The following is a 287,717-nucleotide window of genomic DNA, read 5'->3' as shown; positions in this document are numbered from 1 at the left end:
TGAAGAGAGGAGGAGGCTGCTCTCCACCTTCCCCGGGCATGCTTTTTTATTCATTTTGACCTGACTCTCTAGGCCTGTCAGTGGACATGTAGCTGGGAAATCTACTTATAGGAATATATGATCATATAAAAAAACAAAAAAACCCCATTGTCATCGAGTTGATTCCGACTCATAGCAACCCTACAGGACAGGGTAGAACTGCCCCATAGGGCTTCCAAGGTGTAGCTGGTAGATTTGAACTGCTGACCTTTTGTTTAGCAGCCCAACTCTCAACCACTGCACCACCAGGGCTCCCCATGATCATATAAAAATAGAGGAACCCAAATGTGTGTGCAAGAACATGTGTTCAAGGACCTTCATTGCCAATTATTCATAGTAGTGAAAACTTGTCACTAATCTACATGCTCACTGGTAGGAGGAGGTATGCTAGATAAAGCCTGGTATACCCTCATGCCAGAATACTATATGGCCATAATAAAGGAACGAGGTAGAGCTTAATAATACAGAAGAATGGCCAAGAGGTATCATTAGCTAAGACAGCAAGAGATGAATTTCATGATTACCACACCAGTGGTTTTTAGAAAAGATGTGGATACACACACACACATACACAGTTTGCGCTCAGCTACTAGCCTAAAGGTTGGTCAGCTGAACCCACCTGGTAGTGCCATGGAAGGCCTGGTGATTTGTTATTGTAAAGATTACAGCCAAGAAAATCCTATGGTACAGTTCTACTCTGAAACACATGGGGTTGCCATGGGTTGGGATCAAGTTGATGGCAACAGGTTTGATTGATATATCTATATCTGTGTCTATATCTACATCTATATCTATATCTATCTATGATTATGAGTGTAAAGAGTATGGAAGGAATCAAACCAAATAGTAGTAACCCTTGGAAACTGAGATGTGTGTGTGGGGCGGGGGAGTGTAATTTTTTTTTTTCTCCAATAAGCATGTGCTTATACAGTAATAAAAACTTAAAAAAGTTGGCTGGAAACCACCTGTATCTTCCACTGGGAGCACACCCTCCTGTCGTCATCTACCCTGCGTCTTCCCTTGGTTGCTGTGGTCTTCCCTCCATCTACCACTCTTTTCCCTTTCTTGGTTCGGAGCAGGTGACCTCCCTCTTCCCTCATTCCTAATCCTGTGAGGTGCTGAGCAACGTCTCCACTGTGTGACTCTTGCCAAAGTCTGCAGTAAATCACGTATGTGGACTTGCAACCCAGCCTTTGTCTGGCACAGCTCAAATTAGTCACTGGGAAGGGATGCATCTTGCAAACAGGTACCGATGGTGACATACTGGCCCAACCCTTCTGAAGGCTGAATCAGATCTGCATGACAGAGGTATTGCATTGTATATTGCAAAGCAAAATTTGACAGTTGGACCATTTGTTTAAAAGAAAACAGTTTTCACCCCATTTCCTGGAAAATAATTTCAGAAATGTCTCTACCTGAATTACCAATGTAACTGGGCCTATGTAGATGGATTAGACAAGCCAGAATGGAGCTAGTGAGGACATCAGCATTAGGGCCTAGGTCCTTGAGACCCCTGAGCAAAGAGAACCAGCAATTCTATCTCCTGATCAGCCCACCCCATAGAACCTTCCTTGTAGACCTCATCATCACTGTAATTTAGCCAGCCACTTCCTAACTGGTCTCCTGTTCCCAAGCTCTCTCCCTTCAATCCATTCTCCATGTTGCACAGTCAGCAATGTGAAACACAGATCTGAGCAACGGTTCCCACACCTGCAGCGTGCAGCATCAAGTCCAGACTCCTTGACAAGGACGGACGAGGTCATAACTGGGTGAGTCCTTCTGATGTGCCCAGCCTCCTTCCTCACCACTCCCTCACGCCCCACAGCTGTCGTTCTCTCTTCCTGTGGGTGTCTTTTTCATCAGCGATGAAACCTTTCCCAGAAGTTCTCAGTGAGCTTTCCTGGCTGGAACTGGTTCACATGCCCACTCCGAAACCCAGGATTCACCCAGAGTTATTTAAACCAAATGGACACTCTGCTAACAGGAAGAAGAGGCCTATGGCTCTTGGTAGACCCCAGACTGTCACCTGCAGCCAAAAAAATACCAGTTGCTGTTAAGCCGGTTCCAACTCATGGCGACCCTATCTGTGCATCTTCCGAGGCACCTCTGGATGGACTCAAACCTCCAACTTTTTGGTTAATGGCCAACCACCTTAACCGTTTGCAGCACTCAGGAACTCTGTTACCTACAGCTGTTGTTCTATGCCATTGAGTTGATTCCGACTCATAGCGACCCCATGTGATGGCATAGAACAGAGTTTTCTAGACTGAAATCTTTACAGGAGCAGATTGCCAGGTCTTTTCTCCCATGGCACCCTCGAGTACAGTGAGGCCACTGTGTTGGGCCATGTGCACACCAAAACAGAAAAGCCAGCTGCACAGAAAGAAGCTGCCTGGGTGGCAGCCAGCCTTCCAGTTCTTAGTGCTGAGCAATACTCCTGTGTTTTCCAATGAGTTTCTGCTTTTGCCTTAACTAGTCTGATGAGCTTCCGTTTCTTGCAGCAAAAGGATCCTAAGAGAGTCCTTTTGAAGCTTTGGCAAGCAGATGGGAAGCGGTGCCAGAGACCAGGCATGGATGTTCTCGCCTGTCCTAGTTAACTAGCAGCATTAAAACCACCAGCTAGCAGGAGGGCCCTGCAGAATTTGAATTCCAAGGAAGCCCACTCACCTTTTGGAAAAGTAAATGACAACAACAACAATAATAGCAGCCAACATTCAGTGCTGACTACATGCCAGGCACTATTTTCCACATGTTTACAAGTACTGGCTCGTTTATTCACCAACATAACCACAGGAAGAAGGGACTGTATTTCCCCCATTTTACAGATGAGGAAACTGAGACACAGAGAAGTTAAATTACTTGACCAAGATCACTCAGCTGGTAAATGGTAGGGTCTGGATTTGAACCCAGGCTGCCTAGACTCTGTGCTCTCAGGCATTACTCTATCCTGGTGCTTGTGGTACCTGTAAGGTGGGAGTCCTTGGTCCAGGTTCAAAGATGGGGGATGTCTTAGTTTCTTAATACTGCTAAAACAGACATACCAGAAGTGGGTGGCTTTAACAAACAAAAACTTATTTTATTACAGTTTAGGAGGCTAGAAGTCCAAATTAAGGGTGCTGCTCTAGGGGAGGAGCCCTGGTGGCGCAGTGGTTGAGAGCTTGGCTGCTAACCAAAAGGTCAGCAGTTTGAATCCACCAGCCAATCCTCGGAAACCCTATAGGGCAGATCTAGTCTGTCCTATATGGTTGCTTTGAGTTGGAATCGATTCGACTGCAACAGGGTCGGGGATCTAGGGGAAAGAGCCCTGGTGGTGCAGCGGTTAGGTGCTTGGCTGCTAGCTGAAAGGTTGTGGTTCGAACCCACCAGCTGCTCTGCAGGGGAAAGATGTGGTAGTCTACTTCTATAAAGATTATACAGCATTGGAAACCCTACGGGCGATTCTACTCTGTGCTATACAGTCCCTATGAGCCGGAGTCGACTTCACAGAAGTCGGTTTGGTTTTTGGATTGCTCTAGGAGAAGGCTCTCTATTGGCTCTGGGGGAAGGTCCTTGTCTCTTTTCAGCTTCTCTTCTTCGTTCCTTGGCGATCTCCATGTGGCATTAATCTTGCCAGTTTTTTTCCTTGCTTGCTTCTGCACCTAATCTGCTCCTTTTATATCTTAGAAGTGATTGGTTTAAGACACACCCTACACTGCTATAGCCTCATTAACGTAACAAAGAAAACCCTACCCCCAGATGGGATTGCATACCCCTGTATGTTGTGTGCTGTTGAGTGGACTCATAGTGACCCTATATGACAGAGTAGAACTTTCCCATAGGATTTTCTAGGCTGTAATCTTTACAGGAGCAGATTGCCAGGCCTTTTCTCCCATGGAGACACTGGGTGGGTTTGAACCACCAACTTTTTGGTTAGCAGCCGAGGGCTTAACCATTTTGCCACCAGGGCTCCTATTCACTGTATACTGAAACCAAAAACCTAATCTGTTGCCACTGAGTCAATTCCTACTCACAATGACCCTATAGAACAGAGTAGAACTGCCCCATAGGGTTTCCAAGGAGTGGCTGATGGACTCGAACTGCCAACCTTTTGGAGATCTTAACCACTGAGCCACCAGGGGTCTATTCACATGTATAGGGGTTAGGATTTACAACACGTATTTTTTGAGGGGAGAGGGGACACAATTCAAGATGAATCTGGGGTAGAGATTCAAGGTCCCCTGGCCCAGAGGGTTCCGATAGTGTCTTCCGCACTCAGTAAGATACTGGTCTCCCGTTTGCTCTGCACATGCTGCTGGAGTGGCATAATATTTAGAGATTAAAAAAAAATTATTTTATTTGTTTGGAGGAGACTGGTAGCCTTACTTCTTAGTTACACTGCTAATTAATCATCAACTACTTGTTGTCCGACCCATAGCGACCTAGAGGACAGAGTAGAACTGCCCCACAGGCTTTCCTAGGAGCAGCTGGTGGATTCAAACTGCCGACCTTTTGGTTAGCATCCGCGGTCTTAACCCCTGCACCACCAGGGCTTGTATATAGCACATAGGAAATAACACTGCTCAGATACATAAAAGAAAGCAGGACAATGAAACGTGTACATATTTAGAGATATTCATGAAAGTCTTTGTGCCCTTGTGCTCTTTCCAGACAGTAGGTCTTCTTACTTTGGAAAAACCAATTACCATCGAGTCCACTCCAACTCATGACGACCCCACATGTGTCAGAGTGGAACTGTACTCCGTAGATTTTTCAATGGCTGATTTTTTGGAAGTAGATCGCCAGGCCTTTCCTCCGAGGTACCTCTGGGTGGACTTAAATCTCCAATCTTTCAGTTAGCAGCTGAGCGTTTTAGTTGTACCAACCAGGAACTCCTCTTACTCAGGAGGGAAGTCAAATACAGCAGGAAAGTAGAGACAGAGATTTTAAGTTTCAAAGGTCAAGATTTGTGGTAGCTAGAGCTTTGAATTTCAAAAGCGGCTGCCCTGAAGGACTCTGGGCATAAAGTTTATATCATTATTAAAAAGTCCGAAGACCGAGTAAGACCCAAGAGCCGTTTCCCCTGACCCAGATGAGGTCCGGCTTCCTTGGGCTGGAGGCCCAGGCAGAGGTAGTGGCCGTGGATGCATTAGTCTTGGCTGCGGATCTGCAGGGAGGTGAGTGGTGGCCAAAGCAGCAGTGTGGCCAGCTTCCTAAGTGAGTGTGGGCTGGGGGCAAGCCCAGGAGAATGCCCACCCCCCACCCACCGTGGCACAGTAATAGCGGGGGAGGAATGGCCACCCGGGGTGATAGAAGAGGGACTGGGACAGCTTGCAGAAGTATCGTAGGCCTTGCCTGGGTCAGGGTTCAGCTGATATATTCGCTGTGAGCAGAGGAAGAAGATAAGAGAAGAGAGAAGCTGGGTGTAGACAGGGTCCTCAACAGGCCAAGAAGCACATGCGGGCAATCTGGAGGACAGAAATGAGGCCGTCTCAGCCAGAGCTAGAGAAGACCAGGCTGTCCCCTGCCAGGCCTTGGCACTTCATGAGCCCCTCACAACAACAAATGTAAACACAACCCAGGGCAAGGAGTAGGGTTGTTGTTAGCTGCCATCAAGTCACGCCCAACTCATGGTGATCCCAGGCACAACAAAATGAAACACCGCCCATTCCTGCACCATCCCCATGATGGCTTGCAGATCAGACCATTGTGATCCAGAGGGTTTTCCATGGCTGATTGTCAGAAGTAGATCGCCAGGCCTTTCTTCCTCATCCATCTTAGTCCGGAAGCTCCACCGAAACCTGTTCAGCATCGTGACAACACAGAAGCCTCCGCTTACAGACATGAAGTGGTTGCGCTTGAGGCATTGGCCAGAAACCGAACCTGGGTCTCCTGCATGGAAGGCGAGAATTCTACCCCTGAGCCACCACTGCCCTCAAGAAGTTGAGAGACTTAGATAATTATAATTAGGTTTCCTCCGCCCAGCAGAATGGGGACTTGCAATGGAAATTAAACCGAGTTTTGAAACATAAAGTTACATTTCTTGCACACATCAGGGTGTGGACTAGATGTCCTACCCGGTTCCCTGCTCTTCCTCAAGAGGCTTTCAACATGCCGCTCTGTTCCCTTGCACACTTCGTGCGAAGGAAGGAGGCTGACAGGCTCAGGGGAGAAACAAACTGGGCGGGCCATGGTGCCGGGGTCGGATATCCCTCCGCCCGGGCTGCGCCTGCTTCTCAACAGCCCGCCTATCGCCCTCTCCTTTACCACTCAAGCTGTCCCTGCATCTCATCTCCTGCAGTAAAGCCGCCCAGCGTTGATGCAGCAGGAGCCTTGGTGGTGCAGTGGTTAAAGCACTCATCTGCGAACCTAAAGGTCTTTGATTGGAATCCACCAGCTGCTCCACTGGAGAAAGATGTGGCAGTCTGCTTCTATAAAGATTACAGCCTTGGAAACCCTATGGGGCAGTTCTACTCTGTCCTATAGAGTGGCTGTGTGTCAGAATTGACTGAATGGCAGTAAGTGGGTAAAAATTTGATCTTCCACTATGCTCTCTAGATAGCTGTTGCCTTTGTCCATGACTCTTAGAACTCCTTACGCCAGAATTTGGCACTATTGACATTTGGGGCCAGGTAATTCTTTTGTGGTCAAGGGCTGCTTGGTGCATGGTGGCGTGTTTAGCAGCATCCCTGGCCTCTATTGACTAGATGCTAATAACAACCTTCTTTCCACTTGCAACAACCAATAATGTTTCCAAACCAAAAAAACCAAACCCATTGCTGTTGAGTTGATTCCAACTCATAGTGACCCTCTAGGACAGAGTAGAACTGCCCCACAGGGTTTCCAAGGAGGTGGTGGATTTGAACTCTTGACCTTTTGGTTAGCAGCTGTAGCTCACCATAGCTCTTAACCACTGCGCCATCAGGGCTCCAAAAATGTCACCAGATATTGTAAATGCCCCCTGGGGGGCAAAATTACCCCCGGTTAAGGACCACTGCCTTCAACATCCCACGCAGGAGCCCCAGCAAGTGCTTTTTGCTCTGAAGTTGATGTCAGTGAGGATACACAGCAAGATATAATCAGAAGGTCTGGGTTCAAATCCCAGTTCTGTCCTTTCCTGTCTATATGACCTTGAACAAGACATATAGTTTCTCTGAGCCTCTGTTTCCCTATCTGTGTATAAAAAAAAAAATAGGGGATAATAAATGAGGAGAGGAATTTTAGTGTGTTTATTCACTGCTGTATCCCCAATATGAAGAGGCATATAGTAAGTGCTCAATAAAAATGCATTGCCTAAACAAATGAATCTCTACCCTACCTCCACCCTGGAGCTACTGTGGGTTCATGTGAAAAAAGTCTGTGAAAGGTGCCATGATGAAGGGACCACAGAAAATATCACACCCTATCCAAACTCAGAACAGAGCTGCAACCGACTGACACTTTCTGGATTAATTTTATAAACACATGAGGATTCATAATAACTCAGACTGGAAACAACCCAGACGTCCTTTAACAGGTGAATGGTTAGACTGTTGTACATCCAAGCCATGGAATACCATGAAGCAATAAAAAGGAACAAACTATTGATATATAGAGTCTCTGAGCAGTGCAAATGGTTAACACACTTGGCTGCTGACCGAAAGGTTGGAAGTTTGAGCCCACCTAAAGGCTCCTTGGAAGAAAGGCCTGGTGATGTACTTCCAAAAAATCAGACATTGACAACACTGTGGAGCACAGTTCTACTCTGACACACAAGGGGTTGCCACGTGTTGGTGTCAACTCAATGGCAACTGGTTTGATTGTATGATTCTGTTTATATGACATTCTTGAAATAACAAGATTACAGAGACGAAGAACAGATTAGTGGTTGCCGTGGGCTGGGGATGGGGCCATGGAGGGGTGGTGTGGCTACAAAAGGGTAGCATGAGGGAAACTTGTGATAATGGAACTGTGTCTTGATTGTGGTGGTGGTTACACAGACCTACACATGTTATAAAATGACATAGAATTACACACACACACACACGCATATGGAAAATGGGTGAAACTTGAATAAGCTCTATAGATTTTACCAAATGTCAATTTCCTGGCTACGATATTGTACTATAGTTATTAGGCACAATAGTACATTTGGGGGAGAGTCCCTGGGTGGTGCAAACAGTTGATCCATTCGGCTGCTAACTGAAAGGTTGGTGCTTTGGGGCCCACCCAAAAGAAAGGCCTAGCTACCTGCTTTCAAAATATAGGTCCTTGAAAACTCTGTGGAGCACAGTTCTACTCTGACACATGTGGGGCTGCCATGAGCGGGAACTGACTTGATGGCAACTGGTTTGGATTTTTGATTTACCACTGGGGGAGGCTGGGTGAAGAGCACATAAAACCTCCTGGTAAATTTTTTTGGTGAATCTATAATTGATTCAAAATAAAAATTATCAGTCCATTTAATTCGAATAAGTAAATAAAATATATAGGGTGATGGGGGAAAAAGAATGATCAAAAACCTGTGCAGCATAGAAATGGTTAAAGGAGATCAGAGGCTCAGGGCACAAACTCAAAACCTGTTGCCGTCTAGACAATTCCGACTCATAGTGGTCCTATAGAACAGAGTAGAACTGCCCCATAGGGTTTCCAAGGAGTCGCTGGTGAATTGAAACTGCCAATTTTTTTTTTTTTTTTTTTTTTAATAGCAGAGCTCTTAACCACTGTGCCACCAGGGCTCAGGAAATGCAACTATTTGCCTGTAATTCAGGCCAATTCTGCTAGGTGGCAGAAACTTTCTTTTCCCCCTTTCACTAGGATCGCGTCTAAATTGTGAGGGGCTGATGTAGTACCAGAACCCATGCGGGGGGACATCTGCTGTGGACGCTGCCCATCCATGTTCTGGGCTGGCTGTTGGCTGTGGGTCCACATAAGTCCATGTTGAGCCTTCCCTCACCCCAACTCCCACACCATGCTGGGCCTGAGGGAAACCTGGCAGGACCACATACTGCTACCTGGCGTCCCCTGGTTCACATGCAGTCCACAGACATGTTGTGTCTGGCCCATATAGTATTGTTTAAAAATTAGTTGCCAATATTTAAAATGGGGAGTTTTCACATGAGAATCCAGATATTTGGCTTCTCCTGAAAAACTGATCTCGCAGCTCATCCAATGTGACAAGAATTTGCTGGAACTGACTAAACAGTGGCTGCCTCTTTAGACTGGCCATGTGCCACAGTCCCCACCATTCCCTATTTTTGCATTTGGCCTGGATTCACTCATTTATATATCCTGCCTTGCCCTTGTAGATGTTTGAGCTGACAACCCTCAACCTTGCCCACTTCTATGCCACTTTTGGGAGCCTGCTCCTTGCTAGGGTGCAGAGAAACTTCATGGAGTGTTCTCAGACCCACCTTCCTAGGTATATCAGGCGGTCATTCATTTCTAGGGTCTTGCTGTTGCCTTGGGCCTCCCAGTCCTCCACATCGGAAAAGGACACAGTGGCGCTCAGGGTTGGGCACAGCCCAGGGGCCTCTTTCTAGGGTTTCATTGTTTTCTCAAAGACTCTCCCTCCTCCTGCTGGTCTGGAGAAACTTCATTTGGTCTTGAGGGGCAGGGAGCTTTGCTAGTCTAGCATCTGTGCCCCCCGCAAATCCACTCCCTTATCTAGATATACCAGTCCTTTCTGTTTCCTCCGATCTCCTAGACTTTCAAAATTCAAAAGCCAGGAAAGGACTGTTTGGTTCCCTCTTTTTGCAGCATCATCCTTCCTTCAGGCTAACAGCTGCCTCAATTTTGGGGGTGGGGAGGATCTTGGAGCAATAAGAAATACAGGGAATGGAAAAACACATCCATCAGTTAATTTGAAATCACCATCCTTCACCATCTTCCTACATGCCAGGCACTGTGTTAAGCCTTTTGACAGACATCATCGCATTTCAACCTCAAAGAGGAAACGAGGCTCAGAGAGGTTGTGCAGCCAAGGTTGACAATTAGTAAAGGGCAGAGGTGGGATTTGAACCCAGAGCCTATGCTCTTAGCCACACAGTTCCCACAAGCAGGTGCCATTGGGTCAGCTCTGATTCATGATGCCCCATGTGTGTTTCATAGGGTTTTCAATGGCTGATTTTTCAGAAGTAGATCGCCAGGCCTTCCTTTCAAGGCACCTCTGTGCCAACTCAAACTTTCAATCCCATTAATGATTTGCACCCCGGGGACTCCCAGTTCCTACACAGGTCTGGCTTTGTCCTAGGGCCATCCTCCCTGGTTCCTGCATTCCCAGCTCCCTGCCAGTCTCCACAGGGCACGGCTGGTCAGATTCCTTACCTGGGTGAACCTGAAAGGCTACTGATCGAGCTTTTCCTAAGGCCTGCCTCTGTAGGGCTCTTTCTGGCCCAGGGACTTGTCTATTCCCCAGCTGATTGGCAGGACGCCGGTTATTGACTTAATGAAATATATCGACCCTGGATGCCGCTTTAACCCCAGCACACAAGAGCCCAGACAGCTGAGCAGAGCTGCTCCCTGGAGAACAGCAGCTATAAAAATGAAAGACAAAACTAGAGGTTGAGTCAGAGAGTCGGCAAATCTAGTTACAGTTTGTAAATCAGCAGCTCAGTGCAAGCTGGACAAAGCTGTTTCTCGGAAAATCCAATTACCATTCAGAGCCTCAAGGGGCGTCCCGGGTGTTGGGCTGAACTCCCTGCAGGAGTTGCCTGCCCACCGTCACTTTGGCTGTCTTGGACCACAGGGCCCTGCTAGCAATTGGGTAGCTCGTTAGTCACTAGGGTTGGCGATGCTCTGTGGTCTCTAAGCACTTTGGCACAAAGGCGTTCTTTTGTGACTCTCTGGGCAGGAACACCTGAAAGGCGATCTGTCCGCCAGCCCTCTGCCCGCCCAGGGGCTCTGCTCAGAGCTGGATCACCTAGACTTTCTGCAGCCAGCCCAGCTGGGAATGTTGACTCAGATTCAAGAGTAGCTCCGTGCAGAGACAGAACCCACCCGATGGTCTTTGGTTTTCCAAGGGCAGTGTCCGGCCCACGTGGCATCTCAGCCTGGTTTGGACAGTACCATTTGAGCCAGCTGGCCCCCTGTTTGGCCAGAAAGGGGAAGGGATTATTTTTTCAATTCAAAGTAATTCAAAGTTTAAGAATCTGTATTCACTGGGGATTGTGATATTTTCCTGTTAGAAACGTAACTATTTCTTTCACCTTGGTGCAAACAGTTTACGCTTGACTACTAATCAACGTTGGTGGTTCAAATCTCCCCATCAGTCTGGTAATCTGCTTCAGTAAGATTAAACCAAAAAACCAAACCTGTTGCCACCAAGTTGATTCTGACTCGTAGCAACCCCTCCATGGGGTTCTCTTGGCTGTAATGTTTACAAAAGCAAATCACCAGGACTTCCCTCTTTGGTGCAGCTGGATGGGTTAGAACTGCCAACCTTTAGATTAGTGGTTAAGTACAAACCATCTTTGCCACCCAGGGACCTTCCGTAAGATTGTTGTTGTATGTCATCGAGTCAATTCTGACTCATAGGAACTCTATAGGACAGAGTAGAACTGCCCCATAGGGTTTCCTAGGCAATAATCTTTATGGAAAGGAGCCCTCGTGGCCCAGTGGTAAAGTGCTCTGCTGCTAACCAAAGGTCAGTAGTTCAAACCCACCAGCTGCTCCATGGGAGAAAGATGTGGCCATCTGCTTCCATAAAGATTTACATACAGCCTTGGAAACCCTATGGGGGCAGCTCTACTCTGTCCTGTAGGGTTGCTGTGAGTTACAATAGACTCAACAGCAGCAAGTAATCTTTACAGGAGCAGATCATTTGGTCTTTGCTCTTGCAAAGCTGCTGTGCAGGTGTCATGGATGGAATTGTGCCCCCCTCCCCCCCCACAAAATGTGTCATATTGGTTAGGCCATGATTCCCAGTAGTGTGTGGTTGTCCTCCATGTTGTGATTTTCCCATGTGTTATAAATCATGATCTCTGCCTGTGGTTAAAGAGGATTAGAGTGGGATGTAACACTCTTGCTCAGGTCACGTCCCTGATCCAATGTAAAGGGTGTTTCCCTTGGGTGTGGCCTGTACCACCTTTTATCTTACAAGAGATAAAAGGAAAGGGAAATAAGCAGAGAGTGGGGGACCTCATACCACCAGGAAAGCAGTGCCGGGAGCAGAGCGTGGAGCGCATCCTTTGGTCCCAGGATTCCTGAGAGGGGAAGGTCCTTGTCCATGGGAAGATTGGTGAGAAGGCGGACAGAGAGACAAAACCTTCCCCTGGAGCTGATGCCCTGAATTTGGACTTTTAGCCTACTTTACTGTGAAGCAATAAATTTCTTTTTGTTGAAATCATCCACTTGTGGTATTTCTGTTATAGCAGCACTAGGTGACTAAGACATAATTTGGTACCGAGAGAGTGGGGTGCTGCTCTAACAGATACCTAAACTATGGAAGCAGTTTTGAAACTGAATGGATAGAGGACCGGCAGCAGCAGAGAACCCTCAGCAACAGAAGCGGCAGCAGCAGAACCAGGAGACCAGCGAGACAAGTTGCTGGAGCTGACCCATGGAGCAAGAGAGCTGAGTGCCTGCGCGCAGGAGGCTTCCTGACAGAGTGGGGGTGCCTCCAGGCACTTACTGGTGGAGCTACAGAGCTTTGGAACACTTGCCCCAACAGGGCACATGCCCGCATGAGGCCCTAGGAGCTGAGAGGCCAAGAAACCAGGAAGCAGAAGCTGAAGAGACAACAACACAAGAAGCCGAGCTGCCTTAGCCTCAAAAGGTATGGCCATGGCCTCAGGGGTTTCAAGGGGTGAAGCTGTGGCCTCTGGTATTTCTAAGGGTGGAGTCCCCACTCAGAGGGACTAGGAGAATGGTGCGCCTAAAGCTGAGGGAGCAGAGTTGCCATCCCAGTGGGCCTGGAAGGCAGAGCTGAAGCCCAGGGCCGAGGGGCCTCCACTCAGAATCTGGACAGTATGGCCAATACCTAGAGGCTGGAGGGCACAGCCGTAGTGTAAATTGTCTCAGAGGACAGAGGATTATTTTCAAAGCCTTGAGGACAAATGTAATGTGTTCTGCTGACTTACTTGGTGCCTGTTATCCCTTCTTTCCCTCCAGTTTCTCCCACTTGTAATGAAAATGTTTAGCTTGTGCCTGTTCTGCCATTGTACTTTGGAAGCAGATAGCTCTTATTCTGGATTTCACAGGTGAAGAGGAATTTTTAGATTTTGGACTTGGACTTGATTTAAGACTTTTGCTATAACATGATGGGGTGAATATGTTTATATGTTGCAAGGGCAGGAATTTGGGGGGGCCAAAGGGTGAAATGTCGTGGATTGAATTGTAGCCCCCCAAAATATGTGTCAACTTGGTGAGGCCATGATTCCCAGCATTGTGTGGTTGTCCTCCATTTTGTGATTTCCCTTTGTGTTATAAATCATTATCTCTGCCTGTGGTTAAAGAGGATTAGGGTGGGGTGTAACATCCTTGCTCAGGTCACATCCCGGATCCAACGTAAAGGGAGCTTCCCTGGGGTGTGACCTCTACCATATTTTATCTTAGAAGAGATGAAAGGGAAGTAAGCAGAGAGTTGGGGGCCTCATACCGCCAAGAAAGCAGTGCCAGGAGCAGAGCGTGTCCTTTGGACCCAGGGTCCCTGCGTGGAGAAGCTCGTAGTTAGGGGGAAGGCTGATGAGAAAGCCAACAGAGAGAGAAAGCCTTCCCTTAGAGCTGGTGCCCTGAATTTGGACTTTTAGCCTAATTTATTATAAAGAAAGAAATTTGTTTTTGTTAAAGCCATCCACTTGTGGTATTTCTGTTATAGCAGCACTAGATGACTAAGACAGTAGGTTTAAACCTTTGACCTTTTGGTTAGCAGTTGAGCATTTAACCATTGGCCCACCAAATTTCCTTCTCTGTCAGCTTATTACCATTACAAACCCTATGATGTGCAGTTCTACTTTGAAACACAAGGGGTCGCCATGAGTCAGAATTGACATGATGGCAACTTTTTTTTTTTTTTTTTAATATTGCCTTTTAGCTAATATCAGGCACCAGCCATAGTGCTAGGCACTTATGTTTAGAGCTCTGCACTTATGGGACATGGCCCCGTAGCTAGGTTGCCTGGGTTCAAATCCTGGCTCTGCTGGGATTCTGACCACAGTTCCATGGGTGAGTCATTTGGCCTTTTGGAGGCTCAGCTTCCTCATCTGTAAAACTGGATTAGTAATAGTCCTGACAAGCTGATGTCTGTGAAACACAGAATGCAATGCTTAGCACAGGAAAAGTAGCTTGACTGTTAACCCAGAGCACAGTTCTATTCTGACCACATGGGTCACCATGAGTGGGGATCAGCTTGACTGTTAACCCAGAGCACAGTTCTATTCTGACCACATGGGTCACCATGAGTGGGGATCAGCTTGACTGTTAACCCAGAGCACAGTTCTACTCTGACCACATGGGTCACCATGAGTGGGGATCAGCTTGACTGTTAACCCAGAGCACAGTTCTACTCTGACCACACGGGTCACCATGAGTGGGGATCAGCTTGACTGTAACTGATTTTTTTTTTTTAATGTTGTTATTGGAGAAAAGCTCCCTATGTGGATGAAATTTTTCTGAGTCAGGGAGGAGGCAGAATGATGGGGGTCATTGCTCTTGAGTAGGTGGTGCTGGTCTTAGCAGACCTGTGATTTGAGCTCCAAACGATACAGTCTTGGCAGCTGAATTCAACCCTCTAGGGTCCTGGCTGGCAGTAGAGAACCAGCCCTGGGGCTCTGTGGGATTCACCCCAGAGGCAAGAAGGCCAGGAAAGAAGATGCTAGATGAGGATTTCCTCTCCATCTCATCTGGGATTGGAAACCCTGGTGGAGTAGTGATTAAGCGTTACAGCTGCTCACCAAAAGGTTGGCATTTTGAATCTACCAGGTGCTCCTTGGAAACTCTATGGGCCAGTTCTACTCTGCCCTATAGGGTCGCTATGTGTCAGAACTGACTCGATCGCAATGGGTTTGGTTATGATTTTCATCTGGGATTATAGAAAAGTGTAGGAGGAGGCAGACAAAGGATCAAGGACTGGGGCCCACTCCGAGGCCTTTGCTCTCAGGAAACCCCGAGGGATTTCCTCGCAGAGGAAGTGGAGTGTGGGAGATGAGAGTTGGGAAGGACTGGGGGTGGGGTGCCCAAACATGCTGTGCCTGAAGCTAAAAGCAGCTCTGCCCTGTGTCCAGAGTCTATAGGTGGTGCAGATGGTTAATATGCTTGGCTGCTAACTGAAAGGTTAAAGGTTGGAGGTTCTAGTTTACTCAGAGGTGCCGTGGAAGAAAGCCCTGGCAAATCATTTCTGAAGAATCAGCCATTGAAAATCTTATGGAGCAGCACAGCTCTCCTCAGACACACACAGTGTCTTTCTGAGTTGAAACCTACGCAATGGCAACCAGTTACTCTGTGTCCCATCTGGCTTCCGGGGACCAGGCTGCTCAGAAGGAGGAAGTGTTGGCCAGACTTTGAGTTAAAGACCTTGTGGGCTGTTAGGGGAGGCGGGAACTCTCATCCAATTCTGTGGAAATCCCCTGGGGCTGGGTGACTGAGGGCTTCCGTCTGTGGAACTCTCTTCTGGTTCTAGTTCTTTCCCCTATTTTTATTTCTTCCCTTTTATTGAGATATAATTTATATTCGGTAAGGTGTGGAAATCTTAAATGGACTGCTTGATGAATTTTGACAGATATACATACCTGCATAGCCACCACCCAGATCAAAATCTAGAACATTCCCAGGACCCAATGAGGTGCCCTCCTACCTTCTCTCAGTCAAAACCTCCAAAATTAACCTCAATTCTAACTTTCATCACCATAAATTAGTTTTGCTTATTTTCGAATTTCGAACAAACAGAATCATGCTGTATGTATTCTTTCACGCCTGATTCCTTTCATTCAACATTCTCTCTGGGAGAGTCATCCAGAGTGCTGATACTGCTGTACTTCATTCTTTTTAATTGCTGTATAATATTCCCTTGGATGAACATACCATGATTTATGTTTTTGTTCTCCTGCTGATGGATTTTAGGTTGTTTCCAGTTTGGGGCTATTACAAAGAAAGCAGCTATAAACATTTTTGCACTTGCCTTTTGGTATATGGGAGCTGTCATTTCTGTTGGGCATATAGCCTGGAATGGTTCCAGAACTTTTAGACATTCTATCTGAAAATGCCCCAATATAAAAGAAAAGGGAACTAGTGTGACTCCCTGCCCACCCCCATCCGCTGACCCCTAGGTCAGGCTCTGGCTGCAGGGCGTGGGAAAAGTGGAAAGGAGAGAAAGAATATAACACCACAGCGGACATGTTCAGTGGAGGCAGATGCCCTGCTTGTCAACAGCGCTTCTCCTTCTAAAATTGTCGCCTGGTCTTTTGCTGAAAATGTACATGAGAAATTTTCTGAACTTTGGGAGGCTCCCCTCCTTCCCCTTCTAATGGTGCTCGTTGGAGTCTCGAATGTCCAACAGTAACCAGTTCGCCCTGGTTTGCCTGGGGCTTTCCCATTTTAACCCTGAAAGTAGCTCATCCCTGGAGCCTCCGCAGAGCTGGGCAAACCAAGATGGTTAGTCATTCTAATCCAAGGTGACCTAGCAGGAGTCCTGACTTGTGAGCAGAGTGTAGAGATGGAGAATAGGTACAGCCAGGCTGGTACCTGTCATCAGGTTTGTTGTTGTTAGCTGCCGTTAAGGTGGCTCCGAGTCATGGTGACGTTATGTATAGCACCAGGAAACTTTGCCTGGCCCTGCACCATCTTCATGATCATTGGTAGGTTTGAGTCCATTGTTGTGGTTATCGTGTCAATCCATCTCACTGAGGGGTTCCTTTATTTTTGCTGATCTTATATTTTACAAGCCGTGATGTGTCATCACATACCAATGCCCAGTGGTTAAGAGCTCAGCTGCTAACCAAAAGGCTGCCAGTTCGAATCCACCAGCCGCTCCTTAAAAACCCTATGGGGCAGTTCTACTCTGTCTCATAGGGCCTCTATGAGTCAGAATCGAATCCATGGCAAAGGTTTTTTTTTTTTTTAAGTCACCAATTGGTGGTTCATGGGAAAAAATCTTTTTTCCAGGCTGGTAGCCAGTGTGGGTATGGTCCAGGGTAAGCCTGGGACATTAGGTACTGTCATGGGAAGTTTGTCATTTTCAAGCCATAGAAAACCAATCTCAAACTCACTTAAGCAGAAAAGGGAATGTAAAGATCAGAATACAATCAGCTTCAGGTATGGCTGGATCCAGGGCCTCCAATGATGTGATCTAGATGAAGTCTCTCTCCCTCTTTTGGCTCCACCTCCTTCTGTGCTGCTTTATTCTTAGGCAGCCTCTGTTTCATCATGACCTTGGCCACTCTAGGCTGACATCATCCCAGGTACAAGAGGAAAAGAGTGATTCTCTTGACCAAAAATTTCAATCTGTCTTGAATAAATCTTATTGGCTCATCCCTGAACCAGTTGCTAGACTGGGCAGGGGGATGGAATCCTACTCTGATTGGCTTAGCCTAGGTTCTATGTTACACCCAAACCATAGAGTCCTGGCATCTGGGATGCAGGGAGAGGACAGGTGGACTGAAGTTGCAGCTAGGACCAAATACTAATGGCAGTAATGATAATGATAACAACAACAATAATAATAATGGCAGCCAGCATTTACATAGCACTTGCTCCAGTCTCAGCATGGAAGGAGGGAGGAAGCCTGAGAACTAGACCAGGGCTGACAGGGGCAGCAGGGTAGGGGGAGTCTTTGGAAACCCTACCCATCAAGATATCTTGGGAAACTCTTACATTGGGTCGGAGGTTGGGTTCAAAATCAGTGGTGTCCCACTTTGGCTGGATCTTTTAAAAAATAACTATGGGCCCCACTTTCAGACCAACTGAATAGGAATCTCTGGGGGTGGGACCCTAACATTGTTGTTGTTAGGTGCCTTCAAGCTCGGCTCTGACTCATGGCCACCTTATGTATAACAGAACGAAACATTGTCTGGTAGCACGTCATCCTCATAATTGTTGCTATGTTTGAGCCCATTGTTGCAGCCACTGTATCAATCCATCTCATTGAGGATCTCCCTCTTTTTCGCTGAGCATGATGACCAAGCATGGTGACCTTCTCCAGGGATTGGTCCCTCCTGATGACGTGTCCAAAGTAAGTCATCCTCCATCCTAAGGAGCATTCTGGCTGTACTTCCTCTAAGACTGATTTGTTTGTTCTTCTGGCAGTCTATGGCCAATATCCAATATTTTTTTGCCAACACCACAATTTGGATTTGTCAGTTCTTCTCTGGTCTACCTTTTTCACGGTCCAGCTTTTGTATGCATATGAGGCAATTGAAAATGCCATGGTTTGGGTCAGGGTCACCTTAGTCATCAAAGTGACGTCTTTGATTTTTAAGATTTTAAAGAGGTCTTTTGGTTAAGGTTAAAAAAGCAAAAAACTCTCTAGGTGTTTCTAATACGGCATGGCTCCAGGACTAAGAACCATTTGGCTAGATCAGTATGTGTGTGTTTGTTGAGTCAATTCTGACTCATGGTAACCCCATATGACAGAGTAGAACTGCTCCATAATGTTTTCAAGGCTGTGACCTTTCAGAAGCAGATGAGCCAGGTCTGTCTGGGTGAGTTCTAACCGCCAACCTTTCAGCTAGTTTCATCAACTCTCTGTGCCACCCAGGGATCCATATATATATATATATATATATATATATATATATATATATATATATACCCATTGCTGTTGAGTGGATTCCGACTTATAGCGACCCTATAAGACAGAGAAGAACTGCCCCATAGGGTTTCCAAGGAGCACCTGGTGGATTCAAACTGCCGAACTCTTGGTTAGCAGCTATAGCTCTTAACCACTACACCACCAGGGTTTCCATATGTGTGTGTGTGTGTGTGTGTATATATATATGCATATATATTTTTGTAATGTTTTATTTCTTAAGGTGGGTAGTGGGTATTTGGATATTCCTCCTTTTTTTTTTTGAATTTTATTTATTTTGTTGTTAGGGACCTGTGTATTTTTTTTTTTTAAATAATTTTTATTGTGCTTTAAGTGAAAGTTTACAAATCAAGTCAGTCTCTCATACATAAACTTATATACTATACTTTACTCCATACTCCCAATTACTCTCCCCCTAATGAGTCAGCCCGCTACCTCCTTCCAGTCTCCTTTCATGACCGTTTTGCCAGTTTCTAACCCCCTCTACCCTCCCATCTCCCCTCCAGACAGGAGATGCCAACATAGTCTCAAGTGTCCACCTGATGCAAGTAGCTCACTCCTCATCAGCATCTATCTCCAACCCATTGTCCAGTCCAACCCATGTCTGATGAGTTGGCTTCAGGAATGGTTCCTGTCCTGGGCCAACAGAAGGTTTGGGGACCATGACTGCCGGGATTCTTCTAGTCTTAGTCAGACCATTAAGTCTGGTGTTTTTAATGAGAATTTGGGGTCTGCATCCCACTGTTCTGCTCCCTCAGGGGTTCTCTGTTGTGCTCCCTGTCAGGGCAGTCGTCGGTTATGGCCAGGCACCATCTAGTTCTTCTGGTCTCAGGATGATGTAGTCTCTAGTTCATGTAGCCCTTTCTGTCTCTTGGGCTCATAATTACATTGTGACCTTGGTGTTCTTCATTCTCCTTTGATCCAGGTGGGTTGAGGCTCATTGATGCATCTTAGATGGCCGCTTGTTAGCATTTAAGACCCCAGATGCCACACTTCAAAGTGGAATGCAGAATGTTTTCTTGATAGAATTTATTTTGCCAATTGACTTAGATGTCGCCTGAAGCCATAGTCCCCAAACCCCTGCCTTTGCTCCGCTGACCTTCAAAGCATTCAGTTTATTCAGGAAACTTCTTTGCTTTTGGTCCAGTCCAGTTGTGCTGACCTCCCCTGTATTGAGTGTTGTCCTTCCCTTGACCTAAAGTAGTTTTTATCTACTATCTAATCCGTAAATAACCCTCTCCCTCCCTCCCTCCCCCTTCTCGTAACCACAAAAGAATGTGTTCTTCTCAGTTTAAACTATTTCTCAAGATCTTATAGTAGTGGTCTTATACAATATTTGTCCTTTTGCCTCTGACTAATTTCACTCAGCATAATGCCTTCTAGGTTCCTCCATGTTATGAAATGTTTCACAGATTCATCACTGTTCTTCATCGATGCGTAGTATTCCACTGTGTGAATATACCGTAATTTATTTATCCATTCGTCCATTGATGGGCACCTTGGTTGCGTCTATCTTTTTGCTGTTGTAAACAGTGCTGCAGTAAACATGGGTGTGCATGTATCTGTTCGTGTAAAGGCTCTTATTTCTCTAGGATATATTCCGAGGAGTGGGATTTCTGGGTCTTATGGTAGTTCTATTTCTAGCTTTTTAAGGAGATACCAGATCAATTTCCAAAGTGGTTGTACCATTTTACATTCCCACGAGCAGTGTATAAATGTTCCAATCTCTCCACAGCCTCTCCAACATTTACTATTTTGTGTTTTTTGGATTAATGCCAGCCTTGTTGGAGTGAGATGGAATCTCATCGTAGTTTTAATTTGCATTTCTCTAATGGCTAATGATCGAGAGCATTTTCTCATGTATATGTTAGCTGCCTGAATATCTTCTTTAGTGAAGTGAGTGTTCATATCCTCTGCCCAAACTTTAATTGGGTTGTTTGTCTTTTTGTGGTTGAGTTTTAGCAGAATCCTATAGATTTTAGAGATCAGGCACTGGTCGGAGATGTCATAGCTGGAAATTTTTTCCCGGTCTGTAGGTTGTGTTTTTACTCTTTTGGTGAAGTCTTCAGAGAGCATAGGTGTTTGATTTTTAGGAGCTCCCAGTTATCTGGTTTCTCTTCATCATTTTTAGTAATGTTTTGTATTCTGTGTATGCCTTGTATTAGGGCTCCTAACATTGTCCCGATTTTTATTTCCATGATCTTTATCATTTTAGACTTTATGTTTAGGTCTTTGATCTATTTGGAGTTAGTTTTTGTGCATGGTGTAAGGTATGGGTCCCGTTTCATTTTTTTGCAGATGGATATCCAGTTATGCCAGCACCATTTGTTAAAAAGACTGTCTTTTCCCCAGTTAACTGTCTTGGGGCCTTTGTCAAATATCAGCTGCTCATTTGTGGATGGATTTATATCTGGTTTCTCTTTTCTGTTCCATTGGTCTATGTGCCTGTTGTTGTACCAGTACCAGGCTGTTTTGACTACTGTAGCTGTATAATATGTTCTAAAATCAGGTAGAGTGAGGTCTCCCACTTTCTTCTTCTTTTTCAGTGATGCTTTACTCATCCGGGGCTTCTTTCCCTTCCATATGAAGTTGGTGATTTGTTTCTCCATCACATTAAAAAACGTCATTGGAATTTGGATCGAAAGTGCATTGTATATATAGATGGCTTTCGGTAGAATAGACATTTTTACTATGTTAAGTCTTCCTATCCATGAGCAAGGTATGTTTTTCCACTTAAGTATGTCCTTTTGAATTTCTTGTAGTAGAGCTTTGTAGTTTTCTTTGTATAGGTCTTTTACATCTTTGGTAAGATTTATTCCTAAGTATTTTATCTTCTTGGGGGCTGCTGTAAATGGTATTGATTTGGTGATTTCCTCTTCGATGTTCTTTTTGTTGGTGTAGAGGAATCCAACTGATTTTTGTATTTTTATCTTGTATCCCGATACTCTGCTGAGCTCTTCTATTAGTTTCTTGAGGATTCCTTAGGGTTTTCTGTATATAAGATCATGTTGTCTGCAAATAAAGATAATTTTACTTGTTCCTTGCCAATCCGGATGTGCTTTATTTCTTTGTCTAGCCTAATTGCTCTGGCTAGGACCTGCAACACAATGTTGGATAAGAGCGGTGATAAAGGGCATGCTTGTCTGCTTCCCTTTCTCAATGGACCTGTGTATTTTTAATAAGCATTCAAGTGATTCCTATTATCATTATAGCTCGAGGACCCTGAACTAACTCTGCTTTCCATCATAGTGGGGTCACCCTGAGGGCTGAGAGGATGAACATCTCAGGCACCTGTGACCATTCTGCAGCTGGAACTTGCTCCAAGGGCTCTTTCATGGGCCTGTGAATCTTTAAAATAGCCCTGGCCGCTCTAGAAGAACCTTAGCTTAGTTACTTGATATTCTCATTTTCCTGTGAAATTAGTGGTGTCTTCCCCCCCCCCCCGAAGGTTTTAAATTAGATCTTGCTCCTTGCATCGACTTGAGAATTATTCCTTCCTTCCTCGTGTGGAGTTCCATAGACAAATGGAGTTTCTTTAACAGCATGGCTGCCTGGGGGAGAAAAAAGTGATTCCAGCCTTATTTACCCACTGACAGAACAGTGACTATTGCGCACTGAATGCCCCTGCCTGTAATGTTCAAGAAAGCTCTGGGGGAGCCCGCCAGCCACACGTAATGAGCTGGTTACATTCCAAACGTTCCTTGATAGCTTTGTGACTTGGAATCAAATACATCTTCTTATAATAACCATGTTATAAAAACCAAGGTGGCAACTCTTCAGACAGGGATTGGACTGGACTCTAAGATAGAAAATGATACTGGTGAAGAGTGAGCTTCTGGATCAAATAGACACATGAGACTATGTGGGCAGCTCCTGTCTGGAGGGGAGATGAGAAGGCAGAGGGGGACAGAAGCTGGCTGAATAGACATGGAAATACAGGGTGGGGAGAAGGAGTGTGTTGTCTCATTAGGCGGAGAGCAACTAGGAGTATATACCAAGGTGTATGTAAATTTTTGTATGAGAGACTGACTTGATTTATAAAGTTTCACTTATAGCACAACAAAAATTAAAACAAAAAGATTAGATAGAAACTTTAGGGGACAATGAGTTTACGTTAATGGGGGAAGAACAATTCAGAAAAGGGGGGTGGGAATGGTTGGTTGCACAGCTCGAAGAATGTAATCGGTGTCACTGAGATAGACACGTAGAAACTTGAATTGACGTATGTTTTTGCTGGGTATATTTTCAACAACAACAATAAAATAAAATAAATTATATATATTAAAAAATCAACCACGGAGAACCCTATGGAGCACAGCTCTCCTCTGCCACACACGGTGTTGCTCTGAGTCAGAGCCTACTCGACAGCAGCTGGTATGTGATCATGAAAATAATCCAATAGAAAGAAGAATTTTGATAATGCTGTACTATAAAGAGAGGGGAGAATGGCAGGTGAAAGGTAGCCAAGACCCACTTGTCAGAGCAGAGGCTCAACATGTGGCCTGAGGCTCCACGCCAGCCACCGGGCTCCCCCCATCGGTCGCAGTAACCCAAAAGTGCAGGTTCTTTCTTCATTTCTTACAGGCAAGTGACTGATGCTTCTACGGACTCTCACATTTTCAGAGAACAATGAGCTATGTACTAGTAGCCTAACGAGTAATTCGGGAAAGGTTACTAAAATGTGCCATTCATAAACTACAATTACCCAGGACTCTACTTTGCTAAGAAATCTGACTGCTACACACTACCTAGCAATGTTGTCAAACTCCTATCCTGCACGCACACTTGAAGACGGTTAGAATTGCACAATTTTCAGGAAGGATTCCTGGTCAGTACTTCATAAGTATTACCCTGAAGCTGTTGTGGTTTTTCTTTACTGATGGCCTTGCTATTTTTTTTTTTTAAATAAAACTCTCTTAGTTAAAAAACAAAAAAACCAAAGTGGTTTTCTAAGCTAGCCCACAAATACCTATTCAACTCGTAGGAATAATTGTAGGAAGTACTGTAACGATAAGAATAATTGTTCGTAAGATCTTAGAAAAAATAAAAGCTAATTCTTGAGTGAATAGAATTGATGTCATTAGAAAAATATTTGTAACTCCTTGATTTATCTTTTTTTGTTTGTTTTTTCCTATTTTCTGTCTTCCAAGTCCATCTAATTTCCTGAACCAGAACAATATTAGTGTGGGTAATCCCTGATTTACGATGGTGTTCCGTTCTGACAACTCCATCACAAATTGGTTCTGACATAAGTTGAATATACTTTTTTTTGTTTCCATTATTATTGCCTTTTGTTATCAGTATCTTTATAAATCCCAGCTTTGAACATCTGCCAAGTGACCATCTGAGAATTCCAACATCAGCAAATCAAACACTACAACACTGTACGTAGTCCATATTATTAACGATAAGATGTTAAAAAAAAAAACAGTCCTAAGTGAGGTTCAAGATGTAAAATAACAAAAAGACAGTCCTAAGGGTGGTTCCTCATAATTAGAACATGTCGTAAGTCGGGGACTACCTGCACAGCAAATGGTGGTGTGTGACGAATACATTTGTCAGGTGGCAGGGAATGGTGACAGTCCTAGTAATGATGGTTGCTCATGGGCTGGCACGCGTCTTAAAGCCTGTGGTCTACAGCCCAGCTGTATGCTCTCGGCTGAGCCCTGTGGTGGTCCCTGGACACAGGCCACTTCTGCCCACTCCAGGCTGTGCTCAGCAGTTCAGCAGTCTCACGTGCTGTGTGGCATAAACATTAATTACCAGGGCTACCACTTCTCAAACAAGCCACAAACACCTTGGTGATCCACCTCTCAAAAGTGGACAGCTCTGGGGCAAGACCTAAGAGCAAAAACCCAGAGCTGAGGGAGGCGCCTGTTACTGCCCACCCTGTGTCTCTCCCCTGAGATCCAGTTGAGCCACCAGGTTCAGGGGCTGTTCGGCTAAATGTCCTGATCATGATATACCATCTTTTCTAGAACCCCAGATATCAGGGCTGGAAGGGACTGTGTTGTCCAGATGCTTTCGTTTCTAGATGAGATGCTGAGACCCTGAGAAGGTTGTGACTTATATGCACAGTTTTACACAGCAAATCAGAAGCTGTGCTGAACTCAAAGTCATGTCCTCTGGCCGCAAGTCCAGGGCCCTTTCTACTCTGCTCCGACACCCCCTTCTTTAATCCAACATTTTTCTGAAACTACAGTTTTAAGAGAGCAGCTGTTCTGTCATTTGTAGGCACACTGGAGAGCCTGGATCAAGCCCTTCCTGAAGCCCAAAGCCCAGACCACACGACTGTCATGTCCTTTCCTGTGTTCCGAGTCCCCATGAGACTGCCTATTACACTATGATGAGCTGATGCGCTTACATGTCTTCCTCCAATAGAATGTAAGCCCCTTGAGGACAGGGACTGTGTCTTACTTGTCTCTTTATTGTAAGCTACAAGCTCAGGGTCTGACCCAGCTAGGTACTGGTAAGGGTTTGATGAAGGAATATATGAAATCACAATATGATTTACTTCCATTTCAGGTAGAACCAAATTTGATGCCAGCTTTTCCCAGCAATGTGGTCCTCACATGTTACTCGACCTCGCTGAGCCTTGTCTGCAAAATGGAGGTCGTTTTACCTGTCCTGTTGGGGCTGGGCTGAGGATCAAATGTCGTTGATGTAGATAAACCACCGTGTCCAGTGCCGGGCACACAATGGGAGCTTACACTTTATTGTGTCTATGTTAGTTTCCTGTAGCTACTGTAACAAATCCCTACAAACCTGAAGGTTTAAAACAACACAGCTTTGCTATCTTCCAGTTCTGTAGGGCACAAGTTCGACATGGGTCTCACTGGGCTGAAATCAAGATGTTAGTAGGGCTGTGTCCCTTCCTGAAACCCTGGGAAGAGATTCCATTTCCTTGCCTTTTCTAGCTTCTAGAAACTGTCTGAATTCCTTGGCTTGTGGCTCCTTCCTCCATCTTTAAAGCCAGAAATAACAGGTTAAGTCTTTCTCACATCACGTCACTCCAACGTCTTCTGTAGTCACATCGCCCTCTGACCTCCCCTTCTGCCCCCTCTTCCACTGTTAAGGACCCTTGTGATTGCATCAAGACCACCAGGTAACCCAGGACCACCTTCCTATTTTAAGGTAACGATTGCTGTTATTAGATGCCATTGAGTGGATTCCAATTCCTAGTGACCCCATGTGACAGAGTAGAACTGCCCCCTACGGTTTTCTAGGCTGTGATCTTTACAGGAACAAATCACCAGGTTTTTCCTCTCGAGGAGCCTCTGAGTAGGTTCGAACCGCCAACCTTTAGGTTAGCAGCTGAATGCTTAATTGATGTGCCACCAGGGCTCCTTAAAGTAATCATTAGCAATCTTAATTCCACCTGCAACCTTGATTCTCCTTTGCCGTGTAACCTAACATTCACAGGTTTCGGGGATTAGGAAGTAGACGTCCTTGGGGAGGGCCATTATTCTGCTGACCACAGAGTTCATCCACCCACTTGTTGTAGCATGCCCTAAAGGTCTCTCCTTCTGGACACCCCAGACCTGGCTGCCTGATTATCCCTGGATATCCTGGTACTCCTAGGGAGAGGCCTTCTCTGGCCTGCCCAGGTGGCAGGAGGGAAGCTCATTTATTCTGTAGGCATGTAAGGAGGCAGATGGCTGTTCAAGGTGAAGTTTATGGCCATTCTTGAGGTTCCACAACTGTGTGTCTGACTCCCTCAGGGCTCCCACATGGTTCCGTGGGGCTGTTTTATAGCCTTCTCTGACTGGGAACCATGGCCTGTAAGTAGTCCTGCTGCTTTCCTGTTGCCTCAGCGCAGATGTCCAGCTTTGGGAGACCACCTACTTGTGACCCCCAGAGGAAGGGAAACAGCTGGGGGCTAATATCGGAGCTCCATAAACAGAGGCAGGCCAGTGCTCTGACATAAGCCCAGATTCCTCAGTCCACCTTCCCGTTGAGCGCCCCGCCACCCTTCCACAGGGTGCCTGTTCTGGATCTGGGCCTCCTGGAATCTGGTTGGGACACTGGGAATTCTGAGTGGCCCTGAGGCTGGCTTCCCAATTTTGCCTGTGCCCACCAAAGATGGTTTTCTTTCATTTCATGGAGAAGCAAAAATAAATGACATTTCTTCACCAAAAGCCACTCTTTCAGGCTGCAGAGAAGAGGTAGGAATTGTAAGGGGTCCTAACCACTCCCCGCCCCCGTGAAACCTGGGTTCCTGAGGGCAGCCACCTTGGTTTGCCTCAGCTGGAATCTTTGCACCTTCAGGATCTGAGCCGGGCTGGTGAGGACGTAACATCTCGCCATCTAGTGGTAAGTGGTGGGACTGCAGGCTGTCAATAGGCCAACACTATCTACCCTACAGTTTTTTTTAGCCCTAGCTATGCTACAGGATCACCCGAGGAGGTTTTAAGACATATATATGCTCAAGCCCCGCCCTACATCTACTGCATCAGAAACCGAGGATGAGGCCTGGAATCTGCATTTTAGCTTTAGAATGTGGATCCCCCAGCCTCACCTCTAAACTCTAAATCATTAGGTTTGGGAGAGGATCTGAGAATCTGAATTTTTAACAAGGTTACTCTAGTAACTCTTGTGGGAAGCTTGACTTGAACACCATTGACTCAACTTCCCACAAGATAAATGAATCAACCCTGTGTGATGTGGATTTTTTTGAAAGCTGTTGCTATATTTGGTTGTATTACTAGAAGCATGATGTCCAAGTTAAGGGAGGATATAATTTAGTGGTTAAAAGTACTTTTGCTACTACCAGTTGTGTGACCTTGGGAAAATGTCTTAAATTCTTCCAGCCTCAGTTTCCACATCTGTAAAGTGGAGATAAGAATGTCTGTCTTGCAGGGTTGTTGTGAGGACTCAACGAAATCATAAAAAGTGCTTAGCGTAGGGCCTGGCCCATAGGAAGTGTGTGCTGTATTAAGAGCTTCACTGCTCAGATCTTTTGGGACCACTGTGTCTGATTTCAGTGGCATATTTATAAGGGACATTGACAAACAGGAATATAGAGAGAAGGAGACAGAAGGCAAGGGGGGAGGAGACCAAGAGAAAATGCCAAGGGCCTCCATAAACAACTGCCTCCTTTGCCATGAGACCAGGAGAACTAGATAGTGCCCAGCTACCATCACTGAACGTTTTAATCAAAGATTCTATAGAAGAAGCCTGATCAAAAGGGGGAAAATGTGGAACAGATTTCAAATTCTCATGGACTCCAGACTTTCTGGAGCCGTGGAGGCTGAATGAACCCCTGAAACTATTGCCCTGAGATGATTTTTAAACGTTAAACCAAAAATACCCCCTGAAGTCTTCTTAAAACCAAACAATAATTTAGCTTAACTAGTAAAAAAAATGTCTGTCTTGAGCATTATGCTCTTTTAAGAACTGTCTATATGGGATCAAAGTGACAGCAACTTGAAAGACTAGATAAGAACCTTATGGGGCAATGAGTTTATGTTAATGGGGGAGGAACAACTCAGAAAAGGAGGGTAAGAGTGGTTGCCCAACTCGAAGGATGTAATTGACGTCATGGAATTCTACATGTAGAAACTATTGAATTGGTGTGTGCTTTGCCGTGTATATCTCAACGACAACAAAAAATAAATAAAGTTTTTCTAAAAAGGAAAAGAGCCAAGGGTCCTGGAGAAAGCTTGAGGGTGGGTAACTAGGGCAAGGGGGTTTTGAGGAGGGAGGCATGTGAGCTGCTTTAAAAATACCAGGAAGGCAGGCTCTAGTGTGGAAGGGGAACTGGGATCAGTACGTAGAGTGACACCAAGTCCCCACGAGCAAACACTTTCTAGCCACTGGACGAAAGAAGGGAGCAGGCCGACTTGGGGTCGTGAAAGCCTCCAGGCAGACGATGAAAGAGAAGCTGTTGAGATGCTACACAGCAGTGATTCCCAACGGTGGCACTTACACGCCTTGGAGAGAGTGAGCTGATGGTGGGTGATACACAGATAAGCATTTTCCATCATAGTTATTTCTGCATTTATGTGTTAGAAAAAAATAAGACCAGCACATAAACCTGTGATCCCACAGGTAATTATGCAGGTGAGGTTGAAGCAGGTTCAGCAGTGTCACTAGAATTGGTGTCACCCATTGCGGTAACTCATGGTGCCACCTAACAGGCACCTCCGGCACTCTTTTTCCTTTGCCTTGCTTTTTTTTTTCTTTGCAGCACCTGTCTTCGTGTTACATATTGCTTTTTGCCCATTGTTTGAGGCCAGTGGTTTTGTTTTGGTCTTGGCTCTGCCTCGGATGGTGCCTGGCACAAGATGCATAGGCTGTATCTGTTGAATGAATGAATGAACAGTGTGGCTTTGTAAGACCTGCTCCAGGTGTCTCTGAAGTGCATGCCGTGTGCCATGAAAACCCGAGAGATTTCCAGAGTAATGTCTTGGGCCAGGTGTTCAGTGCTGACAGGGTGACTGTCTCAGTCAGGGTTCTTTAGAGAAACAGAACCAGTGAGGTACACACACACACTCACACACACATACATATACACATATATGCACATATAAATAGGTAGATTTTCCATTGTCCAATCGCATGTCAGTCATTTTCTTTTGAAGCCCCACCAGAAGCACATTTAACATCCACATTTCTAGCAAAGTTCGGTTGCTGGTGCCAGATGTATTCTCTAAGACTATGAAGACTTTCTCTCTAGCTCTCCTCACTTCCTTCTGAGCCCTCACCAGAATTGCCTTTGACGTCCATGATTCTACCAACGGTCTCTTCAAGGCAATCTAGACTTTTACTATTAGGAACCTTAAAACTCTTACAGCCTCTACCCATTGCCCGACTCCAAAACAGTTTCCACATTTTAGGTATCTGTTAGAGCAGCACCCCACTCTTCCGGTACCAAATTCTGTCTTAGTTATCTAGTGTTGTTATAACAGAGATACCACAAGTGGATGGCTTTAACAAACAGAAATTCATTTTCTCACTTGTTTAGGAGGCTAGAAGTCTGAATTCAGAACGTCAGGTCAGGGCAAAGCTTTCTGTCTGTGTTACCCACGGAGGAAGTCTTTGTCTCTTCAACTTCTATTTCCTGGTCCCTTGGAGATCATCACTTGTCTTGGCATCTGTCTTACCCCATCTCTGCTCCCAAGCTTGTGGTTTTTTCTCTTTTATATCTCAAAAGAGACTGACTCAAAATACACCCTACACTAATCCTGCCTCATTAACATAACACACACAACCCATTCCCAAATGGGATTCTAACCACAGGCATAGGGGTTAGGATTTATAACACAGATTTTTGGGGGAACACTATTTGTTAAGGATTGAATTATGTCCCTGCGGTTATGCCTGTGGTTAGAATCCCATTTGGGAATGGGTTGTGTGTGTTATGTTAATGAGGCAGGATCAGTGTAGAGTGTATCTTGAGTCAATCTCTTTTGAGATATAAAAGAGATTTAACGAGCCAGCAGAGTAGAGATGGGAGAAAAGAGATGCCAAGCCACATGAAGGTTGCCCAGGAGCAGGAGCTCAGAAAAGACAAGGACATTCCCCTAGAGCTGACAGAGAAAGAATTCCCCTAGATGGGGCACCCTGAATCTGGACTTCTAGCCTCCTAAACTGTGAGAAAATAAATTTCTATTTGTTAAAGTCACCCACTTGTGGTATTTCTATTATAGCAGCACTAGCTAACTAAGGCAGTAACTGATTGTTTTTTTGTTTTGTTTTGTTAGGTAAGGACTGTAATTTTCCTTTCACAAATCTGGAGCCTACTTGTGTAGCCATTTGAGGTCAGCAGTCTGCCAGGCCATGACTGAACCAACCAGGGTCAAGTGACCTCTCTGAGGGCAGTGAGCTGAGTAGAGAAACTTTTCCCTCTGTGTTGATTTGTTTTCACCCAGGTATTTCACATGAAATCCAAATTGTGTAGGGGGCATGATGGTTGTGTGTGCTGTCGAGTTGATTCCAACTCATTGGGACTCCACGTGATGGAGCAGAACTGCCCTCATAAGATTTCCTAAGCTGTAATCTTTACAGGAGCAGATCGCTGGGTCTTTCTCCCAAGTTGCCACTGGTGGACTTGGACTGCCGACCTTTTCGTTAGCAGCTAAGCACTTAACCGCTGTGCCACCAGGGCTCCTTTCCTGGTGGTTGGGGGATGTTAATTGATTTTCTTTCTTCTGTAGGTCTTGCGGTGGGAAATGGAAGGAAGCGACGCCCCTCTCACCCATTGTTCTGCCCTTACCTCCAGTTCCAACCACCACCTGGAACTCAGAGCAGGGAAAAGACCTCAGAGAATATATGGTCCAACTCCACTGAGGCCCAGACAGGGACAGGGATTTGTCCCAGGTCACACAGCCTTGTGCCTGGGGCAGAGCCACAGTGACAGTCAGCTACCTCCACCCCTTTAGGTCTTGGCTGCTTTATCCCACTGCTGAGAGGCTCCCTCACAAATTTGCTGTGAGTCCTTGGACAAGTGTCTGAAACTTCCTCCTTGTTCCGCATTTGTCATGGATTGAATTGTGTCCCCCCAAAATATCTGTGAACGTGGCTAGGACATGATTCCCTTGTATGATTGTATGATTGCCCACCATTTTATCATCTGATGTGATTTCCCTACATGTTGTAAATCCTATCACTATGATGTAATACGATGGATTAGTGGCAGTTACATTGATAAGGTCTACAAGGTTAGATAGTGTCTTAAGCCAATCTCTTTTGAGATATAAAAGAAAGAAGCGAGCAGAGAGACATGGGGAACCTCACACCACCAAGAAAGAAGCACCAGGAGCAGAGCACATCCTTTGGACCCAGGCTTCCTGTGCAGAGATGCTCCCAGACCAAGGAAAGATTGATGACAGGGACCTTCTCCACAGCCGACAGAGGGAGAAAGCCTTCCCCTGGAGCTGACGCCTTGAATTTGGACTTGTAGCCTACTAGACTGTGAGAGAATAAACTTCTCTTTGTTAAAGCCATCCACTTGTGGTATTTCGGTTATAGCAGCACTAGATAACTAAGACACCATTGTTTGTTTTTCTTAAATAAGATGAGGTTGACAGCGATGTGGTGTGAGATTAGTTATTACAAGTACTTACTGAGCTAGGTCATTCAAGCCCCGAAATTATGACCCTGTTTTAAGTCAGGAGCTCATGGAGTTGTTTTCACCCTTTAACCCTATAATTTACAGAGCAATTTTCTGCTGGGCTGAGGGAGGGAATCCAGCTTCCCACAATGCTTGCTTAACCACGAGGAAGTCTCTTCTGCTCCGGGAACATCTGACTTCAGGAATTTTTTTTATTGCAAGCAGCTGGATGCGGTCCAGCCTGCCTCAGACCAGAGCAGCAGGGCCCAGTGGGTACAAGCCCAGACTCTGCACACAGCTGGTTGGCCACCTGCCACTCATGGGAACCTGGGAGAATCTACACAGCTGCTCTGTGCCTCGGTTTCCCTATCTGTCAGGTAAAAGCTAATCATGCTCATCTGAAGGGGTTGTTGTGGAGATTAAATGAATAAATATGTGTCAAGCTGTGATTCTCCATTGGGGGGTGATTTTGCCCCCCAGGTGGTGTCTGGAGCATCTGGAGATATTTTTGGCTGTCACAGCTGGTGGGAGGTACGGGGGAGGTAGAAGGTGCTATTGGCATCTAGTGGGTAGAGGCCAGGGATGGTGCTAAACATCCAAGATGCACAGGACAGCCCCCACAAGAGAGAGTTATCTGGCTTCAAATGTCAGTACTGCCGAGGTTAAGAACCCCTGCAGAAAAGGACAGGGCAGATGCCTGTCAATATGGGCTGTTATTAGTCCTGAGTCTCAGGAGTAGATGTCCCTGGATTCTCACTTCTGTTTCTGGTACTTCTTTTAGCTGCTGGTGCCTGGAGTCCAGCTTCTTTCGCTCTCAGTACCAGGGGACTCCTCTCCCCTGGGGTCCGGCTGCCCTGCCCACCTGTAGAGGCAGGAGGAGGGAGTGTCTATGGGAAAGAGGAAGAGAGCCTGGGCTGCATTACAGGATCCCACAGCCACCTAGTCCCTAAGAACCACAGAGCACTCATGGGCTCCAGCTTTCTCACTCCTGAGCTCCAAAATCAGTGAGCACCAGCTCCTCAGGCCATGTGACCTGGCTGGGCCAACCCTACCTCAGTGGGCTTCCAACCCGATCCCAGCCAATGGCATTCTGCCCTGAGACTTTGCTCTCTTGCACAGGGCTCTCTTGCACAGGGGTTGCTCAGCTAGGAGATTGTGAGTCTTGTGGCCATTTTGCTAACAGTTGGGGGCAATCTGTCCGAGAATGAACCTTATCTAGAGAAAGCCAAGAGACGAAGGAAGGTGAAAATCCTGAAAAATTCATTTAATACTCTAGCTTCAGCCAAAGTCCTAGACAGTTCTTTACATAAGCCAATCAATTCCCCTTAATTAAATTAATTAATTAATATATATATATTAGATTCTTTTTTATTGTGGTATATATACATGTAATATTTTCCATTGCAATATTCTTCACTTCACACGTACAATTCAGTGACGTTAATTGTTTTCATCGCTTTGTGCAACCATCAGCATTACTGGTTTCTAATTTTTCCCATCAGCTTTAACAGAAGTTCAGTGTTTCCTAAGCAGTGAGCCCCGCTTTCTCTCTCCCACCCCTGATCACTTGTATTTATTTTCTTTTTATTGTGCTTTAGGTAAAGGTTTACAGAGGAAATAAGTTTCCCACTCAAGAGTTGGTACACAAATTGTTCCATGACATCCATTGGTTGCAGTCCCCACCTTGTGTCAGCACTCTCCCCACTCCCACCCTGAGTTCTCCATTTCCATTTGCCAGGTTTTCCTGCCCCTTCCTGCCTTCTCATCTTTGCTTCTGAGCATATGTCGTCCTTTTGGTGTCATGCAGATAATTATTCTAAGCAGCACTTTCCTCATGGGTGTAATTGTTTATTTTATAGGCCTGTCTATAATTTAAGGAGCCCTGATGGTGCAGCCGTTAAAGCCATCGACTGCTAACTGAAAGATTGGTGGTCCGAAACCATCAGCTGTTTTGCAGGACAAAGATGTGGCAGTCTGCTTTCGTAGAGATTTACAGCCTTGGAAACTCTATGGCGTGGGCGTCGCTTTGAGTTGGAATCGACTCGATGGCAGAGGGTTTGGTTTGTTTTGGGGTCTATTATTTGGCTGAAAGGTGATCTCCAGGAATGCCTTCAGTTCCAAGTTAGAAGGGTATCTGAAGGCCATAGTCTCAGGGGTTCCTCCAGTCTCTCATGGACCAGTAAATCTGGTCTTTTTTATGAATTTAAATTTTTGTCTACATTTTTTTCCCACTGTAACTGGAACCTTCTATTATGATCCTGGTCAGAGTGGTCAGTAGTGGTAGCCGAGTACCATCTAGTTCTTCTCAGGCTAGGGGAGGCTGTGGCTCCTGTGGTCCATTAGTCCTCTGGACTAATCGTTTCCTTGGGTCTTTGGTTTTCTTCACGCTCCTTTGCTCCAGACAGAAAGTGGCCAATAGTTGTATCTTAGATAGCCACTCAAAAGCTTTTAAGACCCCAGATGCTTCTTACCAAAGTAGGAAGTAGAACGTTGTCTTTGTGAACTGTGTTATGTCAGTTGACCTAGATGACCCGAGAAACTATGGTCCTTAGCCTTCAAGCTCAATAACTCAGTCCCTTGAGGTGTTTGATTATGTCTAGGATGTTTCCATGACTGTGCCTCCCGTGTACTCTATTATACATATGAATATACATGCAACACATATAGATATGTATACAGAAATATCCACAGCCAAACCTGTATAGGCGCCTGAGTGTACTCCCATACGCCCTCCCACACCTATTCAGCATACATACCTACCTATGTATCCACTCAAAAATTATCGTTTATTACTGTTGTTGCAGAATTGTATACATTATAGTATTTACCGTCATTGCCTTTTATTGTTCTGTACCTCTCGGTGTCTTCCTTTGCCTTAGTCATGTTGTGCTGACTTTCCCCATATTGTGCACTGCCTTTCCCTTCACCAAAGTTAACGCACGTCTACTCTCTAGTTAGCGATTCTCCCTCCCTCCCCCTCCCACCCCTGGTAACCATCAAAAAACATTTCTTTCTGTGTATAGACCTTTTCTTGACTATTTATAATAGGGGTCTCACATAATATTTGTCCTTTTGTGATAGACTTATTTCACTCAGCATAATGTCCTCCAGATTCATCCATGTCGTGGGATATTTTGCAGATTCATCGTTATTCTTTATCGTTGCGTAGTATTCCATCGTGTGTATGTATCACAGTTTGTTTATCCACTCATGCACTGATGGGCACTTAGGTTGTGTCCATCTTTTTGCTATTGTGAATAATGCTGCAATGAATATGGGTGTGCAGTGCACATGTTTTATTTATTTTTTAATGGAACACGTCACGATTTTGCATGTCATTCTTATGCAGGGGCCATACTCATCTTCTCTGTATCTTTCTGATTTCAGTATATGGGCTGCCAAAGTGAGCACTTTTTTATTTTTAAACCAGTTTTTCACTTGGGCTTCTGTCATTTGTCACTGGCTGACACAGAAATCCCACTTGACCTAGAGTCTTTTTTCCCCTAGTTGTGTCTTTCTAAAGCCTTGATTTATTATTCCTTTTTTTTCTCAGCCAAATTGTAAGCTTCTTGAAGGTAGGTTTCTATAGTAAATTAAATCCCTTCTGGATACTATATAGTAATGCTGTCCAATAGAACTTTCTGATTGACAAACATATTTTATATTTGTGCCATCCAATATGGTAGTCACTAGCCACATATAGCTACTGAGCACTTAAAATGTGGTTAGTGCAACTGAGGAACTGAATTGTTAATTAAAAAAAAATTATTTAATTTAAATAGCCACATGTGGCTACTGTATTGGGCAGCCCTGAAGGATACTGTCTTTCACTGGCAGTTGGCATTTTATGGATTTTTATTGATTTATTCTGGTATTTGCTTAACAAACAAGAGAGCACCTACTAAGTGCCAAGCACCGTACTGAGGGGTATAGTACATGAGCAGAGTCCCTGGATAGTTCGAACAGTTAACATTCTTGGCTGCTAACCAAAACACTGGGGGCTCAAGCGCCCCCAGAGGCGTCCAGGAAGAAAGGCCTGACAATCTACTGCCGAAAGGTCAAAGCCATTAAAAACCCTATGGAGTGCAGTTTACCCTGACCCAAATGAGTCAGAGTCTACGTGATGGCAACTGGTGATGGCTGAGTACACAGCCGTCTCGGTCCCCATGGGCATCAGCTGGGGCTGTGAAGCTCACTCAGAAATAACCGTAATGCAAAGCTGAGGATGCAGAATGTCTCAGGGAGGCCCAGGTTATATTCTCTGGCAGTTCAATACAGATCCATAGTGGTCCAGAGCGAGAGGTTGGCTACTCAAAGGGGGTGATTCAAATACTCAGATAAATGAATTCATCTGCGCTATGCTGGAGATCCCCTCCTAGAGTGTGGGTCCACATCTGGGGCACAGCTGGAGCTGGTAGGCTTGGGCAGGATGGGGCTAAGGATTCAATTGCCAGCTCTGCCACTTACTAGCTGTGAAAGCTGGGCCTCCTTTCTCCTCTGTGAAATGCAGGAAACAACGTGGTGCATGCGTACCATGGAATCTTACTCTGCCATAGAGAGAAATAAAGTCCTGACACATGCCACAGCATGGATAAACCTTGAAGACATTATGCTTTGCAAAATAAGGCAATCACAAAAAGACAGACATGGTATGATCTCACTAGCACTCAACAGTTAGAATTGACAAATTTATAGAGATCAGAGTTTAGCAGTGGTTACCACGGGTGGGAGGGAAGGGGAAAGAGGAGAATTTTTGTTTAGTAGTGTTTTTTTTTTATTTTTTAGTGTTGAGTTTCAGTTCATGGGGATGGAAAATACCGCCATGGATGTTGGTGATGGTTGTACAACGTGATCGATGCCATTGGTTTCATTGAATTGTTGTTGTTGGGTGTCTTTGAGTTGATCTGACTCATGTCAACCCACCCACGTGACAGAGTAGAACTGTCCCATATGGTTTTCTTGGCTGTCATCTTTACAGGTGCAGGGCTTCCTCCCACAGAGCCGATGCTGGGGTTCGAACCATCGACCTTTCCCTTAGCAGTTGATGCTTAACAGTTGTGCCACCAGGGCTCCTGTCTTTGAATTATACAAGTGAAAAATGTTGAATTGGCAAATGTCATGTTATTTATATTTTTGCGACAACAACAAAATGGAGTTAGTACACACCCTGCGCATGGTTTGAAGATTAAGATAACCTGTGCACGTGCTTAGCACTTAGTAAGTGGCTAGAACAAACATACAAACAGCCCTATAGGACAGAGTAGAACTGCCCCAGAGGGTTTCCAAGGAGTAGCTGGTGGATTCGATTGCCAACCATTTGGTTAGCAGCCAAGCTCTTAAGCACTACACCACCAGGGCTCTAAAACAAAAGCCTAATCTGCTAAGCATTATGAGATTCCTCCCCCACCCCTGGGGGACTCTCAGAAAGACCCAGCCCCTCACCTTGGCCCTGTCTTGGGTTCCATCCCCTCCATGGGGGTGGGGCCTCCCTTTGATGCCTCCCCTAAATGCCAGGGGCTGCCTGGGCCTTAGGGAACATAGGAAGAAGCCCTGCTCCAAGCAAATGAAGCTGGAGGCACTGGTAGTTTCACACCAGTTTGGTGAAGCTTCCTTTGAGGTTTGTTCTCCATTCTTGAAAGCCAGCCACACGTCTTGTACCAGCTGGATGGCTTAAGAGACATTTCAGGTTTATACGTGCTGTCATGGAAGAGGTGCCTGACACCTTAACCAAACCAAAAATCAAACCCACTGCCCTCAAGTCAATTTTGACTCATAGACAGACTTACAGTGACCCTACAGGACAGAGTAGAACTGCCCCATAGGGTTTCCAAGGTTGAAATCTTTATGGAAGCAGAATGCCACATCTTTCTCCTGCAGAGCGCTCCTAGTAGATTCAAACTGCTGACCTTTCAGTTAGCAGCTGAGCGCTTAGTCACTGCGCCACCAGGGCTCCTTCCTGATGCCTTAAAAAAAAAAATCCAAACCCATTGCTGTCAAGTTGATTCTACCTCGTAGCAACCATACAGGACAGGGTAGAACTGCCCCATAGTGTTTCCAAGGAGCAGCTGGTAGATTTGAACTGACAACCTTTTGGTTAGCAACCATGCTCTTAACCACTGCACCACCTTTGCTGGCCTCAAATTGGCTGTGCCCTGGTGAGCTCAGGGGCCAGGTTCATCAGCCTCTGGCTCTCGGAATTCAGTTTACCTGTGAGTCAGAGCGAAGGGGAAGGGGAACCTGTTTGCGGGGGCTTCGTGTCCAGTTGTGCCAAGTAGGAAGCGCTAATTGCATGAGGGAATGCCCGGGTGGTGCAAATGGTTACGCACTCAACTAACTAGCTGAAAGGTTGGTGGTTTGAACCCATCCATAGGCACATTGAAAGATAGACCTGGTGATCTGCTTCTGAAAGGCCACAGCCTTGAAAACCCTGTGGAGCAGGTCTACTCAGTAACACATGGGGTTGCTATGAGTTTGAAACAACTCCACAGAAACTAACAACAACAATTGCGTCAGGGATTTCACAGATGGGCAAGAGCTAGGCCAGGTGCTCCAGGTATGGGCAGAGGCCCAGCAGGGCTTCCTCTGTCTATGCCTGTTTTAGGAGCCTCAGGGGATGAACCCCTTATCTCCTGCACTCCAGCCCCATGAGCCTCATTTCAGCCCCACTTGCTCTTTCTGCTCCTCCTACCACAGGGCCTTTGCACGTGCTGTCCCAGCTGTTTGCAATGTGCTTCTCTTTCCTCTTCACCTGTGGAACTGCTCTCTGCCCAGGCCTCACCTCCTCTTGACACATTAAATCCCCAAACGATGAACTCTCTGGTTACCAGCCACTTCTGCTCTCAAGACACATCACAGTTGCACACTTATATTGCTTGGGAGTGTGGGACTCACGCCAGGACTTTATTCACCATTGTAATCTTCAGCATCTAGCTCAGGGTCTGGTTGCCTGGAGTGTTCTTCCCCTAGATGTATGCAGGGGTAGCTACTTCTCAGAATTTATGTCTTAGCTCAAAAGTCCTCGTGGACCTCCGCCCCCCTCTCCCAGTCCCTATCACACTTATCTCTGTGTTTCTCGTCTCCCCTCACTATATTACAGGTCCTACTACTGTGTGCCCAACACTGAGAACAGGACCTGGCACCCAGGAGTAGAGTCAATAAGCACAGTATTCATGACCAGTTAGTTTGCAGAGATTGGCTGCCCCTGGGCCTGTCTGGGGGTGTCTTCCATCTCCTTTTGAATCCTCACTGTTCAGTGCACACCTGAGTTCTTACTCCCTACCTGACATTAGCCATGCGCCAGGGAGTTAGGTTCAGTTCCTGCCCCAGGAGGTGTGGGGTTCTGCCAGGACCACCGGGTCACTTGGTGGTGCCCACAGGCCAGGTCTTACCTCACGTACTAGGGCTTTGCTAGGAAGGCCCAACTGTCTGCCCTGACCTTGGTACTCAGCGTGAGGTCTGTGGAGTAACAGTATCACCTGGGAGCTTGTTAAACATGCTGAATCTCAGCCCCACTCCACCCGCAGTCCTCCTGAATCAGCATCTGCGTTCTGAAAATACCCCGCCCCCAGGTGATTCGTGTGCAGGTTAAAGCTTGAGAAGCACTATGCTGGGACTCCTGTGATTCCACCAGGAAGATCTATTCTGACCAGGGGGTGCGGGGTGGGGGGTGTGGCACAGTGAAGCACATGATGCTAAGGGAAGGGTAACTAGTCAGGTGTTCCCCTCCTGACAGAGGGGTTTCGGGACAGGAGGCAGCACCCAAATGGGGAGAGCAGCCCCAGATGTCCCAGCAGGATGGAGATCACCTGAATGCCATTTGAGTGATGCCACCTGGTAAGGTAAGCCCTATGCTGGTGGGTGCAGGAGGCAGGGGTGAGGGGAAGATCACCTACTCTGCCAGGGCTGAGGGTGAGAGTGTGGTGTTGGGAGGGGCGAGCCTGGGATTTGGAGGCAGATTGACTGGGTTTGAGTCCCTACTTTGTGACTTCTTAGCTTTATGGCACTGAGCGAGCCCCTCAGCCTTTCCAATCTCCGTTTCTCCATCTATGAAATGGGATAATAATCTCCCTCTCATAGAGGCCGTTGGGAAAATTAAAGGAGAAAATGTACAGAAAAAGGCCACCCATCAACAAAGTGCTGTACAGTAGTATTTATTGTTACAGTGTTACAATTCCACCCTTGGGAAGATATTTCGGGTCCAGGACCAGCAGCTAAAGGTTGAGAGCATCATCTTCGTTCACGGACAACTCCTTTTCCTTTCCAGCCACAAACTCCCCTTGTGCGTTAGGGCACCCACCAACCACTGGTAGGTTCAGAAGTTACCGTTTCCCATGGGGCTTCTTTTCCCACCACCCCACACCCAGGAGCCTGGGGAGCCTCCGCAGGAGAGGAGAAGTCACAGCACACAGAACATAGGGTTTTAACAGGAAGAGGGAGGACTAGGCTGAAGGGACAGTGGAGGGTTCTGGTGCTCCCTACATTCTGCCAAATCTCCCTATTCTGCAAAGACCCAGCCCCAGTCAGTGGCCCTGAGATTTTGGGTCACTGTGCAGAGGCCCCTCCAGCTGGCTGGGCCTTGTAAGAGGCTCCCTCCCCTTCCTCAGGTGGTCCAGGTCTTCTTGTGCTTCTCCCTGCTTCTTGCAGCCTGGGATCTGATAACAGCAATGCTGACAGACAGACAGATTTCTGGGAGAAAGGCCCAGCTCAGCCAAGAACAAAGGGGCCTTTTAGAAGCTGAGAGTCTGCTCAGCAGCTGTCTTCCGTTGGCTTTGGCCCAGGGCTTCTGGGAGAAATATGGGATGTCTGCCCCCGGGTGGTGCAAATGGTTAATATGCTTGACTGCTAGCTGGAAGGATGGAGGTTCAAGTCCACCCAGAGTCCTTCAGAAGAAAGGCCTGGCAATCTACTTCTGAAAAACCAGCCATTGAAAACCCTGTGGAGCACAGTGCTACTCTGACACACATGGGGTCGCCATGAGTTAGAGTGGACTTAACCTGACGACAACTGGCTCTTTGGTCCCTACCCTGATTCTCCCCAGCCCCTGGCACCAACTCCCCTTTTTAAGGGAACATCACCCATGGGCACAGGTGGCAATACCTTGCAAAGAAGCACATTTGTATCGTCCCCAAGCCCAGTGCCATGTCACCCTTTGAGGACCAGGACCACAACTTGGGCCACTTGGACAGGACGTGATAGGTCAGGGTCCTGTAGGTGGCCCCTCCGCCTGGCTTTGCCAATTGGCCACCGGGATCTCTATGCCAAGTCTTCCTCTTGCCTGCTCTCCTCGCCCATCCTTGAAGCAGAGTTGACATTAGGGTTATTCCAGAACACAAAGCTCACCTGACTGGACTCCAGGAGGGGCTGTTCGTTTATCAGTCAACCCATCCTCCTGTTGAAAAACCAGCTCCAAACGCTTGCCTGGCTGCCAGGGGTATGGAAGCGTCCGGTATGAAAGCAAGTGCTGTTATAGCATAATTTGGACCAGAAGATGCATTCGAGGTTGCCCACGTTGCCCCAGGCCTTCTGGTCTATTGCTGTGAATTTTGGGGACAATACCATCTCTGCCAGTGACACCTCAATTGTCCACTTGCCTATCTCCTCCACAAAGGGACTGGGTCTGGCTATAATACAAGCTTCATTTTGACAACTGGGGTGAAAGCTGCTTTCACATAATCAGATCTGCATTCAGGCCCCCTCTGCCAACCGTGCTCACCCTGCAGGAATCACTGTCTGCCTGGGCACCTGCCTTTGCTGCCCCCCAGAAGGCAAACTCTGGAGTCCCTCATTACTCAGCCTAGACACTGGCTCGGGAGTGACCTGTGGAATCAGATGAGAGGGAGCCTTCACCTCTTGTCTCTGAGCTGTGGGCACTAGAACTTCAGGATCCTCTGTGTGTGGCGTAGGGGCATCAAGACACTGGGTTGAAACCTAAACAAAGCTCGGCCACATGCCAGAGACTGGCTCTCAGGGCCTGGAATCAGAAATGGGTCCCGTGGAGGCCCAACATTTAGTCAAAAAAGGAGACGAACACCTGTCCACCACCTGGGCGTTTGGCTTCAGTAGTAAGAATGGCTGTGCTTATGCTAAGGTTAGGGCAAAAACTGGTCTTCAGCATTAGGGAGGGCTAATTCTCAAGTTTGTGAATTTGAACTTGGCTTATGCATTTCCCATGAAGGACAACAATTTGTTGGGTTGAAGAACAGGTGCTTTGACCGTTCTTGGAGGCTAAGACCTGCTGCGAACCTTGGAAATCCAAACCTCTCATTGACTCCTGGTGCAAATGGCTTCAGCAGAAGCAGAGCATTTTGGTTCAAGACAAGGTTTGGTTTGATGACTGATGTGCAGGTAGAATCCCAACACACTGTGTCCTTCCCTAATCATCACTCAGCAAAGTCATCTGGTCAACGAAGCCAAGCTTGAAAACCCCAGTCAATTGGTTTTCTAGGCTTCTACACATGCGAGTCCTTTTTGTTGTTGTTGTTGACAGCAGTTGGGGGCTCTTGAAGAGTCTGAAATTAAACATTGCTTGTCCTCCTTTTGCACATTGCTTCAACCAATGGAGAGAACTAGTTCAACATTAGTTCTGTGTTTGGAAATGAGAAATTAGATATACTTCATTCCCACCCTACAACTTCCCACCTGTCTCCTGAGGTTACGATGTGTGTTACAGACATTAGCAAGTGTTAATCATCCCAATATCCTTGACAGGAAAAGAGGGAATCAGAAGTATTATAGATGAACACATTGAGGCACAGAGAGGTGAAGCCACTGGGGAGAAGCTGCACAGCAAAACAGTGATGGAGTCAAGAAAAGAACCTGGGATTCTCTCCACCATCACCTTAATGGCTGCTTTGTGGGATTTGTGCCTCAGTGAAGGTATTGATAAGCACAACCTATGTTTCGGGTGTTGGAGACATCACAACATGGGTTCATTTGTTCCACGATGGCACACATTTCCCCACCACAAATCCCAAACTCATTGCCATGCTTGGTGGGATTGACACTAACCGAACTCAGTCAACTCCAGTCCTTGAGGGTCATCACGATATCCTTCGTCTACTTCCTGGGAATGTTGATGTTAAGCCCCATCCTTGCAAGGACCTCTCACCTGTTCCCACCCAGTGTAGCCACTCCTGTAGCCCAGAGGGTCAAACAGCTCTTCAACATGTCCTGCCATGTGATATAGGACTTTTTGAGTGGAAAGGAATGACCAGCCCCATTCTGCATCCTCCTGAGAAAGATTCAGTGATCCAAGTCGGAGACCAAGTTCTCAGTCATGAGGAGACAGAGATGCTAGAGCTGAGACCCCCTTCAGCCTGATATCTCAGCAAGAGCAATACTTGTTGCTGGAAGAATAGCCCTGTTGACTGGTCAGCCTTCACTCTGCTTGCTCCTAGCACTGTCGAGACTGGGTTCTGGAGTGTCTGGTTGGAGACCCTGCTGCTTTTCCTGGGTGGGTGTTTTGGAAAGCTGTGGGCCTCTTTCCAGCTTGGCAGCTCAGTGCAAAGATCAGGGGACCATGTAGACTGCTCAGTGGCTGACAGTTGCTCTGAGGTTGAGTCTGCACATACTGGATGAAGGAGAGTCTGGGCACTAAGACAGGTCCAGTCTCCTTTCATTGAGCAGGAAAGTCCATGGCTCACCCAAGACAGGCAGGCTGGTGTCATCTCTCTTCTTGGTGTTCCCACCTGAAATCGCAGTCATCTGTTGGTATTCTGCCCAGGAGGTGAGGAGCATCCTTAGCTTGGAGGAAGGTGCTGCTGCCCACGGTTGATATGTACAGTGGAGATGGCATCTGAAGCCGTCTGGCCTCCTTCCTCTTTGGGTCTCCAGCATTGGGTTAGGTGGAGCCATCAGTCCCTTACACGTTAGTGACCTCCAGGCTGTTGTAGCCTTCCAGACGGCACTGCTCTGGCCTGCTTTGGAGGTCATCGTCTCCACAGTCTTCATTTTGAAGAGAGCCATAGTCATCGTGAAAATCGGGGTCTTTGCTGCTGAAGCCCCTTCCTATCTTCCCCAGGGGCAGCTGAGAAGAGAGGAATAAAACCAAAAGATTGGAAAAAGAGAAACAATGGGATGTTTTCAGATCTGGGAAACTTGGGGTTCCCAATTCTACACAAACTTGCTGTGTGGCCTTAAGTAGCTCATTTAACCCCTCTGTGCTCCTCCTAGTAGTAATAATACTCTACTGCTCAGGGATAATGAGAGGACTTTGTGAGTTAATGTTAGGAGAGAGCTTTGTGTTCCCAACTGGGAGGTATCAGTTAGGTACCAACGGTGAGGACAAACATTTGCCAGTTGTTGTTGAGTTGATTCCAACTCATGGCAACCCCATGTGCTTCAGAGTAGAACTGTGCTCCATGTGGTTTTTATGGCTGTGGCCTTTCAGAAGTTGATGACCAGGCCCTTCTTCCAATGTGCCTCTAGGTGAATTCAAACCACCAACCTCTTGGTTAGTAGCCGAGTGCTTAACTGTTTGTGCCACCCAGAGACTCTAAGGACAAATGTAGTCAGTCTTATTATCCATGAAAGTCTCCTCACTTCCTCTTTGGCTGGAGGAGAGTAGAGAACAGCCACAAAGGAGGGGATGTGAGAACATCCAAGTATGGGCATGAGATCTGACTGCATTGCCAAGTCAAAAAGAACTATATTCTAGTGCTGCCTGGAGTGTCAGAAAGAAGGTGGGTTTTGGAGACCCACAGACCTGGGTTTGGATCCCTGCTCTGCCACTTCCTAGCTGTGTGACCTGGGACAAGTCACCGTATTTCTCAGTTTTCTCTGCTGCAAAATAGAAATAGTAATTCCTACCTCCAGGAGTTGTAATAAAGTGCAGAAATCAGATGTGAGAAGCGCAAAACGAGGGGCTGGCACAGAGTAGGTACTCAATGAATAGCAGTGACTATTATTGCACACAGTAGGTCCTCAATAAATATTGACCTCCTGTTTTGAACGTGTCTCTACTATCATAGCCATGAAAGTGCTTTAAAATTATTTATTTACTCGGCTGCTTTTCTTTCTAGACCAGTTTTTCTCAACCTTTTTTTTTTTTTTTTTGAGGAGGGAGTCCCTGGTGGTACCAATGGTTAACACGCTTGGCTGCTAACCAAAAGGTTGATGGCTTGAATCCACTCAGAGGTGCCCTGAAAAAAAGGCTTGGTGACCTATTTCCCATAATTCAGCCACTGAAAACCCCATGGAGCACAATTCTACTCTGACACTCACGGGGCTGCCATCAGTTGGAATCAGCTTGACAGTAACTGGTAAAGGGGCCTTTTTAAACAATCGTCCCCCGGTCACGCTCCACCGTGAAATTTTAGTACCGCAGATATACTGCGTATCTGTTTATGTACATAAGTATATCTATGCTTTATGTGTATAGAGAGTAAGGTTTTTTTTGCTCCTCTCCTGAAAAGTTTTCACCCCTTTGGGGGTAATATTGCCCCCCTGAAAGCAACTTAAGGGTAAGGGTGGTAATCTATTCATGTTTATACCCTCATCCTCATTCCTAGGTGCCTGGACACAGTGAGAACCCCAGCAATGTTTGCTGAACGCATGAAAGAAATTTGAGAGTACCCAGTTCTGCCATCTCCGTCTACCCATTTCCATTTAGGAGGCTGTGATGTGGTCAGGCTCAAACTGTACCTCTTTTCCTACTGTTTTGTTGGAATCGGCAGAGAGGCTCGTCTTTTGCTTTTGATCAAATTGCTGGAGTTCAAAACCAAAGTTGGTGGTTCTCAGAAGGGGGGGGGGGTGGTGCATTGGTGCCCTCTGGGCAGGTTGTATGTAGGCTTCCACCTCACCCCAGAGACCTTCTGCTTCAAAAGATATAGGGAGGCCTAGAATCTGCACATTAAGCCACCCGCCCCTCCCGCCCCAGGTGATTCTGATGTGGGCAGGTGAGACCTGAACTTCCAGATACACTATGCTAAGCCTTGTGGAAACCTTTGCACTGTGCCTTAGGCATCATGCAGGTTCCTTGAAGGTGGCTACCAGGACATCTCTCCTAGCTGCACCTGTGACCTGGCCCATCCTCCTACCTCCACAGGCCAACACAGGAGTCCCAGAGGTGCATTGGGAGAGGGCAACTTGGGCCCAGAGGACAAAAAGAGCTTTATAGGTGTGTAGGACTCACAGGTAAGCAACCGAGTGACTTACCCTGCCAGCCTTGTACTTGATGGCACTGCAGTTCTCCTCCTTCCCCGCCCGGGTGATGCTGGAGGCCCTCCCTGGGGGTGTTCTGAAGCGCTCAGCCTCCCGGATGCCTGCGGAGCTGCAGAGATACCCGTTTTGAGTCAGCACGGGAGGCCAGCTAGCCACTGCCATCCAGAGACATGCACACACACACACACACAGTCCCACTGGTGACAACGGCCATAACTGCTGAGATTTACTGAGTACCTAGTACTATGTGCCAGGAGTCCCTGGGTGGTGCAAACAGCTAAGTGCTCGACTACTAGCTGGAAGGTTGGCCGTTTGGACCCACCCAGAAGACAGGCCTGGTAATCTGCTTCTAAAAAGTCGGCCATTGTAAACCCCATGGAGCACAGTGCTACCCTGACATACACTGGATTTTCGTGAGTTGGAGTCAACTCAACAGCAACTGGTAAGCTGGTAATTGTGCCATCACTGTGCTAGGCACTTTATACATTTAATCCTCACAACATCCCTGAAAGGTAGGCACAGGCAGTCCCCGACTTACGACATATTCGAGTTATAACAAACTACACTTACAACCATCTTTTTTTTTTTAAATCTTATTGTTAGTAATATGTACTACATACAACGTTGTAGCATGTAATGTGCTGATGTTATCATTCTCAGCTGTTCACTCACAGATGTTCGAAGATTGGATTTATAAAGATACTGATAATAAACAGCAATAACAATGAAAACTAAGGAAAAAAAAAAAAGAGGTATCTGACTTACATCAGAACCAACTTACGGCAGAGTCACTGAAAGGAACCCCGATGTAAGCTGGGGACTCCCTGTACTGCCACCCCTGTATTACAGATGACGACAAGGAGACACTGAGATATTAAGCAGTTTGCCCAAGATTACGTAGTTGGTGAGTGGCAGAGCCAAGATATGAACCCAAGTCTCTGAGACTCAAGTCTTGCTCTTAACCCTATAGTATACTGCAGACCTTATCAGGAAAGCGAAGACTTGATAGAAGAATCCCAAGATTTTGGCTAATTAGGTTTGATTTAAGAAGCATCAGGGAAGTTTTCTCCACTCTGCGTTTGAACTCTGTATCTCTAGACCTGGCTTCTTGCCTGAAGTTTCTACCATTACTCCCTTCTAGTAATTACCGCCATTAAAAGCATTAAAATCTTCTGTTAGAATGTTGTTGTTAGCTGCTGTCAAGTTGCCCCCAATTTATGGTGACCCCATGCACAACAGAACAAAACACTGCCAGGTCCTGCACCATTCACATGATTGGCTGTAGATCAGGCTGTCGTGATCCATAGGGTTCACTGCCTGATTTTCAGAAGTAGATTGCCAGGCCTTTCTTCCTAGTCTCTCTGAGTTTGGAAGCTCCACTGAAACCTGTTCAGCATCATAGCAACATGTAAGCCTCCACTGACAGGTGGTGGCTGTGCATGAGGTGGGTTGGCCAGGAATTGAACCAGGGATTCCTGCATGGAAGGTAAGAATGCTACGACTGAAACACCAGTATCTCACTCTGCAAGAATAGGAATTTGCAAACTGCAACCTGCAGGCCAAATCTAGGTCATCAATTTTATAAATAAAGTTTTATTGGAACTCAGCCACCCCCATTTGTTTACATGTTGTCTATGCTGCTTTCTTGCTCTAATGGCACTGTTGAGTGCTTGCAACAGAGACCATATGGCCCTCAAATCCTAAAATATCTACCATCTGGCCTTTTACAGAAGTTTGCCAACCCCTGTGTTAGGACACCAGTGTTACGGATTGAAAAAAAAAACAAAACAAGACTCTGTATGGAGTAGGGAGTTTGGGCAAGAAGCCTGGACCAGAGCCAGGAGTCCTGAACTTCAGCCTTCCCACCTTCTCTCTCTCTCTTTTGGGCAAACCACTGTCTTCCTTGGGCTCCAGCCTCTCTTTCTTTGACCCCAGAACTTGGCCCAAACTATGGCAGACAGCTGTCTGCACCTCCTCTTTGAACCCTCGCCAAACCCAAGCTACTGCATCAGAATCTTTCTGGGGGCTTTAGTCAGCAGGCTGGGTTGAAATCCTGGCTCTATTGCTTACCTGGCTGTGTGACCTTGAGCAAGTCACTTCTTTTCTTTAATGCTGGTTTCTTAACCTGCAAAATGGGGGTCACAATAGACCCAGCCTCATAAGGTTATTGTGAGGGCTCATGAGAAGAGATTTGGAGATTGTTCAAAAAAAACCAAACCCATCACCGTCAAGTTGATTCCAACTCATGGTGACCCCATGTGACAGAGTAGAACTGCTCCATAGCGTTTTCTTGGGTGTGATGTTTATGGAAGCAGATAGCCAGGCCTTTCTTCCACAGTGCTGCTGGGTGGGTTTGAACCACCAACCTTTAGGGTAGTGCTCGAGAGAAAACCATTTGTGCCACCTACAGACCTTTGAAGATTAGTAGGCATTCAATAAATGGTTATAATCAGAATTAATGTTAACATTTCAAACATATGAAAGAGGAATTAGCCCTGGCTGGTGGGCAGTGAGGAGTTGATTTTGCAGAAGCTCTGTGAGCCTTGGTTTGGGCCACCACAGACAGGGGCTTGTTAAGAGAAATGAACTTTCTAGCATCTTCTAAGCTGCCTCAGTGAGACTCTGCTTTTCTGGGGCAAGTTTTGCTGGGAAAGTTCAAGGAACAGAGGGGAGGTATTCAGAGGACAGCATCGGCCAACCACAGGGCTAGGTCCTCACACCATGGCTGCCAGGCCTTGCACGTCACAATGGGCTTATGCTCTGCAGTGGGTCAGGAAGCAAGGTTTCATTAACATCAGCCCTTTCTTTGCCCACCCAGAGACGAAATTCCCTGGGTCTAGTGGGGAAGCAGTTCTAATCGCAGAAGCCATGAAAATCTAACCTCATGTAGCCAGCTTGGTTTGCGCTCTTACGTAGAAAGGTACTAATTCCCCTGACTCATGAACATTAGTGGTCAAGTGATCTTGGCAGAGCCCCAGGGCCCCTTATTTTCACAGAAGAAGAGACAGAAGTCCAGAGAGGCTGTGTGTCTCATCCAAGGATGCATAAGACATTGGGTGGCAAGGAGGGAACTTGAATTCGGGTCTCTAGAATCAACATTTAGGCCCCACTCTTCCCATCTTGGAGCTCAGCATAGGGCAGTGGCTGAAAGGATGGGCATCAGTGACCTGGCTCCACCACTTGGGCAGATGAACTTGGTAGCACACCTGGGAAGTGTGCTCTGAGAAGTAGGGTTAATAGCAGCACCTCTCTTATACGGGGTTGTGAGGATTAAATTAGATGATACATACAAAGCGCTGAGAAGCGGCTGGCATATGAAGATTGATTCCTATTGTATCTTAATGTAATGAACACAGGCTCTGAGGGAGACAGACCTGGTCTGAGTCCCTGCTCAACCATTCACTAGCTCTGGGTACTTGATTACATTGCTGGGCCTCAGTTTCCTCATCTGTCCAATGGAGCCTCATGGTCTTAGCAAGCTTTGATCTTAACAAGCTATCCTTCGAACAGAAAGTGGCTGCCTGTGTGGGGTGTGATCAGAGGGGTACAGGGAGATGACCCTCACCACCATTATGCTAAAACATCTTGTTTTTTCCACAGGGGTTAAAATTCCACCATCAGTTTCTCCTTTACATTGACATACTGAAGGAACCTATACAAACCAAGGAGTCCTTGGGTGTTGCACATAGTTAAGTGCTTGACTACCAGTTGAAAACTTGGTGGTTCCAACCCACCCAGAGGCCCCTCAGAAGACAGGCCTGGTGATCTGCCTCTGAAAGGTCACAGCCTTGAAAACCCTATGGAGAAGTTCTATTCTGCACACGTGGGGTTGCCATGAGTTGGAATCAACACAACGGCGACTAACAACAACAGCAACAATGCAAATACAAAGGGCTTAGTGAATAAGCCAAACACCACACTGCGGTCACTGCAGACTTGAATTGGCTTATTAAACATTTCTAGTCACTTAGACCTTCAGAAAATGGAACACTGGAAAGACAAGTGTTTTTTTTTTTTTTTCCTTTATCGTGGTGAAAGTATACATGAAAAAAATTGCCAATTCAATAGTCTCTGCATGCATGATTCATTGACATGGGTTACATTTTTCATATTGAGCAACCATTCTTGCTATCCTTTTCCAAATTATTCCACCACCATTAACATAAACTCAATGCCCCCTAAGAAAAACTCCCCTTTTTCCTCTCTCTCCCACCCCTGGTAACCACAAAAGCTTTGGTTTCTATATATTTGCTTATTTCATGTAAATGAGAGCATACGGAATTTGTCCTTTGGTGTCTGACTGATTTCGCATCAGCATGATGTTTTCTAGGTCCATCCATGTAGTGTCAGGCAACAGGACTTCATTCCTTTTTATGTGGAGTAATTGGAAGGATAAGAGTCAATGGGGGAAAGGTTTGGAGAAAGGGACACCTCAGTGGGATTTTCCACATCAGCATCGGGCATCCTGGCACTGAACAGGCACCACAGTGCAGGAAGGATGATGGGGTGTGAATTGGCCTTTGTCAGCGGGGCTGGCCTGAGGGTAGAGATTCATGCAATCAATCAAGGGTTTATGAGGCCCGTGATGAGCAAGATGCTTTGGTGACCACGTACTCAGTGGAGACAGAAAGAGTTTTACCTGGCCACCTACCATGTGCCAGGCAAGCCGGCCCTTTATCACGTGAGCTCATTGAATCCTAGGAGGGAGGAGTGATCACCCCCAGTACAAGTGGAGGGAACTGGGGCTCAGAGAGAGGAAGTGTCTTGCCTAAAACCACACAGGCGATGGTGGCAGAGTCGGTATACCAACCCCCAAGGCCTTGCTGTGCCCACAGGACCGAGACACAGGGCACGACACAGACCCAGCGCCTGGACTCTGGGGCTCACATTTCACATTTCACTGATTAGGGGAGCAGGCTGGGATGGGACGGAAGAGTATAAAAACACCTCCTTTTAGGTGGTGCCTGAAAATCTCAATGTGCCCTAACACCCTGCTCGGGCGACCTGCTAAGTGGCAGGAGAATATTCCCCATTGCCCATTGCTTGGGTCTCTGGACACAGGCTTGTGAAACCTGCCAGCTGAGCAGGTAGGAGAGGTGACAAGGTCCTCTTATTACATACGAGTGAGGGTCAAGTCTATTCCAGTTCATAATGGAACTGCTTTTCCTCATTGAAATGCTAAGGAGAAAGCTGGGGCCAATTGACAGGAAGGGACACCCATGTAACCCAGACATTTGAGAGGAAGTTGTTTGCTTCACAGAGATGCTGCGGTTATCGTAAGATGGCAGGGGACAGGAACCATCAGTTATTCCAGGCATTTATGTGTCAGGCATGTTGCATACATTTTTCCCATTGAATCTTTGTAACAAAGCTGCCAGGTAGGTAAGAATCGTATTCCCACATTACAGATGAAAAAACTGAGGCTCAGAGAGGTGAAAACACTTGCTCATGTTCAACACAGCTAGAAAGCAGCAGAGCCAGGATTTGAACCCACAACCAGTCATTACCTGTGGAGGAGGAATGGGAGGCAGCAGCGGTGGTGGGAGTGGTGGGTTTAGAATAATATTTAATTAGGTGGCTTACGATGCACCATTTCCTTTGCCAATGCTTTATGCATTATTTCATCTCATCTTCCCAACAACCCTTCACCGTAGATACCAACTGTTATCCCCACTTTGCAGATAAGGAAAGTGTGCTTTAGAAAGGTTAAGTACCTTGTCCCAGGACACACAGCCAGGAATTGGTGCTGCTGGAATTTGAACTCAGGTTGTCTGGTTCTAGTGAGCCAGAAGGAATTCTGGTTGGGGACTTACCTCCTTGCTTAGAAGTCTACTAAGCTATTTCTTACCCAGTTGGGGAGTCAAAATCTTTCTTGAATAAGCAAAGCCCCTCAGAGCCCATGAAGAAGGGGAAATAGGGCAGCCCAGACCTGAAGCAGGCCCTGAGCTTGTTCCTCCAGACCCTCCACCTTTGAGGGCTTCTCCCTTTCTCTGTAAGGTACATGACGGCCAAGACCATGTATCACTCAAGTGCCTGATACATAGTAGGTGCTTAATAAACGTTGAAGCGGCTTTTAAAGCAGAAGGAGAGCACTGCCCTGGCCCAGACCTTTGGGGAGGGAAATGCCAGTCCCAGAAAGAACTTCTAACTAGGAGTGCCGAGACCTGGGTTCCAGTTCTGCCTCTGGCTCCCTGGGTGAACCTGCACCATCTCTCTGGACCTCAGCTTCCTTGTATTTACAAGAAGGAGTCATCCTGGTTAGGACATCTCACAGTTCCCCTCCAGCTCTACAGCCAATGACCTCCAAAGGGGCGGCCGTAAGCCAGGACAGCGAGTCCTCTGCTGAGTACATGGAACCTGCTTGCTCAGAAAACGCTGTCTGTGTGCCCATGAAGGATATCAGGGTTTTGGGAACGGGGCACATGTGCAGGGGCTGAACAAGAGTTTAATGAGGCCTTTGCTGAGTGAGAAGCACCTATGGTCAGTGAGTAGGGCTGAGAAAGTTCTGGAAGTGGACAATTCTGATGAAACTTCAAGGAAATTGAACTCAGCTGTGGACCCAGGCACCTCAGACCCTGATGGTCCAGCTGCAAGGCTGGTTCCTCAGAAGACAAGCCATGGTTCTGTTCCCTGAGGAGGCCAGTCCGCCCCACTCACATTCACTCTGTCCAAAGCTCTCTCATCAGCCCTTGCCAGCATAGGGGATGAAGGACAAAACAGGAAAATTGCCCTCCATTCCTGGGCATTCTAGGGCCTCAGGAAGAAAGGACTGTTCCCACCAGTACTGGGCCCATTTCAGAAAGGAGAAAAGAGACAGGGAGGGAGGAAAGGAGGGAAAGAGAGAGAGAGAGAGAGAAGAAAGAGAAGAGGGGAGCGGAGGAGAAAGAGTAGATAAAAGAGGGGAGGAGAGGAGAGAGGGAAGGGAGGGGAGGGGAGGGGGAGAGAGGGGAGGAGGGAGGGGAGGGAAGGGAGGGAAGAAGAGGGGAGGAGAGGACGAGGACGGAAGAAGGAGGAGAGGGGAGGAGAGGAGAGGAGGGAAGAAGGAGGGGAGGGAAGACGGAGGGGAGGGGAGGAGAGGAGAGGAGAGGAGGGGAGGCAGAGGGGAGGGGAGGGGAAGGGAGGTCGTTGACTCTCCCATTAGTGCAGTTGAGCCTGAGCATGGAAGCTTGTAAGTACCCTGGGAGAGGCCTAGGGAGACAAGGCCATTGCTTAACACCAGTTTCCCCATAGTTTAGGCCATTCACCCTGTCTTTCAGGGAAGCAGCAAGGTGTGGTGGTTTGAATCCCAGCCCCATTAGGTAGCTATCAGTTTACAGCCCCAGGCAACATACACAATCTTGCTGTATCTCAGTTCCCATGTCTGTAAAAAGGGTGTCCCAGTACCTGCCTCCAGGAAGTGACTGGAGTGATAGACCCTGGGCCTGCGACCCCACCTTATAGCCGCCTCTGGGGAGAGAAGCAAGAGGGAAGAGAGGGGGGTGCCATTCTTTGAAACGAAATCGAGCACTTTGGGGCTTTGGGTCATGAAGGCAGAGTAGTGGAGGAATATTAACAGGTGAGGTTGTGAAATTTGTCTGATGCATCAGAGCCTAAAGGGAGCCCTAGGCAGGCTGAATATTCAAGCAGAAACGAGTGAACAGAAGGTGGAATCTGCCCTGTCCCCGACTCTCTGTTAGAGACAAGACATACCTTCCTAAAGGCAGGAGACATGGGAATGGTCGAGCATTTTCATACAGACTTTTCTTCTGGCTTCTCTGATGACCCAGAGAAAGCCTTTGGGGGCACCCCTGCTACTCCCTGCATCCTTTCTGTCTGCTGGGTTTTATTTCCTGGGATCTTCAATGCACAGTCCCAGAATGACACAGAGTTGGCCCTGGGCCGGAGGTGCAGGAAGTCAGTGCATGTCAAAGCAGGTACCTTGAGACAATGTCAGAAACCACCTCCTTGGCCCTGGGTCAGGTGTATTGTCATGGTGATGGGAGGAGGCTAGAGAAGATGGTATCATATTTTGACCTATAAAATCTTGATGAATGTGCCTCTCCTGGTTGTCCCCTGACGGCCTGGCCATGGGGCATAATACATTGTGACTACAGTCAAAAGGACATCATGATTGGTAAAGTAGAGGGCTAATGGAAAGGAGGGAAACCTTCAATGAGATGGACTGACACCGAAGTTGTAACAATGGACTCAAACATACTGATGATCAGGAAGATGGTATAGGACTAGGCAACATTTTATTTTGTTGTACATGGGGTCACCATGAGTTGGAGACAAGTGGACAGCAACTAACAAGAACAATATAGTCTCCCAAGATGCTTCCAGCCAACTATTTCCCTTCCCTCTTCTTTAAGTGATCATAGGACCTCAGGGGTCATATCTACTGAGGCCACCTAGCATGGAGGGAAGTTGTTGGACAAGGAGTCCTTGCTGGCAGATGCCAGAGCTGCCACCAACTCCTCTCTTGTCTTCGGCAAATCACAGCACCTCTCTGACACCTCATTTTTTTATCCTTAACATGTGGGCAAAAATCCTATTCACTCAGCATCCCTCATAGGGGTGGAAGGATCAAGTAAAATATGGGATGGGTGGCACTGTGTTGATGATAAATTATGCTTCTATATCACTATGGTCCACCCAGTCCAGGATTCAGTCTGGGATTGGGTTAACCTCTCATATGTGGCTCAGTGGTAAAATCCTTGCCTTCCATGTGGGAGACCCAGGCTCAATTCCCAGCCAACATACCTCATGCGTAGCCACCACCCGTCTGTCAGTGGAGGTCTGCATGTTGCTACGATGCTGAATAGGTTTCAGAAGAGCTCCCAGACTAAGACAAACTAGGAAAAAAGGCCTGACAATCTACTTCCAAAAATCGGCCAGTGAAAACCCTATGGATCAAAATAGTCTGATCTGCAACTGATCATGGGGATGGCACAAGACTGGGCAGCATTTTGTTCACCTGTGCGTGGAGCCACCATGAGTCGAGGGTTGACTCGGCAGCAGCTAACTACAACAACATCTATCTCAATGGCTAAGGATGTTTTTTAAACCAGAATCTTTCTACCCAATAAAGAAACATTCTGGAAAGACTTGCCCCAAAGTCTTTCCAGAAAGCTGAAGGCAGCAACAGAGAAGGAGAGGGAGCTATAGGGCATCAGGTAGGACGGCTTCACTGCTTGGATCACCACGGAGATGTCCTGGGCCAACGTCCAAAGATCTTGGTTAATATAAACCCGTCAGACCTTCCCAAGTATCTCACCACATGCCTGGGGATCAGCACCTTCCCTGGCATTTTACTTAACTACGAACTCTTGAACTGTCAGGGATGGCCTCAAAAAATCCTTAGGAACCCATGGAGGTCTGTCTCCCTCCAGATAGCCAAAGACTGTTCCCCTGACCCATGGCAGAATCTCAGCAAAGGACCTGCAAAGTTCCAGAATCCCACGTGGGGATGTTGACTCATGAGTCTTGTGCCGACACGCCCAGCATCATGGGAAAAGGTGAGAACAGGGAGTTGAACTTGGTGTCTGCGACTGACACTGCCTGCAATTCCCTGGCTGACCAGCCTCAGTTTCCTCATATGTAACCAGGGGAACGACCAAGTCCATTTCCCTCTGTTATCAACAGGTCCATTACTTTCATCAAATTCTCAAAGGAGTCCTTAACTCCCCCTATAAAACTCAACCTATTTGTCCCTCTCCCATAACTTTTTCCTGTATTCACCCACTAGTCCCAGGCAGTCCTTAGCAGACCTGTGACTTCATGGGGGGTCAAGGGTTTAATCAGACACACCAATGCCTGCTAATGTTTAGCTAGAGCTACTCTCCCAGGGCTCAGAGTATTTTAAGCCTGTTACAAATCCTGTGGCTCTGGGGGGACGTGGACAATGCTGAGAAAAGCCTTTTCCCTGCTCCGGTTGATTTATGGCTCATAGAACAGAGTTCTTGTCCAACTTTTGTCCCATAAGAACAACCCAGAAATGCTAAAAATGAAAATTCCTGGACTCTGCCAGAAGATACTGATCATAGGTCTGTGGTAGATCAGGGAGTCTACATATTACGGGGACCCCGGTGACCCAGTGATTCTGCTGCACTTGGGTATTGGCCTGCCAATGGGAAAAGAAAGTTCTGAACACCTGAGTCCTGCACAGTTTTCTCCCAAGCCTCAGTTTCTCCTGCATAAGGTGGAGTGTGGTCCAGCTGTTCCCTAAGACCCCATGGGGTTTGATGGCTCAACACCCAGGCTTGAGTTAGAGAGCCTAGGTTCCAATCTGGGTCCTGGCAACAAAACTGACAAATCTTTAGCTAGACTGACCAAGAAAAAAAGAGCAAAGAGTCAAATTACTACGATCAGAAATGAAAGAGGAAACTTGGCTCACCTTACAAAAAAAAAAGATTTTAAGGAAAATACCACAAATAATTATATGCCAACAAATTAGCTGTTGTGGTTGTTAGTTGCCGTGGAGTCAATTCTGATTCATGGTGACCCCACGTGTGCAGAGTAGAACTGCTCCACAGGGTTTTCAATGGCCGTGAACTTTCAGGAGCAGATCACCAGGCCACCAACCTTCAGGCTAGTAGTTGAGCACTCAACCATTTACACCACTCAGGGATTCCAATAGATTAGCTAACCAGATGAAACGGACAAATTCCTAGAAAGATACAGACTATCAAGACTGACTCAAGAAGAAATAGAACATCGAATAGACCTATAATAAGTAAAGAGATTGAATTAGTAGCCAAAAAACTTCTCACAAAGAAAATTCCAGGATTAGATGGCTTCACTGCTGAATCCTACCAAATGTTTAAAGAAGAATTAACACCAATCCTTCACAAACTTCCAAAAAATACAAGAGAAGGGAACAGTTTCCAACTCATTCTATGAGGTCAATAGTACCCTAACACAAAAATCAAAGACATCACATGAAAACTACAGACCCATATACCCTATAAACGTAGATAGAAAAATTCTGAAGAAAATACTAGGAAAACCAACTCCACAACATATGAAAAGGATTATGCACCATGACCAAGTGGTATTTCTCCCAGGAATGCAAGGTCGGTTCAACATATGAAAATCAGTCAATGTAATACAGCATGGTAGGATAAGACACAAATCTGAGCTCTAACACTTACTAACTGTGTGACCTTGGGCAAGTACCTTGGCCACTTCAAACAAGTTTCTCCATCTATAAAGAAGGAATAGTGATATGATCTCTGGGATTGTCAGGAGAATGTAATTAGATAGTGAACATAAAAAGTTATCAATAAACGGTTACCTAACCCTAAATGCTGATCATTTCTTGATCACTACTATGTGAATTATCTAATTTCTTAATACCAGTATGGTTGTCTTTGGGTGGTGCAAATGATTAAGCCCTTGACTACTAGCCAAAACGTTGGCGATTTGAACGTACCCAGAGGTGCCTTGAAAGACAGGCCAGACGACCTGCTTCTGAAAGTCTTTCACAGTCTTGAAAACCCTATGGAGCAGTTCTACTCTGCACAGATGGGGTCGCCACGAGTCAGAATCAATTCTACAGCCACTAACAGCTATGGCCCTACATGAAATCATTTTAAGGAGAGACTCCACTGGGAAGGGTCTAGTTTATTTATTCTTCTAGGTGTCAATTCTCTGATTGCTTTTCAGATGAGGAGTCTGGGGCAGGTGGGCTGACAAAGTCTATTCACCTGGGTCTTAAGAACCATTAATATACTCATTCCTGCCTCCAAACCTTTATTCCCAGCTACCTCTATCTGAAATGACCATCTCAACCTCTTATGCCATTGCATATTCTACCCAGTTCACATGGCCTTTCCTTACATGTGACCTGTTCGTTCTCTGTTCTAGAAATGCCCGGGTGTTTTCACATTTAACGTTATTCAGGACCTCACTGTTTCTCCACCTTTTTCTAGTCTTAGGACCTTCAGGCTTAAGCACTTTGCTTCTCTGGGCCTCAGTTTCCTAATCTGCAAAAGGGACCACATTGTTGCGAGGAACAAGCAGGATATGGTAAGTGATGGAGCCAGGATAGGGAGCCAGGACAGTCTACTTCCAGAGTCCATGCCCTTTATCTACACCCCACCGGGCCGGCACCCCAGAGGACACTCACTTGGCTGGGTGGAAGATGGCACTCATTTCCTCTGCTAGGTGTCTCCGGAGGATGTGCTTCCCACTGGGGATGCCCAGGGCGGTGGCCATGGCCTCAGCATTGAATGTGGGTTCCAGCACCAGCACCGCACCGTGGACGCCGCTATTCATCAGGTTGTCCGCATACTCCTGAGCGCAAAGGCATGAGTTCAGTTAGCCTGAGAGGGTCCCCTGTTAGCCTGAGAGGGTCCCCTGTTAGCCTGAGAGGGTCCCCTGTTAGCCTGAGAGGGTCCCCTGTTAGCCTGAGAGGGTCCCCTGTTAGCCTGAAAGGGTCCCCAGTCCCAGTTAGCCTGAGAAGGTCCCCAGTTAACCTGAGAGGGTCCCCAGTCCTTGTTAGCCTGAGAGGGTCCCCAGTCCTAGTTAGCCTGAGAGGGTCCCCAGTGCTAGTTAGCCTGAGAGGGTCCCCAGTCTCAGTTAGCCTAAGGGGGTCCCCAGTTAGCCCGAAAGGGTTCCCCAGTTAGCTTGAGAGGTTCCCAGTTCCAATTAGCCCCAAAGGACCCCGAGTTAGCCTGAGAGGGTCCCCCAGTTAGCCTGAGAGGGTCCCCAGTCCGAGTTAGCCTGAGAGGTCCCTAGTTAGCCTGAGAGGTCCCTAGTTAGCCTGAGAGGGCCCCCCAGTTAGCTTGAGAGGTCCTCAGTTCCAATTAGCCCCAAAGGATCCCGTGTTAGACTGAGAGGGTCCACCTGTTAGCCTGAGAGCGTCCCCAGTCCCGATTAACCCAAGAGCATCCCCAGTTAGCCTGAGAGGGACCCCTGTTAGCCTGAAAGGGTCCCCATTTAGCCTGAGAGGGTCCCAGTTAGCCTGAGACAGTCTCCCTGCATGCCTGAAAGGGTCCCCCTGCTGGCCTGAGAGGGTTCCCTTGTTTTTCTGAGATGGTCCCCAGTTAGCTTGAGAGGGTCCCCCATTAGGCTGAGAGAGTTTCCCTGTTTTCCTGAGAGAACCCTCCTGTTAGCCTGAGAGGACCACCATCCTCCGTTAGCCTGAGAAGGTCCCCTGCTTGTTTTCCTGTGAAGACCTCCCCGCCTCCTGAAAGGATCCCCCTGTTTTCCTGAGAGGGCCGGCTTGCTAGCCTCAGAGGACTGCCAGTTACATATACCTCCTAAAGCAAGGGTTTCACTCTCTTGGAGGTCAGTTAATTTAATACAGAGGGGGAACCCCCACATACTTTTAGAGCTATGAGGGCAGAGCCAAGACTATTAGTCACTGACCTCCAGGGGACAGCCCATAAACATGTGTTGCATGAAAAGATGGTTCTGGGCCTCTACCCTACCCTTGCTTATGAGAGTGAGGTTGGCTAAGTACTCCCCACCTCTGCTACAGGGAGAGCATCAGTACATGCAGGTCCTACTGCTGGGGGCAAATGGTCGCCTCTTATTTAGTGACAGGACCCAGAGCATTCCTGCCAGCCTGGGCTGCTGTGCCCAGTTCACAAGCAAGGATACGGATTTACATACAGATTTGCATTTTATTTGCATGTGCCTGGGAGTTCCCCCTCCCACCCACCATCCCTGCTCACCTTCAGGTCGATGTCTCGTACCCACTTGAGTACCCGCTGGTTGGTCCAGACCACGGGATCAATGTTCTGTGTCTCGCAACGGGCCCTGCGCTCCTGGAGGGTCTTATGGGGAGACAGACAGGTCAGTGGGGGGCAAGGGAGCAACACAGAGGTCACATGTGGGACCTCAGGTGGCCAGCACAAGGAGTCATCCCAGCCTGGCCATCTATATCTGCTCTAGCCATGTCGCTCCCTGGATTAGTCTTTCCTTCTGGGCAATGCAGAGAAGACACTGCTTCTTGGGGTGAAGGGAGTCTGAAGCAAAGTCACCTGTGCCCAGGAGTGTGGGGCTGGGGTGTGAGCCATGGCAGCCCCCTGTTCTGTACCCCTGTGTCCACTGTACCCCTGCCCCCAGCTCACCTGGCAGGTGCTCTATGAATATTTGTTAGGGGATACTATGAGGGACAGGGCTCCTGGGGTCGGCCTGGCCTCTTGGGGCAGGGAGTGTCACCTGGTATAAAACATCTCCCTCGGCGCCCTGCAGACAGGGGTCAGCCTGCCACCCTTTTGCAAACCTCCATGGGGACCAGCCTCCTGGCCTCCTGCAGTATGCCCTGACCAGTTCCCTAGCTGGCCGCACCCCTTTCTGCACTTCACTGTGATAACTTTCCCCTCTGTCTCCTTCATTGGACTGGGCTGCCTTGTTACCTCCTTGTACCCAGGGCCCTGCAGTGAGTGGACCTAGCAGGAGCTCAAAAAACACTTGAAAAGGGGGTGGAGGACTGGACACCCTCTCTTCTTGACCCTTAATGGCTTGTGCTCTGTTCCTCACTGTTAGAAAAAAATCACCTGGACTCAGCCCACAGGGCCCAGCACCCAGGGTCCCTCCCTCAGGGGAATACTCGGCGAGATCGCTGGGTAGGCCATGGTGGGCTGAAGCAAGTGCCCAGAGAGCTCAGAATCATGGGGGCACCCACAGGCCTCTGGCTGCCTCTCCAGCTCCCCTTTCACTACCCCCAGCCTTGAACCCAGCCACACAGAACTCAGCTCCTCTGGAGCCACAGACCTCTGGGCCTTGGCCCATGCTATTCTGTCTGCTGAGTTGCTTTTCCCCTCCTGCCTTCTACGGATTGATCCCTGGGATTCCCCCTTGAGGTCTTAATCTAGCCGTCGCTCCCTCTGGGGAGCCCTCCCTGTCCATTGGACTGGCTCAAGAACTTCTTCTCTGGGTTTTGATGAGACCCTTGTCTTCGCTCATGGGGGCAATTTCCCACGGTCATGTCGCCACCAGTGTCTTTGCAGTTCTCTCTAAGCAGTGAGTTCTAGAGGAGGAGGGTTGTATCCATCTTCTTCCCCATCTCCCCTGACTGGCCTGTCCTGTGGTAGGTACCCAATAAGTGGGTACTGGAAGAAGAGAGGGAGAGAGGGATGGATGGATGGGTGGATAGATGGAGGGATGAATGGAAGGGTGGACAAGTAGACAGATGGATGAATGGATGGATGGGTGAATGAGTGGATGGAAGGAAGGAAGGAAGGAAGGAAGGAAGGAAGGAAGGAAGGAAGGAAGGAAGGAAGGAAGGGTGGGTGGGTGGGTGGAGCATGGATGGACAGATGTACACATGGATGAATTCATAGACAGTGGATGTCGGAAGGGGAAGGGTGGCTGTGGAAGGTGTCACACACACTCCTCCCTGCCGCATCCTGGTCCTCACCTCCCGGCTGAAGTTCACTTGGTACAGCAGCTCGATCCCCAGCAGGATGCTGACCTGGTGGAACTTCTTCGACACGTTCAGGTGCTTCTCCAGGTCCCTCTTCATTAGGGAGTTTAGCATCCGCCCATCCACTAGATGGTTCTGGAAGGCCTGTGAGTACTGGGACAGGCCGATGTCATTCAGCCAGGCCTTGGCCACCCAGTGATGGTCCAGGTCGGCGGCTTTGGACAGGCTGGTGAGGGGAGACACAGCCAGAGAGAGGGATGGATGGAGCAAGGTGGCAGAAAGAGGAACAGGCAGAATGGGGCAGAGACAGAGAAAGATGAGACAAAGACAAACAGAGGGAGACAGAGAAAGCCAGAGACAGGTGAGAATGAGGATAGAGTGGAGAGAGGGAGAAGACGAAAGAGCAGAGATGAGGAGAGAGATGGATGGGGGAGAGACAGAGACAGGGAGAGGCAAATACCAAGAGGGACAGAGCGGGGCAGAAGAACAGAAAGGGATCAACAGAGAGACAAAAAGGATAAAGGAAAGAGAATGAGACACCTTCAGACACACCAAGATAGACTCTAGGGACAGTGACAGAGAGCAGAAGGAACATGTGGGGCAGCATCTCTGGGGACCCTGCCCCATCTCGGCCCACTGTCACTCCCATGGGGGCCTCTCTGGAACCCCTGAAGTCTGCAAAGCCCCAGACTGGCTCCTGTTGCTGGCACCTCCCCTCCCCCTGCTGCTGCTCTTCTGTCTTCCTATTTGGAGTCCCTGGGTGGTACAACCGGTTAAGGCACTTGGCTGCTAACCGAAAGGTTGGAGGTTCAAGTCCACCCAGAGGCACCTCTGTAAGAAAGGCCTGGCGATCTGCTTCTAAAAAATCCGTCACCTAATGGAGCACGGTTCTACTCTGACACACATGGGGCCGCTGTGAGTCAGAATTGACTCCACAGCAACTTTTTTTTAAAATTTGAAGTGACACAACAGCCATCATGCAGTGTTCGCTGCAGTGTGCGGTGCGCCGGAGGCTCTGCATGGGGAAGGTGTGGTTGCCCTCCTCATGCTGCAAACTAGGATGCTGGGAGTGCCCAGGGTCACAGGGTGGGCACGTTTGGGAGTCGGAATTAAAACCCACACCTCACCACTGTGTCTCAGGCTTCTCTGTACCCCATTCAGAACTGGCCCCAGTGCCACACAGATAATAGGTGCATGTTATGGACTGAATTGATTCCCCTCAAAATTTGTGTGTCATCTTGGCTATGCCAGGATTCCCAGTATTGTGTGATAGTCTACCGTGTTGTCATCTGATGGGATTTTCCTGTGTGTTGTAAATCCTAACCTCTCTGACGTTAATGAGGCAGGATTAGAGGCAGTTATGTTAATGAGGCAGGACTCCATCTGCAAGATTAGGTTGTGTCTTAAATCAGTCTCTTTTAGAGAAGTGAGCAGAGAGACAGGGGGACCTCACACCACCAGGAAAGCAGCTCCAGGAGGGCGCACCCTTTGGACTTGCTGTACCTAGTGAAAAGCTCCTAGGCCAGGGGAAGACTGATGACAAGGACCTTCCCCCAGAGCAGGCAGAGAAAGCCTTCCCCTGGAGCTGGCACCCTGAATTCAGATTTATAGCCTACTGGACTGTGAGAGAATAAATTTCTCTCTGTTAAAGCCATCTACTTGTCGCATTTCTGTTATATCAACACTAGATAACTAAGACAGTGAATACTTCTAAGCGGATGAAAGTGTGGGAAAAAAAGTCCCATCTGCAACCCCTGGAGGCTGTGGCAGGAGAGGCCGGTCCCCTTTGCTGTCATTCCCCTGCTTGCCACAGGGTGGCAGCCTCGCAGAAGGAATGAGGGCAGCCGAATCCCACCTGCCGCGGACTTTGGAAAAATTGCCTGAGGCGCTGCCAGGTTCAAGAGCAGCAAGGTCTAAGTAGGAGCCTCCGAGACCATGAAGGGATCGTTAAGTGGAAGGGAAAGTGGTGAGCTTGCAAAGGGGCACTGCCCTGCTCCTGGGCCTGGCATCAAGGGCCAGCATCCTTCCCTTCCCCAGGTAGAGAAACATCCCCTTACCTGCTTCCCAGCCCTGGAGGGAGGGAGGGGGGAGTGGAAACTGTGAGGATGGCAAGAGGCCTCGCCTCCTACATTTAACTCTGAAGGTGGCCTTGCTGGTCACCCAGCCTGCAGACCTGGATGAGGTTTTTTTTTTTTTTTTTTTAATAATAATTTTTACTGAGTTTTAAGTGAACGTTTACAAATCAAGTCAGTCTGTCACATATAAGCTTATATACACCTTAACTCCTTACTCTCCCTTACTCTCCCCCAATGAGTCAGCCCTTCCAGTCTCTCCTTTCGTGACAATTTTGCCAGCTTCTAACCCTCTCTACCCTCCCATCTCCCCTCCAGACAGGAGATGCCAACACAGTCTCAAGTGTCCACCTGATCCAAGTAGCTCACTCTTCATCATCATCTCTCTCCTACCCATTGTCCAGTCCCTTCCATGTCTGATGAGTTGTCTTCGGGAATGGTTCCTGTCCTGGGCCAACAGAAGGTTTGGGGACCATGACCGCCGGGATTCCTCTAGTCTCAGTCAGGCCATTAAGTCTGGTCTTTTTATGAGAATTTGGGGTCTGCATCCCAATGATCTCCTGCTCCCTCAGGGGTTCTCTGTTGTGCTCCCTGTCAGGGCAGTCATTGGTTGTGGCCAGGCACCATCTAGTTCTTCTGGTCTCAGGATGATGTAAGTCTCTGGTTCATGTGGCCCTTTCTGTCTCTTGGGCTCATAGTTATCGTGTGACCTTGGTGTTCTTCATTCTCCTTTGATCCAGGTGGGTTGAGACCAATTGATGCATCTTAGATGGCCGCTTGTTAGCATTTAAGACCCCAGACGCCACATTTCAAAGTGTGATGCAGAATGTTTTCATAATAGAATTTATTTTGCCAATTTACTTAGAAGTCCCGTTAAACCATAGTCCCCAAACCCCTGCCCTCGCTCCGCTGACCTTTGAAGCATTCAGTTTATCCCGGAAACTTCTTTGCTTTTGGTCCAGTCCAGTTGAGCTGACCTTCCGTGTATTAAGTATTGTCCTTCCCTTCACCTAAAGTAGTTCTTATCTACTAACTAATCAGTAAATAACCCTCACCCACCCTCCCTCCCTCCCCACCTCGTAACCACAAAAGTATGTGTTCTCAGTTTATACTTTTCTCAAGATCTTATAATAGTGGTCTTATACAGTATTTGTCCTTTTGCCTCTGACTAATTTCACTCAGCATAATGCCTTCCAGGTTCCTCCATGTTATGAAATGTTTCACGGATTCATCACTGTTCTTTATCGATGCGTAGTATTCCATTGTGTGAATATACCACAATTTATTTACCCATTCATCCGTTGATGGACACCTTGGTTGCTTCCAGCTTTTTGCTATTGTAAACAGAGCTGCAATAAACATGGGTGTGCATATATCTGTTCGTGTGAAGGCTCTTATTTCTCTAGGGTATATTCCGAGGAGTGGGATTTCTGGGTCTTATGGTAGTTCTATTTCTAACTTTTTAAGAAAACGCCAGATAGATTTCCAAAGTGGTTGTACCATTTTACATTCCCACCAGCAGTGTATAAGAGTTCCAATCTCTCCACAGCCCCTCCAACATTTATTATTTTGTGTTTTTTGGATTAACGCCAGCCTTGTTGGAGTGAGATGGAATCTCATCGTAGTTTTAATTTGCATTTCTCTAATGGCTAATGATCGAGAGCATTTTCTCATGTATCTGTTAGCTGCCTGAATATCTTCTTTAGTGAAGTGCGTGTTCATATCCTTTGCCCACTTCTTGATTGGGTTGTTTTCTTTTTGTGGTTGAGTTTTAACAAAATCCTATAGATTTTAGAGATGAGGCGCCAGTCGGAGATGTCATAGCTGGAAATTCTTTCCCAGTCTGTAGGTGGTCTTTTTACTCTTTTGGTGAAGTCTTTAGATGAGCATAGGTGTTTGATTTTTAGGAGCTCCCAGTTATCTGGTTTCTCTTCGTCATTTTTGGTAATGTTTTGTATTCTGCTTATGCCTTGTATTAGGGCTCCTAACGTTGTCCCTATTTTTTTTCCATGATCTTTATCGTTTTAGTCTTTGTGTTTAGGTCTTTGATCCACTTGGAGTTAGTTTTTGTGCAAGGTGTGAGGTATGGGTCCTGTTTCATTTTTTTGCAAGTGGATATCCAGTTATGCCAGCACCATTTGTTAAAAAGACTATCTTTTCCCCAATTAACTGACACTGGGCCTTTGTCAAATATCAGCTATTCATTTGTGGATGTATTTTCATCTGGGTTCTCAATTCTGTTCCATTGGTCTATGTGCCTGTTGTTGTACAGTACCAGGCTGTTTTGACTACTATGGCTATATAATAGGTTCTAAAATCAGGTAGAGTGAGGCCTCCTACTTTCTTCTTCTTTTTCAGTAATGCTTTACTTATCCGAGGCTTCTTTCCCTTCCATATGAAGTTGGTGATTTGTTTCTCCATCACATTAAAAAATGTCATTGGAATTTGGATCGGAAGTGTATTGTGTGTATAGATGGCTTTTGGTAGAATAGACCTGGATAAGGTTTTTGACCCCACCTAACTCAGCTTCCTGCTTTCTGGTGTCCATGGTTCCCTCCAGGCACCACCATGTTTCCCCCCATACACCTTCTAGTGGCTCTCCTGGCCTCTGGGCTGGCCCTCTCCACTCCCCTTCTTGAGACAGCATCCAGACCTGACCATGCTGCCCTTCTGCTGACTATCCTAGATGGCTCCTCACTGCCCTTCCTTTCGTCCTTCTGTCCACACATATGGAGAGCCCTGCACTGGGTAGATGCTGGCCATGTGAAGGGCACATCTTCCCTAGGAACCCCTTCCCTCTTTCTCTGCCCATGCTCTCCCATCTCTGGGTGATAGCATCCATTTCCAATATCCATTTCCAAGGCTCTAGACTGTATCTGAGGCAGTGGTGGTTCAGTGGTAGAATTCTCACCTTCCATGTGGGAGACCCAGGTTCAATTCCCAGCCAACACACCTCATGCATAGCTGTCATCCATCTGTCATTGGAGGCTTACGTGTTACTGTGATGCTGCACAGGTCTCAGCAGAGCTTCCAGATTAAGATAGACTAGGAAGAAAGGCCTGGCCATCTACTTCTGAAAATCCACCAGTGAAAACCCTATGGACCACAATGGTCTGATTCACAACTAATCACGGGGAGGCTCAGGGCCGGGCAGTGTTTTGTTCCACTGTGCATGGGCTCACCATGAATTGGGGCCAACTTGACTGCAGCTAACAACAATTGCATCTGTACATATGACTCCCAGATTCATCTCTCCCCTCTCTCAGCCCCTACTTGCCATCTCTTTTTGGCCGCCACAGACAACTCACACTTAATGAGTTCCAAAGAGTTGCCTGACCCTTCTCCCAGCTGTTCCCCATCCCCGACCCCATCCATCCAGGTCCTAAGCCAGAATCCTCCCCTTCCCCCAACCCCACCACTGCCTCTGCCCCTCCTCCGCCCATCTAACCCATCCATCACTCCAGTCAGTTCACTCTGCAAAATACATTGGGTCTCTGTCCCCTCGTCCCTTTCTCTCCTTTCCCTGGCCCAAGCCACCACCATCTTGGTGTGAACTTTATATAACTGCTTCCTGACTGTCCACTCTGGCCATTTCCCATCCACTCTCCCACCCCCTAGGTAGCCTCTGAAAACATCAACTGGATCATGTCACTCTCCTGCATACAACCCACCCGTGGCTTCCCTTTTCAGGAATAAAATCCAAAGTCCTTTGAGTGGCTGACCAGCTCGCTGCCCTGGCCCCCGCTGACCTCCCCTCCCTCAGCGGCTCAGGCTCCGCAGCTTCCTGGGGGGCGTTTCCCAGAATGCACTGCACTCTGTGCCCCACCCCCACCCCGGGCGGTGGAAGGTGCTTTCCAGCCTCTCCCTGGACATGTTTCCTTCTGGCCCTTCCTGTGGCTTCCTTCCCTCCCTCCTCAGGTCTCAACACAAACATCACCTTCCTGGAGAAGCTGACTGACCACACCATCTGAACCTGGCCTGCAGCCCTGTGTCTAATTATTTCCTTCCAAGCACTAGTCACACACTGAATTGTAAAAGTTAATTGATTTGTCCACTAGTTTATTTTCTCCCTGGCCACCCCACTCCACCAGCACGTGAGCTGCACCAGGACATGGGCTGTGTCCCGGCTGAATCCTTAGAGGTCAGGATAGTGCTTGATGCACAGCGGACCTGGGAAACACTTGCTGGAAGAAAGGCTAAGGGGCATTCCCAGCTGCATTGTCCTTCCCCTGCCTCTCAGCCACCTCTCTGGCCACCGAGAACATTGGGTGCCCCCCAAGGGCTGGGGTCTCATTGTCTCCTTGCTTCCACCCCGCCCTCTGCTGGGCAGATTCCTACAAGATTGCTGAGATCTCGCTGTCCCTGGAAGCCTCCCAGGACCCTGTTCTGGGCTAGCGCCCTTCTCTGTGCCCATCCCTGCACTTGACCCTTTGTGGACAACTGCTGCTTGTCTGGCCAGCTGCCCCACTAGACTGTCAGCTTCTAGAGGGCAAGGGCAGGGCGTGGCTTATCCATTAGTCCCTGAGTGCCCCCTGGCTCAGCGTTGTTTTAGAGCCAAACACATGAATGACAGGGGACTGGATGAGTGAGCAGCTGCTCCAGGTCACCTGGTGGCTGCCCAAACTGGAGCCCTCTTGCCCAAGACAAGCTCCTTCCTGGATGCAAACTCCCAGGGCAGACCCCTCCTGGCCCTGTCACTCAGAGGGACCCTTTTAGGCCCCAGCCCTCCCTGCTCTCGTCCAGGCAGGAGCTGCAGCTCATGACCCCGTCACTCAGAGCTGTTGAGCTAGGGCTGTGACCAACAGGGACCAGGGTGGCCTCCTCTCCTGCCTGAAGAAAGGGTTTGCTCAGCAAATCAATGAGGCACCAAGACTTGGGGTGGAGGGCTGGAGAGGGAGCACCTTGCTTAACCTACTTGAAAGGCTCTTTTATAATCAGCAATACCCATCTGTGTGCTGACAATTCATGAGTCCTGCCCTTCAGAAGAGCCCTCTTTTCATTAAAGTGGTCCCCGTGGGGCTCAGCTTGGCAACACTTCCCCGGCTGTCGGTTTGAGCTAATGTAAGAATAAAACGGCATGTCTTCCAAAGTCATTCAGACATTTTATAAAATGTGTCACTGCCCACTCCTTCCCCCCCAACTGGGGCCTGATTAGGTCCTGAAGCCTGAGACTTGGGCACAGAATTTAGACATCCGGGTCATGGTTCAACATAGAAAATGCAAAGCTCTTCTGGCTTTGTTAGCCTTTGCTCTCTGACCTCACACCTCTGTGCCTCAGTTTCCTCATCTGTAAAATGGGGACAATCACGCTTGCCTCATGTTGTTGTAAGGACGAAAAGAGACAAAGAATGGCAAGCCCTTAGTGCAGAGTCTGGGAGGCACTGAGTGGTCCATGAGTAATAGCAGTATAGCCACTGTTGTTTTTAATGAAAAAGTGACATGGGATAGTAGAAATGGGATTGACTTTGAAGTTACACACTTCCTAGTGTGACTGTGTACATGGCTTCTCTGTACCTCACTTTCCCCATCTTTAAAATGGGGATGAGAACGTCCATGCTGCATTGATGCTGTGATGGTCACATAAAATGGTGTCCATAAGCAACAGGTGCCGAGCTGGCCGGAGGTCGGTGCGTTTCATTGTCAGTATTTTATAGACAAGAAGGGTCAGCCCAGAGAGGACAATACCATGACCAAGGTCACACAGGATGTCATGGTTGGAAATGTCCTTGAAGATGACCTCGCTGGGGTTCTTATCCCAGACCCCCAAAAGTTCCATGGGTGGTGGGTCAGAGGGTCCCAGAATACAAAGTTGTGAAGTTTTGTATATTTCTCCTGGGGGAAAGTGTCAAAGGTTTTTTGTTTTGTTTTGTTTTACATTTTTAAAGGGGTCTTGGACCCAACAAAGTTTAAGAACCAGCATCCTAACTGAACTCCCTACGTTTTACAGATGGGGAAGAGATTTCTAAGCAAGATCTTATAGGGGCGGCATAGTTTCTTCTTGCGGCTTATAGTAAAATGTGAGAAGAAAGTTGTTGTTGTTGTTTTTAGGTGCCATCAAGTCAGTTCCCACTCACAGTGACCCTATGTACAACAGAACAAAACACTGCCCAGTCCTGCACCATCCTTACAATTGTTGCTATGCTTGAGCCCATTGTTGCAGCCACTGTGTCAGTCCATCTCATTGAGGGTCTTCCTCTTTTTCACTGACCCTCTACTTTACCAAGCATGATGTCCTTCTCCAGAGACTGATCTCTCCTGATCACATGTCCAAATGACAGGAAACAGATGGACTTAAAAATCAACTGTGCGAAATTAGAACAAAACTTAAAGATTTGGAAAATTCTGTTGTACCAACTCGAGACATGTGTACTAGAATTTTCACCAAGTGTTCATAATTGTTCAAACCCCACTCATATCTGGTTGCTCGTTTGAACCCAGCCCTTTTGAGGCTCTGTAGAATTGTGGTCCCTGGTGGAAAGCCTGGTGGTGTAGTGGTTAAGGGCTACAGCTGCTAACCAAAAGGTCGGCAGTTCGAATCCACCAGGTGCTCCTTGGAAACTCTAGGGGTGGTTCTACTCTGCCATATAGGGTCACTATGAGTCAAAATCGACTCAACGGCAATGGGTTTGGTTTATTTTGGGGGGAGGTGCTCTCAGGGCCTGCCCTGAGTCAGGGGTACTTGGGTGACTGAGTGTAGTGAAGGCTTTCGGAGAAGGAACTGGCTAGAAGTGGGTGGTAACTGTGAGGTGCTTGTGGGACCCTCCAGAAGGGAAGCCCAGCAGGGGGTGCAAACTCCCAGACCACTCATCCTTGGGCATGACTCTATCCTCTCTGGGCTGCCTCCTTGTCTATATAACACTGACGATGAAACCCATTAACCTTTCCCTGGCTCGGCACCCGTTGCTTATGGACACCATTTTACGTAACCATCACAGCATCAATGCAGGATGGACGTTCTCATTCCCATTTGAAAGATGGGGAAAGCGAGGCGCAGAGAAGTCATGTGCACAGTCACACTAGGAAGTGTCTGACTTCAAAGTCAATCCGCTTTCCACTACTCCATGTTGCCTTTTCATTAAAAACAACAACGATGGCTACCACTAGTATTACCTTGGACCACCCCTGCCTACTGGGATGGGGCAGGGTTCCGACTCACTGACAGGGCTCCGGGCCTGCTTGCTTTGCTCGCTTGGAGTTGCCACCTAAGTTTCTGACTGGTCTGGTCTTGTGATTTCCGCTGCCTTGGAGTCGCACTGAGGGCCCCTGTCTCCGATGCACTGCTGTGATTTTCCTGCTCCCAAACCCGCCTGGGTCCCACCCCATTCTGTGCTTTCTTTAATCCACAAAGCTGGTTCTGCAAATAATAGCACACACCACCAGGTTTGATTAATTAACTGCACACCAATGATGGGGAAACCAGTGAAGGAGATAATTATGGAAAACAGAAAGTGTCAGATTTACAAAGCTTGTTCCTTCCCCACTCCCACACCCAGGACTCGGGGAGGTGGCTCCTTCCCCATTCCCTGGAACTGCTGGAGGAATGGGGGCCCCCAGACAAGTTCTGGCTCACACTGGCCGGGATGAGGCAGGCTTCAAGGGGTGGGGCCAGGGTGGGGGCGTGAGCATGGGGCAGATTGGCCTCAGGGAGGGGGGCGGGGACGAGGGGGGCACACCTGCTGGGAGGGACCTCCTGGTCGGTGCTGCCCCTCCCACCTGCCCTACTCTCTGATGGAAGTGGTTTCTCCGAGCCCTTTCGTGTCCACTTTATCCTCCCTGCCCCTCTGCGCCCCACTGCCTGGCGCAGTCTTTCCTCATCCTGGAATGGTGAGACCTGAGGTTTGGGGTGGAGTAGGTGGGGCCTCTGTGGGAGAAAGATGTGGCCTTCGGCTTCTGTAAAGATTTATAGCCTTGGAAACCCTATGGGGCAGCTCTACTCTGTCCTATAGTGTTGCTATGACTCGGGATCGACACAATGGCAGTGGTTTTTTTTTTAGGTGGCAGGCATTTGGCCCAGTTCACAACTGCTTAGGATGCCTGCCAAGATGGAGGGTGTGCATAGCTCCCCTGCTTCCACAATGGAGCATCACAGGCATGCTAGCATCACAGGTGTCACTTCCTCCTTATGGGGAGGGCTGGTTCAGATCAGGGCTGGGGTGTGCCTGGACATCCTGGCCAGTGGCATCCTGGGACTACTTTAGCTGCACACCAATGTCCCCCACACTGGCCCAGTTGATAGCGTCCCTGTGACCCCCTGTGTGCCCCTGGTCTCAGGCAGCTCTTCTCCCTTCCGCCTGCGGCTCACCTCCGGCCAGCCTCAGCATCTCGGTAGTCCTCAATGGCCAGGCGGAGCTTGCGCCGGTGCAGGGAGCTGCAGACACCCAGGCCCAGCTCCAGGTCCTCGTCACTCAGGCTCAGCAGCACCTGCTCTCCGAAGAGAGGAGCACTGAGCACCCAGGAGGGGGCTGGGGTGGGAGGAGGGACTCTTCTCAGCACTTAAGGCCTCCTAGGACCACTGCTAGCTGGGAACTGAGCCCCAGAGGTGTCTGCTGATGTGGGGCTGCCCGTCCCTGTCTCCCTGCCCACCTTCCTGTACGTCAGGGCCAGAGAGCACTTGGAGCATTTCTGTAGCCTACCCAGGAGCCTCTCCCCCATGAGGTGAGGCAGAATCCCAGTTCAGGCCAAATGAGCACTTAGTGGAACCCCACCTCCCTCCAGCCAGGTAAAGGATGGTTATTCCTATTTTAATAGAAGAGATCACTGAGGCTCAGAAGGGCTATGTGGGCACTGGAGCCTGAACCCAGGTCAGCAGGCACCTCCTCCTGACCCTGAGGTGGGAGGAGGATGCTGGTGGGGAACCAGGCCAGCCTCTGGGTTGGTCAAGCTCTTGGAGAGGGCTGCCCTACCTTCCCGCTCTTCACGTTCTCTGTGCAGGCCTTGACATACATGGGCATGGCCATGACGACCTCCAGCCAGGCCTGTACGGTGCCAGCCTTCCAGTGGGACATGGGTGTGGTCCTGACCAGCTCCACATGCTGCAGCCGGTCCATCTGCTCCTCACCCTCTGACAGGCTGAGGCTCTGCCGCGTGGGGCTGCACTGGCTGTCCGAGTCTGCAACACACAAGCACACACAGCCATGCTGGGGGGACTCGGGGCTGCGGGGCAGGCGTAAGGCAGTCCTCACCCCCGGGTGGAGAAGGAAGTCAATGGCTGCAGGGGGCAGGGGCTGGGCAGTCCTCATCCCTGGGTGGAGGAGGTCAGGGTTGCAGGGGCAGAAGCTGGGCAGTCCCACTCCCGGGGTGAGGGAGGAAGACAGAGATGTCTTCCTATACACTTCTTTCCAAAATCAAATGACTTTGTTTTGTTTTGCTCCCCCTCCATTACAAACATAATCCATTCCTCTCAAAAGGAAGAAGAAGGAAAAGAAGGAGGAAGAAAGGGAGGGTAAGGAGGGAGGGAGGAAGGAAGGAAGGAAGAAAAAAAGGAAACATCTTAATCCAGAAAGGAACAAAAATAAAACAGAATGTGAAAATCATCCAAAATCCCACACAACCCGGCAACAGCAGCTGTTAGTATTTAGCTAAATACTCTTTGAGATACACACACGCCCACTCTCAAAGACATACACAGACCCACACACTTACACAGTGCCTTCCGTTTTGTAGGATGCTTTTTTCTACTTACAATATGGAGGACATCATTCCATCTCAGTAAATAGAGATCTATTCTTTCTTTACATGGCCACGGAGGCTCCATAATTTATTCCCCTGTCTCCTATTGATGGTCATGGGGGTGGTTTCCCATTTTTCACTACTCTAAGCAAGGCTGTGGTAGTCATCTTTGGGCAACTGGGTGATTTGTTCTCTCAGGATAAATGGATACCAGCTCCAGTCCTTACCACGTGGAAGCCTGTTTCTGGAGCAGACCTCACAGACAAACAAAAAAAAAAGGTCTATCCACCAACATTGTCCAACTATTCTTTCATCTATGGCTGGTGGTACCAATAACCTGATAAAACATGTTAGACAAACTAAACCCAGAGAGGGAAAAATCCCTTTCTCTAAAAGACAGTTAAATAAAAACAAAAACAAACTCAATACCGTGAGAAAATTACAAGTATTAAAAAATAAGCTCAGAGGTGGGACCAAGATGGCAGCATAGCCAGATGCTTCTGGCGATCCCTTTTACAGCAAAGACCCAAAAAATCAAGTGAAGCGATTATATTTATGACAAGCTAGGAGCCCTGAACATCAAAGGCAAAGTTAGAAAAGAGACTAAGTGGCAGGAGGAGAGTGAGACCGTTCAGAAGCAGGAGTTACTGGATCTGAATCACCGGGAACCCTCAGGCATCATTCCCAGAGCAGCAGTGGCAGGCTGGTTCTAGCATTTGGCTGCAGTTTTCTCAGAAAGAAGCAGCCAGCGGCACAGCCTACTCACACCTCCGGAACCAGAGAAGAACGGCGCTCTCAGTAAAAGCTAAGTACTTGCGTATGTTTTACCATGCCCCCACCTCCCCCAAGCTGGCTTCAGTGGCTGTTGACTTTCCTGGGCCTGAGATAGGCCCATCTGAGTGCCCTGAGCCATTCTCCCAGCCTTGGAGAAGGAATAAATTTACAACAGGGGGAAAAGATAATTTGCCGATTCCCCTAACCTGGGGAGTTCAGGACAGAAGCGGCTCCTGTCCAGGCATAAACGGTCCATGGCCTTTGAATACCTTTCCCCCCTGCATGGAACTGTGTGGGCCTATCCCAGGAGAATAGGCTCTTGCTGGCAGACTGCGACTGTTTAAGCTGTGGGATGTGGGCGTGAGTGTTTGATGTTTGACACGGATTTGCCTATTAAACAGGATCCTCACCTACCCACATCAGGGGCCTAAGGACTGGTGGCTCCTCTCAGGTCACCCAGTCCCTGTGACAGGGGTCCAAGGATAACTGGTACCTCCCAGTCATTACAACCAAAAGCATTGGGTGCCCATGGTCCATCTGCAGAACCTACCCGCCTGGATGTTCTAGGGAACAGAGATGCCCTTTCCTCACAGACACGTGGGGGACAACTGTCAGCCCCCTGCACTGTTCAGAGCATGACCCCCTGCTGCAATCAGATGCCGGTACCTACACCAAACACCCCTGTCCCTCTAAGACTGTAGGACAGAGCCTGTGCCACACACTTGATGACCAGCTACCTGGACACCTGAGCTGAATCCATACAAGAAAAGCGAATGGACTCATAAGCTCATATACCTGATAACAGCTCTAGCCACCTGGTGACAGGACATCAGAGCCCCAAAGGCGAAAATAATCAAGCTAGCTCACTCAAGCAACCCATTTGGGCATATCAAAACAAAAGAAATTGAGAAAGTAGGATACTGTAAGCAAACATAAAATAAACCAATACAATAACTTATAGATGGCTCAGAAACAACAGTCAATATCAAACCACATAAAAAAAACAGACCATGATGGCTCCAACAAACTCTCAAGACAGATAATCAAAGGATCTTCTGGATGAAGGTGTCTTCCTAGAATTACTGGATGAAGAACTCAAAAGATTAATATACAGAACTCTTCAAGACATCAGGAAGGAGATCAGGCAATATGCAGAGCAAGCCAAGGAACACACTGATAAAACAGTTGAAGAAATTAAAAAGGCTCTTCAAGAACATCATGAAAAATTTAATAAGCTGCAAGAATCCATAGACACCAATCAGAAATTCAGAAGATTAACAATAAAATTACAGAATTAGACAACTCAATAGAAAGTCAGAGGAGCAGAAGCAAGCAAGTGGAAGGCAGAATTGGGGACCTTGAAGATAAATCACTTGGCACCAATATATCTGAAAAAAAATCTGATAAAAAGAATTAAAAAAAAAAAAAAATGAAGAAACCTTAAGAATCATGTGGGACTCTATCAAGAGAAATAACCTACAAGTGATTGGACTACCAGAACAGGAAGAGATAACAGAAAATACAGAGAGAATTTTTGAAGGTTTGTTGGCAGAAAACTTCCCTGATATCACGAAAGATATCAATCCAAGATGCTCATCGAACTCCACATAAGGTAGATTTTAGAAGAAAGTCACCAAGACATATTATAATCAAACTTGCCAAAACCAAAGATAAAAAGAGAATTTTAAGAGCAGCTAGGGATAAATGAAAAGTACCCACAAAGGACAGTCAATAAGAATAAGCTCGAACTACTCGTCAGAAGCCATGCAGGCAAGAAGGCAATGGGACGACTTATATTAAAAATTGGAGGAAAAAAATTGCCAGCCAAGAATCATATATCCAGTAAAACTGTCTCTCAAATATGAAGGTGAAATTAGGACATTTCCAGATAAACAGAAGTTTAAGCCAAACCAAAACTACAAGAAATACTAAAGGGAGTTCTTTGGTTAGAAAATCAATTACATCAGGTAACAACCCAAGACTAGAACACTGGGCAGAGCAATCAGATGTTAACCCAGACAGGGAAATCACAAAAATAAATCAAGATTAAAAAACTCTCAAAATGGGAAAATGGCGATGTCATTATGTAAAAGAAGACAACATTAAAATAATAAAGAGGGACTAAGAAATGTAGTCATAGATCTTTCATACGGAGAGAAAGACAAGGTCATTTAAAGAAATAAAAGTTAGGTTTAAACTTAGAAAAATAGGTGTAAATATTAAGGTAACCACAAAGGAGACTAACTTGTCCTACTCATCAAAATAAAATACAAGGAAAAAACAGAGACTCAGCAGAAACAAAATTAACAACAAATAAGAGGAAAAGACAATATATAAAGATAAACTACTCAGCAAAAAATATTAAGTGGGAAAAAGAAACTGTCAGCAACACACAAAGACATCAAAATGACAGCACTAAACTCATACCTATCCATAATCACACTGAATGTTAATGGACTAAGTGCACCGAGAAAGAGACAGAGAGTGGCAGAATGGATTAAAAAACACTACCCGTCTATATGCTGCCTACAAGAGACACACCTTAGACTTAGAGACACAAACAAACTAAAACTCAAAAGGTGGAGAAAAATATATCATGCAAACAACAATCAAAAAAGGGCAGGAGTGGCAATATTAATTTCTGACAAAATAGACTTCAAAGTTAAATCCACCACAAAGGATAAGGAAGGATACTATATATTGATTAAAGGGACAATATACCAGGAGGATATAACCATATTAAATATATATACACCCAATGACAGGGCTGCAAGATGCATGAAACAAACTCTAACAACATTGAAAAGTGAAACAGACAGCTACACAATTATAGTAGGAGACTTCAACACACCACTTTTGGTGAAGGACAGGACATCCAGAAAGAAGCACAATGAAGACACGGAAGATCTAAACTCCACCATCAACCAACTCTACCTTATAGACATATACAGAATGCTCCACCCAATGGCAGCCAAGTATACTTTCTTTTCTAGTGCACATGGAACATTCTCTAGAATAGATCACATATTAGGTCATAGAGCAAGCCTTAGCAGAATCCAAAACATCAAAATATTACAAAGCATCTTCTTTGACCATAAGGGCATAAAAATACAAATCAACAACAGAAAAAGCAGGGAAAAGAAATTAAACACTTGGAAACTGAACAATATCCTGCTCAAAAAAGACTGGGTCATAGAAGACATTAAGGATGGAATAAAGAAATTCATAGAATCCAATGAGAATGAAAACACTTCCTATCAGAACCTTTGGGACACAGCAAAAGCAGTACTCAGAGGTCAATTTATATCAGTAAATTCACACATTCAAAAAGAAGAAAGGGCCAAAATCAAAGAACTATCCCTACAACTTGAACAAATAGAAAGAGAGCAACAAAAGAAACCTTCAGGCACTAGAAGAAAACAATAAAAATTAGAGCTGAACTAAATGAAATAGAAAAACTACTGAAAGAGTTAACAAGACCAAAAGTTGATTCTTTGAAAAAATCAACAAAATTGATAAACCATTGGCCAAAATGACAAAAGAAAAACAGGGGAGGAAGCAAATAACCCAAATAAGAAATGAGATGGGTGATATTACAGCACACCCAACTGAAATTAAAAGAATAGTATCAGGTTACTACGAAAAATTGTATTCTAACAAATTTGAAAACCTCATAGAAATGGATGAATTCCTAGAAACACACTACCTACCTGAACTAACACAAACAGAGGTAGAACAACTAAATAGACCCATAACAAAAGAAGAGATTAAAAAGGTAATAAAAAATTCCCAACAACAAAAAAAAGCCCTGGCGTGGATGGCTTCACTGCAGAGTTCTACCAAACTTTCAGAGAAGAATTAACACCACTACTACTAAAGGTATTTCAGAGCATAGAAAAGACAGGATACTCCCAAACTCATTTTATGAAGCCAGCATACCCCTGATACTAAAACCATGTAAAGACACTACAAAAAAAAGAAAATTACAGACCTATATGAACTTAGATACAAAAATCCTCAACAAAATTCTAGCCAATAGAATTCAACAACATACCAAAAAAATAATTCACCATGACCAAATGGGTTTCGTTCGGGTATGCAGGGATGGTTCAACATTAGAAAAACAATTAATGCAATCCAGCACATAAATAAAAGACAAGAACCACATGATTTTACCAATCAATGCAGAAAAGGTATTTGACAAAGTTCAACAGCCATTCATGATAAAAACTCTCAGTAAAATAGGAATAGAAGGAAAATTCCTCAACGTAGTAAAGGGCATTGATACAAAGCCAACAGCCAACATCATCCTAAACGGAGAGAGCCTGAAAGCATTCCCCTTGAGATCAGGAACCAGGCAAGGATGCCCTTTATCACCACTCTATTCTGGAAACTCTATGGGGCAGTTCTACTCTGTCCTACAGGGTTGCTATGAGTCGGAATCGACTCGATGGCACTGGGTTTTACTGGGTATTCAACACTGTGCTGGAGGTCCTAGCCAGAGCAATTAGGGTAGATAAAGAAATAAAGGGCATCTAGATTGGTAAGGAAGAAGTAAAAATATCTCTATTTGCAGATGACATGATTTTGTACACAGAAAACCCTAAGGAATCCTCAAGAAAACTACTGAAACTAATAGAAGAGTTCAGCAAAGTATCAGGATACAAGATAAACATAAAATCAGTTGGATTCCTCTACAACAACAAAAAGAACATCAAAGAGGAAGTCACCAAATCAATACCATTTACACTAGCCCCCCAAAAGATAAAATATTTAGGAATAAATCTTACCAGAGATGTAAAAAAACCTATACAAAGAAAACTACAAGATACTACTGCAAGAAACTGAAAGAGACCTACATTAAGTGGAAAAACATGGCTTGCTCATGGATAGGAAGGCTTAACATTGTAAAAATGTTTATTTTACCAAAAGCTATCTATAGATACAATGGAATTCCGATCCAAATTCCAACGACTTTTTTTTAATGAGATGGAGAAACAAATCACCAATTTCATATGGAAGGGAAAGAGGCCCCAGATAAGTAAAAAAAAAAAAAAGCATTACAGAAAAAGAACAAAGTGGGAGGCCTCACTCTACCTGGTTTTAGAACCTATTATATGGCCACAGTAGTCAAAACAGCCTGGTACTGGTCCAACAGATACATAGACCAATGGAACAGAATTGAGAATCCAGACATAAATCCACCCACATATGAGCAGCTGATATTTGACAAAGGCCCAAAGTCAGTTAAATGGGGGAAAAGACAGCCTTTTTAACAAATGGTGCTGGCATAACTGGATACCCATCTGCAAAAATGTGAAACAAGATCCATACCTCACACCATGCACAAAAACTAACTCAAAATGGATCAAAGACCTAAATATAAAATCTAAAACGATAAAAATGATGGAAGAAAAAATAGGGACAATGCTAGGAGCCTTAATACATGGCATAAACAGTATACAAAACATTACTAACAATGCAGAAGAGAAACTAGATAACTGGGAGCTCCTAAAAATCAAACACCTATGCTCATCCAAAGACTTCACCAAAAGAGTAAAAAGATTGCCTACAGACTGGGAAAAAGTTTTTAGCTATGACATTTCTGATCAGCGCCTGATCTCTAAAATCTACATGATACAGCAGAAACTCAACTACAAAAAGACAAATAACCCACTTAAAAAACGGGCAAAATATATGAACAGACACTTCACTAAAGAAGACATTCAAGTGGCTAACACATACATGAGGAAATGCTCACGATCATTAGCCATTAGAGAAATGCAGATTAAAACTACAGTGAGATTCTTTCTCACTCCAACAAGGCTGGCATTAATCCAAAAAACACAAAATAATAAATGTTGAAGAGGTTGTGGAGAGACTGGAACACTTATACAGTGCTGGTGGGAGTGTAAAATGGTACAAGCACTTTGGAAATCAATTTGGCGCTTTCTTAAAAAACTAGAACTAGAACTACCTTACGATCCAGCAATCCCACTCCTTGGAATATATCCTAGAGAAATAACAGCCTTTACATGAACAGATATATGCACACCCATGTTCATTGCAGCAGTGTTTACAATAGCAAAAAGTTGGAAGCAACCAAGGTGCCCATCGATGGATGAATGGATAAATACACTACGGTATATTCACACAATGGAATACTACACATTGATAAAGAACAATGAAGAATCTGCGAAACATTTTATAACATGGAGGAATCTGGAAGGCATTATGCTGAGTGAAATTAGTCAGCTGCAAAAGGACAAATATTGTATAAAACCACTACTATAAAAACTCGAGAATAGTTTAAACAGGGAAGAGAATCTTCTTTGATGGTTACGAGAGGGGGGAGGGAAGGAGAGGGGTTTTCACTAATTAGATAGGAGATAAGAACTATTTTAGGTGAAGGGAAAGACAACACATAATACAGGAGAGGTCAGTACAGCTGGACTAAACCAAAAGCAAAGAAGTTTCCTGAATAAACTGAACGCTTCGATGGCCAGAGTAGCAGGGGCAGGTGTTTGGGGACCATGGTTTCAGGGGACATCTAAGTCAATTGGCATAATAAAATCTATTAAGAAAACATTCTTCATCCCACTTTGGAGAGTGGCGTCTGGGGTCTTAAACGCTAGGAAGCGGCCATCTATGATGCATCAATTGGTCTCAACCCACCTGGAGCAAAGGAGAATGAAGAACACCAAAGATACAGGGTAATTATGAGCCCAAGAGACAGAAAGAGCCACATAAACCAGAGACTACATCAACCTGAGACCAGAAGAGCTAGATGGTGCCCTGCCACAAGTGATGACTGCCCTGACAGGGAACACAACAAAGAACCCCTGAGGGAGCAGGAGAGCAGTGGGATGCACACCCCAAATTCTTGTAAAAGGACCAGACTTAATGGTCTGACTGAGATTAGAATGACCCCAGAGGTCATGGACCCCAGACTTTCTGTTAGCCCAAGACAGGAACCATTCATTCCTAAAGCTAAGTCTTCAGACAGGGATTGGACTAGACTATGGGATAGACAATGATACTTGTGAAGAATGAACTTCTTAGATCAAGTAGACATATGAGACTATGTTGGCATCTCCTGTCTGAAGGAGAGATGAGAGGGTAGAGAGGGTCAGAAGCTGACCGAATGGATGCAGGAAGAAATAAGAGGAGGGAAGGAGTGTGCTGTCTCTTTAGGGGGAGAGCAATTAGGAGTATATAGCAAGGTGTTTATAAATTTTTGTATGAGAGTCTGGCTTGATTTGTAAACTTTCACTTAATGCACAATAAAAAAAAAGACTTGATTAGGAATGACCCTGCTGACACTGTATATTCCAGACTCATTATTGTTGTTAGGTGCCGTCGAGTTGATTCCAATTCATAGCAACAGAATGAAACACTGCCCGGTCCTGTGTCATCCTCACATCATTGCCATGTTTCAACCCATTGTTGCAGCCACTGTGTCAACTCATCTTGTTGAGGGTCTTCCTCTTTTTCGATGACCCTCTACTTTACCAGGCATAGTGCCCTTCTCCAGGGACTGAGCCTTCCTGATAACGTGTCCAAAGTACGTGAGACGAAGTCTCGCCACCCTTACTTCTAAGGAGCATTCTGGCTGTATTTCTTCCAAGACAGATTTGTTCTTTCTTCTGGCAGCAGATGGTATATTAAATATTCTTCGCCAACACCATAATTCAGAGGCATCAATTCTTCTCCAGTCTTCCTTATTCACTGTCCAGCATTTGTATGCATAGGAGGCAACTGAAAAATACCTTGGATCAGGTGCATCTGAGTGAGTCCTCAAAGAGACATCTTTGGGTTTTAACACTTTGAAGAGGTTTTGGCGGCGTATTTGCCTAATGCAATACATCATTTGATTTCTTGACTGCTGCTTTCATGGGCATTGATTGTGGATCCAAGTAAAATGAAATCCTTGACAACTTCAATCTTTTCTCCATTTACCATAATGTTGCTTATCGGTCCAGTTGTTAGGATTTTTGTTTTCTTTATGTTGACGTGTAATCCATACTGAAGGCTGTGGTCTTTGATCTTCTTCAGTAAGTGCTTCAAGTCCTTTTCACTTTCAACAAGCAAGTTTGTATCATCTGCATAACATGGGTTGTTAATGAGTCTTCCTCCAATCCTAATGCCGAGCTCTTCTTCATATAGTCCAGCTTCTCAGATTATTTGCTCAGCATACAGATTGAGTAGGTATGGTGAAAAGATACGACCCTGAAGCACACCTTTCCTGACTTTAAACCATGCAGTATCTCTTTGTTCTGTTTGAACGATTGCCTCTTGGTCTATGTACAGGTTCCTCATGAGCACAATTAAGTGTTCTGGAATTCCCATTCTTCGTAATGTTATCCATAATTTGCTATCCATAATCTGAATGCCTTTGCATAATCAATAAAACACAGGTAAACATCGTCCTGGTATTCTCTGCTTTCAGCCAGGTTCCTTCTGACAATAGTACTGATATCCCTTGTTCCACGTCCTCTTCTGAATCTGGCTTGAATTTCTGGCAGTTCCCTGTAGATGTACTGCTGCAACTGCTTGAATTATCTTCAGCAAAAATGATCCTGTAAAAACCACTCACCCAATAAATACAAATAGGGGAGATAGTTAAAGCAATGGTTAGGAAGTACATACAAATATTAGTTACTGAGTTTGGGTGCTGAGAAGAATAAGGTCATTTTCTTCTAGCACTACGCCCTGGTGGTGTAGTGATTAAGTGCTCCGGCTGCTAACCAAAAGGCTGACAGTTTGAATGCACCAGGTGCTCTCTGGAAACTCCACAGAGCAGTTCAACTCTGTCCTAGGGGGTCGCTATGAGTTGGAATTGACTCGAAGGCAATGTTTTTTGTTGTTGTTGTTGTACCTTTATGCATTATCAAAGTTCTTTAACAAACATGTTTAATTTTTATAATTAAAAATTGAAAAAGATTAAAACATAGGAAGCATCATAAATGGTTATCGGTGAGAGTTTATTAGGATGAATAAGAGTTCATTCATATGCTGGAATATATGCAGTTAATAAAACATCTGTTGCAGGAGAATATTTGTTGACGTGGGAATATGTTCACAGTCTATTGCCAAGTGAAAAGGGAGAATATAAAAAAGCAGATACAAAGTAATTCTGTGTTTTTAAAATTTATTTATATAACTTTATATAGAGATGAAGCTCTGGTGGCACAGTGATTGAGAGCTACGGCTGCTAACCAAAAAGTCACAGTTAAAATCCATCAGCCGTTCCTTGGAAGCTCTACGGGAGAGTTCTGCTCTGTCCTGTAGGGTTGCTATGAGTTGGAATCGACTTGATGGCAATGAGTTTGGTTTTTTGGTTTTATACATCAAGGAAGCCCTAGTGGTGCAACAGTTAAGCACTTGGCTGCTAACCAAAAGGTTGGCAGTTCGAATCTGCTCAGTGGCTACGCAGGAGAAAAACCTGGCGATCTGCTCCCGTAAAGATTACAGCCTAGAAAATTCTAGGGGGCAGTTCTCTGTCATATGGGGTTACCATGAGTTAGCATTCGCTTAACGGCACCCAACAACAACCACATATATGTATATACACACACACACATACATAATATATGAAATAGTTTTTATTTTAAAAAATGTTTTTAAAATATGTGATCATGATATATAAATATATTCATCTATTGTATAAAATATAACATACATAATTTTCTATAACTCTAATATGTAATTATATATATACTATTTTTTTTTATACTAGCTAAAGGAGCCCTCGTGGCACAGTGGTTAAGAGCTCAGGTGCTAACCAAAAGGTCAGCAGTTTGAATCCACCAGCCGCTCCTTGGAAAACCTGTGGGGCAGTTTCACTCTGTCCTATAGGGTCTCTGTGAGTCAGAATTGACTCAATGACAAAGGTTTTTTTTCTTTTTTTGATGGGTAAATGTTAAAAGTCTTTACCTCTAGAAAGGGACAGTGGGTAATTGTAAGTGTGTGTGTATGTGTGTGAATTGAGTGTGTACGGAGGAGCGTACAGGAGTGTGGGTGTGCGTGTAAGCTTGAGAGTGCATGATGTGTGAATGTGTGTATACTTCCCTGTTTCCCAACTTTTTGCATTGACTTATTTTTGAAACTAGAAATACAAGTCTAGAGATACTACTTTCTCAAGTTACGCAGTCTCCTTCCCGCCCTCCATTTTCCGCTCCTTGCACGACTCTAAAAAGGCTGCAGCAGCCTGATGACCACACACTCACCCATCACCCCCAGCACCAGAGAACCTTTCTTCCAAACGCCTGGGGCCTCTAACTGTCCAGCCGAGGGCCCTTCGGAGCCCACAGCCACCTTGCCTAGAAGACAACTCCCTGGACCAAGAGGGCCCCCCAGGCAGAGCAGCCCAACTCTGGGTGGATGTGGATGACATCTCATGCTTCAGTTTCCACCTCTAAAGCTGGCATAATGCTGCTTTCTGCTGCCTGCCTCCTCCCTGGGCCGCTGCGGGGCCTCAGGGACAGTGTGGGTGTCATTGAAGGGGCTGTCTATGCCAGCCTGGGGAGGCTTTGAGTGGTCACTACCAACATTATGTCATTTCCCTTTTCAGGTGGGTGCAAGGCCTCTTTCCCCTGGGAAATGGCAGGTGGGCACAGAACTCTGCAGGTGGCTGGCTGAGCACACCTGTTGCCATGGCACCCAGAGTAGAAAACCCAGCAACAGCTGCCTCTGTGGTACCACTTGGGCCCCCCACGCAGGAGCACAGACCTGCACCAAGGAGCCCGTTCTGCTGGTGGCCAGACCCAGGGACGCATGGAGCTTGCAGGGAGGTCTTTCTGATCAGGCCCACAACACCCAGTTCACAGGGCTTGACCACCTGCCCCCAAGCAGGGCATCCTTTCTGGGCTGGAGGGAGCTGAGAGCCCCCCAGGGGCCTTCAGCCTTCCCAACCTTTTTTTTATCTTGTTTCTGCGGCTGAGTCCTACCCCCATGTCTTTGTTATCCAGTGCTGCTATAACAGAAATACCACAAGTGGATGGCTTTAACAAACAACTTTTATTCTCTCACAGTCTAGTAGGCTACAAGTCCAAATTCAAGGTGTCAGCTCCAGGGGAAGGCCTTCTCTCTCTGTTGGCTCTAGAGGAAGGTCCTTGTCATTGATCTTCCCCTGGTCGAGGAGGTTTTCAGGCACAGGGACCCTGGGTCCAAAGGAGGCGCTGTGCTCCTAGTGCTGCTTTCTTGGTGGTATGGGGTCCCCCCGTCTCTCTGTGCACTTCTCTCTTTTATATCTCAAAAGAGGTTGGCTTAAGACACAATCTAATTTTGTAGATCTCATCAACATAACTGCTGCTAATCCACCTCATTAACATCACAGTGATAGGATTTACAACACATAGGGAAATCACATCACAGGACAAAATGGTGGACAATCACACAATATGGGGAATCATGGCCTAGCCAAATTGATACATGTATTTTGGGGGGACACAGTTCAATACATGACACCCCATTACATGCATCTGGGGTGATGAGAGATGACATCTGGCCAAGTCTGGTTTCCCCAAATTCCAAGACATGGCCTTTGTTGACCATTGGGCCAGGACTTGGAGATGAACAGACTTTGGCGTTGGCCAAATATCTTTACCTCTCAAAGCCTCTGTGTCTTCATCTATAAAATGGGTATAACAATAATATCTACCTCTTAGGCTGATGTGAGACCCTGTGTGTGAAGTTCTCGCCCATAGTGGGCACCCAAGTGAGGCTAATATTGGGAATAACAGGGATTCCCCTGGGGCTTGGGAACTTTTTGGCCTGTCACTTCCTCTGTCAAACTGCATTCTGGGGGTGAAATACGTCTTGAGTTCTTGCTCCTGCCCGGAGAGGAAGCCCAGTCCCACTTGTTGACTAGCCCAGTTGGGAAGAAATTCATTGTCTCAGCCGGACCCTGGCCTGGTCGAGGCGTTGAGGTAGGAGGTGGGATATGGCTTTGTAGTGCTTGGCTGTTGCTCCTCAAGGAAGGGAGACAAGGAGGCGTGAGAAGGGGGAAGAAAGAGGAAGATGAGAAGCAGGAGCCAGAGAGAGAGATAGAGAGAAAGGAAGGAAGAGAGACTCAAAGAGAAAGGCTTTAGGAGAAAAATGTTGCTAGGTGCCATCGAGTTGATTTCAACTCATAGCAACCCCATGTTACAGAGTAAAATTGCCCCCATGGGGTTTTCTAGGCTATAATCTTTACGGGAGTAGATTGCCAGGTCTTTTTCCCGTGGTTCAAACCACCAATCCTTTGATTAGCAGCCAAGTGCTTAACCATTGCACCACCAGGAGAGACATAGTGGCACAGAGACAGAAACAGCAAAGACAAAAAGATAAACAGGTAGAGGAAAGAGAAAAGAAAACAGAGTGGGGGCAGAGATGGAACGAGAGATAAGCAGATAGAGAGACAAAGTAAAAAAGCAAACTTCAGGCGTGTGTGTGTTTTTCTGAGTGCGATGTGTTTTGTGAGTGTGTGTGTGGGCTATTGTGTAGCTAACAGGCCTCAGGCCCACGCAGGGAAGCCATTTTACAATTCACATTATTTATGGGGCCTAGGCTGTTAGGCTGTAGGAATGCCACAGGCAGAGCAGGTTTGTAGCCACAAACCACACATTTTGGTTTCTGAGAAAAGAGAGCTTATTCTCCAGCACATCTTCACCCCACACCCCATGGCTGATCTCCAAGGAGATGATACTGCGGAAGGACTGGGTGCTGGAATCCCTCTTTGGGCTCATAAACTATTAATTAAAGGCCATTTTCAAAATACGGGCACTTCAGTGCCAGATTTTATGCCGTGGATCCCATCAATTGTGGCTTTTTATTTCCTCTCCTTCTCAGCCCTGAAAGTGGAAATAACTCATGTTTATAGCCAGGCTGCTCAGTGGAGGGGCTGCGGAGTCACAGGGGCAGCTCATTCCTCGGTGGAGTCTGAGGAGGTGCCACTGAGAGGCAGCCACTGAAGCCTTCTGAACACCAGGAGGGCGGGGGAACTTTGGGATGAGAGGTTTTGTGTTCTCCCACACATCGCCAACACACATACACAGACACACACGCATATTCACGCACTCTCACACACAGATACATACATTCACACACTCACCTATACTTACAGACGTACCCTTTCACAGACACACTTACACGTACGTTCTCTCTCTCTCACACGTGCACCACAGAATGTTAGTCACTGAGGTTCTCCCATACTGAGCCTACAGTATTTGCCTTGGTGAACTAAGGCCCACGGCCAAATCCAGCCCTCTGCTTGTTCTTGTAAATAAAATTTTATTGGCACACAGCCATGTCTGTTTGTTTATGTGTTTGTCTAAGGCTACTTTCAGACTGCGCTACTTTCTCCACAACACTTCTTTCCCACCACAACGGCAGAGTTGAGTAGTTTCACATGTGGCCATGGAGCACTTGAAAAGTGGCTAATTCGCACTGAGAATGCTGAAAGGGCAAAATCACATCGGGTTTTGAAGGCTTAGTTAAGAAAAGAAAAAAAGAAAAGTTAAACATCTCATTAAGTTTTATACACCTACTCCTCACTTATCAACTATCTCATCTGACATTTTGAATTTACGGCAATAGTAAAAAATCTATTATTCAACTATATCGTGGATTAACAACATACTTTTGGCAGTAACAAACACCAAAGTATGAGGTGAGAGTAACGTTGGCTGTGATGGTTAAGGTTATGTGTCCACTTTGTTGGGCCATGATTCTCAGTGGTTTGGCAGTTATGTAATGATGTAGTCATCCTCCATTTTGTGATTCGATGTGGCCATCCTCCATTTTTGCATAATGCTGATGATGTTTGTGTAACGACTTGGTCTTTGGAACTTGATCATATTGATAAGTGAGGAGTGGGTGTATTTATATATAAGATTTATAATTTTGAATTATATAAAATCCATAATTGTCAAAATTTTTATATTGATTACATGTCCAAATGATAATATTTTTGATATATTGGATTAAATAAAATATATTATTAAATTAATTTCACTTGTTTCTTTAATGTGGCTAGTAGTAACTCTAAAATTACGTATGTGGCTTGCATACATTTCTCTTGGACAGTGCTGATCGAGACGGAAGACTGATTTTATTTTGTTTCCTAATTCCATTTCCTGCCTTTCACCTCCTCCCTGTTGGTTTGGAACTTAAGCACTCTATTTCAATGCTTTTGGTGTAAACTATGTGTCTCAGGTCCCACCCCAGATCTGATCAGAAACTCTGGGAGTGGGGCCCAGCATCCTGTGTTTTAAAAAGATCTCTGGGTGAGTCTGATGTATGCTGAAGTTCTAGAAACACTGCTTTGATGGTTTGGTTACCCTTGAAAAATTACTATGCACCTTTGATGTAATAAAACTTGGGTTTGATCAATATCTTAATGCCCTCTTTTAAAACATATTAATTCTGATTACTTTTCCTGACTTACATGCTGCCATTGTTCAGTATTTTAGTTCTGTTCTTTTCTTTAACCTCACGATTTAAACATTATCATCATTTTATACTGATAATGTTTGCTTAAAATAATTTACCTGTATGTTTACCAATTTATTTGTTCATCATTTTTTCTTGTATCTCAGATCTTTCTGCTGAGATAATTTCCCTTCGTCCTGAGAGTATCATTTAAAAATCTCCTTTAATTAAAAAATTTTTAGTGGTAAGTTTTTTCAATGTTTCTTTATCTGAAAAAGTCTTCATTTTGTTCTTGTTCTTCAAAAAGAGTTCTGCTGAGTACAGTCTGAGGCTAACTGTTATCTTCTTTTAGCACTTCGGAAGCATTACTATACTATCTTCTACCCTCCTTTTTGAAGGGAAGTCAGCTGCCAGTCTAATTGGTGTTCTTTTATTAACTACTTTTAAGATCTTCTCTTTGTCTTTGGTGTTCTGCAGTTTCACAAGGATATGGTTAGATGTGGATTTTATTTATTCGAATTGATATAAATTGTACATCCTGTATCTGCAGAATCAGTTTTGGAAAATTCTAAGCCATTATCTCTTAAAATATCACCTCTTCTTCATTTTCTTTGTTCTTTCCTTCTGGGATTCCAGCCAGACATAAATCAGAGTTACTAATTCTTTCTTCCCTATCTTCTAACTTAGTGCTGTCCAACAGGACTTTCTGTAATGATGGGAATGTTGTATAATCTGCATTGTCCAAGATGATAGCCACTAGCCACGTGTGACTATGAGTACTTGAAATATGGCTAGTGCAACCAAGGAATGGAATTTTTAATTTTATTTAATTTTGATGAATTCAAACATGAGTTTAAATAGTCACTAGTGGCTAGTGGGAGCCCTGATGGTGAAGTGGTTAAGAGCTTGGCTACTAACCAAAAGGCCAGCGGTCAAATCCACCAGTTGCTCCTTGGAAACCCTATGGGGCAGTTCTACTCTGTCCTATTGGGTGACTATGAGTTAGAATCAACTTGACGGCGACAGGTGTTTTTTTTTTTGTTTGTTTTTTTAGTGGCTAGTGGCTATTGCATTGGACTGAGCAGCTCTAATTTCTCCTTCATATTTTTTATTTCCTTATCTCTCTCCATTGTGTTCTAGGAAATTTCTTTAGATCCATTTCCAGTTTGTTAGATCTCTCTTTAGCTCTTTAGTGTGCTGTTAAACCTATCCTTTGATTTTTTAAATGTTATCAATTTTTTTTAATTTCTAAAAGTTTTATTTGGCTCTTTTTCAAGTTTGCCTGGCCTTTACGGATAGTCTCTTATTTGCTCATGTCTATGATTTCATCTGAAATTTCATACATATTATTGTATATCTGGTGTCTGATAATTGCTATCTCTGAAAAGAACTTGGAGGATCTAAGTTTGCTGTTTGTTTCTGCGGCCTCTCACTCATGGTGAACTCATGTTTGATCTTAATGTATGGGAATCTTTAGGGTCTAAATAGCAGATGTTTTTCTCCAGACAGGATTTATATACACTTCTGCTGAGACTGGAAGAAGAGATGGGGGGTGGGCATGATACCTGAGACCAGAGACCACTTTGTTCTCCTTAGGGATGAGCCTGTTGAATGAGTCTCAGGTCCCATTCCCCAGCTTTGCCACAACTCAGGGATTAACCTCCAGCTAACAGTCCTGATATCAGCATCTGTCCCCAGGGCAACCGCTGAGTCTTCCATTTGTTTAACTGCCGCTGTTCTGGTTTTGATTCTCAGCTTTTTGCTTTTGGATGGGGGAGTCTTGGGGCTTTCTCTTACTTTTTGTGAGCTCAGTAATGCATTAAAAAAGTATGCTTTAGTTCAGATTAAGTTGTTTTGTAGACGGATGCCCTTCATACTGCCTGGAGTGGAAGTCGCTCTTTCTGAGGGCACCGTCCACCCAGCATTCTTCATATTCTGTAGGTATGACTGGTGCATGGATCTGTCCATCTCCTGGGCCACAAAGTGATCTCTTAGATCAGCGGCCCAGCCTATCCACCTGTTAAAAACCAATCACCTTTGAGCCTACTAGTCCGACTGCTGGTGACCCCATGTGTGCCAGTGTAGACCTGTGCTACATAGGGTTTAAATGGCTGATTTTTCAGAAGTAGATCACCAGGCTTTTCTTCTGAGGCACTTCTGGGTGGACTGGAACCTGTAACCAGGTGAGCGCGTTAACCGTTTGTACAACCCAGGGACTCCAGTCCAGGTTATCACGTTATAGGAAAGAGGTGGACAATATTGTTTCCTTCTACTTTCTCCCCAGCTTAAAACAAACAAACAAAAATTGCCACTGAGTCGATTCCAACTATAGCTATCCTACAGGACAAAGTAGAACTGCCCCGTAAGGTTTCCCAAGAGTGCCTGGTGGATTCGAACTGCCGATCTTTTGGTTAGCAGCCAAGCTCTTAACCACCGTGCCACTAGGGCTCCCCAGCTGGGCCCCTTTTTATTCTACTCATGTTTGTACCCAACAAAGATGAGATGATTAGTCACTTAGATATTCTCATGGGAGGCCTCAGTTTTTCTTGCTCTCCCCCAGGGATAAAAGGGCAAAGGAAGAGCACATTTTACAGGTGAGAAATGGAGGCTCAGAGAGGTGAACCGATGTTTCCGGCAAGTTACGCCTCCCAGGGTAGAAGGGCCTATCTAAGCAGCTTTTGCCCTTGCCCTTGGGTGCTCACACTTTGCTACAGGAAAGCATTGGGAAGGAATCCTGAAACGGACAGCAGGTCTGATGGTGAATGGGGAAATTGCTACCAGAAGTACTGAGCTAGGAAACTAGGATCCCTGCCATGAGTCAAAGTGAGAGACAGACACACAGAGAGACAGACAGGCCAAACAACCAAGACACAGACAGACTTTGTAGGATGATGAGGAAAGACAGGGGTGATATGGGAACATAGGTATCCACACCTCTTAACTTGGGGCTCTGTTTGTCTGTCTTCTGGGATGATCTACCAAACACCAAAGTGCCTGCATAGTAATTCTACCATAAAAGACACCCACGCTTAAGTCAAACTAAGCCATCGGGGGCCTGTGCTAGAACTTCTGGCGTGGAAGGGCAAGACTGCAGGTGGTAGGCTTTGAAGGAAGGAAGTGAGCTGAGCTTAGATGATGGAGGTGGAGCGATGCCTGGAACTGATGGGCAGAAAGGCCCAGAGTATCTTCACCACTGTCTGGTGGAAGCTTTGAGAAGCTTTTGCCTCCACACTCTTTTCCACCACCTCTGCCCTAAAATATTCCCTTGTCCATGTACCCTGACATTGAAATTTGCAACTAGAAGGGGTCATACAGGCTTGGGCTTCTATGCCTGGGTCTAGGATCCATTAAGGGGTGAGGAAAAGTGTCTGTTCCTCAGGAGTTTTTAACAGCCTTGGCACGTGGGGCTCTTACCTGGTGGGATTCAGAGTCCTAGGGCTACAAGTTTCCCTCAGGTGACTTTCTGCATACCCCGTCTTGGGGTAGAAGCTATATTCACTTTAAATCCTTTACTCACTTTAGATTGTATAGAGCCTTGCTGGAGCCCTGGTGGTACAGTGGTTAAGAGCCCAGCTGTTAACCAAATTGTTAGTAGTTAGAATCCATCAGCTTCTCCTTGGAAATCCAATGGGACAGTTCTACTCTTTCCTATAGTGTTGCTATGAGTTGGAATCGACTCAATGACCACAGGTTTGTTTTTTTTGTTTTGGTTAGAGCTTTGCTACATGGAATGGTCATTGGACCAGCAACATCACCTCCCAGGGAGCTTGTTAGAAAAAGCAGAGGCTTAGAGGTGAAGCGCCCTGTCTAGGAAGTTCTTCCTACTCCCTCCCCTGCTTGGAGAGGGAGAGGGTAGCCCTCAGTCACCAGGGAGGTGGCATTCTTCTCCCTGGCCCCTGAAGGCCACTGGCAGCTGTGAGAAGGGCTTAGAGAGCTAGCAATTTAATTAAAAAAAAAAAAAATTATTATTTTTAACCATTTCAAAATTTGAACCTTGACCTGGCTGGCAGGCTGGGCGGCCTACACCCTGGACTTTGGAGGCTTCTTCCTATGCCCCTGAAGCCACAGGCACTGCCTGCCCCCTGCATCTGCTGCCAGGGGGAGCCACCAGATGCATTGTTCACTGGAGCCGGCAGGAAAAGCTTTAGACATGAATGATGTTCTGTGATCCCAGGTTGGGAGTTGGCGCAGAGAAACAGGCCAGATGCGTCCCTGTGCCAGGCTGAGCCTGCCTGCTGACCCCCAGGGACTCAGACCTTCAATGGCTGCAGTCAGACTGGGTGCTTGGTGGGGTCAGGCATAGGTTTAAAGATTTCTTAAGGCGACTGTAGATCCCAAGCACTGACAAATTCCACCCTCCACAAAGTCTCCCTCACCTGCCCCCTGTTCTAGCTCAAGAAAAAACAAAAAACCAGTTGCTGTTGAGTAGACTCTGAGGCATGGCAACCTCACGTGTGTCAGAGTAGAGCTGCACTCTGCAGGGGTTTTCAGTGGTTGATTTTTCAGCAGTAGATTGCCAGGCCTTTCTTCCAGGGTACCTCTGAGTAGACTCAAACTGTCAACCTTTTCTTTGTAGCCAACCACTTAACCTAGTTAGCACCACCCAGGGACTCCTTGTACTAGCCTAACCCCTCCATTTCTCACCTGGACTCCTACTTAACCACCTAAGGCCCTGCCTTGCTCTGTCCCCTTCCACCCCATCCCTCTCAGGGCTCAGAGTGCATTAAAAAGAAAACTGAATCTGCCGGGGGACCTCTTCTGCTCAGCTTCCTTTAATAGCTCCTTAGAAACTCCAAGCACCTTACGTGGCTTAGTTATCTAGAGCTGCTATAACAGAAATACAAGCGTTGGCTTTAAGGAACAGAAAGTTATTTTCTCACAGTTTAGGAGGCTAGAAATCTGAATTCAGGGCTGGCTAGCGTAGGTCACCCCGACATACAACCACACCCCCAACACACACGCACATGCTCACACATGCTCTTGTTAACTCGGGTTGTTTTCCTACGCAGCTCTTTTCAAAGCTGGAATGCATTGAGCTGTTGTATAACGACCTGAATAACGTCTATGTCTCCCACTAGATGGTAAACTCCACAAGGGCAGGAACTAGGCCTGGTATTGCTCTCTAGGGATCTCTACTACCTACCAAGGGCCTCAAAGCTCGTACATGTTTACAACTGGCTCTTGTGGAGGGGAGTGGGGGAGGAACAAACAACCAACCAACCAAACCACTTGTTTATAGCATTTACCGATTTCTGTGGTGTAAATAAGAGTCCCTGGGTTGCACAAATGGGCAGTGGCTAAGAGCTCAGCTGTTAACCAAAAGGTCAGCAGTTCGAATCTACCAGCTGCTCCTTGGAAACCCTATGGAGCAGTTCTACTCTGTCCTACAGGGTTGCTATGAGTCAGAATCGACTTGAGGGCAACTGGTTTGGTTTGGTTTTACTAACCGAAAGTTTGGTGGTTAGAGCCCACTCAGAGGCACCTTGGAAGAAAGGCCTGGCAATTTGCTTCCAAAAGGTTGGTCACAGTCTTGAAAACCCTGTGGAGCACAGTTTACCCTACACACACGGGGTTGCCATGAGTCAGAATCAACTCGACAGCAATGGAGGTACTAACTGAAATGTTGGTGGTTCTATTCCATCCACGGGTGCCACGGAAGAAAGGCCTGTGATCTGCCAAGAAAATCCTATGGAGCAGTTCTACTCTGTAACACACAGAATCTCCATGAGTCAGAATTGACTGAATGGCGACACGTTTTTTTTGTTTTGTTTTGTTTTGATGGTGTAAATATTCCCACCATGGGCAATTTTGAGTTACCAATGAGATGTCACTGGACATTCAGCTGGAAAGAGATAGGTGCCATCAGTTCAGGAGCTGGTCTGAGCCAGTGCCAGCCCACCACTGCCGGCAACAGAACGCACCCTCTAAATATGGGTTAAAAGAAGGAAGGCAGGAAGGGAGAGAAGGAGGGAGGGACCAGGCTTCCCTCTCCAGGCTCATCTTCCATCAACCTCACCTCCTCCACACCTCCTTTCAGCTACATCAAAGCTCCTTGTGGTTCGTCAAATGCACCATATGGTCTCTCTCCTTTTTCTCTTTGCCTAGGGCAGGGTGTCTCCATCTTGGCGCTGCTGACATTTGTTGTTGTTAGCTGCCCTTCAGTCAGCCTCCAATTCATGGCGACCCCGTGTGTCACAGAGTAGAACTACTCGATAGAGTTTTCTTGGCTGCAATCTTTACAGAAAGTTCTCCAGGCCTTTTTCCCACGGAGCCGCTGGGTGGGTTCGAACTGCCAACCTTTTAGGTTAGCAGCCGATTGCAAACCACTTGGGACTGAGTAATTCTTTGCGTGGGAGCCATCCAGTGCATTGTAGGATGCTTAGCAGCACCCCTGGTCTCCACCCACTAGCTGCCAGGAGTAGCTCCCCAGTCATGATGATGACAAATATCTCCAGACATTGTCACTTGTCCCCTGGAGGGAAAACTGCTGCCAGGTGAGAACCACTGGCCTACGATATTCCCTCTCCCAAGAAGTCCTCAACACCACCCACCCTTGTCTGCTTGGCAGACTCCTCCTGAATCTTCAGATCTCAGACCTGGGATCAGAGTATCTCCTGCCTGGGTGTGTCTCCACTGACAAGCTCATCACCCTGTTTTGACGCGAACAGTACACAAATCAACCCCTCTATGACTGTGACTCCCCAGTGCCAGTTCAGGGTCTTACTCATCTTTGCATCCCCAGAGCCTGGCACCAGAAGCCTGGCACATAGTAGGTGCTCAATGAATATTTCTCGCCTGTCTGACTGGTTGCCAAGTCTCTTAAAGACGGACTGAGGGACAGAGAAGGAGAGGGACCTGGGCAAATTCGACTGTGATTGGCATTCCTGTTGTTATTGTTAGCTGCCATGGCAACCCCCTGCACAGTAGAATGAGATGCTATCTGGTCCTGCACCATCTCCATGATGGGGGGATCTGAAGGTTGTGATCCACAGGATTTTCTGTGGTTGATTTTCAGAAGTAGATCTCCAGGCCTTTCTTCCTAATCTGTCCTAGTCTGGAAGATCTGCTGAAACCTGTTCAGCATCATAGCAACATGGAAGTCTCTCTCTCTTTTCAGATCATAACAAATTATGGGTAACATTGCAACGAATGCGAGTTCCAGAGCACTTAACTGGGCTCATGCGAAACTGAGAGGTAGTCGTTCAAACAGACCAAGGGGATACTGCATGGTTTAAAATCAGGAAAGGTGTGTGTCAGGGTTGTATCCTTTCACCATACTTATTCAATCTGTATGCTGAGCAAGTAATCTGAGAAACTGGACTATATGAAGAAGAACATGGCATCAGAATTGAGGGAAGATTGACTAATCTGTGATACGCAGATGATACAACCTTGCTTGCTGAAAGCGAAGACTTGAATCCCATGAAAATCAAAGACTACAGCTTTCAGTACGGATTATACCTCAACATAAAGACAACAAAACTTCTCATAACTGGACCAATAAGCAGCATCATGATAAATGGAGAAAATATTGAAGCTGTCAAGGATTTCATTTTACTTGGATCCTCAATCAATGCCTGGGGAAGCAGCAGTCAAGAAATCAAATATGTATTGCATCACTTTCAGGACTAAGGTGCGCCTGACCCAAGCCATGGTATTTTCAATTGCCTCATATGCATACGAAAGCTGGACAATGAATAAGGAAGACCAAAGAAGAACTGATGTCTTTGATTTATGGTGTTGGCAACAAATATTGAATATATCACGGACTGCCAGAAGAACGAACAAGTCTGTCTTGGAAGTACAGCCAGAATGTCCCTTAGAAGAGAGGATGGCAAGACTTCATCTCATGTACTTGGGACACGTTATCAGGAGGGATCAATCCCTGGAGAAAGACAACATGCTTGGTAAAGTAGAGGGTCAGCAAAAGAGAGGAAGATCTTCAATGAGATGGATTGACACAGCGGCTATAACAATGGGCTCAAGCAGAGCAATGATTGTGAGGATGGTGCAGGACCAGGCAGTGTTTTGTTCTGTTGTACACAGGGTCACTGTGAGTTGGAACCAACTTGACAGCACCTAACAACTTTTTGGATAATCTCCTTTAATTGTGACATCACATTTCTGCTTCCCTCTAGCACTAAAAAACTCAGTTACTGTTGAGTCAATTCTAACTCACGTGACCCCAAGTGTGTCAGGGTAGAACTATGCTCCATAGGGTTAACGTATTTGCGCGTTAACCGTTCACACCACAGGGATTCCTCCTCAAGGACTAGAATTTGGGAAATTAGACAACAAAGCCTTATTCTAACCACTCAGGGTTTTTCAGCTTTATTCATATCCGTACAAACAGTGGGGGAGTGCAGTCATCTGTTGGGCCTCAATTCTTATCCTTGTTATATCACTTGCTGTGTCTCCTTGGGCTACATATGTCACCTGAGTCTCAGTTTCCTCACCTATAAAGTTGAGACAATCGCATTCTATGGGATTTTGATGAGGACTACCTAAGTTCTAGGACTCTGAATACAGCTTATTATGGTGTCAAGCGCTGGTAAGATCATTGGTGTTATCTCACCATTTACATCTGTATCCTCATCCCTTGGCCTTAAGCCTGGATCATAGGAATAGAAGGTGTTTAGGCAATGCTTGTTGAATGACTTAATAAGTGTGTGTAAAGTGCCTAGCACACACCTGGCACAGTAGGCACATGACCAATGTCAGCAAGTCATATTATACTGTCCCCTCCTAGCTTCTATCCCTTCACCTCCTTGAAGAAGCCCTCAGTCCTCAGCCTGGCACCCTCTTCCCATCTCTGGGGAGGTAGCCGCTCTCAGCACTGGTGAGTAAGCAACCCCCTGGGATTTCTGGGAGAGTATGGAGCCACCCTTTAGTCAGGTCCATCAGCACCTTCACCTCAACATGGGATCCTGCCCCCCATCTCTAACACCTAGGGCAGGGTGTCTCAGTCTTGGCACTATTGACAAGAAATGGCTGCGTTGCTTGGCTGTGTTCTTGTGCTGCAGGCAGGCTGGCCCCGGTCCTGGTGCAGCCCTGTTCAGGATGGGCTGCTGGCGGCTGGGTGGGGGGGCTTGAGGGGGCTGGGGGGGGGCTGCCCACACCACTGCCTGGCCCCTGCCCGGCCCCCACAGGCCTCTGAATTTGAGGAATAGTTGGAATGAGGCGTGTGAGTGCCCAGCAATGTGCTGGCACATGGGAGTGCTCACATGGGGTGTGGTGGTTGGGGGGTTTGTCATTATCACCTACAATACTCTGCCATGGGGCCTGTGAGAGCTGATTTAAGACAGGAGATAATAAAAGTGACTCGAGCTCGCACCAGAAGGCCTCACAACCACAAAGGCTAATGCTTTGTGTTAGCTGCTGTTGAATCAGCCCCCAACTCATGGTGGCCCCAAGCACAATGGGACTAAACGCTGCCCGGTCCTGTGCCATCCCCACGATCAGTTGTGGATTGGATGGTTGTGTCCTATAAGGGTTTTCACTGGCTGATTTTCAGAAGTAGATTGTCAGGCTTTTCTTTCTAGTCCGTCTTAGTCTAGAAGCTCTGCCGAAACCTGTTCGGCATCGTAGCCACATGCAAGCCTCTGTTGAGGGATGGGTGATGGTCGAGCACGAGGTGCACTGGCCGGGAATCAAACCTGGGTCTCCTTCATGAAAGGCGAGAATTTTACCACTGAACCACCACTGCCACAATGCTTGCCTAGTGCTTTACAATTTACAGGTGTGAGCGCCTTGCATTCTTCCCTGTGAGGTGGACAGAAGAGGCCCATTTCATAGAAGAGGAAAGTAGAACCCAGAAAAGCCCGGACACTTCATACAGAAGGCAGCACCAGGACTCAAAGCCTGCATTTTCTCTCACTAGCCCTCATTTCTCTCACACACGTCTCCTGCATCACTGGTACCAGCCGTTGTGATCTGCCTGACACTTCATTCCCTGTATTATTTGTTCTTTCCAATAGCCTTGTGAGATAGGTGGTTTTATTTCCATTTTACAAAGGGGTAAACTAAGGCTCAAAGGGACCAAGTGACTGGTTAAGGGTCACACAGCTTATAAGTGGTGACTCTGGGATTGAAGCCCTGGTGTCTGGCTCCAATGCCTGGGTCTCTTGCCTACACCTCTCCTCAGAGCGGACTGAATTTTTATCAGGTCTGCTGGGCTTAGGCTGTCACCACAATGAGACCTTGTTTCTTGCACACACAAGAGATGGCGGGAACTCAGGACTGATTCTCACTCCCGAGCTGCACTCTGGCGACTAGCACCTGTTATCTCTGACCTCATTTGTAGAGGTCAGTCCCCTTTCTGAGCAGTGAGCACCTTCCCTCTCCCCACAGATTGGGCCCCTGCAGTGACAGCTGTCAGAAGTAGCCTTCTCCCCTCCTGGCCTGTGTACCCCAGATCACAGGCTCCATGTCACCCCCAGGGACATCGGCCTCCTAACAAGGAGGGAAGTTGGCATCGTGTGGGCGTGGAGCCAATTTGAATGTGACTTTGCTGTCTGTTGCCTGTCCCAGGGAAAGCTATTAGGCAATTCGGAGCTACTGAGGGGTGACTGGGTACCCTGGATGGCAGAGGGGCCAGGCACCTTGGCAGGACAGGCATGCCCATGCCCCTGCTGACTGGTCCCTGTGCCAATGGGCTCCACCTCTCTGTTTGCACCTGGGACCCAGGACGGCAGCCAAACACACACCCTGGGACAGACATTCTCAGCCAATCTGCGGCAGGGTCTTCTGTCTTCTCAGCTGCTGCCTGATGACTCAGGCTCATTTTTTTTTTTTTTTTCCAAAGGGATGTTCGATTAGAGAGAAAGGCTATATTCCTGGCCTGGCTCACCCTGAGCCTTATGGCACCCATTTTCCTGACTGCATGGGGATCCAATAGGAGCCACAGGTTCGTGTTGGAAAGGTGTCACTCTTGAATAGCTCCAAGGACCCCTGACCCAGCACCTCAAGCACAGAACACTGAGACTAAAGGGGCCCGAAGAAGTCATCTGTTCAAATATCTCCCAGAGGGTGTTCGTGGAACTAGTCAAAAGGCCTGGTTCTGTGGTCAAATGAGGTTGGGGAACACTGGGTGAGAAAAACCAAAATGTTTTTCTTTATTGCAGACCTTGTCAGAGCCTTGATAAGCTAACAGGTTGTGTGAATCTGTAAGTGGTGGAGATACTTACTGACCCGGGGATTCCCCCCACCTGCAGTGGAATCTTGTGGTCTGAGGCAGCTCAGGAGACTGGCCCGGGAGTCAGGAGTTCTGGGTTCTAGAACCAGCTCTGCTGCTGATACCTACATAGCTGTGGGCAAGTCCCCTCACATCTGCAATATGGGGGCAGGGGTGGTAGATGAGAGGCCCCTGATTGCTGTCTCGGGTCTAAGCCTTGCTCCTTCTGGTCCTACCTGGGCCAGGCTTAGGAGTTTGGGCCAGTTGCTAAATTTACCTGGCCTCAGTCTTCTCATCTGTATAAAGGGGCCCATCCTGCCTAACTCACAGGGCTGGTCAGAGGCTCAACTGAGACCACTGATTACTACCTGGGCTAAGCCTTTTATACGTATTAATTTATTTCATCCTCAAAGCTGCCCTCTGATGTAGTATCTTCCTATTCCTATTTTAGAGGTGAGGAAACTGAGGCACAGAGAGGTAAAGTGACTTTCTAAGGTTACCAGACAGCAAATGTAGAACTGAGCTTTGAATCCAAGGGGCCTGCCCAGAATCTGTGCTCTTAACCCCGACTCCAGGCTGCCTGCGACTGAGTGCTGTAAACTGTAAAGGGCTATGACTGGGCGGGGTGCTGTCCAATGTAACATCACTGTGATTCATCAGGTGTGCAAGGCCTCCAGGGGAGGGTCCCCGGGGGAGCCTGCTAGTGGCCCCCCAATTTTCCTGTTCTGCCAGCGCTGAGCTGGGGCTTGCACTGCCTCTCACTGATGGTGAGGAGGGGCTATGGGGAAGCCTGGGGGTACCAAGGGAGAGTGGGGAGCAGGATGGGATCTGAGGCAGCCCACACCTTCTCCCATTCAGGAAATATCCAGGAGGCCCTCGGAGGGAGCTTAGGACGATCTAACCCAGTGGTTTTCATACTGCCTTGTAGCTGCTGAACCCTTTGCTGAAATGAAACCATTATCCAGAAGCCAAATAAACCGGAGCTTCTGGCTAAAGGGCAGTGCATGTGTGCTGGGGAGTGGTGGCCTAGAACACCCTTGCCGGCCGCCTTTTGTGGCATGACAAGGGACTCCTAAGACCCGACAGGTAGATAATTACTGACCCAGACTGTTTTAGAGGGTGCATGAGGCCCAGAGAGGAAGACTGACTTGCCTGAGGTCACACAGTAAGTCCTTGGCCAAGCTGGGAACCAAGAGTCCAGGGCCAAGGGCTGGCTCTGGACTGCTTGGCTGGGGTTATGGGACACTTGGAACCCCCGGGTGGGGTCTAGGAAGAGCCCTGCTTCGCCCCCTGTGCCACAACCTCTCAGATGGTGGCTTGGGTAGGCTTGCTCCAAATCTATGGCTTATTCTCTGGGACCACTATCGATCGGCTCCAGCGGAGCCCCACAAATGTTTGATGGAAGCTCAGTCAGCCACAGGTCCAGCGGAGGCCCGGGTGGTGGGTGTGCAGATGTCCTGGGCAAGTCCCTCCACAGAACTTGGACCTCAGACTCTCGCTGCCAGGTTTGACCCTTGATCCCACCACTCCCTGTGTGCCCCTAGGCACGCTGGAACCCTCTCTGTGGCCCTTCTGAGGCTGGCAGTGAGGCGGCGGGTGTTCCTGCTGTGCCAGTCCCCATGCCCTCTGTAAAGCAGGGGCCAGGAAGCCCCTGGCAGCGGGCTGCCGTGGGAACAACCTGGGCCTTGCCTGGGTGTGGCTTCAGTCTTGCTGGGGAGCTCTGGGGCTGCCCGAGAAGGGGGGTCTCAACCTCCCTTACAATGGTTCCTTGGGAAAGCTTCCCAATATCAAGTCTGCCCTGAACACACAGGCAGGACTTGCCGCCCTCAGCCCTCCCATGACCTCCTGTACCCGAGCTCACCCTGGGGTGCTAGCTCAACACACACAGATCCCAGGTCCTCACCCCTGGACTTTATGGCTCCATAGGTATGGGATGGGGCCTGGGAATCTGTATTCTTAAAACCCAAGGCATGTCACCTTTGACAACTACGGGTCTACTGGTGGTTCTCACTCTCTCACTTTCTTTCCTTCTCACTCCCTCTTTCCATCATGGGGCCCTTCAGATGGACTCTTACATGGAGGTCAGTGTGCAGCAGGTAAGAGCAGAGCTTCTGGCTGAATGTGAGACTGCAGCCTGGCCTGCTAGGTCTTCACCAGCCACGGCAGCCCCTTGAAACACCTTTGAGGAACCCAGTAGGGTTTCATGGAACACAGTTTGATACCCCCTATTTACTTTTTGGGTTTTTTATTTACTTTTTCTTCCATTTCTGGAGAAACTGAACCCCAAAGAGCTGGCCTGCTCAGATATTGGCTTCACCCTATTAGCGAGGCTTTCTCAAGTTCTCTGAAGCTTCCTGTTGATCAGCTGTCCCTGAAGGGAAACTTGGGGGCAGTAGCTGTGACACAAGAATACGAACTTTTGTGCCAGAATCCTGGTTCTGCTTCTTCCTAGCTGTGTGACTTTGGCCAAGAACTCACCTCTCTGTGCCTTGGTTTGCTCATCTGTAAAAGGGGGACAATAATAATATTTACCTTGGAGGATTGTCTGAATGATTATCTACAAAGAGCTTGGCACAGGGCAAGTACTCTAAGTTAAATAAAAACTCAGACGCAGCTTGCTGCCAGACCAGTGATCCTGGGCTCTGACGCTGGGCTTTATAGATGTGCCATCCCAGGGTGACCTTCGGGTCCTCTGCCTCAGATTCCAGCCCTGGGCAGCCTAATTGCTTCCCTTGGCTTAAATTTTCCCATGGCAGCCACAATAGAGAGTGTGTCTCTAGCTGGAATCTTTGAAAAGATGGAATTCTGTTGGCAATGTTAGTGGTTTCCAGGCACAAACACCTCAAATCCTTCCTGTTTCAAGGCAGAGAAGCCTGGATTCTCCCACAGTGCAGCCTGGAACTGAATTTGGACTCCCAGGATTGACGCTCACTGACCCTATAGTTGGAGGGACCTCAAGTTCACACAGCCCGATGCCTTGATTTTATACCCTGGGAGCAAGTTTGGATTGAGTCACCCCTGGGCTTAAAACATGTGTCCAGCTGCTTCCACGCCTTTCCTACCTCTGGCTGAACTGAAACGCATGTGTTACAAATCACTGGGAACCCAAATCATGGGCCAGCCCTGTCCAGTCTCCAAAACACATTCAGTCTCACTTCTGAGCCTGTAAGGAGGGGAGGATTATTACACCCACTAAACAACTTGCTTGAAATCAGATACAGGGCCAGAGCTGGGAGCAATGACCCAGGCTTGGGCTGCAGCCTCTCCAGATGGGTCACAAACAAATTCCCAAGGGAAAATCTTTCCTTTGGGGGTTCTGGGAGGATGACACGCAATTTTATAGACTCTCTGGCTTTGGTGCAATGAACTGCTTCTTACTGGTGACCCATTAAGAAAGCCAGCAGGAACTCCCCAAGCCTGAAACTCAGAAATGCGAAGGAACACCCAGCCAGCATTTTCTCAGAGCTGATTCGGTTCCCCCTGGGCACATGCTAGGGCATCGGAAGCCCTGCCACTTTTAGGAAGAGTTGGCCAAGGTTTTCAGTTGCTGCTATTCTTGCTTCTTAAAGATGGATCTTCATGGGACAGGTTTCTTATTCGACTTGCTGGGGACAGTGGGCAGAGCCCTGTAGAAAGCAGCGTTGCATATCTGCAATATTTCCCAATAACTGGGATCTACGGCACCATGCAGTTGTGGCTCACTCCAGCTGCCATTACAGACTTATACTCGATCTACATGCCTCAGTTCGCCTGTAGAGTGACACTTCGTTGGTGATGCATTACGACTCTGAGATTTAAGTAACTTCTAGCATAAAGTCAACATCAGCCTGGTGGCACAGTGGTTAAGAGCTATGGCTGCCAACCAAAAGGTTGACAGTTCAAATCCATGAGGCACTCCCTGGAAATTCTATGGGGTGGTTCTACTCTGTCCTATGGGGTCACTATGAGTCACAATTGACTTGACAACAATGGGCTTGGTTTTTTTTTTTGGTCCAGCATAAAGTCAACATCAGCTTGCATAATGGAACACCAAAGTTATTTTTTAAGTTCACATGCATTATTTTATAATATAAAACAACCCTTTATAAGATAAAGAATAAGCTAATTATAAATGTTCCCTCTTGATTATCATCACCCAGTTCGTTTTCCACTGGAAAATGAGAACAGGTCGGGGGTTGGGGACCACAGCGTGTTCTAAGCGATCAGAGCTAAAAAAGCTCAAGAGCCCTTTATTCACAGCAGGTGGGCTGGGTTGGGGTGTCTGTGGTCCCTGTTTTGTAAGAATGCATCTTTCAGGGAAGGGGCCCATAGATTGTCAAAGGGCTGACTGCTCCCACGTTTCAGGCCCACTACACCTGGATCTCCAAGAAGCCCAGGCTGATTGAGCCCACAGCAGCCCAACACCACACGGTCACGGTGTGGAGGCAGCTCCCAGTCCTCAGGCTCCTCCTGTGGCCCAGAGGGACCCCACACATCTCCCTCCATGTTGGAGTACAGCTAGTCATCAGGATGCTGGCGCCCTGGTACAGCAAGGCCTTTGATGACAGGGCCAGGGAGAAGAATGAGAACGGTACTTGACCTCAGCCCGTTTCTGCTCCTCCCTCCCACCACTTCCTCTCTGGGAGTGGGCTTTCTGGCTCTGAGGGGAAAGATGGGTGAAACAGTCTCAGTCATGAAATCAAGGCTGTGCCTTGTATGTTAGCTCCAATGGACTGGCAGTGGCAAGTGAGGGACAGGAGTAGGGGCAGGAGGGACAGGAGCAGGCACCATCTGCTCAGGCCCAGCCTCTCACCACCCAGGTGGTGGAATGGTTAAGAGCACAGGGTCTGTAGCCAGGCCCTATTGGTTCAAAGCCCAGTTTTACTGTTTACTAGCTCTGTGAAGCTGGACAATTTCCTTAACCTCCTTCAGTTTTCTTGATAACTTAGGCCGTAGGAGGATTAACTGAGTTAATACATGTAAAGTGCATAGCATGGACCATGGTAAGCGCTCAAGAACTGTTAGGTATTATTACTATTGTTACTGCTTTTAGGTTACACCTGTTAAAGCCTGCCAGCTCAGGTGGCAGAGCACGCAGAAAGGCCACTGGGTACAGTCACGCAGGCTGAACACTGCACAACCCTGAAGCATAGTGCCTTCTGGAGTAATGCAGTGCACAACCTATACAACTGCACACTGGCTCTGGATGCCCTTGGCAACTCTACTCCAATTTCTGACTAATAAGTACCACATGAAGTTGAACCATTTTTCACAAGGTCTCGGAGGAGGTTCTGTTAACAAAGGAGGTGGTGTGGCTTTCGAGTAGAGCTACAAAGACTTGAATAAGGTGTGGCCCAGCCCTTGAGAAGTTCATAGGATTTGAGGAGTGATAGCTAGTGGTGCAGCAGTTAAGGCGCTCAGCTGCTAACTGAAAGGTCGGCGGTTTGAACCCACCAGCTGCTCTCCAGAAGAAATATGTGGCAATCTGCTTCCATAAAGATTACAACCTTGGAAACCCCATTGGGCAGTTCTACTTTGTCCTACAGGGTCACTATGAGTCATCATTGGCTCAACGGCAGTGGGTTAGCTACAACTTTGGCCAAATAACTCCTCCCTGGGCGAAAGTTTTCCCCACCTGTCCAGTGTGAGGAGTTAGGTTAGTTTTGGGATGGCAAATAGGCTTTATCCTTGTATGCCAACTCCAATTGATTGCTAGTGGCTGTCTGCAGTATTGTAAAGTGAAGAAATCAGAAGCCACTTTGGGATTGGGGGAAGGGCTCTTTAATTGATTAGCGATGTCTGCCTAGGCCAGGGCGAAGGGAGCAATGGCATATACGCGTTGGGATGTTCGCCCTCCTTGGATTAGCCCAATGGTTCTCAATCCTGGCTGCACATTAGGACTACCAAAGGAGGTTTTACATCCTGATTCTGGGAATATGGCCTGGGCATCAGTATGGTTTTCTGAAAGCTCCTTGGGCTAATTAATTACAGATACTGCTCGGTTCCATGCAGCCCTGTGCTTTCTTGATATACTAGGATCCCAAGTATCCCTCTGCATCCTTACTAAACAGGGATCCTCCTTTTGATGCTTTCTCGGTATAGCCTATATATTACCTCGCTTTGTGCATTTTTCTAGCAGAGAGAGCTGAGGAGTTAAAAGGCCAATCTCCCATCAGTCTTATTGCTGGGGAGAATTTTTTTTAAGCTGAGGGTTATCTGGGTGGCCTCTTATCCGGCAGCAGATTTGGCTCTCACTGTGGGGTCTCACTGGTAGAGACCTGGGGCTTTCGTCTGGATCTGCCCGGGCTTGGAAAAGCCTGACACACTCAGGCTTCAATCGAGGAAGCCTGTGGCCCTGTCTCTCTAAAGCTCCTCTCAGCCCCCATGGTGGGCAGAAACTGGGGAAGGTGCAGAGGCCCGCGAGGTCTGCAGAAACAGCATGCCCCAAATTCAAGGCCCCAACTCTGGGCCTTTGGAATGAGCGAGGGGGGAGAAGGAAGCAGATGAAAGCTGACTGGGGCCGGCTGAGCCCTAGGAACGCAGGACGCCACAGCTGGGAGGTGGTGGGTTAGGAACACAGGGCGGCCCTGGATGCTGGCAACACCTCGCAATTACGGTCAGGGTGGCAGAGATGAGATGTTTCCAGAAGGCCGCCCCGGCTGGGCTGCTCATGTGCTCAGAATCCAGCCAGCTTTCCTCAGCCCTCCCGCTGGCCCCTCAAGACCCAGCCCTGGAATTCCAAGGAGTGGGTTGCTCTGGGCTTCACCTCCCAGCGGGGCACAGCCTCCCACCCAGAGCCAAATAGAAGCAATCAAATAACATAGAGTTCAGTAATATTTTAAAATAAGCTTTATTCAGTTTTTTTTTTTTTTTTAATATTTTATATTTGCATCCATGCCTTCGAGAAACCTTTCCCACGGGAAAGGTTATTTTCATCTAAACGTTACCCATAACTCATTCGCTATTTGACGTAGTTCTCTTAAATAAATCATCCTTAGTAACTTTTAGAATTATCTCCTAATTTACACAAACTGAAATGAAAAGGAACTACTAAATCATTACCAGGAGTGGTTGCAATCTTATTTTCTCAGAAGGAAAGGAAAAACAAAAAATCAACCAAAAGAAAAATAAATTCATGGGGGAGAAAAGTATTTTCTAAAATCTCTCTCTGAAGAGCAAGATGCCAGCTTTGGCCGCTCTCTCTTACTGCCAGCCTCGGTTAAACAGCTCAGCCAAAGGAGGACAGAAAGATCCTGACGAAGTACCCTGCCTATTTCTTCCCAACCCCTGGATCAGGTTGAAGGAAAGAGAGCAGCCGACTGGAGCTTTTCGGTTTGTTTTAGAGGCTTTGGACCAAATATCCTATCCATTCTGATAGATACTCCAGCATGTTTTAATTGCCTTGTGTCTTTGTAAGAGTTGAAAATGTTACTGTTAGTAGAAAGCGCAACTACTGTTGTCTAGAGGGTGGTGTGATTTGAGCTGTTAGTGGTTAAGGAGGAGCAGAAAGGGGATTTAGGGGTCAAAAGAAAAGGAGAGTCGGGTTCTAGGCCTTGGGAGGATCTGGCTGAGCTCTCACTTTCCCCATCACCTGGCATTAAAATGCACAAGGTTCCTTTGCTATTGATGAAGACTTGCTGGGGCCAACACTGCTCCCCAAATGGGGAGACTTGATATTCCTGCCAGTCCTGCTCTCCCGGGGTGAGCGGGCTCAGGCTGTCATGACTAAGTGGAGGACAGGGCCACAGCCATCCTGAGAGATCCTAAGTGTCGCATGGACAGGAGGATGGCCAAGGTGCTGGATGCCATGTCTCCAAGACCCTCTGCTTGAGATGGGCACTTCACTCATCCATCTTTTCTCAATGACACTTGCCCAGCCACATGCAGAATGCAATGCACTGATGATGAGAAAGACATAGAGATGGGGAGGACCCTTGTGGACCCAACTCAGGCCAAGGGTCCCTTGGGTGGTACCCTTTGGATGGGCAGTTGGCTGTCTCCCCTGCGTTCAACCTCTCCCAAAAGACAGGCCCAAGAGGAGGTGACCCCTGCAGGGTGCACTCTGCTCACAGAGATTGGCGGTCTACATTTTGGAACAATAAATAGATAAAGGCTTGGAGAGAGCTGTGGGTGGGCACAGGGCGGACAGCATTTCCATGCAGGGCCGGGGGGGTTGGGGGGTGGGGGAAGAGAAGGAACAGAAAAAAGCAAGCTTTGAAATCTGATGGTCCCTGGGTTCTGGCCACACTAGCCCTACCTTGCGCAGTTTGGCAGCAGCATGATAATAGAACAGACACGTCGACAGAGACACCCGCCTCCCGCCCACCCCGTGGAAAAATATACATTCCGATATTTATGCAATAATTTAGATAGAATACGTTTTCTGCATTTGTGCAAATAAATTAAATGAAACAATTTCTTTTTTCCTTAAAGAAAGAAAGAAAGAAACGGCAACGCAATTTAAAAACTGGCAGGCCACTCCAAAGAGCCCGCTGGACCTCTTGCAAAACCATCCAAGCAAGGCCCCGCGGCCGGGCTTGCGGTTCTTGGCAGAGAGCAGACCTTACCCTGGCGATGACTGCGTTTTGTGGTCAAAGTGACTTGGGCACACCCTGAGAACAGGGTCTGGTCCCACACATTCATACTGGGGAGGGGGGACACATATCATAAACTGACCGCATCCTCGGCCTTGGCGAGACGGGCTCCAGCAATCGGGGTTTGTTTGGACAAGGGACATTTACAAGCACAGATTCTCAACAGTTTTGTTATTTACAAATACACAGCAGTCCTTCAAGTTTTCAAGTTTCATAAAAAGGAGGAAGGGAGGGGAAAGGAAAGGAAAAAAACAAAAACAAAACAAAACCCAACAAAACCAAACAAAAAGAAAAAAAAACATTTTGAAAAAAAAAATTAAAAAACCAGATTAACAATACAACTGTATCGCTCCAAAGACAACAAAGAGTTGACATGTTCACACACGGTTTGTAGTATGTACATCAATTACAGAGGTGGCGACGCAGAGGAGGGGGTTCACACTTGGGTTTTCGCTTGTCGGAGGCGCCCAGCCACACCCAGCACCCACGTGTGCGGGAGCATGCCCACGCACACGCCCCTGAGCACGCCTACACACACAGCCCCACGCACACACACGCACACCCACGCACACACACGCGCCTGCCGGGCGGCAGGCACAGGGAGGCGGGTATCACCAGTCTGCGTCCTCCTCTATGTAATAATCAGGGGTGGTACCATCAAAGAGGCCGGGGTCGAGGGACTTCCGCTGCTTCCCTCTGGCAAAGACGCGGGAGATGGAGCCGAATCCCATCTTCTCTTTCTTCTTTTTCCGTTTTTGGTCTTCAAGATCCTCTAGTGACTGAGGAAGTCAGGAGCAGATTGTGGAGAGAGAGGGGAGAAGAACAAAGGCGACCTTAGCTGGTTGCAGAGACGGTGAGCAGAATGCAGGGGATGGAAGGCCTCTCTCAGCTTGAAGCCAGTGGGTCAGGGACGGCGGGGCCATGGGCAGCTAACAGCAGGGTCTGCCTCTCATCAGCCAGGTGAACTTGGGCCAGGTACAGAAAATCTCTGGGACAACGAGATCTACCCAAGACTGACATAAGGATATCAGTAAACAAAAAAAAAAAAACCCAAACTAGTTGCCACTGAGTTGATTCTGATGCATGGCGACCCCATGTGTGTCAGAGTGGAACTTGCGCCACAGGGTCTTCAATGGCTGATTTTTCTAAAAGAGACCACCAGGCCTTTCTTCTAACATACCTCTGTGTGGACTTGAACTGCCAACCTTTTGGTTAGCAGCCAAGTGCTTAACTGTCTATGCCACCCATAAAAATACATAGAGCAGTGCCTGGCATATCATGAGTACTCAGTGCTAAGATAGACTAGGAAGAAAGGCCTAGCAATCTACTTCTGAAAATTGGTCAGTGAAAACTATCCACAACTGATTGTGGGCATGGTGCAGGATCGGGCAGCGTTTCAATCCACTATGCCTGGGGTTGTCACGAGTCAGGGACTGACTCGACAGCCGCTAACAACAACAACAACAGAACATTAGCTATGACGGTTGTTTGTAGTACTATTATTAAATTCAATTTCGTCTGTCAGGGGCTTGCAGGAGCACACCCAAGTACTCTATCAGCCCTGTGAAGGCATCTGTGCTGGGAGAAGACCACAGGGACAAAGGGACAGCCCCAGCCCTGTCTGTGGTGGCAGTAAGTGTACAAGTCCCTTACAACGGTGGAAAAGAAGGTCTAGGAGAGTCTGGACGACGAAGGAAGAGATTTGAGCTTTGTTTCAGCCAAGAGCAAAGACTGCAGGCAAGATATTGGACATTGTGGGGTAGGGGGCTGGGGTCCTAGCCTTAGTTACATCACTACCTATGGGATTTTGGAGAGTCCCCCAGATTCTCTGAACCCCAGTTTTATCACTTGTGAAATGGGGATAACAACAATGATGATGATGATGGTATGTGCAATGACCTCTTATCTGGGTAACTATGGGGATGGTGGGGGTGGTGTCTGCAGGAGACCTTTTACAGATTGTCACGTGCTTTACACAAAGACACATGGTGGTGTTATCCATAAACGAAGGTGGGGGTTAGACTAGACATTGGCGTTATCTGAACTCCAGGCCCTGGCCCAGAACTGGTGGATCAGAATCTCAGGGTGAAGTGCCCAGAAATAGAAAATCTTCCCTAGAGGATTTCGATGCAGATGAGTGGTGTACAGACCGGCATCTGGAGCCCCAGGACTAGACAGATGATCTCAGAGGCCCCTTCTGACCTTCAAATTCAAATTCTGAACTTCAAAGCTTGTCTGTCCTGCAGCCCTTCACCCTGATGATAGCATGCTGAAATGCTGAAGATAAATAAAAACTTCTAGCAGTTTAGGGGCCCCAAGTGCCCACCACCTGGATCATCAGCCTTTAAATAATCACAATTTTAAAATGAAGCTGCCAGGAGAAGGCACTCCTGAGGGCAGCAGAGGACTGGTGCACTTAGTAGGTCTACAGGCCTGTTACATGGTTCAGAAGAGGATGCAGAAGAGGCAGACTCAGGTTCTGAGCATGGCTCAGGCACCAGCCTACACATGACTCAGTTAGTGGCTTCCCTTCTCTGGGCCTTGGGGGCTGGAGTAGGCAAGTGGGGATGACCAAGGGCCCAAGGAACAAGGGATGTTGTCATGGTCAAGTGGGGGCAGGGTGAGGGCACACTTACCTGTACAATGGGGTTGTGCAGGTTCTTCTGAACTGGGCCGGGACTGTCGCCCTGCAGCCAGAGGAAAAGGACAATGAAACAGCAGAAACACAATATGCCCAAGCACAGAGGTGGCCCGCTAGGTGTGAGTCTTCCCATGGAAGGAAGCTGTCCCTTGGGGGCTGCCGTGCCTCTTTGGTGGAGAACCCATCTACCACCCCTTAAAGCAGACACTTCTGGGTGGCTCAACAACGGGGCCTGGAGTTGACTGAGATGCTGCTTGGACGAGGGGTCCTGGCCAGAGGCCCCGGGGGTCCTCCTCTGGTCTGGTCTCCTCAACCCTCAACACCCTCTGACCAACAAACCAGTCATTCAAAGGCTTCTAAGATGCTGTCACACTGGTCCATCATGTTAGTAACTGCAGGTTGGTTATGTTTGATGCTTTTCATAAAAAAAAAAAATAATAATTTTATTAAAAAAGCACACCAGTAAGTTAAAGAATTCCAGGACATGGACAGAACCCAAGAGGCCACATAGCCTCTAGGATCCCCTACACCCAACGCAAGGAAGCCTTTATTTTGTGGAGGGGCAAGCAGGGCTCATTAGCCTGATTTAAAGACGAAAAGAGGCTGCAAACGGTCTAGGATCATGGAACTAATTAAGAGCAGAGCCAGAACTTGGACTTAAAGACTGATTCCTTCTGGTCCAGTGCTCTTTGTAGGACACTTTGCAGACTGTAGGTGTGAAAAAGCCTTCACTACATCTAACAATCAGTTTGCCCTACCTGGGGGCAACTAGTTCACCTTAACCACAAAAGTCATTACAGTGGAACCCGCTGGTGGCTGTTCACTGGAATTGTAGGCATAATGCCGTTAGAAACAAGGTGTGTATCACTTGAGTCAATGCCCACCCACCTTCTCTAAATTCTCTGTGCTGAGTCCCAACCTCTGCTCTAAATTAGCAGCCAGAGCATAAAAGGATGGTGAGGTCCTTAGCCCAGCCAGGTTGTTCTTCCTGGTACCAGGTCAAATGCCTGAGAACACAGGGTTACCTGGAGCAATTTCCAGGCTCTTCCTGGCTTACCTGTGTTGGGATGGGGGATGAGGAGGGCTGAGTGATGGGATGTGACATAGGGTAGTTTAGTCTTTAGTCCTATCTCAAGGCTTGTAAACAGAACCCATTCTGCAGGCAGCTAAGATAGTTCTGCTCTGGTTAAGACCATCTTTGCCAAATTTATGGGGAAGAGAATGAGGCCAGTACCCTTTGAAGTGCCTCCGTGCAGACAATAGGCTTATTAAAGCACCCATTTCCTAGCAGCCGGGGCCGTTGTAAGGTGAATTGGAAATAAATGTGCTGGACCTGACATCTCTAGCAGCAAGTATGAGCCAAGGCCAAGTTGGGCCAAAGATTAGGCCTGAGCCAAACGCAATTCAAGAGGCCTTCAGAGAACTCTGTGCAGAATAGATTTTCCAGCAGCATTTTGGCTGTCAGAGTCTACCATGAGAGGACAAAGCACGGTCCTCAGGAAGGTATCCTCATCTGGGACGTGTGTGGCCACTACATGGTGTCTAGCTTGAGGCTGGGCCTCTCCACCCTGAGCTACAGAGTGAAGGGCACTGCTGGCTGCAGATGTAACTCAACATCAGTCCCTCAGAACCAGAGAAGATACTAGAAGCCCCTCTAGTGGCCCACCTTCCTCACGCTGCTCCTGTTGACCAAGACACCCTCTGTCCTCTCCTGGACACAAGAGGGAGAATACGCTGCTTCCTTAAAACCCCAGGTAAGAAAGAATTCCAGGCAGCCCTAAGCAGGGTTCTTCTGCAGGTGACCTTCTCCCCATCCTGACATGAGCTGTAGCAAGGCCCCTGGGCCAGCAATCCCTGCTTCCACATCACCAGACTGAGGCAATCCCTTTTAGTTAAGTCTTGGCGATTATTATAAGCCTTTTTCCTTGTTATTGTGGGCTGAAAGATGTTTCCATGATTATTACTTGTACATAGAAAAGTTATTGATTTTAATAAGTCGATTTTTCAACCAGCACCATTATGTGCTTGCTTATTATTAGTTCTAATAGCTTTTCAGGCTATTCTCTCTAGTTTTCCAGGTAGACAATCACATCATTGGCAAATAATGGTCATTTGGACTCTTTTTCCCAATATGTTCGCCTCATTTCTTTTTCATTATTTTATTTCACTGGTTAATAAAGCAACATTAACTGAGGTTTTGGAAAAGCCTTTCCTTGCATTTGAAGTCCTAACCCTACTGTGTGTCTCTGTCTTCAGTACATGGCAGGGAGCCCTCCGTATTATCCATTGTGCACTGGAACAAAAAAGTGGGCCTACACACTGACCCCCGTGCTCATGTCAGAGCATTGATATGGCTTCCTACTGTCCCCTGATGTTTTACCCACCTTTTGCCATCCCCTGCACTCCTTAGGAGCTCATCTGTCTGCCCACCAGTTACCAAGAGTTACGTGGCTAGGGACTTGTGCCTCTTGGTAGCTGGTGCCCAGTATGTTATCAAGAAGTGTTTGATTAAACAGGCAAAGCGTCATTTAACAAACTTAAAACAGATTTGTGGGACACCTCTCAAGAATGCCAAAACTCAAAACTACTGGGGAAAAAAAAAAAATTATGCATATCACTACTAGGGCACCCCCTAGTGGTTGCTTACTGGAATTGCAGGCATAACGCTACGAAGAAACAAAGTGTGTGTCACTTGGGCCAATGTCCACCCACCTTCTCCAACCTCTCTGTGCTGAGTCCCCACCTCTGTTCTAAATTAGTGGCCAGAGCACAAGAGGATGTGGAGGTCCTTAGCCCAGCCAGGCTGTTCTTGTTGGTGCCAGGTCAACAGAAGGTTACCTGGAGCTACTTTCAGGCTCTTCCTGGCTTATTTGTGTGCATACCTGTTGAGATGGGGAATGAAGAGGGCTGAGGGAGGGAATGTGACAAATGGTATCTTAGTCTTTAGTTCCGACTCAAGGTGTGCAAACAGAACCCATCTACTGGCAGTTAAGATAGTTCTGCTCCATTCCTGGATGAAGGACTGAGAGCTGGCCCTGATGGGAAATGAGGTGATGCTGGTACAGCCCTTGAGCTCCTGAGAGTAACATTTGGGAGGGGAAGCCCCCTGTCCTAGATATGGCCCACCAGAGGCAGAATCCCAGGCTGCACAGACCCTGTGGCCAGCCCTGGCCTGCCATCCTTGGGGGCACGAGGTTTCTGGATTTTCCTTGCCCTCCTGGACATAGGAAGCAAATGGGCCTCATTCCTTTCTCTCCCCACATTCATCGCTTCTTGCAAAAGGAAAGAACGAAGAGGAAATGCCTTCGCCAGAGTGCTCCCTGGGTGGGCGAGAGGAAACAGCGAGTACGTCTTTACCCCTCCACCCTGCCCCCTGCAGACTCCGGGCAGGGCTCTGGGCTGGCCCTGCGGCTGCTGGCCTTACGTTGCAGAGGGAATGTGTCCGGTGTCTCGGGGAGTTGATGTCGCTTGGTGTGGATGACCGGTCGCCTTCGGCGGCAGACGCGTCGGAGATGACAGAGGGCTGCCGGGAGTGGCAGGGGCTCACCCTGACCGCTGGAAAGCAGAGATAGCTGGTAAGTCAGGGGTGGAGGGAATGTCCTCATCTTTACCTCACTGCCCTGCAGGTGATTCTGGCCAATGCACCCATTCTCCAGATGGGAACATGGAGACGTGGAGAAGGGAAGGGGCTTGCCCAGCTCTATGCCCTTCTATTCCACAGCCCCATACGTCATCATAGAATAGCTTCTGGGAAGACCCTCCCATATCCTCTGGATCGGTCTTTGTCTACCTACAAGTCCCCTCCTAACCAGGGTGAAGGAGGAGAAAATGCAAGAGCTTCCAGAAACCTCTGTGACTCTTCACAATTGCTCCACTCACTCGGAATGTTCTCTAGACCTGGTGCCATCCTAACCAACTGGTCAAGACCATTCTCTCAAGCTAGAAGCCTAGAGGCTATAGCTGACTCTTCTCTCTCCCTCACACCCACATCCAATCACCAACAGTACCCCCAAAACAGAGCCCCAGATCCGTCCATGTGTCTCTAGTTGCAACGCCACCACCGGAGTCCAGGCCACCATTGTTGCTTGCCTGGAAGACCATGGCAGCCTCCGGCCCTTTCCAATCCATTCTTCACACCTCAGGGATAGTAACAACCATCTTATCACTCAGGGGATAAAAGAGACACTCCTTACCTGGCCTCTGAGGCTGTATGTGACACGGCCCTGCCACCTTACCACCTCACTGACCCTTGTCACTGTGCTTGAGTCACGTCGGCCTGATACACGCCACCTCTGTCCTCCTCAGCCCTCAGTTGGCCCTACTGCCCTTCGGGCTCATTGCCCCTATCAGGCCTATCTAGGGCTGCTAAAACAGAAATACCACAAGAGAGTGGTTTTAACAAACAGAAATTTATTTCCTCACAGTTTAGGAGGCTAGAAGTCTGAATTCAGGGCACTGGCTCTAGGGGACAGTTCTCTCCGCCCACACTGGGGGGGATCCTTGCCTCAGCTTCTGTAACCTCAGCATTCCTCAGTTCCTTGGCAGTCTCCATGAGGTATCTATCTTCCCCTATTCCTGCTTGCTGGGCTCTGTGCTTATGTCTCAAAAGTGCTTGGCTTAAGGCACACCCTACACTGAAGTAGCCTCATTAACATAACAAAGAAAATCCCATTCCCAAATGGCATTACACCCACAAGTACAGGGGTCAGGGTTTACAACACATATTTTTGGTGGACACAATCCAGTCCATCAGGCCTCAGCCTGCTCAAGAGAGGCCTTCCCCAATCAAAGTTCTCCTCACTCTAGTTTTATTTTTTTCTATCGAAGCTTCTGTTTTCTGCCTATTTCTCTCCCTGCACTAATTACAATCTGTAATCATTGTCTTTGTTCATGTGTGTTTGCACACCTACAATGCTGGGTCCACGAGGGTGTCTTATCCATTGGGTGTCTTATCCACGTTGTAGCCCGTGAGTTCACAGTGCCTGCACATAGTAGATGCTCAATAATTAGTCACTGAATGATGAAAGACCCAGCTCAGAAGCCATAGCCTGGAGGTCCTCCCAAGTACCCCAGCAGATTGCCCTCCTGTCTGCAGGCAGCATGTGATCAGGTAAGGTCACATCCCTGAAAAAGACACAGGCCTGGCAGCCAAATAGTCTAGGGCCTAATGGGGAAGGTGGGTGGCTGAAGGAGCACTGCCTTTGGAGTCAGGAACTTGGGTTCCAATCTAGATGAGTTCACTAATAGGCTGTGTGACCTCAGGCCACTTTCCCAACCCCTCTGAACCCATTCTGTTATTAATGAAATGGGGATGATAGTGGGGTACCAATCACAAGCTGTGAGGACTAAACAGGTGTGTATGAAGTGCCCAGTACAGCACCTGGCAGTGGACTCATGGAAGGAGTTCTGTGACAAATATATTAGCAGAGATGACAATGCCAAGTGCTCTCGTCCAGGTGAGCACCTGATTTTATGGAAGCATAGAGGACACAGAGAACAGAGATGAGGAGAGAGCAATGGAGGCTTCCTGGGGGAGGTGGTCTTTGATGAAAAGCATGGAGATGGGCTTATGGGAGGTAGGTTCAGCAGAGGAGGGCAGAAAAGTCTAAAGGGCAGATCCGTCAGCCTACCCTGTCTGTCCTAATCAGGATGGCACTGGACCAGGAGCCAGGAGAGCTGCATTTCAGAGTCCCCGCCACAGGACTTTGAAAAAGTCACATCTCTTGGACACTCAGTTTAGGGGCTTTATTACAAGCCCTTCCAACTCTGAGTCTAGACCCCAAAGGCCAGAACACCTCTTGTCCTCAACCCCCACATAAAAGTGGTGTGACAATGACAGGAAGGCCACTGTCCAGTTCTGTGGGGAAGAGAGGGCTCAGGGTTGTATCCTGCTCTGCTCTAGGCAGCATGGAGATGGTTGCCCACCCTCCAAGGGTCACCTGGGCTTGAAATACCAGAGACAGGTACACTGATGGGCCAGGAGTCCCTGGGGGCTGATGACCCCACCAGGTGGGAAGAAGCTCTGAGCAGGTATCTCATTTTCTAACCCCAGCTTGTACCATCTCAGCTCCAGTCTTGGTCTTTTCTTCCCAGAATGTTTTTCCTCCTAGCTCTACTCTCTACCCAGTCCTCAAGGCCTATTTCAGACAACACCACCTGCAAGAACCCTTCTCTGCTCACTCCCCAGCTTGAATTCATTGTACTGTGTGTCACTTACCAATGATGAGGGCAGCAGTTAACATTTATCTGGCATTTACCATGTGCCAGAAACCCTGGTGGCATAGTGGTTAAGGGCTACAGCTGTTAACCAAAAGGCTGGCAGTTCGAATCCACCAGGCGCTCCTTGGAAACCCTATGGGGCAGTTCTACACTGTCCTATAGGGTTGCTATGAGTCAGAATTGACTTGGTAGTAATGTAATGGGCTTTTTTTTCTTGGTTTTTACGATGTACTGGGTCCCAAACTAGACATTTTACACATTTAATCTTCACAGTAACCCCATGAGGTAGTTAGAGGGCTCAGCGAATACGCATTTAATATACATGATGTGCTTAGAACCCAACTCCCATTTTACATAGGAGGAAACCAAGGACCCTGGCCAAGGTCAAGCCCCTAGGAAGCAGTAGGGCCAGGATTTGAACTCAGGAAGTATGAATTCAAAGCCTTGCTCCCTGACCCCCACTACTCAGCCACACTGCACCCTCAGCAGGCAAAGGCAGGAGCCTACCAGCCTGTGGCTTCTTGCAGGGTCATGTCTGACTCATCTCCTTGGTGAGTGTAATGCAGACACCCCTGATGAATTCAGCTCTGGCCCCAGCCTCTAGTGTGACTGAAAATGGAGGTGCAGAGGCCCCGCAGGGTAAGGGACCCTGGACAGTTGGCTGCTGCCAGCTGCCTGTCCCCAGCTGCACCTGTCACACAAAGGCAGCCACTCACAGCAGGAGCAGAGGGTGGAGCCAGGTGGGCTTCGGATGTACAAAGGGACAGAAAGGTGCTTGGGCCTTATAGCATGGGAGGTAGGGACAGATGCTGCTAAGAGGCTAGACTCCCCCATGGTGGGAAAGCAAACACCTGGGACACTTACGTCTGGCCCCGCCCCCACCCCATCCCTATGCCCTGTGATTGGACAGACAGAGCTGTCAATCAAGGAGCGCTGCAGACAATAGGAGCCCATGTGACTCAGCTCGGCCAATCACAGTACCTACTCCCTAGTCACATTGATTGGTCTGGGTGTGGGCATGTGATCCAAGCAGGCCCAATCAGACTCTTTCTCTGGGATTTGATAAGGACACAGGGGGAAGAGATAGCTTCTCCAAGACTTTTAAGAGCTAAGGTCCATAAATGCCTAGAACTGCTGGGGACGACTATTTTGCTGCCTCATGGAAGGAGAAAGACTAAGAAGAGGCCAAATAGAGGCAGACAGAGAAACAGAGAGAGAGAGAACGAGATTTTGTTTGAACCTCAGAGTCCTGCTATGCCTGAGGTCCATCCCTTAGACTTTTCAGGTCCATGAGCCAAAGCCTGTGTACAGGTCAGGTAGCCTCCTAAAGAAGCCATGTCTGGGCTTCCTTCAAAGCAGCCATGCGCTGGGCTGGGCTGGGGCAGCACTCACCTTGCCGGTCGGCGGGGTGAGGGGGGTGCGAGTGGTAGAGCGTCTGCTGGCTCTGCCGGATGGCCGCGGTCAGCGGGAGATCCGCCTGCACCACCCACTCCTGGTTGCCGTTGAGCACCGTCTCGCCTGGCATGGCGAGTGAATGCCGCTTGGGGACGTCCTTGGTCAGTGTAGCCAGGGACTGCTTGGCCTGGGAAGAGAGCCGGCAGACAGGAGGAAGAAGATGTGATCAAGGGACGTCCTGGCTTGCTGCTCTGCCATTGTCCACCGTCACTGTCAGAAAGCCCTGAGTTGCAACCTCTGCTAGCGCCACCGTCCGCATCTCTGCCAACCAATAAGTCGAGCACCTGCATGTCAGGCCCTCACCTGAGAGTTCACTTTGGGATCCCTCCTTAAAAAAAAAAAAAATTTTTTTTTTTCCTTAGTTCCTGCTAAAAGCAAAGTGAGACCAGTAATACTGGAGAGAAAGGGGGTCCAAGAACACACTGATCACCCATTCCTAGGGTTCTCCAAAGACTGACCTTGATTTGAATGACACTGTAAGAAAATGGTGTTATGGCTTCCATTCCCTCAACTCCTCCCAAATTCAACCTGTGCTCCCCAAACCCCTTTACCAATGCTCAACTCACGGAAAACCATCTGCACCTTCTGAAGAACTAATATCAAGGCGAAGGACCTCTCCATCCTCAACCCACATGACCAACTTCTCCTTAAGTACAGGCTGGGGACAAAGTAGATTCTCCTCAAGCTGACCCTTAGATCACACAACGAGAACACGTCGGACATGTGGAAGCCCAAGTCTGGGGGTGGTCAGGGCAGGTAGCCACCCCTGGGATAGTCAGATAGCTCTCTTCCTTGCTCTGTTCCATGTCTGATATCAGAGGTCAAAGGGTTCGAGTTCATCCTCTCAGCAGGGTGTGCTAAGCAGATCATTCCAGACCATTCTAGAGTCCTGGCTTCCCCATCTCTGCAGCTGCCTTGGTTTCTGCCCATTTCTAAGCCTGGTCCTCTACTTTCCCATTGCACGTGTGTGCTCCTTCCAATACAACCTCTTGTGCTATTAGCCTGAGCTGGTTTCTGTTGCTTGCAACCCAAGGACACACCTCAGGGGGAGCACCTCCCCTCTGGTCTGTCTGGGCCAGCAGTGCCATGGGGGGAACTGGGCCTGCTGACAATACCTGGAGAAGGCAGCGCTTGGAGGCTGCAGATGGTGAGGAATAAAAGGGACTTGCAGTCAGGTGACACCCAAACAACACCGGAGCTGTCATGGCGCTTGGTAAAGCCCCTTCTCTCTACCTCAGAGCAGACAATGGGTAGACACAGCCTGTGCTGACGTTACAACCCAGTGCATCTCTCTGAGCTGAAAATACTCTAAAGGGTCACGCTAGCAGAGGGTCTGAGGGCAATGCTTGCCAGGAGGAGGCGACAACCTGAGTTCTATTGGCCAGAACCAAAGCAGGCTGTCTCAGGGCATGGTGAGAGCTGGCACAGAGGTGAGCTGGCTCCCAATCCTGAGAGATGCCAGAACTCCCCAGGATGCTCCAGCTCCAGGCCAGTGCCCAAGCAAGGAAGACACGTATGTCCGTCAACAGGGCACTGGGCAGACCCATGAGAAAAGGCATCACCCTGTACTTCCTTCCCTGTCTGGAACTTGGAGGTCTTCTTTTGGGGCTGCAGCTGGCAGCAGGGTTGCCAGCACTGCCGACCCTGCTGGCGGGAAGTTCCCAGGAGGGGACCCTGCAGCTGTCAAGCTGGACAGGGGCAGCTCTCACCACTAGGGGTCAGCATTGGACAAGGACACCTAAAAGGTAGCACGAGGCCATGCATCATTGACCTGCCATGCGTGGCCTGGTCCTGAAGCAAGTGACCCTAGAAAACCACTGCACCATCATGTCATCACTGCCCACGTACAGGCACCGGGCTAAATGCTTCCCATGTGTTATGTCTTCAACGTCCTCACAACAGCCCTATGGGGTATGTGCTTTTGGAGCCGGTGGAACTGAGGCTCAGAGAGGTGAAGGTGTCTGCCTGAGGTCACACAGTAAGGAAAGTGATGGGGGGCTGGATTTGAATCCAGAACCCACTCAGTCACCACACTGTTAGCCGGCACAGTGCTCTGCAGGAGGATGACTCCCTCCCCGCCCCGTCCACAGTCCCTCCCCAGCCACCCTCACTATCAACCCTCAAAGCCCTCAAAGGCCCTTCTGGCCAAGCTCCCTGGATCCACCCAGCCACCTTGTGGGCAAGGCAGAGTAGGATGAAGGGGCGCTTCCTCTTCCCCTTTGCAGCTAAAGGGCACTGAAGCCCAGAGAAGTTCAGTGAGTGGCCAGAAGTCACACAGGAAGAATGCAGAATAGCACTCCAGGGCTCTGGACCGTAGCTCTCCCACCAGCCTGGATGGCTACCTGTGTCCCCCCACACAAGCTGTGTACCCTCGCCAAAAACAAAGTGATTGGAAGCGTTTGGGATTTTAAAGATAATTTTTCCTTGATTACTCAAGTAAGGCATCTTCATTGTAGATCAATTTGAAAATCTGCCCCCAAAAAGGAAATGAGTCACTTGTAATCTTACCACCCAGAGACAACCACTGTTAATATTAAGGGGTCCCTGAGTGGCTCGAACAGCTAAGTGCTTGACTACTAGCTGAAAGTTTGGTGAATCGAACCTACCCAGAGCTGCTTTGGAAGATAGGCCTGGAGATCTGCTTCTGACAGGTCACAGCCTTGAAAACCCTACAGAGCAGTTCTACTTGCACACATGGGGTCATTGTGAGTTGGAACTGACTTGACGACAACCAACAATCCCGACAAATATTTTGGCACATTTCTTCCCAAATGTTTTCCTAAACAAATATGTGTATTTTAAACAAAACAGACTATTTTTCCTTTAACAGTAGAGCGGGGAGTGTAGATGCCAGAATGGTCTCTGAGTGACCCCACACTCCCTGGGTCCAGGCAGGTGGACGAATAGCCGTTCCACTCTAGGGGTCGATGGGGCTCGTATGGGGAAAGGGAGTGGATGGGGTGTCACAAACCTGCCCTGACCTCACCCTTCCTCATACCTGGCTCCACCCCACTCCACACTCTGGGAGTCTTTGGGGGAACAATGTCAACATGCCACCAACAGGGATGGTGGGTTACTTCTCCCAGGTGCCAGGGTGGCCCTGAGTGGGGGAGCAGGAGGGGCTCTCACCATGGCCAGCTCGGCCTCCAGCTCCTTCATCCGGTTGTCTTTCAGGTCCAGCTGGGAGCGCAGTGCCGTGGCATGGTCCGTGGCCTCTTTGGCTTGGCGCCGCAGCTCCCACTTCTCCCGCTCCAGCAGGTCCTTCTCCTTGGCCAGGGCTTTGACGGCGTCCTCGCTCTCCTGTGGGTGGTGGAGAGCACCGTGGTGTTACGATGAAAGGCAGGGGCTCCTTGTGGCCCAAGGGTACCTGCAGGGGCTCAACCCTTGCCCAGAGAAAAGAGGAAGGAGCTCCCTCCCCACCCCAGCTCTGGAGGGAGAAAATCCTGGGTTCAAATCCCGGCTCTGCCACAGAAGAACTGGGAGACTAGAATAGAGAGACAAGCCATTAGGAGCTGCTCAGTCACTATTTTCACAACGAATGGATGAATAGGGCAAATGAATGGATGAATGAATGCCTTGGGTGAGTTGTTTTACTCCTCAAGTCTCAGTTGTTCCACATGTAAAATGGAGGTCCCACCACCTGCCTCAAACAATCGTTGTAAAGATGAAATTACTTAAGGCAAGGGAACCACTTGACAGCAAAAGTTAGGATGGGAGTGGAAAGAAGTCCAACGCAAAAGGACAAACATGGTCCCACTTACATGAAATACTGAGAATAACAAGCATAGCCTCACTTATATGAAATATCTAGGGTAGGCAAATGCACAGAGGCAGGAAGGAGGTCAGAGGTTGCCGTGGGCTGGTGGCAGGGGGGATGGGGAGTCACTGCTTCATAGGTACAGAGTTTCTGTTCGGGGTGATGAGAAACTTTTGCAAACAGATAGTGGTAATGGCTGCACAATATCACAAACGTAGTTAATGCCATTGAACTGTACACTTAAGAACGGCTGAAACGGCAAATTTCACGTCACATATATTTTTACTACAATAAAATTAAACAAACAAAAAAACCCAACACATTATGCTCAACGAAATAAGTTAGACACAGAAAAACAAATATTGTATGCTCCTGCTTACACACAATGCCTAGAACAGACAAACGGGTGGAGGCAAAAGAGGATTAGAGGTCACTAGGGGCTGGGGGAAACTCTGGTGGCAGAATGGTTAAGAGTTAACGGATGCTAACCAAAAGGTTGGCAGTTCAAATCTGCCAGGTGCTCCTTGGAAACCCTACGGGGCAGTTCTACTCTGTCTTATAGGGCCACTATGACTTGGAATCAACTCGACGGCAACAGGTTTGGTTATTTTTGGGTTAGGGGCTAGGGGAAGGAGGCGATTGGAGGAGTTAGAAAAAAGATTTTACTTAAGGTAATTTATTGTTAAATAAAATATCACCTCTGATCTATTTATAGAATAATCAATTATTTTTTAAGTTAGGGTGCAAGAGTTGTTTCTTTGTTTTATTCTGTTATTTGGTAAAAAGCGTGTATTACAAGAAAATAGGGACTGCTGCAAGGAGGTCCCTATTCCCCCAGTTGCACTGGCTAGTGCTGGGTCCTGCACTGCTCCATGGGGGGAACAGGCTGAGCCTGGTGTGTGGAGTGTGGCACAGCCCCTGGCTGCGTCTGGCCCCGTCTCCTGCATGGGCTGTTTTCTCCCTGACTGCCCAGGGAAGGGCCAGGCTTCCAGCCATGCCAGTCTCTCGCGCAAAGCCAGCAGGCAAAGCACGGATGGCTGAAATGGAGCATAACCTCTGATAACAGGCTTCAGGATAGCAGGCAGCCCTCCTGAAAGGATAAGTCCCCGGGGTCCCAGCCAGCCACCGTCTTTGCATTCTTCACATCAAAAGCCAAACCCAAGGTTTTTGAGGGGCCTGGGACCATGGAGGCAGGCCGCATCTGGTCTCCTCTACCACCCAGGCCTCTGTTCCAAATAGTGAGTGGCAAGGAGGCCAGGGAGAATCTGGCCCCTCCTCTGGGGCTGTCACAGAGCTGTGACTTGGTTCCAGAGAGAGAACCTGGGTCAAACCTTGGCTTTTCGACGGTGAGCTGCAAGTCATCTCTGCCTCAGTTTCCTCATCTGTAACATGGCGATAATATCACATGTACCTCAGGGTGTTACTGTGAGGGCTAAAGGAGAGAATCCTGCAATGACAGCTCAGCACAGTGCCTGGTGCCCTGCAGGCCCCTGCTCAAGTGTCTTCTCAAAGGCTTCCCCTGGCTACCACCTGAGAGAGCTCCTGGTCCCTACTCCAGCTCCATTTTCTTATTGGTACCTGATACCAGCCATCCCACCACTATTTATGGGCACCCTGAGCAGTGCACACACACAAAGACAAAAGTGCCTGCCCTTGTGAAGCCTACACCGAAACACCATACTACTTGCTCCACCAAAGTAGGAACTCTGTTAGTTCACAGGTGTTTTGATGTGGAGCTCAGAACAGCGGCCTGGCTAAGAGCAACTAATCCACACTGCTGAACAAGTGAAAGAACACATCGTGGCTGCTATGACTTTAGCAAGGAAATGGTGGTTCAGTGGTAGAATTCTCGCCTTCCCTGAGGGAGACCCCAGGTTCGATTCCCGGCCAATGAACTTCATGCGCGGCCACCAACCTGTCACTGGAGGCTTGTATGTTGCTATGACGCTCAACAAGTTTCAGTAGAGCTTCTGACTAAAATGGACTAGGCAGAAAGGCCTGGTGATCTACAGAAAATCAGCCAAGGAAAACCCTGTGGATCACAGTGGTCCAATCTGCAACCAATCAAGAAGATGGCCCAGGATCAGGCAGCGTTTCCTTCCATTGTTCCCTACAGGGTCGCCATGAGTTGGGGGCTGGCTCGATGACAGCTAACAGCAGCAGCCGTGACTCTGACTACAAACAGCACTGTTATGACTGCTCTCATGACTCAGGTGAGGGGAGAGGATGTGTGTTCTGCTGCCACCAGCATGCAGGTCCTTATTGTGGCCCAGAGTATGTGGGTGGGAGGCAATTTGGGTCACCTAGATCCAGAGTCTGGCTGTCTGGGTGTGAGTGGCTGCTCAGACCACTGCAAGTTGAGGGACACTAGACAAGCGATTTAACGCCCCAAAAGTTCAGCTTCTCACCAATACCATGTGTCAGGACGACAGAAGAAACTGGTAATACAGTTTCCAAAGCAATAAATAAATCACAGACAGCGGTAATTTCAGATTCTGGAGGCAAGGCTCTCAGGGCAGAGGGGGCTCCACCTCTGGTTATGTCTCCTCCTCCCGTCTCTTTGGAGCTGTGTTCAGGTGGGGTCAATGCCACAAACGACGGGTGCCAGCTCCCTGGGTCACATATCGGCACTGTCCAGTCTGGTGAAACACCCAGGAAGGAAGCTCCACCCCCAGGGGCAGGGGCCATGTCCTGGGTACCACCCTCAGAGCACAGCAGTGGGCTGGGGCCGTGGAAGGGGCTCGGAAAACGCGGTTTGTGGAACTGATCACCTGGGGGAAAGGCTGTCCCTTAGAACCAGCAGGTGTACAAGAAGCTGCCGATGCAACATCCCTGAATTAGGAGGGTGGTCCCCAGGGCCTATGTTTCTTTGTGGTCACTGATTCCATCGGTCATAGGCAGCCTGAGGGTTCGAGGCTAGGCAGAGGCCACCCATGGAAGCACTCCCTGGCAGGGGGAGAGCAGGATTCAGCAGCAACCATCAGAATTTTCAAGTATGGTGCTAAGGGTCTTGAGTGCATTATTATATTTAAACCTCACAACCACCATGAGGCAAGCACTAAGATTATCCCTATTTTACAGAGGAGCAAACTGTGCCGCAGAGAAGTAAAATAACTTCCCAGCCCCACGGGGCTGAGTGGCAGAGGTCTCAATCCCTGCTGGTAACTGAGGCAGGAAAAGAACAGAAGGGAGACCTGCCTGGGGGTGTCTGGAGCTTGAAGGGGTTGGGTTCGGTGGTCAGAACCTATGAGGGTAGGGCTTGGCCAGCCTGTGTAGGGCCTTGGACGTTGGGCCACAAAGCTGAGCTCCTCTGGCCTCGGGGAACTCAGAGTTGGTGTCCTTTTTCTGGGCAGGGCGGCCACAAGGGTGGAAGGTGGGAGGTGGTGCAGTAAGGAGGGGCTGCACAGGACAGAGGCCTGGCTGGGGGGATGATGGCAGGCAGGATGACAGGGGCCTGTTGCAAAAGTGATCTCACCACCCAAGGTCACCCCGTGTCCAGCCCTCACCCTGGAAGCCGGCCTGCTGTGAGAACTTCTCCAGCCGGATTCATGGAGACTCCCCAAACTCCCCTCCAAACTGCACTCGTGTGACAGAGAACACGATGTGGCACAGCTTTCTGGGAACTTTCTGGGCAGGCCGGGACCCCTGGTTTCTCAGCAGCCTTTGGGCCTGTGCTGCCTGCCCCACTGTCTCCCAGGAGCTCAAAGACCTGGGGCTGTGAAATCTCTCCTGGGGTTGTGTGACCATGGGTAAGAGGTGATCTGCATGCCTGGGGAGTGACAGGGAGGGTCACTGTGAAGACCACGGTGGGTGTGGGGATGAGGACTTTACATTCAAATTCAGCCCCTGATGCTCTGGCCTCTCACCACCCGTGAACAGACTCAGGAATGGCTTCATTCAGGTGCCCTCCTGGCTGTTCAAATCTCACATCGCAATGAAGCTGCAGGCTGAATGATCTCCCTGCCCCCGTTTTCTTTCCTTTGTACTTGTGAGCCTTGGTCACAGCCCTTGTCACACAGTGTCATGTACCTGACCATGGTTTCCAAGTTTTTCTGCCCTCCACATCGGACGGTTACAAGTCTTCATACAGCCACAGTGGCTCACCAAGGCCTGCTCAGTCAGAAGACTGCCTCTTTTTTCTCTACGTTTGACGTGTACATGCCATATCTATAAGCTAGATATTTGCTGAATCAAATTCTTCAGTTATCTGACCCATAAACTCCCACTCGTCCTACAGAGCCCAACTCCTATGTCACCTCCTCTATGAAGCCTTCCCAGACTCCCTCCCTGCAGACAGAATTTCCTGCTGTCTCATGAGTGCTCCCCAGCTTTCTCTTCATACTTTTATTGATGAATGACTCCTGGCTGACATTTACCGAGGGCTCATTACATGCCAGGCACCACGTGCAGAACTCTGTGTTCACTACCGTACACATCACCAAAACAGCTCTGCCGGGTGTGTGCCACGGTAACTATTTTGCAAATGAGGAAACTGAGGCTCTGAGAGGCTAAGCGAGATGCCCAAGGGTGTACATGTGGGGAACCGAGATCTGAACCCAGGCCAGCCTGATTCCAGGGCCCGAATCATTACCCGCCACACCACCCTGCCCAGGCCTACTGAACCAGGAGACACAGAGCCCCAGAGCATGGGCCATGACAGTTTCATGTCAGTGTCCAGGGCCAGGCTGGACACATCAGAGGCCTCACCAAGCAAACACTAAGGTGACATGAGCACGTCATCTGTGTTTGGGATTTGGGAGGACAGACCCTGTGTTGGGCTGAGAAGGCAGCAAGTCTGTGGAGGGGAGGGAAGAAGAGGGGAGGATAGGAGTTGGGGTGAGAGGATGAGGGTAGGGAGGGGTGAGTAGGATGAGTAGGAAGGGGAGGAAAAGGGGTGGGAGCAGGGCAGGGCAGGGGAGGAGAAGGAGGGTAGAGTTGGGAGGGGATGAGAGGGGGTATGGGGTAGGCAGGGGAGGAGAGGGGATGGGGGCAGGGGAGGGGAAGAAAGGGGGGGCAGGGGTAAGGAGGGGCGGGCAGGGCTTGGCCGGCTGACCTTGCGGTGTTGCTCATAGTTGCGGATGAAGTCACGGAGCTGCTCCTCACGGCTTTCCAGCGTGGCGTACAGCTGCTGCATCTGGCTGACCAGGTCCGTCTTCTCACCCTTTAAGCGCTTTCGGTCAGCTTTCATGGCTGGAGGACAGAAGAGCAAGTTAGTTCCAGAGACTCTGGCTGTCTCCTCCAGAAGCCCCAAGGCTGAGTCAACAGCGATAAAATGGAAGTTCAGGAGGTTCAGAAGGAGGAGACGGCTCTCCCAAGCTCCCACATCACTTACAGGCCTTCCCAGAATCTGAACCCGAGCCCATCTGTTGAGTGTTCCTACTCTCACCTCTCAGTTTGCTGATCCAACAAGAAGAGCTGATCCTTGTCTAGATATTTGTCCCAGACCCAAACTGGCTGAGTCCCCAGTGGGAAAGAGATGGAGGCCAGGAGAGCTCCTGACTCCCATGGCCCAGGAAGCTGATAGGGACCCCCAATTCCCTGCTGAGACTTCAAACCTCCGTGGCCCACTCTGAGCCCCTCAGAACAACTCATCTCAGCCCAACCTTCCATCATCTGCCTCATTTCCCCATGGCGGGGGGAGTACTTTACCTTTCCAAGTAGTGAGATATGACACCAAAAGTATGAGCAGAAAAAGAAAAAAACTGATGAAATACATTTCAAAGTTAAAAACTTTTTGTCTTTCAAAGGACGCCATCAAGAAAGTGAAAAAATAATGTACAGGAGAAAATATTGGCAATTATTTGATAAAAGACTTGCATCTATAATATATATGCAACTCTTACAACTCAATAATAAAATACAAATAACCCAATTAAGAAATGGGCAAAGGTTCTGAAGAGATTTATTCAAGGAAGGTCTATGAATGCCCAATAAGCACATGAAAAGATGCCCAACATCATTAGCCATTAAAACCCATTGCCGTCAAGTCGATTCCAACTCATAGCAACATCTATATGACAAAGTAGTATTGCCACATAGGGTTTCCAAGGTTATAAATCTTTACAGAAGCCACATCTTTCTCTCACAGAACAGCTGGTGGGTTCCAACTGCGAACCTTTTGGTTAGCAGCTGAGCGCTAAACCACTGCGCCATCAGGGCTCCTTCCTCATTAGCCATTAGGGAAATGTAAATCAAAACCACAGTGAGATACCACTTCATACCCACTAGAATGACTAGAATAAAAAAACTCAGATAATATCAAGTGTTGGCGAGGGTGTAGAGAAAGAGAACCCTCATGCACTGCTTACGGGGATATAAAATGGTGCAGCCGCTTTGGAAAACCATCTGGCAGCGTCTCAAATGGCTAAATACAGCGTTACCACATACTACAACAACTCTACTCCTAGGCATATATCCAAGAGAAATGAAAACACACGTCCACACAAAAATTTGTATAGAAATGTTTATAGCAGCATTATCCATGATAGTCCAAAGGCAGAAACAACCCAAATGTCCCCCAAGGGATGAAAGCATGCGTAAAATGTGGTATCTCCACACAGTGGAATATTACTTAGCCATAAAAAGAATGAGGTGCTGATACACGCTATGACATGGATGAACCCTGAAAACATTATGCTCAGTGAAAGGAGCCAGACACAAAGACCATATATCACATGTTTTTATTTATATGCAATGTCCAGAAAAGGCAAATCTAGAGAGACAGAAAGTGAACTATGACTGCCAGAGGCTGGGGGAAGGGGGGATGGGGAGTGACTGCTAAAGAGTACAGGGTTTCTTTCTGGGGTGACAGAATCTTCTAAAATGGACAGTGACAATCATTGCACTTAACTGCGCATGTACTAAAAGTCATCTAATTGCTGGACACTTTAAATGGCTGAATCATATGGTGAGTGAATTATATCTCGACAAAGCTGTTCAAAGGAGCCCTGGTGGCACAACCGCTAAGTGCTTGGCTGCTAACCCAAAAAGGTTGGCAGTTCGAACCCACCCAGCGGCTCCAAGGGAGAAAGACCTGGCGATCCGTTCCCGTAAAGATTACAGTCAAGAAAACCCGATGGAGCAGTTCTCTGTCACATGAAGTTGCTATGAGTTGAAATCAACTAACACCTAACAATAATACTGTTAAAAAGCAAATACCTGGTGTCATCCTCCACCTCCCCCGGAGGCTCTGGACAAGCTGAGTGTCTCTTGCTCCCACCAGACCCTCCTCCTCACAGCATAGGCTCCTTGGTAAGTGGTGAAGACCGACCGCCCAGCTTCCCTCAGGGCAGGCTCTGGCTTCAGGGTGGACCTACTGTCTTTTCTCAGAGCCCCCCAGAACCCATGTTCTCCCTGGAGGGAACACCAAGGAGGGGTTTCTGAGGTTAACCACTTCCCCTGAGGTGCTTGCGCCTGGAACTGTGGAAGTGGTAGGAAGGGATGGCAAAGCAGAAGCTGCCAAGCTCAGGCAGCATTCAGCCTGAGAAGGCCCAGAGTGGTTAGGTCAAAGTCACGCAGTGACATCTGACTCCAAGGCCGCACACTTGAGCCTACATTATGATGCTGGCTCCACAATGAAGCCCCCAACACCAGAGGGTCTCTGGCCCCATGGCTAGCAGCAGGCAGTGATGTGAGGGAGGCTACGGATGAACCTTCCGTCTAGTCCTGGCTGCCCATGCCTGCAAACTCAGCCTTCGCTGGAGTCTCAGCCACTCGGCTCTGTGTAAGCACAAGCTGATGTCCTTCTGGTCCTGCGGGGGACCCTCCTTCATCCTCCTGCCCTCAGGGAAGAACAGGGTGGGAGGCAGGCCACCTGGGGGCAGAGAAGCAGTGCTGGGGCCAAGTCGCAAAGAGCCATGAGGAGACCCAGCCAGCAGGGGCTGGGTCTTGGGCAGCCCTGTAAATTCCAGCTTTGAGCTTCCCAGCTCCTGCTGACAGATCTGCCCAGTTTTTGTCCAGCTTGGCTGAATAGCTTAGGTCACCAGGGCTGGAATTCCAGGCCTGCTGGGCTAGAACCTTAAAGGGCAGCACAGCAAGGCCCTGGGGCTGGGGAAACGACTCCACCTCTTCTCTCTGCTGTCAGGCAGGAGATGGCTCCCGGGGCCCCAGGTGGTAGGGAGGCCGAAGCTCGAAGCTGGGCTAGGTTCGCGCCCTGCCCCTAACAGGCACAGCCACATTACCAGGCGAATCTCCCTTTATGAAAACCTAACATCTCAACATGTGACCCAGTCAAAAGGAATTTTATAGAAGAACCCAGCCCAGCTCTGCCACTCATGAGTCAGCAACTTCTGTCGGCACGTTCTTGCTGATCCTTGGGCACTCTTATGAGAGAGGTGGGGTGGGTGGCTATTTTCATCATCCCCATTTTACAGCCAGTAGCTGGAACAGCGGGGTTCGAACATGCCTACTACTGTGAGGACGGCACAGGACCGGGCGACGTTTTGTTCCCTTATACGTAGGGCCACTATGAGTCGGAACATGACACATTTTATAAAGGCAGAAATTTAGACGCAGCAAAGTCACACAGCCAGTGAATGTCAGGGAGTCTGGTGCAGGCCGAAGAGCAAAGGACAAGAGTCACTGCCAGCATACTGTGGCCATTTTCTACAAAGTAAACAGTGGATTTCCCAGCAGACTGCTATGTACATCTCAGTGGCCAGAACGGTGGCATGCCCACCTCTAGCCACAAGGCAGCTGGTAAAGTGAGCATTCAGTTTCAAAGGGAAGCGGGGGGTCGGGGGTAGGGGTGGGGAGAGGCTTGAAAACCGAAGGGCAGCACCATCAAGGTGGGTGGTTTCCAGGGGGGCACTGACCCTAACCTTTGTGGGCAAACACACTTCCCACTGTGGCTTCCCAGGAGAGATTCAGGCAGCTCTCCTGCCCCAGTGGAGAGAAGCTGTTGTCAGGTGGTATCGCCTGCCCCACCCCCAGGGGAGTTAATCCTCTGCCCTTCACTGGATATTGAATTCCCTTGGGCTCTGGTTTGTCTTTTTCGTTAGCCCCATCTGGGTGAGAAGCAAGCCCCATCTTCGCTCCTGGAACCTGGAGACTCCCAAAAGTCTGCCCTCCTCCCTACCATGGCTCTCCTGGGCCTTTTCTCCCTTTGCAAAGGGCCTTTGGGAGGTGATGCATTGGCCAAGCAGGAGTCTTGCTGCTGTCCTGCGCATGCCCTGGAGAAGCTGTATGTGCTAATGATTCTGCGGGTGTGTACAAGCTTCTCTGGGTGATGTGTGACCGCCAGCCAGGTGGGGGGCGGGGTAGGGAGCTATACCTCCTCCATCCAACTGGGGGCTCCCTGAGAGCGAGGGCCAGGCCTCTGCCTTCAGATCAGTAGCTCTTCTCTAAGAAGAAGGATAGAGTTTCCTCCTAAACAATTCGAGGAAACACTAACTGAGTGCCAGGCTCCAAGCCTGCTGCTAAGAGGGAAACAGGGAGGAACGAGACATGGTACCTACCTTTTAGGTGGCTGATAATCTAATAGAGGAGACAAACGCATAAAAACCCAAAAAACCACGTCTGCTGGCGTTGAGTTGATTCTGACTCATAGCGACACTATAGGACAGAGTAGAGCTGCCCCATAGAGTTTCTAAGGAGTGCCTGGTGAATTCCAACGACTGACCTTTTGGTCAGCAACTGTAGCACTTAACCACTACGCCACCAGGGTTTTCTCAAACCCATACACATGTAGTTAACACTACATCCACGCACCTGCCTCCTTACCAAGGGAACCCCCAATTGTGTTTGGGGGTGCAATGTGCCCAATTAAAACACTGGATTTCCCAAGCTCCCTTACAGCTAGAGGGACACATGTGTAGTTCTGGTCAACTATGATGTACACAGAAAATCCACTGGGAATGTACTAGGAAATCCACTCTTTACAGAAAAAGGTCACAGTAAGCTGGCAATGACTCTTAATAGTTGCCCTTCCATTTTCTTCCTCTTGGAAACATGGATACAGCACCAGAGGCACAGCAGCTATCTTGTGAGCACAAGGACAGAAGACACAAGCTAAGGCTGGGGAGCAGAAAGAAAGACAGGAGGGGCCTGTATCCTGGCTGGCACCCACCCAAGCCAGGAATCCTTATCACAGTAGAAAAATAAACCCCATGCTAATTTAAACCAGTGTTTGTGCGGTTTCCTATTACTTGCAGCCGAACACATTCCTAATGACATCAAGGCAGTCTATGAGAAATGCTCTCTCCCACCACACAAGGCTTCCCTTCCTAGTTCCTTCACACGTGTTCTCTGAGAGTATTTAAGAATTTGCTCTATGTCACAGGGTAATGCCTTTATCCAGGCAACAGTCACTGAGGATCCTTGCTCTGCCTACCTCTGGACTGGACCCCACCAGGCTGAGGCCTGAAAAAACAGGAAAGGTGAATTTGTGGGAATGAATGCCAAGTGAAGAGCAATAAAAAAACAAGATAAAGTGTCTTTGGAACCACTATCCGATCAAAGAAGTTGATAGTTTGCACACAGCTTTTCAGAAGCACACACAACCATGGCCAAGAACTTGGTAGCCTTATTATCTATTCCTGGACTGGCTCTAGCAATCTGGGCCACATGAAACCTGTACTGCCTTGGGATTAGAAAGTGTGTGTTTGCCCCACTGGGTCTGAATGCTCCCAAGCATCTAGGTGCTGGGCCTCCCCCATCAGACTGGAAGCACCAAGAAGGTGGGTGCTGGCAACTCTTCACAAACAAGGAGGTGAGCACAAATATTGTTATTGTTAATTACCACAAGTCGGCTCAGATTCATGGCAGCCCTATGTACGACAGAATGAAATGTTGCCTGGTCCTGCTCCATTCCCATGATCCTTGGAATGTTTGAGTCCATTGCTGTGGCTCCTGTGTGTTTTGAATGCCTTCCAACCTAGGAACTCATCTTCCAGCACTATATTGGAGAATATTCTATTGTGATCCACAGTGTTTTCATTGGCTGATTTTTGGTCATAGATTGCCAGGCCTCTCTTCCTGGTCTCGGTCTAGAAGCTCTGCTGAAACCTGTACACCTGCTGGTATTTGAAACACTGCCAGCATAGCTTCCAGCATCTCAGCAACACACAAGCCTCTGCAGTACAACACACTGGCAGATGGGTGGTGACAGTACAAATATAGACTCTCCCTAGAAAGAATTTAACGTGAGATGGGCTGATGGTGTGGGAGGCCTGACTTCCCTGTGAGCAAGCAGCCTCCTGACTCAGCCTGCAGCTCCCCAGAACTACTCCCCGCCATTCTTCTTCCCAGTCACTTGGCTTCATCCAGGCGTGTCCCATTCCAGCAGCCAAGCCTCTGGAACCACTGCCATGGTGATGGATGATGTCACGCTAGGCTGGGCCCCGCAGGATCACGGAATGAGACCAGCCCAGGTTCTGGGAATGTGGGGACTCCAGGAGTAGACAGGAGAGGGGAGTGCTTGTGGGGAGGGATTTATTCTTCTAACTCAGAAGAGGCCAGATGCATGCATGGGACAGGGGGTGTAACCAGGGGACCACCCCACATGCCCCTGGGGAGGTCACTGTTCTCAGGCTTCTAAGGTGGACTTTCCACAATGGACATCTTCCTTCCCTGGCTTATGCCTGAGAGCTGTGTCCCACCATCCTTTAGCCCCTAACCCAGATGCTGTATCAGACCCACACTTGACTTTTGCAAATGAAACTCTTGGCAGCTGGGGACTAGGGAGAAGAAAGGTATTTGCTCGCAGCCTGGGCAAACCAGACCTCACCTCCACTGCCTGGGTGCAAGGAAGCGACCACTAACATGTAACAAAACAGGTACATTTTTGGCTTTTGAGCTTCTAGGGGTGGAGGGCCTGGGATATGTGAGGGTTTTAAAGGGTGATGTTGAGCACAAGGGGTTTTCTCCTTGCCCACTGAGGCCGTGCATGCAGCCAGAGCCAAGCCTGGAAGCGAGGGCGTCTCAGTTACCCTCCAGCACAATGAATGTGCTCGGCTTACCAAGCTTCCTGAGATTCCAGGAGGCTTCACTTGGACCCCTTGCTGCCCTGTTGTGAAGGCCTGGAAGGCCATCAGCAGACAACCCCATGAACATGTCCATGGCCTTGGCCAAGGCCACACCATGGGGCAGGATGGGCGTTAGTCTATGGTCAGAGGACTTGGGTTCCCGGCCTGGTTCTGAGACCTTGGGCAAGTCACTTCACCTCTTCGAGCCTCAGTTTCTCAGATATTAAAACAATACCCACGTAGTGACACTTAGGGTGTCCCAGGCACTGCTCTAAGCCCCTGACTGGTTTCAGCCATTTAATTCTCACGACCACCTTATGCAGCAGGAACGATCATTCTGTGTTACAGAGAAGGAAATGGGCGCCCAGAAGGATGAAGGGCCTTGGCCCAGTGGTGAGCAGCAGAGCCCGCCTGGCCCCAGCACCCACCTTCCTAACGCTGCTGCCCGGCTGCCTCCAAAATCGCTAGCCCCAAACCCACCCCACGGCAGGCACTGGTCCTCACCCACTCAGGGAGATCGTATGGGTATTTTGTGCACCTGTGTCCTGAGGCACCCCTTAGACCACACAGCTAAAGTAGCGGATCCTGGACTTAAAGCCGGATGTGTGACCCTGAACTCCGCACTCCTCCCCTTAGCTCTGTCGTGAAAGCACTTTTGCAGACTCAGCCAGCCCAAGACAGTCTCTCTCCACATACGGTCAGGTTTCTCCTTAGTCTGAGCTCAGAAGACTTCGAGCCCATTCCTCTGTGTTCTAAGGCCAAGAGGCCTCATAAATGTTTCCAGCCTGGGTGGACCCCTGAAAAACAGAGCTCAGAGGCAGGCTGCGGGGGGGCGGGGTAGTGGCAGAGTCATCAGCCCGTGGATGGCGGTCCCAGCTGCTGCCAGCAGGGGGCCCCCTTTCTTTGTCACTGAACACTCCTGATCAGTGGATGCTTCAGGGTTTTGGGCAGTGAGAGGTGGGCAGGCAGGAACAAGAGGGCCTGGCAAACCACTCTTCAGGGCTTTGAGCTTCTAAATAAACACTATCATAGGAGGCTCTCAGAATTCTCTGAGCTCAACTTCTCTTTACAGATGTGGAAACTGAGGCCCAGAGAGGGAAAGAGAATGTCCAACTTGGATCAACAACCAATGCCCATGGAAGCAGCAGTCAAGAACTCAAACAACATACTGCGCTGGGAAAATCTGTTGCAAAAGACCTCTTTCACGTTTTAAAAAGAAAGATATCACTTTGATGACTAAAGTGTGCTGGACCCAAGCCACAGGCTTTTCTGTAGCTTCATAAGCATGTGAAAGCTGGACAATAAAAAGGGAAGAACATAGAAGAACGGATGCATCTGAATTGTGATGTTGGTGAAGAATACTGCATATACCATGGATTTCCAGAAGAACAATAGATCAGTATTCAAAGAAATACAACCAGAATGGACACGTCATTAGGAAAGACCAGTTGCTAAAAAAGGACATCTCATGTTTGGTAAACTGAACGCCAGTGAAAACAAGGGAAACCCTCAGTGAGATGGACTGATGGAATAGCTGCTGACTCTGATTATGAAGATGGCCCAGGACTAGGCAACATTTGTTCTGTTACATTTACGGCTGCCAGGAACTGGAGCTGACTCCACGGTAACAATAACAATGTCACAATGTGACTCGTGGTCCAGGTCTCCTGATTCTAAGTTCAACAGAGCTGAGTTAAAGCACTGGTCTTGGAGTCTGGCTGTCTAAATTGAATTAAGCCTCACTTTCCTCACCTGTAAAATGGAAATGATAGCATAATAATATATATATATATATATATTTTTTTTTTTTCCTGAGTGAACTGTCCACCATGTACTCTGAGTGTCTCGAGGGGAGGGAACCTCAGCTTTGGAGTCAGGGAACCCTGCTTCCAGCCCGTACTTCAACACCGTATCCAAAGTCTCTTAGCTACCATTTCCTCAAGCTGGTAAAATGAGGTATAATCTCTACCCTGCAAGACTCTGTGTGGCACCACCCAGCCCAGGGCTTCGATGAATACAGCAAGTGCGCATTAAATGTCAGTTTCTCTTCCTCTTTCTGTCTTCCTAATGCCCACAGCTCCCAGGCCTGAGCTCTGGCCTAGCAAATGCAGGTTGACTTGACCAACAGGCTGGTTTTTGGGCAAAGAGGAAAAGAGCCCAGGGGGAAAGAAGGGCACAACTAGGCAGGAAGTTTCAGTTCCACAGATTTATGGTCCCAGGACTGTTTGAAAGATGAGCCAGGTGAGTTCAAAACAGGTTAGAGTTCAACCTACTTACAAAAGTTAGGCAGGATCTTGGCCCCTCAGGTGGCACTGAGACATGGGACAAATGGACTTTGTCCACCCAAGGACTTGGACAAATGGCAGCTACTGGTGACGACCCAGAAAACAGCACCTACTAAGCCAGGCCTGGCAGGAGGGTCCTAGGACCTGACCTGGGGTGGCTCTGCTCCTCAGAAACGTTAATTTCCTTCTTCTCACTGTGAGGTGAAGTAGGCTGACCAGATCATACAGCCAAGGAGTGGCAGAACTGGCATTTGAACACCACAGCAGGTAAGGAATGTGGGGATGAGATGACTTGGGGGTTTGAGTAGGGTGGGGAAGGTGCTCTGCTCACTATTTCCAAAAATATCTCAAGTTGTCTGTTATGGATTGAATTGTGTCCCCCCAAAACACAGGTCAACTTGGCTAGGGCATGAGTCCCAGTATTGTGTGACTGTCCTCCATTTTGTGATCTGATGTAATTATCCTCCATTTTGTGGTGTGTTATAAATCCTAGCCTCTATATGCCCATGGTTAACCCTATGGGGCAGTTCTACTCTGTCCTATAGGGTCGCTAAGAGTCGGAATCGACTGTGGTTATGGTACCATTTGGAAGTGAGTTGTCTGTTACGTTAATGAGGTAGGATTAGGGTGGGCTGTGTCCTGAGTGACCAAGTCATGCCCTTACTTGAGTCACACCTTTCATCTTGCAAGAGGTAAAAGGAGCGAGAAGCAAGCAGAGATAGAGACCTCAATACCATCAAGAAGAGACGGGGAGTGGAGCACATCCTTGGGTCCCTGTGCTGAGAACATCCTAGAACCAGCAGACACAGAGAGAGAGCTGTAATACCGGAGATAGTGCAAGATGGTGAGAACTGGAGGCAGAAAAATGGTAGTCGCAGAACTAGAAGACTGGTGGGAGATGGCGTAGGAGCCGAGCCATGGGGTGAGAGAGAGCTGCGTGCCTTCAGGCCGAGGCTTCCTGGTGGAGTGGAGAGCCTCTGGGCACTTATTTGTGGAGCTAAAGAAGTTTGTAACACTTGCCTGAGCAGGGCAGAGGCTGGGCCAAGGGGCTGAGGGCCTGAGACAGAGGCCTGCCTACGGACATGGCTGAGAAGAGGCTGTCCTGTGTCATTTTTTTTATTGTAATTTAGATGAAGGTTTACAGAACTAGTTTCTCATCAAACAGTTAGTGTACACATTGTTCAATACACTGGTTAACAACCCCATGGCAGGTCAACAATTTCCCTTCTCAACCCTGGGTTCCCTATTACCAGCTGTCCTGAGTCTTCCGATCTTGAATTGTAACCTGCTACAGGCACATGGAGCTCTCCAGAGAATGCCGGGCCCAGATGCTGAAAGGAGACAAGGACCTTCCCTCAGAGCTGACGGACAGAGAAAACCTTCCCCTGGAGCTGGTGCCCTGAATTTGGACTTCTAGTCTCCTAAACTGTGAAAGAATAAATTTCTGTTTGTTAAAGCCATCCACTTACTGTACTTCTGTTACGGCAGCACTAGATAACTAAGACATTGCCCCCTTCCACCCCTGGTCCTTCAGCTGAGGGACCTAACCCAGGGTGGCACATGTAACTGCCTACAAGGTCCTGCCAGGGACCATCAATAAGTATGTGGGTGGTGGGGGCCCAGAACGCACGCCCCACCTGCAGGGTACAAGTGCCCCTTGGCTCTGGCCAGCAGCTGCCAAGATGGAGTGGGGGCCCAGCATGGCCACACCTTTCGACTTTGTGTGTGTGTGTGCACATTAGATAAAAGTTTATAGCTCAAGATAATTTCTCATACAAAAAATTTATACACATATTATTCTGTGACCCTAGTTACAATCCCTATAACGTGACAGCACACTCCCCCTTTCTACCCCACATTTCCCACGTTTATTCCACCAGCTACTAGCCTCTTCTGCTTTCTCATCCTGCCTCTGGACAGGAGCTGCCCATTTAGTCTTATGTATCTGCTTGAACTAAGAAGCACACTCTCCATGAGTATTATTTTATGTTTTATAGTCCAGTCTAATCTTTGTCTGAGGAGTTGGCTTCGGGAATGGTTTTAGTTCCGGGTTAACAGAGCGGCCAGGGACTTTATCTTCTGGGATTCCTCTAGTTTCAGTCAGACCACTCAGACCACTAAGTTTAGGTTTTTACGTGAATTTGAGTTCTGTGCCACACTTTCTCTTGCTCCATCAGAGGCTCTCTTTTGTGTTCCCCATCAGGAAGGTTATTGGTGGTAGCCAGGCACCATCTAGGCTGATGGAGTCTCCAGTTTATGTGGCCCTTTTGTCTCTTGGGCTAATAATTTCCTTGTGTCTTTGGTGTTCTTTATTCTTGTTTGCTCCAGATGGGTTGGGACCAATTGATGCATCTTAGATGGCCACTTGCAAGCTTTTAAGACCCCAGACGCTACTCACCAAAGTGGGATGCAGAATACCCCTTCCAACTTTTCAGGAGAATTCCGAGCTCCAGATTATTATTACTTTTTTATGTCTCTTGATTTTTCAATGTGGGCAGTTAACCGTGTCCATGGATTTCATGTGGGCACTGGACCACTGGTTGGGGCAGGTGTCTGTGGAGATGGAGCTGACCTGCTGGGGAGACTCCATCCATGCTGAGGGACCAGGCTTCACAGTCAGAGACCTGAGTCCTCACCCGGGTGCCACTACTTGCTAGCTGTGTGACTTTGGATAAGTGGCTTAACCTCTCTGTGCCTGTTTCTCATCTGTAAAACGGGGACCATAGTTTCTGCCTCATCCTATTGCTGCAAGCATTAAATGAGGGAAATGTCTCTTAACTGTGTCCAGGATGAGGTAAGCACTCTGGCCGTGGCACCTATCATTTCTTGACTGTGGCTGACCGTGCAAAGTGAGGCAGAAGGTCAGCACCAGATGGGCAGTCTTGAGAGGGAATGAGCACCTGTCGTGGGGAGTCTGAGTCGAGGCTGCACTGGATGGGAGGCCATCTTGGAGACTAGCCCGTTGGTAGTATGGGAAGGGGGTACCGTGGCTGTTACTGCCTGTCCGGAGTCTCTGCCTCAAGGCAGACATACCAGAGCTCAGGGCCCCCAATGAGGCAAGGCTTCAGCTGGGAAGAGCTAGGCCAGTCCCCAGAGAAGACGAGAAACCCGCTGTGTATAATTAAAGGTGCAAAGGTGGCGTTGAGGGCCCTTTGCGACTGATCATGGCCTGACTGGGGGCAGGGCTCACTGTCACTGCCCCAGCCCCTCAGCTCTGCCCTATACTCCCTGCCCTCCCCCAAGCTCACCTGGAAGCCAGGAGGGTGGAAGCCCAAGGAGCCAGGCCTCTACTTCCCACCCCTCCCTGCAGGGAGCAGAGGAATGCTGATGGTAGACCAGCAGGTGGGGGAAGTGGGAGGAGACTGGATAGTGGTGAGATGTGCAGTGTTTGTTTTCCAGGAAGGGGAATCCAGGAAAAGTCCTCCTTCCTCCGAATCACCACCCATGGCGGACTAAAAGTAGCGGCAGGGGATGGGCCTGGAAAACTGACATTCCCCAGATTCAGGAACTCCTGGGTGGGGGTGGGGGGATTTCTGGAAATGCAGCCACAGGTCCTACACAATGGGAACTATTTTTAAAAGCTCTCTTTGGTGTGTGAGGTCATTCTCCGGCAAGGGGATGGCTCGATGGCGAGACGAGGAGGTGGCCGGTGGTGGGAAATGGCCAGTGGACAGCAGGCAGGATGTCAGAGTGCAAGCCTAGCTCAGCCACCAATGTGCTGTGTGGCCTCTGGCACTCAAGCACCCTCTCTGGGCTTTGGTGTCATATTCTCGAAATGGTCCCTCAGGCCTTCTGGAACCTTGGGGGAACTGCCCTGGGCATGCAGCAATTTGGGGGCTAGTCTAGGTTAGCTGTAGGCAGCAGATGGGTAGCTACCATCAGCTTCTTCCCAGCCAACTTTGGAAGTACAGAAAGGCTGTGGAGAGCAGAGATTTAGAGTGGACCCAGAAATCAGACTGTCTGGGCTCAATCCAGCTGTGCCACTCACCAGATGTGTGACCAGTCACATAATTCCAGTTTTTTTCACATTTGTTGTTGTTGTTAGGTGCCGTTGAGTTGGTTCTGACTCATAGTGAACCCATGTATAACAGAACGAAACACTGCCTGGTCCTGTGCCATCCTCATGATGGTTGTTATGCTTAAGCCCATTGTTGCAGCCACTGTGTCAGTCCATCTTGTTGAGGGTCTTTCTCTTCTTCACTGACCCTGTACTTTACCCAGCATGATGTCCTTCTCCAGGGACTGGTCCTTCCTGATAATATGTCCAAAGTATGTAAGATGTAGTCTTGCCATCCTAGCTTCTAATGAGCATTCTGGCTCTGCTTCATCTTATATCAGACAGTGTTCTGGTGCTAATCATAAGGTTTTTGTTGACCATTTTTTTCAGAAGTAGACTGCCAGGTCCTTCTTCCTTGTCTGTCGTAGTCTGGAAGCTCCGCTGAAACCTGTCCACCAAGGGTGGCCCTGCTGGTGTTTGAAAAACCGCTGACAAACCTAGTATCACAGCAACATGCAAGCCACCACAGTATGACACACTGACAGACATGTGGTAGTCCCATTTGTTAAGAAGGCAGAGCAATAGTTCCTCCTTAGGTATATATCTGACATGCATGCATCCGTGTGTTCACCAAAAGACCTGCACTAAAAAGTTCACAGTGGGATACTCAAAAAGTTAAACACAGAACTACCATATGACCCAGCAATTCCACTCCTAGGTATATATCCAAAAGTCTTGAAAGCAGGGACTCCAACAGACACGTCTACCAATATGCACTGCAGCATTATTCAATATAGCCAAAAAGTGTGAGCAACTCAAGTGTCCATCAACAGGTGAACGGGTAAACAAGATGTCACCTATTCGTACAATGCAATGTTATTCTGCCATAAAGAGAAATGAAGTTCTGATACATGCCACCACATGGATGAACCTTGCAAACACGATTGCAGAAAGAAGCCAGACACAAAAGGACAAATTTTGTAGGATCGCATTTACATAAAATATCTAGAATATGCAAATGCAGAGACCGAAGTTTATCAGAGGTTACAAGGGGCTGGAGGGAGGGGGCAGTTATTGCTTAATGGGCAGTGAGTTTGTTTGGGGTGATGAAAAACTTCTGGAAATACGTGGTGGTGATGGTTGTACAACAGAGTAAATGTAATTAATGCCACTGAATTATACACTTCAAAATTATTAAAACAGCAAATATTTTTTTACATATATTTTACCATTTAAAAAAAAAAAGTTCATAGAAGCACTCTTTGTAAATGCACCAAACTGGGAACGACCCAAATGCCACCAGCAGCATTCTTGTATTTGTGAGCCAATTACAACCACGTACAACATGGATGAATCACACAGATGCTGAGCCAAGGAAACTGATACAGAAGAGTATACATTCCATGACTCCATTTATATCATGAAAAAAGGGCAAAATTAAGGGATGTACCAGCCCTGGGGCCAGGACAGGAAGGCAGGAGGGAGCAGGAAAGCTGGTAATAGGGAACCCAGGGTTGAGAAGGAAGAGTGTTGACATGTCGTGGGGCTGTTAATCAATGTCATTCAACAACGTGTATACTAACTGTTTGATGAGAAACTAGTTTGTTCTGTAAACCTTCATCTAATGTTCAATTAAAAAAAAAAAAGGTGAAATGAATCAGAAGTCAGGAAGAGGCTAGGCTTGCAGGGGACAGTGACAAGAAGGGGCCCATGGGGCCTCGGGGATGTGAGTGATGTTCGATTTCTTGATCTGGTGCCTATCACATGAGTGCTCTGTCTGTGAAAACTCACCAGGCTGCCCACCTATGACTGGCACACTCTGCTGCCCGTGCTAGACTTCAATAAAAAGTTTCCTAAGCAGAGTGCACTTCAGAGGACCATTTCTAGATGCCATGCACTTGGGGCAGAACCTCATGTATGGGAGTGCCCAATAAACACCAGCTCTTAGCATCCAGGGGGTGGGCGGCCCTCAGGATGTCAGGGGACACCCCCAAGAGATGGTGGCAAGGGCAGTCCCAGGGTGGGCAAGGCGAGTGATTACACTCACAGCGAATCCTGCAGGCCTTCTGGGGCTGCGGAAAGAATTTGAACTTTGGGATCAGTCCTGGGTTCAAGTGCAGCTTGGTCCAGCACAGTTACTGAACTCTGGTCACACCTGTTTCCCTGTGAGACAGTGGGGAGAGTTAAGACGGCAGACCTCTATGAACATGCCCAGACAGTGCTCAGCGTCAGGGGGCTTCCCCTGCCCTAACAACAACGACGACAGTGGTGATCATAATCATTAACAGCAGCAGGTAAGATTCACTGAGTATTTGTTGTCGTTAGGTACCATCGAGTCAATTTTGACTCACAGTGTCTCACGTGCCGCAGCAGAATGCCCCATACCATTTTCTAAGCTGTAACCTTTACAGAAGCAGATCTCCAGGTCTTTCTCCTGTGGAGCGCCTGGGTGGGCTCAAACCGCCAACCTTTTGATTAGCAGCCGAGCTCTGAACCATCACACGTCTACTGAGTGTATATTATGGGTTAAGAATCATTTTAATGCCTTGTAAGTTTCCACGCAACCATCTTAAAAGGTAGGTACATTTTACAAATTTTTTACAAATGAGGAAACTGAAGCAAAGAAAGGTTGAACAGGCTCAGCAGGTAAGTGATGCCTGAATTCAGCTCATGTCATCTGGCTCTGGGCACCTGCTCAAGGACTTCCAGGTGGACAGTGCCAGCGCCGGTGGCTGGTGTGGATGCTGGCTTTGGGAGTGGCAGGGGACCACAGCAGGGAGGAATGGAGCTCCCACGAGATCTTCCACCTCCCTGTAGACTGAAGGCCCCAGTCCTTCCTGGGGGGATGGGGTCACCTCACAGACACAGGATGGCTGCTGGGAAAACAATGATCACAGTCCAGGTGGGACTCACAGGATTCAGGTCCTGCTCTGTCACTCCCTGGCCACGTGCTTTTGGGAAGCAACACAGCTTCTCTCTCAGAGCCTCAGTTTTCTCATCCACAGAATAGGTGCAATAAACACCCACCCACCTCATGGGCTGAGATCATGTCTGAAGATATGCTTTGTAACCTGCAGGGGCTTCAAAGGTGTGAAAAACAAATCAACCCAGTCACCAACAAGTCGATCTCAACTCACGGAGACCCCACGTCTCCAGAGTAGAACTTTGCTCCATAGAGTTTTCAAGGCCGTGACCTTTTGGAAGCAGATTACCAGGCCTTTTTTCCGAGGTGCCTCTGGGTGATTTCAAACCTTCTGGTTAGTAGTCGAATCCCTAACTGTCTGAGCCATCCCTCAAAGGTGTAAGGAAAGCTGCTTTTAGAAGAGAACAACTACTTTAGGGGAGGCGGCCGCTGCCTGCCTGTGCTGGGACTGGCAGTCGTCACGAAGAACTAGCCAGCCACTGCGGCTGCAGGTCTCAGCCACAACCTCAGACCGGCTCTCCAGCTGTAGAACATTCTGACCTTCATTGCCTGACTCCTGTGAAACCACTTCATCTTTTGGCACAGGAAGAAAGGGGTGCTTTTAGTGGACTCCATAAAGCCTCAGCAGCAATAGTGATTATTGTTTATTTCTGTGATCGTGCCTTTGATTTCTCCTTCTTCTAGGGGGACAGTGGCTGCAGCTGATAGAGGCGTGGCAGCAAGAAATCACAGGACGACTTCCTGGTCTTCCCCAATTGTTAGCCACTGCATCCGTGAGCACCCAGAAACTCGAGACCCACTGCCATCTCCGGCACCAAACTGCAGCAGGTGTTCTCACAGCGACCCAGGCCAGGGCCCTGAGCTACCTGACACCATTCCTTTAATTGGTGGGGCGCACTAGTTTTACACCACGACTGGAAGTCTACTGTAATTAAGACCTCTATAAAATATTTAGGCCGCCATGCCCAGATATATTAATGATTATACATTTAAATGTTAATGAGTGTAATCAGATGAAAGATTAGCTGAGCCTGTCACTAAATGTACATTGAGGACTGATAAACTCTCACAATGGGAAATTGTACGTGGCAGCAGACGTATACTGAGCTTTCTCAGTCAGACTCTGATTTGGCCTACTGGAAAAAAGCTCAAAGAGTGGCAACAACCAGTGGGGGTCTGGCCCGGGAAAAGGGGGTTAGCAGACTGGGGCAAAGGTGGGAAGACCCTGAACACCCCATGGTCTTGGAAATGGTGAGGATCAAATGATTTAGTACATGTGTGTATTAGTTTCCTAAGGCTGCTGTAACAAGTAGATTATAAGTGGTAGATTATAAGAATGGATTGGAAATGTATTGTTTCACAATTCTGGAGGCTAGGAGTCCAGTTTCAGGGTGTCTGCTGGGCCATGCTCCCTCTCCAGGGAAGATCCTTTCTCATCTTTTCCCAACTTCTGGTAGCCCTAGGCATTCCTTGGTGTGTAGATCCATCTTCACATAGCAGTCTGTCCCGACTCTCTGTGTCTCTTCTCTTTTACCACGCCAGCACTCAGGTTGGATTAGGACCCACCCTACTCCAGTGTGACCTCATGCTAACTAATAGCATCTTCAAAGACCCTGTTTCCAGACAAAGTCATAGTCACAGGTATGAGGGTTAGGAACTCACTTTATCTTTTCGGAGGACACAATTCAATCCCTAATAGTGTGAAAATCTGTACCCTTTCATAGATGGAGAACTCATTCCTCCTAGCAGCAGTTGGTTTCAGGTTGAATTATCACATTCTGTGGGCATTCTGGAAACCCTGGTGGCGTAGTGGCTAAGTGCTACAGCTGCTAACAAAGGGTCAGCAGTTCGAATCCGCCAGGCGCTCCTTGGAAACTCTATGGGGCAGTTTTTACTCTGTCCTGTAGGGTCGCTATCTGTCCTGTAGGGTCTCTATGAGTTGGAATTGACTCGAAGGCAGTGGGTTTGGTTTTTTTTGGTTTATGGGCATTCTATGCTCTTAAAGCTGGGTTTTATGCTCTTAAACGTAGAGTAGCTAAGGTAGAAATGATGAAGTAAAAGAGCTGAATAGAAGATTTCAAAGGGTGGCTCAAGAAGACAAAGTAAAGCATATATTTTCTTGGCCAAGAAAACCCTATGGAGCACAGTTCTACTCTGTAACACGTGGGGTCGCCAGAAGTCAGAATTAACTAGATGGCAACGGGTTTGGTTTATGGGCAGCCCTACACAGACAGTTTATAGGAGTGACACTGAGGTCTCCCCCAGGACACTAAGACTTTACTTCACTCACAACAAAACAAACGCAATCAAGGTATCTGCAAATCATCCCCTAGGTCAAGAACAATATGAGCAGGACGTGAGCACGGCCTCATCAACTGAAAGCCTTAGGCTTAATTCAACAGACATTTGTTGGGGAACAATCATGTGCCAGGCACTGTGCTAGGTGCTGTGTATCTTGGGTAAACAAGACAGATAAGGTCTTTATTCTCATGGAGGTTATATTCAAGCAAGGGACAAACACATAGACCAAAAAAAAAAAACAAAAAACCCCACTTATCTAAATATACTCTGAGGTCAGTGCTATAAAGGAAATAATCAGGGAATTGCTGGGGAACTGTGGTGTAGCATGGTCTGGGAAGGCCTCTCTGATACAGGAAGGATGGATAAGAAGTCAGGATGCCAAGAGTTGGGGAAGAATGTTCTGCAAGGGGCTCAGCGAGTGCAACAGCCCTGCAGCCGCAAAGTTTGGCGTTTTCTAAGAATGAAGCCAGTGTGACAAGAGAGCTGGGAGAAGAAGTCAGGGAGGGGCCGGGGCAGGTGGTGCGGGACTTGTGGGGAGGCATCTGGGTTTCCTCTAAGGGTACTGGGCAGCCACCTGTCTTAGCCTTCTGTGGCTGCCATCACAAATGACCATAATCTTGGTAGCTTAAGACAACAGAACTTTATTCTCTCACAGTTCTGGAGGCCAGAAGTCCAAAATCAAGGTGTCAGCAGGGCTGTGCTCACTCTAGGTAGACTCTAGGGAAGGACCCTTCCTTCCGTCTTCCAGTTTCTGGCGATTGCCAGCAATCCTTGGCGTTCCTTGGCTTGTAGAAGCACCTGTCCATTCTCTGCCTCCATCTTCACATGCCCTCCTCCCCTCTGTGTTCTCTCTCCTTCTAAGGCACTTATCCAGGATGATGTCACCCTGAACCAAATTATATCTACAAAGATCCTTATTCCAAATAAGGTCACACTCACAGGTTCTGGGTGGACATATCATTTGGGAGGCTTCTATTCACCACACTATACCACTGAAGGGGCTTAAGCAAAGGGGATCTGCCTTATGATCACTCTGCCTGCCTGGTGGAGAACGGACTGGGGGCAGAGGGGAAGCAAGGTGGCCAGTTAGGGTTTTGCAGCCCTCCAAGCAGGAGGACAGAGGCATGAAGTAGGGTGGCAGCAGCAAAGATGCAGGGAAGTGATGGATCTGTGATACACTGAAAAGGGAGAGTATCCACCAGAAGGGAAGTGGTTGCCAGGATAGTCCTAAATAACAGAGGGGTCAGTGAGGCAGATCTTACAGAGTGTACCCAGTCCCATTTAGGACCCAGATCTGACCACACTGACAGTTTATCTGCTTAGCAGGAGAGATGGAAGTCCCAACCCATCACAGCTCAATCATGGCTGCAGTCTATGTGGACCGCTGCCAGCAGCTCCTCCAAGCAAGAGAGGGCTTTCTAGACACACAAAGTATCTGACAGTTACATTTCTCCATGAAAAGCAATTTAACTACACTGTGGGTTATACATCAGTCTCTTGTGAGTCTGACTGACATGAGTCTTAATTACATCTGCAAAGACCCTTACTCCTCTCTGTGGGAAAAGACTCCGAGAAATCTGACTTTTTGGTACTGAAGAATAGACTATGGGACTGACTGTTACAATGAACTGCTGCCCCTGCCCCTACATCCCCATCCCAACCCATCGGGTCTGGCTGAAGTCACCCAGATCACATAAACTTAACAAGAAAATGCTAACATTTATTAGTGCTTACTATGTACTAGCAGTGTTCTGAGCACTTCATCTTTTATTAATGCTTATAATAAGCCATTGCCATTATTACTATTAAACCCATCATTACTATTATTACTCCCATTTTAAATATGATAAAACAGAGGCACAGGGAGGTTAAGTAATGCAGCCAAGGACACACAATTAAAAAGAGCCACCTTCTAAGGCTTAGTTTTCATGACCCCAGTAAACAATTTTGCCAGAGCCCAGCAGGGTGAGACCAAGAATCCAGACAGGTGGGCTGCTTTTGGCCTTACAAAGTGACTGCCCAACCATCCCTTTAGAATCGCCAGCAGCTTTCAAACAACTGTCCCTCGCTTCCCTCTAAGCAAGGGGCACGTGCCAAGGCTTTCCTGGGAGGACAGCTTTCCCGACAGTGACAAATGCCCCAGAGTCCAACGGGAGCCAGCCAATGCCCTCTGCACAAGAAGCATGAGCTGGATTTCTCCTAGGGAGCTGGAAATGCAATGTCACAGAGTTAATCCAGCAGGGCTGGCTGGTTAATCCGGACACTTGGCCTGGAGAGAGTTTGACACTGAGGAAGGTGACAGAATAATAGAAAAAAACAACAGTAGCAGCAATCACAAACCTACCCGACTGGTGCTGTGAAGGCTGTTTTTTGACAAAACACTTCTCTGGTCTCTCACACCCCGCAGTGTGGCCTTGGGTACCTTCCTTTACTCCCCACTGTGTCCCGCCCTCACCTGAGGATAACAAGTGCACCCACCTTACAGCTTTTTTGTGAAGACTAAAAGAGTTATATCCCCCTGGAGCGCTCGGGACAGCGTCCGGCACAGTGCTCAATATGTGTTGGATGAAAATCATGATGTGGATGGTAACGGTGATTTTTTTTCAAATGACGGAAGTTACACAAGTCGCCCAAGGTCGTTCAGATAGCTGTCAGTCAAGCTACGGTTTGAACCGGGCAGTCCGATTCCCACCACGCTGCTGTCCTCTCTCACACGTTGAGAAACTCAGATTTGGATGCAACTTGGTGTCCTCGCTTCTGTGGCTCCAAGTACACAGCCTGCCAGCCTCACAAGGGTGTCATGGGAGAATGTCTAGTACTTCCTCGATTCTAGAAGCCACACATGTCGCATTTTAACAGGTCTGAAATCAGGGTGGGCACCACCAAGTGATGCCGGCTCCTTGCCCAAATCAACTTGCGGTCATTGACACTGGCAAGTCATTCACACACAGATTTCCAGTTGCAAACTCAACCAAACACTTCCACTCTAGCTCCCCTTTGACATTTGGTGCCCTTCATAAACAGGACAAATGAGGCTTGGTTGAGGCCATTTCTGGGTCTCTTTCCTCCCCTAGGAGGAGCCCTGGTTAAAGGGTTTGGCTGCTAACAGGTTGGTGCTTTGAACCCACCAGCTGCTCCTTGGGAGAAAGATGTGGCAGTCTGCTTCCGTAAAGAGTTACAGCCTTGGAAGCCCAATGGGGCAGTTCTGCTCTGTCCTATAGGGTTGCTACGAGTCGGGATCCACTCATGGCGGTGGGTTTGGCTCCTCCCCTACCACCGGGAGGATCCTGGCCCCATGTGTGTTCACTCTGCTGTGAATCTCACCCAGGGGGCAAGAAGTGGGTGAGTGACCATGAGCAGCCTTGGCCAGGACAAGGAACAGCCCCTGTGGCAATCAATTAGGATTTCAGCTACAAAGGGCCAAGTTGGCCGCCTGCCGGAAGAAACTACTCCCCATCCTAAATTGCCCACCAGTGGGTCAGAGAGTGATCCTCAGGGCCATCTCGAATGATGATTAACATCGTGGGAAAACACTGTCTAACAGAGGCCAACCCTGGAGGCTGGGAGCCCTCCAACTGTTGAAGAAGGCTTGTGTGTGAGCTCAGGGGGAGGGAAATCGCTCCAGCTGACCACACAGGAGCAGCGGCTCCCTTTACCGAGCAGTGCTGGGTGCTGCAGTCTGTGCTCCCTGCTCTGTCTGCATGTGCTCAGTCCCAGGGGGTAGTGGCTGCTGCTCCCCCTTTACAGATGAGGAAACTGAGGCCCAGAGGCACCAGCAAGTTCACCTAAGGCCACTGCATTTGATGAATCTGGGAATGGAATCCAGCCTTCCATAACGTTGAGTGCAACCACTTGCTAGGCCACTCTCTTCCTGGCCCTTCTCTGCAGAGAAGCAAGCAATTAACTAGTAGCAAGCAATACACAGGACTAAATAATATTTTTGTGACTACCACCTGCCAGGGGTTGGGCTAGGTGCTTTATATTTTCAAAAATTCTTCCTAGCAAATTCCAGGAGGGAGAGGTTATGAACCTGTACTGAGCAGGATTCCAACACAGGTTGGACTGGCTCCCTCCCTCACCCTTTCCATCCTACCTAGGTGCTGTCCACCACTTTTCTTGGCAGTGGGAGCTGCAGGGACAGAGGCGGGCACTGGGCTGTGTAAGTATGTATGTCCATGGCAGCTGTAACAAATTATAAACTTAGTGCCTTAAAACAATACAAATTTATTATCGTCCAGTTCTGGAGGTCAAAAGTCTGAAATTGGTTTCACTGAGCCAAAATCAGGTCCCTGGGTGGCACAAACGGTTTGTGCTCATCTACTAACCTAAAGGTTGGCAGTATGAATGCACCCAGCAGTGCTGCTAAAGAAAGGCTCGGAGATCTGCTTCCGTAAAGATTACAGCCAAGAAAACCCTGAGGAGAAGCTCTACTCTGTAACACATGCGGGTACCATGAGTCAGAATGGACTAAATGGCAACAGGTTTTAGGCCAAAATCAAGGCCGAGTCCCACTTCACAAGAGCCCTGGTATTTGTTTAGCAGTGGAGTGGTATTTTTAGAACTTAAAAGTAATTCTGCTCTTTGTGGAACGAGCCTGTGGTTGTATCCCTGACTTGAGCCAGGCCTGGGCCAGAGGCACGTGGGCACTCTGTCCCTATCTCCCCACCCCTGCTCTGGCTGGGCTCCTTGCTGGTGGGGGCTATTCCTTGTGTAAGCCAGAGTCCCGCTTCCTCTGGAGGCTCTAGGAGAGAATCATTCCCTCACCTTTTCCAGCTTCCAGAGGCCATCTGCATTCCTTGGCTCATGGCCCCTTCCTCTGTCTTCCCAGCCAGAGGCGTAAAAAAGAAAAAAAATGGGTAGCATCTGCAAATCCCTCTGACTCTGACCCTCTGGTTCCGTCAGCACTTCTCCTTCCCACTCTCTGACCCTCCCGCCTTTTATAAGGACCTTTGTGATTACACTGGGTCCACTAGGACAAACCACAATAATGTCCCCACCTCAAGATGCTTAACTTAATCACACGTGCAAAGGCCCTTTTACCATGGAAGGCAACATATTCACAGGTTCCTGGGACTAGGACGTGGACATCTTTGGGGGCTATTATTTAGCCTGCTGTGGGCTGGGGTAGGCCAGCCCCCCAGGGCCATGACCAGCCAGGCAGGGAGGCTGTGTAGGTGTGGGGAGACCCTGGGTGGAATGCCCACACACCTCCGGTCCAGGCCTGGCTTGAATCAGGGTCACATCCTCCGGCTTGTTCTTCGAAGAGCAGAATTACTTTTAAGTTCTAAAAATACCACAGCACTGCTAAACAAACACCAGGGCTCTTGTGAAATAAAGTGACAAACATGAAAGGCCTGGCAAGGGGCATCCGAGATCCCGATCTGCAGGAGGAGCGGGGCAGTTCCCTCCGCCGGATCAGCCAAAGCCATTTCCGAAGTCCTCATGGATATCAAGGCCAAGGTCAGGCTCTGGAGGAGGGCCAAAGCCTTGAGGCTGAAAGCACCACCAGCTGGGAGGAGACTGGGAGGAAAGGCTGGAGAAAGGGAGTGAGTGAACAGACATTTGTGGGGCACTTTGGGGGAGGGGCCTTCGCATGTTACCTTTGTTTTATCCTTAAAACAGCCGGGCAAGGTGGGGCATTACTGTTTCCCTTGCCTCAATGGTAACACAGAGCTACAGCTGCTAACCAAAAGGCTGGCAGTCGAATCCACTGGCTGCTCCTTGGAAATCCTATGGGGCAGTTCTACTCCGTCCTACAGGGTCGCTATGATTCGGAATCGACTTGGTGGCAGTGGGGTTGGTTTGTGGTGTAATGGTAACACAGAAGCTCAGAGAGGTAAAGTGACTTGCCTAAAGTCATCCAGCCGTAAGATCTGGAATTCCAACCAAGTCCACCTGACTCTGAGACTCCAGGTGTCCTTTCTACTTTACCACCCAAACTACTACCAAGTTCAACAGATGAACTTGACAAACATCTGCTGATGGTTGCCCCTAGCATGATGCAAGGTAGCTGAGAGTGTAAGTCCTTGAGCTTGACAGTCTGAGTCTGACGCAGGTTCCATCATGCTGGATGATTTGGGCGAATTGCTTCACTTCTCCATGCTTCAGTTTCCCCATCTGTAAAGCGGAGCCAATCATTGCACCTCTCTCATGGGGTCGTTGTGAGGACTGAGGGAGATGACTCAGGTAGAGTGACTGGACCAGATCAATGCAGCACATTGGTCCCCACCCACTGCATCCCCAACGTCTCCACCCCACACACAGCCCCCTCCTCTGGGTAGGCTCTTGCTGGCTGTCTTCTGGTAGACATTAGTAACCTCCTTACCTATCTTTGTGCTGATGCAAAGAGAAGGAGCAGAAGGCTCAGGCCCCTCACACTTCAGATAGTCCCCAAACCCAACAGATCAATCTTGGGAGCATCTTCTAGCTGAAAAACCACCAATAAATGGAATTGGTCAGCTAGCAGCCAAGGAGCGCCTACCTCCCACCCTGCCCCGTGCTCCGTGAGGGGCCTATGGCACGGTTCCCATCACTGGGGGAGGAGGAAGAGTCAGGGAGTACCAAGCCCTACCTGGCTCCTGAGTACAGACCCACATTTCTACTTCCTGCCTGCCTCATTCCAAGCCAAACACACGTCAAACCAGTCTCACTATTGAATAGTAATTCACTGTGTGCTGAGCCTACCCAGGCGCTTTGTCTCAAGTACCTTACACACATTTTGTCATCGAACAACCCCCATGAATTAGAAAGTATTGCACTCATTTTACAGATGAGGAAGCTGGAGCTGAGAGAGATTAAACAATTTACCCAAAGCCACATGGCAACTAAGTGGCAGAGCTGGGATTTGAACAAGTCAGCCTGCTGCCTGTGCTTTGTGAGGCCCCGCTGCATCCTGGGTGCCTGGGGTCCTAGTCAGCCCACGAGGCCCTGAGCCCTGCTGCCGTCTCCCAGCCCAGCTCCTGGTCCTGTATCTCTGCTGGGTCAGCCTGCCCAGGTTGGCCTGATCCAAGTGAGCATCAGCCATTTGTCCATTCATTCTTCCAATGCGTCTCTCCTGAGAACCCCCAGCGTTCTAACCTTGTTCTGGCAGCTGGAGATACAGCTGCCCTCCCACACAGCCAAGAGTAAATACATAAATAAGAATTCAAGTATACAAAACAGTCAGAAATGATAAAACGTGTTATGAAGGGGACACATTTGAGGCTGAAGCAGAATAACAGGGGATGAAGAGGGCACAGGGCAGGTCTTCCTGTGAGAGGGAGCTCCAGAAGTTTCTCTTTCACTCAGGTGACATTTAAGCTGAGTCTTGAAGGTCAAGGAGCTGCCAGGCATTGCAGGATGCAGGGAATGCTGGGAAAGAACATTCTAGGGTGAGGGAACTGCAGCTCAGAGGCAGGCACTAGTGGCCTTAGGGTGTCTGAGGAACAGAAAAGATGGTGTGACCAAGCTCCCTTGGGGAGTAAGGGGAGTTGGGGGGAGACGAGGTCAGAGGGGGAGGTGGGCCACAGACCCACAGGGTGAGTGGGGGAGCATGGCAAGGCAAACACACCTCCCTCCCTCATGGGTATAGGCTGCCCCTCCCAGCGCCCCACACGCAAGGCCTGCAGGCACCAGAAGGGGTGAGGCTCCCAAAGCGCCACCCATAATGCCTCTTTCAGCAAGTGGCTTATCACTGGAAGATCAGCCCTTCTTCCTGGGGACTAGGAGTAGCTAGCGCTGAGGGAAGGCAGGCCCCTGACCCCTGTGGCAAGCCTGGTGGAGGGTTGGCCCTCATCTAGCACAGAGAAAGCACAGGGCACAACAAGACAGAAGACAGAGGGCTGCACATAGACCTGGCTCCTGGGCCGCATGGTCTGCACTTCCTGGGTGACCTGCACCCCTTTGAGGATGCTGGCTACAGAAACATGATGCTACTGGTTTTCCCTTGGCCCTGACATGGGACTGGTCAGGGGACCTCCACTACTCTCTGAACCTCAGGAGGGAACGGGGAGCTTTCTCACCATCTTATCCATTCCCTCAGCCTTCCTGGAGTGCCTGCCCGCTCTGGGCCAGGCCTGTGCTAGGGCCCAACAATCCAGGGGTGACAAAGCCACAGTGCCTGCCCCTGAGGTGCGAGACAGCCACACAACCAGGCTGTCAGATCCAGTGTGTGGGGAGCTATGGAGGAGGGACGCAGGGAACGAACAGGAAGGTGTGAGTCACTGTGCTTGGGTTTGAGTGGAGGGTGGTGAATAGGAGTATGAGGTGAGGAAGGAGACAGTGGGACGAGGCAGGAAGTGGATTCAAAGGCAACAGGGAGAAAAGCCCACCCAGTGAGCATATGCCAAGGTGCTGGGCCCTGGGGGGAACTGGGGGACTCTGCGAGAGTGCAAAGACCCAGAAGGCTGAGCTAGTTCTGCTTTCAGAAAGGACTGGAGACTGACATACCCACTTCCTATTCTTCCTCGGTGCCCCCAATTCTCCCCTTGCCCCTACCCAGTTCAGCAGCCTCTGCCACCCAGGAGCTCATCCTTTGCTGACTCCCCCATGTGGGTGACCTGCTTCTGTAGCCTGGGGGCTCAGGGGCCAAAGCCCGGGAGATGTGGGATGCCCACCACACACCCCTGTAGGTGAGGTGGACCAGGCTGAGGGGTCCACCCATGCCAGCGGCCCCAGATGCCTATAATTTCCACTCTCCCAGTCTGCACGGAGTGCCTGCCCCTGCTCCTTGCCCACTAAACTAACCCTCCCCAGCCTTCAGGCCCAGCTCCAACACCATACATGCCCCAGCGCCACTCACTACAGCTCAAAACTCTGCTCCTTCCTTGGAGCTCAGAGACAATTACATGTGGCCTTGTCACCCCTCGCACATCAGAGTCAAGAAACGTGTCCCCAGCACCCTGGTCTGCCAGGCACTGGACTCAGACTTGCCCAATTGTTTCCCTTCACCCTTGTGACAGTCCTCTGGGTCGGCACGATCATTCCCATTTCACAGGCAAGGGCAGTGGCAGCACAGGAGGTGAAGGACGGAGGTGATGAGCTGGCTAATGTAACGAGCCAAGGAGCTGGCTGAGCTGGCACCAGGTCTCCAGGCTCCCGGTTCGGCGGCAGGATTTCTTCCACCATTGGGTAGCTGCCACCTGAGCTTTTTTTTTTTTTTTTAAATCTCTCAACATTATTAAAGGATTCCTGGGTGGTGGTCTGGAAACCCTGGTGGCATAGTGGTTAAGAGCTGTGTCTGCTAACCAAAAGGTTGGCAGCTCGAATTCACCAGATGCTCCTTGGAAACCATATGGGGCAGTTCTACTCTGTCCTTTAGGGTTACTAGGAGTCGGAATTGACTTGATGGCAATGGGTGGGTATGCAAAAGGTCCCTGGGTGGTGCAAACAGTTTGTGCTTGACTACTAACCTAAAGGTTGATGGTTTGAATCCACACAGCAGCCCAACAGAAGGAAGGCCTGGCACTCCGCTTCCATAAAAGATTACAGTCAAGAAAACCCTATGAAACAGTTCTATTCTGTAACACACGGAGTTGCTATAAGTCAGAATCAGCTCGATGGCAACAGGTTTGGTTTTGGGGTACACAAAGGCTAAGGTTCCTGGCTGCCTTAGTTTGCTGGTGCTGCTATAACAAAAAATAACACAAGCAAGTGGTGGCTTTAAAGAATAGGAATTTATGGTCTCACAGTTCTGGAGGACAGTAGCCTAGGGGATAGAAGTCTGTGGGTAGCCCTGGCGTTCCTTGGCTTGTAGTTGGTTCCTCACACGGTCTCTTTCCCCTGTGTATCTTACTTCGCATCTGTTTTCCCTTTTTATGAGACACCACCCAGAAAGGATTAGGCTTAGGATCCACCCTACTCTTGTATGACCTCATTAATATAACAAAAGAAACCCCCCTATTTCCAAACAGAATAACATTCACAGGTACAGGGATCAGGACTAGAACATATGTTTTGGGGGGACACAATTCAAACCATAACACGGGGTGTCCTACTTTTGAATAGATGAAGTTCGGAAGGGCTGTTCCTAAGACCGTCTGTACGCAAGTCCAAAGAGACAAGCCTAAGAGCAACAGCCGATGCCTTTGGCTGATATGTGGCCGGGTTTCGGTTCCTGAAGGCGGCTCCCTATATCCGGACCCCAGCCACTCACTGGGAGATGGCAGGGACTGGTCCTGACTTGTCTCTGCATTCTTCCTTAAAGTGCACAGACCTGGCATGCTGCTGGGGCTCTGGGTAAGCAGCAATTTGTGTCCCTCAGGTGAGGAACTTAACCCTTTCATGCTCACAGGTACCTCTAGGGAACAAGTACTTTTTCTGCTGCTGAAGGTTTATAGGGAAGCTGCTGCACCATTGACAGCGCGTGCTACCCCAAGAAAAAAAACCCCAAGGCAGGGGCCTTTATAACTGTTTGAAACTGAAGAAATGGGCCTGAACTGTAAATTACTGTTTTTACAGGGTCTTGTATGAGGTGTTGGAATTTTTGGTAAGAAAAATAGATATTTTGAAAATTTTTCTTACACATATACACCAATTGACCCCATCGGGAACTCTGGGGTATAATTAGTGGTACTTCATATGTACCACTAAACACTTAGGGTAGACTTGTGGGAGGGGGCAAGAAAAAAAAATCCATATTACTTACCAAAAATTCAAACACACTCAGTGATTCAGCATGCTTTCATTAATGAAATAACTGGTTCACGAAAGGGTTAAGGGTGCTTCTGGACATGAGGCTTGTCAATCCACCTCCACAGGAAGAACCTCGTCCCTGGAGTACATGGGTCCTGGATCCTTTCTTCTGAGCCTCCTCCCCCAGACAGCCACTTAGGGCAGAGGCTCCTCAAGCTCTCACCAACAGGCCAAGTGTGTGGTTCTGGATAAAAGAACCTACTACGTGTGGGGCACAAGTCTCTGGGTGGTGCAAATGGTTTGCACTAGACCACTAGCTGAAAGGTTGGTAGTTTGAACCCATCTAGCAGTGCCGTGGAAGACCCTATGGAGCAGTTCCACTCTGTAACGCACTGAGTGCCATGAGTCAGAATCAACTCGACAGCAACGAGTTTGATTTTTTGAGGGCTTCAAACTCGCTCAAACTGGTTCAATTATGGCTGATGAAGCAAAACCAGAACAGACTTGAATTTTTATAATTTGAGTGATCTGGAATGATAACTGGAATGGGAAAAATTATGGGTCGAAGCCCTGGAATGAGAGGCTCAAGAGCCCTTTCATGAGCCTGATGCCGGAGAATGGATTACACTGGCAGGACTGTGGAGAGCAACACACACTCAAAGCAGTACAGCTACCATCTTTGAGCGGGGCACCGCTGTTTCTGCCCTTGTTTTCTAAGAGGGAGACTAGGTTTCTACCAAGCCTTTGACTCATAATTTAATTTTTCCCATCCCAGTTATTGTTCTGATTCAAATTTTAAAAATCTGGCTCTGTTCTGGTTTCGATTCCTCAGCCACAACTGAAACAGGAAGAATAAGCTTGAAGCCCTGGTTTTTTGGTTTTTCATGCTGGGCACTTGGGTGGGGACACAACAGGGGACAAACCATTCATGGGACCTGCCACATGGCACTCACCATCATGCTAGGCAGAGCCAATACCTGCCTCAGAACAAAAACTGAAGTTAAAAGCCATGGGCGTCAGTCAAAGAAAGGTGCATCTGTGAGGCTACAGAGATGATGGAAAGCCTCCCCTATACTCCATCAGAGAAACTACAGACAGATGTCCAGGCAAGAGGGACCGGTTTGTCCTTGGTTCCTCGATACTGCTCAGTCAGAGGCTAGTGCTCCCGGGATCTCCTTGTCTTCTCCAGGAAGGGGGGACTCAAAGCACCAATGAATCCTGGGAGGAGCTGTGGTCAAGACTCCAGTGAACAGGCTCCAGCTGTTTGGAGCTGCCCCCAAAAGGACTCTGCTGCAGTGCTGACGGAAGGGATGGCCCACCAGACACTGTGACCTGGCTCTGACACACTAGCCTTGCCCTGTGGTACACCTGGGTTCCCCAAACACAAGGACTTGGGTCCAGAAGGCCATCAAAAAGAGGAAGCTAGACGGCTTTGTGGATGGGACCATCCCAGTCACCAGAGGTGAGGCTTCTTGCAGCCACAGCCCTCTAGCTCCAAAGAAGGAACCGGAAAGGCTAATAGCATAGGAAGTGGCTGACCCTGTGATCCGCATGCTTAGGCCAGGGGTCAGAAAACTTCTTCTGTAAAGAGCCAGATTAAAAAAAACAAAAAACCAAACCTGCTGCCGTCAAGTCAGTCCTGACTCATGGTGACCCTATAGGACAGAACAGAACTGCCCTATAGCGTTTCCAAGGAGCACCTGGTGGATTCCAACTGCTGCGTTTTTGGTTAGCAGCTGTAGCACTTAACCACTAGGCCACCAGGTTTCCAAAGAGCCAGATAGTAAGAAAATATTTGCAACCTATCGGTTGCAACTACTCAACTCTTCTGTTATAGCTGTAAAGCATCATGCACAATACATAAGTGAATGGGCATGACTGTGTTCCAATAAAACTTTATCTACAAAACAGGTTATGGGCTGGATTTGGCCACAGGCTGCAGTTTGCCAACCTCTGCTCCAGGCAGACAGGCTTGGACTTTGGAGAGAGAACGGGACTGCGTTTGGATTAGAAGCTGTGTGGCTTTGGCAAAGTCACTTAATCTCTCCCAAACCCAAACCAAACCAAACCCACTGCCGTCGAGTCGATTCTGACTCATAGTGACCCTACAGGACAGAGTAGAACTGCCCCATAGTTTCCAAGGAGTGCCTGGTGGATTCAAACTGCTGACCTCTTAGTTAGCAGCCATAGCACTTAGCCACTATTCCATAAGGGTTTCCTAATCTCTCCCAGCCCCAAGTTTTTCATCTGGACGGCAGTGTGATACCACCAATCTCCTGGAGTTGCTGTATCAAACCAGATAAACTGCGCAAAACTCTAGCACACAGTTGCTGGTTAAACATTAATTCCTGTCTCCCCAACTCCAATGCAAAGCACTTTCTGCAGCCAGTACCCATTGGCTCTAACACACATGGTCAGGTGATGCCCAGTACCTGGTCCCCAACCGCAGAGGCAAGCAGCTGTACACAAGGTACCCATGGGACAGGCGGACGGTCAACACTCACAGGGCACTTCTAGGTGCCTGCCACAGTGCTCAGCACTTCACGGGTATGATCTTGGTCAATCCTCACCACCCCCAACAAGGCAGGTTCTATTACCACCCCAACTTTGCAGATGAGTAAACTGATTCTTAGAGGTGCCGGGTGACCTGCCCAGGTTCTACAGATTCTATACACCAGTCAGGATTTGAACCCAGAGCCCATGATCCCAACCCCTATATGGCACTGCCTCCATGGACCCCAAGAGAAGGCCCAACGATGACAGAGACAAGTGACAGCCACGGCCTGAGGCGAGGGGAAACAGGCAGAAACAAGTAAAAAAGGGAGATGGTGGAGCCATATTTTCCAAAGTACAAAATAAAATATTCCCAAGGTGACCCTGAGTCATTCCAAAAAACATCAAACCCAATTCCAACTCATAGCGACCCTATTGGACAGAGCAGAACTGCCCCTACAATTTTCCAAGGCTGTAAAGCTTTACAGAACCAGATTGCCATACTTTTCTCCCGAGGAGCAACTGGTGGGTTCACATCACCAACCTTTTGCTTAGCAGACAAGTGCTTAACCACCGTGCCATCAGGGCTCCTTCCTGAGTCTTTCAGAGATGCTAAACTGTGCTCCTCTGTGTTCTCTGTCCAGGAAGGCAGGGGTGCCCAAGGCTCTTGGAAAGCTTTCCATGCCAGGTGGAGAAGCAGAGTCACAATTGCATCTGATACCATGGGTACCTAGAGCTGGGCCTGGTGCACAGTGGGCCTGGCACATAGTAGGCACTCAGCATACACCTGCTGAGGGCGGTGATAGAAAATGTGACAGACACAGGGGCAAACTGCAATTAGCAGCAAGTAGCCTTGGGTGCAGGTACAGTGTGCCCAGAGCTGCCAGGGCCTGGGCACCCCTGATAGCAGGGGCCTAAAACCAGTCCTTCCTTGAAGCCCCCTCAGTTGGGTTGCCCCCTGCCTTGTCCCAATTCAGTGACCCCTAAATTGTGACTACTACCCAGGACTCCGGGCCAGGGGCCAGGCTGGTGGCCCTGGTGACCACATGACAGTACAGCAAGCCCCGTAATCCAAACAGCTAATAATCAGAACAAGGATAATCAGAACCATGAGAGGCTGGATGGATTTTACAAATCCAATCGGCCCCACACGTCCTGATGAACGTAACCTGAGGTTATTGGATTTTCTGGCATCAGGAATACCAGAGCCTAGGAAAGCAATTCCCAGGACAGTGTGTCATTACCCTGAGTGCAGCCGCCCAGGACAGTGTGTCATTATCCTGAGTGCAGCCGCCCCGTTTTTAATTACAATTTCCTGCAGCAGGTCTGGGGCAAGGCCCAGCACACAGCGTAGCCGGGCAGCCCTCATTCTTTAAGTGAGTCCTGGCCCAGCTGAGCCGAGCAGTGTCGGGAAGGAAAATGGAGACGCCTGTGGGAACACAGCCCTGTGTGGGAATGTGGCCTGGCTCTCCCACCCCAGCCACCCCAGGGGAGGGGAGTATTCTGGGGTGCCCCGTGGAGGAAGCCAGCAGGAGGAGGAGATACTGCCAGGCTGGGGGCGTGGGGCTATGTATGAGGCGGAAACAGTCCCTGTCTGCAGCTCATTATTTTTCTTTGGAGAGAAACCTATCCAAATCCTGGCTGCTCCCCTGGGCCAGGCCTTCCTGCTCACAGCTGGTTTCCCGGTTAGCTTTCCACTCTGCCCCCCAGGGCATCTTCCTAGGGCCTCAATCTGATCCCATCACTCCTGCCTAAATCCTACAATAGCTCCCAAGTGCCCCCAGGTTAGAGCTGGAACTGCCCTGCACCAGGTGCTCAAGCCCCACACCCGTGTGCTGCCCCCACCCCTTCCCTCGCTCCCCACATCCAACTCGGTCCCAAGTCCTATGGTTCCTCCAAGCCTCTACCATCTCCTGCCGGAGGGCTGTGCTACCTCCCACTGACCCCCTCCCCAATCCATTCTCATCGCAGCAGCCAGAGGAGCTGTTTCAAAACGCAACTCAGATGCAGTCACTTACCTGCTTAAAACCACAGCATTCTACCAAACTCCTTCCCCGAGACTGCAAAGCCCATCTGAAACTGTCCCTCATCTCAGTCCCCTCCCCACTGTCCTTCACCTTCCAGCCACACTGGCCTCCCAGACCTGCAGTGCTGAGACCTGCTGCGCAGCTGCTGCTCTCCCCTGCGGCTCCCAGCTGTTCCCTTCCCCTCAGTCTGGGGTTAAGGGCCTTCTTCTCTCCAGAGACATGGCTTTCTCTGGCCACCGCAGGCCAAGGAGCCCTGTACATTCTTTTATATCCGTCGTCCTTGATTTCGACTAACAGTGACCCTAGAGGACAGAGTAGAGCTGCCCCATAGGGTTTCTAAGGCTGTAATCTTTACAGGAGCAAACTGCCACATCTTTCTCATGCGGAGTGGCTGGTGGGTTCAAACCACTGACCTTTCAGATAGCAGCCGAGCTCTTAACCACACTCTACACACACCCCCATGTTAGACCTGTAGGCATGTACTGCTATCTGCTCCTTTTATCTTCCACTAGTTTATGATTTGCTTCCCTCCCTAAGCTCCCTGGGCTGGAGAAGGCTGCAGTTTGTTCTGTTCCCCATGATATCCTCAGCACCTAGCCCAGCCCGGCACGCAGTCGGGGTCAATCAATCCATATTTCTGGAATGAATATCTGTGTTCTGGGTGCCTGGCAGACCGCCTGCTACTGTGAGTGTGGTTAAACTCAACAGGAAAAAATAGCAACAGCCGCTGCTTCTTGAAAAAAAAAAGGCCCACTAATTACTTAACAGGGTGGGTCCGATGACCCAGGTGCCAGGCTCTGGGGTGGTGGCCAGCCAGGACCCTATCAGCATTTCACACTCCCCCGCCCCCAAGCAGCCAATTCCATTACTTAGATCCTGAGTTTAGCTCCACTTTCCTGGAGTGACACCTGCATAAGAAAATGACAGGCTATCCCCTTGAGGTCCTATGAGTCCCATTCAAGGAGGGGTGGGGCCCTGTGCTCAAGGTCCACACGCTCCTCAGCGGCACCTGCTCAGGCTGGCACGGGGAGGGCTGGAGGAACTGCTTGGAATGTGCCAACCCAGAAAAGCAGTGGGTCAGCACTTTCTGGGGTCTGCTGCTTTCATATTAAAATATTCACGAAGAGAATATCACTGTACAAGAGTTTCCTATGTGCAAATGAGGACTAACATCTGTTCTCAGCGTTTGGCCAGTGTGGGGTGTGGACTGGTGAGTGAAGTTATGCAAAAGCAAGGCTGCTAAACGGCCAGAAAGACAAGGACTCAGGCTGAGGCCTGTTCTGAGAGCTCCAGGCTCTCAATGTTGCTGTTGGGTGCTGTTGAGTCAATTCCGTCTCAGAGCAGCCCTACAGGACAGGGTAGAACTGCCCCATCGGGTTTCCTAGGCTGTAATCTTTACGGAAGCAGACAACTGCTTCTTCCTCCCGCAGAGCAGTTGGTGGGTGGGTTTGAACCACTGACCTTTGGGTTAGTGGCCGAGTGTTTAACCACCTCACCACCAGGGCTCCTCAGGCTCTCAATAGCCCTCCTTTATGTCTGTGTTCCACCAACCCCTCATCTGCCAGTTTGTCATACCGTGGCGGCGTTCATGTCGCTAAGATGCTGAAATCTATGCCGCCAGTATCTCAAATAACAGCAGGATTACACACGATGGACGGGTTTCAGCAAAGCATCCAGACTAAGACTAGAAAGAAAAGCCTGGTGATCAACAGAAAATTAGCTGATGAAACCCCTGGATGACAGCACAACACTGCCTGATATAGCGCTGGAAGATGAGTCTCTAGGTTGGAAGAACATTCAAAATACACGATGGATTTAGGCATACCAACAATCATCCACCCCCATCTTCCTCCTTCCCACTTTTTACGACGGTGCAGAACTGGGCAACATTTCAGTCTGTTGTACGTGGGGTTGCTATGGATCAGAACCAACTGGATGGCAGTTAACAATTGTGTTACCATGGATGTAATAATATCATCTAACACACAGTCCACATTCAAGTTTCCTGAACAGGTTCCATGGCTTTTTCAGCCCCCAATCCAGGATCTAGAACAGGATCACGCATTGCAGTTAACTGTTGTGACTCTTGATTCTCCTTTAATCTAGAAGGGTCCCCTTGCCTTTTATGGATCTTCCATGACATCAAAGGTTTCGAAGAGTCCAGACCAGCTGCCTGTAGAACAGCCCACAGCACAACTAATCCATAGGTGATGCGTGGCCCCTGCTTCCTATCAGGAGGCCTGGAGTGCCAGGTTATCCATTAACGGGGACTGTCTAATTCTCTCCTTCCTTCCTCACTTATTAGCTAGCATTCATTTGTAAAGAAGAGCTCACCCACTCCCATTTTCCTCCTTCCTCCCTTTTAATAACCCACTCCTCTCGCTATTCTTTTGGATGGTCAAGGTGTCCCACCTTTGTCAGCAGGCGGCCCTTCCAGCCAGTCCCTGGGTCTTTCTGACCCATCAGTCTTTGAAGGTGTCCTTGCTTTCTGGGATGACAAGATATTCTAGTCACACCTTATTACTTTTACACTGCTCTGCACCAGGAATCTTCCACTTCTCTTAGGAGCCCTGGTTCCTTCTCATGGCAAATAACATTTAGAAATCAAGATGTGGGCACTAGGTGTGAGCATTGCTACTGGGAGTCACTGCTTCTCAGCCCTTTCCACAGCTATGGCTTGTAAATCGCCTATCTATCCAGGGCCCTGGGGGAAGCAAACGGTGTGTGCTTGGCTACTAACCAAAAGGTTGGCAGTTTGAATCCACCCAGTGGCAATGATGGAAGAAAGGTTGGCAATGTACTTCTGCAAGATTAAGGCCAATGAAAACGCTATGGAGTATGGTCCTACTCTGAGACACACGAGGTTGTCATGAGTTGGAATTGTCTTGATGGCATTGGGTTGTTTACCTATCTATATATCTGTCTTTTTACATCATGAGGACATACTGAACTCCAATCCAACACCTTTCACTATAACGTCCTTCTACAGAGAGAATCCATGTTTCCAACAGTCTATATTTACTCATTTCTCTATTCCATAATAAACTGATCTCAAAATTATTGCACATATATCACCTCCAACAAATTTACTATATAAACTTCAAAATCTGGTTCCTATTCTTACAGTTCTTAGAATGTGTTTCCTACAAAGAGTATACAGAAACTTGTTTCATATTTGTGAAGTTTTTTCTCAGGGTAAACTCCTAGGAGTAAGACTATTGAGTCAAAGGGTGAACGCACGTGTGATTTTGCTGGAATTTCCCCCCACGCGGTTCCTGCCATTGTACACTTCCAACAACACGTGAGAGGGTGCCAGTTTCCCCACAGGCTTGCTGAAAGCCTGTGGGCATGATTTTGGATTTTTACCTATCTTCTAAGTAGGCAATACTCTGTTAACCTACTGTGTCCACTTCCAGCTCCGGGTCCAAGGCTGTTCTTGAGCAGGTTTGACCCCTTGGAGTCAAGTCCAAGGACTCGTCCTTAAGGTGCTAACTGAGCGTCCCAGGTAGGTTATAGGTGGGGGTGTCCAGCCTCACTCTGCCCTCCCTCCCTGGCATGAACAGTACAAGTAAGTGATGCTCAAAACGAAACTCTTGCACCTGGGCTGGGGAAGGAGCGCTTTGGGCGTCTGGAGAAACCTCGGAAAGACGCCTTCTCATTTCTGCTGTAAAGAGGATCCCTGCTAACTTTCACAATCCTCTGGCTTTTGTGCTGCTCATCAAGGACAAGTCGTGGGCTCCGTGTCACCAGACTGGCACTCCTTCTGTGATGCTCTGAGCAGGAGGCCGGGGGTGCTGGCCAGAGGTGCTGGCAGAGGCTGCTGTTACTGACTGGGATCCTTCTCTTTTATCAGGGCCTGTGTTTCCTGTGCCAGTCTCTTGGGCCACAAGCTGATATCTTTAGAAATTCAGGCAGTAGAAAGTTCTGGCATTGTGCCTCCAGCCCTCCTCGACATCCTATCGCCACCTCCTGGACAGCCCTGGTAACTGGATCCCCTTTGAGGTCTCAGGGGGCTGAGAACAGTAGCCCCTCCGCAGAGGGAACATGCAGGGAGCCCTGTCCCATCCCTCCCAGGCTAGAGCCTGCCCACCTCTACCTAACGGCCACATTTTAAAAGCTAGCAGTATGGGGTCTCTGCTCCCTTGCCAAACCCCTGCAACAGGAATGCAAATCCCCCCCGCCCCAGAAGTGAGGAACATGTAGGAGCCACCGCCTGCTCCCCGGGCTATGGGCCAGTGGGGCTGTGTTCAATGCAACGGGCACCTAATTTTCCTAATCTGTCTACACTGGGTGGCGGGGGGGCGGGGGGGTGCCTTTTTCTAATTTGCACAAAGACTCCATACAGGCTAGTAAGAGTCCCATTAATACTTAAAAATATGCATTTACAAGGCAGAGACTGGAGACCGGTCTATACTTTATAAGCTAAGGTCTTTTATGTACAGATCTGCTTTGCTGGGTCAAGATTCCATTTAAACAATTAAAAATCTATTTTGGGAGCAGAGACAGTAAAAACTGAGAGGCCCTATCAAGCAGCTAGAGATGGGGTTGGGAGTTAGGACATAGGTCTAAGCCCCAGGTCCTAGTTTAGCTGGGGCATGTCATTTCTCTCCACTGGGCCGGGCCTCCAGGCCGAGTGTCAGGGGCTCGGGCTCCTGGCTCCTTTCTCCTAGCTTCCTGGGGGAAAGAAGGTCTTCCCCAGCATCGCTCAGATCCCACTGCTCCGCCGGGGAGGCTGTTTGGTCCCTTCTAGGAGTCTGACCTTCTCACCCTGGGAGCACTCTCCTGTGCTGGAAGACACAGAGGCTGTGTGTGAGTTTCCAAGGTTGCCTAGATACACAGCCTGGTTGATGATAATGTGGTTTGCTGAGGTTTACACGGAAGAAGACACACAAGCTAGGAGACACAGGCATCCTCCAGGTGCCCCACCTCCTTCTTGGCCTTCCTCCTGCTTCCTGATGGAGCCGCCACCCACCACCCGAAAGATTTGCTCCTCCGGTGTCACGATGAGGACGCACACCTGATTTGCTAGCTTCCTTCTCCAGCTCTGCTCCCTCCTGTCTACCGTAGCATCGGAATGGTTCCCTGACCACCCGTGCCTCTGTCACGGTGAAGACTGTGTCTTTTTTGAGTCACCAAAGAGGAAGGGAAGCAGCAGTCAAGAAATCAAAGGACGTATTGCACCGGGCAAATCTGCCTCAAAAGACCTCTTTAATGTGTTGAGAAGCAAAAATGTCATTCTCAGGACTAAGGTGCACCTGACCCAAGCCATGGTATTTTCAACTGCCTCATATGCATGCAAAATTTGGCCAATGAGTAAGGAAGACTGAAGAAGAATTGACCCCTTTGAATTACAGTGTTGGCGAAGAATACTGCATATACCATGGACTGCCAGAAGAATGAACAAATCTGTTTTGGAAGAAGTACAGCCAGAATGCTCCTTCCAGAATGCTCCTTAGAAACAACGATGGTGAAACTTCGTCTCACGTACTTTGGACACTTTATCAGGAGGGGCCAGTTCCTGGAGAAGGACATCATAATTGGTAAAGTGGAGGGTCAATGAAAAAGAAGACCGTCGATGAGATGGATTGACACAGTGGTTGCAAAAAAGGGCTCAAACATAGCAATGATTGTGAGGATGGCTCAGGACTGGGCAGTGTTTCGTTCTGTTGTACACAGGGTTGCTATGAGACAGAACTGACTTCATGGCACTTAACAACAATAACAGCAACAAAGAGGACAGTGGCCTGTTGTGCCCCTGTAAATCATGATGCTGAACAGGCACTCCAGGAGTGTGCAGATGAACCCAGAGTGGAGCGAAGATGTGCTTCTGGGCAAGGGCAGTGGGGTGTGCGGATGCAGACACTCCTCTTCCTCTGCAAGGGGGCCAGCAGCCCCAAGGCTCCTCACAGTCACCATAAGCAGCCAACTTCCATACCTTGGCTGATGCCACGCCCTACCTGGAATGCCTGCCTGTCACCTGTCTGTCTACTCAGAGCCCATCTGTTGATCAAGGGCTAGCTATCCGTCCTGTTTGTCTGGGACAGTCCCAGTTCATGTCTATTGCCCAGTTCAATTTTAATAGAGCCCTCTTTCTCTCACAAAATTATGTGTTTGGACAACAAATTATATGGTCACTCTAACTTTAGCAAAAGAATAATAACTTTAGCAAAAGAGTAACAATAAAGTAATAGCAGCTGATATTTAACAAATAGGTACTTTCTGTTCTAATCTCTTTCTACGAATCACCTCATTTCATCCTCACAACCATGGGGTAGGTGCTACTATAATCTCCGTGGCACAGAGAGGCTGAGCAGCTTAAACTCCAAGTTCCAGTGGAGGCTCAGAAAATACCTTAGGGTCAGTTGACTGCAGTGTCCGACCTAGCTGGGACTTGCCTCAGATTTGTCCTCTCTTCTGGAAGACTGCCTGGGAGAGGAGGGGAAGAAAGAGACCAGGTTGGGAGCCCAAGAGCTGGTCTCTGAATCCTGACTATACCACTCACTGGCCCTGTGTCCTTGGACAAGTCATGTGGCCTCTTTGAGCTTCCACTCTTCACACGTAAAAAAGGAGGATAAAAATGATTCTGAAGGATGGTGGGGAGGGTCATGTAAGCTGTTGTTTACTTCCCTAGGTGATAATGCATTGACCGTGCTCAGTAAAGGATGGTTCCCTTCCATGTTTCATGTCATCCCTGAGAACTTGGGCTACACAGAGTCATAGAGAACTAACTCCTTTGCTTCTCTGTGTAAGTATCTCCCAACTGCTGGGCTCTAATAGGGAAATCTTCGGTGACCCTGCTCCTGGCACCCTTGTAGAGAGAGACATGGCAGAGACAATGCCACCCTTTTTGAGCCATTGCACTCTCTCTGCAGCTCCTACCTCCAAATTATTCACCATCTTTTCCACTTACTACTAAGAAACCCTGAACAGCAACAGAGGCCACGTGTCTGGGCATGCTCCTCTGTCTGGGCAAGCCCTCATACTTTTGGGGGAGCAATGCCACTCTCATGCACCCAGTCCCCAAGGCCAGCAGAGCCTCCAGCTGTGTAAATTCCACCACACTCAGCGGCCATCAGCCACCAACGAGAAACTGCCCTGTACGTCTGCTGGCAGCCTGGGAGGATTTGAACTTCCAGAGTACAGAAAGAAGAAACCCTATCAGATGAAGAGAAATCCAACAGAAGAGGAAGGCTGCCATAAGGAGATTGACTGATGGGTATGGAAGTTCCCAAAAAGCTGAAAGGGGACTGTTTACCAACTTCTCATCTGAATAGGGGACACAACAGTTCCACCTATATGATCATACCCTCCTCCGTCCTATTAATCAAGCTGCCAGATGCTTTTGATGACCCAGACATTCAGCAATCACCAACCAGCTGATTCTTTCTGCTCTCCATCTGGACCCAGGGGCTCTAACGGCCCCCTAACGAGTCTTCAAACCATGCAGCCACAGCTGGACATGGGAAGATGCAAGGAAGTCCAGTAGAGAGACTCTGTCTGGAACAAAATCTGCCTCAAGGCGCTGACATGGACCTCACAACAGATTTGAGGCTTAAACTGATGCTGGTTAACACAGCTCTGCTCAGGTGAGCAGGCAAGAGGATTCTGGTGCTGGCAGGGAAACACCAGCCTGTTCCGTTAACCAAAAAAAAAAAAAAAAAAAAAAAACCAAACCCATTGCCATTGGGTCGAATCTGACTCATATCGACCCCGCAAGACAGAGTAGAATTGCCCCATAGAGCTTCCAAGGAGCGCCTGGTGGATTCGAACTGCCGACCTTTATGGTTAGCAGCTGTAGCTCTTAACCATTACATCACTAGGGTTTCCTTTAGCAGTACTATTCCAATGTGGGGTTTTAGCCTCCTAGTCATTCTCTAAGCCACATTGCAGGGGTTCCAGACAGAAACTGCCCCTGCTTTGCAGGGCTGCCTGGAGCCAGCTCATTCACCTCTGTCCTGGGCGCCACCCAGCCCTCTCGTGCATGGAGGAAGTGGGTTTCCCCGAGTCTGTAGTCACCTGAATGGTTAGGAAGAAAAGGTGCACCTTTCCTTTCATACCACCAATGCCAAAGCCCAGCCGCACCTCTACAGGCACAAATTCCCTGAATGGTTCAAAGGCAGCAGAGCACGGTGCACTCAGTGCCCCTTCCACTGGCCACCTGGCAGCTGCACAGATGGGGGACAGAGGTCAGCATCCAGGACAGTGCCAACAGGTCACAGAACAAGAAAAGTTGGGGCTGAGGGATGCCACCCAGGCATTTGGGCCTTCCTGTATCTGGGACAGAGCCATGGTCACATGCCTGCTTTACTCTTCGCCCATTTCCTGGGCACCTGCTCAGCGCCAGCCCTGTGGGCCTGGCAGGGTTCTTGGCTCCACTTGGTCCCTCTTCCCCCAACTCTGCTTCTTGCTTAGCAGCAGGGGCAGGAGAAGCCATTGGCTGAACAACTCAACACAAGACAAAAACACTTCAGACCCTGATCTCCAGGCGCTCCCAGTCCTAAAAGTGCTGAAACAGTCAACGGCCATCTCCCTAAGAAGGTGACAGTTCTAAAGGCTCAATGTTGTTTTTGATCCCCTGCTTTCAATTTCGTTGTTGTTCGCTGCCATCGAGTCGATTCTGTCTCGTGGTGACTCCGTGTGTGCAGAGTAAAACTGCCCCATAGCGTGCACAAGGCTGTGGCCTTTCAGAAGCAGATAACCAGGCTTGTCTTCTGAGTTGGGTTCGAACCGCCAACCTTTCAGCTAGTAGTCGAGCTCTTAACCATTTGTGTCACCCAGGGCTCCTTTCGTTCAATCTCAGGGCCTACTTTTTGAGCACCTGCCATGTGTTTAGCCCAGGGCTGGGCACTGGGTGGGAAAGAGAAGGGTTATTAGCACCAGGATGGCTGAAACTCATCTAGCTGGTCCTCATCTCCAGGGCAGCAAAGAAGCAAAACCCACCAAGAGAAGCATGGCCCAGCCCCCTGGAGCTTGCCAGGATTGGGGCTCACATGGGCCTCCTGCACCATCCAGCTCACACCACGTCCTCCCTGCCTCCCCCGCACCCCCCACTTCTTTTGCCAGAGCCAAAGAGTTCTCGTTAAAAACTTTTCTTTTTGGGGGCTTGAATCAGAATGATTCTTCTAGATCTTCACAGTCCAGGGCTCGTGGGTAAACAGATTCTCCAGAGTCCAGGGGCTGCAAAGGTCAGTGACTAAGAGCTGCTGGACCAGGCCCTCAGCTACAAGTCTGGAGGCTCCCCTTGGAAGGAGTGAGGTTGGCAGGTATCCACGGCAGGCAGAGGCCAGCTGCTCTGATCCTGCGATACCCTGTTCTTTCACGGCTTCTGTGGTCCTTGGCCACGTTAAGCTGCCATCTGACTTTCTTGGAGGCTGGGTTCATCCCCCACATAGGACTTTTCCCCCTGCATTCTGAGTATGCACCCCCATCTGCTGTGGGAACAGGTGGTGCCTTACGATGAGGCTCGTGAGAACACTCCATCCAACCCTCCCATTCCGCAGGAGGCCTGAAGAGGTTGGGGCAACACTGAGGTGAGAGCTGTGGACTCCTGACTCGGCCACCATTCACTCCCTTGAGCCCCATGGCCCTGCAATCACAGGCCCAGCCCACCCCTGAGATCCAGATCACAAATGATTCATCGTGTACGAAACTGTGAACCACTTAAACAAACAGGCGATTTCAGAATCGACTCGATGGCACCCAACAACAACACATAGCCCACTGCCTGGCATGTATAAGCACTTGAGATTGTATACATATGTAAAACTGTATGCGTCGTCCCTGGGTGGTACAAGCTCGCCCAGAGGTACCTTGGAAGAAAGGCCTGGTGATGGACTTCTGAAAACTCGACCACTGAAAACCCTATAGAACTGTTTTACTGTGACACACACGGGGACACCATGAGTTGGAATCAACTCAACAGCAAACAACAACAACAGTATAGGTATATACGTATGTAGAGGTAGCCCCTGCTTTTCGAAAGTTTCCTTTACACTCTTCGCTTTTATGAAAGATCTACATTAGTACCTGTTTTCGCTAACTGAAAGAAATCCAAAGAGGATTTTCTCTTTTATGTAGAAAGGTGAAAAACAGAAATACCATCCAAACCCACCCACTGCCATTGAGTCGATTCCGACTCATAGCGACCCTATAGGACAGAATAGAACTCCCCCACAGAGTTTCCAAAGAGCGCCTGACGGATTTGAACTGCTGACCTCTTAATAGCATCAGCCAGCATTTGTCTTGCAGCGAGCTGTTAAAGAGGCAGTGCACACCCCGACCAGCGAAAGTGGACTTGCCATGCTCCCTCCCCGGAAACTACACTCAGTGTCTCAGTATCAAGCCGCCATGGCCTTGAACTCTGCCCGTGAGCATCTGTGCTTTATCTCCATTTATTCTGTGCATCCGTTAGCAAGATGTGTCCTCAGGTATCAGAAAAGCCTCAGAGCGCTCATAAGGGTCTTATGTACTATTTGGAATGATTTGGTAGGTTACGTTTTGGGTTTGGGAATGCTCAAAAAAAAAAAAAATTTTCCCAAATAAATTAATGGTAATTGCTTCTTCGCCTTATGCCATTTTGGCTTACGAAAGGTTTCAGAGGCTCACTCTACTTGTGGATAGCGGGGGAAATGTATGTATTTTAAATTTTATTTTTACATTGAGCCAGCTGATTTCAACCTCGGTCTTTTCCCTACCGTAGTACCTGGGCCCAAGCTGAATTAGAAAGCTCCTTTCTAAATTGGTCAGTTTTTAGCTTGGTGCCAAAAAATGCCTTTCCTTCTTTTGTCTATTCATGTCAGGCTCTGGGCACGAAGGCCTGTCTGGCTTGTCCAGTCATTAGTAGCTTCTGAACCAGCCGCTGGCCAGCCCATGTGGTCGGAGCTATTTAAAGGGCTGGCTTGACACCGAGGCCACTGCACAGCTAGCTTCTGACCTCATTGGTCCCTGCCTGTTCCTGCAGAGTGAGCGCAGGAGCCCCAGGGGCTTTGGCCCTTCAGCAGCACAGAGCCTCTGAGAGCTTGGTGGTCCTTTCCCCACCCTAGGAGCTGGCTGGCAAGGCTGACCTGACCCAGGGACTGGGCCCTTCTGTGACCAGGGGAAAGAAAAGGCCGGTTCATAAGTAGAACTGAAAGCTGCCTGAGTGATGCAGACTATGGGCTACCAGAATGCTCCCACCTCAACACCCCATCTTCTGGGCTCCTGATCCACCTTACTCTATTGTTTTAAACAGCTTTACTGAGGTATAACTGGCATATAATAAACTTCACCTTATCTTTTTAGATAGCTTTAAAAAAAAATACTGAGGTATAATTGGCATACAATAAACTGCAGAGATTTAACATGTATTGTTTGCTATGTTCTGACAGAGGTACACAGCCGCAAAACCATCCAGGTAGTGAACATATCCATCACTCCCAAAAGTTTCCTCATACCCTCTGTAAGCTCTCTCTCCTCCAAGGCAATCACTGATCTCTCGGTCCCTATAGATCAGTTTTAGTTTGTATTTTCTGGGGTTTCATATTAATGGAATCATACAACATGGGCATTTTTTCCCCCTGGCTTCTGTCGCTCAGGATCATTATTTTGACAGCCATCCATGTTGTTACACGTATCAGTCATTTGTTGCTTTATTGCTGCGTCTTACTCCATCGTAGCACGTACCAAGTTTGTTTATTCAGTCATCTGCTGATGGGCATTTGGGTTGCTTCCAGCTTTTGGCTATTACAAAAAAATGAACATTTGTGTACTGGTCCTTGTATGGACATCTATTTCTTATCTTGTGAGTAAACACCTTGGAGTGGAATGTCTGAGTCATACTTGACTCCATTTAAAAATTTCTTTTTCCCCATAGTACTTACAATCTCCTAACATATACTTTTTACTATGTTAATTGTTTTATTGTCTGTCTTCTTCCCACTCCCCACACCACCCAGTGGCAGACGGTATTTTCCAAAGACAGACTTAGCAACACTGTCTATATCACATCCTTTTTACAGTGCAAAGTCTAGTCTCTCTCCCCTTGAATCTGGGCTGGCCTTGTGACTGGCCTGTAATCAATAGGATGTGGTGGAAGTGACACTATGTGACTTCATAGGCTAGGTCATAAAAAGCCTTGCAGCTTGCACCTTGGTTTCTTGGAACCCTCTCTGTGGGAGCCCTTGGGTGGTAGAATGTGCTGGAAGGACCACACACAGATACTCATGTTGTTGGCCCCAGATTAACCCAGCCATCCCACCATGGCACCAGGCATGTTGAGTGAGTGAAGCCTTTTTGAACCCTCCAGACCATATGCCAGCAGAATTCTACTGAAGGACATCTTCCGACACCATGTGGAAGAGAAGAACTGCCCAGCTGAGCCCTGTCAAATTTCTGACACACAAAATCATGAGATGTAAGAAAATGGGTGGCTGTTCTATGTCACTAGGTTTTGGGGTAGTTTATTTCTCAGCAACGTAACTGGCATACCCTCATAGAATGTAAGGTCCATGAGAAATGGATCTTCGTCTATTTTGTTCACGGATATACCCCAAGTGCCTAGAACAATGTCTGGCAAATTGTAGGACCACAACAAGTATTTGTTGTATGAATAAATGAGTGGGGTTCTAGGTAAGATTTTAACACTAAAAAGATTTCTATGGCTTCTACTGATCAAAAGCTAACATCAGTGAATGAAGAAAACCAAAGACACAAGAGAAATATTAGTCCAAAGGACTAAAGGACCACAGCATCTACCAGCCTGAGCCTGGAGGAACTAGATGGTGTCCGGCTACCACACCAACCGTGTCCAGCTACCACACCAACCGCTCTGACAGGGACCACAATAGAGGGTCTCGGACAGAAGGGGAGAAAAATGTAGAAAAAAATTCAAACTCAACAACAACAAAAAACTTACTGGTTTGACAGAGGCTGAAAGAACCCCCAAGACTATGCCCACCCCTTCCCCCCCCCAAAAAACCGAACCCATTGCCATGGAGTCAATTCCAACACCGTTTTAACTAAGCACTGAGGTCACTCCTGAGGTTCACCCTTCAGCCAAAGATTAGACAGGCCTATAAAACAAACAATGACAGGCTTGAGGAACATACTTCTCAGTTCAATCATTTATATGAGACCAAAAGGGTAACACCTGCCCAAAAGCAATGACAAGAAGGCAGGAAGGGACTACCAATGTCACAAAACAACTTGTGCATAAATTGTTGAATGAGAGACTGATTTGCTCTGTAAAGTTTCACCTAAAGAGTTCGCACATGCGCACACACACACACACACACAAAATACAAAAGCTAACACTGGTGCAGTGGGAGGTACCTGTGTTGGGCAAGCGACTTCAAACCCAGGTGCCGTAACTTACATGCTCCCTCTTGGAGCCTTAGTTTCCCCAACTATAAAGTCAGGCTAACTCCACCTGAGACATAGGGTGGTTGTGAGAATAACATGAAGATCACCTGCGTGGGGTGCTCAGCATAGGGTTGGCTCCCGGAAGATGCTCAATAAGGTTTGCTAAATTTGAGCAAAACTGTGCCATCCTGGCTCTTATTCAAGGCCCACAAAGCCCTGCCTCCTCTCCCTTTCTCTGACCAGTCAGCAGGGAATGGAGTTCATTCCACTTCTCCCCACTCCCCGACCCCAGGTCCCTGTCTGAGGTCAGAAGACCATCCCCTGGGGAGCTAGCCAGGACTGGGGGAATCAGGGTCAGATTGGAACCTGTGTCCAAGCCACCTTGGACCACTGTTCAACCCAGCTGAGCCTGGTGGCCCCAGAGCAAGAATAACCCATAACACCTCCAAGGCCAACTCTGAGAATGACACCACACCCCTGGCTCACAGCAAAGCTCTTCTCACAGGACAGAGAGGACATGTCTTTCATTTTCCACATCCTGACCCCGTCACAGCAAGGTGGGCACGTAGGACTTGCTCAGTGCTGGAGGCCACAGCTCTGAACTGCATTTAATGGGGTCTTGGGCAATGACTTTTGAAGGGCAGTCCAAGAGCCTGGCTTTTCTCACTGAGCTCTGTTTCTTTCCGCTGGATCAATTTCTGGCCCTTTCCCGGGAAGGGAGTGGGAATTAGTTAAGAGCAGAGGCTCTAAGTCGGCAACCCTTGCTCACACCTCAACTACTGCCTCCGCTGCAGCTGAGACCACAGGGGTTTGCTGGGGCTAAGCGTGTTCGCTAACCTAAAGGGGAAAAGAGTGCAGAGTGGGAGAGGTCAAGGAAGGAAAGCTCCTGGCTCACGGGTACTGAGAGACCAGCCTTGAAGCCCTTATTCCCTGGGACTAAGAATGAGTCCACAAACCCTTGTGCCACAAGGGGTTTCTGAATGACACCTAAGGTCACTGTGCTTCCAAATTAACATCTACCTCCTCTTTCTCCCTCTTTTCTATTTTCTCTTCCTTCCTCTTTACCACGATGACTATCTCTAAGGTGCACAGAATCAAAGAAGTATCTGTTAAATATCTGCTAAGAACAGAGGTTGGGAAACCAGACTTACCAGGGATCAAGCCTGGGCTCTGAAACCTACTAGCTAGGACACCTTAGAAGAATTCCTTAACCTCCCTTATCCCCAATGTATAGATGGGAAAACTGAGGCTAATAAACACTACCCATTTGACAAGGGAGGATCAATGAGCTCATACAGCCACCCAGGAGAGTGTCTGGCACATTCCAAGTACTAAATAAACGTTGGCTGTAATCTGCTATGTGTTCACCACACCTCAGTCATCCCAACTACAAACAAACAAGCAAACAGACAAAACTATATATATATATATATATATATATATATATATATATTTTTTTTCCCCCTCCCAATAGCTGAGCTCTGATGAATGTTTCTGAAACAAGTGTCTGATAAGTATGTGGTGACTCATAGAGGGTGTCTGTGTACTTCCAATTAAATCTGACTTTCAGTTTTCTCAGCATAAATGGAAGATTTCCGTAATTAGATCATTAGCACAAAGTAGAATCCACTGAGAATTTTACGCAAAGTGTTCATGCAGACGCTGAAAGGCCACTTGTTAGAGAAGCTACACAGAAGGTTCTGGCTGGGCGGTGGGGAGGGTGGCAGAGAGGAATGTGAGGTGGGGAGTAGGGGGGATTGGAGTGACTGGCCCTCCATCTCATAGAGTCAAGGACTCAGTGCTGAAAACCCCAGACAAAAGACATCAGTCACTTAGGTACAAAAATCTATCACGTAAGAAGCAAAGGAGTCAAAAGGCCAAAGTCTGCTGCAATTTGTTGATTGTCAGTCACCAGAACCCCAGCCTCCAGTGTATCTTCAGGAAATCCATGCCCTTGTGGAGTCCCCTGCTATGCCTTGGCCATGTGACTTGCTTTGGCCAATGGGACATCAGCAAACATGATGCAAGAGGCGGCTTGAAAAGCATTTGTGCAGCATTTACAATACCAACAATGGGGGAAACAGCAACTTTTCTGTAGATCTTAAACTACTCAATAATAAAAAGTCATTATTAAGAAAAAAAAAAAAGACTTGTGCAAAGCGACATGTGCCCTCTTTTGGAATTCAGCCGCTGTGTGAAGAAGCCTGGGCTAGCCTACTGGAGACACATGGCCCAGCCAACAGCCACAGCAGAACTGCAGAGTCTGGGCACTTCTTCCATCTGACCATACCAGACCAAGTATGGAGTCTAAGAAGCCTTCATGTCTGGTCTGCTAATATTTAAAAGTGGTCAGTAGTATATTAGGAAGGAGCTTTGCCTATAAAGTTGAAACTCTCTGGAAGTTTCCACTGAGACAGTCTTCCTCATCAGGGTTGTGGGATAAAGGAACTGGTCCTGAGTGGGCCCCCTGCAGCAGCCCCAATGGCCACCAGGCTAGATCTGGGTGCCTATGACACAGTGGTAGTTTTCAGGTGTATAAGTCACTGAAGAGGGGCATACAAACTCAGCCTAGGGCAATAAACTACCCACAAAATGAACAGAAAGAAAAAAAAAAAATGGAGTGTGGATGTGAGAAGGGAAACAGGAAGCATCAAATGGCTTTTCAAACCCATACAGTCTTATGGTGACAAGCACATACGTATTGTGAAAGCAGGTGGGCAGAGCCATCCCAGCATCGATGACACAGTATTCTATTCAACAGAGACTTGGGCCACCTACTATGACATTGTCAGCAGGCCTGGTTACACTTGCAAAGGAAGCCAGGGCATGGTGGCACCCACTGGGAACTCTGCTGGGCCTATGACATTCTCCGCAGTCTAGAACTCTTGGAGGCAGAAATATCTGTGGCATTGACTCTTATCTACATGCCTGATTCGCCAACTAAAAGTTTTTATTCAACCAACTTGCACTGAGTCTGTCCTGGCTGAGAGAGGGTAAGAAAGGGAAACGCCCTACTTATCATATTGTCCCCCTCCTGCTCAAAATCCCCATGGCCCCTGAATTTCTGGGTGTGGCCCTTGAGGCTCACCATGATCATCTTCCGCTATTTCCCTTACCCCCTACTATAAAGCCCCCATATTGGGTGTCCCTCCCCACTCCATACACAGCTCGTTCTTCTAGCCTTTCCTCTATTTCCCCTGCAATAATACCCTCTCTGTCCCTGCTGGTATCATTGAAAGGCTCCAGGGCCACATTGCTTAGGTTCAAATCCTAGCTCTAACTACACACTGCTGTGTTATCTTGGCACATTTGCTTAACCTCTCGGTATCTGCTTCCTCTTCTATAAAGCGGGGATATAACAAACAGGGTTATTGTGAGGATTAAATGGTAAAGGTTCTACAGCATGTGGGACGTGAAAAGTGCTCAAAGATTGCTAGCTGTCACCACTGCCACCACCAATATCATTCCAGGGTGTCTCTGCGGAAAACTATTTTTATAACAGTTTTCTAATCAAAATGGTTTTATAACACTACGATGTTATTTGCCTTTTAACTGTGTCAATATTTGCACTGTGGTGCAAAACTAATGGCGGGTAAAAAGCTGGCACCTGAATACAAATCAAAGCAGTGACATTATACTGTATTAGTTGTCTTTATATCCTTTACCATCATGCACTCACAGTTTAAAAAATTAAAAAAAAAAAAAAAAAGTCAATTTTACTTAAGAATGTCCTTAAGGAAGCAGTAAGAATGATTAACTTCATTAACTCTGGATGTCTTAGTACATGTCGTTTAATAAAATGGAAAGTACACTTAAAGCTCTCTTGCTACATACCAAAGTACAATGGTTGTGTCACGGCAAAATATTATTGTGTGTGAGTTGCAAGCTAAACTAGCCACTTTTCTCATAGAACGCCATTTGTATCTGAAAGAATGACTGACAAACTACTGTATATGGCAGACACCTTCCTGAGAATGAACTAAGTGAGCTGGCTACTTCTAAGACAACAATTGACAGTATTTGTCACCAGTGATAAAATTTGAGCTTTCAAGAGAAAATCAGAATTTTGGCAAACTTAGATCTGCCACTGCCATTCTGACAGCTTCTTAATACTTGAAGACTTTTCTTATGAAACTGGCAGTGATGTTAACAAATGTGTTCTGTTTTCTATCATATTGGACAATGAAATATGTTAACATTTCGTTATGGTCTGAATGGTGTCCCCCAAAGATGTGTATCATAAATCCTCACCTCCATGTCTGTGGTTATAATTCCATTTGGGAATGGGCTGTCTTTGTTATGTTAATGAGACAGGATTAGCATAGGCTATGTCTTAAGTCAATCTCTTTTGAGATATAAAAGAGATTAAATAAGCAAGAAAAAGGAGCAGACATGGAGGAACAGATACCAAGCCACATGAAGACTGTCCAGGAGCAGAAGCTCAAAAGAAACAAGTACCTTCCTCCAGAACTGACTAAGAAAGAAGACCTTCCTCTAGAGCCAGTACCCGGAATTCAGACTTCTAACCTCCCAGACTGTGAGAGAATAAATTCTTTTTTGTTAAGGCCATCAACTTGTGGTATTTCTGTTATAGCAGCACTAGATAACTAAAACACATCTGGAAGGTTTGTATCACTCAGTGAGGCAATATTTTCTAAGTAGTCAATCTGTGATGTGAAAAAAACACGTGTGGGTAAAAGAGCCAGTCTAAGTATAAATAAGGCCAATGGATTTTAATGTAACCAAGTAAAAAAACTTCATGTGGAGAAGGTGTTAGATTCCACACTGCAACTAATCTTTAAGAAACTACCATCTGTTGAGTTTTGGTATAGTCTTAAAGAAGAATATCCACAATTATTTAATAAGGAAATTATTACACTCTTCTCTTTTCCAACTATATATCTGTGTGATGCCAGATTTTTCACCAAAACAATAAATCACAATACAGAGACTGAAGGAGAAGATATGAGAATTCAGTTATCTTCTACGAAGCTAGACATTATAGAATTCTGTAAAATGGAAAACGAAACCACTCTTCTCACTCCAATTTTTTTGTTTGGAAAAGCATAATTATTTTTCATTCTAAAAATATTTCATTTATGGGGGAAGGCTCATTAAGAACCTACATTGTGCAGATGACACAACCTTGCTTGCTGAAAGTGAAGAGGACTTGAAGCATTTACTGATGAAGATCAAAGACCACAGCCATTAGTATGGATTAAACGTCAACATAAAGAAAACAAAAATCCTCACAACTGGACTAATAAGCAACATCGTGATAAATGGAGAAAAGATTGAGGTTGTCAAGGGTTTCATTTTACTTGGATCCACAATTCAAAACCTATGGAAGCAGCAGCCAAGAAATCAAAAGACACATTGCATTGGGGAAATCGTCTGCAAAAGACCTCTCTAAAGTGTTGAAATGCAAAGGTGTCACCTTGAAGACTAAGGTGTGCCTGACCCAAGTCAAGGTGTTTTCAATAGCCTCCTATGCATGCAAAAGCTGGATGATGATTAAGGAAGACTGAAGAAGAATTGACACCTTTGAATTATGGTGTTGGCAAAGAATATTGAATACACCACGCAGTGCCAAAAGAACCAACAAATTCGTCTCGGAAGAAGTACAGCCAGAATGCTCCTAAGAAGCAAGGATGGGCAGACTACATCCCACATACTTTGAACAAGTTATCAGGTGGGATCAGTCCTGGAGAAGGACATCACGCTTGGTAAAGTGGAGGGTCAGTGAAAAGACGAAGACTCTCAACCAGATGGATTGACATAGTGGCTGCAACAATGGGCTCAGGCATGACAAAGATTGTGAGGATGGCACAGGACCAGGGGGTGTTTCATTCTGGTGTGCACACTATAAGTCAAAACTGACTCAATGGCACCTAACAACAGCAACATGTAGTAAGGAGCCCCTGGGTGGTGCAAATGGTTACATGTTTGACTTAATTATCTAGTGCTGCTATATATAGTATGAATCTGCCAGGTGCTCCTTGGAAACTCTGTGGGGCAGTTCTACTCTGTCCTATACGGTCGCTATGAGTCGGAATCAATTCGATGGCACTGGGGAGGGGCTACAGCAGAAATACCACAAGTGGGAAGCTTTAACAAACAGAAATAGATCTTCTCGCAGTTTGGGAGGCTGGAAGTCCAAATTTAGGGCACCAGCTCCAGGGGAAGGCTATCTCTCTCTGTCAGCTCTGGGGGAAGGTCCTTGTTATCAATCTTCCCCTGCTCTAGGAACTTCTCAGCACAGGGACCCTGGGTCCAAAGGACACACTCCACTCCTGGCTCTTCTCGTTTGGTGGTAATGAGGTCCCTAAGTCAATGCTCACTTCTCTCTTTTACACCTCAAAAGAGATTGACTCAAGATACAATCTAGTCCTGTAGCTTGAATTCCGCCTCATTAACATAACTGCCTCTAACCCTGCCTCATTAACATCATAGAGGTTAGGATTTACAATACATAGGATAATCACATCAGATCACAAAACGATGGACAATCACACAATACTGGGAATCATGGCCTAGCCAAGCTGACTCACATTTTTGGAGGACACAATTCAATTCATAACAGTGCTTGACTACTAGCTGAAAGGTTGGTGGTTCAAACTCACCCAGGGGAGCCCCAGAAGACAGTCCTGGAGATCTGCTTCCAAAAGGTCACTGCCATTGAATACCCTGTGAAGCGGTTCTACTCTGCACTCATGGGGCCACCATGAGTCAGAATCAACTCAATGGCAATCAACAACAACAAACATGCAGTACATTTGGTATTAATATTTTGAAATAAATTATTGAAGATTTATATTTTTTTCCATTTTAATTTTTAAAATGGCAAATACTGATAAATCTAAAGCACGTAAATAAACATTCTTTGGGGTCTTCAATTCTTAACAGTATAACAGGGTCCTGAGACCAAAACGTTTGAGGAATTCTGTCCTAAGAAAAACAGGTTTACATACATGGATCTTTATTGTAGTGCTATATTATGGCGAAAAAGAAAAAAAAGTGGAAACAACTTAAATGCCTAATAATAGGGAAATGGCTAAATAAATTATGGTACCTCCATTTGGCAGAACATTATGTAGTCATTAAGAATTGTTTTCAAGGAGTATTTATGGTTGTGGGAAAATGCTCAATACGGTTAACATGCCATTAAGTGATTAAAAAAAAGAAGCAAATTTTCATTACTGTTTTTGTAATGCCTTGATTCCAGGAGAAATCAACAAAATGGAGGGAGCCTGAGGAATTCAACAGCCACCCCAAAGTGGGTCCCACAGGCTATATAAGCTCACCACCACACGTGCAGGACTTGGGGTCAGTTTACCCCTAAGATGACACCCATCTTTCTTAAACAATCATCTAGGGCTTCTGCCTTTAAACTCTAAGACAGGAGAACAAGATGCTAAACCAAACATTCCCACACGCACCCCCAAAGAAACCAAACTCAAAAAAAACCCAAACCTGCTGCCGTCGAGTCGATTCCGACTCATAGCGACCCTACAGGACAGAGGAGAACTGCCCCATAGAGTTTCCAAGGAGCTCCCGGCAGATTCGAACTGCCGACCTCTATGGTTAGCAGCCGTAGCACTTAACCACTATGCCACCTCTTCTAAAGCCCTGTTCTCCCCAAACTCAACTCCTTTCATTGCTTTGATATTGGAACCTGGAGTTGATGTTTTGGATGTTTTCTGAGTTCCTAATACTCTCACAAGCTGGAAAATTCAGGTCTCATCCGACCCCAAACCAAAGACAGGAGGAGCAGGACCTGTCAGAGTGGAAGTCTTTGGGGGCTTTGCTTTTCCCACAATGGGGACACTGGTTGTTAACAAGTGTTGCCCAACATCTGGTGCCTTCGTTGCTTGAACATTGATTCTCATTCTCCTCATTCTGGGCATAGAAATCCCTTTTCATGCCGGAGCCTCCTTCTGCCCCATCTGTCGGCAGTTTAGTCACTGCATGCTGTGGCTGGTGAAGAAGCATCTTGTGAGTCTACAGTTTTCTAGCCAGGATGCTTGGGACTGCTGAAGGTGCCCACCTCATTACCTGTAGGAAATGCTGTTCCCCTGGATGGGCTCAGGGGGTGTCTCAAATCTAGGCTACCCTAATGGGATTCCGGCGACCAACATCTCCAAGCAGATCCAAGAAGGTCTGCCACACCCCCTCATTTGATAATCACTGCACTTGCTGGTACTAGGCACTGGGCCAAGCCCTTTACATCTCATTTAATCCTCATGACAACCCCATGAAGTACTACTACTATTAGCCCCATTATAAGAAAAAAAAAAGTCCCTGGGTGGCGCAAATGGCTTGTGCTCATCCTCTCACCTAAAGGCTGATGGTTCAAATCTGCCCAGCACTGCCACAGAAGAAAGGCCTGGCAGCCTGCTTCCATAAAGATTAAAACTAAAACCCATTGTCATCGAGTTGATTCTGACTCACAGCGACTCTATAGGACAGAGTAGAACTGCCCCATAGGCTGCCAAGGCTATAATCTTTATGGAAAGCAGACTGCCGCCTTTCTCCAGCAGAGCAGCTAGTGGGCTCGAACTGCCAACCTTTTGGTTAGCAGCCACGCACTTAACCTTTGCACCACCAGGGCTCCTCTCATAAAAACTACCGCCAAGATGACCGTATGGAGGAGTTCTACTCTGTAACACATGCGTTCTCCATGAGTTGGATGGCAATGGGCTTCCTTATTTGTTAGTTTTTTAAATAAGAAAAACAGGTACTGTTATTATTATCCTCAGCAAAAGAAATCCGGTTCAGAGAGGTTAAAAAATCTGCCCAAGGTCACAGAGATAGTAAGTGGTAGAGCTGCAATGCTAACCCAGATCTGACCAGAGTCTGCTGTCCCCATTACTGAGCTAGGAGAATGTCTTAGCTTCCTAGTGTTGCCATAACAGAAATACCACGGGTGGGTGGCTTTAAAGAAAAGAAATTAATTTTCTTGTAGTTTAGGAGGCTAGAAGTCCAAAACCACAGTGTGGCTCTAGGGGGAGATACTTATCTATTTCAGCTTCTAGTAGCTGGTAATCCTCAGTTCCTTGGCCATCTTCACGGGGCATCTGCCTTTCCCCATGTGTGACTGCCTGTCTTTGTGTCTATGCTACTCTTCATATCAATCAGGGGGGATTAGCAAAGACACACCCTGCACTGAAACGGACATGTTAACATAACGAAGAAAACCTAATTTCCAAAGAGGACTACAACCAAAAAACAGGTATAGGGGTTAGGAACTCCAACACATTTTTGGGGGTTGGGGGGCACAATTCAGTCCTTAACAGATGGCTTCCTGTCTCTCTCATCCGGCCAACTTCATCCCCAGTGACCACACCCAGAGAGAAGATGAGGTCAGTTGACACAGTGGAAAAAGTCCCCAACTCTGCTGCCAATCAGCTCTGCAAACTTGGCCAAGTCGCTTAATTTCCCTGAACCTCATCCTGGTGTCTTCATCTGTGAAAGGGGGCTAACACTTTCTAACAGGGCTGGGGAGAACAGTGCTGACACACAATAGGTGCTCGATGAAGCTTTCCTTTAATGAATACTGACAAAAGTCCTTATTGATGAGATTATTGTCCCCACAAAGAACTGGACATCAGGTAGATCTCTGGGTCCCTGGGCCGGCCAAAGACCTTTGGTGATGGATAATGAAATCTTATAGCACAGAGGGTTAGAAAGAAAAGCCTGGTACAGCTCTGTGCCTTGTGGGTTAAAGAGAAAAGGATGTATATCATGCTAACTGCCAAGCCTCCCTGAGCAAGAACTGTGCTTCCACTTTTACAGATATCAAAACCAAACCCGTGGGTATCAGAATAGAACCATGCGCCATAGGGTTTCCAGTGGCTGAAGTTTTGGAAGTAGGTTATCAGGTCTCTCTTCTGAGGCACCTCAGGATGGACTGGAAACTCCAACCTTTCAGTTATCAGCTAAGTGCACTGACTGACTGCACCACTCAGGGACTCCACGTAGACAACACCTCACTTAATTCTCACAACCTCCTGAGAAGCCACCATTGTTGCCTGTCACTCAGATCAGGAAACTGGGGTTTGGAGAGTTTAGGCTGTGTGCCCAAGGCCTTGGCGCTGGGAATGCGAGGGGGGGTGTCAGTGAGCCTCTGTTTAGTCCCCTGCCCCGTCCTCTGGGCCCGGGAACAAGTGAGAGGACCAGAGGGGCAAATGTGATGAGAATTTGGCCAGTGATGTGGGAGGCAGGTTTCTCTGTGGAATGAACACTGGAAAAGGTGGTTGAGACAGCATTTGGTTGCTTCCTGAGGCAGTCCCAATGCTCTGCAGGATCATAAAGCTCAGAGAGCCCAAAGGACATGAGTAGGCACAGCCCAGGCTCAGCCAACAGTTCTTCATGGGGCTCCTCCCAAGGCCTGAGTCTCCAGCAAAGAGATCATCCATCCTGTGAAGTGGAGAGGCTGTTGTGAGGCCCCTGCGAAGCTGCAAGGAGACAGAGGCTCAGATCGATCTGCCTAGACTGCTAGATGGCTGTGTAGAGGAAAAACCATGCTTGCTTGGCAAGACAACTTCCCAACTGTGTAACGTCAGCTCGGCCACAGTACACACCATCTGCCCACTACAGCTTAAAGGGACTACTCAAAACACTGCCTCAGTTGGCCCCACCAGAAACAAAATCCCAATAGAAGAGGGTCAACCTGCTGTTGAGAGTAATATGCATTACTGAAAAGAACTCTTCTAAAGAGTGCTGTAGCGCTCTGGGCACAGGCTAATCCTCTGCAATAATTCCCCAGGATTCCTGGGGGAGGTTGGATGGGTACCGGACAGACTGCCTGATTAACCTCTGTGTGTGTGTGTGTGTGTGTGTGCGTGTGCGCAAAACCCAGGTGGTGTATGGTTAAGTGCTACGGCTGCTAACCAAAAGGTTGGCAGTTCAAATCCAACAGGCGCTCCTTGGAAACTCTATGGGGCAGTTCTACTCTGCCCTATAAGGTCGCTGTGAGTCGGAATCGACTCGACGGCAGTGGGTTTGGTTTTGGGGTGTGTGTATGTGTTCTGTTGCCCACATCACACCTCTGGTCAGAGAAACCTGCTATGACAGAGTCAATGAATTGTCCAGCAAACTCCACTCCTCCTTCCCTCCAGTTAAGAGTTGCAGCTGGGACACCATCGCCCAGCTGGAACTATATTTCCCAGCACCCTTGCAGTGAGGCCTGGCCACATGACCATGCTCTTGCCAAAGGAAATCTCTGGTCCTGGATTTCGGCTCTTTCCCTGGTCTCTCCTGGACCAAAGGGAACAGAGGTGAACACGAGCCAGAAATTCTCATCCAGGGACGATTACAGGAGACAGAAACTCTTAGATTCTTTAAGCCACTCTGTTTTGGGGGTCTCTGTTACCACAGCCTGGTATCAACCTGAGTAATAAAACTACTTTGGGTTCAAAAATGAAGTTTTTCTAAACGTATTCATTGTTATAGTAAATGATAAGTGAAAAGCAAGTTGCAAAGTTTCATTGCCTATTTTTTTTTTCTTTCGGAGAGTCAAAGAAACTAAGGAGGCTCGGGTGAATCCACGCAAACCGTTTTCTCTCCAAATGCTTCATGCCTGAGTTCTCCGAGCCCTGTGGAGCTAGTTCACAGGTTAGACGACTTCCAATCTTTCTCAAACAACCTTGTGAGACTCCTCCCCTGGCCCTGCAGAATATGGGCATAGCACCTCTAGGAGAGGTGGCTGTGAGAGCTGCTGGTGTCCCACGCCGCCTCCAAGGAAAACCACTGAACGTGTGGGCTCATGGCTTTCCTCACTTCCTAAAGCCATTTTTGGCTGCAGACAACACAAAAGCCACATGGCGGTTACAGGTCCAAGGTCCATCTCATCAAGAGACCACTTGGACACCTTACACCACATCCTCTTCCAAGCTCCCCCCGCCCCCCGTCCCACCACGTTGGGTCCAGGGCTGGACACTGCACTTAGTAGAGGGAAGCTCTTCTGGACCAAGCAATGTGAGGCCCAAGCTCTTCATGGCACAGTCCACCACGGGGAAGCTGGGAATACAGTTGGGTCCTGCAGCAGAAAAACCTCCAGGATACCCACACTGACACTGAGGGGAGGCACCGGTGGACCCTGAGACGGCCGGGAATGGGAAGACCAGCTGCTGGGTCAGTGACCTGGTTCAGTGAAGATACAAGGGCCCAACAGCCAGTCATGCCTTGGAGAGTGGGGACCCGATGGAGAACCCATGGTATTACACGGGAGGAAGGCAGGACATCCAAACCCAACTCCACAAGATGCAGAATTTCACCCAAAGAAGGGACAAAGGAGCCTCGGGGGGTGGGGGAGTCTCAGCGATGGGAGACCACTGTGTCCACGCCAGCCCCCTGCAGAGGGAAGACCCTGGTTTCTTGGTGCCCCATGACCAAGCCTGGCCTCAATCTCAGACAAGGGAAGGGAGAGAACCCACGTTAACGCATCACTCACCCTGCAAAGCTTCTTTGGCTCTGGCTAGCTCCTGCTCCTTCTGGGCCAGCTGGACCCTGAGCTCGGTGGCCGAGAGGACCTCAGAGGACTTGCCACCCTGTGACTCCTCCAGATCCTTCGTCAACATCTCCTTCATCTGCCGGAGAAGGTGTACTTCCTCCTGGAGCCGAGACACTTCTTCCCGCAGCAGTGCTGGAGGAAAAGGGCACTGGGTTAGAGGAGGGGTGCTGAGCCGTGCTAACTGTACCTGGGGGCCTTTTGAAGGCGCTTCAGCTTTGCGTGCAGGGCCTTTCCTACAGGTCTGTGGGGAGGGAAACCTCTGAAGCCGCTGCTTCTTTCCAAAGACGCCAGACCTGGGCCCTGGCTCCGACCACAGTCTGCAGAGCACACCTGGCGAGACCCCGCACCCTAAGCTCTCTAGGGCTCTTATCACTGCACTGAGAGCATCCACGCCCACGGCAGACAGTCTTCCTCCCCCTAAAAGGCTTGGGGAGGGACTGCAGAGCAGGAAGAGGCGTCAGAACTAAGAGTTGCCAGGAGTCAGCATTACAACCATGGGCCTGAAGCATGTCAAGTTAAGCTTTATTTAATCCTACAAAAACCATCTGAAGTGGGAACTGTCATAACCCTCATTTCACAGATTAGGAAACTGAGGCTCAGAGAGATTAAGAAACTCTTTGAGTTCATAGGTAGCAGAGCTGGAATTTGAACCCAGGCCTGGAGGACTCTGGAGCCTGAGCTCCCAAACTCACACTCAAGAAACTGCCCTTATCAGCAGCCCTAAAAAGGCACACTCAGCATATCTCACACAACACACAATCTTCAGGGGCCCACCACCACTCAAATACTGGGCTCTGGCATTCACACCTGACTGTCCTGCTGGCAAACAGGGTCTGATGAGGGGTAACAAGGTGACACCATGGCAGAGGTTTCCAGAGCAAGTAAAACCTAACCCTACTAACAGTGAGTCCCCAGGGATAAGGCCAAGGAGAACAAGGAGTCCCTTGGGCCCTGGGTGCCTTGGAGGGCTCCCCAGAAGGTGCGCCGACATCCCACAGGGAGAATTGTGCCCACAGAGGTGTACCCTAGGCCATCTCAGTCCTGCAGGCCAATCGACACCCCCACGCTCAGTTTGTTCAGCTGAGCAACCACAAACAGAAGGTGCTAGACAGTGCTAGAAGCTTCTGGATGGTGCTAGAGGCAGGGTGAGTGGGTGGAGATAGGGTGACCCTAGATAATTAGGGACCTGGACAACTGGGACTGAGTGAAGCTGTATGTACCTCAGTGATGATAACTCTTAGGAGAGCCCATCAGCAGAGTAAACAAACCCACAGCAGAAGCTTACCTCACTTCAGAGTCTGATTAAAGAACATTCTGAAATATTCATTGACGCACACCCTGAGGGCCTGGCCCCTGCCTGCTCCTCTAAATTCACCTATCACAATCTCTGCCCCATGGCCACATTCCAACCACACTGGCCCCTCTCAGCATCTCCAATGAGCCAAGCTCTGTCCTGCCCTGCAGTGTCCTCAGCCCAGAACACAGCTTCCCTGTTCTTCCTGTGGCCACCTCCTCATCCTCACATTATCACTCAAGCTCCCTCTTGACAGCAGCTCCTCAGAGAGGCCTTCTCTCACACCTGTCTGACGCCACCTCCTGCCTCTGCTTACTTTCCTCATTGCCTGATCACTAGCTGAAGCTACCTTTGTTTACCTGTCTCTTTCCCAAACTAGACGTAGGCTCCCCAGGGCAGGAAAGGCCACCGTTGCATATGGTGCAACTTCAGTACATGCTGTGACCTGTCCCATGTGTCTGTCCTCCTCGTTGGCGCTCATCACCTCTTGACAGACCGTTGATATTTCTTTATTTTATTGGTTGTCACCCCTACAAGAGCGTCAGGCCCACAAGGGCAAGGATTTTGCCTGTTTGTTCCCAGAGGCACAGCTGAAGGCGCTACATGCTGGGCGGCCTCACTCAGCCCTCCTGCCCTCCACCCCCCACTTCATCTCAGTGAGGGAGCTGGGAGGGGACACAGGCAGTCCCAGGCAGATGTACGAGAACAATAACTTTCCCCTCTGCTGAGGGGGATGCATAGCCCGTGGGAGCCTGGGGGTTCTGCTACCAGAAGGTCACAGAAGAGGCGTGGCTATGGTATTCGTTTGGCTCCCTCGCTGACCAGGCATGTTCTTGTGAGCAAGTCCCTTCCCCTTGAGCCTTAGGCATGTCATCTGTAAAATGGGTCCGACCAGTGCTTCTACCCTCATCCGGTTATGACGCTCCAATGACACACAAGAGGTAGCACTCCTCACACTTACACCGTGCCTAGAACACAAGAAGTGTCGATGTATACAGTGTATGTATGCAGGAAGTGCTCAATGTACAGCGTATGTACGCACAAAGTGTCGATGTACATAGTGCAGTAAGTACTCGATGTACACAGGGAATGCTTGATGTACACAGGAAGTGCTCAGTGTACACAGGAACTGCTCAATGTACACAGGAAGTGCTCGATGCACAGTGGCTGCCATTTCCCTAAGCCTCTTACCCTCTATCATGGTGTCCCTCGAATTCTCTAAGGTGCTACAACCCTCCCGCTACCCTGCATTCTTCGAGGACCCTCTGGCATCGAGGCCCAGTGGGGCAGAGTCAGAACAAGGGGGGAAGAGGGAGGAGTGCACAGGGCTGAGACTTCGAGAACGGGCCGCCTATCCACCACCAGAGGCCTTAGGAAAAGACGGCATCAACTCCAGCCCCTGTTCCCTTGTCCTCCTCTTACTACCTCCTCCGCTCCCACTCTGGGCGGAGTTGCCACCTGTGTAAGGGGAGGCCTTGCAGGGCCCCTCACTGCCCTCCCAGCTTCTGCCTCAACTTGACTCCTTTCTCCCTACAGAAGCCAGAGGGCCCCTTTGAATGCAAAGCATATAACCTTTCTCCAGTGCTTAAAACCCTCTCAGTTGGCCAGTCCTAGCGGGAATATAATCCTAACATTTACTCTGGCCCCACCTGCCTGTTTAGCCTGGCTTCTCTGGGTTCTGTTAGATGCCAGACTCACTCCACTCGGGGCCTTAGCAAGGCTGTTCCCTCAGCCCTGAAGATACTTCCTCCCTTCTTCACAGGTCCCTTTTTCTCTGTCATATCGTAGCCCCATTGTCACCCCCTCCAGAGACCTAAAATGACCTCACCCCATCCAATTCTGATAGCACTTAGAAATCTGCAAAAAAAAAAAAAAAAATCCTTATGTATCTGGAGGCTTACTTGTTCACCATCTGTGTCTCAGTGAATGCTGCTCCCTAAGAGTGGGGCCCCGGCGGCGCTGGTGTGTTCGAGGCTGTGTGTTGAGTGCTTGGAATGGCGTGTGGCATGTCACAGGTGCTCAGTGATGTTTATTGAATGACTATATCCATACATCCATCCAACCAACCAACAAGTATCTATGGGTACTTGCCCTGTGCCAGATACTGTTTCAGGACCCGGGGACCCCGTGAATGTCACAGACAGACAGACCCTGCACTCAGGTTGATACTCACAGACCCCAGAGCACCGCGCCCAGGAAGACGGGCCATCTGCAGGGCACACCTGGCTGTTCTTACATACTCAGAACAGGTTGGATCCTGTCCAAGTTTCTCAGTAAAACTGCAGTTAGGAGGTTTGCTTTGGGGGCCCCTCCCTGCCCTCCCTCATTCCAGTCAGACATTTGCTGGCTGCCTACATTCCAGTCCCAGCACCCGGAACACCCTTGGCCTCAAGAAGCCTCCAGCTGAGCAGAAGCAGCATGTATGGCACAGGCGTGATACACATTAGGGGCTGCATCTGGTTGGAGCACTCAGGACACCTTTAAGAAGACAGCCACATTTGAGACGGGACTTGGAAAATGGGGCTGGGGGAAGCAGAGGAAACAGCATGAGCAAAGGCAAGGGGGCTAGAAAGCCAGAGATTCCTGGGCACCGGTGAACAGGTAGGTATGTGATGAGGACAAGCAAAAGGAAGGCTGGAGAGGTAGACTGGGTTAGGTTATAAAAGGTCTTAGCCCTGGACACCCCTTTATGCTCCTGCCCTGGCCCCCCATCTCCAGCAGTACCCAAGACTCCAGATTTTTCATTCTTGCTCCCCTTTGTTAATTCTCACCAGGGCCCCTATTCCCAGTCAAACTTGCCGAGTATCTGTTTCACAATAAGGTGTAAATGACTGCTAAGGTATTGCCATTCACATTACCATGCAGGTAGAAGACAGGTTTGTTTTTTTGGCTTTTTTTAGGGTAATGACTTCTGGGCCCTCCTCACACCACCTGAGAAAGCCACGTGATTGTTCACTGTGTCTCAGCAGAAGCCTGAGGGTTCTAAGAGACCTGGCTTTGAATCCAGGCCTGATCAGGGCCTTGTTGTGAGCTTGGGCAAGTCATGTCATTTCTCTCAGTCTCGTTGTCATGTACACTACATGGGGATGATGGATAATACCACCCATTTTGGGCTGCCAGGTTTAGCAAAACAAAACAAGCACAAAACCCAAAACAACAACAGCAACAATAAAACCCCAGATGCACAGTTAAATATGAATTTCAGATAAATAACAAATAATTTTTTTCTTATAAGTATGCCACAAATTTATTTATCTATGCCACAAATATTGCATGGGACATATTTTTCAAACTCTGTTGTTCATCTGAAATTCAAGTTTAACTGGGCATCTTGTATTTTATCTGGCAACCCTGCTTCTAACCCATGGGGATTTTGGCCAATGAAACAGGCCAATCATGAGAAGGGGTTTTGCTAAAGCATCTTAGAGGAGGAAGGTTATGACATGGCACAGTCTTTTCCAGCCCCTGTATCTAGAGAACAAAGTGGGGTTGGGTGCCACATTCCCTCCCATTTTCCTTACCTGCTCTGCCTTTCTTCTTGGCTACCAGTAGCCAAGGCGGAGTTTTCCCAAACTTACCTTCCTAATAGGTATACCTGACACCTAGGTCCCACCCCTCAAGCCAGGCCCTGAACAAGCTGGATGGAGCCAGGAGGGCAGGACACCAGGTGCAGCAACTGCAAGAGCCAAGTCTTAGGAGACCAGGCTAGAAAAACAACTCCATGCAAGGAGAGACACTAATCGGAGCTTATGAACTGCACCTGCCCCAGCTGGGTGTCTGATTCCAGATCATACATATCCTGCACCCTTCCGGGGACAGAGACATGTGACAGCCCTAGGACTGCAGTCACAGAAAGCCTGGGCTCAAGAGACAAAGCCCCTCGATTTATCCACTCTGGGCTGTGGGCAAGAACATCCCCTCTCTAGGCTTCAGTTGCCTCACCTGTAAAATGGGGGGATTGGAATAAATGAAACAGATGTGTAAAGCACTTAAACAGTGCCTGGCACCGTGACCGGTATATGTGTGTGTTATCGTAACTCATCTTCCCCTTTTTCTTTTGCAGAGAAGAATGGCCACCTTCTTCAGAAACAAGGAAGAAGCTGGAGTGGATACTCTTGGGATTCTGCCTCAGGGGGACTGCGACCTTGCTGTGTGACTTTGGGCAAGTTGCTGCCCCTCTCTGGGGCTTCATGATATCAGTGTCCTTAAAGGAACCCACTCCTTATGAATCTAGATAGATGTTATCAATCTGCATTTCTCCCCTTGGTGGAAACTGGGCCCATGCTCTAGTCTACAACTGCACTGTTCGATATGGTGGCCATTAGCCACATGTATTTAAATTTAAATTAAAACTTCAGTTCCTGAGTCGGACTAGCCACAATTCCAGTGCACATGCATAACTAACTAGTGGCTAGTGAATTGGACAGCACAGATACAGACTATTTCCATCACTGTACAAAGTTTGACTGGTCAGGGCTGGCCAAGAGAAAGAGCAAGAAGAAACAAGGAGAAACCACTATTTATTTATTTATTTTTTTGGTGCACCCTAGACCTGGAGACCCACTGTTGACAGAAAAGCCTTTTGCACAAGGAGGGAGAGCTGCTGAGGAAGGAGCCCCCATTTCTGGAGAAACCATCCTGGCCCTTGCCCAAGCACACACACACAAAGATCGGCTGTGTATCCTTTTGCTGACTAGGCAACCACAAGGGCCCTTGAACTTCTGAGCAGGGTGTGGGTAGTGGTGAGAGGTTGCAGTGGCAAAAAAAAGCCACAGACTCAGCAGAGTTTCCTCTGGCATAGAAGCTGGAAGTAAGCGTTGCCTGGGAGGCAGTGGCTCTCCTGTGCCAGGGGAAGCTGCCCGTTACCAATGGCACTGCCCTTGGGGGCAACCCAAACAGCAGGGAGGCCAGACCTGGTGGACATAGCAGGAGAGGGCCCCCAGGTGCCTCTTCCTCAAGGGTAAAGGGGTGTGGTGTATCCACTCAAAGGGAGGGTCCAATGCAGGGTAGGGAAGTGAGCTGGGGTAGACCCTGCCCTTCTGTAGCCCATCTCCTTTTATTTGTGAGAGCAATGCAGGCATGGCTTGGAAAAAAAAGTGAATTTCTAGCTTCTCTTACATTTAGGGTTGCCCATGTGACACAGCTCTGGCCAGTGAGGTGTAGGAGAAAGTCTCTGAGGAAGAATGCCTTTTAAGGAGAAAGGTCTTTGCCTCTTATCCTTCTTCCTTCCTGGAAAGTGGACTTGCAGCTGAAGCCACAGCAGCTACTTTGTAACCAGGAGGCAACATGCATGAGGACAGAACCACACTAAGCAAGGAGAAATGGAGTCTGGGTTCTCGACAGCACCACTGTGTGACTCTTGCAGCAGTATCAAAACCTGGGGCAGCACCAGCTAGGAGGACTACCTGGTCCAGGACAGCTTTGATTTCTCCATGTTTTACCAATTCACCAGACCCAAACCACCACCATGGCCTATGCTACAGCCCAAGTTTGAGTTCAGACTGTTGCTGAAGGCCAGCAGCCTCCTCTGTCCTGTGGCCAGCTGAGCTATGGAATCCAAGGACGACAAGGCAAGAACTCATGGTGGCAGAATCAACACAGCGCAGAAGGGAGCCCAGGCAGCTGCTCCTGGCCCTCAGGAAAAGTCCCCAGTTTATTACAAGTCTTTTCCATGTTTAATTTTTGTGAGCTCACAGGGTTAGCAATGGCAGAGCAGGAGAAGGGAAGAAACTGCTTCCGTTGACTGCAGAGAACCAACCAAGAACTGCCTGAACAAGGCTCTAGTAACTCAAGAGACCTCTAAGGTCTCTCAGTGAGTTGCAGGTTTATCAGCCTGGCTTTCCTAAGGAGGGACAAAGCCTGTGGGTGACAAAAAGAGTTTCCCTAAAGTGTAGCCAGACAGGTGGGCTGGCAGAACCCAGGTCCTAAGCAGGCTTCCGCCACAGCAGGGAAAGAGCTTGCTCTTGTCTCCCGCAGTGACGGGAGGTCACGGAGAGCCAGCCACTCTGTGCATGGTGCTCCCAGCCTTCCAAACCTTCCTGCACAATCCTCATGCAGCTGCTGGAGAAGGATGTGGCCATGGAGCCAGCCTGTCCGTTCCACAAGGCTAGGGACTCTGTTCCGCTCACACTCACCAGCCCAGGCCTAGTTCAGTGAGGGGCTCTTGGCAGGCATGCAGTAACAGTCCCAAGTGCAGTGCCGAGGCAGAGGTGGGGCAGGCAGATTTGGAGTCAGCCTGGGCACCTTGGCTTTCTAACTGACATTGGAACAACGGACCTACAACCTCTGAGCTTTAGCTTCCCTAGCTGAAAATCAGAGCCAAGACCAGGGCTCCTAGGCCTGTGGTAAACATTAAACAAAGCAATCATCTAAGTGCAAACATTCTGGAAGGTTCTAAGTGCGGCATCAACAATTTTTGTGAGCTCACAGGGTTAGGGGTGGGAGAGGAAGAGAAGAGAAAAAACTTCCCTTGACTGCAGAGAACCAACCAGATACTGCATGCTTGTCATAATCATTATTATGAAAAAGGGCCAACCTTCCTGGTCTTCCCAGGGAAGGTGAAGGCCTCAATCACAGCACAGCCAAGACCCATGGGCCTTCACAGCCCAGTAGGGGGGTTCTTAAATGGCAGAGAAGGATGTATTAAAGGGTGGGGCACCAAGGCTGAGTCTCTAAGTCAAGAGGATGAGAGAAAGGAAAACAGCTTAGGGGTGCTTTGAGTAGAGGCCGGGCTGAGTGAGGGGAGGTCAGTAAGTCAGGATGGGTGTGGCTGTCCTCAGCTGCCTGCCTTGGATTGTTGTTGTTGTTAGGTGCCACCGAGTCTGTGCCAACCCATAGCTACCCTATGTACAACAGAACGAAACACTGACTGGTCCTGCACTATCCTCACAATTGTTATGCTTGAGCCCATTGTCGCAGCCATTACGCCAATCCATCCTGTTGAGGGTCTTCCTCTTTTTCACTGACCCTCTGCTTTACTAAGCATGATGTCCTTCCTCAGGGACCGGTCTCTCCTGATAACATACCCAAAGTACGTGAGATGAAGTCTGGCCATCCTTGCTCCTAAGGAGCATTCTGGTTGTACTTCTTCCAAGACGGATTTGTTCGTTCTTTTGGCAGTTCACGATACATTCAATGTTCTTCGCCAACACCATAAGTCAAAGGCGTCAATTCTTCTTCAGTCTTCCTTATTCATTGTCTAGCTTTCGCATGCATACGAGGTGACTGAAAACACCATGGCTTGGGTCAGGTGCCCCTTAGTCTTTAAAGTAAGACAACTTGATAAACAGCCAAGCACACATTTGTCAAAATCCATAGAACTCCAGCTGTGCATTTTATTGTATGTAAATTATACCTCAAGAAAATAAAAACAAAATGTAGCAGCAACATATTTTAGATTTTCCATTAAAAGCTCATTTTTATGCCAAAACAAAAAATCCAAGCACAGGGCTAATGAGTCCCATGCTCCCAGCAGGCCCCCAGTAGAAGGGGAGCCTCCATCTTTCCCCCTCCAATCTTGATGGCTTTGTGGACTGGCCTCCAACCCCCTCTGCCCTGGGTGGCTGGCTTTGCCAGCAGCCCCACTCTCTGATTCTCTTCTTTCAGGACTCCTTCTCCACTCCACACCGGCTTCCTTGGACGTGTTAATACATTTGTCCCGTTGCTCTTTAGCTTCAAAGGCCTGGGAGCCCCTCTCTTTCTAAAGTCACCTTGCCCATCTCAATTATTGTGCCTCGATCTTAAAGTTTTAAGGACCAAATTTGGCCTCCATGGTTTCCCCTTCATAGTTCAAACAAGGAGAGCAGTCATGGCAGCAGTGGCGTTTCTGGTGGAATCTGTGGCAGGAAGCTTCCGAGTTCCACGAACCTGGGTGTGATTCCCCATGCCCCCCACTCCCAGTTCTATGATCCTCACTAATTAATAATGTCGCTGAGCCTCAAGTGGGGATGATAGAGTTGGTCTGAGGAGTAAGGTTGATAAAGACTAACCCACTGAGCCAATGGATTAAAGGAGCCTCCTCTTTTTAATTTCTGCAGGGGTACCACATGGTGGCTCAGTGGTAGAATTCTCATCTTCCATGTGGGAAAAAAAAAAAAAAAATTTTTTTTTTAAGTGGGAGACCGGGGTTCGATTCCAGGCCAATGCACCTCATGCGCAGCTACGACCCACCTGTCGGTGGAAGCTTGCATGTTGCTATGATGCTGAACAGGTTTCAGCAGAGCTTCTGGACTGAGACAGGCTAGGAGGAAAGGCCTGGTGATCTAGTTGTGAATATCAGCCAATGAAAACCTTACGGACCACAGTGGTCTGATCTCAGTGTGCATGGGGTCGCCATGAATTAGAGGCCAATTCCACGGCAGCTAAAACCACCACCACGTGGTAGGGAAGAGGTGTGTCTCCACACCATCAGCATGTTCCCTCTTTCTGGAAGGCCTTCATCAGCTCCATTGTGGTGTGAACAGTAACACCTCCTGAGCCCTTCACATGTGCCAGGCACTGTTCTAAGTCTGTACCTGCAGTCATTCTCAGGCTTTACAATAGCTATAGGAGATGCCCTGGGGTTTGACAAAAGCGCCTGAGGTACAGAGAGACCATACCATTAAACCCACATGGTCTGGCTGCAGGACCCCTGCCAGAACCACTGAGTTATACCCCTTCTCCCACAGGTACAGATACTGGACTACAAATGCTTCCCAAAAGGCAGGCAAAAGCCTAGTGCTCCCTCTCAGGCCCACATGGTCTGTGCGGGGGGGTCCTCAAACCCTCCTTGGACAGTCACCCATGTTTCCATCCTGCCCTCCAGCCTGCAAGGTCTGAGGCCACAGAACCTTAGCCTCTCAGCTAAACTGCCCCAACACCCGAGTGTGGCTGGGAGTCCTGGATTCAGACAGCCCCAGGCAGCAGCAGCAGGAGCAAAGCGCTCTTCAGTTTCAGAGCTCTGCAAGGGACCGTAATTGCCACAGCGACATTCAGTGAGGCTCACCCCGAACTTACTGGTTTGTGTAGGGAGAGAGTAATCTGGGAGTTGTAGCCTGGGAAAAGCCAGCCTTAAGGACATGCTTCCGTTGGTCACCCTGAGCTCTGAGGTAGGATACGAGGCACCCATGGCTCATCTCCCTTTGCTGGGCCAGCCCCCTCAGGTCCCCCCTCCTACCTGGGTCCTGTATGAGGAACTGGACAGCCTGTCTTCCAGGGCCACCTCTGTTCCCCATGCAGATTCTCCTGTCCTTCCCTCAGTCCCCACTTCACATGGACACACCCCCTAGCACAGAAATAGGCCCAAGTGGCTGGGAGGCAAGAGGCTATGGCTTACTGGAAATTCCCATGTTCTCTGGGCTTTCGTCATATGATCCTGAGACCTTACAGTTCAAAGGGGCGACGGGTAGGGGCGGAAGGAATCAATACAGCAATCACCAAATATGAGGAGGTTCTCAAATAACACTCACGCATCCCTCAACAGTGTTACTCCAAAGGCTGCTCCCAGGCCTGGGAGAGACACTGAGTAATTCATACTACAGTGGGGGAAGGGCGAGGACGCAGGCTCCCAGGTACCCAGGCAATACAGTCTTTGTCTTTTTCTCATATTTCACAGTAATTGTGTTTTCCTTGAAGAGTTGTTTAATCCATCTTTCCTGCGGAGGCTGTTCCGCTGCAGCTGCTGGCCTAGAAACAGATCTTTTAGCCAGACCCTCCTTGGGTCTCTGACTGTCAGGCTAATCCTCGCTGCCTGGAGGCCCACAGTTATCATGGGAGAGCTGTGCCCACCCAGCTCCATGGAAATCCAGAATCTCTCCAGGGACAGGGTCTGCATCCCTTCACTGGTCCCTTTATCATGTTGTTATTAAGCACCTACTGTGTGCCGGGAGTTCCTGGGTGGTGCACACGGGTAAAGTACTCAACTGCTGACTAAGAGGTTGGAGGCTCAAGTCTACCCAGAGGCGCCTTGGAAGAAAGGCAAAAAAACAGCCATGGAAAACAGTTCTACAACGATGAATCTGTGAACCATTTCATAACATGGAGGAATCTGGAAGGCATTATGCTGAGTGAAATGAGACAATTGCAAAAGGACAAATATCGTATGAGACTACTACTATAAGAACTCTAGATAAAGCTTAAACACAGAAAAAAACATTCTTTGACGGTTACAAGGATGGGGAGGGAGGGAGAGGTATAGTCACTAACTAGGTAGTAGACAAAAAATTTTTTTAGGTGAAGGGAAGGGCAACACATAACACAAGGATAGTCAGTACAACTGGACTGAACCAAAAGCAAAGAAGTTTCCTGAATACAACCAAATGCTTCGAAGGCCAGAGTAGCAGGGACAAGGGTCTGGGGACCATGGCTTCAGGGGACATCTAGGTCAACTGGCATAACAAAATGTATTAAGAAAACATTCTGCATCCCACTTTGGTGGGAAGCGTCTGGAGTCTTAAATGCTAGCAAGCGGCCATCTAAGATGTATAATCGGTCTCGACCCACCTGGAGCAAAGGAGAATGAAGAACACCAAAGACACAAGGTAAATATGAGCCCAAGATACAGAAAGGGCCACATAAACCACAGACTCCATCAGCCTAAGACTGGAAGAACTAGATGGTACCCAGCACTGATCACTGCCCCTGACAGGGAACACAACAGAGAATCCCTGATGGAGCAGGAGAACAGTGGGATACAGATCTTAAATTCTAGTAAAAAAAACCAGGCTCAATGGTCTGACTGAGACCGGAGGGACCCTGACGGTCAGGGTCCCCGGACCCTTTGATAGCCCAAGATTGGAACCATGCCCAAAACCAACTCTACAGACAGGGATTGGCCTGGACTATAAGACAGACAATGATGCTGGTGAGGAGTGAACTTCGTGGCTCAAGTAGACACATGAGACTCTGTGGGAGACTCCTGTCTGGTGGCAAGATGAGAAGGAAGAAGGGGATAGGAGCTGGTTGAATGGACACGGGTAATACAGGGTAGAGAGAAGAAATGTGCTGTCTCATTAGGGGGAGAGCAGCTGGGAGTACACAGCAGGGTGTGTATGGCTTTTTGTATGAGAGACTGACTTGATTGGTAAACTTTCACCCAAAGCACAATTGAAAAAAAAAAAACAGTTCTACTCTGACACACATGAGGCACCATGAGCTGGAACTGACTCGATGGCAACTGGGCAACTGGTCATTGGTCCTGTGTGCCAGGCATGAGCAATGAAGACAAGGTCCCTGTCCTGCGTGGTGGTCACAGGCTTAAAAGCAGAGACACCACGGGAAAGCTGAGGAATCACAAGTCTTCAGGCAGAACTAAATATGGGGATTGGTGCTGCAAAACGTGGCCCCTTCGGGTAGGCGACCTGGCCCAATCCATGAAATTATTCCTCTTTGCCACCTGAAGCCCTCTCTTCCCATGCCCACTGCTTTGCAAGCCCAGAAAAGACATCCTCTGGTGGCCTTTTGGGCCCAGGGCTCTGTGCTGACACAGGTACTGACAGGCGGTAGGAATCCCTTGGTCCTCCTAGATCCCCCACCCCGGGCAGGGGAGCCACCTTTGCAGCTAGGAGTGCAAAAATCATTCAGCAGGTGATTCTAGCGCAGGGGGAATCTGAACCTCAAACCACACCATCTGGCTGGGGTGGGAGAAGCTGCCACCTCTTGCCTGCCACCCTGCGGAGCAGAGTCCCAGTGGGCAGTGACAGGGTGAAATGGCAGCGACTGCTCAGTTCCAAAGCCTGGAGCCGGGACCTCCTCCCATCTGCTTGCTAGGGCGGGAAGTGCAGGAGAGTGAGGCGATAGGAAGCTCCCCTCAGGGTGAGGCCGGAAGCTTCCTTGTGACCTCCTGAACACGGTTTTCAGTGGGGATTAGAAGCAGTGAGCTGCGGCCAGTTTATCACAAATCTGGTAGGTTGTAGGGTGGCCGGGGGCTGTGCTGGGATACCCTCGGGGCACCAGGAGGCATCACATGTTTGTCAGGCCGAGCTTTAAAGCTACCACTTCCCCAGAGATCCTGGCCCATCCCACCTTTTCCTTCCAAAGTTCCTCATCATCTTTCCCAGTAGCAGGCAGATGTTTCTGTCTGGCTGACTTCTAGGCCTTGTCCTTTTAGACATATCAATGCCAGCTGCCGTGGAATCGACTCTCACGGTGACCCCGTACATGTCAGAGTAGAACTGTGCTCCATAGGGTTTTCAATGGCTGATTTTTCAGAAGTAGATCACCAGGCCTTTCTTCTGAGGTGCCTCTGGGTGGACTCGAACCACCAACCTTTCAGTCAGCAGCCCTGATTTTCCTTTGGGTAGCTGTCCATCCTCTTCCTCTTTCAGTGTCTGTGGCTCAGGGGTGGAAATGTGACATGGTCTGGCCCATCAGAGCACCAAATCACTCTGGCCACTGTGATTGGCCCAGGAGGGGGCCTATGATCCAAATCAGAGCCACACCCTGGACTTTTGCCTGAGAGACTTGGAGCCAGGTTCTCTCTTCACTGATGGATGAAGCCTATTGCTGTTGGCAACCATCTTGCCACCATGAGTGGAGACTCACAGAGACAAAAATTGCATTCAGGTAATAACCTGAGTCCTGGATCACATCACCCCCAATACCAAGAACTACCCCTGGTCTTTCCAGCTACATGAGCGAATATATTTTTTGTTTGAGCCAGTTTGAGCTGAGTTTTCTGTCCCTTGCAACTGAAAAAGAATCCTGATAAACTGCCGGTGTCAGGGACAGTTTTCTTGGATATCCAGTGTCCCCCCCGCCCCACCCCTACTTAGGCTACCTGCTGTGTGCCTAGTACTCCAAGCTGTCATTCTTCCTTCAGAAACTGGGTAAGAAAAACCAGACAATGGAATTTACTTCCACAAAACCGATGACCACCCACTACTTCCATTCTGGCTTCTCTTTTATTTCAGTGACAAGCCACCCCGGCTTAAAGCCCTGGAAGGCACACACCTTTCAAGCTCTATCTCCCAGACATTTCCTGACTCTCCCTGCCCAAATCAGCCTTTCTTCTCTCTTTGAGGCTTCTGAAAACATCAACCCCACAGCCACTCTGCACCCTTCCTTTGCCTGAGGATTCCAGCTTCCATGTGAGGCTTGCCCACGTGCCTGGCGCTGAACCTTGGCCCAGAGAATTCTCCCCCCAACACCCTGGGAGAAGTGCTACCATTCTCTCCATTTCACAGAGGTAGACAGAAGCCCAGACAGACAGACTGGCTTGTCCAAGTGGCACACCACAGTGGACCCCAACTCAGAAGTCTGTCTGATTGCAAAGTTCATATTCTATACCACCGGACTAGGCTCCCACCCTAAATAGCAGGCTGTGCATATTTCCTGAACTAAGTGTCGGGACAAGTGGGTCCAAGAGTTGAAATTGGACCTTTCACTGAACTTCAGGTTCTTCAGCTTCTGATGATGAAAATGCCATGTCCCCCAGCCTTGGCTGGCTTTCTACAAACTTCTCCCGACCGCCTGGCTTATAAAGGAACATATCCCGGAAACAGCAATGGCCAGATGACAGCATGTATTTCCCCCTCTGCCTCTCACCACGGGTGACTCTCACTTCTTACCCTTCCTCCCCCTTCTCCACCCTCCAGGAAAAAAAAAAAAAACACAAAAAGGGAAGATAAAGGAGAAGGCCTGGCACTGGTTACACCCACCAACAAGTGATACAGTCCATACAGTGAGCACAAAGCTCATGCCAACCAGGAGGAACTCACTAGACAGAGGCCATGCAGATGGTACGGGAGAGCCCGGCCCTTGCTTTCTTTCCAGCCCCGAGTCTGAGTCAGCAGCCCAACACCCTGTGTCCCAGTTTCCTTCTCCACCCTTTACCAGAATCTGAAGAACAAATGAATGGAAGCTGCCTGTCCCACTCCTCAGAGAGTAGGTTCCCCTGTGTCTAGCTCCTGGTAAGGGAGCTGCCTTACTGAGAAGACTGGGGGGTGGGCGGGGGGGGGAAGTATGTCTATCCCCATTTTATAGACAGTTAAACTGAGGCCCAGCCTGGAATCCACCCCCTTAACAGCTAGGCCACTGGAAGTCAAACTGAAAACATGCTTTAGCTGGACTGTTCTTCAAAGCCAGTCGCAGATATCAACTCTGCTGTTAAACATATGTGTGAGGCAAGCCGAAGGCCACGCAGACGTAAACAGTTATGCTGAGAAGAGAAGTGGGCGGCCAGCCTTACCCGATGGCTTTTCCCGACGTCACCATTCCGCGAGGGTGGCGACTCTGAAACTCCCACATCTTCAGATGCCCATCATGAACAGATTTGGGCTTTCAGGAGAATTTAAACCAAGCCCAGACAGTGGTCTGAGCAAATGGCAAACCCGGAGGACTCACAGTCTTAGATACAACTTTTGAAAGCGAAGGAAAACAATTCATGCATGTTCCCTGCCCTCACATAGCCTCTTGGTCCCTCAACTTCCTCACCTGTAAAATGGCGACAATAACAGGTAACGGCAGTGGTTCTAGAACTGGACTGCCTGGTTCAAATCCTGGCTCTGTCCTTCACTGGCTACCTGACCCTGGCAGATCACTTCCCTATCTTCATGTGGAGAGAAAAAGAAACCAAGCCAGTTGCCCTTGAGTCGCAGAATTGGACTGAGCTCCATAGGGTTTTCAGCAGCTGTGACCTTTTGGAAGTAGATTGCCAGGCCTTTCTTTCAAAGTGCCTCTGGGTGAATTTAACCGCCAAAGTTTTAGTTAGGATCCAAGCACTTAGCCATTTGCACCACCCAGGGATTCCTTCACGTGCAGAATGGAGCTAATAACAGTGCCCATCCCCGAGGGCTGCTGTGATGTTCCGTGAGTACTGGATGCCAAGGTCCAAGAAGGGCCCAGCACAGGGAAGCCCCTAGTAAATGTTGGCAGCAGCTGCTGCCATCCTAGAATATTCTGGACCCCATGGAAGGAGAGGGGAAGGAAGAGGACGTCTTGGTCTCGAGCCACTTGGTAGGAGGCACCCAGGGTCCTGAGCCCACAAGTGTGGCAGGGTAGTTCACCAATCCATAGTAATAACTCCTGATTATTCTCCAACCCAATTGAGCAGCTGCTCCAGGAAGAAATAAAATATGCTCTGCATACTTTAAATGTTTCACTTATGAAAACTGGCAGGGCCGCCTTTCTAAATTGTTTAGTAATAAAGTCACTAACGAGCACCGTGGAGCCCGAGCTGTGCTCTCCGGAACCCGGGTAGGGAGCCCCCGGGATGGGGAGGGTGGGCTGGCCGCCAGCACAGAGGTCGCTGGGGCTTCCAGAAGGCGCCATCTGGGATTCTTCAGAGGGGCACCAGGATCACATCCTGGTGACCTGATGTGAAATAGGATCCTCCCTCTGCAGCCAAGCCCCAAGCGAGTGGGGGCAGAGGGGAGGGCCCTTCCGGCCTGGGATGTTTTCCCACACTCCAAGGGCACCCCGGTTTCCAGCAAATGGAGTTAATTGAAAAATTACCTTGAGCTGAGAAACTGCAGGCCTGGGCCATGGGGGAAGTGGTTCACAGGAAACCCTACTCTGTCTCCAGTACAACAGGACTCCAACAACCTGCAGCTGGAAGGACCAGGCATTCCAGGCATTCAGAATGCGTCTCTAGGCTGGGCACACATCCATGCAGCCTTCCAGCAACCTTGGAGGCTAGGGTTATTCCTCCTTTACAGGTGGTGAAACAAAGATACAAAGAAGAAGCGGCTTGCTCAAAGAACAAGGCTGCTGGGCAGGGTTTGGCTTCAGAACCAGAAGGCAGTGGCTTCCAGGAGGGAAGATGAAAACCAAAAACCAAACCCATTGCCATCAAGTCGATTGTGACTCATAGCGATTCTATACGACAGAGTAGAACTGCTCCACAGAATTTCCAAGGAGTGCCTGGTAGATCTGAACTGCCAACCTTTTGGTTAGCAGCAGTAGCACTGAACCACTACACCACCAGGGTTTCGAAGGGAAGAGGAGATGGAGGGAAAATAGCTGATGTGTACATAGCACTCGCCATGTGCCAAGCACTGTTCTTTTATGTAGGGGACTCATTTAATCCTCACAAACTTTATCCGGTAGGTTCTATTATCACCCCCATTTTACAGATGAGAGAACTGAGGCACAGAGAGGTGAAGCAACTTGCCCAAGGTCGCTTAGCTGAGAGGTATCCAGACTGGGGCTCATAGCAGCTGAGGCATCAGTAAGTGACTCATGCCACTCTAAGCTGCAGGCTCGGGCATGGGCACCCCCCTGTCCACTTTACTGCCTGCCCGGTCCCCTCGCTTTCTCCAGCTTATGGACTGAAAAAGGTAGGGATGTAACTTTCCTTCCTGCTTTGAGCCACAGCCTACTTCCACCCCAAGTCCCCTCTCCTCCACCCTCGGTCTCTCTGGCACATGCCACCAATATTTTCCAAAGGTCAAATGCTGCTCTACTCTGCACGCTGCCTCTTGGGAGAGCAGAGGAGAAAACTATTTGAAAAATGTAAATTGAAAAAACCACACAGCTTTTTACTACCCCCCACAGACAGACACATGCATGTGCTGTGCACACCCAATTTGGCCCAAGACCAGGCCCCAGCACTGGGGTCTCAAAAACAAGTCAGAGGACAAAGAGGCAACGCATAATGGTGACCAGTGGTGACTAGTTCCTGCGCTGTTTTTCTTGGAGGGTTACAAATGACCCTGCCAACCCAGACAAGGAAACAGCTTGTACAGAACAGCATCCTGCCCTGACCTTCTGGGCACCCCCAGCACCTACGCAGCCATGGCCCAAGAAGTGCCGTTGAGCTGAAGCAAGACCAAGACACAGGGCAAGAAATGCCTCCGATCAGCCCAAAGCCCCTGAGACCAGCTCTCCTGGCCAGAGGTGCTTTCATGACCAAATATACTTTTCCTTAAAGCCATGTCCCCCAGCCCCAACTCCTAGGAGAAAATTGAGGATAAACCATTCACTTGGCACCAACTAGAGAACAGCAGGTTCTAGATTTCGCCGCTGCAGAATCAAGTGTCCAGACTGGATGGACGGGTGTATGGATGGATGGATGAAATGTGAGTGAGACCCAGTGGATGAGAACTGTTTACAGCAGGTGAAAGGTTCTTCTTTTATCTACAAATTTAACAAGAGTCTCTGAGTGGTGCAAATGATTAACAAGCTCAGCTGCTAACCAAAAGGATGGCAGTTCGAGTACACCCAGAGGTGCCTAGAAGAAAGGGCTGGTGGTGTCCTTCTGAAAACCAGCCATTGAAAACCCTGTAGAGCACAGTTCTACTCTGACACGCATGGGGCCGCCATAAGTCGGAGTGGACTTGATGGCAACTGGTTTACATATTTCATTCTCATAAGTCTATTTCCTCTTGTCCTACTTTCACGAGCCGAACTTCTAGATTTCTCCTCTTCCCACTCCCCCACCCTGCACATCTAAAACCACGTATGTCCTTGGAACCTCTGGGCCTTGGGCTGGGGACCTCTTTCCTGGCATGTGTGAAACACGTGTGGTTGCTTGAGGTCAAGGAGAGAAGATATATGTAACCTGGGCTTACAGGACGAGCGAAGAGGTATGGAGCAAAATAAACACTGTAGCTTGTGGACGCTTAAAACTGTTTCCACAGTTGGGCAAAGCAGCAGAAAATGAGCCAACTGAAAAAAAAAAAAATAAGTGCCCTAATCAGGAGCAGGTGTTTGTATTGTAATTCATCGTGTAACAAGAAAAAGCTCATGTCCTGTGAGCTTGCTGCTGGGTCCCTCTGATTGCAGGCTGATCACCAGCCAGGCCAGCGAGGTCACCCACCACCAGTGGCAGACAATGCATAGAAGCAGAGTCCCAGGAATCCAAAGGAAAACCAATGCAAGCCTTGAGGCCCTACGCAATGATGTCCAAACCCAGGAGGCCAGGGGACAAGAGGACGGCAGTCCCTGGTCCCCCTCTCAGTGAGGAGACAGCATGGATTTCAGCAAAGACATCTGGCAAGGCCAAAGAGTTTTCAACTAAGAGCCTTCCAACCCAGTGCCGTCGAGTCGATTCCGATTCATAGTGACCCTATAGGACAGAGTAGAACTGCCCCCATAGAGTTTCCAGGGAGTGCCTGGCGGATTTGAGCTGCCAACCCTTTGGTTAGCAGCCGTAGCATTTAACTACTATGCCACCCAGCAATCATGAAAATCAACCCAGGATAGCCCCGGTGCCCAGGAAATTGTCCCCACTCCTGATCTCTACAGAAAGCCATAAAATCTCCTTCCAGATTAGCCTTGGCCTACACATTTGCAAAATCTCATTTTGGGGAAGTGGAGGAAAAATAACCAGACCCCAACCCAGGCTGCCTGGCCTGAAAGGTAGATGGCTGGTTTAAGTTAAACATTTCTAGTCAGAGAAATTCAATCTCCTTTTTCACCAGTTGGCATTGGACGTATTGCTTTTCTCTTTACATTGGTCCACCTCCTTTTGTAATCTCCCTGCTGCCTGCAAATGTTCACAGGACGCTTTTGCCAGGAGGCGAGTACCATAACATTTAGGCCACGGATGCTGTTTGTGGACCCCAAAAGCAGTATGTGAACCTGTTGTTGTTAGCTGCTGCCGAATTAGCCCCCGACTTATGGTGACCCCATACTCAACAGAATGAATTGCTGCCTGGTCCTCTGCCATCCGCATGATCAGCTGGGGATTGGATCTTATAATCCATGTGGTTTTCAACGGTTGATTTTTGGACACAGATTGCCAGGCCTTTCTTCCTAGTCTTAGTCCAGAAGCTCCACTGAAACCTGTTCAGCATCATACCAGCATTTGCAAGCCTCCACTGGCAGATGGATAGTGACTACACACGAGGTGCATTGGCCAGGAATTGAACTTGGGTCTCCCACACGGAAGGCAAGAATTCTAATGCTGAACCATCACTGTCCCCCCTATGAGCCTGTTACTGAGTGTCTTTGGGTTCCTCTTGGTCTATGAGCTGTCAGCCTGGGAACAGAAGTGCCGGGAGGCTGCATAAAAAGGAATGGCAGCCCAATTCGATAGTCCCGGACTGGCCCAGGCTACTGTGCCAGCCCCAGCTGCCCTGAAAGCATTCCAGTCACTTCTATCTCCCTCCCTGTCTGTCTGCTCCCAGGGGGCCTGCCTGATGCCTTTAGGCTCCTGCTGTGTCCTCTTAAACACCAGGAGCACACACCTCAGAGTCTGGGAACATTCCTCCCTTGGATGTGCAAGAGAAGATTCTGGCTCCAGCAGCTCTTCATCCACCCTCACAGATGGCTCCCAGCTGGGGGCAAGAGATCTAAGGCTGGTCAAGCTGGGTGGATCAGGGCAAGACCTGTCTTCCACCTACCCAGCACAATCTGCCTGCTAGGACCAGGAGGAAAAACTCCTGGAGAAGTGGCGCTGGTACAGGAGGGTATGGAGTCCACTGTTACATCAGAGGGTCAGCATGTCAAGGAAATAGATTACATAAAATCCTCAAATGGTAGGAGCAGGCCAAAGGACGGATGCTACGGTGGGATCGATTTTTGGCTCAACATAAAGGGGGTGGTGTTGGTAGTTGCTATTGAGCCACATGGTAACCCCATGTGTGCAGAATAGAACTGCTCCACAGAGTTTTCAAGGCTGTGACCTTTTGGAAGCAGATTGCCAGGCCTATCTCCTGAGGTACCTTTGGGTGGGTTCCAACTGCCCACCTTCTGGCAAGGAGTTGAGCACTTAACCGTTTGCGACACCTAGAGAGTGAACACTTAAAACGAATCAAAAATTATAGCGGCTGCCTTAAAAGAAAGTGTTTCCAACTTGGCCTCCTCACCCCAAACTCCCTTAATTCACTACTTTTCCACAGCCCTGGGAAGGAAGCAGTTCTGCATACCAAGTACTCTGCCTACCCTTGAAGCTGATTGGATTAGGATGGTCACCTGATACAGGATATGCCAAACCATTGGTTAGGCAGGGATCAATCAGATCCTCTGTCTCCCAAACACTGGTGAGATTGTGAGGTCACGCAAGACAGTGGCCGGGGACCATGTGGCAGGGGGATAAACCAGGGAGAGACAACTAGAGAGAACCTTAAGGCTGAAATACTGAGGGCAGCAGGGATGGAGAGACACAGGGAGACTCCAGGCTCCCAACATGACTGGCCCCCATGTGGCTGGCCTTGGACTTCTCGAGGTTGCCTGCTGTCTCTTTACAACAAACCCTTCCTTGACTAGAGCTTTGGGTTCATGCCAGAAGTTCGAGTAAGCGCCTGATTCTCACACCTGGGACAAGGAACAACCCTTGGCTGGGAATGCTGCAAGGGAGGCGGGGCCGCCCTGAGGGATGGCCAGGCTGGGTAAAGGCGCAGCCTCTTCCATCGGGTCCTGGATTGGGATCAAGACCGAGGATTTTCCTGTGTCAACCTGCACTCCTTCTGATGCTGAGGTCCACGTGCGGTCTGTGCTCTCCTATTCTTCCTGCATCCCTGCCCAGCCTGGATCCTGTGCCACAGATAGCAAAGCTAAAAGCTGTCCTTGCCAAGGCACTCAACATCCTGATAGGCAGAAGACTATGCAGCGGGCACAGACCCTCACATACACACACCCCACCCTATGGAGAAGCACCTCCCACACTGCCAGGGCCAACGTGGACCCCACGCTTAAAAAAATCACTTATAATTTGCAATCCATTATCTTCCACTGTGTTTAAAATGGTTTATTAATAAAGCAAGGAGCCCTGGTGGCCCAATAGTTAAGTGCTTGGCTGCTAACTGAAAGGTTTGGTTGTTTGAAGCCACCCAGTGGAAGTGGTGGTGTTAGTTGCTGTCCAGTTGATTCCAATGTATGGCAACTCCATGTGATACAGCAGAACTGCCCCATAGGGTTTTCTTGGCTATAATCTTTATGGAAGCAGGTCACCAGGTCTTGAAAACCCTATAGAGCAGTTCTACTCTGTACGCATGGAATTGCCATGCATCGGAATTGACTTGATGGCGACCAATGACAACAACAATTAATAAAGCAGCAGCTACCGTTTATTATCAAACATGATATCATCGTGTTCGGTAAAGTAGAGGGGTCAGAAAACCCGCAATGAGATGGATTGACACAATAACCACAACAATGGGCTCAAACCTACCAATGATCATGAAAATGGTGTAGCGTCAGGCAGCGTTTCATTCTGTTATACATAAGGTTGCCATGACTCAGAGCCACCTCGATGACAACTCATAACACCATTTATGAAGCATGTACTATATATCAAGCCTGCAGGGTAAGTACCATCATTCCCATTTTACAAGGTAAGGGAACTGAGGTTCAGCAGGGTTAAGCAGCTTGACCCCCTGTCTACAGTGTGGGCCTTCCCACAACTCAGAGGTCTCTGAAGACTGCTGACAGGTGCCCACCTCTGAGGGGAAGCCCAAAGCCCTATCAGAGGTAACCCCGGAATGTCTCCCCCACGAGTCCTACCTTACCCCATACGCTTTATCTCCTACTGTTCATGACCCTGGACTTATCTGACTTGGGGACCTCTCGGGTGAGCCTCCTATCACTACAGCGCCTATCTGAGTATCAGGCTAATAGAACTGGTGTTTAGAGAGCACCTACTGTGTGCCAGGCACCATGCTAAGTGCTGTGCATGAATCATCTCATTTAATCTCCACAAAACCCCTACTAGATAGGGATAGCATCTCCAATTTACAGATGTGGAAACTGAGGCTCAGAGGGGTGAAACAGCTTGCACAAGGCCCTCACAGTTGGACTGACTGGCACCCAGGCAGCATGGCTGTAGGAGCCCTGGCAGTACAATGGTTAAGCACTCAGTTGCTTACTGAAACATTGTCAGTTTGAACCCACAGATGCTCCATGGGAGAAAGATGAGGCAGTCTGTTCCTGTAAAGATTTGCAGCTTTTAGAAACGCTATGGGAAAGTTCTACTCTGTCCTATAGGGTTGCTATGAGTCAGAATTGACTTGATGGCAACGGGTTTTGGTTTAACATGGCTCTATGGCCATAAGAACGTGGGACACTTTCTAACGCTCCCCCATTTGGAGCCCTCGTTCTGTGTACTTGTCTTAGCGTGAGAGCTCAACTCTCCTCCCATGGGGCTGATACCAGCACCTCTGCCCTAAATAATGCCCAGCACAGAGCCAAGCCAATGTGCCCTTTGGCTAAACTCTGACTTTCCTCAGCTGCCCATGATCTGCCCTGCCGTGAGAAGACAGCATCTGGCTGCTGGCTATGGATCTGGGTCACCTCTGGGGGAATCAATCAGTGCTTCCAGGGAAATGGCCATGCTCCAGACACAGCTTGGAAAATCCGACTCCCGACAGGAAGGCTGAGAGAAGCCAGACACCGTCTGGGGGCCCGAAGCACCAGCTGCTGCCGCTGACCTTGGTGTGCTCCGGTTGATGGCTGATGGGCCATGAGGCGGGCAAGAGGGGATCACAGCAGCATTTCTGGGGCCTAGGGAGCATGCAGTGTGTGGGGCACAGTGTGTGTCTAGGGGTGCTCCAGTAAACCCAACCCAGCCCTGTGCTCAACAGGGAGTCAACAGACCCAGGGGGACACCTACAAGCCCACCTGGGAAAGGTGCAATAAATAGATGGGTGGGAAGGAGAAGAACAGAGACCAGAAAACCAAACCTGTTGCCAATGAGTCGATTCCGACTCATAGTGACCCTATAAAACAGAGTAGAACTGCCCCATAGGGTTTCCAAGGCTGTATCTTTATGGAAGCAGACTTCCACATCCTTCTCCTGCAGAATGGCTGGTGGGCTCGAACTGCAGACCTTTTGGTTGGCAGCTGAGCACTTAACCACTGTGCCACCAGGGCTCCTAAGGAGCAGAGAGGACATGATTAATTAGGACCAGGAGACTGCGGAAGGAATCGGAGAGGCAGCAACTGCTTAGGTGGCCCCTGAAGATGCAGGAGGAAGGGAAAGGGGAGAAAGAATGAACAATTAATAGAAGACATAACTGTGTTCCTTCACAAGGGTCCAGAACGGGGCCTGGCCACACAGGCACTCAAGAAAATCTGTGTAACCATCAACCTACCTTGAGTCCCGGGGTGATGCAAATGGTTAATGCGTTCAGCTGTTACCCTGAAGGTTGGACGTTTCAGTCCACCCAGAGGTGCCTCAAAACAAAGGCCTGGGGATCTACTCCCCAAAAATCAGTTATTGAAAACCCTACAAAGCACAGTTCTACTCTGACACACACGAGGTCACCATGAGCTGGAGTCAACTCGATAGTAACTGGTTTGGTTTTTGGTTAGGGCTTACCTAGAAGCCACAACCCCCAGCAAGGGGCACAAACACACCGTTGTGGAAGGAATGATCTTCGCATTCTGCAGTGGATGGCTGTGCCTGCTCCCAGCATCCATTCACAGGGGCGAACCATTCTTCTCCATCTTCCCATTTTCCTTTGGGAAACACCTTACTCTCAGCCTCTGTGTTTCACTGGGGCTCACTGTGTCTATCCCCAACTCATCCCAGGGAAGGGCACAGGACCTGAGCCTGGCCATTCAGTGCATTCCATGCTACTGGACCATGTGAATGGCTCAAGGCTGTCACATGATCAGCTCTGGGATTTCTGCTAGAAATACTGGGAATGAAGGAGTCTTTATACTAGGGATCCTAAAAAGGCAAATGTTGCTTAGACCTGTAAGGGGTCACCTTTGCCACCAGAAAAGAAAAACCTGCGAAAGGATTAAGCCTGAGCAGATGAAAGCAGAGATGGCATATGACATGGTTCAAGACCCTGGATACAGCAATGCCTGAAGCCGGTCCTACCTCTGATTGTGTCAGTTATAGGAGCCATGAGTTTTCCTTTTTATAAGTCAGTTTTAGTTGTGTTTCTATCATTTGCAATTCAAATACTCTCTGGGCAGGGGGCAGGAGAGTGAAAGTGCAAAGAACACAAAGCTGGTTTTGTTCACTCCTTTTTTTATTCTAACAGTTCTGAGCACCAAGCACAGACCTCTCAGAGTCTCTGAAGTTGCCATTGAGGTGACCAGGAGGGCTGGCTGAATCCTCCCACTGTTATCTTTAATGTGGTAAGGCTGAGAGCACCAGAAACCCCAGGCCTTGGGAGAGAGCCTACTGCCAAGGACACTTGTGCAGAGTCCAGCCATGCCTGACCTTGTGGCTGGTTTGCAGAGCTGTCCACGACCCTCCTGCTTCGCAGTGCCCAGCCCAGCCTAGAGGGCAGCCACCAGGAGCTCCCGGTCAGGGCTGGGAGAAATCCTAGACGCACCTGAGGCTGGGGCCTGGAGAGAAGGGATGTGCCTGGCACCTGTGAGGGACAGGGTTCCTTTGTGAGTCCTCGCTGGGTTGAATCTGTCTTCTTCCACTTCCTGGCTCTACGGCCTAGAGCAAGTTTCTTAACCTCCCTGTGCCTCGATTAGTTCATCTGTTAAACGGGTGACAGCAGCACCTGATGCATCTGGGCTGCTTAATGCAGGAGTTCTGAGCTCAGGGTCATCAGCGTGATTATCACCTAAAAGTGCACACAAGCGATGCCAGAATCTCGTATTTAAGGTGAGTTGGCCGACAGAGGAGGAGCAACAGTGTCTCTTTAAGAACACAACTACTCAGAACCCTTGTTCACCCGCTTGGCAGATGGCAAGTGTAAAACGGATCCAGTGAGCAGGAGGCTGAGCAGCACCCTAGAAACCAAGGTCAGCTCAGCCAGTGAACAGGACCAGCAAGTTAGCCCAGGCAAGAGAAAGGCAAAGCTGGCACAGGGACAGGAAGAGAGCAGGGCTCTGCCCCCGAGGCCACCAGGATTGCCTGCAGACAGAGGCCCAGTCACCTTGGAGAGGTGGTCATAGAGGGCCTTTGGGGAAGTCCCTGATGCCTACCCCAGGAGTCTGGCACGAAGAGATGAAAGAGTAGCTGTCATTTCAAACATCCCTGCAGCTGCCTGAACGCACAATAAAGTCTCCTCTAACTAGATCCCAGGAGCCTTGGTGGTGCAGTGGTTAAGAGCTCAGCTGCTAATCAAAAGGTCAGCAGTTCAAATCCACCAGCTCCTTCTTGGAAACCCTATGGGGCAGTTCTACCCTGTCCTATAGGGTTGCTATGAGTTGGAATCAACTCGACAGCAATGGGTTTGGATTTTTTTTTTAACTAGACCCCAAGTGGCTACAGTGCCCAATTAAGTGGAATTTCGACTTACCTTTAAGGGCCAAGAAGCAAACAGTGAAAAGACTAGTTGAAGCAAAGGGTTATTATTTTAACCCAAGTTGCACGGGAAGCTGCAGGGCCAAGAACAACCACCCCTCTGAATTAGGATCCCGAAGCTCTGCAGAAGCCCAAAATATCAAAGAATGAGTCGTCTGGGCTCCATCTGCTCTGATAACCAAAACAGGAAAGCAGAAAGGCATTTTACGAACAGTTCAATGACGCTGGAAACACTTAAGAGGTCTTGGGGGCTAATTCCTGAAAATATCCTTAAGCATACCACCATGAGGGCAAGACTATGTTTTATCGATGGCTGTATCCCGGACCCTGAAGAAGGATTCTGACCCATGAATGAACTTCGAGGGCTCTGCCATACTCAAAGATTCTGGACACCGAAATGCAACCTGTCTTTCTAAAGAGATACAGCACTTAGGTGACATAAATGATGAAAACCAAAACCCATTGCCGTTGACTTGATTCTGACTCATAGAGACCCTACAGGTGTAAAACCAAAGGAGCTCATTATCTTTCATCATCAGACCTGGAGTCCGGAGGAGGGCAGGGTCTGCAGTCACTTAATCAGGTGACATCGTCACTGATTGATAGCACTGCATTCACCACAAGACTGAAAAAGGGACAGCCAGGTGCCAGAGCCAGGGTTCCCCAGCAGTGCGGGCCCACTCCCCACCTGGGAGTCACTTCCTTCTTCCTCGTCAGCATCTGGGTTGGAGAGGAACCTCCTTCCCTCCCAGGCTTCATGCTTCTGTGGGGAGGTCACACCATTACCGTCACACTCCATGCCTTGCTCTGCCCCTTGGTGACCAAGCTGATTGAGGGAGCTGGGAGAAGTGGTTGGGCTCTTTTGAGTTCCTCCTTGGGAACTGCCTGCCTGCAAGGTGCATGCGTTTTCTATGTTTTCATGGAGGCCTGCGGCTGTCCAGCCCTGCCGATGGCTGAGAGCCAAGTCCAATGCTGAGGTATGGGATGAGGAGCCTACTTGGCAGCCCACCTGAGTCACTTTCTCTAAGCTGGTCACCGGTCAGTAACAAAGGCGATTTTTTTGACATTCATCTGTCCTACTCCTGCCTCTATCTTTCAACAAGTTCAAAATTCCCCAGTTATCACTGGTGGGGTTCACCAGGTGGCTGCCCTTCCTGCCAGGTGAGGGTCATCCACAGGTACATCCATCGAACTGCTGGACTGGGTTTCTCCTGAAGTCCTTCCAGCACAAACACTGATGCACACAGGATCTCCCCACACTTGGGGCATTTCTTGCAGCCCTACTCTGTGTTCCAGGTGGACACAGAGGGTAGCGGAGGTGTAGCCCCTATGGCCCTGCCCCTGAGGAGGCTGCGGTATGGACGGAGGGCCCAGAGTACTCAAGAAATGCTCATTGCAACACCCTGTCTTGGCTTCACAGTGCTCCGGGTGTCCTGTGTCTAGTAGCAGTGCAATAATGAAGCATATGGTGGCTGGAAGGAGCAAGAAAGGCTTTGCAGAACGGTTGGGGCCCAGGACAGGATGGGATAGGACTTGGTATGCACTGGGAAAACAGTAGGGGTAGGAATGAGAAAGGCATGTGCTGACTAACGGCAGTGAGGAGACCCTGAGCTTAATAAGAAGAGGGGATTAACTATCTTTGGTTCCTAGCACTCAGCCTGGCACGTAGCAGAACAAGGAATCTGAGTTCAGACAGTGTGAATGACCTGCAAAAGGTCACACAGCAGGTAGGGAAGCAACAGAGCCAGGTCTGATGTTCTCCCCTCCACCTCCCTGCCTTTTCATATACACTGGGAGGACATTAAATAGAAAAGGGCTGTCTGTTGGCACAGCTGTGGGCTGTGCTGACTCCCTCTGGGCTTGATGGACAATTCAAGGAAGTAGCAGAGGCCCACCCCCAAGAGAGGACTTGGGGGTTCCAGGGAAATGGGCCCATCTGGTCCCCTGCTCTTCTGAGATTTTGGCGTGGGGTGAGCAGGCAGCCACCACCTGGGATGTTGGAGGAGAGGATGGAGGAGTAGGGGGAGGATTGGCTGGCTGCTCTGCTCAAGTCCCCTACAACATCACCATTATAGCATCCCTTGGGGGAAGACCAGATCACCAAAGGCCTTTGTGAAATGGAAACAGATCATCCCCCAACTCACCCAGCAGCCCCTGGATATGGAAGCAGTCAGCCTCATCTTGGCAGCTGGTGAGGGAACAGCCTAGGGCACAGTGAGGAGGGGTGGAGGGGGAAACAGAGGGGGCAGAAAGATGCTTTGGGGAAAGCATTAGTGAGTGGCAGGTGCCTCCTAGAGCAGCCTGCTCAGTGACTCTCAAACTGTAGCTGTGTCAGCATTACCAGGAGGGCTTGTTAAGACGCAGACAGCTGTGCCCACCCCCAGTTTTGGATTTAGTGGGTCTGGACCAGGCCAAGAATTTGCATTGTGAGCTAGTTCCCAGGTGAGACTGATGCTGCTGGTCCTGGCACCATATTCTGATGAACCACTGGCCTAGATCATGGGGCTGAGGGGCAAGGCTAAGGCACAAAGGACAGGTGGGCCACTGGAGGCTCAGATGACCCACTAACATAAAGATGGAAGGTGCTGGGGGCCTTGGTCCTCAAACTTGAGTGCGGATCAGAATCAACTGGAGGGGAGGAGGGGACTTGTACAAAATGCAGAATCTTGGAGCCATGCCCAGGTATTTGGATCGTCCAGGTCTGGTATGGGGCCCAGGAAACAACATAAAGAAGAAAAGAAAAACGCAAGCTCCCAAGTGATTGTGACGCAGGTGGTTCATGGGCCACACTGAGCAGCATGGCATTCTTTGGGGAGCACAGTGGAAAAATACATACCCCAGAGTTTATAAGCTTTGATGTGCCATAGAAACGTTCCTTAATACCATGCCCTGACTCTTCGGGCCCGCCGCACCATCCAATAGAGTAGCCACTTGCCACGTGGGGCCTTTTACAACAAAAAAATTAAAATTCAGTCTTCAGTTGCACTAGCCACATTTCAAGGGCTCAAGAGCCACAAGTGGCTAGTGACTACCGTCCTGGGCAGCACAGATACAGAACATTTCCATCTTTCCAGAAGTTCTGTGGGACAGCGCTAGCCTGGATAGAGTACATTCTCTGCCCTTCTCCACTTCCCTTCCATAAAATGTGGCTCCCCCCTAAGTCATACCCAGGGTGCAGGAGAGATGAAAGACTGCACCCATTTTCCTTTGAAATGGGGGGAGGGGTGATGTTTCCAACCCACACCTAAGGAACCCCAGCTGGGTGAGAGGGACAGCTCAGTGTGGCAGGGCAGACATTCATATCTGACCCAGAACCCACAGGAGGGAGCCTCTATCCCTGCAGAGGGAAAGGCAGGGACAGAAACTTCCCTCCTGGCTGGCTGCTTGTACAGACAGAGGCACCTCAAAGGGGGATAGGAAGAAGGCTGGGATGGTGGAAAGGGGACCAGTCCCTAATGCAAGCCCAAACAGATGGGGGCCGCCAAGTGAAAGGTTGGTGAGGATGGAGGAAGGCCTGTCCTGAGGTTAGCGATGACTGTCAGCCGTGGCCAGATATTTGAAGGCAACAGACAGCAGGGAATATTCAGCGTGCAGGGTGGCTGCGAGAAGCCCTGGTGACACAGTGGTTACTCCCTCGGCTACTAACCAAAAGGTGAGCGGTTTGAGCCCACCCAGTGTCTTTGCAGGAGGAAAGACATGGTGATCTGCTCTCATGAAGAATACAGCCTGGGAAACCCTATGGGGCAGTCCTACTCTGTCCTATAGGGTCGCTATGAGTTGCAATTGACTTGATGGCACACAACAGGGTGGCTGGAGAGCCATAACCCTAATTGGTTCAACCTTCCCAGCCCTAATTTGAGAGGAGAGATGGAGGTGGCATCTGGTGGCTTGGGTGGGGATAACGGAGGCTTAGATGGAGGGCTGGCATCAGCCCCCACCATGACCCCAGGGCTGAAGGAATCTTCTCAAATACCCTGAACGCAGAAATCCCAGTCCTTGCCTGATCGGCTCCAGTGCAGAGAACCAACTGCCTCTCACACCATGACACCCTGTGACTGGGTAGAACATCCCTCTTAGGCCGAAGGGAACATCGTCTTCCTGCAACTTCTAAGCACCAGTTTAGTAGGCAGATCTGCCCAAGGCAGATCCCCAGGGCACAAAGTAGCCCTTAAACTTAGTAGTTGCAAATACAATATGGAAAAAAAACTTTTAAAAAAAAGCTCAAATTGACATCAATACTGTTTAAACTCTTCCAAAAGGTATAAAAGGAAGAAATACTCCCTAATTCGTTCTATGAAGCAAACGTAACTCTGATACCAAGACCAGACAAAGACACCGCAAGAAAAGAAAACTAGAGGTCATGAACACAGATGCAAAAATCCTCAACAAAATACTAGCGAACAGAATCCAACAGCATATTAAAAGAGTCATACACCATGGCCAAGTGGGATTTATTCCAGGAATGCAGGGATGGTTCAACACTAGAAAATCAATCAATGTAATACACCAAATCAACAGAACACAGGAAAAGAACCACATGATCATCTCTATGGATATCGAAAAATCATTTGATCAAATCCAACACCTTTTCTTGATGAAAACCCTAAAAGAAGATTGGAATAGAAGGGAAATTCCTGAATATGATTCAGGGCACATATGAAAAGGCAACAGCCAACATTATACTTAATGGAGAAAGACTGAGAACTTTCCTCTTAAAATCAGGAACAAGAAAAGGGTGTCCCCCTCACTGCTTCTATTCAATATTGTATTAGAAGTCCTAGCCAAATCAATAAGACAAGAAAAAGAAATAAAAGGTATCCAGATTGGAAAAGAAGAAGTAAAATTATCTGTATTCACAGATGGTATGACTGTATATATAGAAAATCCCCAAAAGTCCACAAGAAAACTTCTAGAGCTAAAAGAGGAATTTAGCAAAGTTGTAGGCTACAAGGTAAACAAACAAAAATCAGTTGGGTCTCTATACACTGGCAATGAGAAATCTGAAAGGGAAATTAGTGAAACAATTCCATTTATAATGGCATCTAGAAGAATAAAATATCTAGGCATAAATCTAACCAGGGATGTGAAGAACTTATACAATAAAAACTATAAAATGCTGCTGAAAGAGATCTAAAAAGTCAAATAAATTGAAAGATGTTCCATGTTCATGGATTGGAAGACTTAACACTGTTAAGATGTCAGTACTACCCAAAGCAATCTATAAATTCAAAGCAATCCTGATCAAAATTTCAACTGTCTTCTTTACAGAAATAGGAAAACCAATCTTCAACTTTATATGGAAAGGCAAGAGGTTCTGGATAGCTAAAGCAATGCTGAAAGAGAAAAACAAAGTAGGACTCACATTTCCTGATTTTAAAACATCCTATATAGCTACAGTAATCAAAACAGACTGGTACTGGTATAACAACAGACACATAGACCAATGGAATAAAATTGAAAGTCCAGAAGTAAACTCACATATCTATGGTCAACTGATTTTTGATAAAGATTCTAAGACCATTTGATGGAGAAAGAAAAGCCTCTTCAATAAATGGTACTGGGAAAACTGGATTTTCACATGCGGAAAAATAAAGCACGATCCATGCCTCACACCATACACACAAAAATTTCCAAGTGAATTAAGGACCTAAATGTGCAAACTAAAACCATAAAATTCTTAGAAGCACAAGCAGGGGCAATGCTGTCAGGCCTAGCTTTTAACAATGGATTATCTAATATAATAACAAAAGCACAAACAGCAAAAGACAAAATAAACACATGGGACCTCATAAAAATTAGAAACTTTGTTCATCATAAGACTTTACCAAAAAAGCGAAAAGATAAGCTACCAGCTGGGAGAATATCTTCAGAAACCATATAGCCAGTAAGAATCTAATAACCAACATATAATAATACTCGACGGCAGTGGGTTGGTTGGTTGGTTTACACAAAACTTGACAACTTAACAACAAAAAGATAAATAACCCAATCATAAAATGGGCAAAGAACTAGAAAAGACATTTCCCCAAAGAGGGCATTCAAATGGCCACCAAACACATGAAAAGATGCTCAGCTTCATTAGTCATCAGAGAGCTGCAAATCAAAACCCCAATGAGATACCATTTCACTCCCGCTAGGATGGCTACATTAAAAAAAAAAAAAAAAAAAAGCAGAAAACAACAAATTTGGCGAGGGTGTGGGGAAACTGGAACTCTTACTCACTGCTGGTGAGAAAGCAAAGCGGTACAGCTGTTGTGGAAAACAGCGCTGTGGTCCCTCAAAAAATTAAAAATAGAACTATCATATGACCCAGCAACTCCACTCCTAGGTATATACCCAAACGGCTTGAAAGCAGAGACTGAAACAGAGACTTGTACACCAACGTTCACTGCAGTACTATTCACAATAGCCAAAAGGTGGAAACAACCTAAATGCCCTTCAACGAATGAACAGATCAACAAAATGTGGTACATACATACAATGGAATACTACTCAGCCAGTAGGAGAAACGAAGCCTTGATACATGCTACAATATGGATGGAACTAGAAGACATTATGCTGAGTAAAGTAAGTCAATTACAAAAGGACAAACATTGTATGACCTCACTTATATAAAAAGACAAGAAAAGGCAAATGCATAGAGAACGTTTATTAGTGGTTACCAGGGGCAGGAGGGAGAGGGAAGCGGGGGGATAAACAGTGATGGAAATATCGCATTGATGAAGGGTAGGGTTGCATAGCCAAGTACTGTAATTGCTGTCCAGAAGCTGTATACCTGTAAAAAGTTGAATTGGCAAAAGTCGTGTGATAGATATATATACAAAAACAAAAAGAATAGCTGCTGGGGCTGCTTATGTACAACTAAAACCACCCTGGGATTTGGTTTCTTGGTTTGGAGGCTTAAGGTCATGGTTTCATGCGACATCCCAGTTAATTGGCCTAATAACATGTTTAATGCTTCTGGTTCTACCTCCTAGTTCGTTACTTAGTGCCTGGGGTCTTAAAAGCTTGCAAGCGACACCCAAGGCACAATTGGTCTCTATTCGCCTGGAACAACAGAGGAAGAAGGAGAGTCAGAAACAGGAGGAGGATAAGGAATGTGTGCCTAATTGCCTCCGTGAACAACTGCCTCCTTTGCCGTGAGACCGGAGGGACCGGATGGTGCCTGGCTACTATTACCCCATATTTCGATCAGAGATTCCATAGAAGAATCCTGATAAAAAAGGGGAAAAAAATGCAAAACAGAATTTCAAACTCTCAGGGACTCCAGGCTTCCTGGAGCCATAAAGGTTGGATGAACCCCTGAAACTACTGCCCTGAGATAATCTTTAAACCTTAAAGCAAAAAATATCCCCTGAAGTCTTCTTAAAACCAAACAAGTTTAGCTGAACCAGTAAAAAAAATCTGCCTTGAGCATTATGCTCTTTCAAGAACTATCTATACGGGATCAAAGTGAGGATGGCAACTTGAAAGGTTAGATAGGAACCTTAGGGGGCAGTGGGTTCATGTTAATGGGGGAGGAACAACTCAGAAAAGGAGGGCGAGAATGGTTGTACAGCTTGAAGAATGTAATCGATGTTCCTAAACGGTGTATGTAGAAACTGTTGGACTGGTGTACGTTTGGCTGTGTATATTCTCAACAACAACAACAAAAGAAATAGAATTAAAAAAAAAAAAACACGAAAAAATACATATGTATTTGAAATCACTAGAGGGAGTCTAAGTGATTACAAAAAAAAAACCCCAAGTAATTGCCCTTCGAAATAAATACATTAAACAAAAATAATGTGTTTTGGCATCACAGTGACAGAGACTATAACAATGTAGTCACAGAAAAAAGCTAACTGAATTTACTTCTTCCCTAAATCTTCCCAGCACAGTTGTGAGGCAATAGTGCTCTGGGTTAAGCACTTGACTATTAGCCGAAAGGTTGGTGGTTTGAATATACCCCAAGTGCCTCAGAAGACAGGCCTGGTGATCTGCGTCCGAAAGGTCACAGCCTTGAAAACCCTATAGAGCAGTTCTACTCTGCACACATGCAATCGCTAGGAATCAGAATTGACTCAACGGCAAGGAACAACAAGAAGTTTAAGAAACACTAGGGATAAAGCCTCTAGGCCAGGATATCTCCAGATGTGGTCCTGGGGCCATCAGAGGTAGGGGGAAAGATGGGGGTATGTAAAAAACGGAGGCTCCTCAAAAGAACTGAAAAGCAGGGGTGCAAGCACATACTTGTATACCAATGATTGTTGCAGCCCTATGCACAACAGCCAAAAGGCAGAAACACTCCCAGACTGTACATCAACAGTTGAATGAGCAAATCAAATGTGGTACCTACACACAATGGAATATTCAGCCATAAAAAGAAATTAAGTCCTGATACATGCCACACCGTGGAAGACCCTTAAAAACATTGTGCTTGGTGAGTAGCATCTGGGGTCTTAAGAGCTTGTGAGTGACTATCTAAGATACCCTACTGGTCCCACCCTGTCTGGGGAGAATGAAGAAAACCGAAGACACAAGGGCAAGATTAGAACAAAGGACTAATGGACCACAATGACCACAGCCTCCGCCAGACTGCGTCCAGCACAACTAGATGGTGCCTGGCTACCACCACCTACTGCTCTGACAGGGATCACAATAGAGGGACCAGGACAGAGCTGGAGAAAAATGCAGAACAAAATTCTAACTCATAAAAAAAAAAAAAGACCAGATTTATTGGTCTGACAGAGACTGAAGAAACCCGGAGATATGCCGCTGGACACCCTTAGAGCTCAGTAATGAAGTCACTCCTGAGGTTCACCCTTCATCCAAGGATTAGACAAGCCCATGAAATAAAACAAGACTAAACGGGCATACCAGCCCAGGGGTAAGGACAAGAAGGCAGAAGGGGACAGGAAAGCTGATAATGGGGAACCCAAAGTCGAGAAGGGGAGAGTGTTGACATATAGGGTTGGCAACCAAAGTCACAAAACAATATGTGCATTAATTGTTTAATGAGAAACTGGTTCTCTCTATAAACCTTCATCTAAAGTATGATAAAAATAATAAAATAAATTCATGCTAAGTGAGATAAGTCAGACGCAAAAAGCCAAATCCTATATGATCCCACTTAGATGAAATATCTAGAATAGGTGAATGCACAGAGACATAAAACAGATTAGAGGTGGAGCCCCTGGTGGCCCAGTGGTTAAGAACTTGGCTGCTAATCAAAATGTCGTCAGTTCGAATCCATCAGCTGCTCTTTACAAACCCTGTGGGGCAGTTCTATTCTGTCCTATAGGGTCACTATGAGTCGGAACCGACTCGGCCAGCAATGGGTTTGGTTTTTGGATTTTTTAGGGGTTGGGATGGGAGAATGGGAAGTCATTGCTTACCACATACTGAGTTTCTGTTTGGGGTAATGAAAAAGTCTTGGAAATAGATAGTGGTGACAGCTGCATAACACTGTGAATGTAACTAGTCTCACTGGATTAGACACGTAAGAATGGTTAAAACAGCAAATTTTATGTTACATATATTCTACCACAATAAAATTAAACAAAACAAAAGTGCAGGGTCTTGAACTCCATCCTGGACCTACTGCATCAATCTCTGGAGATGGGCCCTGAAATCTGCATTTGAGCTCACTGGTTTAGGGGTTGAGCTCCTTCTTGGTCTCTCATGCAGGGAAGGGACCAGCAGACTGTCCCCACCTCACCACCTAGACCCCTTGGCTTCAACCCCAGAGGAGCTGAGAATGTCCTACAGGATGTAAACAGAAACTCCCCCTACATCCTCCCCTCTGTGCTGGTGATACAGGGTGAAAGATAACAAGAGGAAACAGACAACCCAATCACCTGAACACTCCTGTCATGCGCAAAACCTTCGGATCAACAACACAAGGGACGCAAGTTGGGCAGGGAGGGTGGGAGCCCTGACTGGGAAGCCTTGAAGAACAGGCCCCAAAGGTGGGTTTGGGCACCAAGTCTAAAGTTGTGGATGAATCATGGGTCAAGAGCTTGGTCTCCTCCATTTCCTTAGCAACTAGCCCAGGGCCTGCCTGGCTCATCTGTGGTCCTCAAGGAATAAGGAATACTGGTTGCATGAAAGGTGAACGAATGCCTGGGGCACCAGGCAGGGCCTCTGAACCATGCTGCCAAGATCTCAGCCTGGTGCTTTGCCCACCACAGGAAATATATCTGTGCTCCTTTCTAACAGACTCAGAACAAGTGTGCATGGGTGAGGACTGGAACAGAAAAGTGAGATTTCACTAGGACACTCCCGTACCTTACTGTCTACTCTGGGTACCTGTGGGAGTGACAGAGATACCCTCATGAACTAATTACACCAGGACTCCGAGTAAACCAGAGTGTAGGCTGCTCTAAGGCCAGCCCCATCCCAGAAAGGCAAAGGGCAGAGGTGTTCAAAGTCCAATCTGTAGAACCCCCACCCCAGAACCACCAAGAGCATTGGGTAAAAATACAGATTCCTGGGCCCGTCCCCAGACCTACAGAATCAGAACCTGGAGGTGGGGCATATTAACAAGCACCTCAGGCCAGTGCAATGCCCAGAGTCTGAGAGCTCCCTCAAGGGGTCAGAGTGGGTTAGGGCAGAGGTGGAGAGGGAAAATGCTCAGCTCTGTCAAACACCCATGTGCCTTTCAAATGTGAAAACTTACATGGGCATCTGACCCTGGAAACCACCTACTTGACATCTTGGGATATCGTCCGCTTGGAGCCTCAGTTTCCTCAGCTGTAGAGGGAATGGACAGATCTCGTCCCTGCTGAGGTTTTTGTCTTCTGGGGCTCTGTATTCTCGGTTCCCAAATGGCCAGGGTGGGACCTCCCATCACCGGCAGCCTGGCTCTGCGGATTGTGGCTGGGGTGGGGGGAGGGACAGGCAGCCTGGCTCTGTGGACTGTGGCTGGGGCGGGAGCTGGGGGCAGGGGCTGAGTTTCCTGGAAATGAGGGAGCGATGTTGGGCCCCAGAGAAGCCAGCGTGCCAAAGATGCCAGGGAGAAAACCCCAGGGCTCCCAGCCTCCGCTCTCTGCCTAGCAGCCCTGGGGCACTGTCAGCTGACTAATGAAACCACAGGGAAATAGCAGTCCTCTTGGGGAAGGCAGCATGGCAGCCTGGAACGGACCCTCACTACAATCTGCATAACCTCTTTAGACTGCCACTGTCTCACTCACCTGTAAGACAGCAAGCTGCCTCATAGGTAGGGAAGAAGCAACAGGTATGCATGTCACAAAGCACCTGGCTCCTGGCTGGCCCTCAGTAAATGATTCCTCATTATTAACAGGACCTTACATGAGCTGGAATGGACTCAGTGGCAACTGTTTTCGTTTTTACTGAACTAAAGGTTGGAGGTTCAAGTCCACCCAGAGGCACCTCAGAAGAAAGGCCTGGCAATCAGCTTCCAAAAAAGTCAGTCACTGAAAACCCTGAGCAGTTCAAACCCACCTTAGCGGTCCCTTGGAAAACAGATCCAGCAATCTGCTTCTGAAAGGTCACAGCCTGGAAACTCTATGGAGCACAGCTCTAGTCTGACACTCACTGGGTCACCATGAGTCAGAACTGACTCCACGGCAGCTAACGACAACGACAACTGAACTAAAATACTCATTCTGGCCTGCCTGGGCACACAGGCCTTCAAAGTCAGGTGTGCACATCTGAGCCTGGAGGCGAGGGAGGTAAAGCATCCAGGAAACAGCAGCTGTTGTTTTTACTTCTCTTCAAGCCCCCCGCGAGAGGTTTCTGATGCCTCTGTACAATTAAAAGGCACTGCACACACTCAATGACTCCGATAAAGTTACAGCCCAAACTCGCTGGGAGCCTGAGCCAGCCTCCAAATCCAGCAGCAACAAAAGACGAGGCTGCTGGCACCTGTCGATCAGCCGCCAGGTGCTTGGGTGGTCGCCAAAGCCCAGCACATATACCCATACACTAAGGGCTGGCCGCCACCCTAAATCCGCCAGCTCCTCTTCTCCCCGGTCCAACCTTGGCATCGCCCAGTTCAGAGCTAGGACACAGGTAGGACTAACACCTACCTGTCACACCCCTCTGGCTGTTAATTTCTTCCAAATTTGGAGCTGCTGTAGCACCTGATGGACTGATGCCACTTGGCAAGGGCTCTGGGCAATTGCTACCACCTGCGTTCTTGAACTGGCCTCTCTTGAAGGCATCCAAGCAGCAAAGGAGAGAGAGCCTGAAGTCCCCACCTCCATGGTGGCTGTCACAGGGGACACAGATGGGGTGTTGCTTATGACTAGGAGACCATTCTGACTTCTCCTCTCTGAGAGAGGCACTCATCTGGCACGCTCAACACTGAACACATTTGTAGAGAGTAAATTCATAAAAAATAACTACAAGCGCGCGCGCAATGACAATTTACAGCCCTGGCGTGCCATTCTCTCTGGAGCGTTTTAGCCCTTGGTGACTCACAGCAAACACAGGCTCCCAAGGCAATGGCTCTGGCCAGCTTTAATGACACGTTGGCTGTGCTCATGCGCTGGGGCTACAATATGTGTACACACAAATGCACTGAATTTCCCACTTTTGTCAACAGGCTGAGTTATCCATTAAAAGGTAGCTACTTTTTACTCTAGGGCTGGGAAACCCTGGTGGTGTAGCGGTTAAGTGCTATGGCTGCTAACCAGAAGGTCTGCGGTTTGAACCTACCAGGCATTCCTTGGTAACTCTATGGGGCAGTTCTACTTTGGTCACTATGAGCTGGAATCGACTCAGTGGGTTTGGGTTTTGGGGTTACTCTAGGGCCAAAAAAAACCCCCAAACCCATTGCCATTGAGTTGATTCTGACTCATAGTGACCCTATAGGAGAGAGTAGAACTGTGCCATACAGTAAAACCTGTGAGAGGCAGAACTCGATGGAACTGCCTTGTTTTTCCCCGTCTTGAAAGTTTTCCCTCTTTGACAGGGTGCAGCTTACCACTTTTCTATCACTATTAGTGGCAAATATTTAAGTTTTCCTTCTCTGATGGGTTTCCGCTTTACATGGGTTTTAGCTTTCACAGGTGTTACTGTGTTACAAGGAACCCTGGTGGAGGAGTGGCTAAGTGCTCCCGTGCTAACCGAAAGGCCTGCAGTTCAAACCCACCAGCTGCTCCCACGGAGAAAGATGTGGCAGTCTGCTTCCACAAAGATTTATAGTCTTGGAAACCCTATGGGGGCAGTTCTACTCTGTCCTATAGGGTTGCTGTGAGTCAGAATTGATTCGATGGCAATGTTTTTATTTTACTGTATCACAAAGAATATAGAGTGGGTAATGACCATTATGCAAATTTCCTGATGATTCAGAAGCCCAAATAAGCACGTAGCAGTCCTTTAGAGTCACCTCTTTAAAGATCAAATCTCAATATTCTGAACTTCAAATAGACACGTGTGTGTGCATGTGTATATACACATACACAGTCATTCCTTGGTGTCCTCAGGTTCCAGGACCCCCGCAGATGCTGAAATCCAGACACTCAACTCCCTTATATAAAATGGCATAGTATTTGCGTATAACCTCCACACATCCTCCAAGTAAACCATGCCTGTTGCCGTCGAGTCAATTCTGACTCGTAGCGACCATATAGGACAGGGTAGAACTGCCCCATAGGGTTTCCAAGGAGCACCTGGTGGATTCGAACTGCTGGCCTTTTGGTTAGCAGCCAGACACTTAACCACTCTGCCACCAGGATTTCCAAAGCATACTTGAAATCATCTCTAGAGTCACTTGATGGAACTGACTTGATGGCAACGGTTGTTTTGTTTTGTTTCTAATACAATGTAAATGCTACATAAATAGTTGTTATACTATATTGTCTCGGGAATAATGCAAGAAAAAAAGTCTGTACATGTACAATGCTCACATGAGTGCCACAGAGGGAATGAGGATCTGTGGAATGGCGGGAGGCTGCAGCAGGGGGTGCTTACACATCACTTCATTCGTGTGGATCCAGTGTAGCACTTGATGCGTGGCAAATACAAATTCTGCTTTTTGGAACTTTCTTCCACCTCCCCCCCTCCTCCGGAATATTTCCGGTCTGCAGTTTGGCTGAACCTGTGGATACAGAGGGCCAACTGTGGGTGCATGTGTGTGTGTGTTGTGTGCACACCCCATGTGTGTCAGAGTAGGACTACGCGCCACAGGGATTTCAATGGCTATTGGCTGATTTTTCAGAAGTAGATCTCCAGGCCTTTTTTCCAAGGTGCCTCTGGGTGGACTTGAACTGTCAACCTTTTGGTTAGGAGCCGAGCACGTTAACTGTTTGAACCACCCAGGGATTGTGTGTGTATATATATATATATATATATATATATATATATATATATATATATAAAACTGTTAGTTGCCATGGCATCAATCCTGACTCATGGTGACCCCACGTGTTACAGAGAAGTACTCCATGGGGTTTTATTTTATATATTGAATTCTTGAGTTCTAAAATGGGAATTTCCCTTCCCCCTTTGGGTCACAGATACCATTAGGTCCCATGGGTATGAAGGATGCTAACCATACAGATTTCTGTCCCATCTTCCCAACAACTCTGAGGTAATATGATACCCATTTTATAGATGGGTAAACCAAGGCTTGGGAAGCTAAATACCTTGCTTGGGGGACGCACAGCTGGTAAGCAGCATGGCTGGGGAATTCAAACCAGGGTGTGTGTTTAGTTCCAAAGCTGGTAACTGGTACCCAGCGCAGTGTGCCACCACCCTCCCTGGCAGAAGGCAAGCTCAGCCCATGTCACTGAACGGCCACACCAGTGGAGGGCCACAGGTGGAGACATCCCTGGGGAGTGCATCTGAATCTTTATAAGGGCAGTGGCTCTCATTCCTGACCCTCCAAGAGGACCAAGGCCCCAAATACCTGGTCCCGCCTGGGGAGCGGAACGATGTTCACACTAAACTCACCCATGGTACTAGCAGGAGGCTTTCTGAAAGCATCCTAGAGTCCAACGAGGAGACTGAATCTCATTTCCCTGCCCGAAGTCCTTTCCAGAAAGGATAACAGAAAGCTGACCTACTGCTGAAACTACTAAAGGCACAAAGATAAGCAAATGCTTGGGTTGCTTAAAACAAGCAATGTCAAGGACAGGACAAAACTTTTTTTTTTTTTTTAAAGGATAAAAATGGAAAGAAAAAAACAGACCTGAAACTTAATGTGGGTCTACCTTCAAAGCCACACTGCTTTGGGGTCTACAATCTGGCGAAATTCTCGGCTGTGACACCTACTAGCTGTGTGACCTTGGGCAAGTTACTAAACCTTTCTGAAGGCCAGTTTCTTCACCTGTGAATGGGAATAAAGATTGCACCTTCCCCTAGGGCTGCGGGGAGGACTGAATAAGACAAAGCCTGGAGTTTAATTAGCACCTCGGGAGAGCACAGTGCTGGGAGCCATGTAAACAAAGATACATAACAGCAGTCCCGGTCCCTGTCCTCCTTGAGTTCCACGGGGTGGGTAGGGGGGGACAGGAAGAGACAAGTGGGAGGTGTGAAGATAAGGTCCTGTAGCTTTTTAAGCTGGGGATTAAGAGAAAAGTTTAATGGGGCAATGGTATCTGAACTGGACCTGGGAATCCGGACGGGCTTCAGATATGGACAGATATAGCACCTACAAAGAGACTAATAACCCACCAACTTTTTAAAAAAATGACTCGGTTAGCTTAGCTGACTGACAATACTCTCTTGCCTTAGGGATTCAGCAGCCCACTTCGTATTCTCTCTCTGACCACCCTATCTAAATAGCACCCCCTTTCTATCACTCTGGAATCCCTGGATGGTGCAAACGGTTAACATGCTACTAGCCAAAAGGTTGGGGGTTCGAGTCCACCCAGAGGCACCTTGGAAGAAAGCCCTCTCCTGGTGGTCTACTTCTGAAAAATCAGCCATTGAAAACCCTATGGAGCTCAATTGTACTCTGACACACATGGTGTCACTGGGAGTCTGAATTGACTCAATGACAACTGGTTTTACTGGTTCCAATCAGCAGGCTTTATTTTTCTTTTTAGCCCTTACTACCCCCTGACACCTCCTGTGAATATTTTCTTACTGAATATCTCCACCCACAGAATATAAACTCCATGGAAACAAAGGCCACAGTGGTGCAGTGGTTAAGTGTTCGGCTGCTAACTAAAAGGTTGGTGGTTGGCACCCACCAGCCACACCGCAGGAGAAAGATGTGGCAGTCTGCTCCCATAAAGGTTTATAGCCTTAGGAACCCTCCGGGGCAGTTCTACCCTGTCCTATAGGGTCACTACGAGTTGAAATCTTCATTTGCTGCTACAGTAAGACCTGTGAAAGCCAGAACCTGTGCAAGGTGGAAAGCTGTCAGAGAAGGAAAGCTTAAATATTTTCCACTAAAACAAGCAATAGAAAAATGGTAAGATTGCACCCTGTCAAAGGCAGAAAACTTGTGAGACCCAGAAAAACAAGGCAGTCCCATCAACTTCCAGCTCTCACTGTGTATCCCAGGCAGCGACAACCGTGCCTGGCCTGAGTAAACCAAACTCAAACCTGTTGCTGTCAAGTCGATTCTGACTCATACGACCCTATAGGACAGAGGAGAGCTGGCCCGTGGAGTTTCCAAGGCTGTAAATCTTTACAGAAGCAGACTGCCACATCTTTCTCCCACAGGGCGGCTGGGGGTTCGAAACGCCAAGCTTTCAGTTAGCAGCTGAGCTCTTAACCACTGGCCCACCAGGGCTCTTTCTGGCCTGAGGAGATGCTCAATAAATGTGACTGAATGGATGGACAACCAAAGATGGAAGAACTCAATTCACATCCTCTACCTAAGAACCATCAGTGAGCAGCCTGGTTCACTCTGTGGCCAGCCCTGGAATGATCTGCCCTCAGACGGGGCTATTCTTGCCGAGCCAACAGGGAAACTGAGTTATGGAGCATCTCAAGGTCAAACAGATTTGGAGTAGAACCAGTTGCAGACTGCACAAGCATCCAATTTCCATTATCTCCTCCTCCAGTCCCTGCCCCGCCAGCCCCTCCCCCTATTTGGGTCCGTGCACGAACACCGGTAATCTCTCCAGTCATCCCACCCTGTGTACTGGGTTGGATAGTGCCCCCCCCCCAAATTCATGCCCACCTGGAACCTGTGAACATGACCTCACTCCTAAACAGGGTCTTTGTAGATGTAATCAAGTTAAGATGAGGTCATACTGGATTAGGGTAGGCCCTACCTCCACCATGACTGGTGCCCTTAAAGAAGAGGGAAATTTGGGCACAGAAACACAGACACACAGGGAGAAGCCATGTGATCACAGAGGCAGAGAGCGGAGTGACACATCTACACGCCAAGGAACGCCAAGGATTGCCGGCAACCACCAAAGCTGGGAGAAGCTGGGAAGGATTCTTTCCTAGAGCCTTCGGAAGGAGCGTGGCCCTGCCAACACCTTGATTTTTGACTTCTAGCCACGGGAGCTAAGAGAATAAACTCCTGTTGTTTTAAGTCACCTAGTCTGTGACACTTTGTTATGGCAGGCATAGGCAACGAAGACACCCTAAAGCCAGAGCTGTCGTGACAAGTGACACCAAAGAACCCATCACCCTGCTGATCTCAAGATACTCTCTGTGAGCAAGGGCTCACATCCAAGGTCTACATCCCACCAGACCAGGGCTCCCCGTCCCTTTCAAATTTCCCACACCTCTGAAAGTCATTTCCAGGACTCCCTTATTCATTCAGCAGGTCACTTCTTTTTGCTCCTTAAAACTGAGCACCACAGTCAGCTTGGGACCCAAGTGCTGAGATTCTGGGGTAATTCACCTCACAGCCTGGCTCAAATATTTATTTCAACTTGAGTTCTAAGCCAGAGGCGTTCCCATTCACCTCCCAGAAGAAAACCTCTCCTAGCAGTCATGGAAGGAGCCCTGGTGGTTCGGTGGTTAAGCACTCAGCTGATAACCAAAAGTTTGGTGGTTCGAACTCACCAGCCACTCTGCAGGACAAAGATGTGGCAGTCTGCTTCCATAAAAATTTACAGTCTTAGAAACCCCATGGGGCAGTTCTACTGTCTGACCGGGTTGCTATGAGTCAGAATCAACTCAACAGCAGTGGGTTTTAGTTTTAGCAGGTATGGGTGGCACAAATAGTTAACCTCTCAACACTAGCCAAAAGGTTGGTGGTTCAAACTCGCCCAGAGGCACCTTAGGAGACAGGTCTGGCTATCTGCTTCGCAAAAGTCACAGCCTTGAAAACACCATGGAGCAGGTCTACTCTGCACACATGGGTTCGTCATGAGCCAAATGGCAACTAACAACAACAGTCAGCGGTTTGATACACCATTGCCAGGACAGGTCGTCCTCAATGCCTGGCCTTTACGGAAGTTCTCAGAAACTGCATGTGGCCTTTAAGAACAAGGGACCACAAGTGGGTGAAGGGTGGTGGGGTGGAGAGTACTCAAACCTTTCTGGTTTTGCTTCTATTTCATACCAGTGATGCCATCTGTAAATCAGGAAGTAAGATCTCTAATGCTCTCTGCCCTAAAGGGACATACCATGAGGGTCACCAGAATAACAACCACCTGACCTCAGTGGTAGTCTTTCTGGGATATATCCTGTCCTTAGGACATTGTTATTATGAACACAGAAATGGAGTCTATACAGACACAAAGTAATCAGATGTATCTCCACCCAGCCATCTTACATACATGTTTACATAATAACAATTTTCACTGACTCTGCCTTGTGGAGTGCTTAAGTATTTTACAGACAAGACAAAAGTCATCTTGACATAGTTTATGAGGGTGGAGATGGAACAGATAGCAGCACATCCTAACGGGAAATTGAATCAATGGGGCACTGACGGGTTACCCAACAAGTGCGTAATGTTGGAAAAAATTCACAACTAATATTCATTAAACATTTACTATGAACTAACAAAAAAAATAAATAACCCGTTGCTGTCAAGTCAATTCCAACCCATAACAACCCTATAGGACAGATGTAGAACTGCCCCATAGGGTGTCCAAGGAGCAGCTAGTGGATTGAAACTGTGACCTTTTGGCTAGCTGCTGAGCTCTTAACCACTGCGCCACCAGGGTGTTAAAAGATCAAACTGTTAGCTACTACTATTCAACTTTACAGACAGGTAAACTGAGTCTCAAAAAGATCAAGCAATTTGCCCAAGCCCTCCCATCTGCTTACTCTTTGCATCTATGCTATTGTACACCAAGCTGTATTGGCTGTAACTGCTCAGTGCAAATGGGGTGAAGGTGGTGTGTCAGTGGGCTGTTTGTCAAGAGGCACTTGGCTTCAGCAATTGTGGACACAACCTCGAGACACATGGCCTGACAAAGACCCATAATTCCCGAGCAAGAGCAAAGTTCCTTGCTGTACCTTTGGGGACCTATAAGGGTCCTCCACCAGGTTGGGCCTGTCTCTAACAGGCAGAGCCCCAGTCTGAGGATCCAGGAGCTCAAGCTCCCTCCAGGGCTCAGCATCTTTCTCCTAGAGCCTTGGCAGCCCAAGACATCAGTTAGTCCAAGATGCCAACCTCAGCGGCTCTGCTAATCAGAGTCTACTGGTAGGAGGTTGATCAGCTACCCAGGCCCAGTCCCAATGGACAGAACCACACCCCAGGGTTCTGTCTGCTAGGGAGATCAACACAGGCAGGGTGGAATCTATTAGCTTCTTCTCACAGAATCAAAATAATTATTAGGTAAATAAGTCCGGGTATTCCCCAAATGATGAGCTTGCTGCCTGCCCGGGCATTCTGGTGTTTAGGCTTTGGATTTGGGCAGACACAACTTGGAATTCCAGTACCATGGCCTCAGGGCTATAAGACCTTGGGCGAGTTGCTTAATCTGCAGATACCTTCTGTCTTCATCAGCAGGAGATAACACAGCCTCACCCCAAGGGCTGTGATAAGAATTTAAAAACACACTGTCACACAATAGGTGTTCCAACCAAAACTCACTGCCTTAGAGTGAATGCTGACTTGTACAGACCCTATAGGCCAGAGTAGAACTGCACTCATAGAGTTTCCAAGGCTGTAAATCTTTATGGGAGCAGACTGTCACATCTTTCTCCCTGGGAGCAGCTGGTGGGTTTGAACTGCCGACCTTTCCGTTAGCAGCCGAGTGCTTAACCACTGCACCAAGAGGCGTTCAGTAAGTAATAAATAATCATGTTGCCCCCCTCCTCATTTTTCCTGGAAAAAGGTATCCAGAGCTTCAAACCTTGATGATGACAGACCCTTCCAACAAAAGCCCTTGCTCTCGATATAAGTTTCTTCCTACCTGGAGTCAAGCCGATCCAGGGGTCCCTGAGGGCCCCTTCATCACCTAACTTGTGGAGTTAAGACAGCTGAGACGGGAACAAGATGGAATGGGTGCACCCTGGTTTTAATCCTAAAACGCTGTTCTCCGCTTGGGGCGGATTAGCCAACCATTCGCAATTAGATCAGTGTCTGCGCCGCTGCAATTTCTCTTTCTGCATTACCCGGGGTTCAAGTGTATGGGAAACGCAGCAATCTCTCTGCTCCTAGCAAATACGAGTTAACTAGTGTTCCCTCGAAGGGGCAGCAGTAAAAGGGTGCACTCCTCGGCACTTTTTACGGCTGCCAGATGGGCTACAGGTTTGGGCACAGAGGGCCGTCCCAACTTCGCTCTGGGCTGGCCCTTTTCCCACGCTTCCGAAAACATGCGCGGGGACAAGCCCGGGTCTCCAGGCGCTGCCCGATCGCACGGCTCCGAAAGGCGTGGCCTTGACCTTCCCCAGCAACCCTCTCCGCCTGGTCCAGGAGCCCGACAGCCCGTAGCCCCGAGCCTCCTGCCCCGCCTTCACTGGGGAAGAACTAACTCTGCGTCTCCCGTGTCCCCCTTCCCCCCTCGGCCCCCGACCGCGCTCGGCGCTCGGAGCGTGGCGATAACTTTGCCACCGGCGCCTTCCCGAGTCCCGGCCGGGAGCGCCCTCGCGCGCCCAGCTCGGGCGATTCCCCGGGCCTGTGGCCGAGCCGCCTTCCCCGCCCGCGCACACCTACCCGGCTGGCTGCAGTCGCCATCGGCTGGAATGGAGGGCGCCCCAGCGCGGGGCCGATCGCCGAGCCCCGCCGCGTCCGTACACGGCGCGCAGGCTGCGGGCCCCGGAGGGCGCTCGGGCCCGGCCCCGGCCCCGCAACAAGGCGCCGGGTCGCCTTGCGTCGCGAGGTGCCGCACGCGCTCCCAGGTGCCCGAATCGGCCGCCCGCATGCCGCGAGCCCGGGGGCCGCTGGCCGCGGCAGGGAGGCGGGCGGGCGCGGGCCCGCGGGGGGCTCCGACAAGGGGCCCCGGGCTCACAGTTCCCGGGGCCGCCGCCGCATTGGAGTGCAGCGGAGCGCGCCCCCCGCTGTCCCCCCGGCCGCCAGCGCGCGCCGGCCCCGGGCTCTCAGTCCAGCCGGACGCCGGGCGGTCCACGGCCGCGGCGCGCGAGGAATTCGGCCGCGGAGCCTCTCACGTGGGAACGGCTCTCACTCTGCGGCTCCTCCTCCAGCTCCTTCCGGGCAGGCGAGGGCCGGCCGCTCGCCCCACCTCCGCCCCGCCCCCGGCCCCGCCCCTCCGTGGCGCCCAGACTCGCTGGAATGCCTTGGGGAGTGCCTTGTGACCCTATTTGCCCCTGTCCCCCAGCCACTCGGTGCGTGCCCAAAATGGTCATTCCTGGAGAAACTGAGGGTCAGGAAGAAAGAGGGCCAGTACACAGGGTCTGGAAGTGGCAGAGTCTGGACTTGCACCCAGGTCTTAGCCTCAAGAGGATGGCCCTGCCTGGCACGTCATTTTCACACGTCTCTCCTGTCTTCTGATACCCTTGTGACAGCCTTGCTAAAGAGCTGAAGTCCCAACAACTGGCCTGGAGAGGGCAGAAAGAGGGAGTGGGGAGGGGGTGAGAGACCTGGGACATTTCCTTCACTTACCTTTCCTTGTGTGGCCAGCCGTTCTTTAACTGAATATAACACGGAGTCGATTTGCTGCTATGCCAGTCGGGAACAGAACCTCTATGTCCATACCCATGAGGAGGCTGTGATCTAGTGGGTGGCCCTGTGACTTCACCTCAACCTCCCCAAGCCTCAATTTCCCCATCTATAAAATGGAGCATGCCTGTCCTGTCATCAACCTGCTTATAAACTGCCTACCATGGCAGAGATGTGGCGGGGAGGCTATTGCCAGGGGAGGTTACGGGCCTGGACCCCGGGAGTGGGCTGGGGCCACTTACCAGGCTGGCCAAGCCCTGGAGGAGATGGGCATCCAGGCGGGTCTGTAAATCAGAACCTGCCCTGGAATGGGTGCTCCCGCGGCTGGCAGCATGCACTGTAAAGTGAGTTTGCTGCCCTGAGCCCCCTTTGATCTGTGGATTATGATGCTCTTTAAAAGGACTAATTATCTCCTCCCGGCAGCCCCAGGAGGGAGGTCCAGTTTCCCCCAGTGCAGACACAGGGGAGCCCAGGCTGCACAGCCAGGTGGGGAGTCACAGACACTCACCCCAGCACCCCCTGCCAGGCAGCACTCGCCCGGACCCTGCCCGCGCCTGGCTCTGTAATCTGTCGCCCCCAGCAGTCCAGGCCTGAGCTGTGGGTTTTCTAGGTTGCTGACATATGATGTCCCAAAGAGCTGTGGGAACCCAATTTTTCCCCACGTCTCTAAATCATGTTCCTGCCTGTAAGGAAACAGCCCTGGCTTTCAGCAACCACTGTGGCCTAGCCACCATCCATTGTGGCCTTTCCAGTGTCTGCCCCGCACACACTAATGACTAGGAAACTGACCCAGCTGCAGAGGTCCAAAGGGCAAGACATGATGAGCCCCCAGCTTCCTCAGACCCTCTACCCTGTCCAATCTGGGACCCTCAGCTGTTTTGTGAAGGGCAGACAGGCATGCCAAATGCTGATGGTAGTGGAAGAAATCTATCCATGGGGTTAGAGACCCACTTGGGGAAGGAAACTGACTCCACACCAAGCGACTAGAGAGAAAAAAAAAGAGAGAAGACTCCCCCAATTCCTTTGTCTTCGCTGAGATAAGAAACAGACCAGAATAAAAGAAAGATCACTTGGAGCCCCCACGGGTGAAGCTGAGAATGTCCCTGCTGGACCCTGAACCCTAGAGATGTCTGGCCCAGGGGTCTGTCTCAGGTGCCTTCAGGGATCTGCCCAGGGACATGAGCGAGTGAAACAGGCTGTGCAGAGACTTGCTGTGGTTTGTTTCATAAGGGCATTTAAGTTGATTCTTTTAACTTAGACACGCTTTGCATACTAAACACATAGGAAGGCTCTTCGCTTCCACAAAGAAATCTACTCTTTCCTGTATTTCATGAAGTACCTGGAACTCTTGGTCAACCAAAGAAAATAGAAAATTTCCCAGTTTTGATTAACACATGCACTTTCCTCATAACTCCACGAGAAGAAAAACAATGGCACAAGTATGAATATGCAGCATTTGTCACTTGGATTCAGTGCCAGGGAGACATTAGGGAATGGTGGGGACTGTGGCAAACAAGAGGCCACCAACGCCTGTAGAGTGGAATAGATTTTTACCATGCAGGAATGTGAAACTTATGTTATCAGATGTTCTGATTTCATTTTTCTAGAGATACAGGAAATATGGATTTATATGTGAAGGCTTCTAAATTCGAAATGTTGGCAATTCTTAAAAAAAAAAAAAAAAAGAATTGCCACTAGCTGCCCTCATTGGTCCCCTCTGCAACCTCTCAGAAGTCTGCATACGCTTCCTGGTTACATTTCAATTATACAGGCTGTTTCAGCCCCGGGGGATTTCCGCTGCTCTCCTTACTCAGCAAAGTTTGGCACTGGCTATGTGTGTGTGTGTGTGTGTGTGTGTGTGTGTGGTTGCCACACTCAGGACCACACTGTCAGCTTTCTGGGGGTTCCCGGATTGCCGAGGCCTCCTGCAGTCAGCTTCAGCCCCTCACATCTCTGCTAGCAGGTGAGCCTCTGGTGGCAGTAGTGTCACCTACAGTCTTCCAGGCAACCATCTGCCTTGGGTGGGGAGGCATTTCTTGCTTGAGGTATGTTTCTCATTAAGAGGGCTCAGGAGACGTGTCTGTTCAGAAGCCAAAGTGGGACAGACCGTTTTCTGTCCTGAGAGGCTTGGGCAGGTTCTACACAAAGGACAGCTCAAGGGTGGGTTTTCTTGGAGTCTCCAGGACAGGGCCAGCTTTTGGGTGTGTGACCTGTTCAGTCACACGGCCCCACGCTTGGTTTAAGGCTCTGCTGTCATTGACTTGAATTACTTAATTATTTTTGAACAAGAGGCCCCACATTTCATTTTGCATTGAGCCCTCCAAGTTATATAGTTGGTCCTGCTCCGGGAAGCCCTTCCCAGCCTCTCTGAGGACTGCTGGGAATGGATGCTGGAGACAGCTGGGCCTGGGATTTGGCTCACTCTGTCCTTCTCCAGGGCAAGCTTTGTTCAGCCTCTGCAGGGCAGCAGGAAGGGAGGGTTGGGGTGGGGAAAGGAGGCAGGAACCCTCTTCATCCAGTCCTCCAGGCGACTCATTAAAGAGCAGAGGCAGAATGGGAATTTAGGGGGAAGCAGACAGGCCCTGGCCAGGGGATGGGCAGGCTGCTCTGGTTCCAAGCCTTGAGGCCAGACGGTGTCCCCATGACCCTGACCTCAGACTGACAGGGCGCCACCAGAGAAAACACAAAGGAGGCTGCAGACAGGGATGCAAGGGGTCGGTGTAGTCCCTACTCCCCATCTCCTCTGGTTCCCAGGGCAACTTCCTTTAGATCACAGGAAAAAAACCACAAGAGATACATTTGGCTTAAGGAGGAAAACCAGAAGCAATGTATCAGGAGACCCTACTATATTTGACATCTGCTTGAAGTGGCTAAGAGCTCAGCTACTAACCGAAAGGTCAGCAGTTCAAATTCACCAGCTGCTCTTGGAAACCCTATGGGTCAGTTCTCCTCTGTCCTATAGGGTCACTATGAGTCGGAATCAACTTGAAAGCAATGGGCTTTTTTGAAGTTGAATACTTGAGCCCATTGGAGGTTTTTAGGTACGTTTTTTTCTTGGCTGTGTTTTCAGTATTTGTAGAAGACCTTTCACTGCGATCTGGCCAACAAGTTACTGTCCATTTTCTAACACCTCCGGGAAAGACAAGGTGGCACCTCTTGATTCCCAATTCCAGTTTTGTCTATAACAACCGCATGGACCCCCTCCAACACTTTCTGGATTGTCTGGAGACCTCAGCTGCGATGCCAGCTCTCCCCAGCTCGTGTGTGACCCTGGCAAAGAGGCTTTCGGTCTCTGAGTCTAAATATCCTTACCTGCAAAAGCAAAATGATGGGCTGGTTTAGAGGGTGCGAGGAGGGTTTTCTAGCTCTGACTCTCTATGACTGAGTCAGTCTTTTTTATGCCTCCTCGTGATGGTTGTATGGGTATGTTCCCTGTGTGTGTTGCTGGTGATGATAGGAGGTGTATCAGTTACCCTACTGCTGCATAACAAATCACCTCCAAAACTTAGTGACTTAAAGCAACACGCATTTATCATCTCACAGTTTCTGTGGGTCAGGAATTTAGGTGGGTGCACCTTAGCTGGGTGCCTCTGGCTTGGGGTCTCTCACAGGTTGCAATCAAGGTGTCAACCAGGGCTCTAGTCACCTCAAGGCTCAACTCAGGGAGGGCCCCCTTCCAAGCTCACATGTGTGGCTGAGGGCAGGATTTGGTTTCTCATGGGCTGTTGGCTGAGGACAACCTCGATTCCTCACCTTAAGGTCCACTCACAACATGGCAGCTTGCTTCCTCTAGAGTGAGGGCTCTGAGAGAGAAAGAGCAAGAGCGAGAGCTGTGTGTTCAAAACAGAAACTATAGTCTCTTTGTAACTTCGTCTCGGAAATGGCCTCCCTTCACCTTTTCCATATTCTATTCATTATAAGTGAGTTAGTAGGTGCCACCCACACTCGAGGTGACATGCAGGTGTGAATACCAGGAGGCAGGATCACCGTGGCCATCTTGGAAGCTGCCCACCACAGGATGTTGGGGACACAGTCTCGAGAGCCAGAGGCCTAAAGTCAAATCCTGGCTTTCACACTCGCTGGCATCCCTTCCCTTGGACACACGATTTCACCTCTCAGTAACTACCTTGTAGGGCTGTGAGTGAGGTTTCACTGAGACAAGGCATGTGTGGAGCTCTGCCCAGTGCCTGGCTCAGAATAAATTCCTGAAGTATGGGCTTGAAAAGCATTGCCGGAGGAGGCTGGAGTGCCATGTCCATTGCTTTAGGCCAGAAAAGCACTCCGTGATACTTCATTACCTCCATGGAGACCTGCAGCCTTAGTCCACTCCTGGGGACTGCAACGGGAAGCCCTTTGGCAGGCCTGGGCTGCCTCTGTTGCCCAGGCCACCAGCAGGGGTGAGGCTGGTCTCCTTTTCCTCCCTCAGCCATCCCAGTAGGACTCTGGGACCCAGGTGCAGTGGGGAGGATTAGAGTGGGATTTTCCTCCAAACCCACTTAGACCTCTGCCTTGGGGGATGGAGGATTTTACTTAGGTCTGTCCTGCCATCTGTCCTGGGGAGTCTTTCTTGGCTGGAGATTTTTGTGGGCCTGTCAGGGGTGCACTAGTGCCCTTTAATGATCTTCCCAGGGCCCCAAATGACCTGGCGAAGATCCCGATCCCTTCCCGGGGCTTCCAAAGGGCCTACCCTGGAGGCAGAAGCTTAGCCTAGTCCTCGGCAGAGCAGGGCACGAAGGCATTTTTCAGCATGCAGCTGGTTACCTTGCGTCAGGCTATTTCGTGAATCCTAACTTAGCTTCTTAACTGCTATAAAACGATTAAAATCCTTTCTTATGCAGCGACCACATCTCTAAGCCCTTTCTTGGGGTGTTCGCTTCAAGCAGGAAAGTTTCTACAGGATGTCAAAATGTTGCAGCTTATTCAGAATAAAAACAGTAATACCAAAATTGCTACAACTTACAATAAATGGTTTGCACTCCACTACAAACCAAAAGGTTGGCGGTTCCAACCATCCCAGTGACACAGAAGAAAGTCCTGGCGATCTGCTTCCATAAAGATTACAGTCAAGAAAACAGTATGGAGCAGTTCTACTCTGTCACACACGGGGTCACCAAGAGTCGGAATAGACTCAACGGCAACGAGTTTTGTTTTTTCCCTTACCTGGCACATTCTAAGAACTTTACATATATTCAGTCATTTAACCCTCCCAACAACTGTAAGTGTACTGTTATTATAATTCCCATTTTAGAGATGAGAAAATAGACAGAGGGGTCAAGGCACTGGCCCACAGTCACACAGCCAGTGAGTGATAGGGGTAGGACTCAAACCATGTAATCTGGCTTCAGGATCCACACTCAAAACCACAGTACCACCTTGCCAACAGTGTTATCATTGAGCACTACAGCCATGGAAGCCCTATGGAGCACAGTTCTACGCTGACACACATGGGGTGGCCATGAGTTGGAATCAGTACCACGACAAATGGTTTTGTTTCTTCACCTTGTTCCAGGAGCTGTGCGTTATAGTTTATTCAAACCTCAAAGCCATCCTATCCCCTGTTCCAGTTGAGAAAACCTGTGTTTAGGGAGATGGAGAAATTTTTCCAAGATGACGAGGCTGGTAAATGCAGCGTTGGGAGTCTATCTCTTAGATGTGAGAAGTGTTCTTTGTTGAAATGGTCCCCACATTGGGGTTACAGAGAATGTCCGCCTGTGGGCAGGGTTGGAATAGTCAACCCACCCTTGTAGAGACTAAACTCAGAAAGACCTTCAGTGAAACAGCAGGTGGGATGGGCCCTCTGCTGCCCCCAGTGGCCACTAGCGGCACTTCACCTGCCCGTCTGGCACCCTCCAAAAGGGTCGGTGGCTCCTGGGAACGGCAAGGTCATGTTAACCATCTCAAGCTGCTTTTAGACCCTGTGTCTCCACTTCCTCTGCATGATTCAAGAGACACAGAGGGCCTCAGTCCAGCAAATGCAGCGCTCTGCACGGTACTCTTTACTTAAATATTGCCATTTCATCTTCATCAATTCATAATAGATAAAGCACTCTACATGTTAGTTCATTTTAATTCCCACAACAACTGTGTAAGATAAGCACTATTATTATCCTCACTTTATCAGTGAGGGAACCAAAGTACGGAAAGGTTAAGTAGGTTGCTCAAGGTCACACAGCTAGTAATTGGTAGAGTCTGGGTTCAAACCCAGGTAGTTTTGGCCCCAGAGTCTCTTATCTTAACTATCACACCACGATGATGATGGTTTTACAGCTGAAGAAAAGGATGCCTGGAGAGTTGAAGGGATTTATCCAAGTTCACACAGCTGGTAAGTTTAGACCCAGTACTTCAACCAAGTCTGTCTTCATTTCTTCATTCATTGACTCAACAAACACTGATTGTGCACCAACCATGAGCCAGGCCCTGTCCTGGGCTCTGGAGGTAACCATCATGCAGTCTAGCCCACCATGGGCACCTGCAGTGCCAAAGCCTGTGAAGCCAAGAGGAAATACTGGCAATTTCTGCAAAGGAGAAACTATCGTCAGTACTTCTCAGCTCTTCCCTGCCTGCCTTTCCTCTCCCCCACTGAACCAGGAAGGACGTGGATTCATAACTCATACTTTTCTCAACTTCATTTCTACTACATTATCTACCAGGACAGTTCTTACCGTGACATGAAAAAGAAAACTGACCAAACTTGGGGAAAGGAGTCCTGGGTGGTGCAACAGTTAATGCGCTCAGCTGCTAAGAGGTGCCTTGGGAGAATGGCCTGGTGATCTACTTCTGGAAAATCAGTCATTGGAAATCTGTGGAGCACAGTTCTACTCTGGCACATGACGTCACCAGGAGTCGGAACTGACCCAATGGCAAACCTGGGGAGAGGTAGATGTGAAGTGCAGGGTCCAAGGCATGAAGCCCTACACTTTTCTTTGCGTAACTGTCCTTTACTTCTAAGATGTACGATGTTGGGCAGGTCAGGCCACCTTTCTGGGCCTCAGTTTCCCCACCTGTAAATGGAGGTTAGAATAGTTGCCTATCTCCCAAGACTATTCAGTGAGGAACAAAGCAAGTGGGAAAGCCCATACAATTACATGCTGACAGACAGACAGACAGTGGGCTTTGGGGCCTGGTTAGCAATGGAATCATTTGTTCATTTGTTTCATTTGATCTATCACTTGGCATCTGCTGTGTGTCCACTCCTGCTCTTGATGCTGCAGGGAGAGGTAACAGGACCCTACAGTGCTTAGGAAACTCACAGAAAAGAGAACTGATAGTGAATTGGATGAAGCCAAAAAGTCCCAGAGAGAGTTCGCAGGTATATGAACTTGACTATAACTCTATGCACCAGAGATGTTTGATCACTGGAACAGCAATGAGCCTCTGCCACCCCCTCCCCAAGGAAAAAAAAAATGAACCCAAAGATCAGGCTAGTGAACTGCTTCGAGATGCTTGCAAGGTGAGCCCTGAGGCCTAGAGATGCTAACCTGGCCTGTCCCTTTAAGACTTAAAGTGCCCATCTGCCCTAGAGAGATTCAGCTACACAGTGGCTACATAAAAGTTTGAACGATGGGGATAACAACCCTGTCTTGGGCCTTTCATGCGATGGTCTCTAAGCTACCTGCAAATAGTAATTAGGCATCCCAACCCTGAAGTGGAGTTTAATTGTTCAAAGACAGGGACGGCTTTTCTGCTTTTGATAGATGAGAAAAACTAAAGTTGAGAGAGGCCCAGACACTTGCCCAGGGGCACACAGCAAATCAGGGATCCAGGGAGACTGGTTTCTGTAAGCCCTTGAGCAGTGGTTTTCAAAGTGTGACCTCTGGACCAAAAACATCAGCCTCACCCCCCAGCATTGATTAGAAATGCAAATTCCCAGGCCCCATCCCAACCCTTTCCAAATCAGAAACTCTGGAGGTGCTGGGGCTCAGCAGTCTGTTTTACCAGCTCCCAAGGGGACACTGATGCTGCTAAAGTTGAGGAAGGGCGGCTAGGTCTCTGTGCCCTTGTAAGTAGAAAGGACTGAGGCAGTGGAGTGGAGCAAGGTCGTTTTCTCAGTGGTTGTGGCGTCACAGTTACATAACAGCCCCTCCTCCATCCTAACAGCTCTCTGCACCCAGAGTCCAAGCTCCAGAGCCCTCCGTTGTCAGAAGGCCACCTGCCTGAACTCCAGGAGACCTGTCCAAACACGCCCACAGCTGCTTTCCCTGTAATTATGAGGTTTGCCCGCCTGCCTGCCAGCCCACCATAACTTGGGCATGTTAGCGGAGCGGCTCCAGGCTCTTCCACCTAGAAGTGTGAACCTCTCCTGTCACCACCATGCAGGCAGATTGAGGGGGGGTCGGTGTCTGCGAGGGCCCTCAGCAAGGTCAGCAACAGGCTGACCGTGGCCCCAGCTGCCCCAGCGTGGGTTGAGTCCAGAGAAGGTGGCAGAACATTCTGTACTTTGGGCATCAGGAAGTAACCTTGGGGCCTCGACTCTGACTTCTCAGGCAGAAATCTGCCATGGCCCCTAGTCCCAAAGGAACTAATTAGAATTTGTTCTAAATTCTTCTTTTCCCAGAATTGTCCTTTAAATATCTTTGGAACTGGTTTCAGGAGGCAGATTTGTTGAACACATACGTAGGAGGGACTGGCATCTGAAGTTTCTCGTTAAAACAAACAAGCAAAAATGTGTTTTGATAAATGTGAACCGAAGCTACATTTCTTTTTGCTTTAAAGATCTGACCTTTGAAAGCAGAATGTTTCTACAGGTCAGGGACCCAAAGCCCAGTGTGGCCGAGCCAATGCCAACTCAGAGCGACCCTACAGGACAGAATAGAACTGCTGCATACATAGGGTTTCTAAGGATGTAATCGTTATAGAAGCAGATAGCCAGGTCTTTCCTCCAGTGGAGCTGCTGTTAGGTTCGAACCGCAGATCCTTCGGTTAGCAGTCGAGTGCTTAATTAAAGTTCCTTTATCCCAGTGGGGGGATGTGCAGTGATTTCTAGGATGAAGGCGAACCCCACTAGCTGTTGGGTAGGCAAAATCCCAGTTCCTTCAAAAGTTCAAGGCAGGGATGGGGTCTTAAACTTGATCTCTGTCCACAGTGCCAAGCACACAGCAAGCCACATTTGTATTTGTTCATCAGCAGAAAGACCCTCAGTTCTAGCTCAGAGCTCCCCAGTTGCCAGTGTAAGCCTTTTTCTGTGTTCTAGCCTTTTTCTATTTTGCCTAAGAAAAGTGTTCCGTGTCTTAACAAATGAGGACCATGATACCATTTACTGTGGCCCAGCAGATTGATAGGTCCTTTAGAGGTATCATTTAATCCTGATACTGTTATTCTCCCCATTTAAAAGCAGGGTAAACTGAGGGTTAGAGGTATCATTTAATCCCGGTACTGTTATTCTCCCCATTTAAAAGCAGGGTAAACTGAGGGTAAAAGAGGACAGCAGAGGTTTCGAACTGGTAGCCTTGGGGCCATATCTGACCAGTGGAGGTGTTTTCTTTCCCTAGTGCTCTATTAAAAACTATTTTTAAAAAACTGGTTGTGAACATTTTAATAATCAGGATAATTTCCCTCAAAAAACTCAGATTTTTAGCTTTTTGTTTTAAAAAGCAGAAAGTCTGGTAATATCGCACCCACATTTCATCCCATGTGGTAACAGTGCACCTCCCATCCTCCCAGCCCCTGCAGGCCTTGGTACTGCCTATTGTCTTACCCCTGGCTACCTCACTCACGTTGCCAACCTGTCTGGCTGCTCCAGGCATTGTTCACAATTCCTGGTCCTAGGCCATAATTAGGCAAAGTCAGTGCTTGTCCTGAGTCTGCCTGTCTGTTCCCTACATCTCACCGGTGCCCGCTCTTAGGAGATTCTGACGTGGCACACCAGAAAGAGCACTGGACAGGCAGTCAGGAAATGTGGGTGTTTGTTGTGTTTACTGGGTGACACTGGGCAGATGCTTTACCTCCCTGAGCCTCAGTTTCCCCATCTGTACAATTAGAGGGTTGGATAAAATAATCTCCCAGATCCCCTCCACTCCTATGAGGTTCACCGAGGTCCTGCGAGGTTGCGCAGCCCTTTGGGAAACTGTCCTTGGGACTCCAGACAGCCACAGTGCCCACCCGCATAGCTGTCCTGCAGCATGAGGGCTCCTGGGCAGCGCAGCTATCTCACTAACTCAGAGCTTTGCGGTTAGTGCCAGCTGGGACCAAGGGCCTGACCTTCTCAGAGACAGCAGGGTGGGACCCTCTTTGGAGCAGCCTCCAGCAACAATAACCTAATCGCACAGATGAAAGAGTCCCTCGGAGATAATCCAGAGTCTCTACTCCTAAACGCAGGATGCCTGAGCAGGGAGGCGGAGCCAGCTTGTCCCCACCCAGGTCAGTCTGAGGACAAGGATGCCTGCTGGGCACTGAGCGAGCCAGTTGGGGCTCTGTGCTGCCAAGTGGAAGTGCTCATTCAAGCCCCAGGAACGTAAAGAGCAAGCATTCACCGTCCCTCCTCTTTCTTCACCCTCCAGACAGTCCAGAAGAGGAAACTGATGCCCAGAGAGTGAAAATGATTGGGAAGGTCACACAGCAAATCAGTGCCAGGGTCGGGCAAGAGCTCAGCCTTCTTATCCCCCTTCCTGAGGTATTTCCCATGGTACCATACTTGTTTCTCCCTAGGCAATTTTGAACCCCTCTTACTTCCTGGAGGAATTTCTGGGTGGTGCAAACTGTTAACGTGCTCACCAAAAGGTTGGAGGTTCAAGTCCACCCAGAGGTACCTCAAAGAAAGGCTTGGCAATCTACTTGTGAGAAATCGGCCACTGAAAACCCAGTGGAGCACAGTTCTACTCTTGACACCCATGGGGTCACCATGAGATGGAGTCAACTCTACTGCAACTAACTACTGGTAACTTCTTGGAACTGGAAGCCCAAAGGTGAAGTGCCCCCAGGTGGGCAGGGACTGTCTGTCTGTCTGATCCAGTGTGGTGGGCTCAGTGCCTAGCACAAGGCTGATCCGTGGTGTCTAAGACACAAACTGCTGCAAAGAGAATTGACTGTGTGGCCTAAGGGGTGGCATGAGCTGCCTGGAGCTTCCATCCGTCTACGGAAAAGGCGGAAGGGCTGGCAGCTCGCGGGCCACATTTGGCCCACAGACCTATTTTGTTTTCCCAGTGTTTCTTAAAAAGTGACATTAGTTGCCAGCATTTAAGAATTAGGAGATTTCACATAAAAGACAGAATTTCTGGCTTCTCTTGAAAAAATCTCAAAATCTGGCAGAAACTGGACCATATTTCCACTTGGCAACGACTGGCAGGAGTCAGGTATGACCCTTGGTTCTCCATGCCCATCCATCTCCGTGTTTACGTGACCTCTCTGCCTGTAGGTTTGGGGAGTTTGAACCCTCATCTGCAGGCTCTGTGTGCTAAGGGTACTGGTCCTGGTCATCCAGGGGAGAATCCAGTTATCAGTCGTTCTCAGCTGGGATTGATTTTGCCCCCTGCACCCAGGGGACAATTTAGGAGTCCCTGGGTGGTGCAGATGGTTAAGCGCGCCACTGTGAGCCAAAAGGTTGGTAATTCGAACACACCCAGAGGCGCCTTGGCAGAAAGGTCTGGCGATCTGCTTCTGAAAGGTTACAGCCTTGAAAACCCAATCGAGTATACACGGAGTTCTACTCTATAACATATGGGGTTGCCATGAGTCGAGATTGACTCGACAGCAACTGGTTTTTTGGTTTTTGGTTTTAGGGGACATTTGGCAATGTCAGGAGGCTTTATTGTTGGTCATGACTGGGGGCGGTGTGCTGCCAGCATCTAGTGGGCAGAGGCCAGGGATGATGGGAAACATCCTGCAGCGCAGAGAACAGCCCCCAAAACAGAGAGTTACCTGGCCCAACATATCAACTGTGCTGAGGCTGAGAAACTATGGGCTGGATCAAGAGATACCAAGGGCCCCAGGCCAGGAACAGGATTCCAAAAGGGAGGGTATAAGTGGCCCAAGGGCACCCATGCCAGGAAAGGCGCAGGGCAGTCTGTAATTGTAAAGGGCCTGGAGCACTCACTTCATGGCACCACTGAGAAAGCAGATACCATGAGAGCCACTAGCGATTAAAGGCCATCAGTGAGTGTTAGCCAAGCAGAAGATCCAGTCCCAGCCATCCCAGAAGTATCCTGGGAGCCAATGGCTAATTGGCTGGAATGCGACAAGTGCTGGGCACTCCTTCATCATGTATTTATTGAGCCCCTACTTCATGCAAAGCACCCTGTTAGACTTGGCTCACTCTGGTTCCCCTAGCTAGGATGTTCTCCTTTTCTCTCCATCCCTTCCAACCCAGCTTCGAGGACACTTCTTTCTGGAAGCATTTCAGGACCTGCCCAGGCAGATTAATCAGGCTCTCATCTTTGTACACAGAGATATTCTCGAAATCAGTGGGCTCTCTTAGAACATTAGGGCATCATCTCACAGTGCTTCATAAACTTGAACGTGCATATGAATCTCCTGGGGAACTTGCTGAAATGTAGGTTCTGATTCGGGAGGTCTGGGGTGGGGCCTGAGAGTCCGCATTTCTAACAAGCTCCTGGGGTCACCAAGGTCTCCAAGGACACACTCTGAATAGCAAGGTCTTAGGACACTTCCCGGGTTCATTAGCCCTTCATGACCAGGACACTCCCCCTGGGAAAAGGCTGTGTCCGGAGGAAAGGGGACTGGACAGTGGTTGTTAACCCAGCAGGGAAGGTCAATAAGAGATTGCCAAGTGAAGATTTGGATTTGATCCACACTGTCTCTGCTTTGGAGCACCCCCCTCCGCCATGCCTTAGCAGAGGGAGGCATATGTGGTAGCCCTCACAGTTGGGTGCGGCTTGGGGGTTGTTAAGTTTCCATTCATTACCACCACCCGTCAGTGACAGGCCTCTAGGGCTGCCAACTTGTCCTCTAGAACGATATGAGCTCGCTAGTAATACGGAGAACACAGTGGTTTTTACTTTGTATTACTTGCGTGTTTCAAAGATCGTGCTTTTTTAAAAAGAAAAAAAATCACTTCTTATATTCCATGATGTTCAAAATAACGTAAAAAACCAAACCAAACCTGTTGCCCCCGAGTTGATTCCAACTCATGGTGACCCCAGGTATTACAGAGTAGAACTGCTCCATGGGATTTTCTTGGCTGTAATCTTTATGGAAGCGGATCACCAGGCCATTCTCCTGCGGTGCTGCTGTTTGGGTGTGAACCACCAACTTTTAGGTTAGTAGATAAAAAATTTAGGTTAGTAGTCTAGCAAAAACCATTTGCGCCACTCAGGGCCCCAGACAAAAAAAAAACCAAACCCACTGCCGTCGAGTCGATTCCTACTCATAGCGACTCTATAGGACAGAGTAGAACTGCCCCATAGAGTTTCCAAGGAGTGCCTGGCGGATTTGAACTGCGAACCTCTTGGTTAGCAGCTGTAGCACTTAACCACTACACTACCAGGGTTTCCGGGCCCCGCATAGGCTCCCATAAGCAAACAAACAAAAAACCAAACCTATTGCCATCAAGTCGATTCTGACTCACAGCAAATCTATAGAACAGAGTAGACCAGCCCCAGAGGGTTCTGTAAAACGTGTTACAGAAGCAGACTGCCACATCTTTTTTCCTGCAGAACTGGTGGGTTCGAACCAATGGCCTTTCAGTTAGCAGCCGAGCATGTAACCACTGTACCACCAAGGCTCCTCAGGCTCCCATCCCAACCAAAAACCCATTGCCGTCGAGTTGATTCCAACTAATAGCGACCCTATAGGACAGAGCAGAACTGCCTCATAGAGTTTTCACGGCTGCAAATCTATATGGAAGCAGACTTCTATATCTTTCTCCCGAGGAGCAGCTGATGGGCTCATTCACTTAGCAGTCTAGTGCTTTAGCCACTGCGCCACCAGGGCTCCTATAGGCCCCCATAGTGGGTGTTTATACCTCACAGGTACGGAAATTTTCCTTTCCCTTAAAATTATACTCTCGTGTAGAGAAGAACCATCCCACCTTGGGAATTTTTGTTGCCAGAAAGTTTATTTATAGTATTTTTTAGAATTAACTTACTGGGCCTTCATCTGTGTACTGGGAACCTAAACCAAAACCAAACGTATTGTCATCGAGTCAGTTCCAACTCATAGTGACCCTATAGGGCTGTGTAGAACTGTCCCATAGCATTTCAAAGGCTGTAATCTTCATGGGAGCAGACTACCACATCTTTCTCTCTCAGAGTGGCTGGTGGGTTCGAACTTCAGACCTTTTGATTAGCAGCCAAGAGCTTAACCAGTGTGCCACCAGGGTTCCTTGAAAATAACATAAGCACACCTTTAAAAATTTTTCATTTTGTGGGACAGAAAGCAAAACGACTGGACTGTACAATTAACTTCCGACTCTTGTTGACTAAGAGGCTCCTTCCTGTAGTCACTGCCACACCTTGGTGGCTTCTGAGTCTAACTCCCTAACTACCCAGCATACTCCTGGCACAGGCTCCTCCCCATCACTGCCAAGTCAGGAAATGAAAATAAATGTTAACATTCACTTAAGCGAAGCAGTTAAGAAGGTCACCTCGCTTGTGGAAGTGAACAGTGAGAATGAGAAGAAAAAAAAAAAGGCACATTTCAACTCTTAAACTGTTGGATGTTCACATTGGTGTTCCACTGGGCAGTTAACAGCAAGCTGAGTCCACGTAGTGGGTTGATTTTATTAAAACATTTACGTAAAGTATTTGGCACATTCTTATTAAGGAGTCCTTGTCCTGTAGTTGGAATCTACCCGGTGGCAATGGGTTTTTTTTGTTTGTTTGTTTGTTTGGTTTGGGTGGTGCCAATGTTGAAAGTGTTCTCGACTGCTAACTGAAAGGTTGGAGGTTTGAGTCCACTTGAAGGGCTACAATGGAAGGCGTATCTACCCTGGGTGGCTGGCGCTGAACCATCCTGTGAGCCACTAAACAAAACTTGCCACTCCCACAACCTCTTTCTTTGGATATTACAGTTTGGATCTATTTTGTGTTTCCAAGTCCCTGTGTAGTGCAAACAGTTAACATGCTAGGTTGCTAACCAAAAGTTGGAGGTTCAAATCCACCCAGAGGTGCCTTGGAAGAAAAGCCTGGCAATCGCTTCTGAAAAATCAGCCACTGAAAACCCCATGGAGCGCAGTTCTGTTCTGACACACATGGGATTGACTCGACGGCAACTGGTTTGGATCTTGTGTTTGAGTTAACAAGCATGGAGACGCTGTCAGCATTTTTTTTTTTTTTCTTTTTCTTGCTTTTCCTACACCTGGCATTCCATATGGGAGATCCGGGACCATAAAAGAAGGAAAAGGGGAGGGGAAGAGCAAGCAAAGGGATTATTTATAATATACGTGTCTATGGGAGTCCTTGGGTGATGCAAACGGTTAAGCACATGGCTGCTAACTGCAAAGTTGGAGTTCGAGTCCACCCAGAGGCACTTCGGAAGAAAGGCCTGGTGATCTACTTCTGAAAAATCAGCCATTAAAAATTCCATGGAGCACAGTTCTACTCTGACCCACATGGGATTGCCATGAGTTGGAATCAACTAAACGACGACTGGTTTGGTTTTGTTTTTTTATGTGTCTGTTAGGACAACCGGAAACCCTGTTGGCGTAGTGGTTAAGTGCTACGGCTGCTAATCAAAAGGTCAGCAGTTCGAATCCACCAGGCGCCCTGTGGAAACTCTACGGGGTGGTTCTACTCTGTCCTATAGGGTCGCTATGAGTCAGAATCAACTCGACAGCAGTGGGTTTGGTTTTTTTTTTTTGATTAGGACAACCACCTCAATTTTATAAACCCCCAAAAGGGCATTTCCTGCTCAGAGAGCCTACCGGTCCACACCCTTCATTGCTGGCAGGTGGGCCTGGCAGTTCCTACTCATACTGAGTTCTGTACAAGAACTTTTGCTGCATTCCCGTGAGCCTAATGATGACATTTTCCAAAAGTTCTGTAAAATTGGTAAAAGGACCTGTATTTTTCTGGCTCTAGGTGAATATTAGGCTCCCCTTGGAAATAACATGGAAGATCAAAAAATTGCAGTTCTCAGAAGTTCTGATTTTCCAGCCTATAAAGACTCACACCCATCAAAGCCAGTTCTAAGCCATCGTTTGCTCCCAGTGTCCCTGTCATTTGCTCCCAGTGTCCCTGTATAAACAGCGAGTGTGAGTGCGTACATGTTAACTCTATAAGCACAGGTTTGCAGGGGCCCTGTACTCCTCTTGGTACCTGCCCCTAATGGCGCCCGGCGTATCCTGCCACATCCCACTGCCTCTGTTTGTGCACAGACATCTGAGTAAACTGTATCCATCAGTTCGATTAGCAGCAAGTTGCCAACACCACTGGAGCCCCACGCTACACTTGGAAGAGAGGGCTTCAACGGCTTCAGGGCCACGTCCTGATAACTCGTTGTGTCCTAATCTGCTCCAATAAATCAGTGCCCTACTCGCAGCTTCTGGGAGACAGACCAGGCTGAACCCTTGCCATCCCAGAGAGAGGCAGATTTGAACCTGGCTCCTGGAGCTTGGACACTGGGCTGCCAGGGAGTGGCCTCTCCCGCTGTGGGCTCAGCTCTTCTCAGGATGTGATGGACCTGTCCATTAGCAGGTCCTGTCAGTGCCACCTCCACAATATAGCTAGAATCCAACCCCTTCTCACAGCCCCAGCTGTGGCTGCCCTGGTCTGAGCCGCAGGCATCTTTGAGTCACAGGCATCTCATACCTGGACTGTCGCAATAGCCTCCACCTGCCTCCCTGCCTTCATCTCACTCCCTTTCAATCCATTCCACACTCAACAGCCAGACTGATAACAGTATCCATCAGGCCATGGAACTTGCTGGGGAGAACCCTCCACTAGTTCCCATTGCTCTTCAGGGGACCATGGCATCCACAGCGGGATCTGGCCCTGCCTCCCCCAAACTTCATCCTTTCCCACTGGCCAAGGTGCTTGCTTCCCAGCTCAGAGCCCTGACACTCACTGGACCTTCTGCCTGGAGTGCTCTTTCCAAGTCCTACTTGTGTCTGGGTCCTCCTCCCTACCCGCGGAGATGCCAGCTCTCCAGAGAGGCCCACCCTCGCTACTGTAGCTGAAGCTGCCCCTCCCCCAGCTGCCCCCCACCTCCTGCTTTTTGTCACAACAGTTATGCATAACTGAGATCATTTGTTAAATGCTCATTGTCTTTTTCCACCAGACAGGAAGGACAAGGGACAGCTCTGTCCTATCACCCCGGCCTTGGGACAGTGCCTAGCACAGAGAAGATACTCAATTTTTTTAATTTTTATTGTGCTTTAAGTGAAAGTTTACAAATCAAGTCAGTCTCTCTCACAAAAATTTGTATACACCTTGCTATACACTCCTAGCTGCTCTCCCCCTAATGAGACAGCACACTCCTTCCCTCCACTCTCTATATTTGTGTCTATTCGGCCAGCTTCTGACCCCCTCTGCCTTCTCATCTCCCCCCCAGACAGGAGCTGCCCACATAGTCTCATGTGTCTACTCAAGCCAAGAAGCTCACTCTTCACCAGTATCATTTTCTATCCCATAGTCCAGTCCAATCCCTGTCTGAAGAGTTGGCTTTGGGAATGGTTCCTGTCTTGGGCTAACAGAAGGTCCGGGGACCATGACCACCAGGGCCCTTCTAGTCTCAGTTAGACCATTGAGTCTGGTCTTTTTATGAGAATTTGGGGTGTACATCCCACTGCTCTCCTGCTCCCTCAGGGGTTCTCTGTTGTGTTCCCTGTCAGGGCAGTCATCAGTTATAGCCAGGCACCATTTGGTTCTTCTGGTCTCAGGCTGATGTAGTCTCTGGTTTATGTGGCCCTTTCTGTCTCTTGGGCTCATAAATACCTTGTGTCCTTGGTGTTCTTCATTCTCCTTTGCTCCAGGTGGGTTGAGGCTCATTGATGCATCTTAGATGGCCGCTTGCTAGCATTTAAGACCCCAGATGTCACTCTCCAAAGTGGGATGCAGAATGTTTTCTTAATAGATTTTATTATGCCAATTGACCTACATGTCCCTTAAAACCATGGTCCCCTAACCCCTGCCCGTGCTATGCTGCCTTTCAAAGCATCCAGTTTATCCAGGAAACTTCTTTGTTTTTGGTTGTGCTGGCCTCTCCTGTATGTTGTCTTTCCCCTCACCTAAAACAGTTCTTATCTCCTATCTAATTAGTGAAAACCTCTCTCCCTCTCTCCCACCTCTTGTAACCATCAAAGAATATTTTCTTCTCTGTTTAAACTATTTCTTGAGTTCTTATAATAGTGGTCTCATACAATATTTGTCCTTTTGCAACTGACTAATTTCACTCAGCATAATGCCTTCTAGATTCCTCCCTGTTATGAAATGTTTCATGGATTCATCATTGTGAAGATACTCAATTTTTTGCTGAATGAGCACATTTGTGGGAAGACAGTTCCTGCAACACACCAAGCAGGCACCGAATCCAACAATGGCATCGCGGCTATCTGGGTAGGAGACTTTCTTTCCTGGACCAACCACACCAGCATCCCTGTCTTACTGGTGAGTTTCCATTTCCAGAAAACAGAAGAAATTGGACAGATTTCGTCATGGTAGAAGCTGCTCCCACCTGCTGGGCCCTTGCTGTTTGTGGTTCAGACACAGTTCTTAAGTGCCTTACAATCATTCAATGCTCCCGCCAAGCCTATGGGTAGGTGATGCTATTGTGCCCATTTTACAGACGGTAAAACAGAAGCACTGACTGGCTTCAAGATGTACAAAGCGGCAGAGCTGACTGCAGAGCCAGAGCTCTTACCTCTCTCCCCACAAGCATCTGAAAAGCAGAAAACATGTCCCAGGGGGGCTCAGGACCTCAGGGAGGTGATGAGGGCTACCTAAGAAAGAGCTCTGAGTTGGGGGCAGAACCCTGGCCTGGGAGTATCTGAGATTGCTCCATCCTTGGGGCAGCCACCGCCTCTTCACAAATCCCCAAACTGGGGTGCAGGGTGGGGGGGCTCAAAGGCAGAATCATTGGAGTCAGCAGACAAAAGTGGCTCCAGGGGCTTGCAGGTCACCAGGCTCTGTCTCTGTGGCCATCTGAAGCCTTTCTGAGGAACTTGGCCTGAGTCCCATGGGCCTGCTTTGAAAGCAGCCGCAGGGCCAGGACAGGGGAGAAAGAATGTGAGAAGAAAGAGTTCATTTTGGAGGATGGAGGGGGCGGGTAGGAAGGCAGGATTACTGCCTGGCTTTTGTTGGCAGAGGGGACAGGGTGGTCGGAACCTGCCATTCTGACTGCCCAGGGCGGAAATCCAGGGTCACAGAGGCGAGTGAAATGAGGCCAGAGCTTCTTAATAGGCCTGCTCACATCCCCTGAGGGAGCAGAGGCTTCTCGGGTACCTTGCGGGGTCTGAGAGGCTTTGGAAACTGGAACTGTTCTGACAGCTGTGTCCCATGGCCAGCCTTTCAGACCAGCACATTCCCCTCCCTGCAGGGACCTACTGATGCACACAGCCTGCCCAGCCTGGCACCCCTCCCTACTGTGTGTCTGTGTGCGTGTGTTCGGGCATGTGCTCCCGCGTGTTTTATCCTGAAATGTCTTGTTCCTTCTTCCAAACCACCCACGTCCCCTCTGCTTTGCCTTAGCCTGCTCTCACTTCCTGATGCCACCCAGTTGACAGCTTCCTGTCCCTGACCCCAATCTGCTGACCAGATGTGGACACTGGCCGTGCCTTTTGCTGGACTCTCTGCTTTCGCCTACTGGACCCTGGCCTGAATCTCACTCCATCGGTCTGCCTTTGTTAGGGACCATCGCAAATCCAAGGCCCGCCCTGATCCCTGGCTTGTACCAACCCCCTGGATTCTGATCAAGGACTTGCGAGGGCTCAAGTCTGATGGCTTCGTTTGATCTTCACCCCTGTTGAATGACTCCCCCATTCTTCTTTCTGCTGCAATTACTGAAGGCACCTCTCAGCTTCCAGAGAGCAGCGCTCAGTGAAACGATGTAGCAAGAATGGCACAATGGGAGTGTGTGGGTGGAAGAGCCCCTGGGGGAAGGAACGGAGAAGTCAGTTCATCTGGGTAATGGATTATCACTTACACCTGTGCTCACCTGAGGTTCTTGCTCACCCCAGGTACAATTTATGGAGGCTTGTGTTAAGTGCTTTATGCATATCATCTCAGTTCTTTCTCAATAACCCTACGAAGCAGGGGTGATTGTTATTCCCATGTAGTTTCCAGTCGGGGTGTCTCCCCAATACCCACTTCACCCCCTCCCAAGATATAGCTGCCATGTGGTTTTAGGGGTTTGACTCCCAGCCAGCTCCAGGGGTAAACCTTGGTCAGTTGAGTTAGTCAGTTGTCAAAGTAAGGAACGCTAAGGGTCCCCTTTCAGGAAGTCTGTGAGCTTCTCCCTTTCCCAACTACATATCTGCAGGAGGCTGAATTTTCTTCCTATACTACAACCAAAACAACATATGGCAACAGACTGACTGGAGAAGCAGGCAGGAGAACCCCAAGATCCTCTGGTAAGCCAGACTTTAGTAAGATGTGTGAAAGTGTAAAAATGATGCCACTCTTCATTGGAGCCCTGGTGGCACAGTGGTTAAGTGCTTGGCTGCTAACCAAAAGGTTGGCAGTTTGAATCCACCAGCTGCTCCTTGGAAACCCTATGGGGCAGTTCTACTCTGTCCTATAGGGTCACTATGAGTTGGAACCAACTCGATGACAACGGGTTTTGTTTTTCTCGCTAGCACTGCCTTTTTGCTTTTGAAAGTATAGCTATTATTCATAAAATATATTATTTGTATTAACACGTGTAATGAATGGGTTTACAAAGGAGCCCTGGCGGTGCTATGGCTGAGCACTAGGCTGCTAACTGAAAGGTTGGCAGTTCAAACGCACCAGCCAATCTGCGGGAGAACAACATGGCATTCTGCTTCCATGAAGATTACAGCCTTGAAAACCCTGTGGGGCAGTTATTCTCTGTCCTATAGGGCCACTGTGAGTCAGAATCAACTCAACAGCAATGGTTTCTTTTATCTTTAAAATGCATAAATATGTAACTTTTTCAGTTTTAATTTCTAAAATAGTAAATACCAATAGATAAAATCCACATAAACAAAAGCTTGTTTGGGGTCCTCTCTAATTTTTAAAAGCATAAAGGGGTCCTGAGAGCAAGAAATCTGAGAACTGCTGGTTTAAGCCAATCAGCATCTGGCATTCCTCTTGTCATAGCTGTTGGTTCAGCGGTGGTCATGTGACCCACTTTGGACCAATGAGATGGTGGAGTGGTTGCTTGTGCCCTGCTGGGAACATTCTTCCTGACTCAGATTTCAAGAACATCTCCTTCCTTTTCTCTGACGTTATCTTCAGCAGCTGTCTCAGCTCTGGCCTGAGGATGGAGCTGACACCCTGGATTAAGTCAACCTATATCTTGAAACCCTGGTGGCGTAGTGGTTAAGTGCTACGGCTGCTAACCAAAGGGTCGGCAGTTCGAATCCACCAGGCGCTCCTTGGAAACTCTTTGGGGCAATTCTACTCTGTCCTATAGGGTCGCTATGAGTTGGAATCGACTCTACGGCACTGGGTTTGGTCTTTTTTTTACATCTTCAAATGCAGTCTCATGACTCAATAAACACCTTTATTTTTTATGCCAACTAGAGATGGGTGTTTTGTACTTAGAGATGAAAGAATTTGATGTGCTACACCCATTTTACAGAGGAGGAAACTGAGGCTCAGAGAGGTTAAATGAGCACAAGTAAGATCCCTGGGTGGTACAAATGCTTTGTGCTTGACTACTTGCACTCGACTACCAACCTGAAGATGTGTAGTTTGAACCTACCCAGTGGCACTGTGAAAGAAAGACCAGGCAATCTGCTTCTGTAAAGATTATAGCCAAGAAAATCCTATGAAGCAGTTCTACTCTGTAACACCTGGGTTCGCCATGAGTGAGAATCAACTCGATGGCAATGAGTTATTTTGGGTTTAGTAGTGGAAGAACCAGAATCCAAACACCACATTGCAAGGCTTTCAAGAAAGTTAATTTCTTGCCTTTCTCTGCCCAGAACCTAGAGTACAAGGAAACATCACTGGGTGGGGCAGCAGGGAGCTGGCACTCTCAGATACTCAGGAGTGTCTCCCAAAGTCCCTCTCTTGGCCCCCAAAATGATGGGCTCCTGTCCCCACTGCTGGGAGTTTTGAGGCTGTTTCTGGGTCTGCTTGGCAAGCCCAAGCTTGCTCCTCACCATCACAGTTCAATTCTCTACTGTCCCGATGAGGCCTAATGACAGTGTATCACTTAATGTTGGTTGCAAGCAACAGAAACCAATTTGAGCTGATTTAAGCAGAAAGGACACATTTGTCTGGTCAGCTTACACATCTCTTGGTGGATGAGAGAGCCCAGCTTGGGTGGTGTGAAGCCAGAACCAATGCCCTAAATCAAGGCACCTAACTGGTCCTATGACCTGTTCACACTTTAGGCACAGTTGCTTCATCTCACCTGCTGCCACTGCTGATATTGGACCCATGGGTGCTACCACCACAGCCTTGGGAAATTGAACCTGAATTTTCATTGTCCCTTCTTTGGGTCACCGGCTTCCATTTCTAAGGGTGAGATGGGTGTATGTGGTTGGTGGAAACTAGTCATGTACCCATTTTCTAGCTGCAAGGGAGGCTGGGAAATCAAGTAGCTGGCATTTTCAATCTGATTGAGGGAGACAGGAGATGGTGGAGACAGGAGAATGGGGCTGCCCAAGTCTGAGGGTGCAGAGTTGCCATTCCAGTGGGCCTAGAAGGCAGAGCTGAAGCCCAGGGATGAGGGGCCTCCACCCAGAATCTGGAAAGTGTGGCCAATACCTAGAGTCTGGAAGGCAGGACCATTGTCTAAATCATTTCAGAGAACAGAGGATTATTTTCAAGCCTTGAGAGCTAATGTAATGTGTTTTGCTGACTCGCTAGGTACCTGTTATCCCTTCTTTCCCTCTAGTTTCTCCCATTTGTAATGGAAATATCTGGCTTGTGCCTGTTCCACCATTGTACCTTGGAAGCAGATAACTTGTATTCTAGGTTTCACAGATGAAGAGGAATTTTTGGATTTTGGACTTGGAGTTGATTTAAGACTCTTGCTATGGTATGATGGGGTGAATATGTTTTACATGTGGCAAGGATGTGAATTTTGGGGGGTCCAAGGGCGGAATGTTATGGATTGAATTGTGTGGCCCCAAGATGTGTGTCAACTTGGCTAGGCCATGATTCCCAATGTTGTGTGATTGTCCACCATTTTGTCATCTGATGTGATTTTCCTATGTGTTGTAAAGCCTATCTCTATGATGTTAATGAGGCAGGACTCAACCTATAAGATGAGGTTGTGTCTTAAGTCAATTCTTTAGAGATATAAAAGATAGAAGCAAGCAGAGAGATGTGGAGACCTCACACGGCCAAGGAAGCAATGATGGGACAGAGCATGTCATTTGGATGTGGGGGTCCCTGCGTGGAGACGCTCCTGGACCAGAGGAAGATTAATGGCAAGGAGTTTCCTTCAGGGCCAACAGAGAGAGAAAGCTTTCCCTTCAATTTGGCACCTTGAATGCAAACCTCTAGCCTCCTAGACTATGAGAGAATAAACTTCTGTTAGTTAAAGCCATCTACTTGTGGTATTTCTGTTATAGCAGCACTAGATAACTAAGAAAATTAGTAAAGTAGAGGGTCGGCAAAAATGGGGGAAACCTTCAGTGAGATGGATTGACAGAATAACCACAATGATGGATTCAAACATACCAATGATCACGAAGATGGTGCAAGCCTGAGCAATGTTTTGTTCTGTTATACATGGGGACGCCCTGAGTCGGAGCCAATGGCAACTAACACTACCACGAACAACAATCATCTGTAAGTCTGGTGGGTCACAGCTGCAGAGTGCCCAGGAGCACGTTTCCTCAGGGTTTCTGCAAGGACTTGGGCTGCCATTTACTCAGCGTAGTAGGTTCTTTGGCTCTCTAGCAAAGTTCAAGGCTAAATCAAACTCAGCAATAATCAAAAGCATACATAGGCTCCGAAGCCAGACTGCTTGAGCTCCAAGCTTAGCTCCATCACTTACTAGGCCTGTGCCTTGAACATCTTATTCAACCTTCCCGTGCCTCAGTTTCCCCATTGTGAAATGGAGACAACAGCACCCCCTCGTAGGGCGGTTGTGACAACGAGAAGTGGCTCAGTACTGTCATGGTGATAAAACAGCATAGGAAGCCACCATGTGTGACCACCATCGAATGTGGCTGAATCTCACCTGCCACCCTCATGGGTCTCCCTCTTCTCTCCGACTGCACAGAATCCGTCCCTACCATGGTGGAGCAGAAGAGAGGCCACGTATCTTCCAGAAAGCTTTCCTGGTTACCCTACGTCCCAGTGGTCTCTCAGTCCTTTCAATTCTGACAGCATTCACTCATTCATCTGTCTACTTCTCCACTCTACCTCCAACTCCCTGCCAAGTTCCTTGCACATTGGTCTCCTGCCTCTGCTTCAAAGAAGCTGTCTTCTTTCTTTTTCTTTTGCACTAACTGTCCTTTGTCCTGGAATACCTTTCCTCCAGATGGTTGCCTGGTTAACTTTTTGTTGTCACACAGGTCTCAGCTACAGTGAAACCTGCGAGAGCCGGAACTCCATGGGACTGCCTTGTTTTTCTGTGTCTCCAAAGTTTTCTGCCTTTGACAAGGTGCAGTCACAACTTTTCTATCACTCTATACTGAAAAATACTTGAGTTTTCCTTCTCTGATAGGTTTCCACTTTACGAAGGTTCCAGGTTTTGCAGGTTTTTCTGTATAATGTCACCTCCTCTGAGGAGCCCTCCTGACTACCTAAATCAAAGCAGCCTCCCCCTCCCCACGCCCCCCCCCTTTTGTTTGCTCTTATTCTCTGGCCTTGGGTGCCCAGAACTGAGCTAACTACCCTCCTCAAGAAGACCAGTGAGGGAGGCTGTGATGGTGGTCCAGGCCAGAGAGCACGGTGACTTGGTCCAGGGAGAGGACAGAACTTCCTGATGCTAAGATCATGTTCTACATCAGCATTTTCTCCAGGACTTAGCACAAGGCCCCTGTATATGAAAAAGCTGAAATGATTGGGGCACAGCCTGAAATAAACTTCCAGAGGTCTCCCCCAAGGAAGAGGAGCCCCTTGCTGGGCTATGCATCAGCCCTGGTGGGAACCCCAGGAGAAGCTGCTGAGGGCTGGACTGTGGGCCTCGGGCAGCTGGGACATGGGATTGGCTTGGTGTTAATGAGAGTGCTAATTAGGCTGCGACAGCTCCAGACCCAGCCAAGGAAAGCACGTTGCTTATGCTAATCAAGAGCGTCTGTGCTTCCTGGTGGCCAAAGCTGCCCAGAGCTGGAGTGTGTGTCCAGCACGCCAGACATGGCATGAGAAAGCCAGGGACCAAGGTGGAGAAGCCCCCTGGCTGTGCATGGATTCTGGAGCCACACTTTACTCCAGCATAGGGACAAGGTGAGCAGGGAGAACAAAGGAGAAAGAGGCTAGGACAAAGCAAGTGTCAGGGAGGGGCAAGGTGCAGATACCCTGCTCTGGAGGACGAGCGGTAGGTCACAAGATTCACTTTCCAATCTCAGCCTTGGCTGATGCTGGCAAAGCAGTGCCTACTGCGCCTAATGGACACATCGGCCTGGGGCAGAGGGCAGCCTCTGGGGGCAGCTGAGCCCCAAGGCTGGCAGGATAAATAGACCTGCCTCATCTCCCCCAGGGTGAGAGAGCTGCACTCTCTAGCCCATGTTACAGAAGGGGAGCATTTTGGGTCGATTTCCCCATCCCCGATGTGATAGCAAAGGATCCCAGGCCCTGGAGAAATCTGTTAGGCACAAACACATGCATCCATCCATCTGTTCATTATGTACCTACTTTGTACCCAATTCCAGGCACTGGGAATAGAGAGGAATGATATACCGTCCCTATCTTTTAAAAACGTAGAGTATAGCACAGACTATCAACCAGCAATTAAGTGACAGTCTGATCTGATCTGAAACCGATCGTGGTGATGGTCCAGCACCGGGCAGCGTTTCAGTGCGTTGTGCATAGGGTCACCACGAGTCACGGACCGACTCCATGGCAACTAACAGCAACAAATAAAACAATTATATAAGTTATGTACCTTAGTCACCTAGTGCTGCTATAACAGAAATACCGCAAGTGGATGGCTTTTAACAAAGGGAAGTTTATTCTCTCCCAGCCTAGTAGGCTAGAAGTCCAAATTCAGCGTGTCGGCTCCAAGGGAAGGCCTTTTCTCGCTGTCGGCTCTGCAGGAAGGTTCTTGTCGTCAATCTTCTCCTGGACTAGGAGCTTCTCCGTGCAGGTAATCTGGGTCCCAAGGACGCGCTCTGCTCCTGGCATTGCTTTTGGTGGTATGAGGTCACCAACTCTCTGCTTGCTTCCCTTTCCTTTTATCTCTTTTGAGATAAAAGGTGGTGCAGACCACACTCTAGGAAAACCACCTTTACATTGGATCAGGGATGTGACCTGAGCAAGGGTGTTACACCCCACCCTAATCCTCTTTAACCACAGTCAGAGATTATGATTTATAACGCATAGGAAAATCACAAGATGGAGGACAGCCACACAATGCTGGGAATCACGGCTTAACCAAGTTGACACACATTTTGGGGGGACATTATGAAAGCACAAACTGCAGTGGGCACCCAGCTCAGACTGGGAGGCCAGGAAGCTCCAGGAGGAAGTGACACTTGAGCTGAGTTAGGAAGGATGAGTGATGTCAACAGCTAACATCTACAAAACAAAAACTACGTGCTATGCAACACCCTATGCCCTTCACATCACCATCATCTTCAGTCTTCCTAGTAACTCTATGCAGTGGTGCCTCTTACCATGTCCCCATTTTACAGATGAGGAAACTGAGACACAAAGAGATAAGAAATGGCCCTGATATTTTGCAGCCTTAAGAGGCAGGGGAGGGAGCAGAAGTGAGCCAGGTGCTCAAGGAGGAAAAAGGATTCTCAAGAAGGATTCCTGAGAAGAGCAAAAGATTCTACAAAGCACCCAAGAGTGAAGCTGAAGGAGTGGTCAGGGCTGGCTGGGGAGGCTGCAGCAAAGGCTGTGGAAGTTTGCGATTTGGTTCATGCACTTTGATGCTTTGAGTGGCAGCAACCCGGGGTCTCGGGGTCAGAGAGGCGTGCTTGGGGAATGGTTAGTTTGAAACCTGCAGCCCCAGGGCCATAACTGCTGATTAATTATACTCTTCATCAACTATTTAGCACCTCCCTTTGTCGCTGGGTCTGGAGCTGGGCTCCCGCTGCCACATCAATATTTCAGATGTGTCTTCTCCTCAGCTCGAAATGAGCATACCATTTGCACAACTTCGGAGACATCTCAGTAAGCAAGGCCATCTGCTCCCCAGCTGGGGGGAGATTTTACACGCAGAGTGTGTGTCCCTCGTGAAAGGGACTTTCCAAACAATGCTGGCAACTTCAGCACAAGCTTTACAGAGGACAGATAAATGCTGCCCGACTTGAGCTCTGACCCTCTCTGGCTCTTCCAGGCACTGAGGCCTTAGACAGAGTGTGATTAAAAAAAAAGAAAAAAAAAAAAAAACCTCTGGACACAATTCGGCCAGAAGGAGTCTTTCCAATTCTTTGCTTTCCCAGCCCACTGCCTATCCAGCATGGACGCCAGCAGTGAGTGGGCATGACAGCAGGAGGGGCCAGGGGTGAGCAGTCACTTAAGTTTGGGGTTTGGGGAAAAGGCAAGGTGGGGGTCTTAACAAGTGATCCAAGTTTATTCCCACTCACCCTTCATTGCTCTGCATGGGCTTTGCTTCCTTAGGGAAGCTCCCCCCTCACCACCCCAGGTCACCAGGTTGAAGTACCTTTTGCACAGGGTACATTTCTACTTGTTCTTTCCTGTAGATGGCCAGCGTCATGAGGGTAGGAACCAGGTCTAGTTTGGCTCATCATTATACTCCCAGCACCTAGAATTGCGCCTGATGCATTGTAAACCAAAAACCAAACCCACTGCTGTCAAGTTGGTTCCGATTCATGGCGGCCTCATGTGTTAGACAGTAGAATGCTCCAAACGGTCTTCTGGGCTGTCACCTTGAAGGAAGCAGATCGCCAGGATTTCCTTCCAAGGTGCTGCTGGGTGTGTTTGAACCATCAACCTTTCAGTTAGTAGTTGAGCACAAACCGTTTGTGCCACTAGGGGCCTGGCAAGTGATAACCAAAACCAAAAATCCAAAGCTGTTGCTGTCGAGTTGATTCCAATCCATAGCGACCCTAGAGGACAGAGTAGAACAGTCCCACAGGATTTGCAAGGAGTGACCAGTGGCTTTGAATTGTTGACCTTTGGTTAGCAACTGTATCACTGAAGCACTGTGCCACCAGGGCTTCTGGCACATAGTAGGCACTCATAAACACTTGTGGAAATAATCTTGATTCGTGAATAATTCCTACTTTCCCCCACTCCATCCCTCCCTCCTCTCATCTTTTTTCCCTCCTTCCTCCCTTCTTTCCTTTTTTCTTTCAGGAAAATTTTCCTGTCTGGGTGTTTGGGATACAAGATGAGTCTGATGAATTGGCCTTGGCCTTAACCATCAGGTGACCGAGCCTGCAGGAGGCCACCACTGCCTGATGGCAGAAGATTCCCCAGCTCATCTGCTTAAGTCTGAGAACGATGGAAATCTAAACACTGAAGAAGCCTCCAAGACGACTGATACACAGTCCTCATTCAGAACCTGACCTGTAGGATGCTTTCAAAAATAACCTTCTCTGGGGAAAGAGGCCCTGGATAAGTAAAGCATTACTGAAAAAGAAGAACAAAGTGGAAGGCCTCACTCTACTCGATTTTAGAACCTATTATACTGCCACAGTAGTCAAAACAGCCTTGTACTGGTTCAACAACAGATACATAGGCCAATGGAACAGAACTGAGAATCCAGACATAAATCCATCCACATACGAGCAGTTGATATTTGACGAAGGCCCCAATGCAGTTAAATGGGGGAAAAGACAGTCTTTTTAACAAATGGTGCTGGCATAACTGGACACCCATCTGCAAAAAAAATGAAACGAGACCCATGCCTCACACCATGCATGCACAAAAATGAACTCAAAATGGATCAAAGACCTAAAGATAAAATCTAAAACAATAAAGACCACGGAAGAAAAAATAGGGACAATGGTAGGAGCCCTAATACATGGCATAAACAGTATACAAAACATTATTAACAATGCAGAAGAAAAACTAGATAACTGGGAGCTCCTAAAAATCAAAAACCTATGCTCATCCAAAGACTTCACCAAAAGAGTAAAAAGATTACCTACAGGCTGGGAAAAAGTTTTTAGCTATGACATTTCCAATCAGCATCTGGTCTCTAAAATCTACATGATACTGCAAAAACTCAACTACAAAAAAACAAATAACCCAATTAAAAAATGGACAAAAGATATGAATAGGCACTTCACTAAAGAAGACATTCAGGAAGCTAACAGATACATGAGGAAATGCTCACAATCACTAGCCATTAGAGAAATGCAAATCAAAACTACAATGAGATTCCATCTCACTCCAACAAGGCTGGCATTAATCCAAAAAACACAAAATAATAAATGTTGGAGAGGCTGTGGAGAGATTGGAACACTTACATACTGCTGGTGGGAATCTCAAATGGTACAGCAACTTTGGAAATCGATTTGGCGCTTCCTTAAAAAGCTAGAAATAGAACTACCATACGATCCAGTAATCACACTCCTTGGAATATATCCTAGAGAAATAAGAGCCTTTACACGAACAGATATATGCACACCCATGTTCAATGTAGCACTGTTTACAATAGCAAAAAGATGGGAGCAAACAAGGTGCCCATTAGGGGATGAATGGATAAATAAATTATGGTATATTCATACAATGGAATACTATGGATCGATAAAGAACAGTGAGGAATCTGTGAAACATTTCATAACATGGAGGAATCTGGAAGGCATTATGCTGAGTGAAATTAGTCAGCTGCTCAAGGACAAATATTGTATAAGACCACTATTATAAGAACTCAAGAAATAGTTTAAACAGAGAAGAAAATATTCTTTGATGGTTATGAGATGGGGGAGGAAGGGAGGGTGGGAGAGGGGTATTCATTAATTATTGGATAAGAAATACTTTAGGTGAAGGGAAAGACAACACACAATACAGGCAAGGTCAGTACAACTGGACTAAACCAAAAGCAAAGAAGTTTCCTGAATAAACCAAAGGCTTCAAAAGCCAGTGTAGCAGGGGCAGGGGTTTGGGGACCATGGTTTCAGGGGACATCTAAGTCAATTGGCATAATAAAATCTATTAAGAAAACATTCTGCGTCTCACTTTGGCGAGTGGCATCTGGGGTCTTAAACACTAGCAAGCGGCCATCTAAGATGCATCAATTGGTTTCAACCCACCTGGATCAAAGGAGAATGAAGAACACCAAGGAAACAAGGTAATTATGAGCCCAAGAGACAGAAAGGGACACATAGCCAGAGACTACAACAGCCTGAGACCAGAAACACTAGATGGTGCCCAGCTACAACCGATGACTGGTAGGGAACACAAGAGAGGACTCCTGGGGGAGCAGGAGAGCAGTGGGATGCAGACCCCAGATTCTTGTAAAAAGACCAGACTTAATGGCCTGACTAAGACTAGAAGGACTCCAGTGGTCATGGCCCCCAGACCTTATGTTAGCCTAAGACAGGAACCATTCCCAAAGCCAACTCTTCAGACAGGGATCGGACTAGACTATGGGATGGAGAGGGATCCCGGTGAGGAGTGAGCTTCTTGGATCAGGTGGACATTTGAGACTATGTTGACATCTCCTGTCTGGAGGGGAGATGAGAGGGTAGAAAAGAGGGGGTTAGAAACTGGCGAAATGGACATGAAAAGAGAGAGTGGAGGGAGAGAGTGGGCTGTCTCATTAGGGGGAGAGTAATTGGGAGTGTGTAGCAAGGTGTATATGGGTTTTTGTGTGAGAGACTGACTTGATTTGTAAACTTTCACTTAAAGCACAATTAAAAAAAAAATCCTTCTCTGTATCTTTTAGAAGGCAGGCAGAGGGAAAAATAAATTTAAATTCGATATAAGAAAAATTTAAAATATCAGCCTTCTAGAGGGTGTCGTGGGTTTGGCAGATTCGGACTCTTGGTCCTATACTTTCTGTGGCACAAACACAGTCCTGAGAGTGGGGACTGGTGTCCAGACTGAGGCTCAGGGGCCAAGCACCATCCTCGGGCAATGGAGAAAGATTTGATGATGTTTGAAAGAGGGACTTAATTATACACCAGGAAAGGGGCTTCACACAGAACAGAAAGATCTTTCCCTAGAGGAGATTCAGAGAGAACTTTTTGCTCAATCTTCCATTAAAGAGAAATTTCAATTGCCCAGATCAGCCTGTTTCCGGAGCATTCCAGCTGATCAAGCTTGGCTCACTTCAGCCAAACCCAAACTGGCAGAGCTGGAAAATGAAAGGCGAAGGTTAGGCACGTTCTGAGCTGCCCCTGCAGGGTTCCTGTGGCAAGCTTCCTGAAGTACTTCACAATGGGTTCTGACTCCAAGGCTTAGGTTTCAACCTTACTCTTCTGGGTGGGCAGTGGCGTAAAGCCCATGACAACCCTGTAAGTGGTTAACGTTTGACTTTTACTTACAAGGTACTTCTTTTCACTGAGTCACTACCATGATTCCAGTCGAGTCGATTCTGATTCATGGTGAGTCCCTGGGTGATGTGCTTGGCTGCTCACCAAAAGGATGGTGGTTCAAGTCCACCCAGAAGTGCCTTGGAAGAAAGGCCTGGGGATCTACTTCTGAAAAATCTGCCACTGAAAACCCTATAGAGCACAGCTCTACTCTGACACACGTGGGTCGCCACTGTCATGATAAAAAGAATCTGTTGCCGTTGAGTCGATTCCAACTCACAGCAACCCTATAGGACAGAATAGAGCTGCCCCATAGAGTTTCCAAGGAGTGTCTGGTGGACTCGAACTGCCGACCCTTTGGTTAGCAGCCGTAGCTCTTAACTACTACACCACCAGGGTTTTCACTATCATGATAGTCACCACATTTTATCTGCTACAGGGATGGACAAACTTTTCCTGTAAAGGGCCAGATAACAAATGTTTAGCTTTGTGGGTGTAACTCTTCACTCTGCCATTGTAACATGAAAGCAGCCACAGACAATATATCAATGAATGTGCATGGCTGTGTTCTAATAAAACTTTACTTATGGATATTAAAATTATAATTTCTTATAATATGACACAGAATATTCTCCTTTTTTTTTTTTTCTAACTTTTTGAAAATGTAAAAACCATTCTTGGCTTGTGGGCTGTACAAGAACAGATGGTGGGCTGAATTTGGCCCGTGGGCTGTAGTTTGCTGACCTCTCTGTAAGAGGAATCTGGACGTGCCTTTAAAAAAGAAGGAAGGAAGGGTGTGTCTTAGTTATCTAGTGCTGCTGTAACAGAAATACCACAAGTGGATGGCTTCTACAAACAGAAATTTATTCTCTCACAGTCTAGGAGGCTCAAAGTTCGAATTCAGGGTGCCAGCTCCAGGACCAACATCATGATAAACGGAGAAAAGATTGAAGTTGTCAAGGATTCTGTTTTACTTGAATCCACAATCAACACCCATGAAAGCAACAGTCGAGAAATCAAAAGATGCACTGCATTGGGCAAATCTGCTGCAAAAGACCTCTTTAAAGATGTCACCTTGAAGACTAAGGTGTGCCTAACGCAAGTCATGGGGTTTTCAATTGCCTCATATGCATGCAAAAGCTAGACAATGAATAAGGAGGACTGAAGAAGAATCAATGCCTTTGAATTATTGTGTTGGCAAAGAATATTGAATATACCATGGACTGCCAGAATGAACAAGTCTGTCTTAGAAGTACAGTCAGACCTCTCCTTAGAATTAAGGAAAGCAAGACTATGTCTCACATACTCTGGACATGTTATCCGGAGGGACCAGTCCCTGGAGAAGGACATCATGCTTAGTAAAGTAAAAGGTCAGTGAAAAAGAGGAAGACCTTCAACAAGATGGATTGACACAATGGCCGCAACAATGGGCTCAAGCATAACAACAGTTGTGAAGACAGCGCAGGATTGGCTAGTATTTTGTTCTGTCGTACATAGAGTAGCTATGAGTTGAAACTGACTCAATGGCACCTAATAACAACAGGTCCAGGGGAAGGCTTTCTCTCTGCTGGCTCTGGGGGAACGTCCTTGTCATCAATCTTGCCCTGGTCTAGGAGCTTCTCAGCGCAGGAGCCCTGGGTCCAAAGGAAGCACTCTGCTCCTGGCGCTGCATTTTTGGTGGTAGGAGGTCCTCCTGTCTCTCTGCTGGCTTCTCTCTTTTATATCTCAAAAGAGATTGACTTAAGACACAACCTAATCTTGTAGAATTTAGTCCTGCCTTATTAACATAACTCCTCTAATTCTGCCTCATTAACATCACAGAGGTCGGATTTACAACACACAGGAAGATCACGTCAGATGACAAAATAGTGGACAATCACACAACACTGGGAATCACTGGACTGGCCAAGTTGGCAGATAATTTGGGGACACACAACTCAATCCACGACATGGTGGGAGGGAAGGAGGCAGGGAAGACAGATTTCTCCAAATTTCTAGCTATCCCTTAAGGGGGAATTCTGCCCTAGAAGACAATAAACTGTGTTTCACCAGACTGCTCAGTACGCTCAGGACAACCACCAGGCCTGGAAGCTGTTTGGGTTCCTCCCCAGTGCAAACCCTGAGACAAGGATTTGAGATTTGGTCCTGAGACCAAATGGGGAAGTAAGACAAGCAGGGTGTGTTAATGAGCGGGTTGCTGCTGTGACAACTGGGGGTCAAGCTGCTGGGGACCTTTCAGTGATTGTGTACAGTACACCTCACAACTGTCTCCGTGGAAGGGTGAGGAACCTGAGATATTCATCCACCAACTCCTGGCCTCACTGCAGAGGGTCATTTCTCTGGCACTTCCAGCCCAGCATGCTCTGTGGCCATAGAATGTCCTCAGGCAGAAGGACCCAGGAAACCCCTGACCTGGATGGGAACTGTCTGCAGTTGACCTCTGGGGTGGGCTGCGGTGATGGGGGCAGGGTGCAGACATCACCAGCTCTTGGGGGATTCTATACCAGGGAGGTGGCTTATCTTAAAAGATCTTTAAGGTTTGCTCCAGTCCTGAGAAAGAATTCTCACCTTCCACGTGGGAGACCAGGGTCCCATTCCCAGTAATGCATCCTCTGTCAGTGGAAGCTTGTGTACTGCTATGATGCTGAACAGGTTTCAGTGGAGCTTCTAGACTAAAACAGATTAGGAGGAAAGGCCTGGTGATCTGCTTATGAAAACCAGCCAGTGAAAACCCTGTGGACCACAGGGTCAATCTGCAAGCCATCTTGGGAACGGTGCAGAACCAGGCAGCGTTTCAGTCCACTGTGTATGGGGTAGCCATGAGTTGGGGGCCAACTCGATGACAACTAACAAAAACAACGATAGTCTAGTGGCTACACTGACTCCTGGAAACAGACCCCCATCCAATGCTGGTGAACTGCTTTCTACCTCAGTCCTGCACTGACTCCCCTAACCCTGCTCACTCTACACTCCCCAATCTGTTCCTTCTTTGCTCATTTTCCAGCTTTATTTTCTTAGGTCACACCCAGCCCCACCTCCCCCAGGGAGGCCTGGCTTCTCTCCACAGTGATCTGGGAACCCTCTCAGGCTCCCCTGCTGTATACCTCCTGGCTCCCAGGGCTCCATGCCTTGGATTGTGCCCAGTAAGCAGTATCTTTGTGAGACTCACCCATTCCCTGGGGACAAACCCAACACACTGAAATTGTCCATTTAAGTACTGTGAAAGGGCCTGACCCTGGGACTAATTCTTTATTCAGCACTTAAGTAATCAACCACCACTAAACAATGGCATATCTACTATCCTTTTAAAAAAAAGATTGACTATGCATCCAACCTTGTGCTAAATGCTCCCTGCTGTCATCTATAATTCTTGCAGCCATGGCGAGAGTGAGCACTTATATTCCCATTTAACAGATGGGCTTCTGCAGAGTCCAAGCTCAAGGAGGTAGTAAGTACCACTAGAGCTGGAGGCTTTGAACCCAGATCTATTTTCAAAGTCCAGGCTCTTTCTTTCTTAAATTCTTACATCATGTTTGACACATATATAATAATATATGTAATATGCAATTAAGTTACACACACACATACCCGTTGCCGTGAGTCAATTCCGACTCATAGCGACCCTAGGTTAGGAAGTGCAATTTGAAATAAACACCTGTGAACCAAAACACCCAGACCTTATCTGTTTGCCTCGCAGTTGTTCTATCCCTTTACCTCCTCCTGCAGAAATTACCGGGGAGCCTTGGTGGCACAGTGGTTAAGCATGCTGGGCTGCTAACCGAAATGTCAGAGGCTCTAACCCACCAGCCACTCTGTGGGAGAAAGATGTGGCGGTCTGCTTCTGGAAAGATCAACAGCCTTGGCTACCCTCTGGGGCAGTTCTCCTCTGTCTTATGGGGTGGCTATGAGTCGGAATCGACTCGACGACTATCAGTTTGGTTTTGCAGAGGTTACTGCTATGATTAAATTTTGGGCTTAACAATACATTCTTTTTTTTTTTTTTTAATTGTGCTTTAGGTGAAAGTTTACAGCTCAAGTTAATTTCTCACTCAAAAATTTACACATATATTTGTTTTGTGACATTGTTGTAATCCCCATAATGTGACAGCATGCTCCCCTTTCTACCCCGGGTTTCCTGTGTCCATTTGCCCAGTGCCTGTCCCATCCTGTTCTTTTAAAAATACTTTATTTAATCAATATGTATTTTTTGTCTTTATTGTGCTTTAGTTGAAAGTTTACAGAGCAAATTCATTTCTCATTGAACAATTAATACACAAATAGTTTTGTGACATTGGTTGCCAACCCCTCCATGTGTCAACACACTCCCCTTCTCTGCCCGAGTTTCCCTGTTCCCATTAGTCCAGTTTCCTGTCCCTTCCTGCCTTCTCATCTTAAAAATATGGAACGCTTCACAAACTTCCGTGTCATCCTTATACAGCGGCCATGCTAATCTTCTCTGTATCGTTCCAATCTTAGTATACGTGCTGTCAAAGCGGGCATTCAACATGTATTCTTAAAACATATTGTTTATTTCTACTTTTTAATGAGCTCTTCAAAAATGGTATCACAATATATGTCATTTTCTGCACCTTGTTTTTTTTTCTTTTTCATTCAACATGACATTTCTAAGATTCATCCATGTCATAGTGTGGGCTATAAACGAACCAAACCCATTGCCGCTGAGTCGATTCCAACTCATAGCAACCCTATAGGACATTGTAGAGTTGCCCTATAGGGTTTCCAAGGAGCGGCTAGTGAATTTGAACTGCTGACCTTTTGGTTTGCTTCCGAATGCTTAACCACTAGACTACTAGGGCTTGGTGCATCCATTTCCACTGCTTTATACTATGCTATTGAGTGAATATATTATAATTTCTAATTGTTCGCTTGCTTGTTTAATTTTGAAATTATAAATTACAGGGCCATTGTAGTATTATTTTTCAGAAATGTTTGCTTCCTCTTGCTGGAAGGGGGTTATACTGTCCTCCCCAGTGATGACAGGTTTGGCCATGCAACTTGCTCTGGTCAATGAAAGGTGACTAGATGTGTGTCACTGCTGAGCAGAGCTTTTAGAACTAGTGCATGATTTGCCTCGTTCTCTTTTTTTCCAGCAATATCCTAGATAAAGGCTGTTCCATCAGCCCAGGTCCTGGAGTGAAGATGACACAGAGCAGAGCCACCACTGGGTGCAATGGACATCTCTATCTGTGAGAAATAAACCCTTGTTGTTGTAAGCGACTGAGAGTCTGGGGTCATTTGTTACTGCAGCATAGCCAATCTCATTCTGACTGATACACCATGCTCTTTGCACCACACCACAGTGATTTCCAGCATAGTGGCCAGAGGGAGTGACCATTTTCCTGGGAAACTGACTTAATCAGCAGTGCATAAGGCCACATACAACAGGTTACAGCCAAACCAAACCTGTTGCAGTTGAGTTGAGTCTGATTCCTAATGACCCTGTGTGTTATACAGTAGAGCTGCTCCATGGGGTTTTCGTGGCTATAATCTTGATGAAAGCAGATCATCAGGGCTTTCCTCCGTGGTGCCAACCTTCAGGCTAGTAGTTGAGCATAAACCGTTTGGGCCTCTCAAGGAGCTTTTTGGCGAGTTAAATAGGGTCAAGATCACTCTTCCTGTGTGTGCATTGAAAGTGATTCACTCATTAACAACTAGAAAGTGCTTTGAAGATAATAAGCACTTGGGGGGCAGTTGGCACTTCCTATCTGACTTCTGGGGTCCCTCACCTCCTCTCTCCATCCCGCAGGCCTTTGAAGTCACTCCCAGGCAGAGAGGGCCCAGGAGAGGGTGGGGGCCAGTCGGAAGCCTCTTTTGCCTTGGGACTCCAGAGCTGGAAAGGCCAGCTCAAGTGTTGGAAGAAAAAATGTAAGCAGGGGAGGAGAGAACGTGCTCAAACCTCAAGACCAAAAGACAGGAATGAAGCAAGTCTGGGCAGAGGCCTTTGTGCCTGGAGCCTCCAGCTGGGAGCTTTGAAAGCCCTGCTGGGGGAGGCGGGTTCACTGGGGAATTCACAATGGCACTCACCAACCCATTGGTTAGCTTTCCTTTCTCCTTACAGTAAATGGCAACCAAGAAGGACAAACACTGCTTCCCCATTCTCACTTCTGGTTGAGGGAGGCTGGCAAGAGAGAGGCTCGTTTGGGGCCATTTCTAACCCTTTTCACTTTTTTTCCCCCACTTTTTTTTTTTTTTTTGTATGTACTCCCAGTCCTATCTGGAAACCTTGGTGGCGTAGTGGTTAAGAGCTATGCTGCTAACCAAAAGGTCAGGAGTTTGAATCCACCAGGCAGTCCTTGGAAACTCTATGGGCAGTTTTACTCTGTCCTATGGGTTCCCTATGAGTTGCAATTGACTCGATGGCACTGGGTTTGGTTTGGTTTTCCAGTTCTATCTGGGTCCTCTTAACTACAGCCACGCACACAGCAGACAGATTCACACACACATAGACACACATCAGGATAAAATTGTGATGAGAGGGAGGGGGCACACAAAATTAATCCATCCTGATGATAAAGATCATTATGGAGGCAGGCAAGGAAGAGAAACAACACATTTCTGTCTAATTAGGGCCGGAAGCTCATTACTGGGAGCAGAGAAGGAAAGTGATTAAGTGGATAAAAAACCAAAAAAACCAAACCCAGTGCCGTCAAGTTGTTTCTGACTCACAGCGACCCTATAGGACAGAGTAGAACAGACCTATAGAGTTTCCAAGGACCACCTGGTGGATTCGAACTGCGGACCCTTTGGTTAGCAGCCGTAGCACTTAACCACTACACCACCAGGGTTTCCAATTAAGTGGATACACCCTGGAAAATGCCTCCTCTTGCTTTCCCAGGAGCATCACAGCTCGAGAAACACAACCACAAGGCCACTGATTCCCAAACTGGGGTTCCTTGCGGTAGTCGCGGGGGATGAGGAACGCTGGCAGGTCTGTGAGTAGTTTCCAAGAATTTAAAAAATGATTAATGGAAATTCATTATTTCACCTCTGATAACCCTGTGCAGGTAGACAAGCTAAAAATGTCAAGTTTCTTTATTTGGGGTTGGAATTTAATAGCCCAGCGGTAACGCCAGCTATCTTTCAGCAAGCAGAAGGTCTAATTGGTTGCTGATAGCATCACAAGGATTCCTGGGATTGCAGTGGTAGCCCATGATATAGCTGGGATTAGGGTATTCATGTGGAATGGAGCCTCAGGCTCTTCCTGGGGCTTCTACTTCAGAGTTAACCATGTCTGTGCTTCATTGCACTGGAGAAAAAAGGATACAGCATGGTTTAATCAGTTTAGGGAAAATCTTTCAAAACATGGTTAGTGGGGGGTAAAATAATAAAAAGGTCTTTGCAGTTAAGGGGAAGAGGGGAAGAAGCTAAGAAAGGGGAAATGGCATTTATTGATCAACTACTAATATCAAGCATTATCCTAAGTGCAATAAATAAATGTTTTTGTTATTGGGTACTGTCAAGTCGCTTCCAACTCATACTGACCCCATAGTGACAGAGTAGAACTGCCCCATGGGGTTTTCTTGCCTGTAATCTTTATGGAAGCAGATGGCCAGGTCTTTCTCCTGTGGAGCTACTAAGAGGGGTTCGAACCACCAACCTTTTGGTTAGTAGTGGAGTGCTTAACTGTCTAATAAATAGTTTATCTCATTTAATCTCCACAACCACACTGGGGTGGGGTACATTTATTCATTCACTCAGCAAGTATTTCTGGGCACCTACATGGAGCCAGGTATTTTTCTATGTGTTGGAAATACAGCAGTGAACAAAACAAAGTTGGTGGTTCTCAATGGGACCAATTGTCCTGGGGGACATTTGGCAATGGGGACTTTATTGGTTGTTGTGACCAGGGGGAGTGCTACTGGCATGTAGCACGTAGAGGCCAGGCATGCTGCTAAACATTCTGCAGTGTACAGGACAGCCCCTCACGACAAAGAGTAAGTATCATTGGTCCCTGCTCCATTTTAGTGCAAAAGACAGGCATTAAGCAAATGTGCATAAATATGTGATTACTGTTTTGATCAACACTAGAAGGAAAATAAGGGCAAAGTGATGGAGTCTATGGGGGAATCCGATTTAGACTGGGGGAATCAGAGAATACTTCTCTGGGGAAGTGGGGACACTTAAAACCTGTGGCCGATGATTGGATTCTGACCCACAGTGACCCTGTAGGACATAATAGAACTGCCCTACAGGGTTTCCAAGCCTGCAAATCTTTAAGGAAGCAAATTGCCACATCTCTCTCCTGCGGAGAGGCTGGTGGGTTCAAACTGCCAACCATTTGGTTAGCAGGTGAGCACTTAACCACTAAGCCACCAGGGCTCTTTAAGAGGGACCTTAGATATTGGTAGGAGTCAACCAGGTGGAGAAAAGAGAAGAGTGTTCCTGGGAATGAGCTCAGCAGGTGCAAAGGTCTGGAGGCAGAAAGCACTCAGAGCTTGGAGAACATGGCAGGAAGCCAGAGTGGCTGGGAGAGGCTGGTGATGGGAGGGCATAGGAGGGGATGCCCTTCCCCAGGCTGAACTCCTGGGTGGATACAAGCGAGACAGCGGTGATTATCTCTTCATTTTCAGGTTAATGAAGGAGAACTTGGAGGTACTGTTATTTTGTTGATTCTTGATTTCTTGTCAAAATGTTTTTTTCAGAGAAGACTCTCCTAATGACTTGATACCAATGGATAATAACTCTCTCCCAGGCATTTTCCTGAGGACAATAATGTCCTCCTTTCCCTGGCCGGTTCCCTCTGTGAGCACGGCTTTATGTTGTGTGTTAAACAGTACTCGGTCTCAGTTGGTGGCTAAGATCCAAGCTACCCCACTAGCTGGCAGGGCTCTTCGACCTCCATTGCTCCCACTGAGAAACATATTTCTCCTTTGCCTTTCTGAGGCACCCAGTCGCTGTTGAATTGATCCTGACTCATGTGACCCCACGTGTGTCAGAGTAGAACTGTGCTCCATAGGGTTTTCAGTGGCTGATTGTTTGGAAGTAGATCATCAGGCCTTTCTTCTGAGGCACCTCGGGGTGGATTTGAACCTCCAACCTTTTGGTTAGCAGCTGAACATGTTAGCCATTCGTGCCACCCATGGATTCTTTTTTGAGGCAAGGCCCTCAGCTAGAAACTCCTTAGTTGTGAAAAATGGTTTAGGAAAGGCAAGGGGATAGTTTAGCCTCTGGCTGCTAACACTGTGGACTCTGATCAGCAGCATCCACCTCACCTGGAACTTGCTAGACACGCAGAATCTCAGACCCACCCCAGAGCTAGTGATCACAAATGCATTTTAACAAGATTTCCAGGTTACTACCGAGCACATAAAGTCTGAGAAGTGCTGTTTCTATGTGACCTTCCAAAATGCACCCGGCCCTGGGTCCTCGATTGGAGAATTTGATATGACTTAGGTTCAAACCATCAATTGCTCATAGGCAAGTTCAAGCTAAAACTGAAGAAAATCAGTGAAAGTCCACGAGAGCCAAAATATGACCTTGAGTATATCCCACCTGAATTTAGAGACCATCTCAAGAACAGATTTGACGCATTGAACGCTAGTGACCGAAGACCAGACAAGTTGTGGAATGACATCAAGGACAACATCCATGAAGAAAGCAAGAAGTCATTGAAAAGACAGGAAAGAAAGAAAAGACCCAGATGGATGTCAGAGGAGACTCTGAAACTTGCTCTTGAACATCAAGCAGCTAAAGCAAAAGGAAGAAATGATGAAGTGAAAGAACTGAACAGAAGATTTCAAAGGGCGGCTTGAGAAGACAAAGTAAAGTATAATGACACCTGCAAAGAGGTGGAGATGGAGAACCAAAAGGGAAGAACACGCTCGGCGTTTCTCAGGCTGAAAGAACTGAGGAAAAATTTCAAGCCTTGAGTTGCAATAGTGAAGGGTTCTATGGGGAAAATATCAAACGACACAGGAAGCATCAAAAGAAGGTGGAGGGAATACACAGAGTCATTATACCAAAAAGAATTAGTCAATATTCAACCATTTCAAGAGGTGGCATATGACCAGGAACTGATGGTACTAAAGGAGGAAGTCCAAGCTGCTCTGAAGGCATTGGCAAAAAACAAGGCTCCAGGAATTGACGGAATTTCAATTGAGATGTTTCAACAAAGAGATGCAGCGCTGGAGGTGCTCACTCGTCTATGCCAAGAAATATGGAAGACAGCTTCCTGGCCAACTGACTGAAAGAGATCCATATTTATGCCTATTCCCAAGACAGGTGGTCCAACTGACTGTGGAAATTATAGAACAATATCATTAATATCACATGCAAGCAAAATTTTGCTGAAGATCATTCAAAAACAACTACAGCAGTACGTCGACAGGAAACTGCCAGAAATTCAGTCTGGTTTCAGAAGAGGACGTGGAACCAGGGATATCATTGCTGATGTCAGATGGATCCTGGCTGAAAGCAGAGAAGACAGATGTTTACCTGTGTTTTATTGGCTATGCAGAGGCATTCGACTGTGTGGATCATAACAAACTATGGATAACATTGCGAAGAATGGGAATTCCAGAACACTTAATTGTGCTCATGAGGAATCTTTACATAGATCCAGAGGCAGTTGTTCAGACAGAACGAGGGGCTACTGATTGGTTTAAAGTCAGGAAAGGTGTGTGCCAGGGTTGTATTCTTTCACTATTCATATTCAATCTGTATGCTGAGCAAATAATACGAGAAGCTGGACTACATGAAGAAGAACAGACATTAGGATTAGATGAGGACTCATTAACAACCTGCATTATGCAGATGACACAACCTTGCTTGCTGAAAGTGAAAAGGACTTGAAGCACTTACTAATGAAGATCAAAGACCCCAGCCTTCATTATGGATTGCACCTCAACATAAAGAAAACAAAAATCCTCACAACTGGACCAATGAGCAACATCACGATAAATGGAGAGAAGACTGAAGTTGTCAAGGATTTCGTTTCACTTGGATCCACAATCAAGAGCCATGGAAGCAGCAGTCAAGAAATCAAAAGACACATTGCATTGGGTAAATCTGCTGCAAAGGACCTCTTTAAAGTGTTGAAAAGCAAAGATGTCACCTTGAAGACTAAGGTGCGCCTGACCCAAGCCATGGTATTTTCAATCGCATCATATGCATGTGAATGCTGGTCAATGAATAAGGGAGACCGAAGAAGAAGTAACGCCTTTGAATCATGGTGTTGGTGAAAAATATTGAATATACCATGGACCGCCAAAAGAACGAACAAATCTGTCTTGGGAGAAGTACAACCAGAATGCTCCTTAGAAGCAAGGATGGCGAGACTGTGTCTTACATACTTTGGACATGTTGTCAGGAGGGATCAGTCCCCGGAGAAGGACATCATGCTTGACAAAACTCAGGATCAGCGGAAAAGAGGAAGACTCTCAACGAGGTGGATTGACACAGTGGCTGCAACAATGGGCTCAAGCATAACAACGATTGTAAGGATGGTGCAGGACTGGGCAGTGTTTCGTCTCGTTGTGCACAGGGTTGCTGTGAGTCAGAACCGACTCGATGGCACCCAACAGCAACAACAGGTTCAAACCAAATCCACACACCCCAGCTTCTGTTACATACACAGTATTATTATGGATTGAATTGTGTCCCCCCAAAATGTGTCAACTTGGCTAGGCCATGATTCCCAGTATTGTGTGGTTGTCCACCATTTTGTCATCTGATGTGATATTTCTGTCTTGTAAATCCTACCTCTATGATGTTAATGAGGCAGGGTTAGAGGCAGTTATGCTAATGAGGCAGGACTCAATCTACAAGATTAGGTTGTATCTTGAGTCAATCTAATTTGAGATATAAAAGAGAAGTGAGCAGAGAGACAGGCAGCCATCCTACCACCAAGAATGAAGAACCAGGAGCAGAGCGTGTCCTTCGGACTCAGGGTTCCTACACTGAGAAGCTCCTAGACCAGAGGAAGATTGATGACAAGGACTAGCCCGGAAAGCCAACTTCCCCTGGGGCTGACACCCTGAATTTGGACTTCTAGCCTCCTAAACTTTAACTCTTTGTTAAAGCCATCCACTTGTGGTATTTCTGTTACAGCAGCACTAGATAACTAAGACAGAAGGGCTTCAGGGAAGTCATGAAGCCCTTGAAATTGTACCCAATATTGTACACCTGTACATTCTTCTAAGAAGTTATGCCAGTCCTACCACAGGGCAGGAGTATGTGTGTGTGTGTGGGGGGGGGGTAGAATATATATATTTGGCTGTGTTCTCAGGGTCTCACCTTTGGAAAAGGCACAGCTGGGAGAATATGCTCCAGGTACCACCTTGACCTGTAGTCACTTTCCTGGGGAGAGAGGCCATCGCTTTCATAAGAGTCCTAAGGAGACCTGAGCCCCTCAGCAAAAAACGGTTAAGAACCACAGCTTCAGTTCCCTATAAGTGCTTAAGGAATGGCTCTGGAAAGAGATGTCTGGGTTTGAATTCCAGTCTCCCACATATTCCCCGAATGCGCTCTGACAATTCTCTTCACCTTTCCACGTCTCGGCTTCTTCATCTGTAACAATGATGATAACAGTACCTATTTCACAGGGTTCTTCTGAGACCTAAATGAAATGAGCCATGTAAAGTTCTTACAACAACCTGGAAGTTGGTAGGTGCTCAATAAATGTCAATTAATTTTGAAAAATGTTCTGTAATTGCTTTTGGTTTTGCAATCATTCTGACCTGCCTCCCAAGTGCAGGGAGAATAAGGGAGGGTTTTACAAGAGCAAGGTGGTGAAGGATGGCGCTCCGAAGAGATGGATTCTAAGTATGCTTCCTCAGGATCCTGACCCCCCCGAGTTGGCACTTCACTTTGTACAAGCTCTTTTACCCCACCCTCTGGAGCTCTGGACCGATGGGAATAGTAGGTCTGTAGCAGTAGTCTTCATTTATCCAAACCAACTGTATGTATAACCCCAAGCAGCCCTGTGTCATTTCACATCCTAGGAGCCCTGTAGTAAGGGCCAGTCCCCTTACTACAGACAAGGAAACTGAGGCTTATGGAGACTAAACAATCTGCCTGTGGTGAATAGCTAGTACATGGAGGAGGAGTTTTCATTCAAATCCAGGACTGTCTGAGCCTAAGGTCGGCATGCACCAAGCCACCCTGCAAAGATTTCAGATGCGCTTTTTCCGGGGGTTGTGTGTTTGTTTTTTCTCTAGAAGACTTTACAGTTTAGCTAGATATGCTCTAGCCAGGATGATTCTCAATGACCTTTAGAGTCACAGGAAGATTCTAGGTTCAGCCCTAATGACTCAATAGGTATTTATTGAGTGTCAAGTCTGTGGGCAGCTCAAAGTCAGACATTGAAAGACACACAGGAGGAAGAGAGAAACATTGCTTGCCCTGGAGGAGTTTATAATGAGTCTAGAAGGGAAGAGAAAGCTGCCACCATCACCAGCAACAGCAGCAGCTACATTTACAAACCCAAAACTCATCTAAACAACCATACGGAAAAGGTACTATTATTACCGCTAATATAATGATGAAGAAACAAGTTCAGAGGGAGCAAGTAAGAGGTTAAATGACTCACGTGAGGTTTTCCGGCTTTTACGTGGTAGAATTGGAATTCGAACCCACAGCCCGTACCCACCATATTTGTTGTTGTTAGGTGCCGTTGAGTCAATTCTGTCAGCATGATCTCATGTGACAGAGTAGGACCACCTCATAGAATTTCTAGGCTGTAACCTTTACAGGAACAGATTGCCAGGTCTTTCTCCTGTGAAGCTGCTGGGTGGGTTCACACTGCCAATCTTTTGGTCCAAGGCTGAGCATTTAACCACTGCACTACTAGGGCTCCTTAGTAGTAACGCTCCACATAATATCTTGAAATAATTACAGACCATGAGACTATAAGCTCCTAAGGGCAGGGACCAGCTCTACTTTGTTCATCGTTGCATCCCCAGAGTTTAGGACAGTGCCTAGAACATAATCGGCACTAAACAGACACCTGCGAGATGAAAAAATAAATGAACTGATGGAAGACCTTGGCGAGACGGCAAATGGCACCATGGCATCGGTGGAAAAACGTTGGTTTCCTGCCCTCTAGTTCCTCTTGTGGAGCCCTGGTGGTGCAGTGGTTAAGAGCTTTGCTGCTAACCAAAAAGGTCAGCAGTTTGAATCCACCAGCCGCTCCTTGAAAACCCTATAGGGTAGTTCTAATCTGTCCTAGAGGGTCACTATGAGTCAGAATTGATTCGAAGGCAACAGGTTTTTTTTTAATCCCTTTTGTGCCTTAAGGATCTCAGATCATTTTCATAGCCTTGAAAAGAAGTTCTACCTCCCTGGGCCAGCATTTGCTGCTGCCTGTTTCTGCACCTACCAGTTTAGACAAAATTTAGGAAGTGGTTTGCTGGGAAGTTATTGAACTAGTCATTCTGCTGGCTTTTCTGGTACAACTGACAACACCCTGCTTATCATGGGAGAATTTACTCTTGGGAATTTTCAGCTTAATATGGCTGAACATAATGTGTAGAAAATTAGTAAGAATACAATATTGCTGGCTACAGCAAATAGGCAGTGAGTGTAGTTATCACATACTCCAAGAACGAACTCCTTGCTCACATACTTCACAGAGGCCTCAGGAGCACAAGTCATAGTGTAATGTAAAGCTTTTTTACTTCATTGCTTTCCCTACACTACACTAGGAGCTACATGGGGGAAGGGGTTTGTCTTGCTGTTCTCTCAATCACTAGTGCTAGCCTAGAAAAAAACAAAAACCAAAACCAAACCTAAGTCAACCCTGACTCATAGTGACCCTATAGGACAGAGTAGAGCTGCCTCTTAGAGTTTCCAAGGAGTGACTGGTGGATTCGAACGGCTGACCTTTGGTTAGCAGCTGTGTACTTAATCGCTGAGCCACAAGGGCTCCAGTGCTAGCCTAGAGCCTAGTATAAACTGTGTTCTATTCCCTTCAATCCAGGCAGGCTTGTAACTACTCCGACCAATAGAATATGGCAGAAATGATGTCATGACTGCCAAGGTTAGGTCATAAAAGACCAAGTAGCCTCTGCTTGGTTCTTTGGAACACTCCATCTTGGGATGCTGCCTCTTGGAACCCAGCCACCATGTTGTGAGCTGTCACCATGCTTTAAGAAGCCCGGGTCACATGGACAGGCACATGTAGACTCTCTGATCAACAGTCCAAGTTGAGCCCAGCCTTTCAGTCAAACCAGCCCACCTTTTTGGACAAGTGAAGAAGCCATCTTTGTAGTGGACACTCCAGCCCAGCAGCTCCAGTTATCCTACATATTTGATGATTCCAGCCATTTCCATCTTTCCAGCTGAGTTTCTAGATATTGTGAAGCAGAAACAAGCTATCCCAGTCTTGTCCAATTTCCTTACCCGCAAAATCCACAAGCATGATAAAATAACTAGTGTTTACGTGACTAAGTTTCCGGTATTCTGCCATGCAGTCATAGTAACTAGACAGCTCTGGAGCCAGACTGCCTGAGATCAAATCCCAGCTCCTTTAATTAATACAGATGTTTCTTTGGGTAAGCCCCTGAGCCCCTGTTGGCCTCATGTTTCTCATCTACGGAATGGGTACCCACAAAGACTTCTCTCAGGGGACTGTTGCAAGCACTAAGTGGGATAATGCACATAAAGCATCCAAGCACGGTGCCTGGCATGGTTGCTATTGTAGCTATTACTATCCACTCAAAATTTTATGGGCTACCTTACTTTTCACATATTGTCTCCTTACCCCTGGCTCCCTGAATCTCCCTGGCCATATGACAGACCTTTCTCCTAAAGCTGGCTCGGACATATATCTGCTCTGTGGTTGCCTGCATTGGTCAGATGTCCAACAAACCCAGAGCAGAAGTCTAGGTCCATCATTTCTTAATGTTATAGATTGAATTGTCTTCCCCCAAAATATGTGTCAACTTGGCTGGGCCATGATTCCCAGTATTGTGTGGTTGTCTTCCACTTTTGTGATCTGATGTGATTGTCCTATGTGATGTAAATCCTAATCTCTGCCTGTGGTCAATGAGGCAAGGTTAGGTTATGTTAGGGAGGATTAGGGTGGAATGCAACACTCTTACTTAGATCACATCCCTGATCTGATGTAGGGAGAGTTTCCCTGGGGTGTGGCTTGTATCACCTTTTATCTTGCAAGAGATACAAGCAGAGAGAAGGAAGCAGAGAGATAAGGACCTATTACTATCAAGCAAGAAGATCCAGGTGTGGAAGCGTGTCCTTTGGACCCGGAGTCCCTGCACTGAGAAGCTTCTAGACCAGTGGGAGATTGATGACAAGGACCTTCCCCCAGAGCCAACAGAGACAGAAAGCCTTTCCCTAGAGCTGGCACCCTGAATTCAGACTTCTAGCCTCCTAAACTGTTAGAGAATAAATTTCTGTCTGTTAAAGCCATCCACTTGTTGTATTTCTGTTATAGGAGCACTAGATGACTAAGAGCTTTCTTTTCTTCACTTATAACAGTGGGTTAGCACCCTTATGAAGTTGTTGTAAGGATTAATGAGACAACATGGGCAAAGTACTTAATAGGTACCCCACACTTGGGGAACATTTGACTGTGGTTGCTGCCTCTGTGACCACAGGAGGACTTGATTGAACTTGAAAGTGTCTTAGGCATACCCAAAATGTAGGAAAGGACCTACGTTTGTCTACAGTCACAAACACCAAATTGTGTTGTAACAGTCCATTTGTGAGTCCAGTCAGTATCCACATTGATGGTTCCTGGTGGGTCCAATTCCGTGGTATAGATTTTTCAGAGGAAGGTTTAAGTTAATCCAAGCCAACAAGACTATTTCCTGAATGATCTCTCCAACTAGAGATTCAGGCTGTTTCCGATCCTCAAGCCAGAGTTAGCAATGTCTAATGCTGACGGACTCTGATGCTGACAGATCGCACTGGGCTGTTTTTCTCTGGGAGGCTGGCAAAGTGATATTTATTATGTTGATAACATCTTAGAATTATTTGCTCTTGCATGTAGCACTGAACAGTTTACAAAGCACTGAATATAAATAATCTCATTTGACTTCTCAATCATAATATCTATATAATCATTGATAATAAAACTAGAATAACTATATGTACTGAGTATTCTCTGTATCTTAGGAACTATGCTAAGTGCTTTACATGTATTAATTCATTTAACCCTAACAAACAAAATCAGTTGCTGTCGAGTTGATTCTGACTCATGGCGACCCCGTATGTGTTAGAGTAGAACTGTGCTCCATAGGGTTTCCAATGGCTGATTTTTTCGGAAGTAGATCGCCAGGCCTTTCTTCCACGGTGCCTCTGGGTGGACTTGAACCTTCAACCTTCAGTTTAGCAGCTGAGTGCATTAATGATTTGTACCACCCGGGGACTTCTTATTCTAACAATAACCCCATGATAATGGGGGCATTTACTCCAGCTCCATTATTCATTACACAGATGAGGAAACTGAGGCTCTGAGAACCAAGGTCACTAGCCAGAAACTGACCCAGTTTGGACTCAAATCGAGACCTTTTCGACTCCAGATTGTAGGTACCAACTCTTGACAGGGTACCAGCCTTTGAAAGGGCTCCTTCCTGCTCTTGGCAGACACACTCAGGAATTTAAAGTGTGAGGAAAAGACTTTTCATTTTCTTAGCAAAGTAGAGATGTAAGGAGATTACCTTGCAAGAAAACCAGGATAAGGTCCCACAGAAACATGAAGCCAGGACTAAGAGGCCGCTTGAGGGAGCCGAGGCCATTGCAGGCCCCAGGAACCAGATCATTGTCAACTACGAATTGGCTTAAGGCCATTAATATTCAGTTGACTCTCCTGTTCCCAGGATGATGCAGGAGAGAAAGGTGTCACCACAGCACCTGGACAAACATGGCGGCCAACAGGAAACTCGGCAAGGGGGAAGGGCCCAGAGCAAGAAAAGGGGCTGCGGAGACAGACCCACAAAGGGCGTCTCGAGGACTTTGACACCATCCAGCTGAGGGCTTAAATGGCCTTCTTCCTCCTTGTCTAAGCCTGTTCGGTAGACGTTGGCTGATTTTCACCATAAAACTGGAGTCGGGGGAAACTGCTTTTATACTGCCATTGACCCAAATAAGAGTCGAGTTGGAGAAGCCTACGACCTTTCATCTTCTGGGCTAAGCCATTCATTTGACAGATGGGGAAACTGAGGCCCGAGGGAGAGGAGGGACAAATCCACAGGCAGTCCCAGCTCAAATGGCTCATCAAAGGAATCACTTCAGTGGTGTGGTTCTCTAGTAGCGGTGGGGGTGGAGGAGCAGGTTGAGGGGGAAGCAGTAGTGGTGGGGAGGGGACATCTGGCAATGGATGGAGACGGTTTTGGTCGTCATAACTGGTAGTGCTACTGGCATCCAGCAGGTAAAAGCCAGGGATACTGCCGAACATTTTATAATACCCAGGACAGTCCCCACGACAAAGAATCATCCGGTCCCAAAATGTTAGTAGTGTCGAGGTTGAGAAACCCTGCTCCAGTCCTCTGGGCCCAGGTCTGTGGGGTAATAGGGGCCCTGAGGTGCTGGGCAGTTGGGGCTAGAATTCACCAGCAACTATCGTTCAATTGCAGAGGGGAGAAAGCTGAGGCTGAGAGAGCGGTAATGTCCTTGGTCTTGCAGCTAATTATGGCAGAGCAGGGATTTGAAACATGTCTGTAGGCTGGTCTGACTTTAAATGCAACCTTCTTGTCTTTTCCATGTTGCCACTTTGTACAAGAAGCCCCGTTCCCCAATTTAACAGTTACTGTGTGATCATTTCTTTAAATTTCCCAATTTAATAGTTACTGTGTGATCAATTGTTCAATCTCACTCTCCCCTACTGCACTGCTCATCATGGCACCTGGGGTCCAGCATTATAGTAAACACTAAAATATTTGCTGAATTAATCGAAGTCTTTGTAGGGTATTCATAACTACGAATATCAGATAACATTTACTGATTATTTACTTCCCAAGTGCCATGTACTGTTCTAAGCAGATAACACATATTAACCTATTTTGTCCTTAACAGCCTCACGAACTTGGTGCTCTTATTACCTACACATTACAGATGAGAAAACTGAAGCATAGAGAGAAGAAATCACCTTGGCCTTTGTGACCCAACCCACCACCCGTCTGTCAGTGTGTCGCATTGTGGCAGCTTGCATGTGGCCTTGGTTCAAATCCCAACTGTGTCACAGGGTAGAACTGCTCCATATGTATTTCTTGGCTCTAATCTTTAGGTTGGGTTAATCTTTATGGAAGCAGATCACCAGGCCTTTCTTCTGTGGAGCCCCTGGGTGGGTCCAAATCACCAACCATTATGTTAGTAAACAAAAAAACCAAAACAAACCTATTGCCATCAAGTCAATTCTGACTCATAGTGACCCTATAGGATAGAGTAGAACTACCCCATAGAGTTTCCAAGGAGTACGTGGTGGATTTGAACTGTCAACCTTTTGGTTAGCACTTAACCACTACACCAGCAGGGTTTCCATTAGGTTAGCAGATAAGTATAAACCACTTTTAACACACAGGGACCGTAAGTATACAGAGAGGTATATAGAGACAGTAAGAAATGTGCTAGCGTCACAGAGCTAGTAAGTGGCAGAGGAAGCCTTGAACCCAGGCAATCTAGTTCCAGATACCCCTTGCTTCACTACAACATTACACCACGTTTTTTTTTTTTTTTTTTTCCCCCTGTACAGGCCCACTTGGGAAGTGATGGTCAGAGTCTCCAGGTTCCTACCTGCAAGCCCAAGGTGTATCCTCCCAGCTATCTGTTCTTTGCTCTGTTGCCCAAGGCATGTTTAATCATCTGCCTAGAGCTCCCTCCCAGCAGCCACTATCACTAATGCCATCCTGGTTGCTAGCTACATTGTGCAAGTAATAAATGCAGCTACTACCAGATCGGAAATTGGCCAGGTGACAACAGAGGCAGTGATGGTGCAGATCAGATTGGGGACAGGGAACTGATAACACTGACAATTCCATAAAGGCCTCTCCTCATCTATTGTTTCTTGCCTCTGCAGCTAGCCTCCCAGTCCCCAAATGAGGTGAGATCCTAATGTCTGTTAAGATCACAATCCCACTCGTCTTGTCTCTGTTTTCTTCTTCCTCCTCTTCTCAGCCAAACAACTTCTTTTAATCTCTGCATTCACAGGAGGAACTGCTCTCTCCTATTACACTATGGCCACGCAGAGCTTGAAGCACGGATGTCAACTGTGGATGTGTGCAGAGGCAACACGTTTTCCCAAGCATCTGTTTAAGTGGTACTCACACCTGGGCTGAAATTTCTTCCCTTCCAGGACCCAGGAAATTCCTGAGACAGTGCTGCAGACACATCCCAGAGGAACTCTTTTCTGGTGTTGATGGCAACCTGCAGTGGTGTGCTGGTAAATGTTAACCAACTCAGGAGGTGGAGAAAGGATCCCTGATTTACAGCGGTGGCCAATTTCCGTGGTGTAAACACTTTCACTATCGTCAACTTCCAGCTATCATCATGAAGCTCACGGCCTTCCTGAAAATTTAACCGTTGGCTCTCACGCTCTCATGAGAAGGAGCTGATTCCAGCACACCCTGGGCAGGAAGCTTGGTTTGAGCCTCATGCCTCCTAAGCCACTTGATTTTTCATTACTAGGAAAAGGGAGAGACCATTCATTGAAAACAGACCTTTAAAAAAATTAAGAATAAACAACACAGGCTGAATGACTGAGCTCCAGTCCCCATGCTTGTCCAATGGATGATAACAACAGCCAAATAAACCCACAAAAAGATAAATAGCACTTTACATAAAGTCTCTAACTGTCCAACCACAACTTACAAGCATACCTCAAACCTTTCCTTGCTTGACTTCAAAGTGGAAGAGAAACACCAGGGATGCCCTCGTGCAGAAGGGAGGGGGGCAGGGCAGAAGGCTCTGCAAATCTGCTTGCCCAGAAAGGAAGGGATATTTGGCAAAGAAACGTTTGGCAAACGGAAATACAAAACTGAGAAAATCCAGAATCCCAGAGCTACTATTGTCCCCTCATTTTTTCCCCTTTCTTTCCCTCTTAACCTTCAAAAAAGGAAACATTCAACCAAGAGCTTATGGGTAATCTAAAGAAGAATAATCAAACTGGACAGTGCCAAGAGTCTAATCTCATTGTAAGCATGGGTCACCTCAGCGTTTCTGGGCTAGATGCAAAAAGTCGGAGGATGGAGAGGGGGATTGGTCTTGACAGCTTTGGGTTCTGGCATCCAGGGTGTCAGGCAGCATTTGCCTAATTGCCTTTCGAGGTGAAAGGATGCTCCAGTTGGTTACATTAGTTAACTTAGCCTCCCAGCCAGCCAGCCAGCTGGT

The 287,717-nt window shown here is 48.1% G+C and overlaps 2 protein-coding genes and 2 non-coding genes across 5 annotated transcripts; all 4 read right to left on the bottom strand.

Annotated features, from left to right (window-relative positions):
* Window positions 1-35,091: 35,091 nt before the first annotated feature.
* On the bottom strand, window positions 35,092-35,198 carry LOC111751523 (U6 spliceosomal RNA). The gene has a single exon (XR_002786637.1). It is a non-coding gene; the product is annotated as a U6 spliceosomal RNA (small nuclear RNA).
* Window positions 35,199-41,602: 6,404 nt separating this feature from the next.
* Window positions 41,603-62,014, bottom strand: LOC135230695 (kazrin-like). Its single transcript, XM_064281323.1, has 5 exons — window positions 61,300-62,014; window positions 59,609-59,710; window positions 58,057-58,223; window positions 45,942-46,056; window positions 41,603-43,812 (listed from the first exon to the last, which is right to left on the bottom strand). The coding sequence occupies exons 1-5, from the start codon at window positions 61,930-61,932 to the stop codon at window positions 43,648-43,650; spliced, it is 1,182 nt and encodes a 393-aa protein (XP_064137393.1). The 5' UTR covers window positions 61,933-62,014; the 3' UTR covers window positions 41,603-43,647.
* A 10,224-nt stretch (window positions 62,015-72,238) lies between these two features.
* KAZN (kazrin, periplakin interacting protein) lies at window positions 72,239-234,062 on the bottom strand. Of its 2 annotated transcripts, XM_064281322.1 has the most exons (10): window positions 233,855-233,947; window positions 186,443-186,634; window positions 127,104-127,240; window positions 121,423-121,593; window positions 118,231-118,420; window positions 115,530-115,601; window positions 114,044-114,174; window positions 110,615-110,665; window positions 108,634-108,757; window positions 72,239-72,486 (listed from the first exon to the last, which is right to left on the bottom strand). In XM_064281322.1, the coding sequence occupies exons 2-10, from the start codon at window positions 186,576-186,578 to the stop codon at window positions 72,254-72,256; spliced, it is 1,245 nt and encodes a 414-aa protein (XP_064137392.1). In that variant the 5' UTR covers window positions 186,579-186,634; window positions 233,855-233,947; the 3' UTR covers window positions 72,239-72,253. The 2 variants fall into 2 exon arrangements, with proteins under 2 accessions (XP_064137392.1, XP_064137391.1); XM_064281321.1 differs by lacking the exons at window positions 72,239-72,486; window positions 115,530-115,601 and having other exon boundaries at window positions 106,214-108,757; window positions 233,855-234,062.
* A 36,742-nt stretch (window positions 234,063-270,804) lies between these two features.
* LOC111751521 (U6 spliceosomal RNA) lies at window positions 270,805-270,911 on the bottom strand. The gene has a single exon (XR_002786635.1). It is a non-coding gene; the product is annotated as a U6 spliceosomal RNA (small nuclear RNA).
* Between the last annotated feature and the right edge of the window lie 16,806 nt (window positions 270,912-287,717).

Source organism: Loxodonta africana, chromosome 3 (assembly GCF_030014295.1).
Source record: "Loxodonta africana isolate mLoxAfr1 chromosome 3, mLoxAfr1.hap2, whole genome shotgun sequence".
NCBI lineage: Eukaryota > Metazoa > Chordata > Mammalia > Proboscidea > Elephantidae > Loxodonta > Loxodonta africana.
The sequence above is the reverse complement of the archived record's forward strand: the minus strand, read 5'-3'. Positions and strand labels throughout refer to the sequence as shown.

Excerpts from the sequence above, each read along its gene's own strand:
- LOC135230695 (XM_064281323.1), bottom strand. The coding sequence starts at position 61,932 with ATGGGGCAGGGTCCCCAGAGATGCTGCCCCACATGTTCCTTCTGCTCT. Across the intron at positions 59,711-61,299 it reads AAGTGAACTTCAGCCGGGAG|ACCCTCCAGGAGCGCAGGGC; the intron begins GTGAGGACCAGG and ends TCTCCCCATAAG. Across the intron at positions 46,057-58,056 it reads GCCATCTTCCACCCAGCCAA|CTCCGCAGGCATCCGGGAGG; the intron begins GTGAGTGTCCTC and ends GTATCTCTGCAG.
- KAZN (XM_064281321.1), bottom strand. The coding sequence starts at position 234,062 with ATGCGGGCGGCCGATTCGGGCACCTGGGAGCGCGTGCGGCACCTCGCG. Across the intron at positions 186,635-233,854 it reads TGGCGACTGCAGCCAGCCGG|CACTGCTGCGGGAAGAAGTG; the intron begins GTAGGTGTGCGC and ends CTTTTCCTCCAG. Across the intron at positions 110,666-114,043 it reads GGACACATTCCCTCTGCAAC|GGCGACAGTCCCGGCCCAGT; the intron begins GTAAGGCCAGCA and ends CTCTGGCTGCAG.